Here is a 288,358-nt window from a genome sequence, read left to right as displayed (position 1 = left end):
TGTTCTCCCCGTGCCCGCGTGGGTCTTCTCCGGGTACTCCGGTCTCCTCCCACACTCCAAAGACATGCATGGCAGGTTAATTGGGAGCTCCGAATTGTCCCTAGGTTTGCTTGTGAGTGTGGATGGTTGTTCGTCTCTGTGTGCCCTGCGATTGGTTGGCAACCAGTCCAGGGTGTCCCCCGCCTACTGCCCAGAGCCAGCTGAGATAGGCGCCAGCAACCCCCGCGACCCTTGTGAGGAATAAGCGGTCAAGAAAATGGATGGATGGATGGATGGATGGATGGATGGATGGATGGATGGATGGATGGATGGATGGATGGATGGATAGTACTTTTGAGTGTTTCAGTACTTCTTGTCCAATTTGCTGTTGATCCAAGAATTGACCAATTCATTTCGTGGTTCAATTAGGAGGACTGGAGCAATCACAGAAAGGCATAGAAAGTGATTTTTCTTGAAAATTTGTCCAGATCAAACACCTGTTGTGAATTTTTGCCATTCAGCTCCTTTTACAAAAGTAAGTTGCACAAAAACTACTGAAATACTGCTCAGGTAGACGGTCAAATTAAGTTCACTTGTGGAGGTCCTATTAGTACATTTTAGGTTCATCCTAAAATTTGACACTCAAGCTGAACATTCTTAACTTTTTGCGAGTTAAAGTCCTGGATATAAAATCAGTAGAAATATAAGTATTTTGGTCACTGAACATACCTTGTGTGCATTTCTTTGTGTTTTGATTTCTCGCCCTGTCAGCCTGCAGTTGAACCCCCGCAGTTTGCTGGCGTGAAACTGATAGTGGAAGGAAACCACATCAAGAAACCGAAACCTACAAAGCGCAGACCAAGGGTTAGCTCTACTAGGCCTCGCTTGACCCAGTCCGCACGATTCCACGCTTCTTTCAAGGATAGTGAAACGATGGGTGAACGTCTAGTGAAGTCGTGCGAGAAGCCACAAGAGGAGCCGTCTTCGCAGCAGACACCTTCGAGGAACGGACAACAGGAAGGCGCAGTGGTTAACAATGCCGGTTTGGTGCCGGAGGAACAAGCGGTGGAGGACCACGCCGAAGCCAGGAGAAGACCCCAACGTTTAGGTGCGAGTTGTGGTGGCAGTGGTACTGCACTTACCCAACGAAGCGGCACCTTTCCTCGCACCACCCAGCCTTGCAATGTTTCAAATGTATGTAAATCTCCAATTAAACCAAGCCATGGAGCGCACCTGTGGAGGTCCTTCCTTCCCGGGAACTTTTCGGAGCCTCGTTACCGGCCCTCACTATGGGCCTCATCTTTCACTCGGGATCAGCTCCCCTTGCTGCGGCTCACAAGCAATATACTGATGGGCTATCCAAAACCTTCTATAGAGACCTTTCTTATTGAGTCGAGTTATAGACTCCACAAGCAGCGTTACATGCACAATATGTCCAGATATAAATGACAATGCGCTTGATTTTTCTCCCCTTCAAATTTGATAACAAAAATATATATTAAATACACAGGCCACTTGTGTATTTGGCATGCAATCACAACATAATAGTTTCCATTAAAAGACATGTGCCTTTACAAAAATAAGAATGCTCAGTTTTGATTGACAAGTGAATTTCATATATAAATGCACTACAGCTTAGAGTGAGGGGCAACATTTTTTTTTTTTTTAACTGCTCTTCCGTGTTCTATTTTGGGTCTTGAAAACATGGCTACAATTTATATAAAAGAAGCAACAAGATCTTCAAGCCAATTGTACTGTACTATTGGAGATTGGGAAACAAAGTGTCGGGGTTCTATTTCTCCACCAGGGAGCGCTACAGTCTCAGAAAAATGTTTTCAGCACAGGACATAAAGTTGTTCACTTCTTAACACAAGATGGCAGCGTAACCTTATCGAATAGTTACAAAATTGTTATGAACTGAACGCAACTAATAAACGTCTTAAATGTAAATAACTTGACGAGCATTTAAATATACAATCTAAAATTAAAATTAATACACCACGGGGCGTAAAGCCTCTCGTCATGGCAGCACATGTATCAAATATCAAATTAGACACAATTGAAATCAGCGTGAAAATGATGTCCCATGACAGGAGGAATGAAGGCGACTTCTGTTCTGAGAGGATGATGGGAAATCACCCTCACTTTGGAGAAAAGTGCTGACGTACGTTGCACTGTGTCAAAATGAATTCTTTCTCACTAGTTGAAATACAGTTTATACTTGTAGGCAAACTACCACTAGTTGACAAGTAGTAACCGTGCTCAGATTTGCCTCACTAGTAACGTACAGTACTGTAGTTGTCAGCATTCCCACATATGTTGTTTTTCTACAATAGGCCTACTTGTTATAAACCCTTTAAGCAATTTAAGCACTATGTGCTAACTTCTCTTTATTCTCACTAGTAAGACAATTCATTGCAGTAGTAAAATGACTTAGTAGTCTTACAAGTAATGTTTTATTGCCTTCCAGGAAAAACTGCACGAGATGACAACTGTGCAAGTGCCTCCTAGTAGCATGAACTGTATTTCTACTAGTGTGCCTGATAGTCATTCTACTAGTTTTCTGAAGTGTCCTCCAAGTGAGGTAAAAAAAAAAGCATAGTAGTTTATAGTCGACCTATTCAAGCTCAACACTGTTGGGGCATTGTGAATTTCTAGGAACGTTGCAAACAATGGAAGAGACAGAGTCCTCGCGTTAGGTAGGAGATCCGTTCCTACGCTAGCGATGTAACCCGAATTCCAACTTCAGTCGAATTTCCCCATTAAAGTCAATATTTACATCAAAATAATTTGCATTAAAAAAAATCTAATATACATTAATAATAATAATAATAATAATATGCTGTATGACTGTCTGACTGAAGCCTAAGTCTTTGCCGGTACCATCTTTTTATGATGTTTAGCTTCGTTTCCATGGTAATTGCTTTTCTTTTGGATGGACCAACATTGATAGAAGACGTAGCTTTCTTCTTCTTTGGTGACATGAGCTGCTTTTCCATCAACAAGCCCAGGAACTTTGAGTTCTGGGTAAAGGGAGTTCTTGGTTGTAAAAGTTCAGCAGGGAATTTAGAATTGTGTTTCCACAGAGTCTTCGAGTTCTCGGTAATTAATTCAAATGAGTTTGATTGAGTCCAGCCGATGTAAAAACACCCCCAAGTTTGACTCATCAGCCATGGTCATTGCAGCCCGCCCCCTCAAAGCTCCTGCCTGGCTCAACAAGACCCTGTTGCTGAGATAGTACTTGGATGCCTCCTGGGAATTTAATTACTCTGGAAATTGTTGTTGGTAGAAAAACGGCCAAACCAAATTTTACCAAGATAAACTGAAAAGTTCTCCAAAAGTTCCGGCCGTGGGAAAACCCCTATGATGTGGAAAAAAGGGGGCGTAAAAGCCAAGATATGCTGCATTCGAGGATGGTCGGAAGTCGGACATTTCCGAGTTCAAACCAGGAAGTGTGTACGCACTGTATGGGAACGCCCCCTTGAACTCAGAAATTCCGTTTATGAAGTCAAAAAAAAAAAAAAAAAGGCCCCGACTTCACCCATGGACTACAATGTGATGCCACTCTGAATTGCAAAACACAATTTATTCGAGTATAAAACTAGATAGCTTTCTTCATTCATAAATGTTCGACATAACTCCACATAAAATAACGTACATGACAGTATGCCGCTATCTCCCTGCATGAAATTATATGGTGAGCTACTGAACTGTATGAAATGGTTTTGAAAAAAAAATAAAATAAAAAATAATAATACATGAAGCAAAATTGCGAGCAGGTAAGTTTACTGGAGGTCAAAATGAATTTTGGTGGACCAAAACAAAAAACAATTTACCGCTATCCGCCATTTTGGTTGTTTAATTTCGCCTCAAACGCTTTCAGTTCAGAACTGAGGAAAACCATCTCATATATCCGACCATCCTCGAATGAACAATGCTCCCACACGTGACAAGCGCTAGCACTACCTATGGGCTAAGCAGCGGACGAGGGGAAAACACTGTGGGCTATATGGCGGATGAGGAACCAAAATGGCGGACGGGGCGGTAACTGTTGTAAAGTTGAAACCCCTTAGGTCGAGTGCGCCTTAACTCGAGGACTCCCTGTATAGAAAAATAGTGTTGGGAAAGAGCTGAAGATGTTATACTATCAAGTGGATTCTGTTAAAAAAATAAAATAAAATCTTATTTTGTCCCGCGTTTTGCCACTCGTGTAGACTATTACAGGGCACGCGTCCATCAAATGAAGACACGAGGCCTTTGCAGCAGTATCCAAGCATGTGTGTTCTCTTGCACTTCTATTAGTAGCCACAGACGGTTTATCAGAAGGAGATCCGGGCTGTGAACGCACGGTTACATAAGTGTGCCTCTGTAACATGAACGTGCTGGGCCTGCTGCACCAGCTACACCAGAATTGCGTCATGATGCCGCTCTTACAACATAGGAGTCCAATAAATTTTCCACAGGAAAAAAAATACTTTATTAATACACTTATATAATGTATATCAACATTTATAGACAAAATATGTACAAACAGCAATCATCTTTCACGTAGGTCCCAAAATATAAAATCTCAAGTACCTCTCTCTATTAGAAAACTAATCCTCTGGTAAAACGTTTACATTCACTTCTCTTCCCCCTCACTGCCACGTTCTGGGATTCATATGAGTTACAGAGCATAAAACATCTGAGAGTTCTCAGCTTTTCACAAGTAAAAAGGCAACAGCAAGAACAAACGCCAGGTTTGACTTGAGCAGAAACAGATGTTGAGTATGCAGACCAGGTCCAGCACTGTGCTACAGTATGTACACACTCTGAGTACGCGTCCTTCGTCCTAGCTCTGTGAACAGGTATCAAAAATAGAAATGTACAACAAGTCTATCCACAATAATTACATTAAAATCCATACCAGTGTGAACGAGTGACTTTGCATTCAGCACGGTCATCACGGTGTCGGGACTTTTTGAAGCGATAACGGTGGCGGTGGTGATGACGGACGGTAGGCAACAAACTTTGGGTGGATTCTTAACATTTGGTGTGACAGTTTTTTGTATATAAAAAAAATGTTTATCACAAAAGCTCCATGAAATGCGCCAGTGTTGTCAGCGTTTTTGACTCGAACAGCAGCATCTGAAACGTCTTTCTTTACATTCAACCAAGTGTGCGCGTGTTTTTGTGTCGGGCAGGTCCATTTGTATGGAAATGTGGAACCAATGTGGAGTAAATATTTTTTGACTGGCAAATACATTTAAACATAATTGTAAATACATTCGAACGTATATACATACAATTGAACTTATTTCCAAGTATGTCAGAACGTATCAACTTTTTAGCTACAACTACGTTCGAACGTGTTTACATTACTTACGACGTACTCCCCACAGTAATCACGCCATTTTAAAATTATTCAAAATTGTGTTGTTACCTCCAGCAACGGACGTGCGTTATGCAAGTCGGCTCGCCGTCATGTGCATCACATTTACGACAAGTTCCGCTTTGCCGTCCGTCAGGAATAAATGTCCGTGCGGAAACACGAAATATTAGTTCCGGCAACTTCCGGGTGTCGCAAATATGTTTTTAAAAATTACTGCACACGGTAGTTTGACGTAAATTTCGACTTTAGCGGTGAAATCCGACTTACGCGGGAATTCAGGCGTTGTTGCCACCGTAGGATGGAATTCGTTCGTAACGTGAGTACTTGTAAATACGTTACTGTAAATAAATTCAAACATATTTACCAGTCAAAAATCTTTACATTAGCAGTTCCACGCTTCCGTACATTTGAACTTAACATTCAACCATTTTCATCATCCACACATGGACCATTTCGCCACCCCTCTCTCATGAATTCCCCGATGAGAAGCAAAGTAGAGAAACGGCTTGATGGACTACAGGGCTCAGTCATTTTCCCTCTCCTAATGTATCAACTCAGCGGCCATGTTGTCTCAGTCATTGGTTTCCAGGTTGAGGGGAGGTACCTGCTTCAGTGCCTGTAGGAGAGCTGGGGAGTCCATGGGCGTCTGCGATATGGCCGGAGCTGGAGAGCCTCCCCTTGGAGACGTGACCATTTGCGGTGGTCTCTCGCTGGGAATGGCGGTGGCGGAGCCGCCCATGCCGGGGTACAGCATGGGCATGGCGCCCGGGTACCAGCATTTCTCCAGCAGAGGCAGGTAGGTGGCGGCAGAAGGGGGGATGAGGTAGAAGGGCATGCAGAGGGGATGTGGGGGCGGAGGCGGATGGTTGGGGGAGACGCTCATGTAGCTGCCGTAACCGCTGGAGGAGGACGAGGCCGACGATTCTCCACCCGAGAGCATCTCATCCTCGGACGACTCCGCCCGGGCACGTTTGTACCTGGGCTCGTCGTCTTCCCGCTTGACGTTGGAGCTCTGTCTCTCCGCCGCGCTCCGCTTCATCGGCCTGCCCTCCTGGCCGAAGTAATCAGGACGCCTCTGCGTGGCGCCGCACTCGGTCTTCTCCAACTCGCCTCCGTAGCCGCTGTCTGTATCAGTGTCGCTGCCGCTCTGCTCGCCGCTGGGCGGAGCGTGCGCCCGCTGGATGACCGGCACCCGCCCGTAGCCCTCGCTAGGTTTAGGGGGCAAGCTGGCAGGTGTCTCCTTGCGGGTTTGGTGCTGCTTGTATGCGGGGATTTCCTCAGGCGGAGGGCTGAGGGGGGAGCGGGGTCGCTTTGGACTTTGGAGCACGTCAGCAGCTAACTTGTGAAGGTGGTTGATGACGTGCGATGGTGCGAAGTCGCCGTCGCTTTCGCGGCTGGCCAGATACTGAAGAATCTCTTTGGCGCACATGTGGAAACCGGAGCGGAACATTTCCTCCGACTTCTCTTGGCTGACAATAGGTTGCTCTGTAAACACAGCAAGATGCCATTTTTAGACGTTCTCCAAAGTAACGTAACTGGTAAAGGGCTGAGCTGCTCAGTGTGACACCAAAATGAAAATGCATCATCATATTAAAATATATATATATATATATATATATATATATATATATATATATATATATATATATATATATATATATATATATATATATATATATATATTTGTGTTCTAACCCTTTAACAGACATTTGCTAAAAATAAATAAATTTAAAAAAATATTCATACACTAAATAAACTTTCATTATTACTACAAGTAGTAATAATATTTAATTTGTACAAATTAAAACAAGTATAATATTTGATTTTGCCAATTACCTTTCTGTATTGATTGATTGGTTGGGAGAAGTCACATGGTTCCACTACCTTGTAGTGAGGCGTGGATTTATATTTAAATTAGCAATATGGTTTTCCAAAAAAGTGTTATATGTGACTTTTGATGATTCCAACTTTTTCCTCGAGGGCCGCATACAGGAAAAAATAGGATGTATGGACACCTTTGGATTCATTCACCTTTTAATACAAAAAAATTATATTGTTTATAATTTGTAGCTATTTAAATAAAACTGCAACACAAGTGTTTTGTTACGAGGCGAGAACGCAAATTTTGGGGTGGTCTGCAGCCCTGTGACCCACTAGAAAATATTCGCCCCTGTTTTATGGTAATCTCCACAGTGAGGAGCAAAACAGGAGAGATCTGTCGAAATTGGACATTTTTTTTTTAGGATAATTAAGTGGGCCTTGACAAGGAGCAGAAAGTGGAGGAAACCATATTTGCTTATTAGCTTAACTCATTTGCTCCCAAAACGTATAAATATGTTCTATTTTAAATATTACCATGCTCCCAAAGACGTATAAATATGTTCTATTTTAAATATTACCATGCTCCCAAAGACGTATTTTTAATTTTTTGTTTTTTTTGTTTTGTTTTTTAGTAGTTGCAGTGCTTCAGGCTGTGTCAAATGTTATTTTGAGTTTATCCTGTGGGCCACTAATAAAATGGAAGGCAGACAGAAAATAGCCCCCAGGCCATAGTTTGGACCCCTGTATTGCTCTTTTTTTTTTTTTTTTTTTGTCGCCTATTTCTGCACATTCACTGGCTACTAAAAATCCATATGTCTAATTTCACATGCTGGCTATGCTCTATGCACATTTTGAACTTGTATTTTATTATTATTATTATTATTATTATTATTATTATTATCATTTAAAACCTTTAAAAAAATCATGTTGTCTTGGTAGCTCTCATTTGAGTGTCAGTTGAAATACTGTTTTGTCAACATTGCTGGCGATGAATGCGGTTTCCTTACCGATATGCATGCCGCCCTGCAGGGCGAGGATCTTCTGCTGCTGCTGCTCCAAAAGAGTGCTGAGCGTCTTCACATGTTTGAGTGTGAGCTCCAAAACCACAGCCTTCTCCAAATGGCCCAACGTCTGCCAGACAACACCACTATTATCAGCACATTCTTACAAAAGGTTTTCATATTAGATGACATGCTCCCATGATAAATCCACATGTAACCCTGTGGCGTTGAAAGAGAAGGCCCATTCTGATGGGCCAAATGAATGCAGGCGCAGCCAATGTAATGATAGTGGCGGCCCACTAGGTGGCGCGTTAACAGAATGAATCTCATTACTAACAAGCAGAGGCATTATATAGATTAGAGAGCGAGAAAAAAAAAAACTTACCGTAAGTTTGAGGTGCTCCGGCAACAAATCTTTCAACTGAGCGATGCATTCGTTTATCCGATCACGTCTCTTTTTCTCAATGAGTCTATGAGGCAGTTTGTAGGTCTCCTAGGAGAAAACGTCACAAAAGTTAGCGGCATGTTTCCCCCCCCCAACCCTGAAGATTCATGAGCAGTTATGTCACAGCAGGAATGAGGTCAAGCCTTTTTGCGCTACAGTACAAGACTGCTGCCAGACCCGTTTCTCTCACGCCCTTCACATTAACGCTACATTAATCTTATTGCACTATTGTTTTCCAATATAAAACATACCTTGCTTTCCTCTCCTCTTTTCATACCCCGCCTGGGTTTGTACGCGTACATAGGGAAATCCATGCTGCAAAAATAAATAAAATTAAATACACATTTATAGCTGTCGTATTCAAGTTACATGTTTGTTTGTTTTTTTCTTCTTTTTTCCCCAACTTACCCGTGCATGTCTGCTAGCTCAGCCTTGGAAAGAGGAGGAGGTTGCGCACTTGGGATTCGCTCCATGTTCTTATTTTTACTTAAATGCGATGCACCCGATTTGAAATAATTAAAAAAAAAAGTTACGCACCTAGCGTCTTAACCCCCCCGCCACAGTCAAATCTGTCATTTACAGCTGACGATGTTTGTCCCCTCCCAAGCGTTGAGAGGCGTCTCGGTGGGTCTTCCACGCCTTGCGGGTAAGCAAAGGGAGTTTGGGCTGAGGGTTCCACGAGAGAAATAAACTCTGTCCGCTTGTCCGCTCAGCCTGACCCAGCTCTGTCACATGAGGCTCACGTGTCAAGCGGCGCTGTCTTCCCGGCGTAAGCACCGCCCACTCGCTCCAGACAAGGCGCCTGAGTGGGCGGTAGGCGGTTGACGTCGGCGTATGGGCGGGGCGAAGCCGATCCCGTGTACCACCATGCTGAAGTGTATGGAAACAAGACAGGGAGAACCACGACGAACGAAACGTGCTGAAGGGCGGCAAATCCGCACGTCCATCTTTTGTGACGGATTTGGACAAGAGAGAAGCGTAAACATGGTAGCCACATATGAAAAAGTACTCAATTCACAGGAAAAACAAATCACCTTTTTGTAAAAAATAAAATAAAATAGATTTAGAAGAAACTGACAACTCCCACGTCTTCTTCCACCCCAAAACGCACCATCATCAGGTCATTTTTATCCTCATTATCAAATGGAAGCTACCACTGAGCTCCCGTGCAGACACGTGCACCCGTGCGTGGACGAGTGTTTGTGTGTTGTCATCATGAGGCTGTGCCTTGCCGCCTGTCACGTTGGTCTCCTCATGGCGCACACAGAGCCTGCTGAGCCGGCTGAGCACATTCAGCACACGGCGGCACCTGCATTCAGGCTCCAGGACATCACTTATCCACACCCTACCCCGTCAAAGAAACAAAACAAAAAACAAAACAGGTGGCCTTCGCGTTCATGCATGTGCACACACATGAAAAGTCATCATAGGTAAGGAATTATGCAACAGGTGCTAAATTGCTGTGACGTTTGAGCAACAATCGGCAGCCACTATGCACTATACAACGATAATAAAGCTTTGTTTTGAATGACATAATTGAGAGAGCGGTATTATTATACCTATATGCTATGGATTATTGTGTTGGGGTTTGCATTGCTGCCATTCTGAGAGTTGTTTTTGTTTACGTAACTTGCTACATAAAAGAAAAATAAATCTAAACAGATCGCAGTGTGGTGCTGTTCACTTTTGTGGATTAGATTATAAATCAGATGACTATAACCTGGCTCATTAAAATTCTTTTCTATATGGCAAACTACTACAAAATACTCCCAACATAATGTATGTCCATATGCATATATTATAAAAGCACATATACTGTATAATAAATGGGTAAATAAACAAGTATATGCACAAAAACATGTACACAATAAAAAAAAAAACATAAATACCCTTTGACCCTTTGGAATTACCCGCAAAGCTCCAAAAAAAAAAAAAGGGGGGGGGGGGGGCGTTTGCAAAGAACACACAAGACAGCACATAATCATATCATGGCTAGCAGACAGAAAAATGAATTTGCAAATGTATCAAGACATTTTGCAAGTAAACTGAAGGTCATCTGTCTGCTAATTGAAGCTTGACAGAAGATGAGTGATGGCAGAGGACAACGACCCAAAGGACGGAAATCAACAACTCCGAAAATGGCTAAACTTTGTACAGTAGACATGAAACGCCCAAAAATTCTTTCAGACTATTGCGCAAGATTTGATTTGTGGAAATGTTTGGTTGAGGTTATTGTGCAAGGAGCAAGTGGTTATCAAATTTTGATAACTGGTCGCCTTCTTTACAAACACAAAAGGTTCGCATACTTTTTCCACCCTGCACCGTAACCTGTATGTGAGCATGGTTACATAACTGTTGTGCGGTATTAATTATTAAAAAAAAAAAAAAAAATCTATTGTGACGTGGATGAAGATCAAATCAAATTTTACGCACACGCAAACAAATCTTCTTTTAATCTGTTCTATATTTAAAGTGGTTATACAATCTGCCCAAGAAGTCACCGCCGATGGCCTCTTTGGGGCTCAGAAATTCTCTATTATAAAAATTAGTTTAATATTAAGCCTTATGCAACAATTTCACATTTAACCAATTAAAAAAAAAAATACACATCAGTTTATCAGCACCTGAAATATCTTCACACATTATATTTCTGATTTTCCCCTGTCACTTTTCTTCACAATTCATTTCTACAATTCAGTTCAGAAGAATGTTTTATATGCTTTTTATTTAAATAAACGCACAAGAATGTACAATAGAAAAACAAACCACTTACTATAAAAGTTTTTGGTTAAGCAGCACTGCAAATTTTCTCTTTGTTTATTTCCCCCGCACCAGCCCGCGTCACATGCACTCGTTCATTCTTTTGTGGAGCTATCAAAAAGTTGCTAAACAAAAAAAAAAGTGACACAGATCAGTGTTCAGGGCTAAATTAATTAGATGGGGTTAAATAACTATATGCCGATGATAATACGTAATAGACCAAAACAAATATTTGGGTGGGGTGACTTGGTTCTTTCTCGTTTTACATACACAGTGCGGAAGTCACATGACTTACATGTTCTAAGAAATCTACACAGTCTCATTTAAGTGTCCTGGAGGAAGTTGTTTAACAAAAAAGAAAAAATAGAATTTATAATCATCACCCTTTGTAAAAATACAGTAAACTTCTCTTTTCTTTCTTTATTATTATTTTTTATATAAATAAATGATATTACAATGATAAATATAAAAGTAAATCACAAATCCCAAAATGGTTTTCCCTATACAGGCATTGCATATTGTGAAGTACTCTTATTGCTGTGCAACGTGTAAATTGAAGCAAACCTGCAACTCTCATGTGACCTGAGTTTGCTGCTGCAATATGGAGATTAAAACCCCAATGACAAGGCCACATGAAGGGAATTCTCCCCTAGCAACAATTGGCTGAACTTTGGCACGCTGTCAGAGTGGTCCGCTGCCAAAAGCGTTTAGGGTAGTGTTTTCATCTCCTAAACCGACATGGTCGGCTTCGCAGGCACTTGGTGGACACTACACACGCGTTACAGTACAAAAACTCAACAGACAATGAAGAACATACTTTGTATGTACTGAAGTTGTGCCTGGTGACATTATACAATCATTGTACCTCCTCAACCTAAATGCACACTGGTAATTGGCATGTCTATTGAACAAATGAACCTTAAGTACTGTGCAAAAGGACCTCAAGCAGGTTGCTGTGGGTTGATGTTCATGTGAGGAGGGTGACCAAGAAGACCGATCCTCTGCTTCTGCTTCCTTTGCTCTGTCATCTGCACAGGAAAATGAAAAGAACATTTTTAAATATGTGAATGGGAACATTGTGGCCAGACACTGAAGATGATCGTGCCGGCCTTTCTGAGCACAGTTAGCTGAGTGTCAGACGCTGTTTTAGCCTTTTATAACCTTTTGTGTGTTGTTATACTATCGGATGAAAGTTGAGTCAAAAAAATATATATACAACTCACCATAACACCAAAGGTAGTTGTATCTAATTACCTTCAATGAGCTGACCAGTCCCGTGCTCCCACTGGTATGAGTGTTCTAAGATTAGCAGTGATCAGAATAGCTCAAGCTAACAAAGCTAACTGCTATTCTCATCCATAACTAGCTTATTTTTGTACCCTCAGACCCGTGCAGATGTATTAAGACTGTCGCCATTTTGCTGCTCCACACAGCGTTATAATCTGGCGATGCTCGTCGGTTGAAAAGTTGGAAGTCTTCTGTGAATTGGCCAATTTAGAGATGTATTAGTAAAAACACGTGATTAGCGATTCGTTTAGCACATTTAATAAGTTACTGTTTGTTAGCCTTTTGGATTTTTGTTTAAGTTCCATAAGTGAGGTGATTTAACGTTCTCCATAATTCCCTCAGAGATCCCTTTTAACGACATTAAAAATAGGAAGAGATTTCATTTGTCATTCTTCCGTGAATTGCACTTCTCTTTCGATCTCACCTTCTGGTTCAGTCTCTAAATGTCAAAACTGTATACTGTACTGTCATTGGCTGGTCTGCATGTCAATCATTAGAGGTAGCTGAATAGCTGCTCCTGGAGGCACCAAAGTCCAAATGGAAGCTCAGAGGGGATTAGGCTTTTCCTGTCACTGTTCCCAATCTATGGGATGACGTCCTGGTGCACATTTGAAAAGCCCCTTCTATTGTGCATTTTTAAAAACTGCTTTATTCATTGGCGTTCACCACGGCACGAGACTCGAACCCTTATTATTATTATTTTTTGTCTTTTTAGATATTATTGCTTTTAACATGTTCGTTGTTTTCAAACTGTCCAATATTCATTCATACACTCTCTCACTCACAGCCCCTCTCCCTCTCACTCACAGCCTCTCTCACTCAGTCTCACAATCTCTCACTCACATTCTCTTTCTCTCTCTCTCTCTCTCAAAGTCTCACAATCTCTCACTCTCTCTTCTCTCTCAAAGTCTCACAATCTCTCTCTCTCTCTCTCTCTCTCTCTCTTCTCTCTCAAAGTCTCATAATCTCTCACTCTCTCTCTTCTCTCTCAAAGTCTCACAATCTCTCACTCACAGTCTCTCTCTCTTCTCTCTCAAAGTCTCACAATCTCTCACTCACAGTCTCTCTCTCTTCTCTCTCAAAGTCTCACAATCTCTCACTCACAGTCTCTCTCTCTCTCTCAAAGTCTCACAATCTCTCACTCACAGTCTCTCTCTCTCTCTCTCTCTCTCAAAGTCTCACAATCTCTCACTCACAGACTCTCTCTCTCTCTCTCAAAGTCTCACAATCTCTCACTCACAATCTCTCTCTCATAGTCTCTCTCTCTCTCTCACAATCTCTCACTCACAGTCTCTGTCTCTCACTCACAATCTCTCACTCACAGTCTCTGTCTCTCACTCACAATCTCTCACTCACAGTCTCTGTCTCTCACTCACAATCTCTCACTCACAGTCTCTGTCTCTCACTCACAATCTCTCACTCACAGTCTCTGTCTCTCACTCACAATCTCTCACTCACAGTCTCTGTCTCTCACAATCTCTCACTCACAGTCTCTGTATCTCTCTCACAATCTCTCACTCACAGTCTCTGTCTCTCTCTCACTCACTGTCTCTCTCTCTCTCTCTCTCTCTCTCTCTCTCTCTCTCTCTCTCTCTCTGTTTTTAATATGTAGCACTTTATTTCCAATGGAAAGTAGGCCCATATGAACACTATTTGTGATTTTGCCATTATTATTATTATAATCTAAAAGTGTACTGTCATGGAACGTAGAAACTAGAAATAACAAAACATACATGCACAGTAGACAGTCACATTATTTTCTACCTGCTCCTTGAGCTCAGTCAGTTGTCCGGACAGGTTGGCCACCAGCCTCATGGTGGACTCCAACTTCTCCTGTAGACTCCTGATTTCGTTTTGCTCGCCCTCTGCGTCACTGCTCACCAGTGACATGGCGCGCATCCTTGGAAACCAGTCAAGGTTGTGCTCCTGTATGGAATAAGTAGGATTTATGAGACTTAGTTTTAAGAAAAATGTGCCATAATGTCGCTTTGACAATCACTGGTCACTTCATTTGGTACACCTGCACAATAATGTGACAAAACTGTATAAATTTACAAAGAACACCACTCTGTCTAGGTTGTCAGAGAGGTCTTGATTACATCAGATTATTGAACAGTTGTGTTTGTAGATTGTAATAGTGCAGAGACTAGATGCATTCCATTACGCTGGCAGGTTGTTGTAAATCAAATTATGACTCAATGAAATTACAATTGCTCATGCTATTTTTGCCATCTTCCTGTTTGTGTCATTAAATACGATCATTGTTTTTATATGGTGAGATGAGAATTTTCTGCAGGTGTTGGGCATGTGCCTGATGACCAGTCTACCGCCCCATTGTTATTTAACTCACAATAGGAAACACCCAAGACGTCAAATTGTTATCGACACAAGCAGCTGTGACACACACATAAATACACACAGTGGGAATTTGTCCATATGAATTGACAGTGGAGTTGCATACAAAAATATCTTCATCATACATGTAGATTCTATTTATTCACACATGTCCTCTGCAGACATTTTGAGGAAGTTGAAGTGTGGTTTACGGGAGTGGCTGCGCTTTAAGTCGTTTACCTTGATCATCTCAGCCACGTAGCTCTCAGGGCCTGTGTACTCGGTCGAATCTTTGACTTTCACCAACACGATGAAGAAGAGGTAATGCCACATGTTGTGCTCCTCTTTAATGTGTTCCTCAAATGTCACCGTCTTGTTGTCAAATTTGTCCCTCTCCAGACCTGTCGAGAGAGAAAATAAGGTTCGCTAGCGTATGGGAACAGCCCATCTGAAAATGATCTCAGATCAGCTGCATTGAATCACGGATTGTTTATGTAAACAATAATTAGTACTGAAGTATTTTATTCATGGGAGTGTGTGAATCATTTTGTTATATTAAAGCTACTGGGCACAGAAAATTGAATTTTGAATTGCTACTGCCACCTGTGGCCGAAAAATGAAACTGCATTTTCCATTTATCACATCTACAACGCGCACGTTACATCCGCAGAGGGTTGGAAAGTCATACCCAAATTCTGTCTGAAAACTATTGGCCAGGGGATTGCAGCCAGGAGTACCCATTGTGAACAGCTATGGTGTTAATCAACTAATTAGAAGATGTTTAAGTCATAAATGGTCAAATAAAAAGGCTACTGTAAAGATATTTTTGGTCAAATTCTTACAGAGAGCAGCTTTAAATTATCTGCTGTGCTCTTCATCATTAATTTGGGGGGATGGGCGAGTACCAAATGATATCAGGCCTTATTTCAAGGTATCAGTACTTGGAAGTAGATATTAAAAAAAAATATACCACATTGCCATTATTTCATTCAATTTTAAGGAAAAATGCAGTAATGGGATATAATGTAATTGTCGGACTATAAGCCACGACTTTTTTCACACGCTTTCGCAACTTTTTTCACACGCTTTCAACCCTGCGGCTTATACAATGATGCAGCTAATATATGTATTTTTTCTGCTGGCCGCCAGGGGCGCTCGAGCAGAAAAGGTAAGACTGAGACAGGTGGAGCATATGTTTCGAGGCAGACGCAAGTTTAATGTAATTTCTCGCTTTGCGCATGAATAAAATTAGCATGGACATTAGCATGGTCTTTCTCTGTAAATATCTCATGTTTCAATGTGGACACATGCGGCTTATAGTCAGGTGCGGCTTATGTACAAAATGCCTTTTCCTTTAGAAATGTACTGAGTGTAGCTTATAATCAGGTGCGCATTATAATCCAGCAATTATGGGATATACCACTTGAAACAATTTCATTAAGTTGGTAAACAATTCTCTGTTTAATTCTTGAATTTGTTCAACAATTCTCTTTTTTAGAGTGTATCGGTAACTACTCAGGAGTTGAGTTCTTGGACTGGTATCAGTCTGGAAAAAAAAAGTGGCTTAGGTTATAACAACACACCATTTTTGTGAGAAACCCTGACTGTTGTCAATGTTTAAATAACAAAAACACAACTATGACTATGTGATAACATGAGCAACACATTAAAAGATAAAAAAAAAAAAAAAAAAAAAAAAGTCTAAAGGATAAGAATTAGGGTTGGCCATGACCCATTAAGATTAAGTCAACCTGAATTCAGCATGTCAGCAAAGCATTTTGGGCAATTCCATGTTTCCAAATTGGTGGCAACAGTCTGGCGAACGTCCCTTCTCTGTTCCAACATGACAGATTCATCATGCTTGGATGAGTTTGGCATGGGAGTCTTTTAGCTTTAATTCCATCAAATACAATTGCGGTGAACTAAAATGAAGACTTTACAATAATATGTTGTGTGCAGCCCCACTAGTATAAACATGACATTCTGATTAATATTGTTTGTGCAATATGAATGAAGCAGCAAAATCCACCCATTTTTATCCATAGCTGGGGGCGGCCATTTCACTACTTGCTGTTGACAAGTAATCACAACTCACCTCTCTGTAGCTGAACTGTGATTGGTTGTTAACTGAGCCCTGAGTAACTGTGATGTCATTTTAAGTCGACAACGAGTGACAAAATGGCCGCACTCTAAGATGGATGCCTCTAAGTGTAATGGCAAGGTGAAAACAAAAAACAACAACAACAAAACAGTACAAACAGAGAATATGATCTTAATGTGAGAGAAAGGTTTGAAGGAAACTTTTTACATAAAAGCATAAAAACATTTGAATGTGTAAAAGACTTCCCTTATTGGAATACTTAACAAGGATACTGGCACTTCAACCAAACTTGCTTGAGCAACATTTTGTTGGACCAGAACACCTCCACAATCCGAGTCATGTGGATTGGCGGACTCCCAAATGTCCCTCTTGGTATGTTTGCTTTCTTTTTGGGTTTGTGGTTTCTAAGTAAATATGTCTACAAAAATGCTGCTCCTTTCACTTTTCATCGGTTCTTGAGAACGCTGAGTCATGAAGGCTTCCTTCCAGCACCTTCATAATTCATATCAGCCTCACGCACACGTTCACACTCAATCGCTCGTTCACACTTGATTTTCATATCACATGTTTCAACAAAGCCCCTAATAACGCATGGTCATCTCTTTTTAACATCACTTGAATCTCATTTACAATATGGCTAAAAACTTTTTGTCGATTTGCGTACAGTATCGTTCCCAATAATGAGCGCTTGTGTGCATGTTGGGTCAGGCAGCCAGGGCGAATGGTAAACATATGGAATGAGAACAGTGTTATGTCACCAAGTCAGCCATCAGCTCTGACTCACTCATGTTAAATAAGGCCAGGCCACAGGGGCAGCTGCCGTCTCTATGGTTTCCAAGAGGAACCGCGCGGGAACAGGAGACGAAGGGAGCCCATCGCCGCACGCTCAAGTGCCTCTCAGTCATCCGGCTTGCTTTTGTAAGACATCGATCTCTCTCGCAGCCTCTCATTAGATATTTAGGTCTGCAACAACTGATTGATTGGTGTCAAGAAACTCCTTGAGTTGTTTATTTTGATACACAAATTCTATATTACTTGTGCAAAAACGAGAAAATGTTGTTGGTAACCTAATTTAGAATGAAGCCCTAGTCAGTTGGTTTCTGTTTTATAACAAATTTGAATGTTGTCAACCGTGCTTCCTGTCACAGTTCAGATGTCAACTTGAAGAATGATGGGTTACGTTTTCATTTCATTAAAGAGGCTTTATTTGTTTGCTGGTTGTCTTTGTAGATTCTGATCATCTGTAAAGTTATTTTAGGGCTTCTATTAAGGATGGGTCCTTTCAATTTTGGACTTCTTCACATTGGACTTCAACCAATAACTAATAAAGTGCAGTCTAAGAAGCCATACTGCCAAACTGAAATTATTGCTGATCTAATTCAGATTGGCTATTTGGCAACAGGTTAAGATGAACATTAAAAATGTCATTTTGTTACCTTAGATCTCGACAAAAATCTGTTTGTAATATTTTCTCTTGTACTCTAAAAACAGTTAGGTAAAAAAAATAATAATAATAAAAAATTGGGCCAAAAAGGGTCGAACCCAACTTTTTGGGTTATTCAATAAACCCAACTTTGGGTCAAATGAATAATCAACAACCCCCCCAATAAATACATAAATAAATACATAAATAAAATATCGTAAAATTAAAAAAAAATACAAATACATAAAAAATTATCAAATAAATAAATAAATAAATAAAAAGGGTTTCTTTGTGGGTTAGCAATTTAAGTTGATCCAACATTTTGGGTTAAATAACTAAAAAAATTTAATTTTAGACCCAATTCAATGGGTTATTCAATGAATCCACACAAAACCACCCAAGATATTGGGCTGCCGTGTTGGTCATTAATTTAATTTGTCCAAACTTTTTGGGTTAAATAGCTCAAAAAGTTGGGTCGGTTGATTTTTGACCCAATTCAATGGGTTATTCAATTAACCCAAAAAGTCGGACTAAATGAATAATCCACAAAACAACTCGAAATTGGGTTGCTTTGTGGGTTATTTAATTTGACCGAACTTTTTGGGTCGGTCCATTTTTTTGACCCAACTATTTTTCAAGTGTAGCATAAAACATAAACTCTGAATTTTATAGGAAAATACGGTTTACAAGTTGAACAATTTCCAAGATAGCAAAAATGGGTCAAGAAGGGCGAGACAGCTTATCGCCTGCCTTCAGCCTGTATTCCGATACAGTATTAAGTGTTAAAGATTACATTTTCTGTCTTTGTGTGCGTGTGTGCGTGTGTGGTCTTTCACAAGTTTATCAGTGATAAATGGCAAAAGAAGACTTTAGCTTATCACCAATTGCAACACTCACGAAATGTAAGATTTGCTATATACGTGATAATGTTTTCAAGAGAGCTTTAAAACTCCTTTCTGCACTTACAGAAGAATTAACTGTACTAAAGTATTACTTAAATGAACTGCACAGCACATCAGTTTGTATTGCAACATTCAACCACTAAGTTACTTGTGGACCTGCTGTCTCAGACGGCAGCCGTTCACTCATTGATTTTGCAGGTGACAAATGTTTAATCCCTGACTGAGGTCTACGCTCGTGACTGGTTTCTCTTTCAGTGTTTGAAGCACGTACAGCGCAGAGCTTGGTTTAAGTGGTCTCACCACAAATGAAGCAGGTGGTCTTCAAGACTTCTTCTTTCTTCTGTTTTTCACTCCTCAGGTCCGCAAAGGTGTCGATGATGACGCCAAAAATGAGGTTGAGGACGATGATGATGACCATGAAGAAGAACAACAGGTCGTATATCACTCGGGCTGCAAACAGTGGCTCCTATGAAAAGACAAAAACAGTTAAATGGAGCTGGGCTTTTTTTTTTGTTTGTTTGTTTCTTTTACGATTACGATCATGATACCGTGATACAAGGTCAAACCTTTATGCAAGCATACACAGCGAATGAGTTTAAAACCAGGTTGACCTTGGTTGTTATGGCCAGTGAAACATAAGAGCGAAGATGTAACCAGCCAGATGCTACAGATGGCAGAAAGCCAGGTAATCTCTTTAAGACACTCAATGTGAACATGTTATTAGCCAAATGGTTCGGAAATGTGTCCACTTGACAACCAGGCAAAAACACACTGACACGTCACAAATTCGGGACAAAAAATGGTTTACAATTGCCATCATAGACATACTCTTATTAACATGTATGTATACATACGAAGACTACGGAAGCGTAGAGCTGCCAATGTGGTGTAAACATTTTTGGCTGGCGAGTATGTTCGAACATATTCGCAAACACGTTCGAACATACTCGCAAACACGTTCGAACATACTCGTAAACACGTTCGAACATGCTCGCAAACACGTTCGAACATGCTCGCAAACACGTTCGAACATACTCGTAAATATGTTCGAACATACTCGATTGCTGTGGTACCCAAGCGCAAGCGTAATACCCCATTGCATTATGGGGCTGAAAAGTTAAAGTTAAGTTATAATACATAATAATCATTATGTATTGAGTGTTTTGCAAAGCAACTCTTGTATTGGATCTCATTAGATGTGCTGGTATGCCTAATGGTGTGGGCCAGTGAGTAAAGATTATGAGGGACAAGTTTGCCTTTTAGTTGCAACTTGTTAATGTCTTTGTGCACTTGACAGCCAAGTTTATATTTTATGCGTACATGAAGTAAGACTTTACATCCTCTTTTGAGTTTGAATTCAGAGGAAATGATGTGGTTATACATTAACAGCTGTAGGAAAATACGACAAAAACCCCAACACGTTTGAAGCGACAGCTATTTCAGAGCCTGGAGGTTGTTTTTTTTTTTTAAAAGCACCTCAACATGACACGCACACTTAAATGGTACGCACCTCTTTGGAAGGCTTGCGGAGAACATCGCCTACACCCCCTCCGCTCCTCAAGCCGTGACTCAGAACGGTCACAATGCACATCAGTAGAGAGTCACACGTCCGCTCCTTATCGCTATCTTGCGAGTCGTCGCTGTCCACATCTGAGGAAGCACAAAAGGTGTCACAGCACAAACCGAAATTGAATTCGACATAATAAAAATGATGTTTTGCTGTTCAGTATGTTAACAAAGAAATCAGCAAATGATGGTCACATGAAACAAGCTGTTAAGGTCAGCGGTTCTTAACCTTGTTGGAGGTAATGAACCTCACCAGATTTCTATACGCATTCACTGAAACCTTAAAATGTGATCTTTTTTTTTTTGGTCCAAATTCAAGACATAGGCATAGCAGATACAATGAAAACAGCAGGGGCCCCAGAATTGAACCCTGTGGAACACAATTACGTTCTGTTATACATGTGAATTTATATTGCAGATATTCGTCCAACCACTTTCGTTTTTTGCCTGACAGAGCTAGTATGAAAAGATAAGAAACAAATAATAATAAATAAGATAAAAAAAATTAAATAAAAATAATAAATGTAAATAAATTTTAAAAATATGATAAGAACTAACACTATGTACTACCACAACTGCCACAAGTCGACACAATTCAAACTGTACACATTTTTAATACAAACCTCTTGCTATATGGCTCATTATGCTGAAAAATGGCAAATGTCACATTATTAATAAACAAAGCAAGACTAAATTCTTGATCGTCTTAAACAGTTTTTCTCTGGGCTCTCTTGGATATTTGTTTTAGTTGAAAAATAAGTTTATGTACAGTATTTTGGTTCATGGTGGGGAGGAAGTCAAAACAAAAATGTTTTGTTGAGCCAGAATGTTCAAACAAATACATTTTTGAAGGCTTTATCTAAACTGATAGCATTGACAGGTCAGGAACACAACTTGAATTTTAGCACATGGTCAAATGGTGATAGCGCATGAACAATGGGTTTCTTTTTGGGCAACTAGTTTCATGCAGTTTTTTTTTTTTTTTTTTTGTTATTGATTTCTAACGTCCGTCATCTCACAATAGATTGATCATGTTATGTGACCAAACACAAGAGTGCTTCATGATCCCATTTTTCATTCAATTTTGTATCCACACCTCTCCTCATTGCTAAGTTTGTTTTTGTTCACAAGCAACCACGAATTCCCCTTCCACGTGCTGAAGCACAGACATGTCGATGTCACATGAGAGTCACAGAGGTCAAATGTTAATCGTTCAGGTCAAATAGCATGTGATGTGGATGTAGTCACGAGAAGGATCAATGACTGCGGTGCTACAAAACACACAAAACATGTCTGTTCTATTTTTACAACATCACATAGTTTTCTTTTTGCTTACTTGTGAGCATCCTTGTAAATAAAAGTATTCCCCACCGACAGCATTTCCCCAAATATTAACCAAATGGAGAGCAGATTCAACAAAAGCAAAATTCAACACGATAACCCACATTAATGGCCACAAAAAAAATGTAAATTTATATTTAGTATTTCTCATTTAATTGGATTTTACCATTTTATTAAATTATAATAATATATATTATAATTATATATATATATATTATGTATAATTTCCATTAACATATATAATATAATAATAATAATATTAAATTAACATGTATTACATTTTAAATTCATAATTAAATTTCTCAATAATAGAATACAATTTAATGAGATTTTATGATACCGTCAAAAGGATGTTTAAAAAGTAGGATAGTTCTCGCTTAACAAAGAACCTTGTGCATGCAGTATTACCTTCATGCATGCTCCCAGCAGTGCAGTTTTCATCAACTCCAGTTTGACATATTCTGGTCGATAGAAACTCACTGGCTATGCTGGCTCCATTTTCTGCACAGAAGGTGGCAACAAATTAGCAGGATTCTTTCAAACCAACCAACATCCATGGTGCTATTTCTGAGGAGAGCTTTAAGACAATCTTTACTAAGTGTTGTGTTGGGAATGTGATCCACTTCCAGGATGAAGTCATCTTTAAAGAAAATGTAGCCAACAATGGAGAACAAGTAGACCAGGATGAGCGCCAGGACAGCGGTCAACACGATGGAGCGTCCGTTGCGCGTAACGCTCTTGATGACGTTCAGTAACGTCTCTTCTCGGTACACCAGATCAAACAGCTACAAAGGCAAAACACATGAAATATAAGTGAAAGGGGGAAAAAAAAACTTGTGTTGTGTCTGACATGGATTTTTGGCAAGAATATTGAGTCAGATTTTGTAAACCACTGGCTCCGAAAAAATAAAGTCAGCATGACACCATGAAACCATCAAATATGGAAACATCTGGCCTGTCAGTGACGAACTGTCACGTCCTCAAATGATGGAAAGCCACAATTAAATTCTGCTGTTATGCACACGGTCCTACTCATTTTTGCTATGTCTTTATTTCTCCAAAAGTTATGTGTTAAAACCGTAAGTCTTCGATATGCATGGGTGTGTCTTTTCCTCACCAGCAGACTGTAGAAGAAGACATGAACAAACACCCCCAGACTGCAGATGAGCAGGTAGGTGAAGTGATAGAGGAACTCAAAGTCCATCACCATGGCTTTGTAGCCACGACTGAAGGTGCCACGGTTTCCCAAAAAACTCATCAGGAAGATTATTTTATTACACACCTGGAAGACAGACAACATATGTCTCTGACGGCTTCTCAAAGTGGGCATTTGTACATTGAGAAGAAAACACTGCGTGTATTTTTTTTTATTATTATTTCTTTCTTAGTGCAATAAATAGCACATGTACGTTTAACAGGTTGTTTTTCAGTAACTGTATGTGTTCACTGTGACAAGGTTACATCCACACTGCTTGCTTTCACTTGTAAGATATACTGTAGATATATTTTCGACTGGAGGGGAAAGCTGTAGTCACCAGAGAGACCACAAGTCAGGAACAGAAGTGGCAAATCCAGGTCCAGAAAGTAAAAACCCTGCCACAGTTTGGCTTTTAGCCCCTTGTGCTAGCTAGCTAGCTCCCTAGCAGGCAACCGAATACCCGGGAAGCTAGCTAGGGAGCTTGCTAGCTAGCACCTGGACTTGGATTTGCCACTTCTGCAATATGTTGTGTATTTAATGAATTTCTAGCATAATCCTTAAACTCTGTATTTTGTAGTCCTGTCACTCTGCTGCTAGCTAGCGAGCTCATTAGCTAGCTCAGACACCTGCTAGTGAGCTAGCTAGCTTTAGCCTCTTGTGCTAGCTTGCTAACGAGCTCCCTAGCTAGCTCCCCAGTGCTCAGGTACCGGCTAGTGAGCTAGCTAGCTAGCTAGCACAAGGTGCTAAAGCCAAACTCTGGCTGAGTTTTTACTTTCTGGATCTGGATTTGCCATCTCTGGTCAGGAAACCATGGACACTCCACACACAGAGGCCTAGAATCAAACATGTGCTTTTCATATCTAAATATTCTCAAAAATTGAATTTAACCATTTCACAAGGCAAATAAATCAACATCTATTTGCAAACACTGAAAAGAATTCGTAAAAGGTGGGCAAACGACTCACATTGAAGGCCCCAAGGAGGAAGAGAGTAGGCTCCAGGCCAACCGAGAAGATGAGACGGAGGATTGTGACGATGACAAGAGCTCGGATGCCCAGCGGTTGGGGCATGATGATCACGATAATGAGCGTTACCAACACTCCCATCCACAGTAAAGCAGACAGGTGTGTGTCCAGTGTACCTGCAAGGGATTCATGCATATTGACCACACAGAAACTGCTGACTTGCTTTCATAGCAAACCGCCTATATGGATTAAACGTGCTGAGTCATCACAACGAAAGGATGACAACGCAGTTTGCAGCTTGAAACGTGTTTAGCTGAACCGTTTAATACATTAAACTGGTTTCTACCTTGCGGGAAAACCCTGGGGCGTTCATTAGCGGGACTGAACCCAACCAGATTCACTTACATAACACCTAAAAGTAGTTGACGGTACAGTACGTACATTTTGTGTGAGCTTGAGCGTGTGGGCTGGCCTTTAGTGAGAGAAGGCCTGACACGTCGCCGCATGAAAACTCCTCAAGGGGTTTATGTGGCGACGTGTCACTAAGATAAAAAAATTCAATGCATAGAGGCCACACCCCACTTGATTCCTCCGTAAATGATCTTGCTATCTTGTTTGGAAAGATTGCATCAGATGCAAAGGAATGGGGGAAATCGGTCATGCCTGATTAAAATGAAAAATTTTAAAGCAGAGTGGTCAAAACTCTTTCCCTCTCGACTTCCTTTCCTCCCTCCTTGGCTCTCTCAGGCGCCTTTCCCCTCCCCTAGTTCTCTCTCTCCCTCCCAACCCATGTAGAGATCATATGACAGGTGCCACTTACATAACAGCCATCTCTAAAAATACTTTGGCTGAAAGATTCATCAGGAAATAACAGTAAGCAACACACAGCGGCAGAAATGTGACTGACAAAAAGAGGGACATTTACATGCGGTATCCGTAATTACAATTTGCCACCTTACGCCTTTCGTGAAGGTACAAGAGGTTGTTCAGGTTCACACTTTAGAAGCATCAATTAAATTGTCAGTGAAGAATGTGGCAAGCATGCAGTGCTTACACACGTGTTATGTTAACCCGAGCGCTAAGTCTAAAGCCAGTCAGGCATGCGTGTGCGTATGTACACTTTATGTATGGCAGCAGAACACACCAACTCGATTATGGAAAAAATTATTTTGGCAATAATTGAAATCACGATTATTCAAAAGATTATTTGGGACAAAGAAAGAAAATGTTTAAGCATGTAAAAATATTGAGACCAATTAAAAACAAAATAGAAAAACTATAATTGTGTAAGTTCCTTATCAAGTTTATAATATACATTTATTTATTTATTTATTTATTTATTTATTTGCCAAAAACTTGAAGTTAGAGTGAAGATTGTGCACTATGCAGAAGGATGATCATTGTTTTGTTTTTTGTTTTTTTGGTACAAAACAAGAAAATGTTTACGCATGTAAAAATATTAAGACCAATTAAAAAAAAAAGACAAAAAAATGGAAATACTATAATTACATAAGTTCCTTTTGGATCAAACAGAATTTATAATAATATACATTTACAGTATTTATTTATTTATTTATTTACGTTGGCAAAAACATGGACGATCATTTGTTTTTGGTACAAAACAAGAAAATGTTTAGACATTTAAAATTATTAAGACCAATTAAAAAAATAGAAATGCTATAATTATGTAAGTTCCTTTTGGACCACACAGAATTTATACTAATATATATTTATAATAATATACCGGCATATTTACTTACTTATTTATTTATGTTGGCAAAAACTTGAAGTTGGAGTGCAGATTGTGCACTGTGCAATAGGACGATCATTTGTTTTTTTGGTACAAAACAAGAAAATGTTTAGATATTAAAAAACATATTAAGACCAATTAAAAAAAAAAAATAGAAATATAATTATATATATTATAATATAATACTAATTATGTAAGTTCCTTCCAGACCAAACTCAATTTATTATATTTAGAATAATATATATTTATTTATTAATTATTAATTTATGTTGGCAAAAAGTTTAAGTTAGAGTGCAACATGTGCACTGTGCAGTAGGACAATCATTTATTTTTTGGTACAAAACCATAAAAGATAAAAAATAAAACTAATAAAAAATAAAATAAAACAAATAACATTTTTTGAAACACTATAATTTTGCAAGATCTTTTTGGATTAAACAAAATGTATTAAATTAGTTATTTTAAAATTTTAAAAAAGGTGCAAAGGTATAAATTGAAACAACTCAAAATTTAGTATTAATATATTATATAATATATATATAAAATATAAAATATATATATATATTTTTTTACGATTATTTTGTAATTGTGGAGTGTAATAATTGAAATTGTAATTGAATTTTGACTAACTGCACAGCCCTAACACTGACCTAGATTCCCTGCTCTTATAATTGAGCCCTGAGCAAAGGAGCGCAGTTTGTGTGTGCATTTGTAAGTGTGAGCAGGAGGACAAATGCCGTAGCACCATAAAAGTGCTCATTAAAGCCGACCAAAGGTATACTGCCAATTCACGTGATGCTTTGTGCGGAGGGTGGAAAACACAGTCAGACATTACTCATGCTTACTACTCACTTGAACGGAGATCAAAACAAGCAAAAATACTGAATCCAACATTCTCAGTTCCAAAAGACGACAACTCCTTTGTGACTCAAAGCAGTCTGGAAACTAATCTGAAAGGAACAAGTTTGTCTATGTGCAAAGGGTGTGTCTCAAACAAAGACAGGGTTATGCTCAGGTCATGCGCTTTTAATTCCTGGTCAGGTGATAAAAGTCAGCAGATCAGAACTTTAGGGGAAAAGCAGATCAGCGGGTCAAGCGCTCAAGGGAAGGATTCATCTCTTCAGTACTTCTCTATGGGCGGCTACACCATGTGATTTCAGAAGATGTTTTTGTTCAAAGAAAAACACATCACAGTAAGATAACGCGAGAATCTTCTGCATAGTTTGTCATTCAAAGACACTCCTCATAACGAGAGCAGGTTGTGGCAGAAAAAGCATGCCACCAAGCCGCTGTCCTTCCTGTTTTGCATTATTGAGCACACAGCCTCAATTTGACCCCGAGTTGTGGCCAAAAGTGAATATTAAAAGCTTCTCTAAACCTCCATTAGCACGCCAATCAAGCAGAAACTGGTCTACCTCACGTATTACAAGTGTCAAGGAATGCGAAATGACATCCTCGGTCACATTAGATGGGGTCAGCGGGTCATGACTGACCTCCGTGTATGCCCTCCAGCGGGTAGAAGAAGCAGACGAGCAGGTTCATGAGCACAGCCAGGTTGAAGGAAACGTTGCTCCAAACCGAAATGTTCCTGGAACACCAATACAACACCGGCTGGGCTGGGGAAGAGAGAAATAGTTAATTTTGTGAGTTGAAAATTCGACATGGACCCTCCTGTTATGTTGTTCAAGTTAAAGAACAAATGCTAGTTTGGCAACAACAGACAAACTTTTGAGATATATGCAAGGAACGTTGACCATATACCGGGTCAAACTGACCCAACATTAACATCAATAGACTGTAAGAAATGATTAATTTCGACGTGCAACAAAAATGGTTAATAATAAGCTATAACAATGGTTATTGTGTTGATTTCGGAATGTCAAATATTCTGGGTCAAATTGATCCAGAGTATAATAATTACTTTTTTTTGCTTTGAAACATCTCATCAACAGACAATTAAAATTGTTCACTTTGACATTTTCAAATTAATGTTACATGTTTATCGGAACATTTTTGGAACATTAAATATAACCCGGGTCAAATTGACCCCTTTTAAAATGTGTTGATAATGAAACGTCATCAACAGACAATTAAAAATGTTTAATTTTGACATATTTGCATTGAAAACTGTTCATTTTGAGCTATAATTCATTATCAGGGTGCTTTTGGAACATTAAACATAGCCCGGGTCAAACTGACCCACTTCAATGTTAAAGAACTACAAATAGTATTTCATGATGAAATATTTGCAATCAAAGTGGTTAATACTGTTTACCGAGATGCACTTTATATCATTTAATATAGCCTGGGTCAAATTGACCCGGGAACTTTATTGCTGTTCCTGAGAAACTAACCTAACAGGAGGGTTAAATGAAATCAACAGTGAATAAAAGTTATGTTATTGTCTGAGAACAGTCTGTTTCTTTATATTTATCTGAACTTTGCCTTTCACCGTCCACAGTAGTAAGAGTAAGCACACAGCAGTGGTGATACGCCGGTGCAAATGCTTACCTCAGACGCTACATTCTTACCAACTTGTTCACAACTGCCCCATAAAGTACATAAAGGAGCGGTTGTTGTTAATATAGCACAGAAAAGGTTAACTACGGTAAGAAATGGCTCTAAATCCTGCAGACAATTTTAACTGAGCTTCAGTGTCGGACGGAATGATAATGAGACGCAATTCATTTCATCCGTCGTTGGAGTGACAGACATAACACGTGGTATGCAGTCTTGAACGTGGATTACAAATGTGACTGCGTGGGTGCAGGCCTGTATTTTTATGTTTGTGTACATACGCAAGCAATATCTCAGTAGTGATTCATAAGGTTACCATACAACAGAATTCGGAAAGTCCCCGTTTTCATTTTAGAGAGTAGAAATACGCTTGTACATCGAGGAGCGATGGCGCGTTCAGACTTGAATGGAAAATAAATGATCGCGGACTCAATACACATCCATCCATCCATGTTCTAATAGAATAGGGGGGGGGGGGGGGGGGGATGTTACACAGCATTACAGATGTACTGGATGGAACTATTTTCCCAGAAACATGAGCAGCACGTCCAAAATCCTCCACAGTGACTCACTCATAAGCAATAGCAAATCCTAATATCCAAATATATATATATTTTTTAAATTACATTGGCTAAGGTATATTTTTGTCCTTTGAAAAACATAACATTTATGATAAAACACGTTTTCAATTAACAACAAAATACGAGTAGTATTTTGTGGTAGAGTTGAACCTATCAGACATAAGGTTGAACCCCCACCCAATCGATGAATAGTAGACTGCCGACACTCAGCGTGCGCATATGACAACCCCCACCCACCCACTAACTGATACGTGTTTGTTGTTTGTAACATTTAACCTACTTTATACCTCTGAGTTTTTTCTGCCAGTTCATCTCACTGAAGAGGTCCTCGGCTCGCAGGAAGAAGTCGTTGATCTTACTGCCCTGCTCGTCTCTCTCTGTGGTGTAGTAGACCCGAAGTTTGGACTCGGAGGTCAAGAATTCACAGATGTTGGGTACTGGGAACACAATCTCTTCCATGGTGCGGTCCTGGCGCACAATCTAGACACGAGTTGACAATCACCATCTGTGAGTCGATTCCCTGGTTCTTTTGTTTCCTTTATTACCTCTATCTGAGCAGTGTGGTTGGCATAAAACTCCAAGGCCTCGTCGCCATCTCCACTGGCTCCTCCAGGCTTCAACATTATGGACAGCTCCTTATTGTGTCGGGCCAACTGTATGACAAAAACACAAACAGGAAATTATTCACTGTGACGATTGTGGGGCCATCTGTTGTTAAATCAGACCTGGTGAGCTAAGATATAAATGTTGTGTCCAACGTTTCTGGGAGATGCTGCATCGTGTTCCTCATCATCCCCATTATCTTCCTCCTCCTTTGTGTCTTCAAACTCCACCTCTCCCTGCAGATAGGCTCTTTTGATCACCTCCACCTGGAAAGACACAAATCTCACTATTGCTACTGAGTTGGGAGCTGCTACATTTTAGATATGAGAAAAAAAAAAAAAAAAAAAGTCAAGTTCCTCACAAGCTCTTTAGGTCTCATGTTGTACAGGATCCTCTCAGCATTCTCGCTGTCATGACGGCTCTCCATAATGGCGAGCAATAATTTGGATGCATTGTTCTAAAAATAAGAAACAACTTTTAGGAAAAAAAATAATAATAAAGCTCTCCTCAACATTCACCTCACCTTGAGCTCCAGCACCAAATCCATCCGCTTCTTTCCAAGTGGGTTGATGTCATTAAGGATCAACGCAATGATGATGTCAATACCATTGGACTCGTGAGTGGCAATGCAATTCTGAGTGTGAAAAAAAATTGCATATTAATGTGTAACATATTTTGGAAGAGTTGTCATATCTGTCGTGTACCTGATTTTCATGACAGGGACCTTGGCAGTACTCTGTGAGGCTCTCTAGGGTTTGGTTGATGAGGGCGACGTTCTTTTCGTTGATATACAATCCTAACAAGCCCAGACCCCCTGTGGTGCTGCCACAGATGCAGTCCAGGAACTGAAGAGTCTCACAGACCAGGTTGTAGTTGTTCTTGTGGTTTTGACAGCGAAGAAAGTTCTGAAGAGATAAAAGTAGTTCAAGTTGGTTAGCTGGATACTTTAACATTAACTTTTTTACTCCCTGGAATTTTTGGATTTTGACTGATTTTGCAAGGCCCCCAGAATATTATGTTCTATTGTTATAAAATCATGGAACCTACCAAAAGAAAGATTAGAAAACGTATACATTATTTCTATCCGTTTCCATTTTGAAGCAATTAGCATTAGAACATATCTAAGTTTCATCATTATTCACAAATCTGTTTAAAACAGTGGGGAAACAGCTTCTTGCAACATGGCCCTGGTTGATCTCTTATACTCTGCAGACACCTGCTGGTCGCTTTTGTAATAACTACCATTGCTTCAAGCATTCACTTCAATTCAGAAGCTGCATCAAAGCCTTCTGTGTGCTCTAGCATAAAAAAACCAAAACAACGTCTTTGGGAGCATGGTAAAATTTAAACTAGAACGGATTTTTACGTTTTTGGGAGCAAATGCGTTCAGGGGATACAGTACGATATTAAAAAAAAAATCAGAGTAGTTAAATTAATTATTAATATGAAAACTATAAATTGCATTTGCATACATAGATAAAAATTAAATAAATATTTAAAAATGCCCTTTTAACACTCACAATTTTTAAAAACAAGATTCAGAGTTGTGTGCCAGGAAAGTCTTTTTTTTTTCTCTCCCAGTGATTGTGAGTAATAAAAAGCACTATAAACATCAATCACAAGAAAAGTCCAAGGAGGTTGAAATTATTACCATCATCATCATCATCATTATAATTAACTCATTACCATAATGTCAGGTGGAACAATTCCAGGCCGTTACTAAGAAATGTGTAGAGAGCCAGAGAGGAAGTATGTGAAATCAACAGCCGTTTAAAGGAGGAAGTGCAGTCAAGAATGGTCCAAACTGTGCAACGCATGGATTGTGTTGCTTGGACGGACCAACCTGCAGGTCACGGTTGTGATTCTCACAAAGTAGCTGCAAGAAACGAAGGATGGGCTGCATGATAATGATGACGTAGCTCATCTCCCCCTCGTCCTGATTCTTGTCACCGGCGCTCGCTTGGCCATCTGCTGTGGTGAAGTGGTCCTCCGGGTCAGCTTCCCGCCGATAAGAGTTAAAAGCTTTCTTGGTGGCAGACGAGGCCTCAAGTAGTTGCTCCCGGACTTCTTCGGTCATGACGACTGATGATTCTCTTGCTGAAATATTGTTTGTGTTAAGGTCACTCATGAAAGCCCCGATATACTGTAAAATGAAAATTTAAAAATGTTTTTTTTTGCTTAAATCGAAGTGGTAACCGCAAACCTTTTTTGCGGATTGGGGTGTCTTTGTCCTGGCTGTCGTAGTCTCTCTTGCGGTTTCCAAGGTCGCTGGTATTTACTGTCACTGTAGCTTTGATCTCCAGTTGCGCCAACTTCATGCGGTCGTAGAAAACGCGAAAGAACTTTTCTGACTTTTTGTCCTCTGTCAGTCGGCAGAAGAATGAACGCTGGACACACACAACACAGGGAAACAAATTGTCTTCAGCAGTGACAGTGAAATTTCCCAAAACAAATATTTTTGAATCATTTATTACATCAATTAGTTGAGTAATTGAACAAAAAAATGGTTTGCATTAAAGTTTGCTGCAAAATCATTTTTGTCTGAATACTGTGATTTTTGTTGTTTATTTGGCTTTTTTAATGATTAAACAATTACAAACTAACAATAAATATTATTTATTTCTGAGATTTATTTATGATATATTTAAGTAATATTTAGTTTATAATTGATAATGATTCAGTTACTGGTTTGGTCCATAATATTCACCAGAAAATATAAAAGCACATGTTTACAAATGTCATTAAATACAAAGATGGGCAATTTTATGTGGCGCTAAATCAGGGAGGTCCAAACTACGGCCTGGGGGCCAAATGTGGCCCACCATCCAGTTTTCAGTAGCCCACGATTAGACTAAAAATGGCATTTGACACAGTTAAAAAAAAAAAAAAAAGATTTGGAGATGGTCAAAGAAGGGATGCAAAAACACAAATACATTATTTGTACACCTTTTTTTTTTAAACAATTTCTCTTCATAACGTTATGTGGCCCTTGCATCCTTCTGATTTGCTGTATGTGTCCCTCAAACGAAAACACCTGCTCTAAACGATTAATTGATTATCAAAATAGATTGATTGGCTGTCCATTAATCAATTCATTAATGCACCACTAATTTCCAACCCTAATATAACAAACCAATTAGGTTTCATAAATCTCACTTCCACATCTTCAATGAACTCAAACATGATTTTTTTTTGTTTTTGACAGGTTTCATTCATGTAGCCATTTTTTTTTTTTTTAAGTTATGATTTGCGTTATGGTCTTGAACGGACAATCCCAAAGAAAGAATTGTTGTAATTTTAACAGCCCAAATCTGGAATTAGGGAGATGTGGGGGTTTAGTTCAATTATCGCTCAGGAATGAGGTCACGCAGAATTAGAGCACTTGTGCATCATGTACAGTGTGCGCTGGCCGGCTCACTGGACTGTTGTTTTGATTATGTAACAGTTCTTATCTATAGCACCCTTTTGCAAAGGCCTCACCCAGCAGAGGCCGACTCGCCACACAAACAGGGTGAAAAATGACACGAGAGGGAGACGCTTGGCCTACTTACACAGAAAAAAAAGAGACGGTGGGGTAAAAGAGTCCAGAGAAAAGCAAGACAGAAGGAATAGGAAAAAAAAAAAAAAGGGGCGTGGGGTTGGGAATTCAGATGACTAGAGAGGAAGAGACACAAAATACTCTGTTAGACCGTATGTGGGCCAGTGAGGGTTATGTAACCACCCGTCTTTCCAGGTTAATGCAAAACTGGGCTACTGGGGAATAAAAGTGGAAAAAATAAACAAAAACAAGCTTTAATGTCAAGCGCGTGATCATCAAATAACCTTGTGTGATGATTTTTAGTAAAAAAAAACTAAAAAAGCACAATTACGACCAATTTATTAAGATAAGGCAGCCCAACACCAAATTAACACAATTAAATTCAAATCTCTTTGAGAGAAAACTATGCGATTGTGCCCTGAAGCAGATTCCACAGGCCCATCCATGCCCCACCCCAGCGCAGGCCTCCACCACTAAGCAGGAGCTCTCCTGCACGTACGCACCGTCAACACTCAGGGACAAGCAGATAGCAGATCAAGGGGGGGGGCTGCTGAGTGAGGTAGTCATCCAATAAACAACCCCTGATGACGGAGGGTGCCTTCCCGCGCCTTAACACCCCGCTCACATCTTGCAGCATGTCTGCTGCCCTTGTCTTAAAATCAGCCAGCTGAAGAAGAGGGGGGGGGGGGGGATGTGCAGAGAAACAAGCGCTCACCATTATATTATCCCCACAAAAACACACCCATTACAATTACATAAGTCTCACACACATACTTTCCAGCGCAAGCGGCCGCACACTTCTTCCACACCCACTGACTTTCTACAGACACCCACAAAAGTAGGTCAGCTGTCTCCGGCAACAGGCACATGCCCATGTTTAAAACAAACACACCCACTTGTCACACAAGTGCTCAGAAAGACTGAAGTCCTGCCAAAGTTATGTAATCATATTTGCATCAGCGTGTTAATGTCGCCATAGTAATAAACTCTGTGTGCCGCCGGGTATGCGATGCGGTCCTGGGACTGGCACTTGAGACTTGGTAGTATCGTCGGATTTCGCAGTGCTGAAATACATTTTATTTGACTGATGTTGGCTGGAGACGCATACTGTACATATGTCATTTAAGAATTCTTTAACCTAACCTAACCTAACCGTCACCAGTTTTCATCTATAAAAGATTCAATAAGCATTTTTTGACAGTGTAAATGCTCCAACATTGAAGGCAAATATGGAAGCGCAGTAAAGAACCAGATATTATATTCCTTTCATGCTTTCTTCAGAAATTAATATAAACTACTGACACAATTTATTTATGGAAAGCCGTTTTGATATCCTTTATATCTGGCTTAAAGTCCATGTACTAGTATGTGTTCACTAGTAAGCCAAGTCTGAACACTAGTATTGGTAAACACTGTATTATTAGTTTTATTCAACTTTTGAGTAGTCACCGCTACGGTACAACTAAAACATATCAGAATAAAGCAATTTCCCTTGAACTTTTTGAAATTAATGTCAATTTTCTATTCCTTTAATTTAATTTAATTTCTTTAAGTTCCTGACCATAAAACAACCACAAGATTACCAATACAGTGGTCCCTCACTACTTTGCGGATTTACTCTATCGCAGATTTTTATTGGGGTCCATTTATGCTGCTATTTTTGTCCTTTTCTTGCAATATTTGAGTAAATAAAAACAGCTCTGTCTTCCATTCAACACAATTTGTTACATTTTTTAACTTAATGTAGAATATTTTATAAACATGTACCATGATAAGTTTACATTCTTTTGGGACATTTTTCTTCTTTTAATTCTTCTGAGCAAGTCAGTGTCCCACCACTAGTGAGCTATTTTTTAGAAAAGACCCCAGTTAGTAAGGCCAATGTGGGTGTCTCATTTCTCTGCCCCATGCACTGCAGGAGAACTAGACAAATAAGTTAATTGAAGGTTATTAACTTCAACAAGGCCGCTCATTTACGCAACTCCAAGAAGAGCTTATTAAAGTGACAGACAGTATTAGCGGTTTTCAAATGGGGGGGTGGGATGACGACAACTTGTTTACCTCTACTTCGCAGAAATTCATCTATCTCGGGTGGCCGTGGAACGTATCACCCGCCAAAAGTGAGGGAATGCTGTACCTTGAAATAAGGCCGGACCTCGACCAGATACCGGGACCAGGTATGACAATTAAATCAATATTAATATTCCTCAGGAATTGTGTGCTTTCAAAGTCGAAACATTAAATATTTTTTAAAACTTTAAATTGAAGATATAATACATATTTTTCAAAGAAACGTATGCAAAATTGAGTCACTTGCTAGCCGATAAATGTTTTACACAAGTCAAAGAAAGCTCATGAGTCTTCTTCGCCTGAAGACCTCCGTACATTTCCTTGCCACTCTTATGAGGTGCTCCCCCTAGCGGCCTGCCAAGTTATTGCTCAATAAGTAATGAGCAATGGAGCCGTTATAGTGGCTTTATATTAACTGCAAATATCGATACTTAGGCATATCGTAGGCATATCGATAATCTATCGGGAGACAAAGTATCAAGATATCAATATATAGTCACGCTCCTAGTAGTGAGGCAAACTGTGCACTAGTTGACTACATGCTACAAGTACTACTAGTGGCAATTCTACAGAAATGAATAAAATGTAGTTACTACTAGTACGTCAAAGTTTCCTACTCGTGTGCAAAAATGTCGCACAGTAGTGAAAGGCAGCAGTGGAAAAAACAAACAAACATTAGGAGAATAACTTGCATATCGACCTCAAGCTGAATATCAAGGATATTGAATAAATGCTTTCATACACAGCATGCGACTCTTGCGCAGCACCCCATCTGTGTTTGCATATCAATGACAAGGATACCCCGATGACGAGATGACGTAATGGATGTTGTAACATTGGTCAAGGAGAGGATGGAGGGAGGCTCATAGCAGAAAACGATGGTCGAAGAGAGAGAGAAGGAGAGGGACTAGCATCCCCCCACCCACCCCCGCCCTATGTGCTGTTGGGTAAACACAGCCTGTCTGTATCCATGGAGACAAACTCTGATTGGAATGAGACAGAGAGGAGAGGTGCGAGGTGGAGGCGGTCCGCTGAAAAACAAGGTCATAGCGCTTCCCTTTCTCTCCTTCCGCTCTGCGACTTGGCATCAACAAAGGGATGTTATGTAACAGCTATTTATACTTGCACTCCCTTCCCCTCACCCCCTCCCCTCATGTCACGCAGCGCCACATGCAAAGCAAAAGGAGCGGCTGCCTTCTCCTTGGGCTCCGTCACCCGTCTCATCACAATGTGGGCACAATTGAGACTTTTCGGGGACTTTTCACAACGCACACCTGCAGTGCGTGTTGTTGCCAGGTGGCCGGTTGGAGGGCAATTTGTCACAACACGGTTTACTGTAGATTCCAGGAAATTTAATTGGAGCTGGTATGCGTCAAAGCAAGTCTGAAAAGCTGTAAAGAGCGCCGGCATATCCCCGGCTTTGCATGAAAGCGTTTGCAGAAGCAGCGCGCAGGCCAGTGGTTTATTTCTGTGCACTCTGAAGGTCACGAGTAAATAGTTAACTGAGTTAAGAGAGAACAACATAAAGAATTACTAACAGGTGCGCAACACCACATGTCAAATGAAACCAAAGGTTTAACTTTGGTTAACAAAATTTGAAAAAATGTGACAACGGACACGGATTAGTTAAAAACTCAACTTATTGATTTGATTAAAGTGGAAGTCTACCCCCCCCCCCACACACACACACACACATTTACATTTACAACTATTTTTTTTTTTTTACCACTAGTCTAAATATGGTATTCAGGTTTTTATCCATCCCAAGGGGCGGCCATTTTGCCACTTGCTGTCGACTGAAGATGACATCACAGTTGCTCAGGCAATGCCCAATCACAGCGCAGCTTCAGAAAACAGGTGAGCTGTGATTGGTCATTGCCTGAGCCTTGAGTAACTTGTGATGTCATCTTTAGTCGACAGCAAGTGGCAAAATGGCCGCCCCTTGGGATGGATAAAAACACTTGGATTTTGTTTCATAACTCATGTCCCACAAATGTAATATTAATCAGAATGTCATCTTTAGACTAGTGAGGTCACATAACATATGGTCAATAAATGTTTAAAGTTGACTTCCACTTTACGTATTATGATGACACTTTTGCACTGTGTGGAAGTTTACTATTGAATAACCACTTCCTTACAACTGTGGACTGCCAGGAAAAAAATGAAGCTCCAGTCTCTCGTCAATCCCTCTTCTGTCCCCCCCCCCACCAAAGCCAGTCCCCCCAACCTCTTCTCCCCACTGCCCGACTTCCGGAGGCCCAGCATTACCCACTTTAAACCGACAAGAGAAGTCAAGGGAGCGGCAGAGTGAGCAGGAATGTTTTGAAGGCTGAGACATTCCTCATTGTTCATTCACACAGGCTTTATGTAACAACCCGATCACGTGATGCGGCTCTGCCGCAGCCGTGGGAAGCCAAAGCATTATCTCCGCCGCAGCGGCTTCCTTGCCGTAATCTGATTACGCGAGCCCCGTGATTGCACAACAAGCCATAGATGGGCAGACTGATCACAAGACACACATCAATGGACAAACAGATACATCAGTGGAAAAAAACAAACAAAATGAGATGATCAAAAACCCGAGGTATGAGTAGAAGCGCAACTACAATCCTGATTTGAAGTGAAATAAAACAAGGAAAGCAATTTTAAATGTTATATATAATAATACGTAATAAAGTGATGTTGTTGGCCTAGTGTAAGTTGCCTTATATAATAATGTGCAGCTATGGTGGCACACTTACTCCTATAACCGTGCATTATACTGCAGATCAACGAGCAGTGAAAATCTTGGCAAACTGTGTTCACTTGATTAGCAGATCATGTGCTGGTTCACTGAGTGGGATAAACTTGTGGGCTGGGGTCATACTGACCTGGATGGTGGTGTTTCCGCCCTCCAGCAAAGCAATAGCCAACAGAATGCTTTCCTGGAAAACTCTGTCACTGGTGGTGTTCATGATGAGGTCGATCACCAGATCGGAGGCTCCTTCTTTGTCCAGGTGGCACTGCACCTCCGCTAGGCTCATTTCCCCACGACTTAGGCCCCCAGGAGCCCCTAGCACTATAAAAGACATGGGAGAGGGGTGACCAAAGCAGGCAAGTGAATGCAGTTTCTGAGAGTATTTATGTACTATACTGTATCAGCCAGTCCTCTCTCCAGCGTGTCCAGTTTGTCCAAAATGCTGATGCCGGTCTCCTTACTGGTGCCCGGAACACATAAACCCTATTCTCTTCACTGGTTGCCCATGAAATTTAGAGTCCACTTTAAGATTCTTCTATTTGTTTTCAACTCTCTAAATGGTCTTGCCCCACCTTATCTCGCCGAGCTCTTGCACCCCTTCACACCTGCCCGGTGCCTCAGGTCAGCAGACCAGACTCAATTGGAGGTACCGAGGGCTAAGCGGAGGCTTCGAGGAGATCGAGCCTTTGCTGTTGCCGGTCCCTCCCTTTGGACCGACCTTCCACAAAATATTAGACAATCTCCCTTTATGCATTTATTTATTTCTTTTTTCACTCGCCTATTTCTTATTAATTTACTGTATTTACTTGAAAAAACAACAACTTGTATATGCACTTCAAAATGTTTGCTTTGTTCTTGTTACCTTATTCTTTACTGCACAACCGTTATTTATGTTTATGTACAGCACTTTGTATACAGCAAAGCCTGTTCTTAAAGCGCTTTATAAATAAAGTTGAGTTGAGTATGTGTATGAGTGGAATTTGACCACTTATCATTCGACTACCGACACTTCAAAAGGTAAACTCTGTAAAGGTTTCTAATTGTCCAAAACAAGACGCTGGCATCAATACATTCTTTGAAATGGTACACACACACACACACACACCCACACACACACACACACACAAAAAGGGTGCAGCAATGGGCACAGATGGCCTGCTTTGGTATTTTGACTGCATAACAATGACTCTGTTATCAAACAGCGATAAGCGTGCGGTGTTAGTCGTGCTCAAAGGGCAGGCCTGTGCACAACTTTGAACGTGATAAGAGCTCAGGGTCAGACTGATAGCGAGACCCCATCCTTGCATAACATGCCGACACACATTTGTTTTACTACATGAGGCATACATATTTTGGCTAAAGAAAACATTTTAGAACACTGAAATCAATATTTTCACGTGTCTGCGTGCATGTGCATTGAGCATCATCAGTGGTAACCACCTGACTGTTTTCTGCTGGGTCCTACAGGGCTGAGGGGGCCACTGCCGAATGACGTCAAGCTGTCCCTCCGCCCACCACTCCGATGGAAGTTGCCATAGTAACGGTTCACCAGAATCTGCCTCAGCGCCTCGCCCTATCGGAGGCAAAGAAAAGAAAAAAATGCAATGACATGATTGCAGCCATGTGTCAGGAGGGGTGGTTAGGTAACAGGGGAGAGTCATCGGCCATTTTGCGCGCTGGCTTTTCATCACAACAATATCACTGACATCACCATGCGCAGGGTTTTAAAACTAACTCTCAAACATTTAAACGAGCAGAACTCACATTTTACGTCATTGACCACCCACTGGGCCCAAAACTGTGATTCGTTATCATCAGTGGCCCAGTCTAATAACATTTAAGGATGCCGTCTTCAGGAAGACAGACCTGAGGCCGAGTCTTTCACATTGTGACTCATCAACTGTTGAGCAGTAAGCGGCACGACTTGGTCGTTGTTATAGCAACGGCAGCTCGTAGCTACCTGACGAGACCTCCCATAGGACGACGTGACGGAAATGAAATAGGACGTGTGAGCGAGTTTGTGTGCGATTACGTGACAAGTCTGTCAAACTGTGTGGTCCTCCATTATTATGCAAGACCTGATCCTGCGGTTGTGCTCTAAAAGGGCCCGAAAAGAGGAGCTAGTAAGTGTGATGAACATTAAATTATGCAGAACAAATGACTACCAGAGATACCATCTTGTGACTTTCTTTACAGATACTTTTCTCATTGATAATCATTTTACCGATTTAATTATATAAATCAAATATAACTCACTATTAATCACACATTTTATATTTGTTATAAATGTACAATAAAATGTACAATATTTTTTTCCTAAGTTTTCATACTTTTGTTAACATAAAAGTAGGAAAAAATGTTCAACAAATAGAGATATGGCTGCATCTTTTAGTCATTGATGCAGTAATTTCATAATTCATAAAATTGTGTTAAAATTAAAAAGATGTACTCTACTGTAAAAAAAAACAAGTGTGATATTGATTTGTGTTTAGGTCAATTTTCTGCCACTAGATGGCATAATTGCTTTTGTAAGATGGTGACAGCTCAGTGCATTTTTCTTTTCATAATGAGCTATCTAATCTTGTGAAATTCTGCACGTTTAAAATAGTAAAATACAACTTAACCCCAATCTCCACAAATATATGCATTATTATTAAAATTTGAGTGTGCTAAATTTTTACATGGCTTTGTCTTCTGTGTTGCAACTGGAATTGCCCCAGTACAAACTTTCGGGGGTGGTCATTAATTGGGCATATAAAAAACAAAAAATAAAAAAAAATAAAATAAAAAATAAATTAGTTTGATTAAAGGAACTTTAAATTCACTCAAAATTAACGCACTAATTGTGACACCCCTAATATATATATATATATATATATGCATAAAATTTTATTTTTCCCAGTTTTTTTTGTGTTTTTTTTAACCAGCATTTTGCTGCAAAATCACCATGCCGCAGTTGAAATTGATACTTGCTGACTTGACTCAAGCTGTGGTGCAGCTGCTGACTCTCACAAACTTGTCTCATGATTGTGTTTTGCTGTCGGGTCTGCCTGACCTCGTCCTCTCTCTGCGAAGTAATTGCTTATGGATGATAGCGCCTTCACAACAAGGCTTTATTTGAAGCTTATCTAAAAAAAGGAGCTGCCAATGCACAAAACGACCTTGCCTAAATTTCCGGATAATCAATATTATGCGGCGTTGTTGAGATAGATAGCCATACGGCTTCAAAGAGAGAATGACTTTCTACTCCACATTTTGCTCCAGCTAAATGCACATACCCTTTTCTGGTCCTCCAACAACTTCTCAGGCTGGTTCTGATCCAGCTGCTGGGTGCAGTGATGAATGTTAGGCCAAAACAGATTCAAGCACAGGGGGTTAATATTCATGCATCAAGTTAAAAGATACAGCACAACAACATCAAATCCATGCAAAAAGGCCATGCAAAGGTCTGCTGAGAGTGAGTTGTCATGCTTTTGGTACCAGAAGTTGACAGGAAGTTGTACGACTTTTAATCGAACTAAAAAAAAACTTCACATAAACTTCCAAAAATCAGTCATAACTTGACTTTTCCAGCTCACTGCCACTTAAAATGGGTGGTAATTCGGTCTTTTGTTCCAGTGGCCGTGGCAAATTAATAATCGAATCACAAATTGCAGACTCCGATCAAATCGTGTGATGCCACAGGAACCGGAGTTCTGTTTACATAACTGTTTAGTGCAAGTTAAAAACAGTTTACAGACTTAAAACGTGCAAATACCAGTTGACACATCTTAAAATAGAATGGATTTATGGAGTCCATACACATGAAATCATACCTGATGCTCTTTTAACAATACTCGATCTTTTCATGGCACCCCTAGCAAATCTTCTCTGATTGTTTGACGTTAGCAACAGCACAAAAAGTTGCCAAGCTGAGCAAGACATTTTGAAATTTTCAAACAAACGTCTGTGACCATCCACATAGATACCAATACATAGATCCTTCCCTCTGAGTGGCTGCCATGCTGAGAGAGTCCTGCAGTGGTTTCACAGCCCCAATTATAAAATGACACATGTGGCTTGTATCATAGCTGCTTGTCTGGTGTTTGTGGCAAATCAATCTGACTAATTGATAAAGAATTTAACGAGTTCTAAATAACTTATTGGAGCCAAACACACATGGCGGCTATATGTGTCATCAATAAGTTAAAGGTTGCTCTATTGCTAATGTATCTATGGTGGCTGTCTAGCTGGTGTATCAAGTAGCATGTAGGATAACCAATCCAGCATTTCAGGATGTTTGCTATGAGGACTATTTACTACAGTTTTACAATATAAAGTGGGCAATTGGCCACAATGCAACACAAGATGAAATTTAAGATAAGCCATTCGAAACTTAAAAGAACAACTTTTCTGTATTTAGACCAATGCTTCTGAATACATTTTCAAATAATTGAAAGTCAGGCTGTGTAAAATACTTTGGACACTGTATGGTGTAGATCATCGGTGTCAAACTGCAGTCCTCGAGGGTCGCAGTCCTGCAGGTTTTGGAGGTTTCCCACTTTCAGCACAGCTAATTCATACTTAAGCTCAGGTGCATTGGAGTAGAGAAGCCTCAAAAACATGCAGGATTCTGGCCCTCGAGGACCGGATCTTGACACATGTGGTGGTGATAAAGTGCATTATAAGTCTACATTTAGACCAAACTAGATTTATTTTTTGGGAAATACGTATAATATTTTCCTCGGAAATACGGCATTTTAATTTATAAATCCAACTGGAATGTATCCGCCGACAGGTACGATTAGTGAATTGCCATTTTAGGAGCGAGTCCAGGCCCTACTTTGCATGAGCTTCTGTATAAGTGGTAAAATCTGGTTTTATTATACAATTTAAACAAAAAAAGCACAGCACTTTAGAATCACGTTTAATGTCTGCATAGTCAACACTACAGGAATTATAAAAGAAAAACAAGCACTGACTCACATCACATTTAAAAGTCAAGGATGAGCAAATACAAGACTGATGACTCACAATATCAAATGATATGGTGTTTTCTGCATTGTGGATTGTGTTTGTTGTTTAATAGCGCGTTCAAGCACAAGGGGATTCAGGTTATATGGACCTTTTAAGTATGATTATTTACTGTACAGTATGCACAATAAGACGCCTCAAAGTGCAAAGAGGTATTACTCTACAGAAATAGTTATGTAAAAAGGCAGGGGGAAGGCAGGGGGATTGACTAGGCGGGGGGCAGAAGGGGTTAGAGTTACATAATCAATCCAAAAGGAACCAGGTCACTAAACCAGTGACACGAAAACATAGCGTAGAAGAAAAGACAACAAACACTGACACTTTCACAAGTCAAGTTGTCAGTCCAAGTCATCGGGAACTAATTATGACCATACAACGTCAGTATTGTTTTATTGAGCTGCAGCTTGTGGGAGATCATACAAAATTTGAATGTCTTAATTACATTCAAATTGATTTAGTGGGAACCATTTTTCAAGATTGTAAACTGCACCAATAATAATAATAATAATAATAATAATAATAGTCCAGGCTCCGCCCTTCCTGGGTGGAGTTTGCATGTTCTCCCCGTGCCCGCGTGGGTCTTCTCCGGGTACTCCGGTCTCCTCCCACATTCCAAAGACATGCATGGCAGGTTAATTGGCCGCTCCGAATTGTCCCTAGGTGTGCGTGTGAGTGTGGATGGTTGTTCGTCTCTGTGTGCCCTGCGATTGGTTGGCAACCAGTCCAGGGTGTCCCCCGCCTACTGCCCAGAGCCAGCTGAGATAGGCGCCAGCACCCCCCGCGACCCTTGTGAGGAATAAGCGGTCAAGAAAATGGATGGATAATAATAATAATAATAATAATAAATAAAAAACTATATATATATATATATATATATATATATATATATATATATATATATATATACATACATTCCTGGGAATATATCGTCTGATTCTACATTACTTACAGTTTTCACACAATTTAACGTTAAATATCAACTTTTCCCCGTCCATTTTCAATGGGACACTTTGAAATTGAAATCCTTCAACACCATTTCACAAGGCTTCAATGATGACAGCAAGTCTGCTGTGGATCAGTGGGTAGTGCGGCGGCGCATTGTCCAGTAACCAGGAGACGATGGTTTGAATCCCAGCTATTCTGATTGAAGTTTATCATTCGTCTACAATTAATAATAGTTTTTTTTTTTCCTTTCTTTTTTTTAAGCATTCAGCTTTCAGCATTCCCTCACAATTTCTGGAGAAATTGCACTTTGTCTAGTTACAACTACTATTTCTCATTTTTTTTTAAATGGTCAAAAACACACTAACAAGTAAAACTGTATTTCCATTTCTTATGCGAGGAAACAAAAAAAAAAAAATACTGGCTCCTTTTGCACGCAAAAACAACAAACAAAGTCTATGGATGCCACATGAAACCCAGAAGCAGAAAATGCAGCAAAGACGTATTCAGTTAATGGTCCCACTCTGACCACAGACACCACCGAGTAACCCCTCACAGCTGCCACATCCGCCCTGACTGCATCACATTCTACTCAACTGGAAATTCCCCGGGACAAACCCCCTTGGTTACAAATTACAATCACAACTTTTAGTTCAACAGAATGACGTATATGTGATAAGCAGGCGGCGGGCGTTGAATTTGACAAACTACGTCTCTGAAAGTATTACCGAAACAAATGTTGCTTTGTATGCTGGGTCTGAAACTGCGGTGGGACACAGAAGCGCTGGTGTTTAACACGAGCCTGCTTCTGACGGGCATTGCAGCTGACTGCCCTGCACTCCAAAAGCCAAAGTTGAATAAATCAAGTGAATCTTATAAAAACTGAAAAACAGATCCCGCGATATGTTTGGGAGGGAGAAGGGAGGTGAAAGGCATGACTTACTCTAAATGAGGGCTTACATAATAGGACCGTGACCACGCACGCACACGCCCGTGCACGCGCGCACACAGCGACTAGGTGAAGAGGCAAACTTGAGAGTAAAAAACACGCAACAGTCTGTATGCTCAAGTCCTTATGTAAGTCTGAGAGTCCATCCCCGAACATTTAGCAATGGCGTAGGTGCACGAGCATCGCTAATGTTGCTCTGCACGTGAAGTTAAATTAATATTTTTCCTTCACACACTTCTTCCAAATCTTTTGACTTTAGTGTCAGAAAAGTTCCAGGACTTGAGTTACAAAAGACATACTTCAAATCTAAAGTGGAAGTTTTCCTTTTTGGAAGTAATCCCCATTTGAGTCTACCAAACTTTCCCAGTTTTGTCTGCCACACCTTCATGCACTCCAGAAGGTTTTTTTTGGGTTTTTTTTTTCCAGGATCCTGTCATCATAAAAATGTTTGTACTTCTCGACCAGGAACTACAGACGAGTTGTCCTGCCACATATGTCGCCTCTTCCCCCACACTAAACAAAGAAGACTAGGGATAGAACAATTATCAGCTGGGCCGATTATTGACGCCAATATTCTGAGTTTCGACGAATATCTGCCTTAAAACAAAAACAAAAAAACAAGTGACGGCCCATAAGATTTCAATTTAAAAATGTTAAATTCGGGGAACTCTTTATTTAAATCTTAAGCTACCTTTATAAGAGATGTGGCTTACTTTTTCTTTGTTTGAAATAAAAACAAAGAAATGAAATTTTAACATTTAAGTTATTTTGAAATTTTGGAAAACTTATTTTACTGTAGAAAATTATAGCTAACTTATTTAAGTTTTCATTGAACTTTGTAAGAACATGCTGATGATCCAGAGTCTGAGTCTTGACAATAGTCAAAGTCTATTGTCTAAAAAGATATATATTTAAAAAAAACAAAAACATTTTGCAATTCTGAAAAGTTGTTCCATAAACATTATATTGAAAGACATTCCAGCAATGTAAAGAGTTTCTGTTTTTGTGAAATTTTGACACCAATATTTTCCTTTCAGTGACAGTTAAAACTCATTTGCTCCCGAAAACGTATAAATATGTTTTAAAAAATGTTTTAAGTGTCACAAAGACGTATTTATACGAATGAGTTAATATCAGCTCCAAATATCGTTTATTGCCTTTTTGCCTACTAATAATTGGTAAGTAAGTAAGTAAGCTTTATTTGTATGGCACTTTTCACAGACACAGGTCACAAAGTGCTTTACAGTGTTTAAAAACATGACATAACTTAACTTGTTTGGGTTTAAAATATCTTTTGTAAAACCAGTCCTGAATGCAATAACAATAATATGTAGATAGTATATTTCACAAGCAGTACGGCTATTATACAACTAAAATCTACACTCTGGCTTGAATCTGATTAGATTGTGTAGGGGTGCCTAAAGTTGTGACTGGTGAGTGCATACAAGAAATCAGCTTGTGTGCGGAAGCAGGAAGGATTTAGTAGCCGATACTGCAGTTAAATAAAGACTTGTGTTGCAGGTTAGTAGCATGCGCGGCTTCATGCGAAGGAAGAGACTCCAAATATGCAGACTGACACATGGCGGGGCAAATACATTTCGGCACCACTGCCATTTTTATGTCAGAGACAAGAGATACAGCACATGACAGGTGTGCGCGCGTTGTGCGTGTGTGTGTGTGTGTGTGTGGGGAGGGGGGGATCAACTCTCATGCCCCAATGAATACCCTCTCCACCCCTTGCATCCTCACAAACACATTTTTAAACACAGGTGCACGCACACGCACACATGCAGCATGGGTAAATGGCTCCTGCGCACTTTTATCCTCCACAATTACAGCTGAAGGTCACACAGCAGCGGAGGGGCTGAGTTCCAGGAAAGAGAGAGAGAGAGAGAGAGAGGGAGGGGGGAAAAAAATACCGGGTTCTTATGTAACCTCAGCCCAGAGTTGGAAGGGGCCCAGGAATCGTGCAGTTTGAAGCGCAGGGAAACTAGGACACAGCCTCAATGACTGCCACTGTCGTCACAGTTCCACACAACTCATTAATACGTGCATATGGCACGCACACGCGCACACTCACAGAGACGCACACACATGGTCACAGTGTCCCCTATCGGCACTGAGAGGACGTACAGGGGAAACACCATCAATCCGGTGTATAGAAGCAAAACATGGCAGCACTATGGATTATTTAGTTTGACCATTTGTCACAATCTTTTTAAAATAAGGTTTGAATGGGGCATGATTTACCAACTTATTTTAATCTACCTTTTTGTACCTATTTGATGACACATATTCATAATGCACTGACTTATGTGCCTGTTTACACTACAGTAAAATGATTTAATTAAAACCCATTGTATTAAACGAGTGTTTACAGTGAATACTAGGGATGTAACGATAAGGGCAAGATCGTGATTATCGTGATATTAAAACTGACACAATATCGTCGTCGTCATGTTCACAATATTTAAAGGGAACACATCTGTTTAAAAAGTCCGGTTGATTTCCATTTGTGCAGTTCTAGCACCCTCTTTTTTTATTTTTTGTTTATTTGTGCAATTTAATTTTCATTAGGCATGTTTTGGCCTTCTATGTTTTAAATCTGTGCTAATTGTCAGATGAAGGGGAACGTAATATGCTTGTGAAGCGTCAATATGTGGAGGAACTCAATGTGTGCGTGCATTAGCAAGTAAGCGCCTCGATATTGTTATTAGAAATTGTCGATGGTTTATATGCATTGCTATTATGTACAAAAGTACAATATTGTGCTTTTTTTGGTATGAGCTCTTTTTTTTTTTTTTTTTTTTTTTTACAATATTGTGACCTTTTTTAAATATCGCCAACCCCTTCCACAATATTGCGCTAATTATATATTAATGACCTTCATATCGTGATAATATCGTATCGTGATGTTTGGATATCGTTACATCCCTCGTGTATACATGCTTGCGTGATGGTAGTGGCCCTCAATAAGTAACTCACAAAACATCACTTGCCATCCACAACACGCAAACGTTCCATTCTCCCGTTGCTTCTCTGCTTCATTTCAGTTGACCGTTTTCCACTATTGCGACAATGGGACAATTTGTTGAACTCAGACTAACTACAGCACACAGCAGCAGCTAGAGTCACTACAAATATAACAGAAGCTACAAGACCCAAGGACACATATGGATAAGTAAAAAAGAAATAACCTTAGGCATATCCATCTCATCATCAAAGGCCCTGAGCTGAAAGAGAGCAGAAGGTTTGCGAGGTTAGATAACAGGCCAGGATGCTCAAGCTGAGGTCAACAACACAGCGTGACGTGTTAGTTAAGTGAGTAATGCGGACACTCCTTCAATTCAGTGGCCCATAAAAGAGTATTTGTGAATTCTGTTGCTGTTGACTGTTAGCCGCTGATTAAATTTGTCACATTTGACGGAGGGCTGCAAAGATATCTGAGAAAGTCCCGATATGTGGCAAAGATTGAAGGATAGAAAGCCCTTCAAAATAGAGAAAAAAAAATGATTGTAGCTCTAATAATACACATTAATTTGCAACATTGAAAACCAAAAATACATTCTTTATGGTAATTTTTTTCTTTGTTCACACTGAAGTAATCGAGTAACACCTGTGTTTCTGAGGAAGTTGGCAGTCGAGGCTGAAACTAGCAAAGATAAACAAATACCCTTTGTGTCTTAAAAAGAAGAGCAAAAACTGATAAACATAAGGTATAGCACTGTACAAAAGTTTTAGGTCACCTCTAGCTTTGCTGTTCTAATTACAATTTTCATAATAGTCATTTAGAAATACTTTTACTTTAATCCAGACCCAGGTGGGTCCATATGGCGGAATAAAAGAACAATAAATGAGAATAAGAGAAAAAGAAGACAAATAATAACAATGATAAAATAACAGCAACAATGTAACAAATATTTAAAAATCAAAACAGATTGTTATGAAAAAAAGGTACTATTTAATTTTGGTGAGGATCTGTATGACTGCAGATAAAGAAATTGATTTTTCAGTCAATATGACATACAGTAAATGGAATAGTCCAACCAGTAGAATTATAATAATACCACCCATATGTTCATCATTTTCTATAAACCATAAAGTATTTACTATACATTGAAAGTATGAACAAACAACAATGACAAACACGATGCGCTACAATTTTTCCACTAGTGACATATGGTCATATGGCATTGTTAAAACAGCAAATTCCTAAAGCAAAAATTCAAAAGGCTTTCAGGACAAGAGCACTACACAGCAAAAAAAAAAAAAAAACCCTCATAAAATAAAGGACATAATTATAATTCTTTATATGACTGCACAAGTGAGTGTGCCGTGTATCTCCTACCTTCTCTCCATAACCGCGGTCTTTCGTCATCATCTCTCGAAGTGTTTGTAAAACTTTGATGCATAGTCTCTCCTCATTTTCCTCCAGCAGCTGCTTGGTGTGTTTGATCAGCCTACACAAATGCATTCATGAATATCTTTTATTTCTACCCCAATCGAAAGCCATCGCTATTATTATCTTACTTGCAGATGAAACCTCCGCTTTCACACTTTTTGCGCGAGTCAGTGTTTTCTGGGAAAAGCAGCTCAGGCCGATGCAACACGTCCACAAGGACAGACAACTCGGCTTGGACCAACGGACGCAGGCGGTCCTCCAGTGCTGACACGATGTCCTACGTCGCACAAACAATGTTAGCACATCAGATGCTTGAATCTGTTTAAAAAATATGATACATTACACACACTGCACCTGCAGCCGTTCAATGATATTCCTGTAGTCACGTGACGCTGTCACCACGGAGTCTCTACGAGCGGCGTTACGAGCAGACAGTCTCCAGCTCATTGCCGTTTTCTGCACAATGTTGTTGGATTTCACAAACAAGTTGTTGACTTGGTTGTCAAGGTCTACAGGGATGGCGATGGCTCGACCTTTGGCTGACGGTGATGCACAAAAAAAAAAGAGAGAGCTCAGTGCCAAACATCACATTTTAGAAGTTAATACATTGAAATGTCCAGGTGAATGTGTACGAATTCATTTTTATGGAGTTTTAGGATGGACATTCAGCTTACCAACATCTGACAGGACTTTGATACAATTCTCCACAGAGCCTTTCTGGACAGGGAACAACCAGTTGCAGTGGTAGACCCTGAACACTGCCTGCAACAGCTGCACAAAGACTGGCTGTCTGGTCTGAGGAGAGAAACAACATCTTATTTAATTCCTATCAAGTCATTTCTTCACTCTGCAATGACGATGATTGTAATAACAATCAATCCATTCTTTTGCTAGAGCGCTTGTCCTCATTAGGGTTGAGCGCGAGCTCCAGCCATTCTCAGCTGATTTGGGGCAAAAGTACACCCTAGCTTAGTCGCGGATTGCAGGGCACATGTAAATAAACAACCATTCACACTCACATCTATGGCCAGTTTCAATTAGACAAGTTTACAGAATGTGGGAGGAGTCAGTGGTGCCTACAGGTGGTGGTGCTGAATAATAATAAATTAGTGTCTTAATTTTGAGTTCATTTAAAGTTCCTTTAACACCACATTTTTTTTTTTTTTTATTAATGACCGGCCATTACTTGGAAAGCCTGTATTGGGGGAATTCCAGTTGCAACACAGCAGACAGATAGCTCTTAATATTAAAAGAAAACTGCACTGAGCTGTCAACAACGTCTTACAAATGCAATTATGCCATCTAGCGGCAGAAAAATGAACAACACAAATCCAAATCACACTCGTTTTTTACAGTACAGTACATCTTTTCAATTTTAACTCAGTTTTATGAATTACAAAATTATTGTATCAATGACAGAAAGATGCAGCCATATTTCTATTAGTTTAACATTTTTTTCCACTTTTATGTTAACAAGAGTATGAAACGTAGAAAAAAAAATACATTTTATTGTACATTTAGAACCAATCTAAAATGTGTGATTCATCCTGAGTTAACTATTGAAGTCATGCGATTAATCACGATTAAAAGTTTAAATCACCTGACACCCTAACTATTATACATTAGACTTATATAGTGCCTTTCAATCAACCCAGGATGCTTAACAATATTCCATAATCCTTTGGAAAATCACTGCCTCTAAACCTGTAATCTTCAACACGTATGTGTGCACTCCACCTTAATTAAATCAAATAAATACCTGGAATATTTTCCCCAATAGAGATGCCTGTGGCAGAGAATACAAGCGGGAAAGAAATGAAACATGCACTGAAAGCAAAAATGTCATACAAATGTTATATGGCAGTTCCAAACATATTTATACATTATCAATTACCCAATGAGATCAGAAGGTGCTTATACGTGAATGTCGTCCATGTGACGTAATTATGTTTGTCATTCAAACTTGTCTTCTAAATCAAGTTTGCACTTGTTTGCATGTGCAAACCTTGAGTAAATCCGGCTTTAAATAGACCTAAGACCTAGGAATACTACAAAAGGATGCACAACAATGGATCAGACATTTGTAGTCATTGTTCACAAGCAGTATTTTCTGAAAATGTTGTCAAAATACTTGTCAGGCCGCATAAAATCAACAAAATGAAATCTTTTACATTTGACAATACCAGATTCACCCTGTACAGTGGTGCCTTGAGGATGAGTTATTTTCTTTTCATTAGTCAAAACATACAGTATGTGATATCATCTTTTCCCATTGAAATGAATGGAAATGGAATGAATCAGTTCCAGCCCCCCACCTTCCAAAAACAAACTAAATTGTTGAAATGTGCAATCCATTATATTGTTAAGTGGACTTACATATTTACAGATTTTTGTCAATATTTTTTATATATACTATTTTAATCTTGTTTTGGTTATGTTGGTTTGTTTATCAATGCAATTATAATGGAATGCTTCTGACCCCTATCAACAAAGTAATGACATAATTAAATAAAATGAAAGTTCTTGTCATAATACATTAATGGACTGCAGCTTCTCTTGCTGCACGCAGTCCTGCCAAGATGCAGTAATTTTATTGCAGCGGGGTGTGCCTTGCCTAGAACACCAGTGGTATTAATAACGCCTCGACTCTCTCTCAGCTCATCAGTAAAGCACTAATATTTGTCAATCTTCACAGAATAGAGGATATACGAATGTGACCACTGTTATATTGTCAGTGCATATTTTTGTTTGTGCTCAATCCAAAACTGCTGCTTAATTTAAAGAGTGTTGAGCTGAGTTCACTGCCATCATAAAGCACTCGTATCGCAAGTCTATGCTTGCAAATCAGAGCAAAGAAATTGGTCGGACGGCTTGAATCTTGATAACATCCTGTCAATTCGTGTCAATTATATCTCAAGGCACCATTTTATTTGCAAAATAGCCGAAAGACTCATATGCTATTACCTAAGGTCACTGCAGTGGACAGCACAGTTCTAATCTAAAGATCAATGTGGGGCTATTCAGTTCTAATTGCATGAGTTGAGCTAATGGGCATACTTACATTCTGCCTGATGGCCGCCTGAAGCGTGACATAGACATTAATAGAGTGAAGGTTATGTAACCGTTATTAAGCGAGAGAAACACATAAATCTAATCTAGCAGCTGGTCTCATGTTAGCCGTGCTTCTTGGAAAAGCCATTCACCCTTCTTAATGATAGACACCTGAGACTCAGTGGAATAGGAGAGCACTGGCGTGCTGGGCAGGATGATCCATGGACAGCAGGGACTTCACTATTCCGTTTTAGGATGTTTGACAACTACATTATTACATAAAGAGATCTAAATCAAAAGCTGTTTCAAAATTACGTACATATCCGCTTGCTGCATTTGTCTAAATTTGGCCATTCAAATTCTCACATTATTAATTTAAAAATAAAGGAAAATATTCTCAGACACTGTTATGTTGACTGTTAATGCTATATGTATTCATTTAATCTTGAACACACTTTTAAGTATGATGCAGTCATGTACACCAACACAAAATGCAGCTATAGAAAAAAATAAATAAGATAAAAACTGAGCACTACTACCTTTGTAAAGATTGATTTAAAAAAAAAAAATAATCTTTATATTGACTCATTAGATTGTGCCTAATCTTGCGAATTCATGTAAATGGAAATTGGACTGTAATTAACATTTACAGTTGTTTGCCTGGTATTGATTTCATACCTGCAAGGTAGTGCTCTGGTCAGAAAAAGGTGAGCTAAAAAAAGTGGTGACGATGCTCATGACAGTCTCAGTCACGTAGCGCTCCAGGATGGTGTCCGCGTGTTTTCGATCGCTCGTGTTGTTGCAAACCTGTAAACAACAACAAATCCTGCTCGGTTGGTGCGCATTTGATTTCCTGATCTATTGAATCACTGTAGACGTTACCTACTCTGCAAATGTCAACTAAGAAGTTCTCAAAGAGTTTCCACATGTGGTTGGAAGTGTAGATTTCCTTCATTTCGACCTCAGTGTCCACATAGCAGTGGTTTAGGAAGTTGATGTAAGCAATTTTCACCTAGAGGGGTATAATGTGCGTGAAACGAGACATTTTAGTGTAATAATATGTAAGCAATTTACTTATGTGGAACTCACCTCTGGGATGCAGTCCTCATTGGTCACCACTCGCACGATGTCATCCAGTGGTAACAGCGAGTTACATTTGATCTCAGTGTACACATTCTTGCCTTCCGTGCAGACGGCTAAAAGCTCCACCAGGTGAATGTGGTACATCAGCGGGCTGTTCTCATCCATGCGATCCCGCTCTGATCGCATCATCTGTACCAGTGTTTGAAAGGAGGCGCGGTCATTATAGAAGACCAAAACGTCTTCGCCCGCGTTCACCAGCTGTGCAATCACACAAAAAACAGAAGCTTGCATGAAGACATCAGCCAGGACACAGACGCAAACAGTGCATCACCTCGGCCATAACGATGTCCTGACACTTTTTGATGAATTTATTCTCTGCTTTGACGATAGTCTGCAGAAATTTGAGGTATTGGACGTTGCGGCCGTGCGTCTCAATGCAGTGGACAAAATGTTGAACCACACGCTCGTTGATTTCACTGCACAGCTGGAAGTTGTTCATGAAAATATGCTGCATGGTGATGGCTTCCAAAATCTGAAAAGCATAAGTTGTTGCACGCATGACTTTCAACGCTGGGACTTGCCATTGGTGTTTTGATCGCTCACCCCAGGGTTGAGGAACAGATTAATGTGCTTGTGAAGCAGAGCTTGATTCTGCTGGTTCCCAGCGCAGAAGTTTTGCAGGAACTGATGAGCTAACCTCATAATATCCTGCATGCGTAAATCTTCACCCTCGAGTGGGAAAAAACAAAGTTTGACTTATTCATTTACACTAGAAAACTTAATAGGTTATGTAGTAGTAGGTCACAGACACCTTCTCATAAGGGATCTGCAGTAGCTCAAGGACGACAGCATGAGCCCCCATATTCCGCAGTAACCTCTGTTGCTGCTTTTTGCTCTTCCGACCTGACTGGCCCTCCTGGACACAAAGCCTGCAGAGGCGAAGGAGGATCTAATGAAAGAGAGAGAAGTGATTAATGTTTAAAAATGGGGAATATAATTGAAAGCACCCTGCTGTCCGCACAAGTCTTAGAAGTATATATTTCAGTTTGTGGGGTAAAGCTCTGGAATGGTCTTGTTTCTGAACTGAAAAAGACTCCAAATGTTAAGAACTTAAGAACAGATAAAAATGGTCATTTACGTTCATGTATGCAGGGCTGGAAAGTTGACTGGTTTAGAGGTGATTCATTCTGTATGTGTATATGTATGCAATTTTATTTTATTTTGTTAATTTATCCATCTATCCATCCATTTTCTTAAACCTCTTGCTCCTCACCAGGGTCGCGGGGGTGCTGGAGTCTATCCCAGCTGGCTTCGGGCAGTAGGCGGGGTACACCCTGAATTGGTTGCCAGCCAATCGTAGTTTTTAATTTACTTTATTTGTATTTTATTTTATAAGTTGTTAGCGTTAATGATTTGGATTGTAAGGACGGGTAGGACTAAATAAGCTTTGGCTTTTTTCTGCCCCTTCTCGAACCGAACATTTTGTATGACCTTTTTTGTTTCAAATTTTTATTTTATTTTATTTTTTTAGTATTAGTTCGAGACAAATAAAGCTCAAATCAAATCAAATCTAATCTAATCATAATAATAATAATAATAATAAACACCAAACATTTTGTTTGATTGGTAACCACTTTTGATGGATGATGGTTACCTCTTTTACAACCCTGTAGTTGTAACTGCTGGTGCTCTCCGGTTTGTTGGGCTTTTCAGTTCCTCCAGATTCACCCTACAATTGATAATACACAAAAAAAAAAATACAAGGTCCAATATGGGTTATTTAAACCTGGTATCAGGATCACAAGTGATCTTATGACAAACCTATTGTTAGTATGCACACATGAAGAGCACATAAATTTGACTCAACTTGGGGTGGCACGGTTATAGTAAAAAAATAAAAATAAAAAAAATAAAAAATCTTCCATAGTAAATACTTTCACTTTTACAGTGTTGAATGCACATTTGTTGATACCTTTTTATGCTCAGACTCAGTGGACAGCCCCTCTCCTGTATCCAAGACCTCATCTGGGCCCTGCCTTTTGTATACCCAGAGTTCAGACTTCTCCACAATGGAGCGCAGTTGGTCCAGATCAAACTTAATTTGTTTGTAATTTTCCACGTCTTGGCTGGTGACTAGCAACTGGACCTGGTGAAATGTTCCAGGGAAGGATCAATAATGTAGGAAAGAGCAGACAAATCGATCTATACTGACAGCAGTTTTTTTTTTTTTTTTTTTGTGTAATGTCGAACGTTACCTGCTTAAATGCCTGAAGAACCTCCTGCCTTTGGCTGAAGTGTCGAAACAAAAGTTGGAGAGCCCGGGAAACCAGAGGGGGATAGTCGTGCATGGTCAAGTGGAGAAGGACTCTCAGGAAAGTCCGTCCGCCATGATCGTCCAGGTCCAAGGGGGTGTTCTCGTCACTGGTCGCACACACCAAAATCATTGAAATTACCCATACTGCTTTGATTTGCAACTGCTATATTCAAAGTGCGATTGATTACCTTCCGCCAAATATTCCTTCTGCCTGCTCTTCTATGTGCTCAAAATCCAACGCTCCTAAAATGGAACAACGAGTACATAACAACGCTGGCCATATCAATTTCTATGTGCAAAAGATGAATCTCACCTGGCATATTATTTGGACCTTCAATTGTTCCACTTATAGATAATTCATTTTGAGAGTTGCTCTCATCAAACTCCCTCTTAAAGATGGACAGCAGACAGGAGATTCTATAGTCCAGGCGGACATTTAAGATGAACTGTGTAGAAGAGCAAATAATGAATGTTTCATACAATTCCAATTTATTCATGGGTGTCATTGCCAGTGCTTGTCAAGTACCTGTAGGATCTCAATGATCTTCAGCTTGGTGTCCATGACCAAAATATCCTGTTTCTCTGGTTCAGTCTGAGTCTTGACAGTGTTTCCATCGGAGCTGCTATTTGAGGTTGTGGGGAGAAAGCCTCCACCTCGAAGGACCACCTGAGACATCAGCTCCCCAACGCCATGAATGGACCTTATCACATTACTACCTGGTATAACATACACATACAACCAACAGAAAAATAACAAAACAATTTTCTTTTGTTAGTTATTTCGCTGTCCTTCGGTACCTGCGCACTCTGGGTTTTCATACCTTTGTTCTCATCTCCCTTTTCCAGCTTGTTGAATGGGAAAATTGTGCTCACGTGGACACAGTCTAGAATAGCTAGCAGGATCTTGGTGAGTCTTAGTAAGTCACTGAAGTTGTAGAAGCCAAAATAAATCAGATTCCTAGACAAATTCACTACCTAAAAAAAAGAAACAGGAAGTGATCACTTTATTGCTTTTTTTTCCCTGAATGCGTGCCATGATAAACGTGTTTTAAATGTCAAATTAGTAAAACTCACCTCAAAAGTGAGCTTATTCTTTTCTTTATCCGCAAATGGAAAGCTCTGACAAACCACATCTCTGAGGTAGTTCTCAACAAACTCCATCGTCTGTGAGAATCGCTCCTTAATTTCATCTTTAGATGTTCCGTCGTTGTCATAACTACAAGGAGATAATAATAAAAGCATGAATAGAGACTAAAACATGACAATGTTAATTGTTGCCATAACCTGTCCATTAACTCACTCGTCGATGGCAATTTCAGATGGGATCTCCGACCATAGTCGCGCATATTTGACGGGCGTGACCTGTTCCTGGGGGTCACGGTCTACATGCATGTGCAACATCATGCGGCAAAACGAGGCTCGCAGATCATAAGGTAAGTCTTCATCTGACATACAACGCAAGATCAAGTCTACATCCAACTGGCCAGAGATCTTGTTAATGGCCAGGTACTGCCTGTCCAAACACATCCTGGCAAAGAGATTCAGCTGGTACCTACAAAAAGGGTAACCATTCAAAAAGAACGATTACCATGCAACAAACCTCAAAAGGATTTCCTTGAAAACAAAAGGCCAATAACTACCTATAGTAACTGATCACCTCCTGGTCCTCTTTTTGACCCTCCTTGGCATCCTGGGCCAACTCCCTGATGCTTTTGCTGCGGATCTCTTTGTTGCTGTCCTTCCAGAACAACCACACCTCCTCCTCATCTTCCTCCGACTCCTCAGAGTTGTCTCCAAGTACTTCCCCTTCAATCTCAAATCTTGACAGCACTAGTCTGCAGCCGGAAAGTGTGGAGAAGAAGAGAAACTTAGGGAAATGATAAAGATACACTTGCTGACAACTAGTGATTAAAATGTATGAATTTTTGTCATGTTTAGAGTGACAAAAATGATCCAATTATTAGTATCCTCACAGTATTTTTTTAAATACCTTTTTTAAACAAACATTTTATCAGTTTATTTGTAAACTGCGACTCATTTCGCCACTGCTGCTCACTTTTTAGTCACATTTTTCGGTGGTTATACAACACACCTCTCCTTCCTGGCATACAGGTTTGCACAATTATTTACACTCTTGATCTGAAATCAGCTCAATTGGGGTCCCTTTCAGAAGAGGGGGCTAGGGATGTAACAATAGTGATATCACGATATAAAAACTGCCACAATATTTTGTCGTCGTTATGTCACGATATTAAAAGCAGCACATCTGTTTCAAATAAAAGTCAGGTTAATTTCCATTTGTGCAGTTCTCGCACCCTCTGGTGGATAGTTGTTTTTTTTTAGTGCAGTTTAATTTTCATAGGGCATGTTTTGTCCCTTCTTATGTTTAAAAGCCACACTAATGGTCAGATGAATGGGAACATAACATGCTTGTTGAACAGTCAAAATTAGTACCTCATATATATTATATTTATATATAATGTTTATATTTTTATATTTTTCATTGCTCTAATGTGTGTGTGTTTTTTTTTAGTATGAGCTCTTTTATTTTATTTTTTTACAATATTGTGACCTTTTTTGTATCGCCAACCTCCCCACCATATCGTGATAATATCGTATCGTGATGTTTGGATATCGTTACATCCACTTACTTAGTTTCAATTAGTATGTCAGCGTTAGCTGGATCCAGCACAGCATTGCAAATCAGCTCCTGTGTCACAGGAATGGATTTATTCATGGACACACACAAGTCCGACAAGTAGTCCAAGAACCTAGACATACACAAATCATACTTCATAAACAAAATAAGTAAATTAATCAAAACAATTTCTGCAAACAAATATCTCCATAGAAATGCATTAGAATCAAATCAATGCTTTTCCGTTCTGGTTGGTTCATTACACATTACCAACCTGGGCTCACGGTTCTTGCGGACCAGGCTGACAAACGTGTCAATCTCTGCAGCAGTAATGTGTTTCTCCAGTAACTTGCGGTTGTTATGGAGGAGAGCTGTGATAGTGTCTTCTGCCAGAACATCATAGCCAATTTGTTTCTGCATGAAGCGAAATTGCTTGGCTATATACTCCTGTGGATGCAAGCCGGCAGACAATGAGTGCATGTCACCCCTTGATCTTGTCAAGTTCTATGCGGAGAAATTTGTGAAATAATGCCTTGACGGATCACTTGATTCGTCGAGTCAGCCATTTTGCAGAAAAATCAAGCCTTAAACAAGTTTTCCATTCTAGATTCCGCTTTGTTTCATTTTAATGAAAGGGTTTAAAAAAAAAAAAAATGTATGATTTTACTAGTTTTAGGATCTGCAGTTGACTATGTTTTGGGATATTTGTATTATAATATTAATTGCTAAACGGCCTTGGAAATAGAAAATAGCACTCTTATGATTCACTCAATTTCACGTCAAATATTCTCACTAATTTATTTTCCTCAACACATTAGTGCTGCTACAGAAAAAAGCCCAACGACTATTAAGTCACTGGAAGGCACATCAACACACACAGCAGCTGCAAGTAAAAGTTATGTCAGGTCACTCACAAATCAAGAACACAGAACCCCTAGACCAGAATCCCTGTACCTGGTTCTTGCGGTAGTCCTGTTGGGAGTGACGCAAAACCCGGTAACAAAGTCGGCAAATGTGTCTGAAGGGGGCATGACGCTGGTCAGCGAGCTCCTCCAATCGAAGCATTGGGCCATCACCGCTGTCAGTAAAGGGGGCCTGAAGCAGCTTGAAGATCTGAATCCAGGAAGAGAATTTGAACATGGCTATGAGATCTCATAAAAGGTGCTACCAGACACAAATTTCTTCGCCACAAAGTGCTGAACTACCTGTTTAAGAATATTCTGTTCTCTCATGAGTTTTTGCCTTTCTCTGTTTGGTTTGTTGACCGTAATCTCAAGAACATCCTGTCCATTGTTGGGAATGTCAACAACAAAGAACACCAGATCTTCTAGAAGTTTTGTAACTGCTCTGGTTGTCCATGCAAAGAGAAAAATCAGCAAATTTCAAATTGAAGATTTAATAATTACTAATCTCGGCTTTGTACCTTCTCTCATTCTGCGTGATGGTGCCTTTTTCAAGCTTCCCAGCAATAGAGGCCAGCACTTTGCTGGCATCGTTGGCAAAGTCAAGGTCTCGCACTTCAGCTGGGGAGACGGGCACAATTGCAAAGGCCTCTTTGTCCTCTTTCAGTGCAGACGTGCCAATCTGTCATGTGCAAAGGTATACGGAATGTCAGAGACGAATATCGACTCACATAGATGTGAGTCCGATAACAAGGGCCAATGGACATCAGACTCTGTGGATGAAGTATATATAGCTAATTGAACCTGGGAAATTCTACACTTCCAAATTTGTGGTAACAGTTTGGTGAAGGCGTGTTGGTAGTTTGTGATGAACTACAATACAGACTATGGCCCAGCATTAATGACTGTTGACTTTGAAATCATTTCCCTCCACACAGTGTAAGCTGAGGAAATAAATCATTTACATCATAACAGTGTGTTTCACATCATTTGATCACTAGCAATTTTTTTAAATCAAGATATAAAAAAACAACTTTACTTATACACTTACACGAAGCATAACAGGTTTTTCCTCCTCTTTGTCAATGGGTTGGTTGGTGCTGTGAACCCATGTGTTGGTGCACAGGTGTCTGAGGCGCACATATGAATTCCTGAAATCAGATTTTCATATTTTGAATGTATTAATGCTTAATTTTACTACTACTATATAACCAAAGATGCTGAGCCAGTTAAATCTGAAGGCAAGTGAAATATAAGCCAAATATAAACAAAGGCACCTATGAACATGTTGTGCAACATGATGGAGAAACAAGGTCAGGCCAATAGGTTACACATGAAGCATAACAGGAAGTAGTTAATGCTCGCCTGTTATGTGCTCCTATAAATCACATTATGTCAACTTAAGACACTAATTTACTAGAGTACCTGGGTACGAGTGAGTCCCCTCCTCTTAACGTGGTCGGGTCCAACTCAAATATCGAAGAAATGTCATTTCCATCAGGGACGGAGACAAGTGTGTACATCACTTTATCCGGTACATTTCTCAAACGGGCCCGCAAGGCCTCTTGCTCCGAATCCAGCTGGAAAACAAAGGTAAGCAGCTTTGTCAGCAAAAGGGATTCCTGCTGTAATACTGTGAGGGGATAAAAGCATTATTGTTCTGACAACAAAACAAAAACGCTTCACTAAACACAATGTAACTGTCTGAGGTAAAAGTCAAATGATTCCATTAATAAGCAGTGTTGTTTGCAAGAAAGTCTTTATGCGAAACAAACTACAAGTAAAAGTTTCATGGGGCTAATAACCTTAACTACAATAGATAGCCTGCATTAATAGGAACCTGCATAATCTGCTGAACTCAAGTAAACAGTTACATGACAGTCAAATGGCAGTTAAGAAATATTTCTCTCTACATATCTCAGTAGAATTTGATGGTGTGCCTTATGTTGTAGTTACTGAATATAGATTTTGTAGCTAACTACACACGCCATTCATCTTCTTCTCAAACAACAATAAATGCTATCATTTTTCTTGATTTATTTCCCCCCCCCCATTAATGGATGTAGAGTGCCAAATCAAGACCACTCAGCATCTTGAACAGTGAAAAAATATTATCAGTCGATCACTGCCATCTGCTGGTCATCAATACCCACAAATGAGAACACAGTACAGTACTGTAATAGCAAAAAAGTAAAACTGTTGTACTTAATTAAGACTCTTCACAAAAGCCTGCCTTGTTCAACTTTTGGTGTTTGTTTGAAGACACTTTTGCACACATTATTACATGTTCTGGGAGTGAAACTTAGTTAATGTAACTTAGTATGTCCAAGATGAGTGTGGCTCTTACTGACGCACGTGACTCTAGACCCTCGTCTTCATATTCCGGATTCACCTTTAAATACACAAAACACATTGGTAATGTATTTCACAATATCCATTCATTTAATATCCATCAATACACACTGCATATGAATACTTCACAATTTAATTGCCTTGGAATTCCTGTACTGACCTCTGCAGCAAGGTAATGTCCAGTGGCCAGGTGTTTAAACCTGAACAGACTGTTCCAGTAGCCTGCACCCCCTCGGCAGGGATCATGTTGTACAACCTGATGTATACACAAATAAACTGTTATAGGCGTATAATTTATTAAACAGTGACACAGCAAGGAAGTGTTCAACAACTGTCTGGACATCACTTTTACACCCTCACCTCTATTTCCCAAAGGGCTTTGCTGCTGGTTGCTGAGGTAGCTGACTGCCGTCCAGTGGTGCGAAGAAACACGTATTGTTTTTTCCTGTGATCATCACAAGTGAGGAATTTTTCCTGCTCTGCATGAAACAAGCGTACCACATCGCCCTGGACAGAAGGATAATATGTATATTTACTGCTTACAGTTGAACAGTAAAAGGTAATGACTCAGGGAAAAAAATAGACTGTTTTTGATTTACAAGCTTTAATGCTTTAATTAAATAAAAAAAAAAATACAGCTTACATTCAATCAATACTGACTGATACTAGTTTTGTTAAGTTATTCCCGATGATAAACATTGTACAAAGGCCATAACTATAAGATGCAACATACCAGAAACGATATCTGTATAGCCTGACAAGGAATATTATAAATCACATATAAGAATCACAAGTTAGAGTTTAAAAAATTAAATAAAAAAAAATAAAAAAAAAGGGGGATGGTGTAAAATTGTCTTACATAATGTACAATCTATTTTTTCATTATATGTGAGGGGAAAAAAAGTCACAATTTAATTAAAATTTAATAGATACATACTGTATGTTGGATCTTTGAATGTAATCCAACTGTGACTATGATAACATGATTTATCTTACAAAAAAAAAGGTATGGATAATGCTGCCATTCAACAAACCCCTTTTAGGATGATCTCTTGATTGTCACTCCATTTCATGAACAAGACGATCTTCCAGCTTGTGTTACAGTTGACTGAATTTACCTTAAAAGAAAACAAAAATGAGAGTATGAGGTCACTGAAGGCATCATCCAAAACGTATTTACGTGTGTAGTAGTATTCTAAATTGATTCGCAATTCCATGCAGTAAAGCGGAAACATGTTTTTATAGATCAACCGGGAACTGTTTTTCTGATGCCCAATCAATTAATTACTTTTGACGTATGTATTTTAGTAGCAAAGCACCAAAGAAAAAAACGAAGTGTCCCTGTGGGCAAGAAGTTACTAACAACTATAAATAACCATCTTAGTGTGAATAGATGCTTTTGGAGTTAAAAAGAAGCAGTGATGCAAGAGAAAAATCACAACATTGTGAGCACACAGCGAGAGGTGGTGGCTTTTCTATCAGCTGGCTGATAACCGAGCAGCAGTAATGTGTTAAAAATAGATTCTCCAAAGCCAAACACGCCCACAGAGAAATCAAAAGGCTTGAGATGAGATGCATCAGAACCACCAGACCTCGTTGCATCCTGGGTTATCTACAAGCTGGTGTGTGCTGGCGTGGAGTGGCTGGCCGGCGTTCACTGGGTTCAGCACCACTTTGTCACCAATCACCACCTGTCATCACACAAAACACCACCAACATTCAATACATTTAAAAAAAAGAAAGTCGTCCTTGTTGTTATGTGGATTTTATTAACCTTTTTACATAATTTGTCAAAAGCCATGAAGCATGAAGCAATGAGTATCTTGTCAGGTTGATAATCAGAGCTCCTGTAATAGCTAAAATGAGTGTGGGAGGAGCTTATGCGAGCTGCTTATTGCCTGGGTGCTGGCCTACAGCACCGTGCTAGGGCCAACAAGAGATTCGTGACCAGGTAAAATCCTACTGTGCACTGGCAAAGGGCCATGTAGGGATATAGTAGATCTATGCAATCTGATTGGTGACTCCTACGCTTGGGTCATGTATACACTGACAGAGGTTGTTTAAAAAAAAAAAAAAAAAGTTTCTGTGTATTTGTTGGGTTGTTTTTTTTACCACATGTAAATTGCATTTTTATCGAAATAAAATACCAAAAAATCTGTTTTTGAAAAACATTTCCCCCTCCCAACAAACTACCAGAATTTATTTTGGCTTGTCTCCGTTGTATGACGTCAGCAGGTCCTTCCATGATTTTTTTTTTTTTTTTTTAAGTTTACATGTCATACATTATTGTATTTAATTGATTAATATTCCGCATTAATGAGCTTCCCTATCATTTGGCAAATAAGACACATTATCCTCGACTGGCCATTTTCAATATCGCACTTTTTCCACAAACTACTTTCATCATGCTATTGCATAATCAAATCTTGTTGCTTTGACATGCACTTGGAAACCTGCAAATATCAGAGATTTGCTTAAAAATGTGTAGGCATTTTTTTTTTATTTTTTTTTTATTTATTTTTTTTTTTTTTAATACCCGCGTGCACATGTACTGTACATAGCGATGTTAAAGCGGAATGGTGGCCTGAGATACATTAGCAGAATGTACAAAATACAAATTAAATCAATGTCAGCGTCATAGTTTTAAAGTTGTCATCTGAATTGTAGAACCAGATATTTTCCTTATATATTTTTTTGCCAGTTACTCCTTATCTCACTGAGTAAAGGAGAGGAAAGAGGAAACATATTGTACTTTTTATGTGAGGGAAGCACCGATTTATGAGCCAAATGTATCATCAAAAGACTTCCATTGGAATTTCACAAAATAAGACACGGGGTTTGTTTTAGCTAAAGTTCACTTGCTTGCCACTATCTGTCATCTGACTCAACAGGTAGGCAGTTTTTATTGCAGACTGAAATGGCTTTTTGAAACATTTTATTATATTATGATGGAGACAGTTATCTCTACTACAAATACCACAAAATACGGCAATTCCCCCCATGTGTATGTTCTGACTCACACTGTCCCCGATGGAGCGCAGCTTGTAGAAGGGCTGGATGTAGAACCAGGAGCCTTCATTTCCTGCAGGGTCCAACATCACCCTCATGGCGTTCTTCTCCAAGAGTGCAGGCAAGCGCTTGTTCACTGTCAAGTATTTGTTGCTCTTTAGGTGGAGGAGCTAAGAGGGGAAGAAAAGAGGAAATATTTTTGCAGTTTTTTTTCTTTGTGGAGAACTTTCAACGGGGGGGGGGGGGGGGGGGGGTTGTTAGAATAACAAGATAAAAATATAACAGAGATGAGATAAAAAAAAAAACATAAAAAAAAAAAACAAAAGGATAATATTATTATTATTAATTGTAACAATAATAACAACAATAATAATAATAATAATAATAATATTAATAATAACGCTGGTGTCGAGCTGAAACCTTGTATCTTCAAAATAGTCACTTTTCAGGAGACCCCAATAATGGCATGTTTGTTCAACTATTAACATTGCATCCTCAAAGCAATTCTCAACATTTTAGAATGGTAAATAATTTGTAAAAACTATCACCCACACGTGTGGACTGACCAACAGTATAGATTTTTGGAAAAGTATGACATTGATCAAATTGTTACTTACACACGATCATTGTCATTAGGTACAACATTATTTGCACTGGCATTTGCATAAATTAATTCCAGAGCTTAATGGTTTTTGTAATCTTGGATAAGAAATAATAAATCATAGTCAAGAGTACAAAGACTGCGAAATGTATCGTAAGTGGGATTAATATTATGTTTCAGTGAAAGGCAAAAACACTTATGACAAACCTGAATAACATTCCCATACTGAATGACTGTTCCAAGTAGCTTTTTGTTTTCCGAGTCATTTTGTTTCTTCTCCAAGTCAGCTGCATGCTGTAAAGAAAAAGGCAGATCAGGAATGGGGCAGGCTGAAATCTCTATTTACCGCATTATTATTGTGCACCAACACAACACACAAGAATAATGTGAAACAGTTTGCCAATTTGAACACAGTGACAATTAAAACACTACATAAATGCAAACTTCAGACCAAAACTGGCTGTCCACATATGTATGTTAACAAAGGAGAGATTTCAATGTTCTTTTTTATGAGAATGTGGTCAGATAGCCAACTGCTTTAAAAGGTATTGTGTGATAGCTTGAAGGGTAAGGAGGAAAGTGAGGAAGGAAGAAAAGTTGGAGTAAAAGGCTTTATAATGGTCTATAAAAAAGATTTGTTTAAAATTCGACCTCAGCAAATGTACTTTCCTGAAAATATAAGAGTACAGAAAATGTACAATTCCATAAAACTTTCTACAATTTTATACATTACACTTGCTAAATCTAGCAGCAAAATAATCATGTGAAAACATTTCAAAATGTCACATCTTTGTGTTGAGTGTTTGAGCCGTGTGGACAGCTTGGTGTGCAGTGCCCTCGGCCCGAGTGATGACTGTGAGGCCAACGTGTTGTCACACTTACGTGGAGCTTGTTGAGGAGCACCGTGTCTGTGTTCCCTCCAGGCTTGGCCGCTTTCCAGAATTGCTTTTGGGCCGAGTAGCGGTTCATGGGACACAGTCTGAAGAGACAGTCTTCCAAAGGCAAAAGGTGTGAAGAAAGAGGGACAGAGTTAGTTTTTTATTTTATTTTATTTTTTTTTTAAATAAATGTACAATGAGAGAGGGACACAAACAGAGTCATTAAAATCAGAATACCATGTTTAGACTAGAGGAGAGGAATATAACATTCTGAATAAATTTTTTACCCTCACTGTAGGCAGACGGGGCCGGGCGAATTTGTCGGCTGCATGACATCACTCCCTCCACAACTTCACAGCACGCATGGATTTTTTTTTTTCACTCACTCACCACTTACAAATAGGTTAGGTGTTATAATTTTCCTTATAAAAGTTGAATTGTATGCTGAAGGAAAACATCGATTAAACTGTCAATTTAAAATCAGATGACTACAGTACATTATGACTAAAACTAAAACTAATTAATTTTAGTCAAAAGACTACAGCTAAAACTAAAAAAAAATCTTGTCAAAATGAACACTGATTCATGCACATTTAGGACTGGCGGATTTAACTTGCAGAATACCACAGCCCTTCATAAACATAGCGAGCCCAAGTTACACTACATATTATGCACGATAATTTGCAGTTTGCTGTTGTGTGCGTGAATGTGTGCATGAGCCGCACTTCAAACACACTCAGCACTCTCTTGAATGAAAATGGAAGCGCTTCAGCTAGTTTTGATGAAGAACAGGCAACTGTGTGCGTGCCAGTCTGTGTCTGCAGCCATTTTGTACAAGATAAGAAACATTTGGTGGTGATCTGCACAGGGCGTGCAAGCACGTATGACGACCCAAGGGAGTGCACGGCCGCAAAAGTGAGGTCAGTTCGAAAGAACAACAATAATGTGAGGCTCTTATCAGTGAATGTGTGACTCATTTTCATAGATAGAGTTGAAGCAGGAGGGAGAGCAGCAGTCTCATTTGCATGAGGACACAGTTGATGTTAACAGAGTTCCTCTTCTGGCCTTGAAAAGTTCCTCTTCAGCTGCACTACAATCGACTTCACCTCTTCTCAGACCCGTCTTCTATTTTGAGGGTGTAAGAAAGGGAAGGAACAAGAAAAGAAAAACTGGACGATCCTTCCCCTGTTCTCTCACTCTCTCTTCCAGCTTTGGTTGCAGCAACATGTCCAAATATGGCCAACCAAGAGGAGAGGAGTGGGATGAAAAAAAAAAAAGAGGGTGGGGATTCCCTATCGTTAACGTCCATATTCTTTCATCCATTCTTTGCCTTTATAAATTCCACAAATTTCACCACACTCGCTCCATCTCGGCAAAATGTTCTTCACCTTCAACCACATCAGATATGGTTTATTTTACTCTGAACCAGAAATCGGTTATAAAAAAAAATGCAGAAACGGAAGTGGCCCAAAAAATGAGGAAGACAGGAAGACGGTGAAAGAATGTTAAGCAGAGAGAGACAGGCTGCAGGAACAGTGGAGCTACACTTGCAATCTGCTTAATGTGCATTGCACATCTTTCCATGTTCTCTTTCAAACATGTTCTGTAAACTGTAAATATACCGCACTGCAGTTCAGCTGTGTTATAACACACAATCTTGAAAAATGCAGTATACTACATGTGTTGAAATGTATCATGTTTTTAATTAAAGTCAACTGTGAGAGCACATGTTGCTTGAGTTGTACTGAAACAGGGCTCAGAATTCCTTCTGGGGTCACTGGGCAGGAGAACTGCTGGGAGAAATCCAGAGCCATGTACTGTATCTCCAGGAATCATTAACATTCTTGTAATGTCAAGAAATCTTTTCCTAGCTGGGGGGAAAAAAAAACACACCCCATAATTTTAATACTATAGTTTGTTACAGTACATTACAATAACACATATTTTATCTCCTATACAGTATCTAATTAGGTAACAATACTAAATTTGGTCATACAAAGTAACCAGAATATCATATCTGACCCCATCAAAATGTTTTCTTTTGTTTGTTTTTCAGCCCATGATTGCCTCGCAATTCTGAGGTGTAACATTCTTGTGAAGCACGGTATTAAATACAAATTGAAAGTAGAACACATTCATATGTCAAAGATGAATTAAGTGTAATAGTGTTTTTGTTTTTTGTTTTTTTTAATGCAATAATCTGTATAATGGGCATCAATTATATATGGATTGTCCTACTCGCAGTTGGGCTCAGTTCCAATCCCTTGTGAATAGCGGGTGCCTGCTGTATTTGTTATCCATAATGCTTCACAAAAACAGCATTTTTCACCTTATGTCACTAGTACTTGTTGCTGCATGATGACGTCAGCTCAGAACTGTGTAGTCAAAGTGATTTTAAACAGTGCTGTCTTTTTCTATGCTTGAAATGGAAAGGCAGCATCCTTTCATCTTACCCTTGACCTGATAACATTTTCCACAAAGGTTAAGGAATGGTAGCTGTATAGATTAGATTTGACTTTCCGAAGAGGCTCTCTGTCCTCTGGTCCTACACTTGGAACCACCAAAGGCAGCACTTCACATTTGTGCAGATATTTATAATATAAATTGCATATTTTTTTGAAGATAGCCTCTCCTAAGTAAACATCCAAAAAAATGTCATGTGATAGAAAGACTTCCTAGTATCACTGTGAAGTGTGAGCAACTCTCCAACAACATCTGGCAGGGGACCTAAAGACACACATTGCATAAGACTTCTATTCTGTGTTAAGTCAACAACATCCTCACTGATCTGGGTTGTATAAACTGCTACTCGCTCCAACGTTCTTATCCTGTTAAGAGATAGAGGAAGCCTCTCATCATTTGCAGAGTATCTAAGACAACAAATATCCCACAATAGCAGCCTTGGCCATTTCCAGTAAGGTGTCTCCCTCTCGATGGCCAGTAAAACTATGCACTTATGTTGGACTTATTTGGAAAGGAATGCACTAGACAGGTCTATTTCTGGTAATTAACCAGCTGATTTGTGTGGAGAACAACTTAGGTCATTTTAAAGAACAGCCGGCTCTGCATTGCTCCAAGTGGATTGGTGTTCAGAGACATCCTAACAAGAAGACGCTGATGTTAAATGAACCGGGAAAAGTGGAAGATCTTGATCAACTCAACACAACTCAACTCAACTTGTTTACCGGAAACCAGTTACATATTTCTGGGTTTAGATGCTACAAATGAAATGATGATAAGATAAGCTTCTGTCTCGGGTTATTAATATATCCATGCTGAGGTTACGAGTATTGAAATGTAATTGTGGGTGAAGTCTATGATGAACTGAACTGTAATATACAAAAAAAAAAAAAAAAAAAAAGACATTGATTATTGGTACATTGTGCACAGTAGTAAATTGCTTTGCTTTGACTACCACTCAGTTCTTTTCTGTGTCAGTGTGAAATATAGCTCATGACCTGCATGAGTGCATTACATTCAGAGTGCTTCTGTTTACATTAGGGGGAAATGTTGAGCATACCTCAGCAGTGACAGTACTAGACACAGATGACACAGTTAACAAGACCTGTAGGCTATGCCTGAACAAACATGACAATGATCATAAAACACTGCTAATGGCGATGTTAATATTGGTGACATCATCAATCTGGTCGTTTCTGGATTTGGGAATCTGGATCCACAATTTATTTTCAGCAAATCATCTACACACCAGTGGCAGGCAGTAGCAGGCCAAATTGATGATTGAAGCCATTCGATCATTTATTAATAAAATGCAAGTCACTACAACTAGTTGAAAAAAAAACTATCAAAAGTGACTCATTTTTACAGGCATCTTTTTAAAAATATTTCCTGAAACAATTCTCAAAACTTTTCACTTACAGGTTTAATTCTGCTCATGAGTACCAAACTCGAGCAGCATTGATTTGCGAGGCCTCATGGAGGTAACTAGAATAGGGTACTTGTTCTCAGACGATATGCCAAAGACGTACAACTAATATGGTATTTGAATTCTAGTAAACTATCTATAGTCCATGGTTGTCAATCTCCAAAGTAAACAAGACAATTATATTGCATAATTTTTTAGTAATAATAAATGTAATTTTAACAAAATCATTCAAATCACCAACCCTTGCGAATGGGATACCAAATCCACTATAATAGGAACCTTTAAATCTGTTTGGACACGGGCATGCAATATCTTGACATGTTGCTTTCGTTGCTTGCTTTCATTCACACTAGCACTTCTTTTCACCTTCTGGTTGACGGCCAGAGTCACCTCACACTGACATAAAGGCCTCTTCTGATCAGGAGCAGCTGACAAGACAGTTACCAAAGGCTCTTTAATCTCGTTCACTCTGCTCAAGAGCACAAGCACACTTCAAATATACCAAATCTACGTCATTTAGTTCTGCAACTACAGGTTGTTCCTTGTGCATTAGTATGAACCATGTGGGTGGAAAATGTGAAAATCTAGCATATTGCTGCTGGTGGAAATGGAAAGACATTATAGGGTTAGAGCACAGTCTACCTTCTGACGAGTCAATAAGGTGACAGAGGAGGGAGCATGGAGGATTAAAGGACGAAAAGTGATTAGCGAAATCCTTCTTTACAAAATGAGGCATCATGATTGCTGCCAAAAAGTGCTCTTCAAATAGTTTGCACTTATAGTATGTTGCTGGTAATTTACAATCTAGACAGTCCATCTGAAACCAGATTAGCACAATGTGAATATAACACACTAACTAATAGTTTCTCTTTCCCTGTCATCTATGCATATAAACTGGGCAGTTGTTTGGGATATAAAAGTAGTGAGGGCTTGTAAGCGAGTGTAGACAAATGTCAGCCTCTAAACACAATTAAAATGTCTGTCCACCTTTGGGACTGTAAAATATCATCGTAAACATCAATGTTACATCATTAAGTCTTAAAATGATTTGTGCCTCTGTGACTGTGAAACATGTTCAACAATATGTGATAAGATTGAGCCTTAGTTCAGAATCTACATTTCCACAGCAACAAGGAGAATTCCATTTGTAGATCATTATCATGTGGGCTAATTTGGGAATGACTCTTCAAATTTAGCTTGGACTGTTTTCGCAAGTGCTCTAGCATAAACATATTTGTCTTCAAAATCTATCAAACATGATTTTCCTTAAGGGACACATTTTAATCAGCTGTTTTGCAAAGAGATGACTGACAGAGTGTCAAGATTATGCAAGAGACATTCTATGCAACGTAAGGCCAGCAGCCCCCAGAGATACAAGCCTCCAGCCTGAGAACCAAAGGTCACGAGTTCCACTTCCTGTATGAGGGTTATTTATACCAATTACATCCAAATAAGCATATCAATGCTTTTTTTTCCATATGAAAAGCTTTCCAATGGTGCTTGGTTTATTAACATCAATGCTGTTTTCTGACGTGAGGTGGATGCAGCTTGAGCATTGCCAATGGAATCTCTGTTTGAAGCCCGGTGGGCAGGGGTATTGTGGTCGTCACCAAAGAAACGCAGCACAACACATGGAGCGGTGTCTATCACAGAGCTCTTAGTATAAACACGCAGCAGTTTGTGGGGATGATGTCAGCCTCTGGGGGACAATCTCTGTGCCTCTTACCTCTGAACTTCTTTGGGGGGTTGTTGAGGTCCCCTGCATCAGGCTGGACCACACAGCGGTCATCCACCAAGCTGCAGATTGAAGCATATTGCAGCACTGTTAATGTAATGTGAGGCATTTTTCGAATCTATCACCAAATAAATATATCACTGTTAACAAACTAACCAGTAAACTGTTTTAGTGATACCGTTTACAATTAATTGACAATAATTTTGAATTGTGTTATGTTGGAAAATGGGCAAAGTAATCAGTGGCTGGATTGGTAGATTGTGTGAAATTGATTGATTAATCATGTGCTGAACCAATTACGGAAAACTAGATTGCAACCAGCAGAGGCGCTGTTGATTCACCGTCAACTAGCAGCTGGAAAGTCAAACTACATCCATGAAGACTTTTGCTATCGCTCATCTGGTTAATTCTACTGTTAACCACTAGATTGCAGCGCAATTAATTTGAGACTAAATTTGAAAGAAAGAACAAAACAATATTTCACCACAGCCTAGTTTTTGTTGAAAATTATTGCTGCGATCCTGTGATTCGTACGCCTACAGAAAGTGACAGCTGTATGGTTAATTTCATAATGTACATCTTTGGGCATGATTATTGATATTGTGAGATGATAAATTATTATTATTATTTTTTTATAAAATAGTATTTGTTACAAAAGGATCAGTACACCGTTAGACTGTTTGTACAATATTTTTGTTATCCATTGCTCGTGCTCTCTCTTTACGAGACCTTTAAAAAAAATGAAGTGCCGGAAATGTAAAACATGCCTAGAGATTACCCTGCGACCCTTGTGAGGAGTAAGCGGTTTAGTAAATGGATGGATGGATGTATGGATGTATGGATGAAGATTAAATACGGTATTTCTAGCTTGTTGCAGGGGACACAACCTCCGCCATGGAAGGGTCATTACTGCATTGAGGGAAATTTGAGCAAATATATTATTTCATAAATATGTATCGAACTGGCAGCCCTTCACATTAATCAGTAGCAAAGAAGTAGATCTTTAGATTAAAAAAAAACAAAAAAAAGTTGATATACAGTTTGTCCCATTCTCTCAAAAATAAATAAAATAAATAAAGATATTGATTGGTAATTTTCTCAGAGATATTCAATCACATATCCATCCCTAATGGGAAAAACACCCCAGACAAAAATCTACTATTTTACTTCAACCCTTTTCCTAACCGTCGCGCTTCATTGATTTTAAGCAATGTACACAATGGTTATTGTCCACATTGGTTAATGTTTCGTGCTGACAGTAAGAATGGCAGTTACAAAAAAAATAATACTATTAAATCATGTGTACAGTACTTACTTACAGTACTTAAGTATTTACAATAGTGACAGTTCGATGCTGGAACAAATAAATCCTAAATGCATTATTTCCGATAGTAACAACTGATTTGAAATTCAAACAAGTTTAAAAAAAAAAAGAAGAAAAAAAAAAAAGCTCTAAATGAGAGTATAAAGGGTTGCAACTTGCAACTCATTGTAAAGAATGTAGCTGATCATGTTAAGAATGTAGCTGAGTTGGTGTTTACGCGTGGAGAAAAAAAGCAGCAGGCCAAAACTGATATGACAATTTTGCAAATTTATGCAGTCCTATGTGCGTGGGATGTTGTGGAATGCAGCAAATGCCTCAAAGTCTCTATAAAGACTTGGACTTTACAAAGGAAGGCATTTCATTTTTTAATCGACTGCAACACCATGACTCATCGTCCTTACAGCTTTACTGAATCCGCAAAAGACAATATTGGCTTTTATAGTTTTCATCTGTTAACCACTTTTACTCTGGCTATATTCACAAATAACACCATTTATTATTTACATCTACCAACACTGTGCAGTGGACCCCCGTCAAATAGCAAATAGCAGAATTATAAAAGATGGCCATTAATGCGCTGGTCTTGATTCTCACACCTTTGTTTAATGTGATAAATTGCAAAATTACTTCTGTCATTGAGAGTGGGAATTGATGCCTCTTACATATGCAAATATTCGACCACCGACATCCACAACAGTGTTCCTGATGGAACCACAATATATGAATGAGAAAAATGCTTAGCCTGGACAGACACAGGCTGCAATGTTTTTCCCCAATTGTCCGTTAGCAGGATCATGCAAAAAAAAAGTACATTTCTAGCCATGATTCTTAATGAAGGAGTGTGGTAGTTGCCATCTGCCAAGGAAGAACCCATTAAATGGATCCATTCACAAATACAGTGGCAGCCAGTGCAGACCCACTGGCAGCACTAGGGGGGAGAATGCCCCTGTAACACTGTGGCCTGTGACCCCATCTCTGAACAAAGATCATACAGAACTGCATTCAGATAGAGAAGGACTGGGAACAAAAATCAGCCCGGGAATATATTCGTCAAGCGGAGTGGATGACGGACATGCGCCAAATTTTATTCGGTGACGGGCTGGGGTTGTAAAAAGAGTTTATAGGACAGCAAGGCGCATTTCACAACAAAGCACATTTTTATTAACAACTCATGGCAACGTCCCAGTCTCTTTGGTAACACTGGCAACATCCGCGTATCACATTCTGTATCCAGTAATGTCCAGTTTTCAAAATAAAAGCATGCCAGTAAAAAAAAATCACGGTTACACCAAAGGATCCATTAGCAGTGACGTTTGAATGACAACTGAAGCTACCATCATTCACCCAACAAGCGGCAGCCAGAGCTAACAAGAAGTTATTATCACAATCAATATTTTATTTTTACAAGGTGAGACTTCTGGTCCAGACATGCTGTGGGCTAACTTTATGAATTCTAATAGCAGCCTGCCAGACCAGACAGCTTGAGTTGATTGAATGCGTCAAGATGATGCTAGCTAAACTTCCAACACAAAACCAAGCTAGCCCACAACATAGCTTACACTTACTGGGTTTCTAAAATGTTGTTTATTCCTGGACCTTTGCTTTTTTGCAAAAATTAAAAATGAAAAGACACACATACATACACATTATTTTATAAATAATAAATTACATCACTATGCATCACATTTCCAAATTTTTAAAGCCGTTATTGGATTTATCTGCCGTTACCTATTAAATAAGCATTACTGTTAATCCGAATCTTATTCAAATTACATCTAACAGACACGCAGGCAAATGTTTGTTTTTTTTTCCAACATGCAAACCTGACGGTCCAGTGCTTGTGCATGCACATAAAGCACTTTGTCTAATATGTCTCACTCTCAACTTTCAGCCTCCCCATTTTCAGGGTCTTCAGCAGTCTCTCAGTCCTGCTCTGTGCCCTTTCTCTGAAAGCTGGTGTCTCACAATTCCCCTGGGGTGTCCTCAACTTGCTTCTCTTCACCTCTCTCAGCACGATCATCTGGCTGTGTCAATGTCTGTCTCATTATTTGTCTTTATGGTGTCATTTTTGTCTTCATTTTGAGCAGTAAACAACAAGCATGAGAGAGGCATACATAACATTTCAGCTACCCAAACCATATAAATGACATTTATTTTAACGGAATACTGTTGCAGGCTTACTTGAAGCCAAATTGTCCTAAACTATCACCACCAACTTGATTCACTTTGGAGAAAAACAACATGTTTACTTCTCTTCATCTAGTTTATTATCTTCCACATTCTGCAAGTGTCATGTGGACCAGTCAATGTGCTTACCCCAGAGTGCTGATGAATCCACTGGTGGACCCCTCTGCGTACAGGGAGCAGATATCCCCGATGTGCAGGAAGCTGGACATTTTATCTGACATGTTGGAAGCACACTAAGGAACACCTGCAGCAGAGGAAGTAAAAAAAAAATAAAGGATGCTATCCAGCATCTTGCCAATGCTAGTTTGTCTACTCTAATACATCAGTTAGGCTAATTTAGATGTGAGGCTGCTACAACTCTGTGCATTTACATGAGTTTGCAGGAAAATTCCGTTTCATGTTACAGCAATAGATTGCTGCTGTTTTTAGTCTGAATAGTTAATAATTAGGACTTCAAACAGGAAGCTGTGCACCTGCAACAGGTCCAAAACAGTGGTTGCACAGGAAACAAAACATATAAACTTGTGCAAACAGGCAATTCATCCTCCTAGCATTGGCATTATTTGTGCCTTAAAAAAACAACAACAAACCTGTCAGATATCAGAAAATCAAGAAACATGGCTTGTACGAACGATAAGAACGCTCAGCAGTGGGAAAACAGTGTTAGCCATTTATGGAGCGCTCTATCTTCTCTGCAGAGAAGAGGATGAAGATAAGGAAAAGAAGTTGAAGAGCTGCAACTTTACCTCGGCGGCGTTGAACGCTCGGATGTTCGGCTCTCCGAGGGCCAGCTACGACAACATGACGGCGGCACCACGCTCTCCTCGTTCGGCCGAGCGATAGTGATACAAGCCAGGGTTCGTGGCTGTTTGTGCCAGCAAGGAGAGGGACAGACGTGCTCTGCTGTGCGGTGCTGTCTGGTGCTCTGAGCTTGAGCTGCCCGCTGCTGCTTGAGCACTGCCGCTTCTTCCCGCGCGGCGGCACTGTTGATTTCTGGGAAATTATTTGGTTTTATTAATCAGTGGATGACCCTGACGTAATTAATTATTCATAGACTGCATTAAAAATAAATTATTATTATAGTATTCATTTTTTAAAATCCATTATTCAATATTTTAATTTATTTAAATTGGCAGTACCACTACCAGCCTCTGGAGGCGTAATTTAGAACGACAGTACCAGCTGACTGACCACGTGACTTTGCGGAAGTGTCAACAACATGAGCGACGTGTAAGCAAAAATGCTCCGCTTTTTAGCCTTATTAATTTTATATTTGGGCTGTCTGGACAAAACGCTTGTATGCAGGGCTCACTCCGAGCCCGTCACCTCGCCGGGTTCAGCCAGTTGCGGCTGTGAGAGTTTAAAGAGGGACGCTGGTGTTCGCGAAAGCACAACATCGGAGAAGCCAAGTGCAAAATATTCCAGAGATGCCAATGAGATGCAGTCTGACACACTTGGAGTCAAGAAGATGCTAAGTCAGGTAATCATCCACAATTTCTTTTAAGCAAATAGCTCTTTTTTTTCCCCGTATTTAGTGTCTCAAGTTGATCGAAACTATATTTATTTTAAATTCGATTACAAGTTGCCTGCTGAGTTGAGATGTCTACAAATTAATTGAGTGCTAGAACGTTAATAGTTTTTAAAAGTCTACTTGTTAAAATTATTTGAATCAACTACTTTCTGACAAAAAGCAGTTCGATAGACTAGTCATGGACATCTCTCTCTCTCTCTCTCTCTCTCTCTCTCTCTCTCTCTCTCTCTCTCTCTCTCTCACTCTCTCACTCAACATTAGTAACAAAGATGCAGGCTGGTTGGAAAGGACACTTATTAAACCTGAGCACAACGCAGATATAAGTTCGAAAATCGGATTAAAGGTTCCAGAGAACTTTAGCTTTCTGTGTGTGGAAATGACATGTCAATGACAATGTCATTTTTTGTAGAACGTTTTTGAGTTATTTTGCCAATTGAAAATCAGGTCCCAAAAGCAACATTAAATGAGAGTTACAAAGCTTAACTTAACTCTTTCTCAACATACCTTCACCAAAATTCATATGCACAATATTTCCACCAAAATTCAAACATTATGTACTTGGCAATGGTGAATTTGATTTTGTACTTATTTCAAAATCATAAATTAACATTAAAATGATGCTAAGCTAATCACATTTTGACTATGTGTAATTTCACTAGTACTGTAATGCTATTTCTCGGGATACTGGATAGATATGGGTGAAACGTGCTGTGCGTGTTTTTGAGGTGCAACTATGAAGAATAAGATTGGTGCTACAAAATGTTACTTGATGTTATATTATATTATATATATATTATGTTATATTATATATATTAGATGTCGTCTCAAAGATCATCTTTGGTAACCTTAACAAGTTCTAACAAAAAAAAAGTGATAAAAGGGGCCGGAAGTTCTTACCGTGTTTGCATTAAGAAAAGTATCATCAAAAGCTTAGAATATTCAAAGCCATAACATTATAACATCAATTGACACCAAGATTAACGAGTATTTATCCTTTATGCCGTATATAGATGGTGCTAATTCCTGGCGGAGAATTTCAAATGGGAACAGACAACCCGGGCATCCCTGCTGATGGTGAGGGTCCTCAGAGACAGGTCCACGTGGACTCCTTCTACATGGACATCCAGGAAGTCACCAACCGACAGTTCCAGAACTTCGCCAATACCACAGGCTATGTGACAGAGGTGCTAGTTGATCAGTACAGCTATGCATGTTGTTTACGTCCCTGTTTTTGTGATATGGTTCGCTCACTTTTTTTTTTTTTTAATTCTTTCAGGCAGAGAATTTTGGGGACTCATTTGTTTTTGAAGGAATTTTAAGTGAGACAGTCAAAAGCGAAATCACACAAGCGGTAAGTACTTCCTTATTGTCACTGTTGTTGTGGTGCACAAACATAAAAACAAACTCTGAATATTTTACACACACCACTCAAGTATATAATGGCCCACAGATGGGCACGCTCTCATTGTGGTCGTCATGGTAACCTGCAGCTGTCTGCGCCAAGGGGTGAAGTTCACAGGCTGTCCCCCCCCCACTGCTTCCTGTGGGCATGTTTGCTGCAATTTATTTATTTATTTATTTGCTAAGTGGCTGCTGGTGCACAGCCGCCACACATTTTAGCAGGAAGCGAACCACAGCATGACACAAGGCCAACATTGAAGAGAAACGTTCACTGTGTAATCAAGCTTGTAAAGCTCTTTTGTGATTATGTAACATAATTCTTTGTGACAGCTGCATGACACACCTTGCAATTATAAAACCCTTCTTGATAGCAGCCTGAACAGATTGAAAACGTGTTATTTTATGTATGCTGTCCTAGGCCACACACTGTATAGACTATGTATATGACTGTTGGTGTAAGAACCCTGACAGTGTTCTACAGTTGGCTGTTAAATGGCCTTCAAGTGACAAAAGCCAACCAGTAATAAATGTATGACTTTCTAAGCAATGCTCTCATATTTATCATACAATCCAACAATCCAGTTCATATATTGCTACTTTTCAAACGTTGATGCGAGTGACTTTTTAGTACTAATGTGTTCAATTTAATTAGCTCTGAACTCAGTGGACCATTAATTGTCTGTATACTTGAACTCCTTTGTTTTGACTAACATTTATGATTTATCAAGTCGTCATCTTGCTTTTTTTTTCCTTCTTTTTCTTTTAGGTGGCTGCTGCCCCCTGGTGGCTTCCAGTCAAAGGGGCAAACTGGAGACGACCTGAAGGCCCTGACTCCAATATCAAAAATAGGCAAGGAGACGCTCTTATCTATTTTTGTTTTTGTTTGACCATAGTGAGGCTAAACTAATTCAAGCGGATTGATCCATTTTAGGCTTGATCATCCTGTTCTCCATGTATCCTGGGCAGATGCTGTTGCTTACTGCGCCTGGGCCAACAAAAGGCTTCCGACGGAGGCAGAGTGGGAGTACGCCTGCAGAGGCCATTTAAAAAATAGGTAGGATGCTCACTTCGGCAGTTTGTATTGTTCTTGAAAATTTTAGACATGTTTTTTTTTTTTTTTTTTAATTGATTTCCAGTTTGCAATTTGCAGTGGGTGAAATGTTTTGATTATCAATCGTGTTAGCTTATGTAAAAAGGATTTGATTTAATCAGGCATAATTACCATGATGACAACAGTACTTTTTTCTAAAACTATTAAAAAATACAGTGTTCCAAATTTTTATAGTTAAACTGTGGTAAGCAACTTTAAAAAATGTCTGGGTGGTCAAAACACAGCTTTCGGCATTACCGCGAACCTTCGAAAGATCATACAATTACAGATTCTACGGACTCTTCACCATTATACATCAAAAGTTAATGTGTAACGATCCTCTTAAGTAATCTTCCTTCCTTTCCATCACACCTATCAGATTTACATCAGTGATCCAAATAGACATGATAAAAATGGAATCCTACATGCAAATTTATTATTATAAATGTTAAAATTATTTTTTAACAATAATGGCATATTAAATGAATAATTTTTTTTCAGACTTTACCCCTGGGGAAATCAATTGAACCCTAAAGGGCAACACTATGCTAACCTCTGGCAAGGCGAGTTCCCTCACCATAATTCTGCAGAAGACGGATACGTCAAAACCTCGCCGGTAAGTGAGAGTCAGGAAATTAAATGTTATTTTTGCTGTCAAGAGAGTTCATATTAGAGGTTTGGCTTCAGCAAAGATGAAACTTGATAACTTTAATTCTAGCTCGTCATCTATAGGGGGCGCTCTCAACCTGTGAATTCAATTGAATTTTTGTACATTTACACAATGTGAAAGTTCAGTAATACACTATAAGAAAGTTAATATGTAATTTTATAATGCAATATTTTAATCTTATCATTTATAATTGAAAAATATGTTTTATTAATTTATCTAATTAAAAATAGTAACTGTTTGTCTTTTTTTATTTTTAGAATCTTTTCTGGTTGTTAGATGTACATGTAATTTCTTGACAAACACCTTGCAGGTCATGTCTTTTCCCGCCAATGCTTTTGGTCTGTTCGACATGGTGGGCAACGCGTGGGAATGGACGTCAGACTGGTGGACTGTGCGTCATTCCGCCGAACGACAACACAATCCAGTAACTTCACAAAATAATGTCATCCCTCAGCAATTTGTGATCTCTTAACATATCACACTTGTCACTAACATTGTTATCTTTTTGTTTTAGGCAGGTCCTCCATCAGGCTCTGACAAAGTCAAGAAGGGAGGGTCATACATGTGTCACAAGGTAAAGTGATGACTTCTTCTATTATTTCATGTGCACTGCCATGTTTGTCATGTGTAGTCTCCTGTCCTGAGGTATATTTATGTACATTAGTGTCTTAAATTTCATATTTCTTCCTCCCTCAGTCATACTGTTACCGGTACCGCTGTGCTGCACGAAGCCAGAACACTCCGGACAGCTCTGCCTCCAATCTTGGTTTTCGCTGCGTCTCTTAAGAGCCACACTGACTTACATTTGAGCTCTGGTTCACATTAAACCAAATATTTTATCTTTTGAATTTTTTTTAGATTAAGGTACAAAATGTAAGTGGTGCATTACTACAGAAATTGAATGAACTGATTTTATTGAAGTTTTATTTACTCTTTTCATTTTATGAAAAATAAATAAATATAAAACTTTTTTTGCACAGTTGTCTGTATTCATAAAACAATATTTTTCTCATGTCAGTGACGGAGATGGGAAATATGTATTCATAGACTTAGTTTGAAGCAATAAATACTCAAAGAGCCAACATAAATGAGATTGGAACTATGAAGATGTTTTCATCTAATGAGTATCTGTGATGAATAATCACTATTAGTTCATATATGACATTTGTTTGATATTAAAATAATTAAAAAAAAAAAAAAACATGTTTATATGGGTAAAAAATGCATGCTGAAACTGAAATATGAGGGGAAACAAAGACCAAATATGCAACAACAAAAAAAGTCAGAAACGTATTTATTTTGGCAATGTCAATATAACATATTACATGTGGAAAATAAACTAACCAATCAGCAAAAATCCTAGCAAAATAAAGTACATTCCCATATTTTTTCTGAGAACGAAGGTAAAACCTTATATTGTTCAATGTTTGAAAAATACATTTAAAAAAGGAAAAGGTTCTAACAATTGTATTTCTAGCATTTAACATCACAACTACCTGCAAACTAAAATGCTATTTTTATTTAAATCAGAAAATTGAAAGGTATAGTTGATACAACATTACTGCACAGTCGCTAACATTCAGTAGACAATGTAACACGTCTAAAACCCGCTGTCAGCTTTTAGTTGTCGAAGTTTAAACAAACTCCAGTACCTATTGGTGCACAAAGTTTACCTGTTTTACAAAACAGAAAGGAAAAGACTCATCATTACTAATGCTGCCACAAGACCTCTGGCCATTGCTGCAGTATTATTAACCCAAGTAAATGTGAGTTAGAAATGCACCACAGATACAGCATAGCAACTAAAGTAACATTGAAGCTAAATACAGCTGCTTCCTTGAAAATAAACAAGAAATAGGAAGAATTAGCGCGATACGCTATACTACTAAAAATCTCCTTGTTCTCTCTGCCACGTTTCAGCAAAGCCCACAATACAACTTGGTGACTTTTGCACCAAAATGTCAGAAGTTCTTGTCTGTTTAAGTTGCCGAAGAGGCGACAGGGCCTCCTTGCTACATCTTCACCACATGTAGTAGCTACGTGTGGTATCAACAGGAGAGGGTTTCCCCTCTGAGCTGCCATCTTTGTCCTTCTCTCCGTCAGCCTCCCACAGGTTGATGAGCGGCGGGTAAAGCTCATTGAGAGGGATGGACGAAGTTTTAAGCATGTATTTCTTCAAGGAATGGTGGTAGTTCTTTCTCTTCCATCTGCGGGCCGTGTAGATGCCGACGGTAGCCAGGCTGAGGAAGGCTAACGCGGTAGCCATGACTGCTAGCACGGCAGCGCTCGGGTGCTGCTCTGACAGGTTCAGGGCATAGGTGGCGCTACGGGTTGTTACATTGACGCAAGACTTGTGCGTCTGCAGGTGGACGTTGGAGACTGTGAGGCATACCTCGTACTCTGTAGCAGGCTGAAGATGAGTGAGATTGTACTCGTGAACGTCCACGGGTACACGGGCCGTGTACGTGATGTGCGGGTTATCGATCTTCATGGTGGCCGAGGCCCATTTTATGTTAGAGGACATGACATTGGAGTCGACTTTCCAAGAGACAAGGATGGAGTGGGACTCTGTCTGTTTCACATAAATTCTCATCACCTGAGCACTGTCAAGCAGGGTTCCGTTCACTCGAATTGAGGCCACCCGTGTGTCAGCCCCTTCTATGTTCTGGGCCACACAGGTGTAATGCCCCGAGTCTTCCACCTGTACGTGAGATAGCCACAGAGTCCCCTCGCTGCTCAGGTGGTAGTGCTCCGACACAGTATCCATCGTGATTTTGCTTCCAAGAGGGGTCACCCAGTAGATCTCAGGCTCAGGTTCAGCCATGGCCCGACAGTCCAGACTGACGCTCATGCCAAGGTTGAGATTGAGGTGGCTGGGGAAGGTGTCGTGGCATATCAGTGGGATGCACTGCTCGGAGGACTCGAGCAATCTTAGTTCTCGAACACGCTGGCCCCTGAGTTCTGGCGGGGAGGTGCAAAGCATCGCCAAAGGTTCCATGAAACGTACCGAGGTCTTGTTGGAACTCATCCACTGGATGACGCAGTCACATCGCAAGGGATTGCTGTGCAGACTGATCTCCCGAAGGTTCGGCAAGGCCTCTACCGCATGCTGGTAAAGAGCGGTGAGGGCGTTGTTGTTGAGCATCAAGCTCTCCAGGGAAGGCATGTCCCTGAAGGCCAGGCGGTGGACGTAAGAAAGCTTGGGATTGTTTGTTGCCTCTAACTTGGTCAGTTCTGGTAGGTTGTCCAGAGCAAAACGATCAATGGACACTAACTCCATCATATTGTTGATTCCCAACTCTTTGAGATGAAGCATGTTTCTGAAGTCTCCTTCCTGGATTTTGTGAACTGGGTTTTTGTTTAAATCCAAGAATTTCAAATTGGGGACTTTCTCCAGTGCCAGTTGAGGAATTCTGACCAGTTTGTTGTCATAGAAAGATATGCTCTCCAGGTTGTCCAAGCCTACAAATGCATTTGGAGGAACATCAGTAAGATCCATGCCAGCCAGAACCAAACTCCTCAAACTTCCGAGTGGCTTGAAGTTCATGTCCAAAAGGCCAATGACTGGATTTTCCCCAATCATGAGGATCTCAAGGTTAGGCGTTTCTCCAAACCAGCGGCTGTCAATAACATGAAGCTTGTTGGAGTTTAGGTGAAGGCGCAACAGATTGTGCAGACCGGCAAATGCGCGAGAGGAGATGGAGTTAATCAGGTTATGGTTAATGTAGAGCTCCTGCAAGTTAGAGAGATTTCCCAGACAGTTGTCCTGGAGCTGGCTGATCTGGTTCTCCTCCAGATGCAGGGTGGTTAGATGGTTCATGCTTTTGAGGCCTACAGCTTCCACAGAGCTGAAGTTGTTCTGGGAAAGGTCCAACTCTGTCAGGTTTTGGAGGGCTTCCAGCTCGCCCCCAGTGTGAGCGATGGCATTACTTTGGAGCAGTAACACCTGGGTGTCTGTTGAAAGGTTGATCGGGATGCGTGTCAGCCTCAGGTCATTGCAATCCACAGTTGTCGCCTCCTTATAGGTCGACTGGGGGGTAAACCAAGGTCGGATCTCACATACGCACAAATGAGGACAGTCGGTGGCTTGTACAGGCAACTGAGAGGCTACAAGTAAGGCCATGCACAGCCAGAGTCGAGGTGGCCAAGGCAGGCAGCCAAGCGCCATGTTGTCTGCTCTCCTCTCAAACAATGCTTAAATGAGAGCCAGTCTCGGAAGTAAAGGCTTGGAGGGAATGTTCAGCATTAGTCTCCTCTGTGGCCAGCAATCCTCATGAATTTCTTCTTCTATTCCACAATAATATCTCTGCTTATAGAACCCTCAAGAACACGTGCTCTCAACCGCAGATGTTTTCCTTTTCTTTTCCCAAGATGGAAACCTACAGAAGACAAATATGGAAGAACAGTGAAAAACTGCAATAAATCTGAGATAATTTTTTTGTCATTTTAAACTATGACAGATAACAAGTTCTGATGAATTTAGTAATCAAGTGGATTGAAAATCAGTCTTCTTTCATGAAGGAAATCCAGAAATCAGTGAACAATTACTGTTGATATGATGAAACCAAAATATTTGGACAATTTTAAATAAAAAAAAAAAGACTCAATTATTAAAATATTTGTTGACTACTTTGATAATTGATTACTTGTCGATTAATTTTAATATTGGTAGCTTTTAACTGCAGTGAGTCCTCCCTTTAGATACAGACCATAGTTTTCGCCACTTGTCCATATCTGTCCTAATAAATGCACTGAGAGGCTAGAAGGCTACTACAGTTTGCTAAAAGAAATAATATAATTAATGAATATCATATAATTGGCAAAATGTAGTAGATTAGGTTTTCGGCAGTTATACTTACATTCCTTTTGTTTCTAAGCCCTATGCTAAAAAGGAATGAATCAACATATTCAGTCAGCCAAATATTAGCTGTTATAGTGCTAATAAATTAAATGTACATTTTGCTAAAACAAATAATATAATTAATTAATATAACATAATTAGAAAAATGTAGTAGATTAGGTAACTGTTTGGCAGTTATATTTACATTCCTTTTGTTTCTAAGCCCTATGCCTAAAAGGAATTCATCAACATATTCAGTCAGCCAAATATTAGCTGTTATAGTGCTAATAAATTAAATGTACATTTTGCTAAAACAAATAATATAATTAATTAATATAACATAATTAGAAAAATGTAGTAGATTAGGTAACTGTTTGGCAGTTATATTTACATTCCTTTTGTTTCTAAGCCCTATGCCTAAAAGGAATTCATCAACATATTCAGTCAGCCAAAATATTAGCTCTCTTATAGTGCCTCATTAATTAAGCACACTGTTATTTGACAGTACTCTGTGTCAGGTTTTCTGCTTCTTTTTTTTTCCCCCAGCCAACTCAACAGAGATAACCATGTTTTTTTTTTTTCCAGTGTGGTATAGATTATGCGCATACCAGCCCAGTGTCACTGCTCCACTTGAGCGTGCGTGTGCGCGCGCATGTGCGTGTGTGACAGGCCCAGTCAGCAGCTATGGCTGTGAGCCCATTACACAACAGGCTTAATAAACACAGAATGTGCGCTCTTCACTGCTAATCACTTTCCGCTCATGATGCAGGCTCATGACAGAAAGCCATAAAAATATGATGCGTAAGCATTTTTGAGATGTCGGTGCTGTGCTTTGGATAAAGATGACACATAATACAGTACACAGTAGTATCACATGAAATTAGTGACATGATATGTTTTTTTCTGTTTGTTTTCTGTATGAGAATTGAAGTGACATTACTAAAGCTAACGACTTTCACAACCCCCCGTATAAACATCCACATACAGCCTAACAAACTACTGTAAGTGCTACACTCAAAGTGATACTACTCTAAGTGCTACTCTCAAGGTGATACAAAAAAATTGATTAACCAACAGAAGCAGTAGAATTATTACTTTGGTGTGCCATTATGCCCACCTTGTGACTAAGCACCAATGTTGAAGATTTAGCCTCTCAACCCCTGAGGGAAATATCGGGCTCTTAAGCCATTAAAAGCTCCATTATGTCCACTGCTTATTGTTCGATGTGAAGGTGTACAGTAAGTCGTTGGAGGTATTTAACCAGTAAATATCTCTCACCGCCTACAGTGTGTATATGTTATACAAGTGTGTGTATACCGAGAGAGAGAGGGATGGAGAGAGAGAAAGAGAGATAACTTTGTGTTCAACTTGTCATGTTTCAGTTTTGTTTGGGTTGGGTTTTGTTTTATTTTCGTGAGTGTATTGTTTGTCCGGTGTTCTTGTATGTTTCCACTGTCTCGTTATGTCTGAGTAGGTCCACCTGTGTGTCATTCCCCTTGCCAGTATGTGTTGACCTAATTAGTGCCTTCTGCCTGCTGTGTTTCCCAGGTGTGTCTTGTTAGTGTCTCATTAGTGCTGTATTTAGTCAGTGGGGTTTCTTCACGCGTCGAGGGATCCTTGTCCTGTCCTGTCCTGTCCTGTCCTGTCCTGTCCTGTCCTGTCCTGTCCTGTCCTGTCCTGTCCTGTCCTGTCCTGTCCTGTCATGGTGCTTTGTTGCTGTTGAGTCAAGTTCCTCTACGTCCTGGTCAAATTTCTCTACGTTCTGGTCAAGTGTTCGCTCGTCCACGCCAAGTGTTCTCTCAAGTATTCTCTCGTCCACGTTTACTCAAGTCTCCCCGTCTACTCCTCTCACGTCATGCCAAGTCAAGTGTTCCTCTCTCACACCATGCCAAGTCAAGTGTTCCTCTCTCATGTCATGCCTAGTCTGTCCACGTCCCGTCCAGTCCTGTCACGTTCAGTCCAGTCATCTACTCGGTTCCCATCAATAAAATTATTCTCATTCCTGTCTTTCTCCCTGCCTGGTTTATCCGCCTTTGGGTCCATTCCCCACATCCACATCATGACACAAATAACTGAGACAAAATCGTTATTAGGTACTCAAAGCGTTTTAAGTTTCTGTTTTCTCATTTTACATCCTGATGACGCAGCATCAGGAGCAACAGGCGGTTCAGTATTTTGCTCAAGGACAACCACTGGGTTGGGAGACGACGGCTCTACCACTGAACCATGCCGCCTCACTATTATATTATGAACACCTGCTGTGCATCAACTGGTCTGTCTCTACAAATGATTCACTCTCAGATGTATTTAACTTCTTAGATGATGACTGAGGAGGTTGCCAAGTGAATCAACCTCAGCTTCAATTTAATTAGCCAGGATGTTCCTTAGTTAATTAGTCTGATTGTCTGTTGTTATGATCTTGTTTAGTGTAAACTGCAATCATATCACCCTTGCTGCTCAGGTATGAAATTCAACGAGATAGCCAGAATAATTGTTGTCGTGCTGAGGCCATGAATCTCTGACACCTGGAGTCAGGTTTCTGGCAGCGCTGCGGGTGTCTGCGTCCATCCCTACCTGCTCTTCCTTTCTCTCGCTCTCTTTCTCCCTCTCTGCTGCGTTGACCTTGTTGATCCAAGGAAGCACTGCTGGGCACATTTGGCCCATTTCACTGATGGCCTGCTTCATAATCACTGCAGCACATTCATAGCTAATGGGACTCTTGGCCATTACACCACAGGAAGTGAAAATAGATGAAATTATAGAGTTGGTTCACACTTTGCTGTTATAGCAGCTTCCACTCTTCTGTGATGACTTTACATTGAGGAATGTAACGATATCCAAACATCACGTTATGATATTATCACGTTATGAATGATCACAATATTGTGGAGAGGTTGGCGATACAAAAAAGGTCACAATATTGTGTAAAAAAAAAAAAAAAAAAAAAAAAAAAGCTCATACTAAAAAAACACAATATTGTGCTTTTGTACATTACAGCAATGAAAAATATAAACATATTATATATAATATATATAAAAATATAGAGGCATTGAGTTCCTACACGTATTGACTCATTCACAAGCACATTACAGTGTTCCCTCGTTTTCCGCTGGGGTTAGGTTCCAAAAAATACCCGCAATAAATGAAATCGGCGAAGTAGTTAGCTTTATGTTTTACAACTCTTATAAATGTTTTAAGGCTCTAAAATCCCCGACCGCACAATTTATACACTTTTCTCATTGAGGCATTTACATATTCTCACATTTCTCTCTTGTTCAAACATTGACAATGTTCAAACCTTCATAAATTTTATAAAATGGGTATATTACTGTAAAAAAATATGCAAAACTGCACTTAAAAAAATATCTGCGATACAGCGAGAGCGCGAAAAGTGAACCGCGTTATAGTGAGGGAAGACTGTACATGCTCCTTCATCTGACCATTAGCGTGGATTTTAAACATAGAAGGGCCAAAACATGTCTTGTGAAAATTAACTTGCACTAAAAAAAACTAGCCAACAGAGGGTGCTAGAACTGCACAAATGGAAATCAACCTGACTTTTATTTCCATGACGTGCTGCTTTTAACATCGTGACGCGACGACGACGATATATGTGGCAGTTTTAATAATATCACGATATTGCCGTTCTCGTTACATCCCTATTTACATGACATTGCAGTGTTACTTTGGAAATGTGTTTCTGCTCTCTGAAGTTATATGACAACAGCGTCATTACTGTTAGTGAATGGCAATAAAACTTAGTTTCTTTGATGAAACAAACTTTAAGAGCAAATATCCACGCTTGTCTCGTGACCTGACAAGAATATCAATGGGGGAGATGTGGGAACCCGGAGGATGATTTCTCCTAGAGTGAAGCCTGATATAGCAAAAGGCTGTAAGAATGGCTTTGGTGGAATAACACCTTTGTGAACTCTTGTTCTGAGGGAAGAGAGAGAGATTAGGTTTGAGATTAATTCCCTCACTGCCTACACAGCAGCATCTGTATCCTGAGAAGCCATTATTAAATCTGCAGGCTGAAGCAGTGGAATGATGTGGCATTGTGAAACCAATACTGCCTATTTCGTCGCTAGCTTTTTTTTTATTTATTTTTTTATTTTTTTAAGTATAGCTATACTTTGACAGAATAATTTTTGCCTCACACATCGGGACAAGCGAACAGCCACAACCCAAAAGGAATAGGCAGCAAAATCCCTCAACAGCTTGACATTATCCAACTGACTGTTTGAATTGAAGGCTCCAGCAGGAGGGATTTATTCTCTTTGCTTAGCCAATCCTTATGAGGTTTTAATCCAAGTACCCATTCACATATATAACACGCACAAATCTAACTACAACATGCCTCTTCGGTCACTGATATTAACCATGTCACAAGACAGCCTAATGTAATTGTGACGACGTAATGAGGTTGCTCTGATTTATGCCGCATATGTGTAAATACAATATTTTTCAACACATGTTTAACAGACTACAAAACAGCTTGTTGTGATGTCCATTTAGTCATTTATTGGTATTTTGAGAACCACATTCCCCCCCTCCCCTGATTCTGAGCTGCCTTTTCACTGGGCACCAAATATAAACAGCCTTTTCTGGCTCAGCAGCCGCACACAGGCGCACTAGCATGCCGTCACCATGGTGACGCCTATGCCACCATCGTGTGCGTTTCATAACCAAATGAGAATACTGGCATTAATGCTCAAAAGTGGGCCAAATGGATTTGCCAAAGACTACATTCATGAGAATGTTAACGCAAACACGACTGACAATCAAGACAGACAGCAATTAATTCTTTTGCGCTCCAGAATCATGGATAAACTGAGCCTCGCCGCCTGATGTTTTCACTATGAGGTCTCCGCTCTAGCCACCCTGAGAGACATCCTATTGGTGCTCTATTAGTATGCAAGAGTTTCACTTCACATCACACAAGGCTTTGGTGCAGCTGCTGATGGCAGAGCCGCAGAGCCGAGCAGGAGATATAGATGCGTGTCCGAAAGGAGGGAGCGGATGCGCGGCTCTGCTGAAGCGGGAAGGTCATAGGGGAGGACAGATGGGCCAATATGAAAAGACCATGACATGAAATTAAAGGGGAGAACTCTGCAACTACTGTGTGTGATTCAGAGACCTTTAAAATTAAGATGCAGCCTGTTTAGTTGCCTATATCTTTGCTTCATTTTTCACATCTTCCGCTCTCTCTCTCTCTTTTTTTTTTTTTGCAGATTAGGGGGCAAAACTTAATGCATAACCATATAGAAGACAATTTTACACTCATGTGGTCAGCATGATTTCTTCTTTGCGCAGTTAAAGCACAATGGTCCAATACACACCAACACAAAAACTGAAATGTTCCTTTGTTTCTCCACGTTACTAACTGAGCGCATGTTGGACATTGCATAAAGCCCTCCTATCATTGGCCCATGGGCGTCACCTGACATGTGGGTATCCTTTTGTTGCCGAGACAAAGTAAACACCACAAACTTGTAGGGTTGTAGTCGAAAAATAATCCAAATCAAAAACATTACGTTTGACTTGTTTCACTCCAAAATTAACCACTGAGTTTTCCATCCACTTTGTTGTTGTTTGGTTTTAATAGCAGGTGTAGCGCAGCTAATGAAACAATGGCCCACTTGACAAAGGTGATCCCCTAACAATGCTCACCCCAAGTGTCTGCACTCTCTCTTCAGTATTCACGGCTGACATCTGCCCAAATCTGGAGATCAGCCAGTCTGTTCTCATGGGCATGCAAATGGTTCTGATGGTCACCACAGCTGTACTCTGACACTGCAGTTTGTGCATTGTTGGTGTAATCACAGAGTCAAGTGCACTTAAAATGTCAAAAAAAGTAGACAACAAGAATGAAGCACAATGGATTAACTTCATTCATGCATATGGCCCAATTAGTCTAAACATTGAAATAACACTGCAGTTGCACGTGCTTTGTTTTGCTCGCTGTAGACACAAAGCTTCAAAACAATCATCTGTCACGCATACTGTAATGTCCTTGAACATGTTTTTTGGAGTTTTCCCTCAGTGCACATAGTGTAGCTGCTGATGACCGCATACAATCATAATAAATGAATTTATCCTTCACGTAATTTTATGATTTGCTTTTGCCAAATAGCCTATATCTTTGTGTTGACGCCAATACGAAATTATTTATTTTTATGTGCAGCTTGCGCTGCACGAGGACCACGTAAAGAACGCCTTGTAAAAAAAAATAAAATAAATAATTTTTCCCCTTTTATTAACAAAATACAGTAATAAAAATGACTAACTTTGTCTAAGCTTTACTCATCGCTCTGCAGAGCGTCATAAACGACCATTTCTGAGCATATACGCACATTTGTTCTCACTTACGAAGCGCTGAGCGGAACGTGTGACCCATACAGCAACCGCAGCTCCTCCACACTGATGATGACGATGGTGCGCGATTCGATGCTCAAATTTCAGCAAGTTTTTAAAAAACAGCAATCAGCGCAATAGATCCTTCGTAAGGCGAGACTGCAGCGACGAGCATCTGCTTGCTGCAGGTCAGCGTCTGACACCGACACCGGTACCAGTGCAGCCTCACCATCTGCTCGCTTACCGACACCATGGGAACAAAAAGTCCCTCCCTATACTCGTCCGAGCATGCGAATTTATTTAGAGAGGGTACGCGGAGCCACGGGCATGCGGAACCAATAGAGTAGCAGCTACATGGAGTAAATGTCCTTGTTTGAATGTTCATCTTATTGATCTGTTTACGTCTCAAGGTTCTTTGCTCAAGGCTCTTTGCGGTGAAGAGTAACACAGATTTCATTACATTATTTTCAATGCAACTTATTATTTTCGAGTTTGAAAATAGATTTAACTTTGATTTAAAGCTCATAGAAGTACTTGCACTTTGGTTGAAAACCAATTCAGATACAAGTGCAACTTTGTTGCATATTAAGTCTTGTGAATAATCAAGTTCACACATTGGATAGTTTGCCAATCCAGTGCAGAATCAGAAGTGTTATTATATAGGCTGCAAAATCTATTTACTAAACTGCAGAGAGTACCAGGCATCAAGGCTCAATGACTTTATCGATACATTTCTGTACTAAAATTATTATTATTATTATTATTATTATTATTATTATCATCATCACCATCATCATCATCATCATCATCATCATCATCATCATCATCATCCTATTTGCTAGCAAGCCTGCCTCACGGGTATGAGGTTTTGAGGTACCAATATCCGATGTGGTCTTTACCATAATGTCCATCAGAGCAGAGGCCACAAAATAAATTCGTTATTTTTTATGTGGCTGGAAGATCGAGTACACAGCTGTGGAGCCTTTTCTGCTGGATGCGGAAGAAGGTCTAATCTAGCCAAAAAGGCTTCTACTCTTGCACGAGTGACGTCTCAGCCTAGCCCATGTGACACACAGGTTTCAACTCGATATATGTGCCAGAATGCCACCTTCTTGAAAAATATACTTGACAAATGTATTTGTTGGTGGCAATAAACGGTCAGATGAACATAATCACACACGACAGAGAATATGTTAATAACTGGCTGTTTAGCTTTTTGCAACGTGTCCCTCCAAGATTATTTAAGTCTACATAGTAGACTCTACTTATCGGCAATATTTCTTGCATTAAGGCGACAGTTACCAATTGTAAAGTGTTGTGGGCAGTGTAGTTTTGTGGTGTTCAGTGTCAATGGATAAATAAACAGACAGGCCTACATAATGTGACAGCGAACCGATTTTTGGCCAGATAAGGACTGAAATCTCAACCACCCTCAAACAGAAAGGCACAAGAGAGAAATGTCTTTTTCTCTCTGAGCTGTCACTTGTTTGGCTTCTTCCTCCTCTGCTTCCTCGTCTCTGAGGGGAGCAGCGAAATGACAGCGTTTTATCATTTACTGTCTGAGCTGCAGCTTTGGGAGCAACCCGGCTGCTTTTTTTCATCCACAGTGTAGCCAGAGAAGAAAGACAACGAGTTGAGACGGAACCGAAATAAGCCGCTGTGCAAATTTCTTAGACTTGTTTTCTAAAATGACATAAAGGCGCGTTGTTGTTTGCATTTGTTTTCAACTGCCATGACATCCCATGCAGACGGGGTGAACTTAAAGACACAGCCTGAATAAATGAGTGTTTAAGCACAAAGATGCGGATGCAGCGATAAAGTTGAGACGCTGACCTTTAAAGTACTGCTGTCATCAAAATTGAGGAAATATCTTTACTGAACTGCAATGCTTCTTATCAGTCGTGATTAGATTAAAAACATCAATCCGCATCTTTTCCCTTGTCATTGAAATTTTTTTAATCACTGTTTTATATTGTAAGAGGAACTGCTCACATGCAAGCTCCAAAGCCCCACTTATATCCGGATTTAATGCTGTACCATATATTTGATTTAGCTGTTAAATGGGAGATGTACAGTGATTTTTAATTCGCAGCCTGCCCCGAGACAGGCGGTCGGGTTTTGAATGAGTGTAGGAATAATTGTAAATAATAAGTTAGCATACATTTGCTGCAACTGCTTCTGCTTGCAATGAAGAATGTTTGCGTTGCACTCACATTCACATAGCCTAGCCATATATGTTATCTTGTCATATATTTGCTGCAATGAAGAACTGCTTCTGTTTGCAATAAAGACTGCTTTGCCTGCAAACAAGAATTGCTTCTGCTTGCAATGAAGAATGCTTTGCTCTGTTCCCACTCACATTCACATAGCGTGGCTATTTGAAGATGACTTAAACGCTGAAGAACCACAACATCTAACGCAGCAGAATGGTTCGAGCCAGTCTGCTGAGGTCGCCTGTTTTCTGTTAAGAAATGATTGCAAACTTGACCACACATGTACTCAGCAATCTTCCACTCACATGCACAAAACATAGACAAACAAGTACACTGTGTTCCAACTATAACTTGCCATTTTTAGGGTTGGAACACCCATGTAACTAGGGGCGTGGAAAGGACATGGAAAACCAAATAAATAGAGAGGGTGCGGAAAGGAATCTTCAGAGAGTGCAGGAGTGAATTGTATCAATCAGTTCCTCTCCTCTCTCCTCGCAAGCCCTGAACTGATTGTCTTCTCTCCTTTTTGTGTCATGTTTAATAGATGTCAAACAGGTAACCCTGACAATGAGTGAAAGAATGGTTGTTTATATGTCTCATGCGATTGACTGGCAACTAGTCCAAGCCTTAATGGAACTTTGTTGAAGACCATCCAACAAGTTGAAAACGCTTGTTTTGATGAGAGCATGTTAAGCAAAGTCTTTTCTGTGGGTGAAAATGACATCATGGATCCAAACTCCTTTTGTTTGAATAGCAGGAAAGGTTGAGAAGTGGAACCGCCACTTGCCTTCGGTGCTGGTTGGCGTGGGTTTGCTTCCACGCCTGGGAGACCATGTAAGTTTGTGTGCGTGTTTATGTGAGTGAGTGAAAAAAATAGCAGGAAAGGAGGAGGAGTTAAATGGCGGTAAGACTGGAAAAGTGCAGGTGAGGGAGGAGTTCATCTAACACTGTAACTCTAGGTGATCACCTCTGTGAAATAACCCTTACACTTAATGCCCAAAATGTTAAAATGACACTTTGGGAGCTAAAATTAACTCCCACATATTTAACTCTGTAATTCTAGCAGTCCAAGTTTTGCTTACTGTTCTTCTGCTGTGTAATGGAGGCCCAGTAGGCGCAGCTCACATCTTTCTGCAACAGGAGTGCAGCTCAAAGTTGGTGTGCGAGTCACAGTCGGGCAAATCCTAATTTCCCACTATTAACCTGCGATGCAAGGGGTGCGGTTGCCACGGCAACGATTCCCTTCCAGGAAAAGGAGCTGCAGCATATCTGCCGCTTTATTAGATCTCTGATCACACAGCTCCTGCCACATGGCCATCTGGGGAAAGGAGTTAGATAGAAATGCGTGTCCCCTGCTTTACCTCTCACAAGGCCTCTCATCATTTTGCAGCTTCGCGCTCGTCTGAGGCAAAGACAAGGTGTCGTTTTCCTTGTCAGGCCTCATGAGCTACGTCGGGAGGGGATGAATGTTGCCAGAACGTGAATTACAAACACTCCTTTCATATAATTGCAAAGAACATACTGTTCCCCTTGTGTAAAAACACTTTTTACTTATAAGACAAACAAGCTCTCTTTCTTTGGCGATCTGATTAAGCTCCATCTTAATAGGTGTAGATCAAAACAGCTTGAGGCTGTTCTGGGATGTGACTACAGCAAACGCTTGCCCCTGGAAATGGAACAGCTTTTGCAGCATGTTGATAAAGTCGCCGGTATACGGTGCCTCTTAACTTCTGTACCCTTTGGCAGGCATTAAGCCTCGCATTTGACAAATGTTGCAGATGCGGACGGTGGAACAGTCTCACCTTACCATCTAATGAAATCCAACAAAACAACACAACAGCTGCAACACAACCCCCCAGTTGAGTTGAATCAGCAGCTCTCGGCACAAATTGAAGCTTATAAGCTTTGCGGGGGTTGAATTTATTGCATCGGGTTGCAACACCGTTGGGAGCTCGGGTCTTTATTGTTCTCCCGCTAGCTTTTATCAGTCTTTATGGGATTGATTGATATCATTCATGTACTTGATGTGTTGTTTTTAGAAAAGGGCAAAGCAGTCATACTACATGTTGCAACTTATATTTAAATTGTGCCTCAACTTGATCAAATAATCACCTATTTTTATTGATAATATTTCTGTAAGTCCTCAGCTGTGTGTAAACTATTAGTCATTTAAATGCCTACATCCATTTTGTTGGGCCTGAAGATGAGTTGGAGTGTTGACCACCTCATGGGAGTTTGTCCTAATAGCCACAGAGGTGATGAGGTCCTGACTCCAGCTACTCATGTCACTTTATATTAGTCTACAGTAAACGTTGGCGTGCTATCCCACAACCAATCAGAGCCACTTAACAACATCACTAAATCCCTTTTTAATTGCTTAAAGTAATTAAGTTGACGTCCATTTTTACTTGTCACATGCTGAGTACGTATATTGTAGTCGAGTTGAATGCTGTATATCTCGAAATAATAGCTCTTGCCTCAATTAGTTACCTGGTGCATCATCCACTTGAGCAAATAGAAGCCTCTTTTTCCCCTCAGGAAAAATACAGTAGGTGATGTCTTTACTTTTGCTATAGCCATATCAGAGTTCAGTTTGGTTGCATGTTTGATATCTATCTCAGCAGCACTTAGAAATGGTAATCCATGCCTTTGTTACATCTCGGCTGGATTACTCTAATGCACTTTATTTTGGGATCAGACAGTCCTCCCTGCAGCGTCTCTAGCTTGTCCAAAATGGTGCTGCTCGTCTCCTTACTGGTGCCCGGAAGAGGGTGGGAACACATAACCTCTATCCTGGCCTCTCTTCACTGGCTGCCCGTGAAATTTAGAATCCATTTTAAGATTCTTCTATCTGTTTTCAACTCTCTAAATGGTCTTGCCCCACCTTATCTCGCCGAGCTCTTGCTCCCCTTCACACCTGCCCGGTGCCTCAGGTCAGCAGACGAGACTCAATTGGAGGTACCGAGGGCTAAGCGGAGGCTTAGAGGAGATCGAGCCTTTGCTATTGATGACCTTCCACTAAATATTAGGCAGTCCCCCTCGTTATCCTCTTTTAAAACACGTCTTAAAACACATCTGTATTCTTTGGCTTTTGGCGCACCATGAGACATGTTCTTGGTTTTTTGTGGTGTGTATGAGTTTGATGTTTAGTCTACTTATTTATGTATTTATTTATCTCTTTATTCACTATTTCTTATTTATTTACTGATGTAAAATGTATTTATTTGTAAAAAAAACAAAAAAACAAAAACCTGTATTCGCACTTCACAATGTTTGCTTTGTTCTTGTTTAGCGCAAAACTGATGTTTGTTTATGTACAGCACTTTGTATACAGCAACGCCTGTTCTTAAAGCGCTTTATAAATAAAGTTGAGTTGAGCTGAGTTGAGTTAATGCCCTAGATTTTGTTTTCACTGTAGCTCAAACTCAATTTCTTCACCCAGGCTGTTTGTGCATATTGCGCTCTGGAGTTGGATCCCAAAAATGCAGACACAAATAAGATTTTAACTCTTTATTCGCATAACATCTAGATGCTAAGCTAACTTGGGCTGTGGAGGCGCACGGGGAAATAGAGGAATAATCTAATAATAATAATAATAATAATAATAATAATTTTACTATAAAAACTAATCAAAACTTAATTGAATTAAAAAAAAAACAGCAACACTCAAAATGGAATAAAAACTAACTGCAGTGAAAAATCCAAAACAATTCCCTGCAGCGGATATAAGAATTCTACACACTCCAGCTTGAACACCAGGAAAAGACTCCTTTTGCAACTATGGACAAAGACAAACATGGTTTCATTTGAACAAAATGTCCCAAGCATGTTGGAAAATGTTTTATCGTCAGTTGTTCCTTTTTAAATTCCCTATCAAAAAAAGATTTGACAGGTCATAGTAATTAGTGGGAAAAGTTTTGAAATTATTTATCTTAATTTCATGTTTTAACATCACAAAAACCTGCCATTTGAACAGGGATGTGCAGGCTTTATCCACTGTATTTGACAGTGTGGAAAACAGATAATTGGAATTTTGATTATTTATAGGAATCATAAATAAAGAACGTGCAATTAGAAACTGCCAGTGTGAACCAGCCAAAAATAAAATTCTCACTGCAACATGGAAATATAGACCAATATATCTCTGTCTATGAAATAAAGACGTCCTTCAAATAAAAGGCAGATATAAACCTCCCTTCTAAGTCCCTTCTCAGGCTCTCGGTCCCTCCACATTAAAGTGTGCATTAATATTTAATTGACAGGTAAAGTCAGGACTCAGCATCTTCGGACATCTCTGATGTTTTGCGTGGAACAAGATGAGACATTTTATAAACAGTGGATGACCCATAAGTAGAGATTTGCTAACAAAAAATGCACTGATAAGATTTCACACTTCTGTGAGTTGCATTAATTTGCAGGTGCATATACAATATATGAAATAGCCATTCGACCCACCTGAGCTGGACGAGAGGAGTTTAAGAACATGCAGTTTGGGACTCGGGCCTGAACAGACATGAAATATGTGGATGATTAGTGGGGGAAATTTTGCTTCTCAGCTCTTTTTGTGCTAAAAAGTGCAAAGTCTCACCCATCCTCCATCCTTGTTCACCCCTCCCTCCCTCATCCACTGCCATGAACAAAGACAACTACTCTTTGTTGGCTCTGACTGAGAATCACACTATATCTTGCTTCTGTGGTGCTTTTAGCACAGAATCGCTTGCCTATGTATGTGTATGGGCAGTCAAGGGGGGGAATATAATCTGAAAGATCATGTTAGGCCCTGCGCACACTCTGTTTGGAGCATCAGCACCTTTTTCAGACGTTTTCAATGGTGACTGAGTGTGTGGAGAGCTGGAGAGGCAGCTGAATCCATAAAGGCTCTTGTTAAGACCACTTCTTTGTCCTTGACAGTATTTCCAAAAAAGCGCTGCTCTTTTCCTGCTGGATGAGATGTCATTGTGAAAGTATCTACTCGGTTTCTTTTCCGTCAATACTCAAAGCATGCCAGGGTAATAAAACACTCCAAACTTGGGCGGGAAGGACGTTTTGTATTGTCCCATTTGGGAAGCAGGTAAATAAAGACATGCTAGAGAGTTCGGAACATGTAGGGAGGATGATTTGCATAAGGGGAAAGACAGTGATGGAATTTTCCTAGCCCACCCAGTTTTGTCCTTATACGGCATGATGTGCTGGAGGCTGAGGGAGTGTTTAGTAGTCGTCTCTCTGAGGGGTATTATTTGGGCGAGAGGGGGAGAAGTGGGCTGGGTAACCTCCTTTAGTCTGCCTCTTGTATTAAATATTTCTCAGACTGTCTCAAAACACTGTACGTCTTTGTGTTCTTCTGTCATAGAATGTGCCTTTCAAATAAAATGGTATTGCACATAGTGTAACAATGTATACCTACAACTATATATATATAAATATATATGGGAAAGCTAAATATATTTAATAAAAATAGTTTGGTACAAACAAATTATCATTGAATTTAGATAAGACAAAGTTCCTAATCTTTGGGAATAGTTTTAAGTACACAATTCAGATGCCTACATACCTTAACCTGTCTATGCATATTTCAAGTGACACATTACCCATATAGCTGACGGAACACCACCCACATGGGAAAATGTCCAAATAGCACATAAATAACTCCACAAGTGTCAACTTCATGGAGGTAAACATAACACAAAACAAATAATTAGACATCCAGTCAAAATCATTGTTGACTCAATTGAAATTGAAAGAATAAATGAAATCAAATGTATTAGTGTGTTCTAATTGATGCAAAATTGTGCTGGAAATCACACGTAGAAAACATTAAAAGAAAAATATCTAAAACTCTAGGTATCTTGTATAAAACCAAAGATATTCTGAATAATAAATCATTGTATACATTATATTGTACATTATTACTGCCATACCTGATTTATTCTGTCAAAATATGTGGAAATACATAACAAAACCAATACACAATCTGTCTTTAAATTACAAAAAAAAGAGCCATACGAGTAAGTAATCACTCACATTATATAGAACCAGCAAATCTGTTATTCATTCGGTTAAATACTTTCAAATTCTATGACCTTGTCGAATTTACAACAGCTCAAATAATGTACAAAGTATACAATAACCAACTTTGCCACAGGATTCGGAAGTTATTCAAAATCAAAGAGGGCTGTTGCTATGGGTTACAGGGCACAGGTGACTTAAAAAAAAAAACAGTGATAAGAAAAAATATAAAGCAAATGTATGTTTCTTTTAAAGGGGTTAATTTAACTCATACCAATATATCTGTGCACTTGAGATAAACATGTTTTGTTTATTTACTATTATTTAATTTTTATGTTACTAAGAACAACTTTAGTATATTATTATGATAGAAGCATTAGGGAGTAGGACTAGATACATTTTAGTACTTCTTCCTACTCCTTTTGTTCATGTAAATTTTATTTTACTATCTTGGTAGTTGTTAAATCGTATATCGTTATATGTATTAACGGTACTGCATATTTTAAATAGTTTATTTTCAGAAAAAAAAAATGTTTAGCAGGGTTTATAAGCGTGAATTAAAGTTTCAATACTTGGTAATGAGTCATTTTTGTAATTAATAATCAACTCGCATGTATTGTTTATCAGTCATTAGTAGTGTAGTGGTTCACATGCTACGTTGTATACTGTACATTTCTACTCAATGTCTCATCCAGACTCTCATTTTATGATTAAGTGATGATCACTGCAGGGTTTGTGTGCATTTAAAGCCTGTCTGCTGGGAAAGAAAGAAAATTGATGTATAGATGGATGGTTAAATAAATAAATTAATAAAGAAAGAAAGAAAATTCAAACGTCTCGCCTGGCTTTGCTCGTGTTCATGCTGCTTCAGGAGTATTTGCAGCTGCAAGACAAATTTTATTTTTAGGGCGCTTCACTTCGTTAAGCCAATAAAACTGTTCTTCAAAGTGACCCTGTGAGGCTGTGTTATAGCTCTTATGAGCCTAATTAGTAAAACTCCTTTCAAGGAAATAAACAACACAAGAGCCAGTTTTGGGTGAACGCACAAAGCACAAACATTCACCATTGCACAAGGACAAAAATGGTCTCCAAAATGCTTTCAATCAAATTCTTAAGACTCAGATTTAGACTTAGACTTGACTTTATTGATCCCTTTGGATCAATAAAGGATACATTTCCAGCAGCAATAAGAACAGATAATAAAATAAAACATGATTCAATCATTATTACACCAGAGATTGAAGTAATAATAATAATAATAATAATAATAATAATAATAATAATAATAATAATAATAATAATAATAATAATGAAATTAAAAAGTAATATTTCCACATACCTTATGTACTTATTGCAAATTTTATTTATCCTTTATCCATCCATTGATTCTCTGCAAATTTTATTTATCCTTTATCCATCCATTGATTCTCTATGCATGAGCAGTTCAGGGTAGGAAAGGACAAGACACAATTTTCTGTGGATTTATGATTAAAAACTACATCTTGATTTGTGGAGCACAACACCTTTAGCATTGAACCAAATATTTTGAACTACTTACAGTAACCTCCGTAGTTTTATTTGCGAGACACAGGTAATTAAATTGATCGTTTTTAACCACCGGGACAATTATTGCCTGCCATAAAATACGGTTCTTGCTTCCTCAGTTATTGTTAAATACCTATTTTCTGTCTGAAACCTATTAATCCTTGCAGCAATTACAGAATGCTTACATTAATTAAAGATGTGCTATCATCATCAGTCCTCTGCTGTCTCCTTCTAGTATCACAGTTAACAAAACTGCCTCTTTTTAAGACTGATACTGCAATATATCTGTATCAGATTCATAAAATATAACCTGACATTTATCTGCATTTTATTATAAATCACCGTTACGGCCGCGATACCTCTTCAGAACACAAAATATTCAATTCTGTGTCACAGAACAGTGACTCGTGAGAACAGAAAGGCTGAAAATGCCGTTTTGTTTTGTTTTTTTAACATAAAGTGCAAAAGGGAGCTAATGAGTCGGGTATCGGTGACCAACCTCTGACTCTGACAGCCACATTTCTCTCCTGTCCTCCCAGTGCTGTGGTTCTTGTCAGTCCTCACATCCTGACAAACATGGAGTTTAAAAATTAATCAGCTCCTCAGACAAGAGGGGACATCCTCTCAGGGACAGGCTTACAGATGCTGACGGCAGGTGGAAACCAGCTGTCTGACACATCCTGAGCGTGCGCTTTTGTGATCAAACAGCATTGTACATTACCGGTGGATCCCGATTTTCATCGGAAGCGCAAGGCTCGCTGTGCATGTTTGTCAATTTGGCAGACTGGCGTTCACCAAGTTGGCCGGTTCGTCACAGCAGCGTGAATATTCTTGGAGATGCGCCTAGTGGAGTGAGAATTTGGTGGCAGCAGTGTTATTATAGTTTTGGAATTTTTCGTTTTAATTAGGTTTTATTTTGTTTTGAGTTTTGTTTTATAAATTTAGTTTGTTTTAATTAGTTTTCAGGGTGGTTCTGCTAATTTTTTATTAGTTTTAGTTATTTAATAAATGCTTATTTTTAGTTAGTTTCAGTATTAGTTTTAGTTTAGTTTTTTTATGTGTGTTACTTGTGCGCCGTATTTAAAAAACACCAAGGGAGCGACGTCATGTGAAGGTGCTTTTCTATTGGCTGCTGCTAGATGATGTCACTTCTGTGTGACACACTTACAAACGTCTTTATTCCGGTTAATATCAAAATAAATACTTAAAATCACATTTAAAATCATCCCCAAAGGCTCATGCATTACATTTATTACCAAAGATTAAAATGAAGGACATCTTTACAATAATTATAGTTTTTATTTCATTTCGTTAACAAAATAGTTTTGTGAATTTTAGTTTTTTTGTTAGTTTTAGTTAACTAAAATAACCTTGGGTGTCAGAAAGTTGATCTAAACCTTTTCCTGCTCAGACCATGTCTAAACGTTGGCGCAGGGTGGACAATTGGTCCAATTGGTCCAACAATTGGTTTTGGTGAATTTGTTTGGACTGTGAGTGTGCTACATTCAAAGAGATACTTGACTCATTGAGCCATTTTCAACAGTAAAATGATATTATTTTGTGTATAATTAATGTGATAATGTTATTATTTTTCATGAACATTTAAAAAAAAAAAAAAAAAAAAAAAAGTAATTTTGATTTGTTTCAATATTAATAATACTATTGTCAACAAAAAGGCGGCACGGTGAATGACTGGTTAGCACATCGCCTCCCAGTTCTGAGGACTCCGGTTCGAGTCCAGGCTTCGGCCATTCCTGGGTGGAGTTTGCATGTTTTTCCCCGTCAACAAAAAATGAAGCAAGATCAAATAAGCAATGCAAAAAAACACTATGTGTAATTTTTTGCTTGAGTCCACATGGGAGATTCAAGAGTGAATGTATCTTTAACGAGCCCAAACTCTAACCCTCACAAAGTTTCTGTCTTTTTGTTTATGATAGATTATCATCCCAATACAACCCTCCCATTTATCAAGGATTAGGCCTATAACATTGAAGATTTTCCAGTTTCTGACAAGAACTTGTTTGTATGTGTACCACTATACCAACATCCCAAACTGCATGAGTGGAAAAATATGTCAGTGTAGAAAGCCAGTGTATGTATACTAAAAAATTAATGTATTCTTTTTTTTTACTAATTGAAAGTACTTCAGTTGACAGTATGTGAAAGAATTGTTTCAGCATGGTTGAGTAAGTGAGTGGAGGTTCCCATCATCCTGCTAGCCCAATTAAGGATGAGTTCTTGAGGTGACGCCGGGTCACTGAAAGGGTAAATGAAAATCATAGCACTGTGTCTGAGAAATGCTGAGTTCACACCACGGTCTCATTAGTTCTTGATTGGACACCTTGAGCCACGGTCTGGAATGTCTCTGGGTAGGGCCAAAGAAAAGGCGGTCATGCCTGTGGTGTTTTAACATCTTTCTGTATGATAATGATAGTATACCCGGGATGGTCCGACTGTCTGCATGTGGCAATTCGACTACATCATGGAAATGAGCCTGTGAGTTCAAGCATGCCTGTTGTTACCCAGTGGGTATGGCTCCATTTGGTATTCAAATGGGTCAAACTGTAGTGATTTATTCATGCTCTGAGTCTTAAGTGCCACTCAGCCTGACAGGCAAGCTCCAAGCTTAGCCACTACTGAACATAAATGTGATTTACTTTAAATATAATCCGCCCGCACCATCATATAGCAAATACGTTTCTCCCAAATACTTGAGGTGGCGTGCAGTCACGTTTTACTTCCTTTCAGATTAAAACTTTAAAACAGAAACTAACAAAAAAGATCAGTTGAAGCTCATCAAGTTTACTTTCATTGTAAAGGTTACTACTTTCTTTAAAGTGGAAGTCAACCTTAAACATTTCTTGACAACAGTATGTTATATGTGACCTCACTAGTGTAAACATGACATTCTGATTAATATTACATTTGTGAAATATAAGTTATGGAGCAAAAGCCAGCTGTTTTTAATCCATCTCAGGGGGCAGCCATTTTGCCACTTGCTGTCGACTGAAGATGACATCACAGTTGCTCATGGCTCAGGTAACAGCCAATCACAGCTCACCTATTTTCTGAAGCTGAGCTGTGATTGGTTGTTATCTAAGACCTGAGCAACATTGATGTCATCTTCAGTCGACAACAAGTGGCAAAATGGCCGCCCCCTGAGATAGATAAAAATGGCTGGATTTTGCTGCTTAACTCATATTCCACAAATGTAATATTAATCCAAATGTGATGTTTAGACTAGTGAGGTCACATATAACATATTGTCAAATATTGGGGGGGGGGTTGACTTCCTCTTTAAAAAGTCAAAAGTGCTGAGATACTCACCGAAACTGTCTTATTGTGGCACAGCCAAACCAACCCAGATGACAAATTAATTGAAAGCATTGTAATTGTGACTTTTGATAGTTTGTATTAGAGTACAGTATTTATTTCAGGCAAAATCTATTTAGCATAGTGATTCAGGGGCAGCAGATACAATGAAAACGGCAGAGGCCCCGGAATTGAACCCTGTGGAATACCATATGGTTTTGTTTTTATTTTGCTCGACAGAAGTATGAAGGGATTAAAATAATAAATAAATCGCATTACATACCATCACAACAGTAACTAGTCAACTACTGAGCACACTAAATTCCCTGCAGCACAGATACGTTGTTTGGTGTATACTGCCTCTTGTCCTCTATTGAGGATAAGCAATATAGAAAATGGATTACTTGTCTGCTCGTTAGCTAGCTAACGTTTTGTGTGTCTGATTCTTAACAGAAACACGCTGAAAGATTCTCAATTGTGAAGCAAAAGGGTGAGCTTTTTAAGTCCTCTTTTGTATTTCCAACATCAAAATGCTTCGAGAAAAAGATGCCGGTTGACAAAAACTCTCTCATCTGCCAGCCGCTCTTTTTGCTTCCATCTGCTCCAACGCAGCCACATCAGTGCGTAAAGAATAGGTGTATTGTTCGCTGAATTCAAACATGAGATGAAATGCGCTCGATCAAAACAAGTACACATAGCATCGCTTTGAGGCGGGCTCCCTTGTGGGAGTTGAATATGACGGGAGAGGAGACCGCTGAATGTCAGTGAGAGGTCGACATTGCATTGATTTGTAGTGAAAGTCTTTGCAAAAAAAAGGTAACTTTTTGTGGTAAGTGATTGAAAAGTATTTGTATCGCCTCCATTTTCCTTGTATAATCTTAATAGAAATAGATATCCTTTTATACAAATGATCTCTAATTTGGCATTTTTTGAAATGGAAAAAAATACTCCTCACAAAGCAGTGTTCCAGAATTATTTTGTTGACAATGCGACTAAATAAATAACGACGGCAGCTTGGCTCTGTGTTGGCAGTGGAGGCGCATTGCCAAGTTATGTAATCTCTGCAATTACGATGCAAAACCTCAATACTGTACTGTAACCACAGTCATTACAGTCACATGGTGATTGGCTTCTAACAACCCGGACAGTCTGTGAAAACCACCCACCCAAGCAAATAACAAATGAGCTCTTTATTCACTAGAGAACATACAGTTCATTAAGATTTGCAAAATCTATTTAGAAGACAGTAGATGAGGTGAGCTAAGAATAAAAAGGACAACACTCCACAGTGCTATAAAAAAAAGACTTATTTATTATATTCTATAACTTCTTATGAACTGAGTCAATTTTAAAGGTTATGTCAACCTTAATGACAATAATATGTTATATGTGACCTCACTAGTCTAAATATGACATTCGGATTAATATTACATTTGTGGAATATAAATTATGGAGCAAAATTCAGCCATTTATATCTATCTCAGGTAGTGGCCATTTTGCTACTTGCTATTGACTGAAGATGACATCACAGTTGCTCAGGGCTCAGGTAACAGCCAATCACAGCTCACCTGTTTTCTGAAGCTGAGCTGTGATTGGTTGCTACCTGAGAACTGAACAACTGTGATGTCATTTTCACTCGACAGAAAGTGGCAAAATGGCTGCCCTCTCACATGTAAAAAAAAAAAAAAAGGGAGGATCTGGCTTGATTAATTCATTTTTCACAAACGGTATTAACCAGAATACCGTATTTAGAGTTGTGGGGCTGCATAGACAATATTATTGTCAATAATTTAATTTTATTTTTCTTGGTTGACTTCCCCTTTTAAAAATGAAACATGCCCCTTGAGCACATAAATTACAAAGTGCACCCTTATTATAAAGTGATACAGAATTTTGGTTATAAATAAAATCACGTTCAATTCACCAAGTGCCATTATTTGACTCATATATTAAATGTGCCATATCTGTTACAAACCCACCTGTCAATGGTGGCTGAAAATGGGGGTTGGCACTACAAGTCAGGCCTGGGAAATCCACACTAATTACACTTAATACGGCACCCTCTCAGCAGGCTCATTTGTTTGGGGTCCAAAAGAGTGGAGCAGATGGTCCCCCGGGCCCGGCCGTCCTCCATATTCATGAGATGAGGTTTGACCCCGTCAGCGCTAAAGCGCTGACCTCTAACCTGGACTCTTAAGGACATCAATAGAGTATGAAGGCGTGCAGCGGGAGAAGCATCCCAGCCAGCAACCCAACCCCCGCCTGCATTGCGCAGCTGAGCCGACGCCCCCTCCGACTGAAGGCATTTGGATACGTGTGAACGCCACAGCGAGCCTTCGCACAAGTTCCCAGGCTCTGGTGGGGCGTTGTCTCTGGATACGAACATCTGTCCCTATCAACGCCAAGCGTAATGTGCTGAGACGAGAAGCATGGAATCAGCCGAATGATGTCGCAACATGTCAACAGCGTTCCAGTGCTTGGCAGTGAACTTTGACCTCTGAGCAGGACGCTCGCGACAGATTGGAGGAGGTATGTCCATGTAGAACTGCCAACCAGAGCAACAAAACAGTCCTAAGATATTAGCTTGATTAGCTTACAAGGTGGCTTCATTTTAAAGCCGGAGGCCTTTTCTGCTGGCCTAAACACAAGCAGAAGCACTGACCTACATTTACAACCTAAATATTTGTGCCATGAAATTGCATTCATTTTTTCCCCAACAGTCTATTCACTTCATTTCATAGTGTCCCCCTGTTGTTGCACTGCTTCCAGTACAACATAGAGTAAATTTTACTCTAAAAAAAAGACTAAATTTGGTCCCAGTCTAAACAAAGTAAACTTGGAAGAGAGCAAAAAAAAAAAAAAATCAAAATCACTCAAGGGCTGAGGAACAATTCCACAACCTTCAGCATGGGAGGCAACCCCTCTACCACTTGAGCCATGTCTCGTTTACTGTTCGTTAAAGTCACAGTGTGTAATCTTTATCGCCATCTAGTGGTGAACTAAATTTAAAAACCCACTATTGATGTCAATTATATGCAAAAAAATATGTTCTATCACATTAACATACTTTTTTTTTGTTTTTGGTTTTTTTTGTATGCCTAGTAATCACTAATTATATTACATGGGTGGAGTCTCACCACTTTACAAGAGGCTAACATGTTTTACTAACATTTTCCTGATACGGATTCCCAATGGACAAAAAGCTGAGTCCTGTGGTTCGTCACCTTCTGCTTTGGTCTCGTAAGCTTTTACTAGCTTTTGTTTTCATGTATTTATTTATTTTTATTACTAGCTTCACCAGCAATATACAGAAAGGCAGAGTGGTATGGTTCAGTTGGTAGATAGGCTGTCTCCCAACCTTTAGACATGGTCTGTGCATGCGTAACTTTAGACCAGGGGTCAGCAATCTTTACTGACAAAAAAGCAATTTTAAGACAAATAAATAACAAAAAAAAAAATGTCTGGAGCCACAAAACATTTGAAAATTGTGATGAATGAAACAATGTGTTAGTGTTCGCTTCTTGGGCTGAGGGCCCAACAGTTCATTAGTGCTGCACTATAACAGAGAAATGTACAGCATCCATTACTTTGAGATTCATTTTCATCTTACTTTCAGCTTTCTTTACTTTTGTATTTATTTTTTTGTAATTTCTCAGAATTCATTTTTTATTTGTTTTTTCCCCTTGCCTTTCTGGCAAATTTCTTACATTTTTGGCAATTTAATGGACATATGGTAATTGCCTACCTCTGCATTTTTTGCTGTCAATTTTCTGACATTTTTGGCAATTTTGTGAACATTTTATGGTAATTTTCAGAATTCCTTCTTGTTTTTTAACATTTTATGGCTAGTTGTGAGCATTTTTTTCCTACGTACTCTTAAATCAATTTTCTGACTTTTTCGCAATTTTGTGAACATTTTAAGGTAATTTTCAGGATTTTTTATTTTGTTTTTGGACATTTTATAGTTACTTTTTAAATCTTTGATTTTCTGCCTTTTTTAAAAAAAATTCCATTCCAGGGCATTTTTGTCATTTTCATGGACATTTCATGGTAATTTTTTGCTTTTCCGCTTCCTTTTTGGACATTTTTAGGTAATTTTAAAAACATTTTCATCAGTCTCTGTTTTTTTCTTTTTTTTGTCTTAAAAATTGGACTGTTGACATTTAAAAAAAAAATATTTTTTTTTTTTTCAAAATCAGCAATTCATTTAAACAATAGTTTATCTAAAAATAAAGATAAATGTATAAAAGAAAATATTAAGAGAAAGAAAAGTGCTGCCCTAGAAAGTGGAAATTAGCTCTTAACCATGAAAAACTGAACCCAGCACTTAATGGTCAGCCACGATATTAATGCAGTAATGGACTTTGGACTCCTGCCACCTCATGGGCTTACATTATACGCATTCGACTGTGCCAGTTCTGCTTGAACTTGCAACCTGTTCGGTCCAGTGGTCTGCATTTCAAATTTTTCCTCCGCCTCACAGACACGATGTGCGATGGACCAAGGCTGCTGAGTCAATATCCCATTGATGTTGTTCGGAGGGGGTGCAGCAGTGTGATCAATGCAGCCATTACACGGAATGGGAGGCCTAGGGTACATGGTGGGGAACACGAGGTAAATAGGTGGTAAACGATCCCACAGGTGTTGGAACAGGAAACGCTGCATTAGGCCCGTAATGAAGCGTTGAGAGATGGCAGCTTTTTGCTATTAGATTGCCGCGCTGGAAATATCATGACCGTATACAGCATCAATACAACTGTTGCCTCAAGCTGTTCCAATTATCAAAGGTGTGCTAGAATAGTTGACCCTTGACCTCGCACAATAACTTCTATCAGTTCATCAGCCATTTAACTGCCGTGCCTCACTGGACTCGACTTTAATGAGCTTAATGTCATTGAAGCCATTAGTGGAAATTCATGTGCTTGTTTTGCATGTCATTTATTACCTTCTGTAATGCTGATGCATTTATTGGATTCATTTGCAATGTGCCACTACAAGTCATCATTAAACACCGAGGCAGCAGACACATCGTGCAGGTTAGTTTACAGATGAAGAGCACCCAAACAACTTAGCTGTTATTATTGAAAAATATCATATTCCGCAAGGTCGCACTACCTGTCAATCAAGGGACTTCTTGGTGATGATTGATTGGTTATGCTCGGTGCCCCAACACCCATCGATAAGAGGGAGGGGAAAGCGCACCCATCATTATTCATTCCTCTCATCTATATTCATAGAGTCATTCATATTCATCAGCGGTTACGCAGCACAGATTAGGGAGCTCGTACATTTCTGCGCATCATCTGAGATGGTGAAGAGTGGAGAGCTGACAGCCTCCACTTTGCAGTGAACTTTCAGAGTTTTGATCGTGACAATGATTTTTTTTTCTTTCCCCAACCACAGTAATATATTTGTACTTTTTACGGGACTAGATAAAAGAAGAAAAAATTATTAAAGTAGTATTGTACTGCATCACATTTTAGTGTGGTGTGACACAAAGCAAATTACTTCAATATCATCATAAATTCTAATAGACAACGTACTACAATTATCATCTTACTCCTCATTTCTTTTTTAAATTGTTTACCTTGCAATTTGAGAGACTAAATACTGTATCATCCATGCATGAGATGGGTGAAAGGAGAGCACCATTGCTGCTGGTGTACAATGTAAGGCAAATACCCTCCTTGCTGTAATTTACTCAGTTCCCTCATTCCCAACACAAATATAAAGGTGTCAGAGTTTTATTTTCCAGCACATTTGGGCAAACGAGATTACGCTAACCACATCACTTGTTTTGTCTTGTCACATCAGGTTTCTTAGAACAGCTATAATGACGATCCGATTATTTTGGGTCACATACTGCAAATCACCCAGCATTTTATTTCTTCTCACACAATTGCTCTTGAAAGATCGGAATACTGTCATTAGTTGTTATTAGTTTGTCCACTTAAAAGGTATAAAACGGTTTCAGGATTTTTGCAGTATATCTGTGTGAACATGAATTCTATTTTGCAGGCTAAATAAAATTCAGCAGCCGCTTCATCTGCTCATATAATGAGACCCAATACAAGAGCTGTATCATAAACTCTGCCTTTATAAAAATAATAATGCTCAGTGTTTATTGGCATTTGGACAATTAGTTTATTATTGTGATAGTAATTTTCAGTGAAAAGAGGTGGAATATTTTAGAAAACTTCAACCAAAATAATAAAGGCATCGTTGAAAGATTGTCAATCAAACAGGACCATTATCATCACTGAATATGAATATTGTTGAATGGTACATTCATTATGGCCAGAACAATAAACAACAATTTCTTGTTGTCTGGGAAGATTGTTAGAGGCAAAGAAAAATGTTACTGCTTGTTCAGCTTGTTTTGTATTATTGCATCATTACATTTTTTTTTCCTGCAGCAGCTGATAAACAACACAATCAGTATGATTGCAGCTCTTGCGCCTTATCATCAAACCTTAATGGGGGTTTACCATATGTTATAGCTGACTGGGATTAATGAGACTTTCATTATCTCAAAGTGAATTGTATTAGCGTATAACCAGGAGGCATTTACAAAACCATGCATAACTATCTACTTGCTAAATCATTGCCTAGTGCACAGCAGCGTGAAGGTAGAGGTGACATTTGTCTTGAGAACCAGAGGTGGGCTTGGCCACGTTTTTCTGCAGCAGATGTTCAACCTCTGTTTGTTCATCTATTTGGGATGACATTCAATCTGGTTGCTCTGACCTTATCTGCTGAAAATATTGTGGTGGAGATGCAAGCAGAGAGTCAAGTAGGAGGGCACAATGAGGTGACCTTGAACAAAAAGGGAAAGTTTCGACATGAATTGATTCAACTTTGAAAATAATTCCTTCCTTTCCTTTCCTTTTCCTTTTATTATTTTTTGAACATATAAACAGATGAACAGCAGAGATAAAACAAAAAACAACAACAATCAAAATAGAAGAAAACCCCAATAACATAATAACAATTCCCCTATTTATCGCACCTAAAATGTCTATAATTACAAGATATGTATTGAATGAGAGTTGATTTTCATAGCCAGCATATCATGCCCCGTGGTGCAAATTACTGTTAATTTTGTCTACCATTTTAAAATTTAGTCTCAGTTTTAGTCCAATTTCAGTCACGCTTGTTAGTTTTTATTACAGTTAGTCAACCTCATCCCATTTTTATTTAGTCCATTATTAGTTGACTATAAATTTAGCATTTTTGTCTATTTTAGGCCAAGAACACGTAATTTTTATTCATGTAGTTTTAGTCAACAGCTGTCAACATTTTAGTCTAGTTTTAGTCAGGACAACCATTTTACCCCTCTATATTTTTTGTCAGCAGATTATATTGAACCTTTTCGGATCTAAAACTATTTCACATCAAATTTTCTCATCTTTTTGATGAAAAACAACTTCACACACACAATTATAGTGGCTACTATGGCTCCATGCTATGAGCTAGTCAGTTAGCTAGCAGTCCCATTGACATTATTGTTGGAACGTTATAGCCATTAGATTAATGTTAAGTTATAACTATAGTTTACTTTTTTTAACCTTTCACCTTGAATCCACCTCCTGTCTGTCCCATGTTTGTGCTGTGTGTCACATGACAGTATCACAGACGTGAGAGATTAGCAGAGACAAGATTTTACAAAATCATAGAATTTTTGTTTATGAACTAAAATGTCTATAGCTTTGTCTTCATCAAAACTGAAACATGACACTTAGTCCCAGTTATTGTTTATTAATGAGGGTTTTAGTCGAGTCTGGTCTAGTTTTAGTCTGGTGAAAAATTTGTGTTGACGAAATTATTTTTGTTTAGTTTTTGTTGACGAAATTAACACTGGTGCAAATGCAGGCATATCCTGATTTGCGTATCAGTGTGAGGCTTGCTGCCCATGTTTGGCAGTTTGGTGAACCAAATCAGTCAAGCAAGTCCTGGAGGTGTGTCTACACTAGGGGTGTTAAAAAAAAAAAAAAAAATCGATTCGGCGATATATCGCGATACTACATCGCGCGATTCTCGAATCGATTCAATAATCGGCAGAATCGATTTTTTTTTTTTTTTTTTTTTTTTTTTTTTTTTTTTTAGGATTCACACCTTGAGCATGGAAGAATGTTATATGAACGGCACATTAAGCCTTAATATTTTTATTTTAATGCTGTTCAAACATGAAACAGATTACAACCTCTATAAGACTGAAATTTCAGATAAATAAATAATACATTTTCATATAAATCTTACACTCTACAAGCTTACTGATTAGTATTTTCTAAATATGAATGAAAAAAAATCGCAACAATCGACTTATAAATTCGTATCAGGATTAATCGGTATCGAATCGTGACCATTCGTATCGGGATTAATCGGTATCGAATCGAATCGTGACCTGTGAATCGTGATACGAATCGAATCGTCAGGTACTAGGCAATTCACACCCCTAGTCTACACTCTAAAAAGAGAATTTTTGAACCAATGGGGTATATGCCACGGAAGAGGCGGGACGTGATTTTGCACATCAGTTTGTTTCCGGTCCGGGTTGCGAATGCGTAACCGAGGGGCACAAAGGCGTAAGCACAACTATTTTTGACGCAGCCCACACGTCGGAAACCGAACCGGAAGCAAACTGATGTGCAAAAAACAGTCCCGCCTCTTCCGTGGCATATACCCCATAAGATTAAAAATTGAATTGTTGACCAACTTAAAAAAAAAAAAAAAAAAAAAAAAAAATCACTTCAGTTGATAGCACATGATTGAATTAAGTTAGTCCAAAGTGAATATATTAATTTTAACTAATTATGTTATGTACTGCCAGTCGACGTCCAAAAAAAAAAAAAAAGGTAATGTCACTACTTGCAAACAGAAACTGTGATGCATGTGCATGTGATCCAGCATGGGACAGGGTGTACTGTATGACATGTAGAAGACAAGTGACCACTTGCCCTCTGGGCGGATCCATTGCATCATAATATGTCCTGCTACTCTGGTCAAAGCTGTGATGGAAAAATTGATGAATAATTGATTTAGCTTTTAATGGCTGCATTTGTATTTGGGTGTGAAAACATGCTGTAGCAAGAAAATACAATTGCTGTACTGCACTGCTTGACCAACAATTATTTCAAAAGTGGTTCCTTTGATATTCAAATGTTTTTTTTTGTCTGAGTTGTCGCTACACGGCCAGCTTTTGTGTTCATATTCACTCAACGCGTTGACAATGGCAGGGAAGTCATCAGCTCAGCATGTCAACCTGCTGCTGACATTATTCCTGCAAACCTAATTAACTGTATCATAGCATCATCTGCAATCCTTTCAACGTATAAGGTAGTGGCAGAGTGTGAAAGTATAAATATTTATGGCCTCCATTCACTCGTGAAGTGACAAATAGAGAGAATTAGCAAGTCTAATGCTTTGCAATGCTGCAGAAAAACTGAAAAGCGTCTTGGAAAATACTGGCGGGGTGTTGCTAGCAGGTTTTGCAGAGATCTGTTTGGGATGTGCCTTATGAAAGTGTAATAGCCGCAGGTGGTAGCAAATCTGCATTACATTATGTTCTTCTCCTCCTCTCTCTCGCGCTCATCATATCTCGCTCCCCAAAACTTTTAATGAGTCATAATCTGCGCACGGCAGTGATTAGATTTAATGAGGTGCCAACAACCTTGGGTTGACACAAGTCAGCTGCCACGCACACACTCGTCAGTGACGGAGCCGTGGACTTCAATTCAGATGCAAGTGAATATAAGATTAAAGCGCTCGCGGTTTATTTTCCCCTTTTATTTCGTTTCAAACTCGGCTGTTCGGCAGGGACGGCAAGACTCGATTGGGAAGATGCAAAAAGTGTGTGTGGGGGGGGGGGGGAGGCTTTCATATTGCAAAATTTGTTCTCTCACCTCCCAGGAGCCCGAGCTCCTCCAGGATATCAAAGCTGCTTGTGAAGACAGAACAGGAAGGGTGAATCCAGGTAGCAGGGACACAAAGACAAAGCAACTTTCACGTAAGGTAGTTATCTAGAGCAAATGAGCTGTCTTATAGGCAAAATAGATTGGCCTGCTCGCATTATAAATTCATGAAAGTGCAGTTAGACAAGCGGATTAATTATCCAGAGTTGCTTTTACAACCCGACAAGCTATTGCATATTCATGATAAATACTGTTTATAAATCTCCCATTGTGCATTAACAGACTGACATCAATGAAATAGCAACTTATATGTCTCGTCTCCTTATTTGTTCTTGTCTAGCCGTCAGTCTGCGCGCTAGCACGGGCCTGTAAGGGGAGGAGGGGGTTGTGGGTGCGATGGGGTTGAGTGAGTGCTGCCTCTTTGTCCGTAATGAGCTCTTCCTTCCAGCATATCGGCGATAAGTGAATGTTTTCGCAAACTCCCAACGCATGCAGCATTGCCATGATCTCTCGTCGTCCTTGATCAGGGTCACAGCTGAGACTGAGTGGCGCTCTCATTAGTGTGACTGCCCTCAACTGGTTTAAATCAGCCTCACGGGACAAAATGATTACCTTGTCTTGGGAATTACATGATTCCAGACACGCAGAGATCAGTCCCCTTCACTTGTATAACGAGCATCACCTTTCACTTTGAGGAATACAACAAAATCCATCCATTCATTCATTTTTTACTTAAAAAAATTGATAAGCTTGTTTCATTTACTTAAATCGAACAAGTAATTGGTAATCGGTAACTTATTGTGTGTAAAATAAATGATTAATTCATATTCATTCACGTTGAATGAGGCAGCCACATTTCTAATGTCATTATTGTTCAGGTAACGGTGATGGAAGTTACCAGTTATGCCGTTTGCGGCGCCGGTGACTGACTGGTTAGCACATCCACCTGCAGTTCAGAGGTCATAGGTTTCAAAGCATGAGAGGCGTTTGTGCTCTTGCCTGTGCCTGTGTGAGTTACCCCCCCCACCCCACACACACACACACACACACATTCATGGTTGGTTTGAAAACATTAAGTTGTCGATATATAAAATATAGTTTTAAAAGACCAAACCTATAGAAATAAACTACTACCCTGAATAAAATAAGCTTATTAACCCAAGTAAATTAAGTTGGTCCCAATCCTAGCAATTTTGTTAAATTAACTGATTTGCTCCCAATGACGTATAAATACGTTATAGTTTAAATATCACCAGTGTCCCAAATATGTATTTATACGTTTTGTTTTTTGTTTTGTTTATTTATGCTAGAGCATAAGAAGGCTTTGATGCAGCCTCTGAACTGAAGTGAACGGTTGAAGCAATGGTAGTTATTACAAAAACGGCCAGCAGGTGGCATCAAAGTATAAGAGATCAACCAGGGCCATGTTGCAACAAGCTGTTTTTCCCACAGTTTTAAAACGATTTGTGAATAATGATGAAACTGAGGTATATTCTAATGCTAATTGCTGCCAAATGGAAACAGATAGAAATATACTTTTTTTTTTTTTTTTTTTTTTTCACCTGATGAATCAAATCAAAATCAGTCCAAATCCAGCAAAAGAGCAGGAAGCGAAGGGTGTTTTCTTCAGTGAAAATGGTTTGGAGTGAATGAGTTAACTATAATAAATTACTTTTACTCAACTCAAGTATATTACGATAACATAAACGAATTGCTTAATACTTAAAAAAACAACTATATTTAATTATGTGGATATTTTTTTAATTAGTTTTTTTTTTTTTTTTTTTTATCAAAAGAGCTTTCATCAACATATCTTAATCGGGTCACCTTTCAGTTGCAGAATGTTTGCGAGTCTGCCATGAGTGGGAAATGACCTCACAGAACCTGCACAAAAGCGATGTTGACCACAACACTGCTACTACAGCTAAGTGAAATACAAAGAAACGTGTCTTTGCGACAAATGAAGCACCTTTCCGTTCACCACTACATCTCCCAGATAAAGCCCACTACCAAGGGCAATTTGTCCTGCACTGCCATCCCTAGGCTGTGAAACAGACTTTTTAAAAGGGTCTGAAGCAGGGATGGGCAAATGCGCTCGAGGGCTACATTTGATTTTTAAAATGGGTAGATGAGCTGGGTCATTTAGAGATGTCTTATTTAATAGAGATAAAACATTATTTTAACAATAATATATTTTTGTTATTATTCTCAATTAATTTATTAATAATTTATTTCAAAATAGCTACATTTAAAATTGTTTCATTTTTTATTTGTTTTATTTAGACTAATTATCTAATTAATTTTAAAAACAAAAAAGTTTTAATCTGAATGAATACAATTTTCATAATCATCGGTTTCATAATAATGTTGGCCATACCTTTGACTACTTCTGTTCTAAAAATATAGAGACAGAGCTTTTCTGCACCTTACACAATATGGACCACCACAGGCCTAATTACTGGACTCCAGGGTAGCCGTTGGAACTTTTATTAGGTCCAAAAAAATTTTCTCAAGTCACAAAAGTAGTGACTCCGGGTATCACCTTGATTGACAAATATTTCACCACATCCAACTTACCTGACATTTTACCAATTCTTTAAAAGTTGTCCTATAAAAATTCAGAAATTATGAAAACTCTGCAGCTTTAACATAACCACAGCTTAATCAAAAATGTACAAACCTTCAAGGGGAATTTGTTGTTTAGTGACCAATAAATTAAAGGGAGACTTGAGTCGGGTTGTTGCTCCTTCCACATGAAACTAAGCAATAAAGGAATGATAGCTTGCTGAGTCAAGGGGATGTGTCGTTTAATGTGTCGTTGCCCACAGGGCGGACATGCTAGAATACGCAATGCAGAAGTTCCCCTAAAGATACAAGTAGTTAAATACCAAATGGTAGTGGGCATTTGACTGTCAGTGAAAATCGATCATCACTTTTTGTTTTAAATCTCAATTTAAAAAAAAAACAAAAAAAAAAAAAACCTTCCTATTTCAATGTCAGACTTGTGACTTTTATCTTATTCTGTCATTGATCGCCACTGCAAGTCACTAGATGTTTTATTTTTTTAGGGAGGGGGAGAGGCAGGGAAGTTTTAGAAACCGGATGCCCTTCCTAACCGAAAGCCTATTTTCCCACTTCCTCAGACTGCCAACTTAAATCAACAGCGCCTCTGCTGTTTGCAGCCAAGTAGTGCATGCCATTTTGCCTAAACTCAACTCACAATTTATCAGCAATCTATTCTGTATTCCTGCAATGTTAACAATACATTTGATTACTGTGCCCATCCCTCATCAGAACCACTCTGATTCATTCTGTCATCATTGCAAACATGTATAAATTTGTTAGGTGTGCTGAAAAAAGCACTCTGGACACCACATGAGATGATACTTTATCTCCAGCTTCACTGTCAAACGAGCACAGTTTCCTCTCTGTCCTCTCGTCTCATGAGAGGAGCCATCTATCTCCCCCTCATTCGCCTCCACAATTGGACCACCACTCCACCTAATTCGCCCAACGGAGAGATTACAGACCCAGAACAGATTAGATGGAGCAGGCAGCGGTTCTGACACACAGACCTGCTGTCCTCCGCAGACTTGAGCGTGGAGCTTATGAGCCGAGGTGTGTCTTACGTTTAAGCTTCCAGGGGGAAATGATGGATTTAAAACAAATTTAAGGTACCGTATTTTCCGCACTATAAGGCGCACCTAAAAGCCTTCAATTTTTTCAAAAGCTGACCATGCGCCTCATAATCCAGTGCGCCTTATATATGGATCAATATTGAGCCGCAACAGGTCATTGAGCCGCCATCTTGGATCGCTAGCTAATACTAATACTTTACCTCAGAGAAAATAATAAAACAGCTGTTTATTCATTTTGGGAGTGAATTGAGTTGTCAGAAAGCTGGTTTGTAATCTATTAAAAAAGTTTGACTGACTTATCTGACTGTTTTGTTGACATTCCCTTTAGCGCAGCACCATCTAATGGATGCATAACGTAACCCCAGCCTCAAATGTAGCGCCTTATATATCGAAAAAGTTTTAAAACATGTCATTCATTGAAGGTGCGCCTTATAATGCGGTGCGTCTTATAATTCGGTGCGCCTTATATGAGGAGAAAGTTTTAAAATATGTCATTCGTTGTAGGTGTGCCTTATAGTGCGGAAAATATGGTATATCATACTTCGCACAAAGCAGGATTGAAAAGATAGAGGCAATCAGATGTCGTATAAATGTACAACTCAGACATACCAATGCTAAATCTATCACTTTATTTGGTGGCATCATAACATCAAACAAAGTAGTGTAGAAAGTTGGCAACTAATCATCATATTGCTTTGAATTGTTCTCATTAGCTTGTATTTGTCTGTTTTCACTGAGTGTCATTTATACTTTAATGCAAATAAGTGACATGCTATGTTCAACCATACTGAACGTGCACGTGGAAGGCGAGAGTGTCACATCCGTCTGAAGGCCTGGAGGTGCTGGTCGTACTGGTCGGCGATTTCCCGGGCTGTGTTGAGCTGCTTTTCACACCACTTCACCAGAGCCTTCTGTAACATCTGCACGCGGGCACTCTCAAAGTGCTCAATCTTCAACATAAACAAACCACTCTGACTCACAATAAAATTCCTATGTGTTCTAATTAGGGGTGTCGGCGATTAAATTTTTTTAATGGCAATTTATCACGACTTCAATAGTTAACTCACAATTAATCACAAATTTTATTTCTGTTCTAAATGTAAAAAAATAATAATAATAATGTAAAATAACAATAAAATAAAATAAAATAAAATAATAAAATGTATTTTTCTAAGCTTTTTTGTTAATATAAAAGTGGGAAAAATGTTAAGTGGAAATATGGCTGGATCTTTTAGTCATTGATACAGTAATTAATCAAATTTAGTTCAAATTACTGCGATTGGCTGGCAACCAGTCCAGGGTGTACCCCGCCTACTGCCCAGAGCCAGCTGAGATAGGCTCCAGCACCCCCTGTGACCCTTGTGAGGAATAAGCGGTCAAGAAAATGGCTGGATGGATGGAGGTCAAATGAAAAAGATGTGGTGTACTGTAAAAAACAAGTGTGATATTGATTTGTGTTGATGTCATTCTTCTGCCACTAGATGGCATAATTGCATTTGTAAGACATTGGTGACAGCTCAGTGCTTTTTTTTTCCTAAGAGCTGTCTATTCTTAACATGAAGTAACTTGTGAAATTCTGCACATTTTTACAATTGTAAACTACAACTGGGACCCCAGTCTCCACAAATATATGCATTATTATGACATTACTGCTGAATTTTGATGTGGATGTGTCAGCTACGCTGAGTTTGGAATTCCCCCGGGGTGGCCATTAATCGCACATTAAACAAATTGTGGCGTTAAAGAAACTTTAAATTAAGACACCAATTTTGACACCCTTTGTTGTAATATATAACAGGTCAAATTTAGGTAATTTACCTCATCTTTTGCCACTTCAGAGACACTATTAAACTCTGTCTCTGCTGCTTTCTTCACCTCCTCCAACTGTTGAACATAAAGAGTGAGTCATAATTAAGCAACAACACCTTCAACATAAACAGCACATATGTCCATAAAAATAAAGAAGCCCTTTTTCGCCATTTTGCCACGTTTGTACAAGCACTATTCTACTGACACCTGCTGGTCAAACGTTGCCATTGTCCTACATGGATGCAGATACTCACAAAAGCCTTCTTGACTGGTTTGGCCTTCTCTGCATTCTTTATGGCAGTTTCCAGCTCCACTAGTTTACAGGTCCTCCTGAAAAGCATCTCCTGAAACCGACACATCAGTGTGACTTCTTAAAACCAAAGAGAAGTTTAGAATTTAAAGATCGAACGTGACATACTTTTTCTGCTTCCTGACAGCGTGACTCCAGATCTAGGCCAAGTCCGAGAGTGCTCACATCATTCTCGGCAATATTTGTCATACTTTTCTGCATGCCAAAAACATTTAATCAAAAAATAAAAAAAATACATATCATTGCTTCATTATGATCATATGTTGTGCTTTTCTGTCTAAAATGATACAAATTACCTTCATTGTCTCAAAGATGTCTGATAATTTTACACAAATCCTGTATGAATAAAGAGTGCAGAATTAGTCCATCTTATTTTTGAACCAAACTTTTCAATGCAAAGTTTCACTTTACATCCATATGACAATCTTGAGACCAGTGGAGTCTTACTTCGAAAAAGCCGCTTTGTCAGGATCATCACCTGATTCCACACACAGATGAAGGGCAGCTGCAAAGTGCCCACAGGCCACTGCTATTTCTGAACAAACACGAGGGCATCAAGCATGAAAACTAGTGTCAGGGTGGATTACTAATGAATGACTTAAAAAAAAAAAAAAAAAAAAAGGAAAAAAAAAATCAAGCACTAAATTTTGTTCCACCACATTTTTTTTAAAATTCACTTAAAATACATCAATTGAAATAAATGACAGCTGTCTTTATTTATCCCCACTTTACGTAGATGTGTGGCATGATCTTACTTTGCTCAGTTAGCACCACATCCAGGAATTTCTGCAGGAAAAAAAAAAAAAAACATTAACAAATCAAAAAGCATAGTGTATCTAGATGTAACTTACATCCACTGTGGTTTTGGTGCTGCTGGTTAAAGAGAGATTGAGATCCCGTTTGGTTTGAAAGAACTCATCAACATCCTGCAAAGGCAATCAAGGACACAGTTCGAAAAACACAGTATGGCGGCTGAGATGCTATCAATGCCGTAAGAGTCCTAGTTGACAACCTTGTGGCCTTCTTTTCTCATCTCTTCCACAGCTTGACTCAAACGATTGAAAATGTTTTTTCTGGCTCTCTGTCGACCTGGCGGCTGCACACAAACAGAATTAGTGCAATTTTCCTTGGAAAACATTTGAGAACAAAACACACTGCTAGTAGTAATTCACATTAAAAAATAAATAGTTTGAATTAAAGGCTGAGAATTTTCCAAACGTGAATGTTATTGATTCCTTTCTCTTTCACCAGGGGTGTCCTATTTTTTTGTTTACATTCATATCATGAAAATGGGTCAATTTGAAAGATTGTAGCCTACTGTATTTTATGGAAAATCTTGGAAACCCAACAATGCTCCGTTTGTCCCAAAAAGTCTTGGTAAAACAGAATCTCTTTTTCCGACGCAACCCTTTTTAACAAAAGTGATACTGTTTACAACAATGTTTGTCAATTAGGTTACCATATTTAGCTCCATATAAACAAAATACTAGAAACTGCTCGTAGAATGACAAAGAGCAGTTCAACAATTAACAGTAAGACAAACAATTTTATAACAGTGAATAGTTTATAAATCCACATTTATTCTTGTACTTGTGCAAGTCTAGTACTCACTTCAGCACTGGTGAGAAAGATCTCCAAAGCTTTGTTTTTTCGGAGTAGTTTGTGTGCTGCCACCTGGTGGAGGAAGGTCTCCAGTGCTGTACAGTATGGCCGCAACTCGCCCAAACCAAGGAAACCTGCAGAAAAGCCCTTTGCATCAAAGTACTGGACTCAAAACCCCACTCAAGAGAACCAGCTAGCATGCTAGGATGCGTTGAGTTTTGTTTTTGTTTTTTGTTTTTGTTTTTTTAGTATTATGTGCGCATTGTCCAGATTTACTCACCAAGCTGTCTGATGGCTTTTGCCGCTGCGTTCATCTGCGCCTTTGCAGGAAGAGGAGGAAACTTGGTGGGGAAAATAGGAAAATGATTTTACAATGACTCATTGTTTTTAAAGACAATGTTGAATGTTCTCTATTGGTTTAAATATTTTGTACCTTTCTGGAAATGTCATATGATATGACAAATGTACATTGTGACATGTACACGTCACAATACTCAAACAGGTGTGAGTTTCCAAAAGTGTTGCACAATAAACACGTGTTATGATTCTGCTGCATTAACTTAGGAAAACACAAACGTACTTGCTGTAATCACTGAAATCACCATAATCTTGATTGCATTTATAGCTATGATACTCTGAATGCAAAAAAAAAGCGATTTGAAGTACTGTACTGACTATAACTCCTTGTATCCCTGGCACGTCCTCCTGAGTGAACAAGTTCTGCTGTAGCCATTCAAAGTCCTCATAGGTCCGGTCCACGTGGTATTCCCCGGTACCAGACAGCTAACGCCAACAAGAGAGACAAGATTACGAAACCAATAATATGATTTGGTCAACTCTTTGACCACAACATTAACTACACATGCAGTCCAAGACGTATTGCTAAGTTTCACTGTAAAGGTTTTGGCTGACGCTGTCAGAGCTGTATATACCGTCAATACGGTATTGATTAAAAAATGTTTATTATTATTGTACTTGCAGTCTGCAAAGATCCAAAGAAAACAAAGTCTATCTCTAGATGTTTGTTGTTCAACAGATATGTCCAGGACAGCGTCACCAGATCGAAATGTGCCGAGCCAGCACAATTTGATTTGGTTATTGGTGTTAACGTATTGATTTTATTGGCCTTGTAGCAAAAATGTGATCATTTCTGGTGCAGTTTTGTAATTGTTCTTACTTTTTGAGACACAATTAGAAAGGTATATCCATCCCCATCTTGCAGCACCTCAGTGACCTTAATGCTATGCCCATGGACACTCAGAGAAGGCGCCTGCTCTTTCACCTCTTCCTGTAAAATAAAATTTAAGTTAAGATGTGGGTAAAGAACTCCTGAGTGAATCAATTAGAATTCTGTTTAACAGTAACTTCAAGTCCACATGAACTCCCTGGACACATTAACTGGCTGTCACATGACTCTCAATGTTGTCATAAAGACCATTTTGAGGAACTTACCATCATCGTCAATCTTTTGAGCCAACGTGTTCAGTCTCCTTCGTTTTCTGCTTCAAAGAATGCCAATAAGTCCTTATTTGCTCAAGGGAAAATGTGCATTAAAGTGCTGAAGATCTTCTGTCAGCTGGTTGCAAATCCTGCAATGCGCTCTGAGCTGCAACTGCTGAGAAGGCACAGGATATCCTTTTGGGTCAAAGTGCACGCTGCCTTGATGCGAAATAGAGTACAACTGTGCCAAATCTAAAGTGCTGGCCATGGGGGGAAAGGAGTAAATGGTGTGTTAGTCAGTAACTCGGACTTTTGACACACCCACATGGCAGAAGGGGGCATGACAGCCCAATCAGTGACCTGGAAAAGAAGGGTTGAATTTACAAGAGATCCAATAAAAGAGGCAGTGCAGCTGCTGATGACAAAACAACATCTTAAGAGTTCAATATGACTTTAATATTACAGAAAATGCAGTAGAGGATATTAAAAGACACACACACACACACACACACACACTTACATACACTGAAATAAAGTTTATAACTCATCTAGAAGTTGTCTTTTCCATTCCAAACGGGTCTATCAAAACTCAACAGGTGGAGTGTGGACTGTCATCCTCCAAGCTCCAATGGAAGACCGTCTCACAAAAAAAAAAAAAGTCTTGGACGTCCCAAAAAAAAAACACGAAGAAGAAGCGCTCCTCGTTTTGTGTTGAGTCCACATTGTTTTTCAGGAAACTACAATAGAAAAGTAGTAATTTGTGTCACAGGTGTTCTTTAAGGTGATTAATCTCAATCTTTGTATGTTGGGGAGGAGATAAATTTAGCCTTGGGTGAGTGAACGTTACAGTCTAAATTATTTCATAATCAAATCTACAAACCATTCCTCTTTAAGGGTAATATTTTTAGATGAGTATGAATTGAATTTTATGAGTTTTGAGAGTGTAATTTGTGGTGTGCTAATTAATATACAGTATAGGAAATTGTCCAAATTTTTGTGTGTCAAAATTACCTTGTGATTTTTTATTTTTTTTTTTATTTTTGCCAGGTCTCGGTATTTTGGTACAAACTAAAATGGATGTACGGATTGCAGAAACTATCTGTGTGTAAATTGTTTTGTGTTGTGCGCTAGTGTTTTTATCAGGGTGGTGCATAAATGCATAACGGCCAATTTTTTTATTTTTTTTTTATTTTTTTATTTTTTTATCTAATCTGGCCCCCACTTGCTGTTGGCTCCACGACCAGTATTTCGTAATATTTTTTTCTGGTCAATGCTGTGGCTGCAGACAGTACTTGTGCTACCATGTTTGGACGCAAACGTTTTCTTATTCTTTTGATTTACAAACGAACAGCTGCGTGACTTCTATTGTGCACTGTACTAAAGCTGCCCATCGAAACTGTGTGTCTCAGTATGTTGTCGTTTGACAGCTCAGTGGGTTTTTTCGTACAAGCGTACGCCACATACGAAAACTTATTTCGGAGCAGTTCGTCATTCGTGCCACTGGGGGCAGAAATGTACACCCGCGCTTTGGAGGAAGGGCAGAAGAAGAGGTGTCTTCTTGGTAGTAAAGGAAAACAGAACAGCACGTAGGCCTCAAATGACTTAGAAGTCCGACCTGGTCATTAAAACGTAAAAACAGCATTTTGAGTTGGCGTATACCACAGTTAACCTGTTTCAGTGTGGCGGAGCCCTTGCTTGGAATTTCTGCCGGCATCTATTTGATTTGGTAAGATACTTGGCAAGCTAGCAACTAGCTAAGGTTAGCAAAAACGAGCTAACGAGAGCCAACGTTGATCGTACAGGAATGGCACGAGAACGAGACGAATGGCAATGGCGAACAATTGTACATGCTTCCTGAGTTATGTCACTAATGATCTGAACTTGTTCATATGTTTGATAGCACTTCCCGATGTCAAAGTAAATGACATTATTGTAGACTTTGTTTTTTTTGTTTTTTGTTTTTTTTTGGTAAACAAAGGTGCCAAACTTGTGTTCATCACGGGCCGCATCGTAATATTTGCCCTGACGGCGGTTGGTTATGACAGTAAACCACATAAATGTATAACTATTAATACGTTGAAAGTCACGGTTCGATTCACCTTAGATAAAGCGAGGGAATCTTTTTTTTGGGGGGGGGGAGTTTTGTAGGCCGTGACAAGACGCCCATAAGTAGCAACATTGCAGTTAAAGTAGGAGGTGTGTAGTGCAAATACGGCATAAGTAGCAATATAATTAGTTAATAAGTAGCCTACAATGTTATGGGTATAAATAATGAGTTTAAAACTGTAAAAATCTATTACAGGGATTGAACCAAGGACACCGAATAAAAGAGCAGTGTTTTATCAACTCCCCCAGCTGAATTATCTTCCCTTCAGTGTGGCCCCAGTGTTTGCTTGTTTAGAGTTGTGACAGGATCTGATCTACTCTCCATGAAACAACCCTTTGTGTCCTTTTACTTAACAAATAAAAAGGTCTGAATTCCATAATGTTTGTTTTGCAGGTCTTAACAGGAGAAGGCTGGAGGCAAGGGGAAAAAAATCAATCCATAACTTCTTCTCTACGCTTGTAAAAGGTCACCAGGGTATTGCAGACTTCACACACACACATGAGTGCTGTATTCTCCTCGAGCTGGGCCCAGCGCCATGCCTGATCGGGACGGCTCCTACCTATCAGCTGGTGGTGGGACTGGTGGCAATCTGAGTGAGGAGGGAGGACCGGGATCTGCTTGCGCTGCAGAGGGCAGAGGAGGGTCAGGAGGGATTGTTGCTGGCATGGGAGGAGGAGGGGCACTAGGCAATGGCAGTGGTTGTGGGAATGGGGGAGGTGCGATGCAAGGCGCTGGACTGACAGCGGACGGGGTGTGCAGGGATTTTATTCGCAATGTTTGCAAGAGAGGGAAGCGTTGTCGCTTCAAGCATCCCGACTTTAATGAGGTACCAAACTTAGGGGTGCAAAAGAACGAATTCATCTTCTGCCATGATTACCAAAATAAGGAGTGTCTGCGCGCCACCTGTCGCTTTGTTCATGGATCGAAAGAGGATGAGGACTATTATAAGAAAAATGGAGAGCTGCCACTTGCACTGAGAGGGAAAGTCGCAGCACGACTTGGCCTCTCCCCCACGGATCTGCCGAATAGCAGAGGGGAGGTCCCGATCTGCAGAGACTTCCTGAAAGGGGAGTGCCAGAGAGGCAATAAGTGTAAATTTCGCCACGTCCAAAAAGACTATGAATCTGAACCGGCCAGGGTCGGAGCGGGTGGCGTTATCGGACCTGGTGCAAGTGGAATGGTGAATGCAGGAAGTAGCGTAGGTGCTGGAGGGAGCGCAGGAGGAAGCTGTGGGGGTATTCCAGGACTTGTGGGAAGTGTGGGTAATAATATGATGGCGGTGGGCTGCCCAAGCTTGGGCGGTTGCAGAGATGCGAGTCTCGCAGGAGTGGGGGGCGTTGGTGCGGCGGGAATGAGCGGCTGTCTGGCAGTAGGCACCTCAGGACCGAGGCGCTTGCTGTCGGTGTACGACCCCTTACTTGAGAGTGGGCTCTTTGACTCGGCGACCCTGGACAGCTCACTGGAGCAGACGGCCCTCCAGATCAAGAGGCGGCGCTTGGAAGGCCTGCGACTGACGGACGGCAGTGTGGGCGGCCAGTATGAGCTCGGAGTCCAGGCGGCGTTGCCCACACGTCCTGTGGAGTACAGGCTATTGGAGGAGGAAAACACCTTGCTAAGGAAGAGAGTGGAAGAGTTGAAGAAACAGGTTAGAACGAGTGCACTTGGAGAAAACTGTTGAGAAATAGAGATTCAAAACAGGGCGGGGGGGTTAATTTTTTTTGGGCATTTGGACCCAGCTCAGTCATAAATACTTTGACTAATTCATGCCCCCTCCTCCCCAAAAGGTTTGTAATAGCCTGAAGATACCACAGGATTTTGCCAATGCTACTTTTCTTTTAGACAGGTCTTTAGCACACAGACAGTAACCCGCAAATAGGCGATGACTGATTAGAGCAAATAGGTCAGAGATTTTTATTTTTTTAGTTCAAAATATATATAGTGGCATATGAAAAGTCGACACACCCCATCACAGATGGTCACTGCCGTCTCTGTCGTTGATGGATGCTCACATTTTTGGTGTGTGATATATAGGAGTGTGAATATCGCGATAAATCGTGATACTTTGTCTCCCGATTCATTTTTGATATGCCTTGTATCGCGTATCGTGAGGTACCCTCCCCGAGTGATGTATGATACGAAACCTCGAATAATACATGGACTCGTAAGCATCGACTGAAGCAGATTTTCACCCCTAGATTTTATCATTTATAAAAAAAATTCCCTAGGTCCTATTTCCATGTACAGTATTTATGCGCAAACAAGCAACAATAACAATAATCACTTTTATTAGACATAAATGTTTTTGTCTCATAAGAAAGGCTTGTGCTAAAATAATGGCAAATGAACCTTGAATTATTATGAAAGAGTTCATGTTTCTTAATTGTGGCGAAAACATGAGCCATAAATTGGATTACAACAATAATGCAAACAAATCTGTGGCTTTATCACTTCATCTTTACATGGAACAATATTTAAATGTGGATTGTACTTAAGCACTGAACTTGTAGCCACTATATAAATAAATATATAAAATATACACATGAATAATAACACCTATTAACCGACGGAAATTGCAGCATTTGCACTTTGAACAAGAACTATCTCTGCTTCGAATCTGTGTCCCCTCTTCTCAGGTGGCCAACCTGATCGCCACAAATGAAGTTCTCCTGGAGCAGAACGCCCAATTCCGAAGTCAGACTAAAGTGATGACGCTGTCCTCCACGCCTGCCCCCGCCGAGCAGACCCTGGCAGCCCCCGTGGGCCCGGTCAGCTCATACAATCACAGCATCGCCCAGACCCACACCACGCTGAGCAGCACCGGGCTGCAGCCTCGACCTGTCACCCAGCAGGACCTGGTGGCGCCCACCGGCGCTCCCGCGGCACCCCCCACCAACGCCGCACCCCCGACGGCGCCACCCCCTCACCTCAACCCCGAAATCACACCGCTGTCGGCCGCTCTGGCGCAGACCATCGCCCAGGGGATGGCGCCGCCCGTTTCGATGGCGCCGGTGGCCGTGTCCGTGGCTCCGGTGGCCGTGTCCATGTCCATGACGCAGCCTCTGCCGTGCATCACCATGAGCCACGCCACTACGCCCATGGTGTCATACCCCATCGCCAGTCAGAGCATGAGGATCACCACTCTGCCTCATATTACCTGATAAATGGCAATAGCACGGCCGGACTGAAAACAAATGATGTAACGATTACAAGATTTAAAATCGTTTAATTACAAGAATAAAGTTAAAATAATACGAGAATAAGTAATTTGGCTCATTTCCCTTTTTGATCATTTGACAAAAACTGAAATATTTAAAGATATTTGATTATAGGATGATGAATATTCTCCAGTAGTTACCTACACTGTCTTTGTTTTCATGGGAATTTTGACAGGTGCCTGTTCAAATTACAGTTGTGTACAGTTGTTTATTTTTGGGTGTTAAAAAAATAAAAATAAAACCTCGTTGAATACATTATAACATTGTTTCAAAGTCAGCTGGAATAAGCTCCAGCACACCTGTGACCCTGAGCATAAGTAGTACACAAAATGGAGTTTTGTTATAAGTAAAACGATACGTTTATTCTTTTTTTGGTATTATGAATTTCTATAATTCTACTTTTTATATCTCTCTTCTTTCATTTTGTCTTTACTGATTGGATTTATCAGATTGCGGGTCAGTTAAGCATGTGCCGCCCAGTCTTGACTTATGGCCATTTACATTAGTTTTTGCTAATGATGCAATGGACTTGATTTTTTTTTTTTTCGTTCCTCATAATTTTTTCTTCTCTGCACCAAAAACCTAAAAAAAACCGTTTGTAGTTTCACTAGGCTTGTTGTGAATAAAGTTACAAATCGCACACTATATCTGAACAAGAGCAAATAAGTGGTCATGCACACACACGCACACTAAATAGTGTGCTTACCGGGTGCAAAGCATACCTCAACATCTTTTTGCCTTTGAGTTTAAAGGGTGGAGTCGTATTGTATAAACTTGGTATAATACGCTCTACTTCACTTCCACCGTAACACGACATCCGTGTATCTCAGCAAACAGGAATTAATGCTGTTAATAAATTGGGTTACGTTTAAATAAACGTGCTTAGTTTTTTTTTTTTTTTTTTTTTAACACGTTTATTGTGGTTTGACATGCAAAATATTGAGTGCAATTCTACACGGTTGCAACGGGGGAGAAAAAAAAACTACGCATTAACAATCGACAAAACTTGAGTGATTCTACTACTTAGACTGCAATATGCATAATTAAAAGTCTTCTCCAAACTGCAGCATACAGTTCGGTCAAATGGATTTATCGTGGTTGGTCCACTCGCAGTCAAGGATGCATATTTTGTTCCAGAGGGCGTGTTTTCATTGCGATAACGGGACTGGGGAAGGAAGAAGCAGAACTCGGGTCCGCGTCGACTTGTGCAAATCCAACCGCAAAACCACCTCAACTAGGCGGATTTAGCAATCGCAATAAATATGCGGTAAACTAATTACAGCGAGGAATCGCGTTTCGGTACTTGATTACTTTTACTTGAAGGGGTGCCTGACGCATTGGGATGTCGGCGTATTAAGTAAGTCATTATAAAGAAGCTCTTTAACTGGTATTTTTTTATTCCAGACGTTGTTTAGTAAAGCATTCATCTGGGACGTCAAAGATTTAAGGAACAATGCAGGGCGACAAATCGGAGCTGAAAAACACCGAAGGTTCGGGCCCAGACAAGCCCGAGATGAGTGCGTCGACTTACGGCGGCGAAGTGCAGCCTCTTCCCCGGGCCAAGGGGATTAACGCCGTGGCGGTGCTGTGGACTTTTGGGAAGTGCTTGGGCGCTTTGCTTCCCGTCTACCTGGCCGGCTACTACCGAGTCAGTACCAGTCTGCTTGTGTGCGGTATGATGGTGTACACGGGATGGAAGCACGCTCGGGAGGCCAAAGAAGAGAGGCTCAGGTCGGCCATGCAGCTGCTCGGCGACGAGCAGGAGCTCGGCAGCTTGAAAATGTCCAAAATAAAGCGAGACCTGCCTGCGTGGGTAAGACGTGTTCCTCGCACATGTATAAACACTCATGGCATCCCAAAAAAAATTGACATTTTGTATAAAATACTTGTCAGCATCACTCTAAATAAGTGAACATTTACATTATCTTAAATGGAAGATGAGCTGAATTAAAAAACATCAGTTTAAGTTAATCCTTCTCTCAAAGTGGAATCAATGTAGGCCTATCTGTCAGCAGTCAGCATGAGCCTAAAATGGACATGCAGATTGCCACAAGTTCTTCTGAGGCCACACCCAGCTGAGTGAGGTCCTTGTGGATACTTGCTGTCTGAGTGGTTTTCCAAGATGCAGTTGGCAAACAGACAGAATGCATCAAGCATAGTGAAGAAAATGGAAATGTGCACACTGAGGCTTCTCCTTAGCGTTCATGAAATGCATGGAGAGAAAGCTGTTAACCAATCAATCCTTTAAGTTACGTAAAATTAAGTTACCATGTGATATAAAGCATTCACTTCTATTCAGTTATGTTTTTGTTTAAATACATTTTAACTACAGTATGTCATTTTTTTTCTTCACTACAGGTCAACTTTCCGGACGTTGAGAAAGTTGAATGGCTGAATAAGGTAAAAAAAATAAAAAAATAAAAATCAGTTTGACCTTTTTATTAAAGCGCACATGGGATCAAACACAGCTGCTGTGCTGACTGATGCTTCTGCATTGACATGTGATGCTTGCTTGGCTGCGGCCATATTACGGGCAGGAAGGGAAACACCCCCTTCGTTGTTGCTGCTGCCACACAGTCTTGTACTGCAAATGCAGCAGCAGTACAGTATTTGTGCCAGTCAGTCAAGCCAACCCACTCAACGTTTCCATTTTACTGCGGCCTTGCTCACAGGAAGGGGGAGGAGCTGCCCCCCACATGAAGAAACAGAAACAGCTGGCTTTGTCCAGACGTTCTCCTTCCCCTCATTCCGTTGATTATAAAGTCATAGAAAAATAACTAATATGATCACAAGATATTAGCGGCAGACAATGTGGAGTTTTGAGTCTGCTACTAGGACACTGAGTCCTCCACGTGAGCGGGCATCTGATGACTCATTCTCCATTTATGCCATTTGTTGCCAACCTTTTATAAAGTCACACAGACCAACACACAACGCAAACTCTGTGCCTGCTTATCATTCTTTCCCCCGTGGGACTAGAATGTGTTTTCATGGCAACAGTAATTGTCTATGGAAAAAACACACACCATTGAGCTGAGCAGTTATGTTGTTCATAAGGTGTCAGCTGCTCATTTAACACAATTTGCAGATTTAAAACTTACATAATAAACCTGTAGTTTTGTACTTTACTGTTTTAATACATACACTGACTTAACTTTATTAATCTCGTGTGTATATTATTTTGTAGAACTGCACTACATTTCGAAGATGGTTGACTCGTGAGCTGAAAATATTTGAAAAAGTTGTGAGAACTGTGTCACTGGTGATCTTGCCCTGTGGCTCAGAAAACAGGACAAACTATACAGCTTATAGCTAATTCCATATGCTATGTGTTGTTGTAGGTGCTGCAGCAGGTGTGGCCCTTTGTGGGCCAGTACCTGGAGAAGCTCCTGGTGGAGACCATCGCTCCGTCTATCCGAGCCTCAAGCAGCCACCTCCAGACGCTCAGCTTCACTAAAGTGGACATGGGCGACAAGGTGACATCATTTTTGCTTTGATGCTACGAGTTAGCCGTGTTGAACTTGAGCTTTTGTTTTGCTGCAGGCCATGAAGGTGGTAGGGATCAAGGCGCACACAGAGAATGACAAAGGACAGGTCCTACTTGATCTTTATATCAGGTAAAATGTTACCTCACGCTCGGGACAATTTTGCATCACATATTTTAAAATGCTAAACAAAAAAAAATGTGGGTGACCTGTTCCTCTTAGCTTTGTTGGCAACGTAGAGATCAACGTGGAAGTCAAGAGATACTTCTGCAAAGCTGGAGTCAAGGGAATACAAGTGAGTCATCATCGTCACGCGAAATATTGTATAAATCTCCCTGCAGATGTCACATTTATTTCCTCTCTGTGTTGACATAGTTGAATGGGATGATGCGAGTCATTTTGGAACCTCTGATTGGAGATGTGCCCATTGTGGGCGCAGTCACTATGTTCTTCATCCGCAGACCCGTAGGTCGATCTGTCTACATTCACCTTTATTTGTCCTTTCCTTGTTGCACACTCCTCCCCCAACCCTCTCTTATGAGTATTGTGTGTCTGGTATTGTTCGAATATCGACTCCCATCTTGATTGATTTGCAGTGTTTGTTTACATCTCTTACATTTATGTCATCCCAGAACCTAGATATCAACTGGACTGGATTGACTAATATGTTGGATATTCCTGGACTGAAGTGAGTTGTGATCAGATAACCTCGCATTGTTCACATAAAGTAGAAAATGAAACATATGAAATGCAAATATGTGCTGGTTTTTAGAAGGTAATACTGGCAGCATTGTTAGCTAGTGCTAATTTAAGATAACACCGTAGGCTAGTTTAAAAAAAAAAAAAAAAAAAAAAGGGAGAATCTTAAGGTAGCCCACATCAGCAGGCTAAAACAAACAAACAAACAAACAAACAAACAAACAAAAACTAGAGCACATTGGGGTTGAAACTTCTAAAATATCAATGTTTTGGCCAGGTCTTAGGTGTGTGCAAAGTTTCATGAGTATCTGCCTAGGTTAGACCCTGAAAAATAGCTTCATTTTTCTTTGAACTATGTCAACATGATAACATGTCGCCACGGCAACAGTGTGCGACGAAATAAAAAGTTTTCAGTAACTTTTCTTAAACATCTTTAGATGAAACACGAAGTTTAAAGATGATCATCTACATTTTCTAGGAGAAGTTCTTTAAAATATGACCGCCATAGAAGGGCAACAATGATGCCATATTCCAAAATAAAATCAAAATGACGGACTTCCTGTTAGGTTGGGCCTATGAATAGTATTTTTTATTTTTTATTTTTTTTATTTTTTGTAGGTCTTGGGCTGTCACATCTGCCTTAAAATTTTCACAGATTTAAGTGACACAACTGGGAATGCTAATAATAATAATCCCTATTGTGGTTGCTGCTTGGGCCCTACAAAGACACATTTATTTTTTTTATTACTGGCAGGAATGGGCTACTATTATTGGAAAATAGAAAATAACTTTTTTGAAAGGTAACTTACAACCACGCAATCTTTAAATCTAGTATTGTGACATCTTTGTAATGCTAGTGGTTTGTTTTCAGCGTCATGTCTGACAGCATGATCATGGATGCCATCGCCTCCTTCTTGGTGTTGCCCAACCGTCTTGTCGTCCCGCTGGTTCCAAACCTGCATGTGGCGCATCTTCGCTCGCCTTTACCCAGGGTAACAACTCAATACTCATGACGATACATTCCATGTCTATCCTATCCAACGCTGTCGTTATTATCCGTAAAGGGTGTGGTGCGCATCCACCTGGTGGAGGCCCAGAATCTAGCCGCAAAGGACAGCTACGTGAAAGGGGTTATGGCGGGCTTGTCAGACCCCTACGCCATATTGCGGGTGGGTCCTCAGATGTTCACTTCCCACCACTTTGACAACACGGACTCGCCCAAGTGGGGAGAGATGTATGAGGTAAGGAAGATGGAGGGCTCATTATGGGACTGGCGTTCAGTGTTGCGGGTTCCTTCATTCAGTGTGACTCCACAGCCATTTTCCCAACCATTCTGTCTGTATACATTTCTTGGTACGTGTGTCTGGTGCACCAGGTGATAGTCCATGAAGTGCCTGGTCAGGAACTGGAGGTGGAGGTTTATGATAAAGATCCAGACCAGGATGATTTCCTGGGCAGGTAGATGTACATCATTCATGTTGTTGTGTTGTAATTTGTGTTTGTGTGTTTAATGCCATTTCAATCACTCAATGATGAAAGAATCACATTTGTTTGTTTTTCCTAGAGTTGTAGGTATTTAAAAAAAAAAAATAATGTTTTGTTTTTCTTCTACTTAGGACCAAATTGGATTTGGGCATTGTGAAGAAGTCCATTGCCGTGGATAATGTAATGTGGTTTTAAATTTCTCATCATTATTTGCACAGTAGAAACGCTGGAAAGTTGAGCTTAGAACATTTGGCAATATTTAGTTGGACTTTTTTGACACGTTCACGAAAATTTATGGAAAATAGCTGGCAATTTGTGGCAAAAGTTTTTTTTTCCCCCAAACTGTATAAGGCATACACATAATGTTTATGTTTTAAAGGGTAAATCAACCTTAAATATTTATTGAAAATATGTTATATACTAATCACTAATCTAAACATGAAATACTGATTAATATTATTACATTTGTGGAATATGAATTATGAAGCAAAATCCAGTCATTTTTATCCATCTCAGGGGCGGCCATTTTGCCACTTGCTGTCGACTGAAGATGACATCACAGTTTCTCAGGGCTCAGGCAACAACCAATCACAGCTCACTTGTTTTCTGATGCTGAGCTGTGATTGGTAGTCAACTGCGACATGATCATCTGTGTCATTTTCACTCAACAGCAAAATGGCCGCCTTCTGATATTGATAAAAACAGCTCGATTTTGCTTCTTAACTCATATTACACTACCTTAATTTTTTATTTTTTTTGGGGGGGGGGGGGGGGTGACTTCCCCTTTAAGAAACGATGCAGACAAACTACATATAAACTATATATTATTTTTCTTTACTCATTTTTCGTTGATAGATTAGCTGTAAAAAACTTAACATGTTTATTATTATTTTTATCAATGTACTTGTAGTTATGGTTACATTATTGAGCAAACTCTCAGTATGATGTTGAAAAAAAAATCCACTATTTCAATACTTTATATACTCCTGTTACATTTATAGATCTGCAATAGTTTGCTCAATGAACATCTTTATCTTTATAAGGCAGATTTTACTTTGCAATTGCTGCTTTTTTTTCTTTTTTTTTAAATCTCTGTAGGTTTTGTGAAGTAGTCTCATGATGTTCTTGTGTCCTCAGTGGTTCCCTTTGAAAGATACTCCTTCAGGTCGGGTCCATCTCAGATTGGAGTGGTTGGCCTTGATGCCGACCACTGATCGACTTGAACAGGTGTCTTATTTTCCACCTTAATGTCAATTTAGGTTAGAAACATTCACCGGAACTTTTCCCATTCCAGATCCTGAAGCGGAACGAGAGTGTGACCAGCAAGACTGCGGACCCGCCCTCCTCGGCCATTTTGGTGGTCTATCTTGACAAAGCTGAAGCGCTTCCAGTGAGTCAACTTGATCACGGTTGCTTCCTGTGTGGTTACAATGATGCCGCTCTTTGCCATCTGTCTTGCATTCTACACAGTTGTTCTTGCGGCTTCTAACCCTGCTCCCAATCACAGGCTCGAGTGTGGCTATTTTTAGCCCCTCCCCCCGTGACAAATGTGTGGAACTCATTGTGGTCTTACTGTAGAACTTTGCCTCCTTAAATGTGACTCATAGATTGCTTGCTGCCTTTATACTAGTTGCTGGTGAATTTCCACACTTTTTTTTTCAACTATTTCACTGCTTCAGTTCATATGCGCTATTGTTTATTCATAAAAAACAAATCTTCTTGCATTTTTCTAGATGAAAAGGGGGAATAAAGAGCCTAACCCTATGGTGCAGTTATCTGTGCAGGACATCACAAGGGAGAGCAAGGTTGATTAAATTATAGTGTCACATATGATGTTGCATTTATTAGTCCTATGACTGTAACTGCTTCTTCTGTTTATTATCCGTTGAAGACATGTTACACAACCATCAATCCAGAGTGGGAAGAAGCGTTTACCTTTTTTATCCAGGATCCACGCAAACAGGATATTGACATTCAGGTAACAATTTTCACAATATGAGGTACGTCTGCACAATGTAATGAGATCCATACAAAATTGTTGAACATTGTCTTCGAACTGTGTGAACCAGGTGAAGGATGTTGACCGCGTGCAGTCATTGGGCAGTCTGACCCTCCCTCTGTCTCGCATCCTGTCCACTTCTGGCCTCTCTCTGGACCAGTGGTTCCAGTTGGACAACTCTGGATCAGCCAGTCGTATTTATATCAACGCTGTTCTCAGGGTAAATTGCAGTCACTCGTGGAATTACACACATTTACGACTTGGGTATCAGAAATGTTCGATTTCTCTTCCAAACATTGCAGATGCTGTGGTTAGATGAGGAACGCATCACAGCGGAAGTGTCATCTCACCTGGAATCTGGAGGCAAACAGTTGCCCCAGGAGACTTCTCCACACTCCAGCTTTGCCACAGAGGTAACGATGCATCCACCAGCTGGTCATACACCTCGATTTCTCGCCCTCGTCGGACTCATTTCGAATCACTTGTGTTTCCAGGGGCTGCTTAGAATCCACCTGCTGGCTGGGCAGAATCTTGTTCCTAAAGACAACATGATGGGCGGCATGGTGAAAGGCAAGAGTGACCCCTATGTCAAGATCAATATAGGCGGGGAAACATTCACAAGTGAAGTCATCAAGGCCAAACTGAACCCCACCTGGAATGAGATGTATGAGGTAAACAAATGGACGCAATCAGTTGAAGGAACTCTCGATGATTATAGCTTTTGAAATAATAACTTTATTCCCCTCAGGTGATTTTAACACAGTTGCCTGGTCAGGAGCTACATCTGGAAGTGTTTGATAAAGACATGGACATGAAGGATGATTTCATGGGCAGGTAGCGCCATATTATATGTATTGATGCACATTTTATTACACTCTAAAAACAGCCGTGTCAAATGTAGCCCAATTATGGATTTAAAAAATAAAATAAAAAATGGACCAATCTACTTCATGGGTCAATTTGACAATTTTTTGGGGGTTGTTTTATACAAAATGGCCCAATTGGGTCAAATTAGACGATCTGATTCAACTTTCTGGGCCGTTTTATACAAAATTATTATTATTATTATTGCAAAACGACACAGAAAGTTTGGCCAAATTAACAAGGCAATTAATCAAGTAGAGATCAGACTCAACTTTCTGGGTTGTTTTACACAAGTGACTTTTTTTTTTTTTTTTTTTTTTTTTTTTTTTTTTTTTTTTTTTTTTTTTTTTTTTTTTTTTTTAAACCAAAAGGTGGGTCAAATTGACCCAAGTAGATGATCTGACCCAACTTTCTGGGTTGATTTATTTATTTATTTATTTATTTATTATTATTATTATTATTATTATGTTTATTATTATGTTTATTTATATTTTATTACAAAACAACTCAGAAAGTTGGGTCAAATTGACCCTAGTAGATGATTAGGCTTCTGCGTTGTTGTATAATTTTTTTATTTATTTTTTTCCCCACAACAACCCAGCAAGTTGGGTCAAGTTAATGCAAGAAGATGATCTACTAACCCATAATTAGGTTATTTTTGACCCAATTGTTTTTAGAGCGTACTAATTTGGAATGTAAACTAATCTCACTTTGCCCCAAAATACAGACTGAAGATCAATCTAAAGGACATCATTGATTCTCAGTACACTGATCAGGTACAAGCACGCACATATTTTATTTTGCTTGGAAATCAGGAGAGAATACGCTATCTCGTTTGTATTATTAAAATAACTGCGGTTGTGTGTGTTCATTTATCAGTGGTACACTCTCAATGATGTCAAGTCCGGTCGGGTTCACCTGGTACTGGAATGGGTTCCAACAGTCTCAGAAGCAGACCAAGTGGATCAGGTTGGTACTTCGGCAGAAACGATGTCATCATGAAAACAATAATGCTGAATTATGATTCACTTGCTCTTTTGTGTCTCTTAAAGGTTCTTCAGTTCTATTCCAAGCAGTCCTACAAAAACAAGGCCGTCCCATCTGCAAGTCTTCTGTTTGTCTTCATCGAACAGGCAGATGGTTTACCAGTAAGTTTGTTGAAGGATGTAACACACTAGACACATGCTCTGTGTTTATTATTACCCGTAATTTACATATGAACAGGTGAAGAAGAGTGGAAAAGAGCCAAAAGTGGGAGCAGAGATCGTTCTTGGAGAAATGTCCCGCAAAACGACCGTGAGGCTCCTCCTTGTCTTTTCACTGACAATAATGTAGAAATCACAATAATGGGACTCTCATCTCTGCTGCAGGTGTGTGATCGCTCTATATCACCCGAGTGGTATGAAGCCTTCTGCTTCTTGGTCCGTGATCCCAGAGAGGATATTCTTCTTGTCAAGGTAGTCAAACAGTAAATCTTTTCAAGTGCAATTCATGTCATGTTTTTGCGAGTATAGTTAGTTAAATTCCATCTGACTGTGACCAGTCCTAGATGTAGTAGTTGTGGTCTGATGAGTCAAAAAATAAAATAATTTAACTTTTTGTTCATGTGACTCTAATCAGCTCTTCTGTCTATACGTTCACCAAATTAAAATTGATAATGTATTTTATGGCTTTAGATTTTGTTCAAAGAGAGCGCTAGTGTTGTGCTAACACTTGTTTTTCTCCAGCTCTCCCACAGCTGGACATTGCCCATGGGTTCCTTAGTGGTTCCCATTAAAGAGCTGCTCGCTGAGCCAGAGCTAGTCCTGGATCAGTGGTTCCATCTGGACGGGGCCTCCCCTGAGAGTCAGATTCTCCTCCGGGCTGAACTCAAGGTAGGAAAGCTTTCATTTGGATATATCCTTCAAATTTGAAGTCCTTTCAAATGTTCATATTGTTTTGTCTGACGCAGATGCTGATTCCAAGCAAGTGTCCGCGTGCCAGTGGTCAAGCACAGGTGAAAGAATCAAACCGCTTTCCTGATCAGCAGAAGCGTGAGGGTGACGTGATCCAAAAGTGAGCGTATACCCCGAAAGTCTAGTCTCACTTCTTACTTTTTATTCTTAGCCTCTGATGCTAAGTGTGTGTTTTTAGGTCAAGTTCAGTGGTTGCACCAGTAGAGACTCTTGTCCCGCAAGTGATGATGCATGAAGAGGATGATGTAAAGACGCCTGCAGCTGATTTGACACAAGATACAAAAGAAGAAGAATCGTGTCCTGCTGTGGTGAAACCTGCTCATACTTCAACAGACCTTAGCTTTGCCAGTGAGGTAATATAGACGGAGGCATGTCTTAATACTTTTGTCTATTTTTGTTGTATTATAGCAGCAAAACATTAAATAACTACAGAAATGAGTGATCTTGAGATAATCTTCAGCATTTGTGAAATCACTCTTCTCCTCCTTGTAGGGGCTAATGAGAATCATCCTTATGGAGGCTCAGGATCTGGTTGCCAAGGACAACCTGATGGGGGGTATGAAGAAGGGCAAAAGTGACCCCTATGCAAAGATCACCGTTGGCGAGGCCGCTTTTAAAAGCAACGTTGTCAAGGAGAATCTCAGCCCCGTCTGGAATGAGATGTATCAGGTGCTTAGCATGATTCAGATAAAATTTGGTGGCGTTATCTCAGTGAAGTGATCTTGAATTACCGTAGCAGTTGCTCATTTAACTCTGTAGAGTACTGTTGCATTGATTCTCGAGTATTAATCCCAAAAGGTTTGGTTGAAATGTATTTTATAGGTAATGTAAACAGTAATCTACTATCTTCTTCTCTGGGTTCCAAAAGGTGGTGATGAGGCCTCAGTCTGGACAGGATGTCCACGTGGAGCTATATGACAAAGACATGGACAAAGATGACTTCTTAGGAAGGTGAGGATGTGATGACGGTTGTCCAGCAAAGGCCTGAGAGACCCCTCAGCACATTTGACAGACACACCATCAACCACTAAATAATCGAAGCGCTATTGTCAACAGGGTCAACATCAGTATGGCGGACATCATTAGTTCCCAGTACACAGACCAGGTGAGTCGACACCCAGCCTGCGTCTTTAATATCTATCATTTTATTTTTGCTCAGTACATGCTGGCATTTCTATTTATTTTTTATTTTTTTGCAGTGGTACACTCTGAATGATGTTAAGTCTGGCCGTGTCCGTCTCATACTGGAATGGGTCCAAACAGTGTCCCATAATGGAACCCTTGACAAAGTAAGAACCTGCATTGCCCATATTGCACATGAATATAACATACTTTATTTCCAAATAATGCATTGTTAGACAATTGTTTATATTTGCCATGTGTTTATTAATGTTCTGTGTATTTTCCAGGTGATGCAGCTGCAGTCTTTGCAGTCGTTCAAGAACAAGACAGTTCCGTCTGCAGCTCTGCTCTTCGTTTATGTGGACAGAGCACACTCATTGCCTGTGAGTCACTTCTTTGCACTATTACTAGATGTGTGTTAATTGACAAAGAGCTCCTCTAAAATCAAATATCTTTAACAATCCCCAAAGGAGGAAAAATTCATGTTAAAACAATTTAAGGTAAAATCACTTATTATTATTATTATTATTATAAATTTTGTTAAATTGTATTTATAAAAAAAAACAATTTGTGAAATTTAACACGACTGCAGTGTTACAAACTGTTACAGTTCTTATGTTGGCGGCCTGTTGTTGATCACAAAGTGGATGAAGTTGTGTGGTCTGATTCAAGATCAGGAACGTGACTGAATTCTCTGCTGATCGGCATGAAATTGTTAAATTTCTAATCTGATCACACAGTACCACAAATACAGGGGACCGAGCCTCTCCATATATATTTGACACCCATTGGAATGCATTGTTGGAAAAATGTAATAAATTAATCCCCCAAATCTTCAAATAATGCAGATAAACTCAATTTGAATAAAAATCCAATCCGATGTATTTTCCACACAAAAAAAACGTGAGGGTAAACAACAACATAAAAAAATATCCCTTGAATAATGAGAATGTTTGTGTGACAAACTGCAAGTTTTACACATAATGGCACAAGTGTGAAAAAACATGTTAAAATTTTTTTTGCAATTCCAAAATGAAATCAGCCTTAAAAGCATTTGATGAATACATTACGATGTGTAACATAATGTGTCTTTCTGTGTCCAGTTTAAGAAAAGTGGAAAGGAGCCAAAGGCTGGGGCGGAGCTTGTTTTTGGAAACACAACCTACAAAACTAAGGTACGGCAAATCAGGCAGTACCTGCATATTTTGCCCACAAGGATGTTTATTTATGACTTTACAGTGAACATGCTACCACAAGCAAGCTAATTATAGGGATTTAATCTTGTTCCCTCCTGCTCATGTGCGAAGGTTTGTGATCGCACGCGGTCACCCGAGTGGAACGAGGCCTTCTATTTTTTGGTCCACGACCCTGCTGAGGAAATGCTTGTCGTCAAGGTACAGTAAATATTCGTCGTATCAAAAGCATATCTCTTATCAGAGTGTAATGTTGTGATTGTATTTTGTCTGTAGTTATCTAGTGCTTGGGACCAGCCAATGGGCTCACTGGTGCTTCCTGTAAAAGAGCTGCTGTCAGAACCCCAGCTGGTCCTGGATCAGTGGATGCCTCTGGATGGTGCATTGCCTGAGAGTGAGCTCCTACTCAGGGCTGAACTCAAGGTGGGAGAATATCATCATCATCATCATCATCATCATCATCACTCTTGCAGTGTCAATCATAACTGAGGTTTTGTGTTCATCGAATGTTTTGATAAGTTAGTAAATACAAAATAAGTTTGAGGCAAATCCAGGTATGTTTTTTTTTTTTGGTACTAGTTTTTATCCCCCAAAATGACATTTTCACTCTTCTGCATATTTTGATTGTACACCACACAGATAAGCAGAGCACTCACATTCAGGCATTCAATAAGCGATACAAGGACGCATTCTGGAATTTAATATCACTATCAGGGCCAAGTGAAGCAGCAAATTCTGAAGATAAAGTTGCGCTAAAATTTACTTGCAGTGTATTCACGTTGTAGTGCCTACCACTGCCCCCTACAGGGTGGAATGTTATCGCCTATCACATACTGTTATCAATTAATTTAATCCGATATATTCAAGATAGTTTAGCCCCTGGCGGAGATCTTCAGTGTATTGAGTAAAAAAAAAATCATGCATATTGAAATTGTAGACCTAATGTTGTGACTGTTTGTATTTTTTTTATTTTATTTTTTTTTGAAACCAGATATTGAACTCGAGGATGACTGAAGCCCCACAGCCTTGTGGTCTCGCTTCAAAGCAGACGGTCGAGGTCGCCACTGAGAAGGATGAAGATGGATCAAGGCTGCCATTAGAGGAGTGAGTGTTTTATTTAGCATTTCACTGGCTTAAAAACAAAACAAAACAATGTTTGCTTACCACAGCGTGTTTTGTTAGCCCTGCTATAGTAACAAGCCAGATGAAATACCCAGAAGATGATGCAAAGTTCTTTACACGTCAGTCTCCAGAAGTTTCGATGAGTCAGAGCACTTTAATGTTAAGATGTGTCTAGTTTCACCTTCATTTGATGCATTAAATGTGCCTCAGTTGGTGGACGATCAAGCAGATGCAGAAGAGCACCAAATGCCGTTAGATCATCAACGTCATGCAGATGACGAGGAAATACAGGATGTGATGACAAAAGAGTAAGCGTGTAAAATTCAGTGTTTGATTCATTGCCACATTTGAACACAAACATTTATAAATTTGTGTATGTGTTTTAGTGCTGGTCAGGATGAGCAGGCCCACGTCACAGTGCCTTGTCCTCCTGCTGAGCCCTTGAAGCCCAAAGAAGATGTTTCTCCACAGCACACAACCCCCGGCCGGGACTTTGGCTCTGAGGTCGGTCTGATGTTTATAATAATTAGCCAGTCAAATACAATAGTTATTTTTTTAAATAGTTGCTAAGTTACTGCCTGAATAAGTCAGTACAGTGTTGAAACTTAAAGCAGAATGTCAAATATTCGATTCCAGCAAAGGTTAATTCAAATAAATCAATATTTTAGTGAGTGGCCTTCCTCATTCTGACGAATCAACGTCATGTGGGTTTGGTGCTTTTTTTCAATAGCAGTGAATCAGTGGGCCACTTCCAGGTTTGTTTGTTTTTTTGTTGTTGTTTTTTTGTAACTGTTATTGTGAAACTGTTCTTGGTGCTTTGTGTCGATCTGATCTGGCAAGACAAAAGATTTATGCTTAGAGAAATTTGCTTAGAAAAAAAAGGAGCCAAAAAATAGAAATTATGGAGTCCAGATTCTAGTTTTATTTTTGTTTAATGCTTTTAAGATTTTTATGACAAGTATTTTGTTTATATTTTATATTATTTTGTACATTTACACTACTGTGAAAAAGTCTAGCTTTGTTTTTTTTAATGCACAGCAGGCATTTTGACCGTAAGTCAGCAAAAAAAAAAAAAAAAAGCACGTTGTAAAAAATCTGCAAAACAGCGAGGCCGCAAAAGATGAGCCCGAGATAAACGAGGTAACACTATACAGTATAATAATTGCTGTGTGTTGATCTCACACGCTGCAGGCGTTGCTGAGGATTCACCTACTGGAAGCCCAGAGTCTGGTTGCCAAGGACAACCTGATGGGGGGCATGGTGAAGGGCAAGAGCGACCCCTACGTCAAGATGAGCGTTGGACAGGTTACATTCAAGAGCCATGTCGTCAAGGAGAATCTCAACCCCACGTGGAATGAGATGTATGAGGTAAACGTGGTGAAGCCTCTTTTACACTCAATATTGTTGCTAGGTCACGTTGACCTACAAAGTCCTTCAATGTGACCTGCAACATAATGTTTGTGCTAATTTCAACTCATATTTTGGTTCATGTTTCAATTGTCCAAGAAACATAAACAAGACTCATCTTCTGCTCCTTTAAAAAGGGGAGCACAGCGTGAACCTGGAAAAAAAAAAAGCACATATAGCCACATCATGAAAGACATTACAACAGAACTTGATGACTTTGATTTACATATGTATTCTGTTTTCCTTCTACAGGTAATTTTAAGCATTCGCAGTGTTCAGGAAATTCAAATTGAAGTGTTCGATAAAGATTTAGATTCGGACGACTTCCTGGGCAGGTTCGTGTCGTAGTACGAGTCTTGAAAGTATACTATAGAAGATAATTGATTATTTGTGTGTTGTCATGTCTCTTAGGTTCAGTATTAAACTCAGTGAGGTCATCAGATCACAATACATAGATCAGGTTGGTCCACTTTTTGCAGTTTATATTTTTCTCTAATTTTTCTTGCATTAGTAGCTAACCTAACTTGTGTTGCAGTGGTACACTTTGAATGACGTGAAGTCCGGGCGGCTTCACTTGATCCTGGAGTGGGTTCCTACAGTGTCGCGTTCGGAACAACTTGACCAGGTTTGGATTTTTATTTGCAACAACAATGCTAATTTACTGTAATGATGTTAATGTCTTAAAGATAATGCTTAGGGGACTCGTGCTCAAATATAGACCGTGACTCAATTCATTGACCTGTTTGAAAAAGGAACGCCTCATCTCAAACAAATGCTGCATTGTATTGCATGACAACTGTTTTTACAATTTAAGACTTTATTTGGGTCCATGAGAGGGGAAATATATTGATGAAGCTATTTTAATGCCTCGCTTTATATGCGTAAGTACCAAATGAATAAATAAATCATTGTGCAGGTTGTGCAGCTTCAGTCTCTCCAGTCGTTTAAGAACAAAGCCGTCCCCTCTGCTGCTTTGCTTTTTGTCCATTTGGAGCGAGCGCACTCATTACCCGTAAGTCACCGGCGGCCTCTCATGCTATTTGAATGACTCAAGGAAGTATTGTCGTAAATAAAACGTGTACCGGTCCATTTTTCCAGCTGAAGAAGAGTGGAAAGGAGCCCAAAGCGGGAGCGGAGCTTATTCTTGGCGGCACAAGCTACAAAACGCAGGTGAGACTCGTAAAGTGTGATGGAATGTATTCTGAAATTATGACATAATATGTTCGCTGTCTTTTGTTACTGCATATTTTTCAAGCTATGCGACCGCAGCACTAATCCTCAATGGGGGGAGTCTTTCTACTTCCTTGTGCGCGACCCTCAACACCAGATGCTTGTACTCAAGGTAAGGCCAGTATCATCACTGAGCTTTATTATGAAAACATTTCCAATATTAATTCATTCATTTGCTTATCTATGGAGGACCAAAAATGCCAAAATAAAAAAATAAAAACAAACAAAAGTGAAAATGTAATTCAAAAATTAACTCATTTGCTCCCAAAAACGCAGAAATACATATTTTTTTAAATGTTTTAAGTGTCCCAAAGACGTGTATACGTTGTTTATTTTTTTTTATGACAGAAGGCTTTGATGCAGCCTTTCAACTGCAAAGAACGGTTGCAGAAATGGAAGTTATTACACAAACGGCCACCAGGTGGTAGCAGAGCAAAGGAGATCAACCAGGGCCATGTTGGGGAAAAAAAATTCAATTACAATTCTAACTAGATTTGTGAAAATTGATTAAACTTAGCTATATTCTAATGCTAATTGCTGCAAAACGGAAACGGGTAGAAACATGCTTTTTCTTCCTGATAAAAGAAGAGACTTTAATCTTTCTTTTGATAGGTTCCATGTTTTTATAGCATTAGAACACAATACGTATTCTGTGGGCCTTGCAAAATCAGTCAAAATCCAGTAAAACAGCCGGGAGCGAACGGGATTGCTTCTGTGAAAACGGCTGGGAGCAAATGAGTTAAATATGGAAAATAAATATAAATGGAAATAAAAACAACACAATTATACAAATCTAAGTAAATAATAAATGAAAAAAGGAAAAATAAATAGAAAAATAAATGTCGAAATAAATATATAAATATATTTCAATATTAACAAATTAAAAACATTGCTCATCTTTATTTATTTTTTATTTTTTTATGCTGCAGACGCTGCCAGCATGAAATGCTTCATAAAATTTTATTCAAATGAGGGCGCGGTCCTACGGGTCCTATTTAATTCTATTTATGTATTTATTTCCACATTTTTTATAATAATTTTTTTTAATCTTGTTTTTTTTTGTATTTATTTTTAATTTTATTTATTTGTATATTTTTGTTGTTTTTATTTCCATTTATATTTATTTTTCATACCTAATTTTTGAATTATGTTTTTTTATATCTGTTTGTATTTTCACTTTATTTATTTTTGGGCATTTTTGGTCCTCCATAATATGTACTATATACAGTAAGTTGTAATTCCTTTGTTTGCACTGCAGTTGTCCAGCGGTTGGGACCAGCCGATGGGTTCTCTGGTGGTTGGTGTGAAGGAACTGCTGGCACAGCCACAGCTGGTCCTGGATCAGTGGTTCCATCTGGACGGAGCGGCGCCTGACAGCAAAGTCCTGCTAAGGCTTGAACTCAAGGTGGGAATGAAAACACTTCAAAGTGCGCACGTCACATTCACTAGGAGACAACTCGTGTTGCTTGTTTTGTTTTTTGCCCTTGAATAGGTTCTGGAGAGCAAAATGGTGGAGATGATCCATGGCGGGAATCTGCCTTGCGCTGATGTCAGGGGTGGATCTGGGAACGGGCAGGTCAAGTTATCACTTTCGTATGATTCAAGAGAGGGAAAGATGGTCGTCATCGTGCACGCCTGCAGGTAACAACGCACGATATACACAACAAAATGGATGCTGTTGTAGTAGCGTACCCTGCTAAAAATGCTTTTGTTGTCTGTGCACAGAGGTCTGTTGTGCCCCAGTAAGGATGCCGTCGACGGCTACGTCTCCGTCATGCTGCTGCCAGACAAAAGCAAAGCTACCAAGAAGAAGACGGCTGTGAAGAAACGAGATCTCAACCCGGAATTTAATGAAAGGTACGTGACCTTTTCTTTCTTCGTTTTGTGTTGCTAGCTGCCTCATATCGTCTTTGGCGACTTCCCTTACAGGTTTGAATACAACCTGCCTGTGGAGGAACTGAAGTTGAGGCACCTCAGCGTGTCTGTGAAGAATAACGCGGCCTCATTCAGAAGTCGTGACGTCATTGGACAGGTGATTTCAATGGACTGGACTTGTTTGACTAAAGTAAATGTGCTTAAGCAAATACGTTCATCTTGTTGTGTAGGTGCAAATAGAGTTGGCGGAGGTGGATCTGGTTCCTGGTGTCACTGAGTGGTAAGCACGCAAAAACGACAGTAAAAGCATGTTAAAACAATGAACCAATCAACGATTTTCTGCTGATTCCAGGTTCATTCTGAGGGACGAAGCAGAGTAACTAACCCGCTGATGATGTCATGGCGCAAACGTGGCACTGCTGCAGCTTTCACTTGATGCCTTCCCCTTTTTTCACTTTGCGTATAACGGAAGCACTCAAAACGCTCATATAACACCAACCATCATATGCACGAGGTACGGACTAGAGGAGAGCTTGACAAAAATAAAATAATAATAGAAAAACGGGAGATTGAAGGAAAAGAATGAAAAGGCTTGAAAACATGTTACATGCAAAGAGCAGATCTATTTTTAGACCTTTGTTGTATCGCTTCAAAATGCCATTTCAGTGTTACTGCTGATTTACAGCACCTTGCTCGCTTGTGTTTGACGTTTCCTTTTGAAAAATATATTTTTTCTAAGATTGCATTTTTTTTTTGCATCTGTTAAAATGCTGTTTGAGTTGTGTATATTTGCAATGACTACACAAGTGTTTTGTTTGTGTTGGAAGATGGACATTAAAATATATATTGTGCATCTCATTTGTTGTGTGGAGTAATTTTTGATGTTCGAACACATTCACTGGATACATACACATTAGGTATACCAGACAAGGAACTATTACAAACAGACCAAAGAAAACATTCTGTGACTCACTGTTTGACAATGTCAAGGAATTAATCATTTTCACTTTGTCTTTAAAAAAAAAAAAAAAAAAAAAAAGACCATGTAGAGTCAGGCGTTTGTTTTGTTTTTTTATCATGTAGGCATTTTATTTATTTATTTTTAAAAGATAATGTTATGGTAAGGCGTCTTTTCTTTAAATTACCATGTATAGTATAGCGTTTTTTTTCCTCCCAACAATGTATAGTAAAGCATTTAAAAAAAGAGAATTATGTATCATAAGGCAGCTTTTTTTTTTTTTGTAATTCTATTTTTATTTTTATGTATAGTCAGGCAATTTTTTTAAACAACCATGTATAGTAAGTTTGTTTTTTTAAGGTGTTTTTGTTTTTTTTTGTTTTTAAACGACTATGCACAGTAAAGCATTAAAAGAAAAGAAAAAAGATAACCATGTATAGTAAGGCTGGCTTTTTAAAACGATAATGCAGGTGTTTGTTTTTCTTTGGGGTTTTTTAACAAGGTATAGTAAGACGGGGCTTTTTTTTTTCTTTTTTTTTTTCTTTTTTTTTTTTAAAGAACCATGTTTTTTTTTCTTTTAAACAGCCATGTGTAGTAAGGTGTTTTTATTTTTGTTTTTTTGTTTTTTTAAACGACCAGGTATAGTAAGGCTGGCTCGGGCATCTGGTTCGGATGCCTCCTGGACGCCTCCCTGGGGAGGTGTTCCGGGCATGTCCCACCGGCGGGAGGGCCCCGGGGACGACCCAGGACACGCTGGAGAGACTATGTCTCTCGGCTGGCCTGGGAACGCCTTGGGATCCCACCGGAGGAGCTGGTTGAAGTGGCTGTGGAGAGGGAAGTCTGGGTTTCCCTCCTGAAGCTGCTGCCCCCGCGACCCGACCCCGGATAAGCGGAAGAAGATGGATGGATGGATGGATGGGTATAGTAAGGTGTTCTTTTAAAACGACCATAAGGCTTTTTGAAAAGTCCATGTAAGGTGGTTTTTTTTTTTTTTTTAAACAACCATGTATAGTCAGGCATTTTTTTTAAACAACCAAGGCGTTCTTTTAAAACCACCATCTATACTAAGGCCTTTTTTTTTTTTTAAGTCCATGTATAGTAAGGCGTTTTTTTTTTGTTTTTTTTTGTTTTTGTTTTTTAAAAACGACCAGGTATAGTAAGGCGTTCTTTTAAAACGACCATAAGGCTTTTTTTAAAAGTCCATGTATAGTCAAGCATTTTTTTAAAACAACCAAGGCTTCTTTTAAAACGACCATCTATACTAAGGCCTTTTTTTTTTTTTTTTTTTTTTTTTTTTAAGTCCATGTATAGTAAGGCGTTTTTTTTTTTTCTTCTTCTTTTTTTTTATTTTAAGTCCATGTATAGTAAGGCGTTTTTTTTGTTTTTTTTTTGTTTTTTTTAAACGACCAGGTATAGTAAGGCGTTCTTTTAAAATGACCATAATGCTTTTTTTAAAAGTCCATGTATAGTAAGGTGTGTTTTGTTTTGTTTTTTTTGTTTTTTTTAAACGACCATGTGTAGTCAGGCATTTTTTTAAACAACCATCTATACTAAGGCCTTTTTTAAACAAGGTTTTTTTGTTTTTTTTTTAATGACCATGTATAGTAAGGCTTTTTTTGTTTGTTTTTTTAAACAACTATATATAGTCAGGCATTTTTTTTTTAAACAACCAAGGCGTTCTTTTAAAACGACCATCTATACTAAGGCCTTTTCTTTTCTTTTTTTTTTAAGTCCATGTATAGTAAGGCGTTTTTTTTGTTTTATTTATTTATTTTATTTTATTTTTTATTTTTTTAAACGACCTGGTATAGTAAGGCGTTCTTTTAAAACGACCATAAGGCTTTTTTTTAAAAGTCCATGTATAGTCAAGCATTTTTTTAAAACAACCAAGGCTTCTTTTAAAACGACCATCTATACTAAGGCCTTTTTTTTTTTAAGTCCATGTATAGTAAGGCGGTTTTTTTTCTTTTCTTTTTTTTTGTTTTTTTTTTAAACGACCAGGTATAGTAAGGCGGGTTTTTTTTTCTTTTTTTTTTTTAAACGACCAGGTATAGTAAGGCGTTCTTTTAAAACGACCATCTATACTAAGGCCTTTTTTTTTTTTTTTTTTTTTTTTTTTTAAGTCCATGTATAGTAAGGCGTTTTTTTTTTTTCTTCTTCTTTTTTTTTATTTTAAGTCCATGTATAGTAAGGCGTTTTTTTTGTTTTTTTTTTGTTTTTTTTAAACGACCAGGTATAGTAAGGCGTTCTTTTAAAATGACCATAATGCTTTTTTTAAAAGTCCATGTATAGTAAGGTGTGTTTTGTTTTGTTTTTTTTGTTTTTTTTAAACGACCATGTGTAGTCAGGCATTTTTTTAAACAACCATCTATACTAAGGCCTTTTTTAAACAAGGTTTTTTTGTTTTTTTTTAATGACCATGTATAGTAAGGCTTTTTTTGTTTGTTTTTTTAAACAACTATATATAGTCAGGCATTTTTTTTTTAAACAACCAAGGCGTTCTTTTAAAACGACCATCTATACTAAGGCCTTTTCTTTTCTTTTTTTTTTAAGTCCATGTATAGTAAGGCGTTTTTTTTTTCTTCTTTTTTTTTGTTTTAAGTCCATGTATAGTAAGGCGTTTTTTTTTTTTTTTTTTTTTTTTTTTTTTAAATGACTAGGTATAGTAAGGCGTTCTTTGAAAACGACCATAATGCTTTTTTTAAAAGTCCATGTATAGTAAGGTGTGTGTTTTTTTTTAATGACCATGTATAGTAAGGCTTTTTTTTGTTTGTTTGTTTTTTTAAACAACTATATATAGTCAGGCATTTTTTTTTAAACAACCAAGGCGTTCTTTTAAAACGACCATCTATACTAAGGCCTTTTTTTTTCTTTTTTTTTTAAGTCCATGTATAGTAAGGCGTTTTTTTTTTTTTTTTTTTTTTTTTTTTTAAACGACCAGGTATAGTAAGGCGTTTTTTTTTTCTTTTTTTTTTTTTAAACGACCAGGTATAGTAAGGCGTTCTTTTAAAACGACCATCTATACTAAGGCCTTTTTTTTTTTTTTTTTTTTTTTTTTTAAGTCCATGTATAGTAAGGCGTTTTTTTTTTTTCTTCTTCTTTTTTTTTATTTTAAGTCCATGTATAGTAAGGCGTTTTTTTTGTTTTTTTTTTGTTTTTTTTAAACGACCAGGTATAGTAAGGCGTTCTTTTAAAATGACCATAATGCTTTTTTTAAAAGTCCATGTATAGTAAGGTGTGTTTTGTTTTGTTTTTTTTGTTTTTTTTAAACGACCATGTGTAGTCAGGCATTTTTTTAAACAACCATCTATACTAAGGCCTTTTTTAAACAAGGTTTTTTTGTTTTTTTTTAATGACCATGTATAGTAAGGCTTTTTTTGTTTGTTTTTTTAAACAACTATATATAGTCAGGCATTTTTTTTTTAAACAACCAAGGCGTTCTTTTAAAACGACCATCTATACTAAGGCCTTTTCTTTTCTTTTTTTTTTAAGTCCATGTATAGTAAGGCGTTTTTTTTTGTTTTATTTATTTATTTTATTTTATTTTTTATTTTTTTAAACGACCTGGTATAGTAAGGCGTTCTTTTAAAACGACCATAAGGCTTTTTTTAAAAGTCCATGTATAGTCAGGCATTTTTTTTAAACAACCAAGGCGTTTTTTAAAACGACCATCTATACTAAGGCCTTTTTTTTTTTTTTTTTTTTTAAGTCCATGTATAGTAAGGCGTTTTTTTTTTCTTTTTTTTTTGTTTTTTGTTTTTAAACGACCAGGTATAGTAAGCCGTTTTTTTTTTCTTTTTTTTTTCTTTTTTTTTAAACGACCAGGTATAGTAAGGCGTTCTTTTAAAACGACCATCTATACTAAGGCCTTTTTTTTTTTTTTTTTTTTAAGTCCATGTATAATAAGGCGTTTTTTTTTTCTTCTTTTTTTTTGTTTTAAGTCCATGTATAGTAAGGCGTTTTTTTTTTGTTTTGTTTTTTTTTTTTTTAAATGACTAGGTATAGTAAGGCGTTCTTTGAAAACGACCATAATGCTTTTTTTAAAAGTCCATGTATAGTAAGGTGTGTGTTTTTTTTTAATGACCATGTATAGTAAGGCTTTTTTTTGTTTGTTTGTTTTTTTAAACAACTATATATAGTCAGGCATTTTTTTTTAAACAACCAAGGCGTTCTTTTAAAACGACCATCTATACTAAGGCCTTTTTTTTTCTTTTTTTTTTAAGTCCATGTATAGTAAGGCGTTTTTTTTTTTTTTTTTTTTTTTTTTTTTAAACGACCAGGTATAGTAAGGCGTTTTTTTTTTCGTTTTTTTTTTTTAAACGACCAGGTATAGTAAGGCGTTCTTTTAAAACGACCATCTATACTAAGGCCTTTTTTTTTATTATTATTTTTTTTATTTATTTATTTTTTTTTTAAAGTCCATGTATAGTAAGGCTTTTTTTTAAGTCCATGTATAGTAAGGTGTGTTTTGTTTTGTTTTGTTTTTTTTAAACGACCATGTGTAGTCAGGCATTTTTTTAAACAACCATCTATACTAAGGCCTTTTTTAAACAAGGTTGTTTTTTATTTTTTTTTTTAATGACCATGTATAGTAAGGCTTTTTTTGTTAGTTTTTTTAAACAACTATATATAGTCAGGCATTTTTTTTTTTAAACAACCAAGGCGTTCTTTTAAAACGACCATCTATACTAAGGCCTTTTCTTTTCTTTTTTTTAAAAGTCCATGTATAGTCAAGCATTTTTTTAAAACAACCAAGGCTTCTTTTAAAACGACCATCTATACTAAGGCCTTTTTTTTTTAAGTCCATGTATAGTAAGGCGTTTTTTTTTCTTTTCTTTTTTTTTTTTTTTTTTTTAAACGACCAGGTATAGTAAGGCGGGTTTTTTTTCTTTTTTTTTTTTAAACGACCAGGTATAGTAAGGCGTTCTTTTAAAACGACCATCTATACTAAGGCCTTTTTTTTTTAAGTCCATGTATAGTAAGGCGTTTTTTTTTTTTTTTTGTTTTTTTTTTTTTAAACGACCAGGTATAGTAAGGCGTTTTTTTTTTTGTTTTTTTTTTGTTTTTTTTTTAAACGACCAGGTATAGTAAGGCGGGTTTTTTTTCTTTTTTTTTTTTAAACGACCAGGTATAGTAAGGCGTTCTTTTAAAACGACCATCTATACTAAGGCCTTTTTTTTTTTAAGTCCATGTATAGTAAGGCGTTTTTTTTTTTGGTTTTTTTTTTTAAACGACCAGGTATAGTAAGGCGTTTTTTTTTTTCTTTTTTTTTTTTAAACGACCAGGTATAGTAAGGCGTTCTTTTAAAACGACCATCTATACTAAGGCCTTTTTTTTTATTTTTATTTTTTTTATTTATTTTATTTTTTTTTAAAGTCCATGTATAGTAAGGCTTTTTTTTAAGTCCATGTATAGTAAGGTGTGTTTTGTTTTGTTTTGTTTTTTTAAACGACCATGTGTAGTCAGGCATTTTTTTAAACAACCATCTATACTAAGGCCTTTTTTAAACAAGGTTGTTTTTTGTTTAATGACCATGTATAGTAAGGCTTTTTTTGTTTGTTTTTTTAAACAACTATATATAGTCAGGCATTTTTTTTTTAAACAACCAAGGCGTTCTTTTAAAACGACCATCTATACTAAGGCCTTTTCTTTTCTTTTTTTTTAAGTCCATGTATAGTAAGGCGTTTTTTTTTTGTTTTATTTATTTATTTATTTTTATTTTTTTTTTAAACGACCTGGTATAGTAAGGCGCTCTTTTAAAACGACCGTAAGGCTTTTTTTTTAAAAGTCCATGTATAGTCAGGCATTTTTTTAAAACAACCAAGGCGTTCTTTTAAAACCACCATCTATACTAAGGCTTTTTTTTTTTTTTTTTTTTTTAAGTCCATGTATGGTAAGGCGTTTTTTTTTTTTTTTTTTTTTTTTTTTTTTTTTAAACGACCAGGTATAGTAAGGCGTTCTTTTAAAACGACCATAAGGCTTTTTTTAAAAGTCCATGTATAGTAAGGTGTGTGTTTTTTTTTTAATGACCATGTATAGTAAGGCTTTTTTTGTTTGTTTTTTTAAACAACTATATATAGTCAGGCATTTTTTTTTAAACAACCAAGGCGTTCTTTTAAAACCACCATCTATATTAAGGCCTTTTTTTTCCTTTTTTTTTTATAAGTCCATGTATAGTAAGGCGTTTTTTTTTTTTTTTTTTTTTTTTTTTTTTTTTTTTTTTTTTTTTTTTTTTTTAAACGACCAGGTATAATAAGGCGTTCTTTTAAAATGACCATAAGGCTTTTTTTTAAAAGTCCATGTATAGTCAAGCATTTTTTTAAAACAACCAAGGCTTCTTTTAAAACGACCATCTATACTAAGGCCTTTTTTTTTTTAAGTCCATGTATAGTAAGGCGGTTTTTTTTCTTTTCTTTTTTTTTGTTTTTTTTTTAAACGACCAGGTATAGTAAGGCGGGTTTTTTTTTCTTTTTTTTTTTTAAACGACCAGGTATAGTAAGGCGTTCTTTTAAAACGACCATCTATACTAAGGCCTTTTTTTTTTTTTTTTTTTTTTTTTAAGTCCATGTATAGTAAGGCGTTTTTTTTTTTTCTTCTTCTTTTTTTTTATTTTAAGTCCATGTATAGTAAGGCGTTTTTTTTGTTTTTTTTTTGTTTTTTTTAAACGACCAGGTATAGTAAGGCGTTCTTTTAAAATGACCATAATGCTTTTTTTAAAAGTCCATGTATAGTAAGGTGTGTTTTGTTTTTTGTTTTTTTGTTTTTTTAAACGACCATGTGTAGTCAGGCATTTTTTTAAACAACCATCTATACTAAGGCCTTTTTTAAACAAGGTTTTTTTGTTTTTTTTTAATGACCATGTATAGTAAGGCTTTTTTTGTTTGTTTTTTTAAACAACTATATATAGTCAGGCATTTTTTTTTAAACAACCAAGGCGTTCTTTTAAAACGACCATCTATACTAAGGCCTTTTCTTTTCTTTTTTTTTTAAGTCCATGTATAGTAAGGCGTTTTTTTTTGTTTTATTTATTTATTTTATTTTATTTTTTATTTTTTTAAACGACCTGGTATAGTAAGGCGTTCTTTTAAAACGACCATAAGGCTTTTTTTAAAAGTCCATGTATAGTCAGGCATTTTTTTTAAACAACCAAGGCGTTTTTTAAAACGACCATCTATACTAAGGCCTTTTTTTTTTTTTTTTTTTTTAAGTCCATGTATAGTAAGGCGTTTTTTTTTTCTTTTTTTTTTCTTTTTTGTTTTTAAACGACCAGGTATAGTAAGCCGTTTTTTTTTTCTTTTTTTTTTCTTTTTTTTTAAACGACCAGGTATAGTAAGGCGTTCTTTTAAAACGACCATCTATACTAAGGCCTTTTTTTTTTTTTTTTTTTTTTAAGTCCATGTATAATAAGGCGTTTTTTTTTTTCTTCTTTTTTTTTGTTTTAAGTCCATGTATAGTAAGGCGTTTTTTTTTGTTTTTTTTTTTGTTTTTTTTTTAAACGACCAGGTATAGTAAGGCGTTCTTTTAAAACGACCATCTATACTAAGGCGTTTTTTTTTTGTTTTTTTTTAAGTCCATGTATACTAAGGCGTTTTTTTTTTTCTTCTTTTTTTTTGTTTTAAGTCCATGTATAGTAAGGCTTTTTTTAAAGTCCATGTATAGTAAGGCGTTTTTTTTTTCCGTTTTGTTTTTAAACGACCAGGTATAGTAAGGCATCCTTTTAAACGACTATAAGGCTTTTTTTTTAAAAGTCCATGTATAGTAAGGTGTTTTTTTTTCTTCTTTTTTTTTTTTTAAACAACTATATATAGTCAGGCATTTTTTTTAAACAACCAAGGCCTTCTTTTAAAACAACCATCTATACTAAGGCCATTTTATTTTTATTTTTTTAAGTCCATGTATAGTAAGGCGTTTTTGTTTTGTTTTAAGTCCATGTATAGTAAGGTGTTTTTTTTTTTTTTTTTTTTTTTTTAAACAACTACTGTATATATAGTCAGGCATTTTTTTTTAAACAACCTAGGCGTTCTTTTAAAACAACCATCTATACTAAGGCCTTTTTTTTTTTTTTAAGTCCATGTATAGTAAGGCGTTTTTTTTTTTCTTCTTTTTTTTTTTTTAAGTCCATGTATAGTAAGGCTTTTTTTAAAGTCCATGTATAGTAAGGCGTTTTTTTTTTCGGTTTTTTTTTAAACGACCAGGTATAGTAAGGCATTCTTTTAAAACGACTATAAGGCTTTTTTTTAAAAGTCCATGTATAGTAAGGCGTTTTTTTTTCTTCTTTTTTTTTTTTTTAAACAACTATATATAGTCAGGCATTTTTTTTAAACAACCAAGGCCTTCTTTTAAAACAACCATCTCTACTAAGGCCATTTTTTTTTTTTTTAAGTCCATGTATAGTAAGGCGTTTTTTTTTTTCTTCTTTTTTTTTAGTTTTAAGTCCATGTATAGTAAGGTGTTTTTTTTTGTTTTTGTTTTTTTAAACAACTATATATAGTCAGGCATTTTTTTTTAAACAACCAAGGCCTTCTTTTAAAACAACCATCTATACTAAGGCCTTTTTTTTTTTTTTTTTTAAGTCCATGTATAGTAAGGCGTTTTTTTTTTTCTTCTTTTTTTTTTTTTTAAGTCCATGTATAGTAAGGCTTTTTTTAAAGTCCATGTATAGTAAGGCGTTTTTTTTTTCGTTTTTTTTTTAAACGACCAGGTATAGTAAGGCATTCTTTTAAAACGACTATAAGGCTTTTTTTTAAAAGTCCATGTATAGTAAGGCGTTTTTTTTTCTTCTTTTTTTTTTTTTTAAACAACTATATATAGTCAGGCATTTTTTTTAAACAACCAAGGCCTTCTTTTAAAACAACCATCTATACTAAGGCCATTTTTTTTTTTTTTAAGTCCATGTATAGTAAGGCGTTTTTTTTTTTCTTCTTTTTTTTTAGTTTTAAGTCCATGTATAGTAAGGTGTTTTTTTTTGTTTGTTTGTTTTTTTAAACAACTATATATAGTCAGGCATTTTTTTTTTAAACAACCAAGGCCTTCTTTTAAAACAACCATCTATACTAAGGCCTTTTTTTTTTTTTTTTTTAAGTCCATGTATAGTAAGGCGTTGTTTTTTTTTTTGTTTTTTTTTTTAAACCACCATGTTTAGTCAGGCATTTTTTAAACAACCATCTATACTAAGGCCTTTTTTTTAAACAAGGTTTTTTCTTAATGACCATGTATCGTCAGGCTTTTTTTGTTTGTTTGTTTTTTTAAACAACTATATATAGTCAGGCATTTTTTTTTAAACAACCAAGGCCTTCTTTTAAAACAACCATCTATACTAAGGCCATTTTTTTTTTAAGTCCATGTATAGTAAGGTGTTTTTTTTTTTTTTTTTTTTTTAAACAACTATATATAGTCAGGCATTTTTTTTAAACAACCAAGGCCTTCTTTTAAAACAACCATCTATACTAAGGCCTTTTTTTTTTTTAAGTTCATGTATAGTAAGGCTTTTTTTTAAGTCCATGTAGGGTAAGGCGTTTTTTTTTTTTTTTTTTTTTTTTTTTTTTTTTAAACGACCAGGTATAGTAAGGCGTTCTTTTAAAACGACCATAAGGCTTTTTTTAAAAGTCCATGTATAGTAAGGTGTGTGTTTTTTTTTTAATGACCATGTATAGTAAGGCTTTTTTTGTTTGTTTTTTTAAACAACTATATATAGTCAGGCATTTTTTTTTAAACAACCAAGGCGTTCTTTTAAAACCACCATCTATATTAAGGCCTTTTTTTTCCTTTTTTTTTTATAAGTCCATGTATAGTAAGGCGTTTTTGTTTTTTTTTGTTTTTGTTTTGTTTTTTTTGTTTTTTGTTTTTTTTTAAACGACCAGGTATAATAAGGCGTTCTTTTAAAATGACCATAAGGCTTTTTTTTAAAAGTCCATGTATAGTCAAGCATTTTTTTAAAACAACCAAGGCTTCTTTTAAAACGACCATCTATACTAAGGCCTTTTTTTTTTTAAGTCCATGTATAGTAAGGCGGTTTTTTTTCTTTTCTTTTTTTTTGTTTTTTTTTTAAACGACCAGGTATAGTAAGGCGGGTTTTTTTTTCTTTTTTTTTTTTAAACGACCAGGTATAGTAAGGCGTTCTTTTAAAACGACCATCTATACTAAGGCCTTTTTTTTTTTTTTTTTTTTTTTTTTTTAAGTCCATGTATAGTAAGGCGTTTTTTTTTTTTCTTCTTCTTTTTTTTTATTTTAAGTCCATGTATAGTAAGGCGTTTTTTTTGGTTTTTTTTTGTTTTTTTTAAACGACCAGGTATAGTAAGGCGTTCTTTTAAAATGACCATAATGCTTTTTTTAAAAGTCCATGTATAGTAAGGTGTGTTTTGTTTTGTTTTTTTTGTTTTTTTTAAACGACCATGTGTAGTCAGGCATTTTTTTAAACAACCATCTATACTAAGGCCTTTTTTAAACAAGGTTTTTTTGTTTTTTTTTAATGACCATGTATAGTAAGGCTTTTTTTGTTTGTTTTTTTAAACAACTATATATAGTCAGGCATTTTTTTTTTAAACAACCAAGGCGTTCTTTTAAAACGACCATCTATACTAAGGCCTTTTCTTTTCTTTTTTTTTTAAGTCCATGTATAGTAAGGCGTTTTTTTTTGTTTTATTTATTTATTTTATTTTATTTTTTATTTTTTTAAACGACCTGGTATAGTAAGGCGTTCTTTTAAAACGACCATAAGGCTTTTTTTAAAAGTCCATGTATAGTCAGGCATTTTTTTTAAACAACCAAGGCGTTTTTTAAAACGACCATCTATACTAAGGCCTTTTTTTTTTTTTTTTTTTTTAAGTCCATGTATAGTAAGGCGTTTTTTTTTTCTTTTTTTTTTCTTTTTTGTTTTTAAACGACCAGGTATAGTAAGCCGTTTTTTTTTTCTTTTTTTTTTCTTTTTTTTTAAACGACCAGGTATAGTAAGGCGTTCTTTTAAAACGACCATCTATACTAAGGCCTTTTTTTTTTTTTTTTTTTTAAGTCCATGTATAATAAGGCGTTTTTTTTTTCTTCTTTTTTTTTGTTTTAAGTCCATGTATAGTAAGGCGTTTTTTTTTGTTTTTTTTTTAACGACCAGGTATAGTAAGGCGTTCTTTTAAAACGACCATCTATACTAAGGCGTTTTTTTTTTGTTTTTTTTTAAGTCCATGTATACTAAGGCGTTTTTTTTTTTCTTCTTTTTTTTTGTTTTAAGTCCATGTATAGTAAGGCTTTTTTTAAAGTCCATGTATAGTAAGGCGTTTTTTTTTTCCGTTTTTTTTTTAAACGACCAGGTATAGTAAGGCATCCTTTTAAACGACTATAAGGCTTTTTTTTTAAAAGTCCATGTATAGTAAGGTGTTTTTTTTTCTTCTTTTTTTTTTTTTAAACAACTATATATAGTCAGGCATTTTTTTTAAACAACCAAGGCCTTCTTTTAAAACAACCATCTATACTAAGGCCATTTTATTTTTATTTTTTTAAGTCCATGTATAGTAAGGCGTTTTTGTTTTGTTTTAAGTCCATGTATAGTAAGGTGTTTTTTTTTTTTTTTTTTTTTTTTTAAACAACTACTGTATATATAGTCAGGCATTTTTTTTTAAACAACCTAGGCGTTCTTTTAAAACAACCATCTATACTAAGGCCTTTTTTTTTTTTTTAAGTCCATGTATAGTAAGGCGTTTTTTTTTTTCTTCTTTTTTTTTTTTTAAGTCCATGTATAGTAAGGCTTTTTTTAAAGTCCATGTATAGTAAGGCGTTTTTTTTTTCGGTTTTTTTTTAAACGACCAGGTATAGTAAGGCATTCTTTTAAAACGACTATAAGGCTTTTTTTTAAAAGTCCATGTATAGTAAGGCGTTTTTTTTTCTTCTTTTTTTTTTTTTTAAACAACTATATATAGTCAGGCATTTTTTTTAAACAACCAAGGCCTTCTTTTAAAACAACCATCTATACTAAGGCCATTTTTTTTTTTTTTAAGTCCATGTATAGTAAGGCGTTTTTTTTTTTCTTCTTTTTTTTTAGTTTTAAGTCCATGTATAGTAAGGTGTTTTTTTTTTGTTTGTTTGTTTTTTTAAACAACTATATATAGTCAGGCATTTTTTTTTAAACAACCAAGGCCTTCTTTTAAAACAACCATCTATACTAAGGCCTTTTTTTTTTTTTTTTTAAGTCCATGTATAGTAAGGCGTTGTTTTTTTTTTTGTTTTTTTTTTAAACCACCATGTTTAGTCAGGCATTTTTTAAACAACCATCTATACTAAGGCCTTTTTTTTAAACAAGGTTTTTTCTTAATGACCATGTATCGTCAGGCTTTTTTTGTTTGTTTGTTTTTTTAAACAACTATATATAGTCAGGCATTTTTTTTTAAACAACCAAGGCCTTCTTTTAAAACAACCATCTATACTAAGGCCATTTTTTTTTTAAGTCCATGTATAGTAAGGTGTTTTTTTTTTTTTTTTTTTTTTTTTAAACAACTATATATAGTCAGGCATTTTTTTTAAACAACCAAGGCCTTCTTTTAAAACAACCATCTATACTAAGGCCTTTTTTTTTTTTAAGTTCATGTATAGTAAGGCTTTTTTTTAAGTCCATGTAGGGTAAGGTGTTTTTTTTTTTTTTTTTTTTTTTTTTTTAAGTCCATGTATAGTAAGGAGTTTTTTTTTTTTCTTTTTTTTTAAACGACCAGGTATCGTAAGGCGTTCTTTTAAAACGACCATAAGGCTTTTTTTTTTAAAAGTCCATGTATAGTAAGGGCCCTGCGATTGGTTGGCAACCAGTCCAGGGTGTCCCCCGCCTACTGCCCAGTGCCAGCTGAGATAGGCGCCAGCAGCCCCCGCGACCCTTGTGAGGAATAAGCGGTCAAGAAAATGGATGGATGGATGTATAGTAAGGTGTGTGTTTTTTTTTTTTTTTTTTTTTTAAACAACCATCTATACTAAGGCCTTTTTTTTTTTTTTAAATAACCATGTATAGTAAGCCGTAGAGGCACAAAATGTGAAAACGCCGCAGAGAAATCAATGTATTTAAGTTTGGCCGGCTGAGTGAAAGGCAACATAAGATGGCCGCGAGTGGCTCCACTTCTCCCAACGTTAAGCCATTGTTAATTAGGCCATTCTGTGACATAACACACACACAAAAAACAACCACCTTGTTGTCTGTACAATTTTCCATTTATTTATAACAATATCTGTTATTTAGTTTGTAAAGTACTCCAGCAAAAATTTAACATTAGTCTCTTTCCAGAAGAAAGTCTGAGCCTCCATGCATTGTGTACTATAAAAGCTATGTGTCATTCATTAAGAAAAAAAAAAAAAAGATGGATGAATTTGAGCAAAACTGCTGCTTGGGGGTAAAATGATTGTACTTATCTCACAAATCAAATACAAAACATATACAATTGAGTAAAATAACACTTACTGACAGGTATGCCAAAAACAATAACATTGTCGCTGTTTGAAGAATGATTTCCGATATTGACGATTGGTGTTACATGCACTAAGATATGGCTGACATTTCTGACAGAAGCAGCATTTTGAGCGTAAGGACAAGAGTGGTAGCATTAGCAGCAGCAGGGCACGCCAGTTACACACGGGAGGTTAGACACAGCTCGACGACAACACAAATGACCTTAATGCACTTAAAGACAGTCGTTACAAAACGGGCCACTCAAGGTCAAAAGCTACGTACTCATGACTGACATTTTAGAAAAGGTCCATTAGGATGTCCAAACTCTCACCTTCAACTCAAGGAAGACCCTGTAAGTTACGGGATACCACCTCGCTAATGCGGACTGGCCGTGCTTTGGTCCTTATCGACCAGCTGACCATGTTTGCTTCGACACATTCGCCAAGTGGCAAATCCAGGTCCAGAAAGTAAAAACCCTGCCACAGTTTGGCTTTAAAGCCAGGTGCTAGCTAGCGAGCTAGCACCTAGCATCTGTTTCCCCAGATTTCCACACAGTAGGTCAGATATGGTAATAATAGTGAACAGTAGCTATAATGTGGACAATGACTTCTTATTCAGGATGTCTGTAGTTTTAGAGAGTATCTCTATGATTTTTGACATTTTTCTTTTTGAACTTAACTACTCCAAGAAATGTATTTTCACACACACTATTTCAATTGAAATGGGCGCTAGTTAGCGAGCTAACTAGCACAAGAGGCTAAAGTCAAACGGTGGCAGGGTTTTTACTTTCTGGAGCTAGCTAGCTTGCACATGAGGCTAAAGCCAAACAGTGGCAGGATTTTTACTTTCTGGAGCTAGCTAGCTTGCACAAGAGGCTAAAGCCAAACAGTGGCAGGGTTTTTACTTTCTGGAGCTAGCTCGTTTACCTGGTCGGCAGCTAATTAGCTAGCACAAGAGGCTAAAGCCAAACAGTGGCAGGGTTTTTACTTTCTGTAGTTAGCTCGTTTACCTGCTCGGGAGCTAATTAGCTAGCACAAGAGGCTAAAGCCAAAAGGTGGCATGGTTTTTACTTTCTGGAGCTAGCTCGTTTGCCTGCTCGGGAGCTAGCTAGTGCAAGAGGCTAAAGCCAAACAGTGGCAGGGTTTTTACTTTCGTTTACCTGCTCGGGAGCTAATTAGCTAGCACAAGAAGCTAAAGCCAAACGGTGGCAGCGCTTTTACTTTCTGGACCCGGATTTGCCACCTCTGTTCGCAACATCTGCTTGGAATGTTTCACATGGGAGCAAATTGTCCAACGTACACAACACACTTCAAAACAGCCCAGGAGCCATGTCATAAAAACCCACCTTGGCTTCACATGGGACTATATAAAGCCTAAAAAAATACCATCAGATTGGATTTCTGTGCAAGGAAGACGACAATCATTTCAAGAGCATCCGCTGCTGTACACAAACATACGCGGACGCGTCTCACACAATCCTGCGAGGATCCTCAGCGAGACCACGGCCGCACAAATTTGGACAACTTTGAGTTTGGCCTTTCCCTCTCAAAGTCCACACAAACAACAAACAATTGGCACTGGTGAAATGGAACAATTTTTTTTTTTTCTCGCTTGCTCTCTATACAATTCATAAAAAAATAATGACCAAAATTAAAACTGCTCCAATGATGACGTCTAATTTTCCATTTCATTTTGCACAGAGGTAGTGGCTATTTAGGTAAAGGGGTAAGGGACACGTGTAAATTAAAAATCTCTCATAGAAAATGTTATTTATTTCTTGACCAGAGGAATCTCAAAAGAACAAAATATAATACTGCAATCACATACAAAAGTAGTCCTTCATTTTTGTACATTTTATACAGTGTTCACACTTTTTTTTGTCATTTTCTCTTCCACTTTTGTATTTTTTTTTTTTCTCCGCGTGTTTTGTCGTTTTATTTTTTTCTTCACTAAAAGGCAAGAAGATGGGGTGTGTTTGGAATATCGTGACGGGCGGCCTACGCCAGCGGGTCCACAAGAGGCTCCTCCTCCCCGCGACACAGCAACTCCTTCTTCTCGTCCGTGCTGGCCAGCGAGTTGCGACTGTTTTGGGCGCCCATGTACAGCGTGGCGTACACTGGGTTGGTGAAGTTCGTCGGCTGGGGAGAGTCAAGCAACAGCAAAAATCACAATGAGAAAATAAATGAATTCCTGCTGTACATGTGTTGGCCTCTTAGGGGCAGCGTGGTGCAATGAGTACACATTTATTTTGCCAAGGCAGGGAGGGTTCGATCTCAATTCTCTAACATTGTGTACCTTGTCTGGATCTAGGGTAAAATCTGCGTCTAGCAGCTCCCCTGCGTCGTCATCGGGCTCGCCCTCGTAGATCTTGTAGGCGGGGTTTCCGATCTCAACATTCATGGCCCCGTTGGTCATCCGTTGGTGCTGGAAGCCCTTCGCTCTGCACGACACAATAAAGTCCAGATATAAGACCCGGACACGGTTAACTGCGCCCGCACACATCCATACGATGAATAGAGGCGGATCACGGCGTCACGTCCAACCAGACTGAGGAAAAGCAAAAGCCACGGCACACAGCACAGACACAAACTCAGCATTCGATTAAAACCAGAACGGATCCAGATCTCATCGCACAAAATGAAAGCACCATAAATCCTATCACATTGCTACCAATTGAATCACCACTGAAATGAGGTAGGGATGAGCATCTTCAATCTTCTCCTTGCTAACGTTTCTTAAAAATGAGATTAATTGAGGCCCAACTAATTTGCTGCCTTAATGGGCTGCTGCAAAACACTGATAGGAAGAAACAATATGAAATACTGTTAGGTCCAGAGGTATCTGCAGTTTTAATTTTTTGTTCATATACCTCCACAATAGGTTTGAATTAATACAACAAACATGCAAAGCCATTAAAGTGTAGATTTTCAGTTTAAGAAGTTTCATAAAAAGAAGGCAATTACCAGTTTGGAATTTCTATTAAGCGTACTTCCATTCTCAGAGTTGAAAAGGTATTTGGACAAAGAAAGCAACCTTTTTAATATTGTGATGACTGCCTGAAAGCATCTCCAGGGAGGAAACTCAGAATTGGATCATTAAATGAGCTGCAGACTTGAGGCAGCCGTGCAATGAAAATGATTTTCATCCACGTAATGAAAATTCTCTTCCTAATGTTGTCACTTTGTCCAAGTACTTTTGGGCCCATAAAAATGGATGTCATTTTCAAATGGTAAATGTCTTCTTATATTTGTGAAATCTATATAAAAGCTACGTTATGGCTATTTTTCAAATGCTCATCCCTACTGTGCAATACCATATGACAGCATGAAAGACAATTACGGGAATACACAAACAGATCTGTTTGTCGCAGATCTGTCCTACAGCTCCTGAAGAAGCCGATTTGAAACGGGAGAGACACTGAAGGGCTAGAATGACACGACACTCATCACAGGATCAAACACTGCATAGCAACTAAGACTTAAGGGGAAGGGGTTATGGTGGACCAAAAATGACAAAATAAAAAAATAAAAATAAAAAAAAACCCAAAGTGAAAATAAAAATGGATATAAAAAATATGATTAAAAAATGTAATAAAAATATAACTGGAAATAAAACCAACATATCTATATATAAATAATGTATAAAGTGAAAATAAAAATGAATATAAAAATAATCTAAATTAAATATAAGAAATAAATATAAATAGAAATAAAACCAACATCTCCATCCATATCAAGTAAAAATAAATAAAAAAGGACATTCAAAAAACTAAAAATAAATATAAAAAATGTGGAAATAAATACAATAATAATAATATATAAATATATAAATAATTTATAAAGTGAAAATAAAAATTAAATAAAAGAAATAAATATAAGAAATACATATAAATGGAAATAAAACCAACACATCTATCCATCTATCTTTTTTTTTTTAAATCTATCTATCCATTTATCTATAGAAAGTAAACACAAATAAACGAGATAAAAAAAATACATCTAAAAGAAATGTGGAAATAAATGCAAATATATATATAAGTCTATATTTATTTCCATATTTGTTTTTACATTTTTTATTTTGTGAATCTTGTTTTTAAAATGTATTTGTACTTTTATTGATTCGTGTATTGATTTATTTATTAATGTATATTCTTTTGTCATTTTTTGTATTTAATTATTGAATTATATTTTTACACTTTATTTATTCATTTATTATTTATTTATTTTGGCATTTTTGGTCCTCCATAAGGGGCAAGGTAGAAAGGGTTGGATGGGGTAATGGAGGCAAAAGCGTTAGCGCCCCCCGCAACTGTTACCGCAAGCGTTTGGAGCCGGTTTTGCTGGGCCTGCTAGACCTGAGGAGCAGAGCAGATGCCATTACAGTGTAGGAGAGAGGGAAGAAACTGGAAAAGGAATGCAGGAGAAGAGAAAAGACCACTCTCAAATGGAAGGCGATTAACTTGGACTCACCCTCTCATCCTTCTCCTGTACCAGAACAACGCGCCCAAGGCCAGCAGAACCAGCAGGAGCAGGATCAGCACAGGGACCACGATGGAGGCTGTGCCTGCACACAAACACACACAAAATACACTTAGTGATGCACGGCAACTGTCGGAGCAGGTTCAAGTTAGTCATGTTTTCAAGTGTCCACTTACGCCCTCCTGAACTGCTGGAACCTTCGCTACTGGTGACTGACTCACAGCGATGCCCCGCCCATCCAGGAGAACATCTACACGCCCACACAAACACAGGAGATATGCACTTTACAGAACATGCGTGTATGGGGGCGAGCATCCGGACTCGATGGTGACAATTTTGATGCAAAGTTTGTTCACCTGCACTCTGGAAGGTGGGTGAGAGGATTGATGGAGCACTGGCCGTTTGCGCAGTATTCGTTTGTGTCACATGTGTAGCAGCTGGGCTGGATTCTTCCATTTGCACATCTATCGAGGACAGAAAGATGTTAGCGTTGAAATACTTTGCTAGTACACTTGTTCTCGTGCTTCTAAATGCAAATACGTTTATACATACAAAACAAATACAGTGGAACCTCCGGATATGTATACCACTTTTTATGTACAATTCGAGTTATGCACTACATTTTTGTCAAAAAAAAAGGATCTCTATTTAAACACTAATTTTGATATATGAATGAAAATAATTTATGCAAATTTTGCAATGTTATTCATAATTAAACTGTGATGAATTAAACAATTACCTCACATCCTTAAGTACGGTGACTATAAAATTATTTATTTACAATATTTGACATTATTTATAACTCCATTAACATTATTTGTTAAAGTATTATAAATAATATTTATTATTAATTATTAATGAATATTTATACACACTTATTTAATTAATTGAAAAATAAATTTTAACAAATATAAGAACAAAGAATATTCTGTAAAATAATTCATCCAGAAATTTAATACTTATTATTTTCAACAATAATTTTAAACATAATTTTTTAACCAATTATTTAATTAAATAAAATAATGTATGATGTAAAATTCTTCAAAAATAAATTATTGAATAAGACAAATTAAAAAAAAAAAAGATACATTTTAACATACCGATTTTAAGAAATAAAAAACATCTGAATTATGCAAAAGATTTTGCAGGACTCTTGATCATATACTATATACTTTATTTGGTGGGCCGGATTCAATACGGAGCGGGCCACATGTGGTCCGCGGGCCATTGTTTGCCCACCCCAACCTTCACCAACAGAATTATGGTACATGATTTCTTATTTTAGTCTTACTCACAAACAGAATTTTTGAGGATAAAATGTTGCAAGTGAAACACTTACACAAAAATGACCATTTAAGAAGAAGAAATATTTTTTTGCCTTTGAGCTATTTCATCTTTAGTTAGATTAAAGATTTCACAGTGCCAAACGTGAATGTGCCAGACTATTGTTTATTACCGGCATGTGAATTCCCCCGTGGACGTAAACCTGTCCTTGGGGATGCACTCCCCGTTGCGACAATAGTGACACTTGTCGATCTCACATGTGCTGCCGGTGTACTGAGGCAGACAGCGGCACAGTTTGGAGCCGCTCGCCGTCTGCAGACACGTGCCTCTGTTCAGACAGTGGCCCTCGCAGCTTCCTACACGTACACAAACACACACGCAGGTTATGCAAGTTTCCAAAACAAAACGTGCGTGTCGAAGCGTTTAGATGGCAACACTCACGATACTGGCACTGGTCACCCAGGAAGTCATGAGGGCAGCTGCAAGACGGTTGGTTCCCAGCACTGACGCTGCAGTTGCCTCCATTCATGCAGTAATTCCTGCACGTGCGCACGTTGCAGTTCGGCCCCGTAAATCCTGGCAGGCATCGGCAGGTCGGAGAGCCTGTTGACATTTGGAAAAATTGGTGTGTGAATGAATGCTATTGGGAGTCATCACGATTGGAAACTTGAAGGGGATTAGAGCTGACATATTTGGCAATTTCATGAACATTTTATTGTAATTTTCTGCTTTTCTTCTTCCCTTTTGGACAATTTATGGTCACTTTTTGGACATTTTTAGGTAATTAAAAAAACAAAAAACAAACAAAACTTTTCATTTACCTTTCGTCTCCATTTTTCCGACAACCTAAAATTTTGGACTCTGACATTTTTTGTTGAATATTTAATTATAATTTTTTTCAAAGTTCATCATGAATTCATTAAAAAAATATTTTACGTAAAATATAAAAATAAATATGTAAACAAATATTAATTTGTACTATTATTTTTGGGGGAAATTCACAGGTAGCCACAGGAGAGGGACAAAAGAGAAGGTGGCTCCAGAGCCATAGGTTGCAGACCCCTGCTCTAATTATTATTATTTTTTATTTCAATCATTTATTTAAAAAAAAGAAAGAAGACAGTATAAAACAATATTCTTCATCATTTATTGAAAAGAAGCAGAAAGAAGTCTTGTAGTCTCTGCCCCGTTGGATCAAGGGTGTCCAAACCTTTCCGCCACATAGTATATAGAAGAAATTTATTAGTAGAAAATATTATTTTTTAGTATATCGGGTGCTTAAAAATGGATGGCGGGCCACAAATGACCACCGGGCCATAATTTGGACACCAATATGGATGCTCTAGGTCATATAGACACAATGTAGCTCATTTGGCCTTTCTGTACTTTTAGGTTAGAATTGTTAGTTGCATCACTGACCAGGTTCTGCTTCCTACCTGTTGGAGAAGGCGCGCACGTTCCTCCATTCTTGCAGTAGTCTCTGCACTGGTCAATCTCACAGCGATCTCCTCCATAGTTGGGCTGGCAGCGACATTTGGGTTGCTTGTGGGCGTTCAGGAAACAACTGCCGCCGTTCTGACACTGGACCAGGCAGGGGCCGCTCGGAGGCACTGCGGGCAATGATCGGCACAATGTGTTCACTGATGGCAATTTTGCATTTTGGTTGCTAGATTAAGCGACTTTTCAGCCTGCCCTAGCAAAGCTACCAGCAACAATTTTTGCTACTTTTCAAACTGTCTGTCGCGATGCTCACTCACAGTTAGGAGACAGCGTGGGAGTGGGCTGCTTCACACACGTGCCGTTGTCCAACGTGTGTCCGTTGGGACAGGTACAGACCGGCCCACTGGGACTCAGAAGGCACAGCCATTCACATTTCTTCCGGTCGCAGGGATTATTCACTGGAAAATAAAGACAGCTTACAATAGCACCACACTTTCTTCTTCTCTTCTTACTTGCTGTTGCCAAACTCACCCTCTGGCTGTTTGTTGCGGTGGTACAAAACCAAATCTGTGGCGTGGTTCATTCTCGTTGTCAGGTTCTCCACGTCGCCCTTGCCGAATTTATTGACTCGGAAGACGTGGTTGTGGATGTAGGTGATGCCGTAGATGTAGTCTTCAAAGATATCAATACTGAAGGGTTGATGGAGTTCTGTGGAAACAAGTACAGAGTGATGAAAGCCTTATAGATGGAAAATAAACTCAAATTTAGGATTGAGTAATACATAAAGGAGTATTGGGGCCACAATGAGGAGAAAAAAATGAGAACAAGAAAAAAAAAAAAGTGTAATTATGGAAAAATATACCGGTACATATATTTCAGATGTGAATGTAATATTAAGTCAATTTTCCAAACCAACATAAAAGCCGCTAATTCCCTATAGAGACTTGCTTTATATATTCTTTAGGATTTAATATTACTGTTAATATTTGTTTGATAATGTATTGATAATTGGATTTTTTTCCCCTTCAGATTTCAATTTGTATAGTTCCTAATCAGCAAAATCAACATATTTTTACATATTTTTTTTATTTTTTATATTTTGACTGTAATTATGGTTACCCTCAGAGGACTATTCTGACTGTGACCATCAATGTATAATCACCTCATCTTATTATTGCATATATACAATTAATTGCCTCTGCAATCATCAAATGGAAGTCATGTAAAATACGGACAAAAATGGTGAAATAAATGCTTCTTTTATGTAAAAAAAATATATAATAAATAACAAATAGATAAATAAAAAATTTTAATAAATAAATAAATAAATAATAATAATAATAATAATAATAATGAAAATTTGCAATTTTGGCTCAGATTTTTGAAATAACTAGAGCTGCAACAAATAATTATTGTTAATAATATATTAATCTGTCAATTATTTTATCGCTTAATCGAAGAGTCAAATAAAATAAAATAGTTTGCATCCCTTTCTTTAAAAAAAAAAAAAAAGGAAATTAATAAAAATTGACAATACAGAAAATTAAAATTTCCAAAGTAAATGCAAATGTTTCATTTTGATTCAACACAATGATAATCAGCCTGGGTAACTAAAAAATGTATCTAAATAATTAATCGGTTATGAAAAATCATTATTGATTAATTTGATAACCAATTAGTTGTTGATTAATCAATTAAATGTTGCACCTCTAAAAATAATACATCAATTTAGCAAGAAACCTGAAGTAGACGCAATTCGTTTGATTTAGTGGGCAACTACAAAAATTAAGTGGCAATATCGATGTTGCAACCTGGCCTTGACTTTCACATATTGGACACATACAGTACTGTATGGAAATACAAGTAAAAAGCGCCACTCAACTATTCTTGATGCTGTTGACAGCCACAACTGCATCACTGCCATTCAGCCTGACGCTGCCGATCAACGATAGTTTAGCATCGGCCCAATACAGGCGCTGGTTGAAGTAGTCCACTGCAAGGCCTGAGCAAAAAAAAACAAAAACAGTGCAAAGTTACAAAAGATGCATTTCATTGGTGGATGTGGTTTATTTATATTCTACCGGTTGGCCACTGAATGTTTTCTTCCACCAGCGTCTCTCTCATGGTTCCATCCATGGCAGCCGTCTCAATCTTGGGGTGGTTCCCCCAGTCTGCCCAGTACATTTTCCTAGAGAATGACATGGAAGTGAATTGGACACATTTCCAATACAAGCAAGCTTTTTCCCTTCCCTGCTTACCCTCTGGGAGGGTCGACCACGATGGCATACGGCTCGTCAATCATGCCCGAGATGAGTGTTTTGCGGTGGTGCCCTCCGCTAAGCTGAGCCACCTCGATCACGTCTCGACCAGAGTCGGTCCAATACAGGTTCCCTGCCACCCAGTCCACAGCAATGCCTCGGGGCATCTTCAGATCAGGGATCTAAACGCAGAGCGCCAAAGTCCAATTACAACAACAACAAAGCGAGCGTTAGCGTTCACGTCTTTACCTCCACATTGGTGACCCGCGATTCCGTCTGCCGTCGGTTACGGTTGTTGTTGGGTGACGGGGAGGAGGAAGAAGGCAGTTCGTACGAAGATATGCGCCCCGTGTGCCAGTTGGTCCAGTAAATGCGGTTTGTCTTGATGTGCACATCCATGGCGTCAATGCGCACGTTGGCGTCGCCCTGGAAGATTTGCTCGTAGCGCCAGTTTGGCATGGACGGGTCCAGGCCGCGGATTTCGTTGTCATCCGCGATGTAGAGAACCTGTCTCTGAGCTGGGGAGGGTGAGGTTCACCAATATTTTTTTTTCCATAAAATGTTCGAATAGAATGCTAAAAATGTCATCAACCCCACAAAAATTCTTGACAATAATACAGTGTTCCCTTGTTCCAAAAACCGTGATAATGAAAATCCGCATGAATTAAAAACATAAAGAAATAAAACATCCCCTTAATTATATTTATTTTTTCATTTATTTTATTATTATTATTATTATTATTGTTTTGGTATGATTTTTACTTTAGAAAAAAAAAATAATTCATCATATCTGTTCTTTTTTCATTGACATTAATTTTTTCCCCATTAAAAGTATGATTTGTTAAATTTGCTTATTATACAGCACAGTATTTTTTTTTCATTTATTATATGGTTTTTCATTTTGGTAAGATTTTTAAGTTTATTATGAATGCTTTTTCCTTCATCATTTATGTTTTTTTTTTCATTTATTTTTCCATTAAAAGTATGCTTTTTTTAATTTACTTATTATACAGCACAGTATATTATTTTCTATCTTTGGAATGCGGACAGACACCGTTGGCAAGGTCTCGTTGAGATGAATTTGCGGATGCCTGTATGTCCCTGGTCGGACGTAGGGTTCGAGAGATATGGCCGTGCAAAGACCAAAAACAATAAACAAATCAAAAAGCGTGTAAAAAAAAACAAAAAAAAAACAAACAAACTGCAAAACAGCGAAGCCGCGCAAGATAAACCCGAGATAAACGAGAGAACACTGTATCTCAATATCAGAAGGCGGCCATTTTTCCACTTGCTGTGGGGTGAAAATGACATCACAGTTGCTCAGGCCTCACGTAACAACCAATCACAGCTTAGCTTCAGAAAACAGGTGAACTGTTATTGGTCGTCGCCTGAGCAACTGTGATGTCGTCTTCCGTCGACAGCAAGTGGCAAAAGTGCCGCCCCCTGAGATGGATAAAAACGGCTGGATTTTGCTGCACAACTCATATTCCACAAATGTAATATCAATCAGAATGTCATGTTTAGACTAGTGAGGTCACATATAACATATTATTGTCAAGAAATGTTTAAGGTTGACTCCCACATTCAGTAGTCATTGTACTCACTATCAGCTTTGCAAGTGTCATTGATCCTGGTGAAGTACTTGTGGCAGCTGCACTTGTATGATCCCTTTGTGTTGTTGCAGATGTGAGAACACACTCCAAACTCCCTGCACTCGTTCTTATCTGTCAACACAGACGGTTGGCAAACTGTTCATGTAACATCACACGGGAGCAAGTGCTGCCAAAGAACACACCTTCACATCTGTTATGCCCGTAGGACTGGAAGCCCGGTTTGCAGGAGCAAAACGAGCTGGTCCCGTTGACCACACAGTGCGCTTCGTCGCCGTCGCCGCACACGGTCCTGTTGTTGCGGCAGTCGTTCAACACGGTGTCTGCGAGGCAACGGCGTCACGGTTAGAACAGAGCGGAGCGGGCCACGCCGTCACGGCATCGCCTACCTTTCTTATTGCAGTTGATTTCATCAGATCCGTAATCCTCGCAGTCGTTGAAGAAGTTACAGCGCAGGACTGAGCTGATGCAGCGGCCACTGGAGCACTGGAATTCATCTTTTTGGCAGATTGGTGTGGATGGGGTGCGCTCTGAAGGGAATCCAGAGTCATTGTTGACTTTTTTGAGAAGATGCCCGCACCACGGTTTAAACATGTACAAACTAGCATGTCAACAGCTTTACTTGGTCAAGTCTTTTTCAGAATTCCTACTAAATACAATGGGGTAAAATTTATGCATGTGCTAAGCTGAGGAGATAATAGCTAAACGACATGACTGTATGCAGTAATAAGCTGGCATATGGCAAATTTTAAAGCAATAAAATAAAATAAAAAGTTTTTCTTCCTCCCATTCCTTTTCAGGCTCGATTTAGTTGACTATTGTTTGGAAAAATTGCTATTTTGTTGATGTTGATTGCTGCCTGAAATAAATTAACAAATGAAATGAAAAATCGGATTAGGCAGAGAAGGTCCCCAACTTAATCTTACTGACTCCAATATTAGCCGTTGTTCCCACAGAGCAGAGAGAAAATATACCTGTGAGTATTGTGAATTCTCTGTATGTGTTTTTAATTAGTGTCAACATTATGTTATTTCTTTAAGTTGGTTAATGACTTTTCACATTATATTTTATATCAGCAGTAAGCTAGCAGACTTTAGACACAATTACATGGTGTAATTGAACATTTTGCTATTTAAAAATACCATGTTTAATTTTCATTTTTTAAATAATATATACATTTTACAGTAAACTTCACTGTGAGTGCTAAATAAACAAATCTTATTTGGAGAACTATGAGTGAGACAGTAATATCTGGCGCCATTGAATAATTTCAAAAGTTTGTTTTAACAAGTTTAAATGTGTTTAATAGAGAAAGATGGAACTGCCAATGCGGAGTAAAGAGTGAATGGGCAATATCGTTCAAATGTTTTGGTGAAATGTAGGTCAAATGCATTTTTTTCTATAATGCAGCTGCTCTTAGAACACATCGCCTGCAATAAACGAGGGTTTATTGTACTGTAGAAGGGATTCTTCATTGTAAATGTACAATTGCTATAATTTATATAATATCCATCTGAAACAAAGTTCAGATTATAATATTCGGTGTGTTCCAAATGAAGAAAACATCAATCCAACTCACGACAGTTGACTTCATCGCTGTTGTCCCCGCAGTTGTTGATCCCGTCGCAGCGTTTCGATATTGGCAGGCACACGCGGTCGTTATGACAGCGGAACTGCCTTGTGGGCGGACACTGGAATTTAACTTGGAGAGGAGAAGAAGAGAGTGGCTCGGAGGGTGAGTGAAACGTCCGTTTGCGAGCAATGCGCAGGGAAGCTGTCAAAGTGTTTTTCTTACCACATTCCTCTGGCTTCTCGTCAGAATTGTCTCCGCAGTCATCCTCGCCGTCACATTTCCAGCCCAGCGGTTTGCACAGAGTGTTGTTGCACTGGAACTCATCCAGGGGGCAGTGTCTTCCCACTGAAATAGGAAGGGGATGACATGCAGTTCAATGATCTTCCACTAGATGGCAGAAGGTGAACAATTAACCTTTGAATTCATGTTTGTTTCTTCATATTGTTTTAGATTTAGAATCACATTGAGAAGGTATAAAGTGTTTCTCACCACCAGTGTCACATTTTTCCTCATCGCTGCCATCCATACAGTCGGGGTCGGCATCGCAGCGCCAGCGGATGGGGATGCAGTGGCCGTTTTTGCACTGAAACTGATCACTGTCACACTTGACGTCACAGCCATTCTGGATCGAAACAAACAACAATCCTTCCTGTTAGCGTTGCCAGTTTTCAAGTGTTAAACGGCAGGAATTGAGCAAATACCTCATCGGAGCCATCGGCACAGTCGTGGTCGCCGTCACATTTCCAGCGCCCGGCGATGCAGCGGCCATTTGTGCAGGCAAATTCGCTCTCTGAACACTGCCGAGGAACTGGGGGAAAAGAGTTTTATAGTTTAGGAGGATAAGAGATGCTTGTCAGTTTGGAAGAAAAGGGAGGAGGAGCAGAAAAAAAAGAGGAAACACTGCAACAGATAATAAAGGTTGCCGTCTGTTGAGCATCAAGCAGATAGATAAAAAAAAAAAGCTGTTTCTTTCAGGAATGACTCATGGGGAGCAGAGGTGGGGATAGGACAGCATACTGTATACTATGGTGGAAGATTTAGGGGGATGGGGGGGGGGGGGGGGGGGGTCTGAAAGGGGCAGAAAGGACAAAGACCAAGTAGCTGAGGTTGTTTAGTTGAAACTATGAAAACACCTACCTCTGGCTCACAGCAACAGGCCAGTGTGAAATACAAAATAGATATGAGATGATATGAGATGTGAAAATGACCAAATGACCGATTCAAAGGGAATCTCGTCGTCGAGTGAATCAAACAGCAAAACAGTGAAATGTGACACATTGCTAACCACTCACACAGTTACAAACACTCACTGGACACCTGCACAATTGAGTCCAAATGACGGGCTGGGGGTCATTTGCGGCACAAGATCCGTTTTTCAGTGGCCCGCGGCATATTACAAATACATATTTGGGCATGGCCCACAGTTTTTTTTATTTTTTATTTTTATTTATTTTATTTTTATTTTTTTTAAAGGAGAGAGGTAGGCAGAGTTGTTAAATTATGCTCTTTTGTTATATTGACATTTTAAATGTTTGAAATAAAAGTTGAAAGAGTTATTTTACTCTCTTCCAAGTATAAAGGTTTACTCTGTTTAGAGTGGGACCAAATACAGTCTTCTTAGAGTAAAATTTACTCTATGAAAAAAATAAAAATAAAAAGAGTGAGGGTGTGGGAAAAATAGGTGCCACTAAAGATACAGATAAACTATTTTTGACTAAAATAACATAATTTCGCCTCAAAACACCGGGGAATAAAGATAAAGTAAAATAATATAAGTAAAGTAAAGTAAAATAAAGTTCAATTTTTGAAGGAAATTGTTTCTCCCACTTTTTATTGTGTGACGGGTCCAATTTATAAACATATCACGTGAATGATTCTTAAGTAACACTTTTAAAAATTGATCATAAATTATTCAAAAATAACTAGAAAAATATAAACAATATATAACTAGTTGCTTGACTGATTTTAGCACGTGGCATAAATTATAATTGAATAATTTTAAAGAAGCCTGTGCATTCTTCCATTTTTTTTCATGTATGCAAACAAAAAAGTACATATTAAAAGTAAAAAAAAAAAAGTATACGTGCATTGTGCAGGTCTTTATTGCATGAAAGCAATCAAACTAATGTTATTTTGTTTGTTAAAAAAAAGTATCTGACTGTTACAGTTTTTAATCACACTCAAGAGCAGAATAATCTTACAATGGATTCATAACACAAACAAAACTGAGTTTTTAAGGCACTATAAAACATAATAATGGTGCATTCCAGAGCGCCAGGGAGGCTGGGAATTTTTAAACCAAGACTAGAAAATGTATATTGAAACACCATTTACATTTGGGGCTTCTACCCATGAAAACTAAGTTTTTATAAAATATATTTGTAAGCATGCAGAGTGTACTTGTTCCATGGCTATCTAACACTACCAGTTCAGCATGGAATAAGGTATGAAGATCTATCAAGAAGTATCTCGCAAGAGAGATTTCAAAACCTTAATGTTGTATTCAATGAGTAACATAGTGAGTGTGAACCTACCACACTTGTCTTCATCAGAGTTGTCCCCGCAGTCATTGTCGTAGTCGCATTGCCAGCGTCCGGGCACGCAGCGGTTGTTCTTACAGCGGAACTGATATGGCTCGCACGTCCGCTCATCTGACCATCAAAGCAACACAAAGAGCACACAATTTTCAGAATTTTCAATAGTATAGCAATAAACATTTTGTCTACTCACCACACTCCTCTTTGGGTTCATCTGAAGCATCGCCGCAGTCATCCTCGCCGTCGCACTTCCAGCGTGCTGGGATGCAGCGGCCCGAGTCCTTGCAGCGGAACTCGTCCACGCCGCATGTCATTTGAGCTGCAGCGGTGATGAGATTTAATAAAAGGAAATGCAAGTTCACATTAGAGGAAAGTGGACAGTTTTTCTTTGGAAATTTAGTTCATCGAGCTGGTCATTTTAAATCGAGGTTCCTCTATATATACACACACAGTATATTCAAAGCCGTAGCAGTGGAATTGAGATATATTAGTTTCATAATATCTAATTAAATGCATAAATATTTCCAGACAAGAATGTTATATGTGACCTCACTAGTCTAAACACGACATTCTGATTAATATTACATTTGTGGAATATGAGTTATACAGGAAAATACAGCCCTTTCTATCCATCTCAGGGGGTGATCAGTTTGCCACTTGCTGTCGACTGAAGATCACAGTTGCCTGAGCCATGAGCAACTGTGATGTCATTTTCATGCGAAGCAAGTGGCAAAATGGCCGCCTTCTGATACTGATAAAAACTGCTAGATTTTGCTGCTTAACTCATATTCAACTAACACAATATTAAGCAAAATGCTGTATTTAGACGAGGGGGGCTGCACAGTCGTGCTAGTTTCATAAAAAAAAAAAAAAAAAATCATTTTGTCAATGCATATTTATCACCAGACTAAAACCCTCCATGATAAACAATACCAGGGACTAAATCAGTATGCAGTTTCGTCAACTAATAAAGACGAGAAAAAAAATGTCCTTCACTTAATAAAAACAGGACTAAAATCTATGGACATTTTAGTTCATAAACAAAAAAGGAGCAAAAATTAATATGATTTTGTAAAATCGTGTCTCTGCTAATCGGACACTGTCATGTGACACAGAGACCCCCCCCCTTTCAAATCTGTATTTAACGAGTACAAAACACACAAACACATGGGACAGACAGGAGGTGAATTCAAAGTAAAGGGTTAAAAAAAATAAAATAAATTATAGTTATATTATAACATTAATCCAATGGCTATAATATTCCAACAATAATGTTAATCCGACCGCAAAATAATGCTGGCTAACATACTAGCATGGAGCCATAGTAGCCACTTGTTAATAGACTGTAATTGTGTGTCAAATTGTTTTTCATCAAAAAGATCATAGAAAATTTTATGTGAAATAGTTTTAGATCCGAAAAGGTTCAATATAATCTGTTGACAAAAAAAATACATACAGGGGTAAAAGTATTGTCCTGACTAAAACTAGACTAAAATGTTGACAGTTTTGGTGACTAAAACTAGACAAATGAAATTATTTTTTTCTTGGACTAAATTAAAGACTAAAATGCTTGATTTATAGTCGACTAAAAATACACCAAATAAAAACGGGATGAGGTTGACTATGATAAAAACTAACAAGTGTGATTGAAACAGGACGAAAACAGACAAAATTAAAAAATGACAGATAAAATTAACACTACAGAACAGAACATATTGCGAACAATTTGTTTTTGGTTTGACTTCCCCTTTAAGAAAAATAAAATATCAAGTTTCCTACGGATGAATACTAGTGCTTTTTGCAAAGAAATACAGCTTTGATAATGGTCCGATGCGTCTTACTGCAGTTGGCAGGCTCATCAGATCCATCCACGCAGTCATTGTCCCGGTCACACACCCACACCCGCGGAATACAGCGCTTGGTGACGGCACACTGGAACTGGTTGGGGGCGCATGTCACCTCCGCTATACAGACGACAGAGGGAGCATTAGTCTATCTTCCATGCAGGAAGCAAACACAATCTGACAATATTTTACTGGTAAAACTCACGACAATCTTTCTCATCCTCTCCCTCTCCGCAGTTGTCCTGACCGTTGCAACGGAAGATGCCAGGGATGCAGCGACTGGGGTGGGTGCATTTAAACTGACTGGGCAGGCACACATGGATATCTGGAGGGTGGGTGCAAAAAAGATTAATGGTAGAAATTTGGGAAAAGAAGATTAAACTTCTCAACTTAATAAACATACCACAATTGGCTTCGTCCGAATTATCTTGGCAGTCATTATCTCCGTCACAGATGTAGGCGGGATTTGTGCAAATTCCTGTGCCGCACTGGAACTGACCCGGTCTGCACTTAAACTCGGCTAGAGTGACAAGATGGATGGATATTACGAGACACGACAGTAAAGTACGAGGGCGATCACGACGAGGTAGCGTTCGTCACTTACGGCAATCGGCGGGCTCATCTGAACGGTCCCCACAGTCATCTTCAGTGTCACATTTCCACCAAAATGGAATACACTTGTCGTTTTTGCAAACAAACTGAAGAATCAGAGAAGGGAATCCCTTATTTATACACATAAGGCCAAAAAAGGCACAGAATAATTTCTAGAAACTTTCCATGGGAAGGCTAGTAGGGAAATTTAAATTGGACAGAAGCTTATGATGACATTGAATTTAATATGACATCTTTAATTTACCCATTTAAATAATTTTCTCCCAATGACGTATAAATACGTTCTATTTTCTATAAATGTTTTAAATGTCCCAAAGACGTAGTTCTACATTTTTCTGTTTTTTTTTTTATGCTAAAGCATACAGAAAGCTTCGATGCAGCCTCTGAACTGAAGACAACAGGTGAAGCAATGGTAGTTATTCCAAAAACGGCCAGCAGGTGGCAGCAGAGTATAAAAGATCAACCAGGGAACCATGTTGGAAAAAAACTTTTAGTCACATTTCTAAATAGATTTGTGAAAAAGGACAAAATTTAGCTATATTCTAACGCTAATTGCTGAAAAACGGAAACAGATAGAAAAATATACTTTTTTTTTCCTGACAAAAGAAGAGACTCCAATCTTTCTTTTGGGCACAGCAAAAGAACACAATATTTTATGAGCCTTGCAAAATCAGTAAAACAACCGGGAGTGAAGGGGACGAAAATAGCTGGGAGTAAATGAGATAATTCCCATAGAAAGTTTCAAAATCCTCCGGCGACGTCATCATTTTAAATGAGCGCACCTGACTGGCAGTGCAGTTCGACAAGCACTGTTTGCCATCTGCTGCCAGATAAAAGTTAGTGGGGCAGGCACATTTGTAGCCGCCTCCTGGTGAGAGTAGACACAGGTTACTGCAGCCGCCATTGTCCGTCTGGCACGGGTGATCCGCAACTGCAGAGCAAAGCGAAAGGAAATTAGACGTTCCATCAGTGACGGCAACTGCAAGATGATTCGGTCGTACCCTCCGGCTGGCGGTATGGGTGGTAAATATGGACGTCCATTGGTCTGTGTAGGGTGCTAATCAGCAAGGTTTTGTTGGTTCCTAGAGTCTTATGAGCTCTGTTGATGGATTTGGTCTCCCAGTCTGTCCAGTAGATGTACTCCTCAAACAGAGTCATCGCAAAAATGTGGGGGATATCCTGGGTCAGAACTGCACATGGAAGGAGATACACACATTGGTAGCAAAATACACAACTCCACTCCCACCTGGCTGTGTGTGTTTTACCGGTGTGTCTGTTGGTTCCGTCCAAGCTGGCGAAGGCGATGTAGTCCTCACGTGCGTCGGCCCAGTAGATGCGGTCATTCACAAAGTCCAGAGTCAGACCATTGGGCCAGGTGATCTTGTCCTCCACAATGACGGTCCTGTTTGTGCCATCCATTCCAATCCTCCCAATATGAGGGGTGTCACCCCAGTCTGACCAGTACAAGTACCTGTCAAAAAACATACAAACATTAGAATTACTGCATCAAAATAGAGACAAACCCAAATGTAAACAGGAGCAGCTGGCCTGAACCCACGTTGCCTTGCATGCGGCAACATTTTTTTTGTCTTTTTATATAAATTGTCATACCCATAGCGTACATCCACAGCCACAGCCCTTGGTTCCCTCAAGCCATTGTTGACAAGAACTGTCCGGTATGCCCCATTCAGCTTTGACACTTCAATAGTGTCTCGCCCTTTATCGCACCAGTACAGGTTTCCTCCTACCCAGTCCACTGCAAGCCCATCTGGGTTGCTAAGTGATGTGCGATGGAGGACCTGCCCAAAAACAAAAACAAAAAAACTACTTTAATTAATTGTAATTAATAAAATAATGTAATTAATCGCATGACTTCAATAGTTAACTCACAATTAATTGCAAATGTTATATCTTTTCTAAAGGGTACAATAAAATGTACAATAAAACATTTTCATTTAATTTTCATACTCTTGTTAACATAAAAGTGGAAAAAAATGTTGAAACTAATAGAAATATGGCTGCATCTTTTTAGTCATTGATATAGTAGTTTCATATTAATTCATAAAATTGAGTTGAAATTATAAAGATGTATTAGACTGTAAAAACCCCCCCGAGTGATATTGATTTGTGTTGGTCGTTTTTCTGCCACTAGATGGCATAATTGCATTTGTAAGGTAATTAATTGCATTAAAAAAAATAGTGGCATTAAAGGATAGTGATGTAACAATGTCCAAACATCACGATACGAAAAAAAAGAGCCCATACAAAAAAAAAAAAAAAAAAAAAAAAAAAAAAAAAAAAAAAGAATATTGTGCATATAATTTACCTACAATCTCTAATAACACTTAATATTGAGGCACATACACATTGAGTTCCTCCACATATTGACTCTGTTCATAAGCACAACACGTGCCCCTTCATCTGACCATTAGCGTGGATATTAAACAAGAAGGGCTAAAACATGCCTTGTGAAAATTAAACTGTACAAAAAAACTAGCCACCAGAGGGTGTTGGAATTTCACAAATGGAAATCAAAAATTTTTTTTAACAGATGTGCTGCTTTTATTATCGTGGCATGACGATATTGTGGCAATTTTAATATCGAGATATCACAATATTGTCATTATTGTTACATCCCTATTATAGGAGGAACTTTTAACTCAAAATTAACGCACTAATTTTGACACCCATACATACACATTTTTTTGTTTTTTCTGCTGTACAACTTGACACAAAAAAAAAATGTCACAATATAAGTCACACTGACCTGAACATCACTGCCATTGATGTGCATTCGTCGGATCATGCTGCCCTGCGTGGTCACATCGGTCCAATAAATCATCTGCTGGCGATAGTCAAAGTCCAAAGCCACAGCATTGTTCAATCCCTGCCAACGCACAGATATTAGTTAGAACCCCAGCAGAAGCGCATAGAAACTGACACTGTCATGGAAGCAGCAGAGCTCACCTGTTTGAGGAGAGTGTAGTTGGAGCCATCCAAGTTGAGTTTGCGTAGGTAGTAGCGATTGGCAAAGATTAGGAAGGGTTCCTCATCTGTATAAAGCAGAGGAATTATTCAAGAACACTGAATGATTTTCAAGACTATTATGCGTAGCTTGCTCTTCTTTTCATGATTTTCGTCTTGCAGGGCTCCAGATTAACATTTTTATTATTGTTATCATTATATATATATTTTTTTTTTTACTAGGAGCCCCTAACATGCATTTTTAGGTAAAAAATTGGAACATTTAGGGGTGCTCACTGTAAATGAACTTTTGTAAATGTTCACATTTTTATTGCATTACTGATAAATGGGTTGAAGTGTGGAGCATGAGTTTGTTAGCAACAAAAAATATTGAATAATAATAAAAATCAAACTAAAATAAAGAAATAAATCAGCAAACTTTAGTGGCAAAATTCCACCGTTTAGGAGCAGTCTGGTGCTTTGTCTTTCATTAAGGAAATGCTATTTGAATATACTGTAAGCCCAGTTGGGCTCTGAGGTCTGCAGACTCAAAGCAAACATGGTGAAGCGGCTTTTAGCTGTTATGCTAGCTGTTATGCTACATATAAATAGAATAAGTTGCCAATAGAAATGAAGTCAGCTCCACTTTTAAGGTCTTTTAAGCATTTTTATTTTTGGATTTAAATGCTTCTATGTAATCTAGTAATTTTAATCATCTTTTTTTTGTAGTTTTTTTTGTTTTTGCTTTATTTTGAATGCCTTCAGCTGTTCTGTTTGTAATTGCTTTTAAGTTTTGTGCTTTGGTAAAGTTATGTATTGCAAATAATGTATTTATCTATTCTAACCACCTATGACAGGCGTTTTTGTGACACTATTGTTGTGTGCCTTAAGATTTTTCTAATGTAAATATGTGCCTAGTACATTATAAATCGCCATGGTTGTGTATGTGAGTCAGTCTATATGTTTTAGTCCTGAGACTGATTGATGATCTGTCTACCCTAAATGAGCACAGATGGGCTTTTTGAAAAAGAAATTCTGGTCTGTCTCTTACCAGATGTCGATTTGCATATGGTGGGGTTTTCTGGGCTAAGCTGGAACCCCTCAACACACAGGCAGTGGAAGCTTCCATGTGTGTTAATGCAACGCTGCGTGCAGGGGTAGGTGCTTGTACACTCGTCCACGTCAACGCACGTCTTGCCGTCATCTTTCAGCCGGAATCCAGGGTGGCATCTGCACTGTGAGGTGACCGAGCAAACAGCAGGTAAAGCCGCAGTACACAATCATAAAGCTGTACATACATACACGTTTAAATCACTTCTGAGATTCACTTACCTTGAAGCCTATCTTCAGGTCCTCACAAAGCTGAGAGCAGCCACTCAATTTGGTGTTCAGGCACTCGTTAATAAAGCAGTTGAGCTCATCTGAGCCATCGCCGCAGTCGTCCTTATGATCGCATAGTAATGTGTCGTTGATGCATTTCCCGTTGTTGCAGGCGTATGCTGTGTCATTGCATTTTTTCTCTGTTGCATACACACACACACACACACACAAAATAAAAATAAAACAATTGCTACACCTTACCCTCATAAACAGTCAATATATAACCTGGGCCGAGGCAGCGTAGATTTTTAGGCGCTTCGTCTGAGTGGTCATGGCAGTCAAAGTCCCCGTCGCACTCCCATGAGCTCTGAATGAGGCAGCGTCCATTGGCACAGCGGAATTCATTGGGTCGGCAGGTCGGGTATTCTGTCGCATGCGATGACAGGAGAATTGAGCCGCGAGAATCGCCCGCTCGCTTTTGTAAAAACAAGTCCACTTACCGCACTCCTGCGACTCATCCGAGCCGTCACTGCAGTCGTTGTCGTGGTCGCACACAAAGTGCTTGGGAATACACTGCCGGTTTTGGCACATGAACTCATTGTTGCTGCATGTGTTGTTAAAGACTGGGACACAAACAAACATACTGGGTCAGTGACAGAAATACTTTTTTTTTCTTGTCAATTTGATTGCATCCAAGCTCCTCTGTAACTCACCACAACCAGCTTTGACGCTCTCGTCCGCCCCGTCGGGACAGTCTTTGTCTCCGTCGCACTTCCAGCGCTGAGGGATACACATGTGGGAGCCGGGACACTGGAAGGCTTCGGGACTGCATGTTTTGGTCTCTATCAATGTTAAAGGAAACAATCGGGAGTCACTTCTTTTCATCAGCTACTCAATGAACTACTAAAGATATGTAGATTAATACGTACTTCAGGTTTCTACCAACAAATCAGCGATGTCGTGTTTCACTGGAGTAGTTTAATGTTTCGTTTAAGATGTTCAATACAACTTTTTGTCAGACCTTTATGAAATTAATAGCATTTCTTTATTCTTCAAATGTCTAATTTCTAGTTCCTGGTTGCAAAACAACCACAAGAGGCAGTTTAAAAAAACTACAGGTATTTGTTTACATCAGCTGCAGCTAATTCTCCTCTGGGGAATCTGACCTTGACTTCATACATTGTAGAGTAAGACCACCAATAGGTCACTTGTAGAACAGAAGGCGGGCAACATAAGCACTGTGACCATTTGGTGAAGGGTTGTGCACAAATCAGTTAAGTAATGGATTGGCCGTCGTAAATAAACCATGCGTGGAAGCGACATATTCTGCTATCACCAGGAAGTAGTTTAGCTTTGCGTGTTTCTGTCTTTGTGTGCCAGACCCTGTCCTAGCAACAGAATAATTGCCTGCTTTAACGTCTAATTGTGGGCTTCTCACACAGCAAACAAAAGGGACTTCGCAAACTTGGACAGTGGAACTGTCTCTCACTCCTTAGGTTAGACAAACGAGTTTAGCATTAGTATGCCTACTAGCCCATTATTAGCGAGCATAGCATTAGCGAAGACGAAGCTACTAGCGTAGCATTAGCGAGCTTGTCATTAGCGAAGGCGAAGTTACAAGAGTAGCATTAGAGAGCTTAGTATTAGAGAGGACAAATCTACTAGTTAGCATGATTGAGCTTGTCATTAGCGAGAAGGAAGCGACAAGCACAGCATTAGTGAGTATAGCATTAGCAAAAACAAAGCTACAAAAAGCTAATACACACAACGCAGATGGATTTAAAAAAAGGACAAAACAACAACTCCTGTTGACCAGGGTACATGGTACGGAATTCTGGTACTTAAAGTAAATTAATGAAGTTATTTCTTTAAGTTAATAAGTTATTATTTTAAGTGTAGGTTTTGATAACTCAACATGTTTGAATGACATAAGTGAATATGGTTTAGTAAACATGAATGAATATAAAGCACTTATTAAAGTGCACTCCATTTTCTATTTTGATCAAATATGATTTTTCATATGTTGGACTGTTAAGCGTTTTCGGGAAAAGTACAATAAGTAAGCGATTGTATCGGGATTCGGTCGTTGACATGAATGAAAATCTTGAGTGCTGATGATGGCCCCCGAGTCCAGACACAGAGGACGCACTGCAGCAGTGACTCAGTAACTTAATTTCTGTTGAGAATTGAATTTTTACTCACTGCATTTACTGTCCTCATCGCTGCCGTCGCCACAGTCGTCCGCTCCGTCACACACCCACGAGTTGGGAATGCAGCGGTGGTTCCCGCACTCAAACTGGGAGGCTGAGCAGACTTTATCTGGAAGATTCCGAAGCAGCGTATGAAGCACGTGCGTGCCCGGCTTCGATTGTGCCGACTTACCACAGTGAGCCTCGTCTGCACCGTTCTCGCAGTCGTTCTCTTTGTCGCAGGTCCAGCTCATCGGGATGCACCTTCCACTGGGACAGGCAAAGAAAGGCGTCGGGCACTTGGTTTTCCCACTCCCTAGGGCAGCACAGACATGGTCAATGTGATTAGAAGCTTTTATCATAAGACAGGAGAAATGTAATTTACATTGTTGGGTTATTCAAGAACAATCTGTCTCATTTCCCATTTGAAACGATTTGACATTGGACATTATGCTCTGATTCCCAAGTGAAAAACGACCTTTCCGAGATCACTGCCTTTCCATTTTGTGAAAATCAATGTGTACTGCAGGACCTGGGCAATTTCTCTCATCGGAGAGGTCTCCGCAGTCGTTAGCCCCGTCACATTGCCACGCGGGGTCATAGCAGAGGGTGGTGAACTCGCACTTCTGAAATGCCACTCCCTTCACTCCCAGGCGGAAATAACTGGAACAGTCTGTTGCAGCTTAAAACAAGAGAGAGAGAGACACATAAACTACTTTACAGATTTATGTATTCATATTTTGAAGCCTCTGGCTTTTTATTTTGAACGTACTGCAGTTCATCTCATCACTGGCATCCTCGCAGTCCACTTTTTGGTCACACTTGCTGGAGTTTGTGATGCAACTTCCATCTCTGCACTGGAACTGCTCAGCTGAGCACAGTGTGGCTGATAAGCACAAAACATCTAAGATCAGCTTGCGCTCATCAATAACGTCTTTTCATTTTAAAACAAGACATGAGTGACTTTGTGTTGTGAATTGATATGCTATTGACTTACCGTTGCAGAAAAGCTCATCGGAATTGTCCCCACAGTCGTCTTGACCATTACACCAGGAGTGATGCCCAATGCAGCGGCCGTTCACGCAGCGCCTGAAGCCCTTTTTGCACGCGCGGTTGGCTGGAACACAATTTGGCATGATATAGCATGCAAAATAAAAACAAATATATTGGGCCTGGCGCCTCATTACAACAGAGTGCGAGTCCCTTCTCACCACAGTAAGACTGCTTCTCATCAGATTTGTCCTTGCAGTGGGCCATGCCGTCGCAAGTCAGCGTGTAGTTGACGCAATCGCCGTTTCCGCACTCAAACTCATCAATGGGATTGCATGTGGCGTTCACAGCTACAGTAGGATGGAAATGGTAATTGGTTTTCACTGTTCAATGACGTTTAAAGCAGGTGATATTATGTAAAATTTACTTTTTAATTTTATATAAATATATACAGTAACCAAGTAAATATTTTATGAGCTGCCTTTTTTCAAAAAAGTGCTGCCTCCAGGAGTGAAACACTGAATAGTCCAGGCTCCATCCCTATTCGTCATGGTAACGAAAGACAAAGCCAGTCAGTTGCATAAGACAGAATATGAAAAGTGGATGTTAAGTGTGCTTTGAGGGAAAAAGGTCAGACACTTTTTATTGCGACGCCCGTGAACTCTCTTGAAAAAAAAAAATGGCATAATTTGACTCCACTTATTCTATTATCAGACTTAGTGGCTTTACTTCTAGAAATTACATTCAGGGTGGTTTCAAAATTAAATCAAAGTCTTACACATACTTTTTGAAAAAGAAGTGAATTAATCAGGCTAAAGGGAATTGAGACCTTTCAAGGTTTCCACGAGTCTGAATCAGGTATGCCAATTCCCTTAGTCCAAAATGTATCTATCTTATAGATGCGTTCAATAAAGCTCTTTACTATAGTGCATTACCTATGCAAGTGTTGTCCTCCAAAAGCTTCCTGTCACCACGACAACTGCAGTTGACCCTCCCTTCCGAAGTCAGCAGACACAGGTCCTGACATCCTCCATTGTTAAAGCGGCACAGAGAGAATTCACCTGTCCAGAGATCAGTAGGAGGGTTACTTATCACAAATTTCATGCTAACTATGCTAACATGCATCCATCAGAATAGTGTATGCTCACTGTTTACACTAAGTTATTTTCGTAATTGTGTAATCCCGTCCTCAAATTGCGGGGGTTGGGGTTTGGCACATTGTGACCCCAAGAAACATGCTTTTTTTTTTTTTGTGGCCATACTAAAATAAAAATGTAATGTAATTGCACATTCACTACAGTAGGTGGCAGTGGAGCTCTCACTGTCGGTGATTGGTGTATTAGACAAAGGCCTTTTTTTAGACAAATTGTACTATTCATATTCTTGGTGGAGAGTTGGGGGAAGGGTTGCTAAATATTTTCACTGGGGGAGTGGGGAGGAGGCTTACAAAAAATTATTGAGAAGCACTGGTTTGATCATTTCATCAACCTAGAAAGTGGCAAATATGGTGCTGTATGCTGCATTATGGATACACTCAGTACAAGCCAGTGTAAATGTGTTATGGGCCAACCCCAGAAGATTTTGGGAGAAAGCTACATCTTGGCCTGACGGACAGTGTAAAGTGTAAATGGGGACTGGGAACTGAGCCAATGCCTGCAGCGTAAAAGTCAGGTATGTAAACCACTACACGAGGGGCTTAACGTTTGCAACCTTCAGTATCTTTGGCTGCTTTCCGCTTCAGGGAGAATGGATTCAGATCAGTGAAACAGACTGACAGCCTTTGAAAAAACAAATCTTTGCACTGCCACAAACACAGCGGAAAATACTCACAGCTGTTAGTGTCGTTGGCCACGGCGGTGATTCCCATTGGCTGCTGGGGTATGTCGGCACGCAGAACCTTCATCTCGCCTCCAGTATATTTGTCAGCCCGAAGCACAGCCCTCCTCACCCAGTCTGTCCAGAAGATGTAGTCTCCATATACTGCCAGGCCAAACGGGTGCACTGGTTCATTCTTCAGTACCACCTACAGGGGGAAGCACAACCATACTTATGGATTGCCGCATTCAGGAAATTCCAATCTTGGAGAGGACAAACAAAACCCACAGATCATAATATGCAATCACACCGCAGTATAAATATTGCCATTGCAATGTGTGCGTGTCTCTCACGTAACGCCTGCTGCCGTCGTACTCGCAGCGCTCAATCTTGTCCAAGGTGGCGTCAGAGAAATAAAGCTTTTCGGCGCGGTGGTCGATGGCCAGGCCGTTGGGGGTTCGGATGTCAGTGCCAATGATCACGATCACGTTGGACCCCGTGAGGGTGGCGCGCATGATACTGGGGGACTGCTCATTCCAGTTGGTCCAGAACATCAGGCTGGGTGGGGGGGGTATAAAATGGAAAATGAACACCGAGCAAAGGTGGCAAGGTATGACATGAAGACCGACCTCTGGCACTCGTCAAGGACGAAGGCTCTGGGGTGGTCGTCTCCTGACATGGTGACCACCGTGTGCCGGTCAACGGCGCCCCAGCGGCTCTGATCCACAGTGTGACGGGTGATGGTTGAGGTGGTGTAGCTGGTCCAGTACAGAATATCCCAGCCTCTGTGGTATGCCAGACCCTCTACTGAGCCCACATCTACAAAAACACACATAACATTGAGTGAGTCAGTTGAGGAAAAGGGCAAATAATCACAGGGGGTGTTGCATTACAACGAGCAGCCCCACCTGATGAAGCAGATGGCACTGCGGTGAAAAAAATATGACAAGATATGTATCTTATATTTTGGTGTAATTCATTTACAAAATATAAACTTACCAATTTACGATCGACAATTCATAAAGTCAAGGTTTTAACACCACAAATAACAGCTGTCACCAGTAATGAGCTATTATCTTTTTAAGGGGAGTTCTAAGCAGGGCTCAAAGGGCTCCAATTGTTTTTTTTGTTTTTTGTTTTTTTCCTCCTTCGCTGTGCTTAATGAAGGACTTAGCAAGGCGAAACAGACACGGCAAACGGACGCCTTTTTGCTCCGATTAAAACAACAAAAATGGTGCCAGTGGGTACTAGTTAGCCCCGAGGACATGAGTAGCCCAAAGGTCTGTTCTAAAAAGTAATTCACAAGTGATGGGACACCGTGACTTACAAAGAAGAATGTCAACATTTATTTACTTATTCATTTAAACTTTGCATGTTACATGTTTAATCTGTACCAAATATATTTTAGTATTATATATTCTTATAATAAATTTATGTATGAATAAAACTGTGTAAAAATGGTGAAAAATGCTGTTTTTATTGACCCCATATATTTTTTTAAAGGTCATTTTAGAACTGCAATTTTAATACTGCAATATTTTGCTCACGGATATTGTCAAAATTTAATATCGGCCCATGTTTAATGATGTTTAAGGTATATTATTGCGTATAGATCCCACAAGATGGCGTCCAAAGCACTATTTTGTCAGCTGAAGCTCTTCAACTCACATCAACATACACTATGGCTAAAGTATATAAATCTGAGGCTTCCCTACAGTTACATTGCTAATATGCAGATGCATGCTGCCAACTCTACTTGTCCAAAAACTGATGTTTTGCCAAAACCTGTTTGTTGTATGCCGGATTCTCTACTGGGAAAACAGGTAGTAAAGTAGATCCTCACAAATCTGCCTCCCAACAATTCGACAAGCTGTAGTAAATTCTGTCTACTTGTTTGACAATACAGTATAGTGACTATTAATTGTCTGTCAGAATTGATTACATTGCTTATTAGAAAAAAAATGCATCAGAGAGCATTGCACGGTTGTTGTCCCGCCTTTTCTTCTTTCTTTTTTTTTGTTTTTTTATTTATTTCTAAACATAACTGCAAATGAGAGATAGATGGGTAGATAGGATGAGGGAAAGGAAGCATGTCAAATCCAGTGGAGGTAAAAGGCAACAGCGTGGAAGAGTCAGAGGCAGCTTTTCACACCGTGTGACTTGATGCTTTTTGCAATTGCCTCACTAAAAAGGTCACAACAAATGTTACAGAGTGTCATATTATTTTTCTTTGCGATACCTCATCAAGCGAGGAGGAGAAGCAAAATTCTACCCGGCAGTCTTGAAGTGTCTTTAAAAATAGTGCGCTTCGTGCCTGAACAGAATCCAGAGACGAGTCAAGAACTGGCCAAAATGGAGGAACACAACGTCCTCATTTGCAGTGTTTTTAACCACAACAGCTAATAGACATCATGTTGCTAATTAACCCAAACAGTGAAGGTGCATTGATCAAAGCAGGCTTTCCTGGGTCGAAGTTTGACTGCTATGTTTTAACAGCTGTGGCCAGACTGCGAGGTTCACCGCTAGGTGAGACACTTAACACCAAAACTCAATATCTGCGGTGCAATGCCATGGGCATGAGTCAACATTTGTCTCAGTACAAAACACTAGCGAGCCAAGTGAAGGCTTTTCCACTTTAGAGCAGATCGACTGGCCTGCTGTTTCCTCTCTTAAATTATTGCTCTCCACTTAAGTTTATCTCCACATTGACCCATACATATTGCATTTTTAGCTCATGTTCAGTTATGATTATGAGCCATTTCATCGACACATGCTATTTGAACATGATTGCAGGTCAGTGTTTGTTATCAGCAGTCAATTATTAGCCAGGTTTCTGATAGCAAACAATATTTCACATTGTTTCTCTATATATTTGACATATGGGTGAATGACGGATAAGTTTGTCCGATGAAACCCATTTTATGAATTACCATGTGGTGCGACCAAAAAGAAATAATGGGACTTTTATTTTGAAATACATTTAAAGACAGGATTTTGTATCAACCACAAGACAGTAAAGAACTCATGGGAGCAGCTATCAGGTTTGTACTATCTCACAAATGTGTAAAAAAAGTTAGCCTTTTAGCAATTGGTATGTAGTGGTCATATTTAGCCATAATGCAGTATGACTTAAAACCAATAATATTACTTTTTTTTCCATCAAATATATATTTTCACAATAATTTTACTTGTGTGGCTAGCTAGGTTGTTTTGTTTAAATAGATAATTGTTAGTTATAAGTTTGATTTCCATGATAGATTTATGTCGTAAATTACACATATCCCATATTGTAGATAATAGTAAACGTCTAGATAATTGCAAATAATAATAAAGAATATATTTTATATGTTTTTATAATAAGTTAACTGTGCCGGGTCTGGTGATTTATGCATCAATGAATTTGCTCACTTCATATAATCTCTTGTTTAATTTTCATTGATACGTGTGCAACAAACCCAAAACAATTCTACCCTTTTAGAAAGACCCTGGGGGAAAAAAATGGCCTGAGAGGGACCACCCACAGCGAGCAGGCCAGCCAATCGTCATCCTGCTCCGTGATAATCAGTCCAGAGTTCACCTGCCAATGACTCGCCTTCATCCTGCCTTGCTGTAAAGCTATTCAGCATTTCTTTTCCTCCTCCGCCACCAGCCAATTCCTCAAGAGGAGGAACAATTACGGACGGCTTGCTGAGGACCAGCCTGGCTAAGATGTCATGTGGAGCGACTGTGAGGTGATGAGAAACAAAACTGCCACATTGAGAAACGTGGATGACTTTACAGGGATTTCTGAAGGATTGATTGAGCATGAACTGACTTCTCTCGATGTGTGTATTTTTTTAAACAACAACAAAAGGCTCCCTGTGGAGTGTTTCTTCAATGACGGTTGAAGAAATGGCTGGAAATTGTTATTCTTTGTCTGCTTAAACTGTCATTCAATCCACAATGTGAGCAATCATTTCCACTCGTCTTATCTGCGCTTTTATGAGCCCGACTGCAGTGACAGCACGACTCGAGTGAAGATATAAAAATGCTGCTGTGGAATCTGCTCAGGAACAGCAGTGACAATGGGGCCGGCAATGTGGAACAGGTCCTGGTCCCTATATTTGATGTTCTGATCCTGGTTCTGGGTGTTGGGGGGCACAGCACGGTGATGGTGATCCTATGTCGGAGGAGCAGGCGGCGGATGGCCCAGTCAGGAACAGGTACGGACATCCTCCTGCTGGCCCTGAGCTTTGCGGACCTTCTTCTACTCGCCACGCTTCCCTTCCACACCGCCGCCATCGCCATGCAGCAGTGGCCTTTCGGGGACTTCCTGTGTCGCCTGACGGGATTTTTGGGATCGGCCTGCACTTCCGCCAGCGCTTTCACGCTGTCTGCCCTGGCGGTGTCGCGCTACATGACGGTGGTGCACCCCGCCAGGACGTACCGCTTCCTCTCTCCGCGCCACGCCGCCGTCACGGCCGCGCTCCTTTGGGTCCCGGCGTGCTGCCTGGCGGCGCCCCAGCTGGCGTTTCGTTTTGTGGCAAGCCCTCCCAATAATCCCGACGCACTTGCTTGCTTCGCTTTCCTGCTCCACCGAGATCAGCTCATTTATGGATTGGTCCACTTCTTGCTGGCGTTCTTGCTCCCACTCGTCACCATCGCCATCGCGTATGGGAACATCTACGTGTTCCTGTGGAGGACTCGGAACACCGTTCAGGCTCCACAAGTCGAACGTTACCAGAGCAAGGTAACCCAGACGTCAGCGATACTGGTGCTGGCGTTTACTCTGTGCTGGCTGCCTTCCTACGGCCTGACACTTGCCTTGCTATCGGACAAAAGGTCAGGGGCCACCGGCACCTCGCCGCGTTACGGCCCCTTCAGCGTGTTTGCACGACTCATGGCCATCGCGTCGACGGTGTTGAACCCCATCCTATATGTGCTCATCTCCCAAAGGTTCAGACAGGATCTGCTCAGGCTGTTTAAGAGGGAAGGGCAGCGAGCCAGCGGGGGCGGGCCTGCCTGATTGACAGTAATTACTCAGCGGCTGCACAAACACAGGGCTCATCCACGGCTACTGGGAATTACGATTAATCATTTTAAAGACGACTTGCAAGGAATGGGCACTCCACAGTAGTTCATAAGTTGTAAGAATCTTGGGGGGAGTGATTTTAATCTGTAAAGCACTTTGAATTACAACCTCTGTATGAAAAGTATAAGTAAATAAATAAATAAACATTTTTCTTTTTTAAGAATATACGTTTAAATAAATAAGAAATAAATGCTAACATTCTTCTTCTGTTTTAAATTTTCTTAGCAAGTCAGTGCCCCATCATGTGTGAGATATTTTTCGAACAGACCCACGTGCTACTCATGTTGTCCTTGGGCTAACTAGTACAAATTAGGACCATGCTTTCTTTTTTTTTTTTTTAAGGAAAGAAGGCATCAGAAGGCATCCATGTAACTTTGTCTCTTTCGTCTAACCTCCCTCGGCACCGACCCCCCCCCGCACCAAGATGGAGGGCGAAAAGTTAATTGGAGGCAATTAACTACAAAAAGACGGCCTGTTTACTTTCCACCATACATATAACTTATTAAGACACCACAAAAAATGTTGAGATTATGTAAGAGGCTCTTAAAAGTGTCATTTTCTAAAACATACACTTGTTCCAGCATTCCAAGTATTACCAAATTAATTGTGGTTAGTTTTAATTTACTCTGTCAGTTATGCGTACTGTATTCAAGTTCAATTAATCTCAGAGGAGGTCATACAACTTGCTGTCAACTAAAGATGACATCACAGTTGCAGAGGGGTCAGACAAGGACCAATCACAGTTCACGTGTTTTCTGAAGCTGAGCTGTTATTGGTAATTACCTGAGACCTGAGCAACTGTGATGTCATTTTCAGTCGACAGCAAGTTGCAAAATGGCCGCCTTCTGATATTAATAAAAACTGCTGGATTTTGCTGCTTAACTTGTATTCCACTAATGCAATATTAACTAGAATACCGTGGTTAGACGAGCGGGGCTGCATAGAACATATTTTTGTCATAAATTATTTTTTTGGGGGGGTTGATTTCCCCTTTAAAGCTAAGAACTAATTTTTAACAGATCTTGTAATTGAAATGTGCAAAAATTGCAGCTTTAAGTGCAGATACAAAGTGGGAGCAAATTCTAATGGAAAGATGCTAAAAATAAAAAAATAAATACAATTGAGGAAATGACGTACATCAATTGTGAAACTGAAATAAGATTTAGATATGTCAGTAAACAAAATATGATGCAAACCGATTGTTTACCAACACAGACAGGGAGCCGAAATACTCACTTTCGACTACAGTCTTGCGATCAGATCCGTCATCGCTGATCTGCTGGATGTTACCAAAGTGGATGTCGCTGAAGAACACCCGGTTGGCTCCCTTCCCTCCCCCTCCTCGGTAATCAAACGTCAGCGCTATGACGTTCTTCATGTGCTCGGGGTCCTCGAACGGTTTTATGGGCGCGTTCAGGTTGTTTTCATCCGACAGGTGAACGCTCTTTAGTATGGTGCGTTCCGAGTAGAGCAGGTAGCCGTCGTAGTCACGGCAGCTGCGACCGTCTTCGGCCAGCATGCCGTGCGCGCAGGCGCACGTGCGCTTTCCATCGCCGCTGTACAAACAAAGCTGCTGGCACCCTCCGTTCTTTACTTTGCACACGTTTGTTCCTGCAGACATAAAGGTCATAAATATTCTTTTAGAATTACTGTCTTTTTAACGCTTTCACTGCCAAACCTTTTCTAAAAAAACAACCCCGACAGTGCCAGTCGATTTCGAGCATTTTCACTCATCTTTCAAGGCAAAGAGAATATTGTGCACTATGACTACATAAACATGGTGGATAGATACCATATGGAAGATCACATTCCATTCTTTCATTAGAAAAAAAAAAAAAAAAAAAAGAGTACATTTCTACCTTATTCTGCTCTTTAGTAATCACCATTTGAAAATAGGTCATTTGAGTGACAAGCGAAAATATAAAAATAAGGAAAAAACAAGCTTTTGGTGAAAAGATACATTTTCTGCACAACAGTTACCTTGACATTATTTTTTGTTTAGTGACACTCTGTGAATTAGATTTAATGTGACAAAGGCTTTGATCATTCACGTCATACTTGAAAACGTTCTATTTCATCAGGTTTGTCATGTTTCATTGTAATTTCATACACCTTGAACTCATTGAAAAGAGATACAATTCTGCCATCTGCTGGCCTCTGTTAATGGGTGTTTTTGGTTTCACAACCCATTGATTAGGCAGCGCTGCAATTAGACATTGCACTGCCCATTGATGAAGAAAAAAAACAAAAAACAAAACATAGTTGACGTAAATTAATGTTTATGGCGCCATTCATTAGGATTTTAGCATACGTCATTAAAGTTTTTGGCGGTAAAACAGTTAATAGATAAACAAAATTATGCATTTAACGACCTTCATCACCTATACAGTCGAATGAGTGTCATATGTTTATCACAAATTCAGTCTACATAAAGATAATGCTTAGTTTTCATTAACTCTGTCAAAGTGGTCATAATTTGACTTCCTTGACAATTTAACTACTGCATGTAAGTAGAAGAATGACATGTACCAGTGCACCTGAAGTTGTGGCACAGTTTATAATAATAAATTAGAATACACCAGAAAGGTTTGTTTAACTCCTCTCAATTAAAAATGTGAACTATATATTATACAGCGTGATTGAACACGGAAAAAGTGATTCACCTTGCTGCCTGGCCCTGTTGAAGACCTTAATATCTTTGAGCTGCACACCAATCCCGGTCCTCAGAGACACAGAGTCTGTGGCGTTGTCTTTACTGCCTCTCTTTATGGAGCCGTTGGCGTGAGTTCTGCTCGACAACAGGCAAAGGGCATAAAGAAAATGGACTGTGACTATTAATCATCTCAAGCAGGGGTGTCAAACACAAATTTGATTAAAAGTGGGACGGACCATTATGTCCGTGATCTAATAATTGTAAAAATAATGCTAATTTCCGTTTTTTTTTTTTTTTTTTTTTTTTTTTTTTTTTGGTACAAATAATTACCATCTTATTGCAACATGAGTCCAAATTTTTTGCATCAGATTCTGAATAACTGCCAAATTTCAGAATAAGATTTAAGATCTCGTCAGTGTCCCCTGCAGTGGACAAAATTAGCAACAAGTGTTAATTTTAGTGAAAAACTGCAGTTTGTGTTTTGTCCTCATGAGCCAAATTCCCGCGGGCCATATGTTTGACACCACTGCATTTTCCCCTTTAAAGAAGGACTGTGTCTAACCGGTCACTCCAGTAGATGTAGCTCTCAAACACGGACACAGAGAACATGTCCATGTTGTTGTTGGCCAGCACCACTTCCCTGTTCTCTCCAGTCTCCAGATTGATGCGCTCAATTTTGTCTGTCCTGGCGTCACACCAGTATAGCATACTCTCCTGTCGTGAAAAAAAAGTGATGTTTTTCAAACAAAAGAAGAACACTAGAAAAAAAAGAGTGGTTTGTTACCGTACCTCATAGTCAATGGAGATACCATTGGGCCAGCTAATACTGACGTTTACCAGAACAGCTCTTTGCGTGCCGTCCAGTCGGGAGCGCTCGATACGAGGGTACTGGCCCCACTCTGTCCAGAACAAGTAGCTGCGCGCACACACCCACCCACACAGATGACTTGTCTTGTAATCAATCATGAGAGAAATAACAACGGAGACTGAAGGTAGCTGGCTTCTCACCCTTTCTCGGGGTGAACAGTGATGGCGCGGGGCTTGTCCAAGCCCTGGGAGATAACGACATAGCGGAAGGAGCCATTCAGCCGGGCCACCTCAATCACGTCGAAGCCTTGATCTGTCCAGTAGATGTTTCCTGTAAGAGATTAAGAGAATAAATAATTATTTTCTACAAATTCCTGGGCGTGGGGATGGATGCATTGCATGAATTTGCTCAATCACGTCAGCAACACTGGCCCAATGAACCTCTTCAAATACTTTTAAGGTCCTGAGAATTTAGGTAGTCTACTCTCCATAAAACATCTGTTTAAATCTACACTTCAATCATACCTTAACTGTTAAAGCCACCTCTTAGGAAAAATCTAGAATTTGTATTTGGTAAACTATCATATCTTTAGGCCAAGGGTCAGCAAACTTTCCTGTTAAAAGAGCCAATTAGGCCAAATAAATAAGCAAAAATTTATCTGGAGCCGCAAAACATTTGAAGATGGTGACGAAGGTAACTGTGTGTTGGTGTTGAATGTACTGAAGGCCGATGAGGGCTAATTAGAGCTGCACCTTGCACAACACAAAAATATGACAGCAGCATCCAATATGTACACTTTAATTTATCGTCAACCTTTCGTCTTCCGATTTCAGATTTTTTTTCTTCTCTTTTTTTTTTCCCTTTGGTAAGTTTTTCAGACTTCATTTGTCATACATATTTTTTTAGACTTTTCTGCCTTCAAATTTCTGACATCTTTTAAAATTTTATGGACATATGGCATTTTCTGCCTATCTTCTTCCTTTTTTTCAACATTTTATGGCTATTTTTGACATTTTTCTCTGTCTTTTTTTGCTACAAATTTTCTGACATTTTTGCCAATTTTGTGGACATTTTATGGTAATTTTCAGGATTTCTTCTTTTGTTTTTGGACGTTTTATAGCTACTTTTTAAAATGTTTTCTTTCCTACCTTTTTCTTATTTTTATTTTTTTTAAATAAAATTTCTGACTTTTATGGCAATTCCAAAGATATTTTATGGTAATTTTCTGACTTTCTTTTGTTTTTGGACATTTTATGGCTACTTTTTGAACATTTTCTTTTCTGCCTTTTATTTTCATTTCTCATTTTTGGCAATGACATTTTATGGTCATTTTTAAAACATTTTTTTCAATTCTACCTTCTGTCCGACTCTCTCTCAAATTTGGACTCTAACATTTTTTTTAATATTTAATTGTTCATTTTTAAAATCTAAATAATGAATTCAATTAAAGAATACTATATCTAAAAAAAATAAATAAAATCAAAATAAAAGTGTAAAAAACATCCACAGGGAGAGGGAACAAAAACCCCGGGTTTTCACTGGATGCGGTTGCGGTGCGGTTGCGGTGCGGTGCGTCTTGACTGCGTGCTCCGGACGGGTCAATTTTTTTGTCAATCCACACCGGCTCCGCACAGCTGCGGTCCGGCAGCTCCGTCGCCGCCCACTTCCCAACGTGTCTCGCGGGACCGCGCGCGCGCGATCATGTGGCATTTCACAACGACAAACATACAGAATGTTTGTGCTCTTCTGCTATGAGATTCCATGCAGCATCCTTTTTTTGGTTGTCCTTGTAAAGTATATTAATAACGAGAGTCGGGTCAGTGCGGGTCCACTCTTTATTTCTGTCTTCCCCGTCCGGCTGCCGCTCAGTACGGCAAGCGAGACGGGCACAACAAGCAATCGCGAACATCAAACTCACAATACATTACAGTCCTTATAAAAAGGATGTGCCGTGTCATATATTATTTTGTGGTTTTCCACCTCCAATATAAACCTCTCCTCGTCCATGTTCACTGGTGTCTAAACCGTGAATGAGCACATGGCCCGGCGACGCCCACGTCACGTTTTGCTGAAAGCTTGCGAAATAGGAGCTGGCGAGTGTTTTATTCTGAAAGGTAACCGGAAATTTATTTTGAAACTGCCTCGGTCTTCCTGTCCCGCTCGATGTGTTTTGTGCTAGCTTGCCATTTGCCGGAGGCCTACCGCTGCGGCGTCCGGCCACAATAGAAAATAGGTCTATCCTTGCGGAAGGCTTGCGGCACGCCGCAGGCCTTCCGCAGTCGACACGCAACGCACCCGCAAGCGGTGTAAACTGCACCATTCGAATGAATGGAATCTAATTGCTTGCGTCGCCGGACCGCACCGCAACCGCACCGCAACCGCACCGCAACCGCAACCGGTGAAAACCCGGGGAAAGACCCCTGCTTTAGATGAATAAAAAAAAAAAAAAAAAAAAAAGTCATGTATACGTTTTCCAACAGTAAAAAACCCTCAGAAGAGAACTTTTAGTGTGCGCTTATGGCCATTTTACAATCAGGAATTACAAATTAGAAGAATAGAAAATTGCTATAACTTCCATGTCATTTTAAGGAAACATGCCCAATTGGGATTTAAAGGTCTTTCTTTAATATTGTCTGCCATTTTTTTTTATTGGGGAAATTATTGTACGTCAAATATTTCCATTTTGGACTTTGTGGTTTGTGTAGGCCACCAGAAAATCTAAAAGAAAAAGTGAAAATGTTTTTTTTTTTTTTTTTCCTAAAATCCAACGTATCATGAGCCTAAATTGTAACTACTCGCTTACACATTCCCTAAGGCTGGGCTGTCTTCTCTCTCAGAGCTTTTAAGAGTGTAGTTTTTGCAGGACTGTCGTTTGTCTCACCTGCTATCCAGTCAACAGCTATCCCCTCCACCCTGCCAATGCCGTTCGTGACTACATCCTCTCTCCATGTTTGGTCTCGTTTGGCCCTGCTAATTGTGCTGAGGCCCATGTCCACCCAGTAGATCGTGTCATTGTCTGAAGACGAAAAGGACATGGATCAATACAAACTATACAAGACTTCTGTCCATATGCGTTTTAATGAGAGTGTATATATTCTTCGTTATAAAATTACCAGCATGGAAATCAATGCCCACAGCCAGCGAAGTGCCTGACACCGGCACCAGGGCATCAGACTTGTCCGAAGGGTCCAAAGGAATACCACGGATACCCTCGTGCACAGAGTATAGCAAGAAAGAGCCAACACCTACAGCAAATACACACTCTTTAACAACTGCTTGATGCAATTAACACGCACTTTAAAAGTGCATAATAGAGCGTAATGTGTCGCACCCTCGCAGGACTGCTGGCCTCTGCGCAGGCTGTATCCTGCAGTGCACATGCAGGCTCTGGTGGTCGGGGAGGTGGGGAGACACAGCTGGGAGCAGTCACCATTGTTATTGCTACAAAGATTGGTGCCTAGAAACAAAGAAGCAGGAGTACAAACACATAAAAACATAGAAAAGTCAAAATCTAAACAGATGTGCATTTGCTGAGATAAATAAGCGTGACGCTGGCGAGAGAAACAGACCAAAAATGGGTATTTGCTATAATAGTTGTCTCTTTTTGACAACTATTTCCATCAAAGCACCTGGCTTGGAATTGTGAAAAAAAACAAAAAAACAATTCTTGACACTTCATTAGGCATAAGTGCATCTAATAAGATTCAACACAATGAATCTTAATGATAAAAATAAGTGAAAGGGAAATTTATTTAACACTGTTCATTATTGTGATTATGTGTACTGACGAGTACAGAGCTCTAAATCAAACATTTATTTATTTATTTATTTATTTTACATTTTTATACACTATTGGACCTCACCAGATCATGCATTTCATTAATTGTGTTGCTAATGTTTTCATAATTACAGGTGATGCAAAGGCTACTTTGACATCCTCCAACTCACACCAATCAATCAATCAATCAATCAATCAATCAATCAATCAATCAATCAATCAATCAATCAATCAATCAATCAATTATAGTTATTTTAATGTTTTTTGTTTTTATCAGTTTTAACTCTGTTGAAGGTGACAAGAAAAACAGATTTTCATGAGCTCCTCATTCGGTACCAAAACAAAAGTAATCTGTAATAAGATGACAATTTTTTAAAGAAGCGTTTACTTGAGGATCTTAATTAATCATTAATGTGATATAGTCACAAATCAGACCTTGACACAGACAGCAGAAAGTGGAGGAAAGTACTGAGTTATCTTTATTATCTTAACTGAATTATTTGTACTCATGTGGCATTATAAAGAGAAATGTTATTATTCTAGTTGTAAACAGTTTCTCTGCATTTCTAGAAAAGCTCTATCAAGCTTTTTTTTTAATAATTACATTAATAATTATGAATAAATAACACACTTTTTCAACACCCAAGTAGGGTTGTAGGCCATGTCAAAAGTTATATTGTAATATATTCTGAGGGTCACTAGAGAATGGCTAGCTGGCCATAAATGGTCCCCGAACCATAGTTTGAACACCACCCGTGCATGTTTAAGAATAACAATACGCACCTTTCTGTACAGTTTCGTTATATATTTTCATGTGCATCATCGGGGAGGTGCTGTTCCTCAAGATTTTCCAGTTGCCGCCGTCCTTCTTGTCACATGTTCCTATCTGGTCAGTTCCTTGGTCGGCCCACCATAATTTATCACCTGCAGGATGAAGCACAGAATGACGACCGAGTTGAACCGCACTTGATATTTTCAAATGATACCGGAATGAATGTTTTTGCAAAGGCAAGAGAAACTTTACCCATGATGGCCAGAGCGGTAGCCTTGGTAAGCTTGCCCTTGACTCCTTCAAGTATTTCAAGCCCGGAGCCATCCAGCTGGCAGCGGTTGATGGTGCTGTTTCCTGAGCTGATCCAGTAAAGCTGCTCGGTGTCAAAGTCAATAGAGAGCCCTGAAAAACGAAAAAGATCCTTGGTGTTTAGTTCAAACTTAATTTAACCTGTGTTTCACAAGGAACGCTTTAAGATCCTAAATAGCAGGTGTTAAATTTCATGTTCATGGTGGCGGTGTTGCATATGATCTACTTAGACTGTGATCTTTTGCTAAGATCACAAATAACTGATGCTAAATTGTGGTGTTTAAAACTTGAAACTTAAGCATGTCAGTCATAAGTCTCAATGGTGTGATGTGAGCTGGGAAAAAAAGGTGGACAGATAGTGGATGTGCCTTCGTCATCGTCATGGTGTGCAAAAAAAAAAAAAGTGGCGCCCAAAAAAGGAAAGACAAAAAAAAAAAAAACCATGATGAAGTTAAAGGTGCGCTCCGACATTTTCCCGTGCTGTTTGTAAACGCAACATTCAAAACTGCTCAAGGAAGCCGAGGAGAGCAGCCATCCAGGAACGGGCGTGAAACCAGCCCACCAATCAGAAGCGGGAGTTCGCACAGCCAAATTTGCATATCGGGGCTGTCCTGTGAAAACCAATTATGTCCATTTTTTTTTCTTTACATTTTTGGGATGTCTGCGTTCAGTTTCATCCAAAAAACGTAAAAATATATTTTTTTTAAAAATGGACATACACTGTAAGTGTTTTTCACAGGATAGTGACAAGATGCAGACAAGACACAGGAATCAAACTCCTCCAATATGTCTGCAGAAACAGTCCACCAATCAGGAGCGGGCATACGCACAGCGAAATTTGCATATGCCACTGATAGTAGCTTGTCTCCACGGCTTGGCTGGGAAAATAAAAAAATGGGTGTAGGGGGCCAAAAATGCTTTTGCACCTAGGCCTCTCCGCTACTGGGCATGACTCTTTTTTGTGATTGGCTTCAAGTTAGCCCTGAAATCAGTCAGAAGTTTAGAAACCCGTTTTTTCCTTTTCTTCATTCAAACCTCAAGTGCTAGAAATCTGTAACAATAGCGCTCAAAATCAATCTTTGAAACTGACCACATAATTTAAACAGCCAAAATGAAAAACCCAACTAAAACACAAGTAATAAGGAGTTAATCTGTCATTTGGAGTTTTATCAAAATAAAATGAGCCAGTTGGAAACAAAAATGCAGAAAATGGATGAAGGCCCATTTAGTTCGTGAGCCTTTTGCAATTTATTCCACAAAAAAAGGACAGCATCTTTAAGTGCTCTTTTACACAAACACAATATAAATCAAAAAATCAATACATCTGATTATAACTGGCTGGATGTTTGCCACAAATAATCTCCGACAGCCGTGTGCATCGGGTCTGCAAGCGGTCAAAGCAGACCTTCGAACTGGAGTGCACACAATGCAATGATAAACTGAACCTTTAAAATGGGCAATAAAGCTCAAGTTAGCAGTTAAAAAAAACAAACTTGTAAATAAATGAGAGAGCGTGGTGGCTATAAGAACGATATGCTACTGTGTTATCTCTATAAAAATGTAATTTTACATTATTTGCAACTGCAAGTGGTTCAATCTTCAGCCCATAACCCTGGTCCCATGGCAACACAAGCCCAAGGATCATCCGAATAAATACAAAACAGCTCACTCACCAACGGGGCCTTTCTGGTCGGTGAATAGGACACTTTGGTTGCTGCCATCTGTGTTGGCAATGCTGATGTTATCCCCATCTGTCCAGTAGAGCTTCCTGGGGAAGGCAAGCGGAGAGAATCAGTCAAGCTACAGCAGCTCAAATGTTCCTTTATCCAAATTGGCATCAAAATCAATGGGTTCTTCCTTTTGGTGGAAACCTGTGACGACTGAATAACGCGGCTATGAAAGCGTGCTGGATTTGACAAAAACGCATAGCAACAAGAACGCAGCGCTTTAAATTTGGCTCCAAAACACATCGAGTGTCTGTGTTGCTGCCTGTGTATAATGTTTAAAGAGGAAGTCAACCCCCCAAAAAAGAAATTTGACGAAAATATGCTCTATGCACTCCGGTTCGAGTCCAGGCTCGGACCTTCCTGGGTGGAGTTTGCATGTTCTCCCCGTGCCCGCGTGGGTCTTCTCCGGGTACTCCGGTCTCCTCCCACATTCCAAAGACATGCATGGCAGGTTAATTGGCCGCTCCGAATTGTCCCTAGGTGTGCGTGTGAGTGTGGATGGTTGTTCGTCTCTGTGTGCCCTGCGATTGGTTGGCAACCAGTCCAGGGTGTCCCCCGCCTACTGCCCAGAGCTAGCTGAGATAGGCGCCAGCAGCCCCCGCGACCCTTGTGAGGAATAAGCGGTCAAGAAAATGGATGGATGGATGGATGGATGCTCTATGCAGCTGCACTGGTCGAAATATGGTTATGGCATGAGTTAAGCAGCAAAATCCAGCCGTTTTTATCTATCTCAGGAGGCGGCCATTTTGCCACCTACTATCGTCTGAAGATGACATCACAGTTGCTCAGGTCTCAGGTAACAACCAATCACAGCTCAGCTTCAGAAAACAGGTGACCTGTGATTGGTTGTTGCCTGAGCCCATCTTCAGTTGACAGCAAGAGGCAAAATGGCCACCCCCTGAGATGGATAAAAATGGCTGGATTTTTGAAGAGTGTCATGTTTAGACTAGTGAGGTGAGATATAATAGATAGATAGTGAGATATAATATATATATATATTATTGTCAAGAAATGTTTAAGGTTAAGTTTCCACCACGCCATTAATTTAATTGCTAAAATGCCTTCAATTCAAGTAACAACAGGATGTAGTAGACTTTTGTCCCGCCCCCTGACACTCCCCGCCTCTAAACACCCCCTTTCAGTGTGTTAGTGTCAGAAAGAGGACAAATGCATCGAGCAGCATATGGTCTTCATTTTCCCCCCACGCCAACAATGCTCACGTCGGAAACATTCCTCCATTCAAGTATGCTTTTAAACACAGGAAGGAGAAGATAAAAGACAGAAAACCACAACGTTTGCTACACAATCTCGACTTTGTAATCCACCTCAGAAATAGAAAAAAACCCTCTAGATTGGGTATAAATACAGATGGTCCGTCTCTACTGTGCTGGTTAGAAGGGAGGCCAGGCAGGTTTGGTTTGGGGAACTCAGCAGGGGATTAGGTTTCAAGACACTAAGGAAAACAGACATTTGCTAAACACGACAGGAGACGAAGGATGGAGGACAAACAAGAAAACAGGAATAGGGACAGACAGACTGTAAATAATTCAGAGACCAGTGGAGTGTAAACTCCTTCAAGAATGGAGCAAGATTTTGCAGGTTAAAGGTGATATCTGTGAAGTTTCAAAGAGACATTTCAATAAGCTCTACTTTGACAAAGTGTGACAGCTTCTATGTGTGACTAACCCCAAAATGGGATGCAGCACCAGGCAGTGAGGTTTGTCCAGACCCTGGATCACAGCGTTTTTGAATGAGCCGTCCAGCCTGGCAACATTAATCTGTTTCTTATTGGCGTCATAACTGGTCCAGAACAGATTCCTGGACACCCAGTCGACCGCAAGGCCATGAGCATTGGGCAGATCTAAAGATGGATAAACACACAGTAGACACAATATGATAAACTACGCAATTATTTTCGCTGTATACAATATGCAGCCGTACCTTGTCTTACAAATTTAATTTAAATTACGACTAATCCAGAAGAACTATTGTAATCCATAAGAGGTGCTTTAGATTGTGGGATGATGCAAACAAACACTAACAAAGTACAATAAACAGAAACACATTCTTAGCTCTCCAAAGCAGATAAAAATAATACCTACACTTTTGTTAGTAATTTAATACGGTGATATGGACTCCTGAAATAAACGAGGGATTACTGTATCAAGTAAATGTTCCCGATTGAATGAAAACAAACAAAAAATGTTCTTTACAATAATATATTCTGCGCAGTTCCACTAGTCTAAACACATTTAGTATTTTTGCTTCATAATGCATCTGTGAAATATGAATTTGGCCGCAAAATCTACTTGTTATTATCCATCTCCTGGGGCGGCCATTTTGCCATTTTGTGTTGACCTGAGAATGACGTCACAGTTGCTCAGGGCTCAGGCAACGACCAATCATGGCTTACCTGTTTTCTGAGTGTAGACATAAGACATTAGCAAGCTGAGCCGTGATTGCTCATTCCTTGAGCAACCGTGATTTCATTTCGCAAAATGGCCGAACTTGAGATGGATATGAACAGGTGGATTTCGCTGCTTAATTCATATTACATAAACGCAATATTAATCAGAATGCCATGTTTAGACTAGTGGGTGTGTATACAACATATCGTTTTAAAAAAAAAATGTTTTTTTTTTTGGTTGGTTTGCTCATTAAAAAAATGACAGTATTTTATGGAAACCTATTAAATAATAAAAAATGAACTGGTTTTAAAAAGCGTTTTTTTTTTTAATTTTATTTTTTTTTATTTGCTGAGTGACATCAAGAGCGTCTGAGCATGAGATACGGCTTCAAGCTGCTCTTTGTAATTGTTCTCAATTTGTAGTTGTGCGTTTGGCTGTTTGTCCTGCTCAATAAATGGTGTCGAGTATATCGCGATATACACATGCGAAGGCATTAAATCACTTTAATCGCTCAAATTGTTTTTCACTTCATTTGAGTGGCAACAACTTGAACTTTGGCTTGTAATACATAACGAAATATATATACATTTTAGCATGACATGAAATCAGTCCTCTGTAGTTTTAAAGGGACATTAATTAATGCAATATTTCTGAGTCATACCAGCGGAGATGACAGTTTCAACTCCGGTGCCGTTAATGAAAGCTCTCTTGATGGTCTGGGTGCGGACGTCTGACCAGTAGATGCGATGCTCTAGAGCGTCGTAGTCCACCACAGTCACATTGTCGATGTCGGGCACGGTGAAGGAGATGATGTAGTTGTAGTACGGGTTGTCTATGTCCACTCCTCGGATCTCAATTTGCCGGGCGTACAGCAGGAACTGACGATACTCTGAGGGAGGCGGAGGAGATGAGATGTTTTTTTTTTTTCTTTGCATTTCCAGAGGCTTACGTAAACAATGACTTTGTCATTACAGCTGCTTGAATAAACAGTTCATGTTCCTGCAGCTTTTGCATCAATTACGTCTGGCTGGCTAACTGGATTGCACAGCGAGGAGCTATCCATTACGATTGCAACGGTCTCGCCAGTCCTATTATCACTTAACTGGCGCGGTAGCCAACAAATGATAGACAGGAAGAGAAGAAGTGCGAAAGAGAGAAGGAAGGGAATAATAACAGTGTCAAGCTGGATCAGCCCAGCCAGGCGAGGTGCGGGGGGTTGCGGTGGATGCCTGCATCAGACAAGAACGGGCCTCTCCATTCCATTACCCCCGAAGAGAATAGCAAACCCTGCCCTGAATACTAATCTGAAACGCCGACTACACACACAGTCACTTCAATGGACACCAAAGCCGTCATCATAATGGCACCTCAAAGTGGAGAAAGAAAAAAAAAAAAAAAAAAAAGTCTTGCTTAATGCCAGACTCCCTCTCTCCCTCCCTCACACTCATATACAGTATACATAAACAAAAATAAACTATCCAGAAAGGACAAGGATTACATTCTGCTTTCAACAAGCAAGCGAGGAGGAATTACGAGAGTGAGTTGAGAATTTGTCTTCTGCTACAGTGTGTGTAAATGTGTTCACGCTTACCATAACAAGTACGCTTGTCAGGCCTGAGTTTCATGAGGTGGGGGCAGCCACATGAGAACGTCTGATTGTAGTTGATGAGGCATAGATGAGTGCAGGGCTTCTTGCCATTTTTAGCTGCGCATGGGTTAGGCGCTGCAGAGAAAAAAATATTTTATATGGAAACACAAGATTCATCATTTGTGGATCTAAGACTACAGTACGAGGGATATATAAGCGACTAATTTTGAATTAGTGCTTCCTAGGGCACCTGAAGCTTCACCAGGATATAATAGATGTCTGATTTCTGGGATACTGAAATTGCGATCACATCATGCATGACATCATTCACGTTTGCTACAAGATTGAATGTTAATGTTGAGGTTGAATGTTTCGTAAGCATAGAGCTGCCAATCTGGAGAAAACATTTTTGGCTGGCGAGTATGTTCGAACATACTCACAAATACGTTCGAATATACCCGCAAATATGTTTGAAGATACTCGCAAATACGTTCAAACATACTCGCAAATATGTTTGAACATACTCGCAAATGTGTACAAACGTAGTAGGCTACATGCTACAAAGTTAGCATACCTTCCCATAATGACACGGGGTATTATTTGCACATGCGAGAGTGAAAACAAAACCCCCTTTTTTTTTTTTTTTTTATTTAGGTTCCTCATTTTTCGCCCCATAATGCAATGGGGTATTACGCTTGTGCACTTGAGTACCTCAGCAAGTATATTCGAACGTATTTGCGAGTATGTTCGAACATATTTGCGAATATGTTCGAACATATTTGCGAGTATTTTCGAACATATTTGGGAGTATGTTCGAACATTTTTGCGAGTATGTTCAAACATATTTCAATACGTTCGAACATACTTGCAAGTATGTTCGAACATATTTGCGAGTATTTTCGAACATATTTGCGAGTATGTTCGAACATACTCGCCGGACAAAAATGTTTACTCCACATTGGCAGCTCTACGCTTCCGTAGAATGTAAACAAACAACTACAGTCTTCCAATAGACATTCCTTCATTGGCGAGTTAATGCACATACAGAAGGAATGGATAAATTTCTCCTGTCCCATTTAGTCTTCTCTATTGCCTCACTTTATTTCATTTCAACATCAGCTTTTCTCCCCCTCCATGTGTCCTGTGGGATGCAGTCTTCATCGAATGGATGTCAGATGGCTATATATCCAATAGTGCTGGCATTCTGTGCTCAATTAAATAACACAGCTAAAAGGCTGAAAATGGCCCAACACACCAAAGGGAATGGTAACAGAGCTGTTCTAAAAGGAAGCTGGTCAAAGTGATATGTCATGACCAAAAACATTGAAAACAATTCATAACGGGTTACGACGATACACAATGAACACTAAACAACAACAACAAAAAAGGATGTAAAATTACAACTAAAAAGAAAATGACCACAAATTCTTTTGTAACAGTCTGCCAACTCACAGGCGCCTCTTTTATCACCCACACACGCTCATTTTGGAGCAAATGGGTAAATATTGCCAAGTCAAGATTTGCCATGTTGATAAACAAAAAACTGTGGGTCACGGATGGGGTTGTGGTAGTCTAGTGGATGACTTCCAGCATTTTTTGGGGGGGTCTTGATATGTGCGCTGTGATTGTTTGGCAACCAATTTCGTCCAAAGTCACTTGCTCATTTTTTGGTTGAATTGTGGAATGTGAAAGATCTGTTCATTGTAAGTCCTTAGTTTTCATATATGAAATGGACAAAATCATACAGGAATAGAACTAAAATGAATCCTTACCACGGTGAACTAAATTCAACTAGTTAAAAAACAAACGAACAAAAAAACACGTGTATACTGCAAGTAAGTGTTCGTTTTTTTTTTCTCACCCTCAGGCTGTCTGGACGGATGGTAGACCTGGAGGTCAAAAGGTTGCGTGTTGGTCCTCTGGACGACAGTGACGTTGCTTCCAGTCCACTTGTTGGCCTTGGCCAGCGTGTTCGTCCTCCAGTCGGTCCAGTAAACTTCACCGCCGTACATGGTGACGGCGAAGGGGTGGGACAGATACTCGTGGCCCCTCAGGACTTCAATCAGCCCCGAGCCGTCGTATTTGGCAGAATAAATGGCGTCGGACCTACAATGAACAAAACCCGTTTAATTGGATTTCCGACTTAATCCAAGGAATACGAAATAGCCTGTTGTGTTTTGACCTGGCGTCAATCCAGAGGATGCGGCGCTCCAGATAATCAACAGTGAGTCCATTTGGCCAGCCTCCATTGCCCGTTTCCTTGTGGATCGTCTTTCTGCCTTCGCCGCTCATGGATGCGGCTTCGATCCTCGGTAAGCTGGCATCCCAGTCAGTCCAGAAGAGGATCCTGAGAAGAGTTTACGTTGAAGGAAAATTGCTGCTTATAATGAGTGCTTTGCAGTGCAGGTTGTTACCCATCACGGGGATCCAGCGCGATGGCTCGAGGATGCTCCACATCTCCAGCCAAGAGTGTCGTCCTCATGGTGCCATCCAGTTTGGCCACTTCGATTTGGTCCAGGTTGCTTTCCACCCAGTAAATGTTTCCTGCTATCCAGTCCACCGCCAGGCCCTCGGGGGTCGCCAGCCCGTATTGGATGACCACGTCGAAGCTGGTTAGAGCTTCACAAGCGCACAACAAAAACACATTATGTGAATGTGAATCCATTTGTGGCATTGAATGGCCATTTTACAATAATACAAGAAAATCTAACATAATATCACTTAACGTTCCAATTGGGAGCTTCTTTTCTTAAGCCGTTTGAAAAATATTTTAACATTTATGGATCATGGCATTCCAATTCCACTGTGCCCCAAAGGAGAAATTGACTTTGCTTCAGGCTTTCCAAATTATGTAAATATAATGTAATCCAGCAAATTTTATTCAGAGCTAACATTGCATTGCATTAATTCAAATACTACTTTTTTAATGTTTGGGAGGAAGCACAATCAGTTATTTGATTGTACTTGAAGTGAATTGCAGTGACTGGCGGGCAATAATACTTAAAAAGAAAGATGTACAATGGGGTGTATCAGCATCTTGGTCATAATTGACAAGCTAAGAATTTTTAAAATGCAATTTCTGGTCACAGAAGCCACCAGGAAGCCAAATCACACTACACAGACTGAATCGTTTTTTAATGAGTATGGTGCTGCCTTCTCTGCAGCAAAATTTAGAAACATTTGTGAAAATTTACAACTCATGATAATTTACATAAAAAAATAACTTCCAGCAAAACAAAGACCCATTATGAACCAGAATTTTTTTTAAAAAACAACCATTTTGTAATATATCAACACACAATAACTGCCAAACTAATTTTGCAAGTAAGTTGATGGGACAAGTTAAAAGTTGCAACGTCAACTCTGGTCTACTGCTTTTAGTGGTTTTTTTGCCATACAATATAGTGTCAAGATATTTAATACACATCATCCTATCAAAGTCATCATTTTGGTCTCGGAAAACACAAATCTCACCTCCGTTCTCTGAAAGCTTCCCACGATAGATCTTATCCTCCACAACGTCAGTCCAATAGAGGGCACTCTGGCTGAGATGGAAATCCAGGGCGATGGTGTTTCTCAGGCCAGGCACCAGCACGCTGAACTCTCCCTTATTGAGATCAATGCGGCGTATCTCGTGGCGATTTGAGAAAATGATAAAGGGTTTAAAAGGATCTGTGGGAAATGGAGGATAAAAGTCACAGGGCACATTTTTAAAGGACACAGTCACCCAGATGGCAAATGGTTTAAGCCTCAGCGTGGCCGCTTCTCAATGTGACTTATTAAAAAGCAGCTGCACACCTCCATGCGACTTGACTGCTGACGGAAAAGTGCTCAAATCCTGGCCGGTTGCAACATAGCATAAATAAAACAGGGTATTTGTGTCTAGCGGGCAACAGGATGAATGAAAGGTCTGGCAGTAAAGCGCAAGATCATTCATCACGGGAACTGTGTTGGAAGAGGACTACAAACTCTGTAACTGGATAATGGCATTTAAAGCTGATTCAAAGTGACTGGAAATAAAAGCATCTTTACTCATCTTCCGTACTTAATAGCACTTGAGATTCTTTGTATTTTACCCTCGTCTCAGGTATGCTTGTGTAACTCAGTATTCAGTTTTAGCATTTTTAGCTAGCACTTTTTGGACACCTTGCCGGGACCTCCGTATATATTAGGGGTGGGACAAAAAACCGATTCGACCAAACCAACGGTCGTCAAGGGGAGCTCAACGGCCGTATCGGTAGCAAACTCGTCAACCGATACAAAATCCGCCGCGAATCCTTAGATACATTGCTTGTAAAGCTGTGGACCGGATATCGCGTTGCTGTGAATCGGTTGCGAGTGAGGCTTTATGGTTTTCATAACAATAGCAAGAGTTCTGCACCGTGCTCTACTTGTTTTGTTTACATTTCAGTAGCAGCACTATTCAAGCTACTTCCGTGTTTACAGAGAGCTAGCAAAGTTGCGCTCAGAGACGCTTCATTCCCCGGATGTTGTAAACATAATGCAAAGACGTTACGCACCTTTTTTTTTGGGGGGGGGGGGACGCCTACCGTCAACGCCGTGCTCGCGACACGGCACGCGCGCTCACGCGCAGTCGCGCACAACAAGTGACAACATGCAAATGGAGACAGTTAGCAGAAGCCGGTGCCGTACATCTCGGTATTTCCCATTGCTATCGAGTCCTCTCGGTGCACTTGTATGTCCCGGGCCGGCGTTGGTACTGCGCGCGAGCCAAAAAGAATAACTCCCGTGACGATCCAATGCATGGATTCAAACGACACAGGTATGTCCCACAGCCAACACACCAGCTAAGCTAAAAGCACACTGCAAGTATCTCATTTCTCAGTTTGTGGCTCCCTGTCAATGTACACAACTAGCATGAGCAGCAGGGAACTGAGACGTGCCCGCAATTACGTCATCAAACTCAAAATGAACGACAGCCCAAAAAACAAAACAAACAGTAGTGGTTCCGTGGTCATCGTGTCTCAGATTAAAAAAACAAAAAAGATGTCATACATTAACCAAAAATGAATGTGATGGCAAAGATAAACAAAAATTGTTAACAACAAAAATTGTTAATAAAAAGGGAAATGCACTTTTGGAAATATTTTTGGATATATTAAGTTGTTAAAATGTGTTTGATAGATTTATTGTTCCATAAGGTGGCTTCATATTTCTTTTGGCTGGACGGTAGGTTTATTTCATGTCTTAAATTTATGTTTCTGAAATACTTCACAATGTGCACATATTCTGTTTAATTGTGTTGGTGTCTGTCTAAAGGTTAAATATTTATATTTAACATTAAATTATCAACCTTTTGTTTTCCTGATCCTTATTTTGAAGAGAAAAAAACAAACGAAAAAAAAACCAATTATAACTGTCAATAACTAATAATAAATATTTAAACTGATACATTTTTAAGTCATATCGCCCAGCCCTTTGTTGCGGTATATTTAAATAATTGATTCAAAATATAAAAATATAGAAGACATATTTGTTGTTGTTCTTTTTTAACACATTTGTAGATACTGTAAAAATTTGTGGTGTTTTAAGATTGTTTACAAGCAACAAATGTCACTATAAGTTTTGAATATTGAAATTAATCGTATCGAATCGAAAATTGTATCGTTCCCAAACTTAATCGAACCGTATCGAACCGTTCCGTTCTGAAAGATAATCGTTTTTCAATCGAATCGCAACTTGTGTATCGAGATACATATCGAATCGGCCTCATGTCAGAGATTCCCACCCCTAGTATATATGCAGTATTCATCAATCAAATGGTTCACGGATGTCTTTAAACATTACACAAACATTTCAAGCAACATTTTTTTTTCCCTACCGGTGCTCTTGCAGTTCTCCATATCGGGCTCCAGTTCCCATCCCTCATAGCAAGAACACTTCACACTGAATTTGTCTTGTTCGCAGCGCTGACTGCACTTGAGGTGTTTGGCACAGAAGCTCTGGATTTGACAGGTCTTGTTGTCTGAACGCAACTCCATGCCTAGCGGGCAGGAACAAATCACACCCTCGCCAGGGGCCACGGTGCAATTATGGCTGCAGTGGCCATTGTCCAGTGAACACAAGTCTGAAAAGAAAGAAAAAAAAGGAAATTCAGACATTTTGGAGCTGCCTATGTGAATATACATGCATAAATATATGGTTGTATATAATATATAATGTGTATACTTTCATATATACATATTCTGCTACTAGGTGGCATCAGTGTTTCATGTTGGACGTTGGTGATAGGAACAGAGCAATTGGTATTTGGAACCAACTTGTGAACTCCAGGCCACTTTGTTCATTGTAAATTACATTATTTAGTCACCATTCCCCAAAAATAAATATATTTTTGTTTTCACATCAACATCAATTGTATTTCAATTTTGAATGCTTCTGGACATTGTAATGAATGTTTTTTAATGTAATTTCAGGCCTTAATTTGAGCAAAATCAATTTAACGACTTTTAATGCTTTTAAATGGCCCGCAGAAACACTGTAACGTGTTTGTGGAATATGAATTAAGCAGCAAAATCCACCCACTTTTTTTTTTTTTTTTTTCCCCCCCATCTCATTTTGCCACATGTTGTCAGGGCTCAGGTAATTAATGCCCAATCACGGCTCATCTGGTTTAAGAAGCTGCGCTGTTATTGGTCGCGACCTGAGCCCTGAGCAATTGTGATGACATTTTCAGTCGACAGCCGTGAGATGGAGAAACAGGTGGATTTTGCTGCTGCCCATTCCTGTTCTATTATTGTTCTTATCGATGAATTTTTGGGAACTGTACAGAAGTTAATAAAATAAAAATCACTGTATTTAAAATTCACTTTAAAAAACGTTGAGTGTTCAAGTACTGTTGCTAACATGCAAAATATGAATGTGACCCTAATAAAACAGTGACCATGTTCTGCAATGGCAATGAGCTATAAATCCAGTTCCACCAGTGTGATACAATTACTTGAGAGTAACAGGTGGAATCAAACTGTACTTCTTGGGGGTACAAAGATTTTCGTTTCACTTATTTTCATGTTTCCGGCACCAAAAACAAATTCTTCGTTATGCTGGTGCTTACCACAGAGCTTCTCATCGGAGCCATCTGGGCAGTGTTCCGTGCCATCACAAAGTTTCTCCGCAGGCAGGCAGATGGTGGAGTCATTGGCGCACACGTGGTGAGACAGTTTACACACAAGCGCCTCGCAGTTTTCTTCGTCCGAATTGTCCTCGCAGTCGCTGTCTCCGTCGCACATCCAGGCTTTGCTGATGCACCGGGCTACAAAGACACGACTGCGTCACTTCAAAACATCCCCAAATCAATTCACCGGCGGCAACGGCAGACTCCTCACCGGAGTCCCTGCAGCCGAATTTGACTGCCGGGTCACACATATGCGTGACGCCCTCGCAGTTCTTCTCGTCACTCAGGTCCATGCAGTCGGTATCCCCGTCACAGCGCCAGCGCAGGGGAATGCACAGGCCGTCCATGCGACATTGGAACTCGTCCGTGTGGCAGCCTCCAGGTGGACGAGTGGCTGCAGGGAAGGACGGCGTCACTCATCTCACATGTTCATCTAATTCACACCAACAGCCGGCAGCTCAGACAAGCTGTTTATCCGACACCAGACGGTCCTTGTTTAATCATTAAATGGCTTATTTTGTTTACGTCTCGGCATAATAAAAGTGATAAGTCGGAATGTTTATGTAACAGTGATTTTATTAAAAAGCCAATTAGTTGTCAGTAGTCGTATGTATTTTCTGTCTGGGACCGATCCAAGAATCTGTTAAATCTCCTGCCTAACATGTAAATATAAACTCTGGCTAGTACCAAACAGACTTAGCCAAGAGTCAGAGAAAAAAAACGAAGCAGCCGCCCCCTCACAACGACACATTCATTCCAAACAAGCATTTGTGTTCAATAAATAAATAGCAATTTGGTTCGCCAGTATTTTAACGCCAATTCCATGCGCAGCATATGATGCGCACCTGAGGCATGCGTGAAAATGGCAGCGCTTATCAGGATGAGTCCGATGGCATTCACGGCTGGTTGCCGTGATGAATGTTGCTATGAAGTGCAGTCATCACCCAAGGCTACAGCTTTTACTGTTATACATTAAAAAAAAAAAAAAAACTCAGGCAGCAAAGACTTAATTTAGACATCCCTCGAAGCATCTACTTTGTTCAGGGTCAGACTCTAATTTAGCTAACAGTAATTTAGATGAGCTTGTTTTCTTGGTTTAATGAAACAAAACTAATTTGAACTAAACAAGAAGCAGGACATAAAAAATGTTAAGGATTTACTAAACTAATTTTCAGAGCACTTCTGTTAATCGTCAATTCCCGTTGACGACGATGCCTATTTTTCGCCGAGTGCATCCACATATTCGCCGAACGCAAAAATAGTCTGAATGAGAGGCACTCATCCTGACCAACGTAAACCTGCTTCAGTCGGTAGTAGGGGTGTTAAAAAAAAATCGATTCGGCGATATATCGCGATACTACATCGCGCGATTCTCGAATCGATTCAATAATCGGCAGAATCGATTTTTTTTTTTTTTTTTTTTAGGATTCACACCTTGGGCATGGAAGAATGTTATATGAACGGAACATTAAGCCTTAATATTTTATTTTAATGCTGTTTAAACATGAAACAGATTACAACCTCTATAAGACTGAAATTTCAGATAAATAAATAATACATTTTCATATAAATCTTACACTCTACAAGCTTACTGATTAGTATTTTCTAAATTTGAATGAAAAAAATCGCAAGAATCGACTTATAAATTCGTATCGGGATTAATCGGTATCGAATCGAATCGTGACCTGTGAATCGTGATACGAATCGAATCGTCAGGTACTAGGCAATTCACACCCCTAGTCGGTACTCAGTGTATTTTTTCGAGGTTTCTCGTCATTGTGCACTCGTCTAAAAGTGGGCCTCGTCATCATCGATGTGAAGTGGCGATTAATGGAAATGCCCAGCTCTGTTCATGTTAAAAATATCTTATTACAAAAAAGTAAAAGATGAAACAGTCTAACTAGACCTTGTGAAATTGTGATGGAATGATGTGAGAGAGAGAGAACAATTGAATTGAGGGGCTGTAATGTTGGTGAATATTGTAGAGTAAATAGGGATGGGCGAGTATCGATATCTGATATCGGCCTGATACCCGGCCTTAATTCAAGGTGTTGGTACTCGCAATGGTGGCTGATACTCTTGTGGTCATTTTATGATCAATAACTAGAAATGAGAAATTAGAAGAAAAGAAAATAGCTAGTATTTTTATGTGATTTTAAGAAAAAAATATTGGGATATGTATATCTTTCTTTAAAATTATCTGTATTTTTGTTGTGGGTAAATTTTATCTATCAAAATTGCTAGTGGTATCAGTACTTGGTATCGGTATCAGTGACTACTCAAGAATTGAGTACTCCCACTAGTACTAGAAAAAAGTGGTATCGAACATCCCTAATTCTAAATATTCTTCTTAGTGCCAGGATCTAGGTGACATATAAGCAATCTGATTGGATGAGATTTTACATTTGAGAAACCAATAGGCAGGCTGATAAATAATAATAGCTTATCCATCTAGATCCACTTGTTGTTTTGATTGGTAATTAATCTGGAGCCTATAAGCCTTCACAAGAAGAAATGATAATGCCAACCAGCCTTGGTAAATCAGACAGCAACTTGCGGTAATTTCATTGCATAATTCTTCATCCCATTATCCTAATTTGCAGCCATCAATAGTCAACACCCTCAAGGGTCTTGTGTCTAAACAGTCGGAAATACTGACCCTGATTTGTGCAGTTTGCGTGGGTTTCGTCGCTGTAGTCCCCGCAGTCATTATCCCCGTCACAAGTCCAATAATCCGGGATGCATCGGCCACTGTTGCACTTGAACTGAGCGCTGGAACACGAGTGACTGCAGCCCGCCTCGTCACTGTTGTCCCCGCAGTCATTATCTGAAAGGAAAATTCACTGTCACAACGCTTGTTACAAATGTAGGAGGCGTCCACTGCCCGATAGGAAACCCTTTGTAGGAGAGGGGTTTGAATATTTCAATTGACGAAGTGCTTTTTGTTCACACACAGTGAACAGATTGCGTCTAACAAAACATGAATGATGAGAGTTTTAATAATGAGAGAAACTGCATAGATCAGAACATGCACCATGAGGGAATGTACCCAAGTTGATACATTGAGCTTGGCAGCAGAGCACGATAAGCAGTTTCTGCACCATTCAAACCTGTCCTTTAGCACATTTATCGCGACAGAATCTAACTTGATAGGCAGTGAAAATTAATTCTGCCGAGACGCTTCTTTTGATCATTTGACCTGTCATTCCAAAATATACAATTAGATTTTCCCTATCTTTGCTCGACTCGATAATGCAGTTGCAATTTGCTCAATCTAATTTATCCCTGAACCTTCACGCAGCAGCGATATTGGCATCAGCGTGCGGTCGTGTTTAAAGCCAAGCAGCTTTTAATGGTTTGCTAGCCTGCCGGGCTAATCTACGAGCTGGGCAAGCGCGTTGGCTGCTGCGGTGCATGTTGATCTACGCACTAACCGGCCAGGTTTGGACAATGCAATTCATCAGAGCCGTCAGCACAATCCTTTTCTGAAAGACAGAAGCAACGGAAGACACCGGAATTGGCGAATAGCACGGGACTAGATAGGGAAGAAAACACACACACAAATCTGCATGGGGACACAAAGGAGGACACATGCCAGAAGGAGGCTGGTGCTCAAACATGGAAATGGCACACACACACACACACACACACACCCACACACACACACACACACCCACACCCCCACACACACAGAGAGAGAGAGAGAGAGAGAGAGAGAGAGAGAGAGAGAATTTAAAATCCAGGAGTGATACTCACCATTATCACAGCGCCAATTAATGTTGATGCAGCGTCCGTTGTTGCAGGTAAATTGGGTGAGGGGGAAACACGTGGGGTAGGCTGTGTACACCAAAAGAGATACAATCATTTTAAATACTGGTGATGAATTTTTAAAAAGTACAAATATCAAACTGTGAGCCAAGATGGATTGATGCCATGTAAATACGTGTGTGCGTGTTTTTGGAGCGCTCAAAACCCAAGTCCAAATCTATTGAATATTTATGTTTTTTAATCAACGTACATTTAAATAAAAGTTTTTTAAGCCCTTTCCAGTACCCTCTGGCATCATGTAGTGGGATGTAAGTTTTCAGTCTGTGCTGTAATATGGCCTTGACTGCGATACAGCCACAAAATTCCTAATAAATTGACCACCCACTCAGTAACTAGTATTTTCATTTGACCATTTATTACTTTATAATATTTATAATACTCCTGCAAGCCACTGGTCAATAGTTTTCAGAATAAAGTTGGGTTCAAATTTTTATTTTATTTTAATTCACTCACTCACTCACTCACTCACTCACTCACTCACTCACTCACTCACTCACTCACTCACTCACTCACTCACTCACTCCATGTAAGCCACACACATGGTCTCCCAGGCGGAGAGGGGAACCCACGCCAACCAGCACCGAAGGCAAGTGACGGTTCCACTCCTCCACTTGGAGCCCAAGTTGGGTTCAAATTTCCCACCCTCTGTCTGCGGAAGTGATGCATTGTGTTTGTGAAAAAAATGTTTGCAGTTTCAGTTTTCGGCCACATGTGGCAGTAGCAATTTGAAATTCAATTTCCTGCATTGAGCGGCTTTAACTCACGGTGTCGCAACTTTCTGTACCGTAATCAGAAGATTGCGTCGGCTTTTGATGGCAGAATAGTCAGATATTTTATGATTTGAGTCACTGTCTTGTTGGAGGATGTAAAACCTGTGCGTGAGATCAAGCTTTCTGACAATGGGCAGAGCACATTTCGCTTCAGAATGCATTAATACAAGATACTCTGTGCCGGATGCAACAAAGAACATCAGCTAGTTCCCTCCATGTGTCACAAAAGTGTTCCTTTGCCAAAAAGCTCCAATTTAGTCTTATCTATCCAGCGGAGATTTTCTCAGAGTCTTTGTCGTTTGTCAATACTAGAACATCCGAGTCTCATTTCAAGTTATTTCAGTGACCATTGTGTTTATTTTTTATTTTTCAAAAAAAGTGTGTATTCCTTCCATGCTGCCAGCGTTCCGCCCGTGTAATGTCTTTCATACTACCTCTGAAGCCATCAGATTTCTGCGTCACCTTTATCCCCCATCCCACCTTAAACCCGGTGCAGTGACCTGTTAACAGATTGACCCACCGCAAGAGGCGGGCTCATCGGACCGATCGCCGCAATCGTCATCCAGGTCACACGTCCAGGAGATGGGGATGCAGCGCCCGCTGGCACACGAGTACTGATTGGGCGGGCACGTGCGAGCTGAAAGGCGACACAACGAGAACTGAGCAAAAAAAAAAAGGTGAGCGCGAATCTGCCGGATTCGCATTTGTCCGACTACCTGAACAGGTGGTGTTGGATTCGTCCTCATCGTTGCCACAGTCATTGTCGCCATCACACAACCAGCGCAAGGGAATGCAGCGGTTGTTCTGGCACTTGAACCTGTCGGTGGGGCAAGTGTGCTGGTCTGGATAAGAGAAAAGAAACAAGTCAGAGGTGGGCTGGAGAGATATGCAAATGAGTTTGAAGGGGGGAAGCAGACAGGAAGTTTCACACTAACTTGGATCAGTGTCATAAATTGGAAGCAATGACCCTCTGAGGTGTACAGTATATGACTGTGTGTGCGTGCATGCCAACTCACGGCACAGCTCGGGAGCCTCATCGCTGTTGTCCAGACAGTCGTTGTCGCCATCGCACTTCCAGCGCTCCTGGATGCAGCGATTATTCTTACAAGCAAACTCTCCGGGCTGACACTGAGGTGGCGGCACGTAAGATGGGTTGGCTGTGGATGGCCAGAAGAAGCAAAATATTAAAGGGATACTTTACTTATTTAGCCATTTTTGGCAGTCAAACATTTAATATTTTGCCTATAATTAATTTGATACTTTCATTATTTTTTCCGTACTATTAGTACCTTTAAAAACACTTGCTGTCGACTGAAAAAGACATCACTAGGGCTCAACCAATCACAGCTCACCTGTTTTCTAGGTTTGGTCATGTGACATTCACAAGCTGAGCTGTGATTGGTTACCTGAGCCCTTGTGATGTCATTTTCAGTCGACAGCAAGTTGCAAAATGTGTTTTTAAAGGTGCTAATTGTACATAAAAAATAATGAAAATATCAAATTTATTATAGGCAAAATATTAATGTTTGACTGCCAAAAATGGCTAAATAACATTAACATGGAGGGGGGAAAAAAACAAAGAAAATTTATTTATTATTTATTTATATTTATTTATTTATTTATTTATTATTAGGCCTACTGACATTATGATACTGGGCAGTATAAGACTAGACTAGTGGTGATTGGTTGGTAAAGCTACAGTCGACCCCCAGTTTCGCATATTTGTGGATATTTTTAAATGAATTTATTTACTTCATATTTTGGAATTTTCTCATTTTTTTCCGAGAATAATTTCCCCAATGTCTACCCATTCCTCATGGGAAAGTAAATATTGAATGTTTATTAGTGTTTTTTTAAGATTTTTTTTCTACTCGGAGTGGCCCTTGATTAATAAAAAATATATATATATGAAAATAATCTTTATTTTTTTTATCAAAACTGAAAAAAAAACCTTATTATTATTATTATTATTATTATTATTTATTATTCAAGGCCACTCAAAGTGTGGTTGCGGGCCGCATCCCCATTTCAGGCATAAAGTAATTGCAAAGAGTTGATACTTGCCTTTGCAGCTGGTGTTGTCAGTTGGGTCAAGTATTTGGTCTTCTGCACAGGCGCACTGCCTGCCCCCTGGTATGGCCAAACAAAGGCTGGTGCAACCTCCATTGTGCACACGGCAAGCATTAGAACCTGGAGATGAAGAACGTGAATCGGTGCTTATTATGACTCGTCGCAACAGACACTAGAACCGGCTTGTACGGTCTACCTTGCTGCTGCTGAGCGTCATACATGCGTATTTCAAAAATAGGCGGCCTTTCATTGCGCAGCAGGGTGGCAGTGCTCGTGGTGGTGTCCAACTTGTAAATACTGCCACTCCGATACTCGTTCCAGAACAAAAAGTGCTTATAGTGGCAGAGACCAAAAGCGTGGTTCAGCTCCTGACCCTCGTACACCGTCTACCCATGTGAGAAAAAAGGGGGGAGAGGATAAAATGTGACAGTAATGACCTTTCCTCTAATGTCTGCCTGTTTCCAGCTAATGATGCTAGAAATCGAGGCTGTTAACATTTTGGGGCCTAATACCAAACAACCATTAAAACACCTGAGAACAAAAGTCTGTTTGATTTGTAGCCACTTCATAAAAACAAAGACATTTGGGTACAGTTCACATTTTAAAATATTTTAAAGTATGTGCAAGTACCACAATAAACCAAGCAGTTTGTACTTAATGTGGCTAAAAACAAACACCAAAATGAATGATAAACTAAACATGTCATTAAAATGTGCCACTTCTTTAAAGGGTAGTCAAACCCCGAAAAATAAAAAATAAAAATAAAAATCTTGACAAAAATATGTTCTATCGCCCCACTAGTCTAAATACAGTATTCTGGTCAGAAGGCGGCCATTTTGTCACTTGCTGTGGAATGAAAATGACATTGCAGTTGCTCAGGTGTCAGGTGGTATCCAATCACAGCTCAGCTTCAGTAAACAGGTGATTTGTAATTGGTCATTGCCTGAGCCCTGAGCAACTGTGATGTCATCTTCAGTCGACAGCAAGTAGCAAAATGGCCGCCCCCTGAGATTGAAAAAAATGGCTTAATTATGCTGAATATTCTACAAATGTAATATTAATCAGAATGTCATGTTTAGACTAGTGAGGTCACATATAACATATTATTTGTCAAGAAATGTTTAAGGTTGACTTCCGCTTTAAGGTTATTTCCTTATAAGGTCACTAACAGAGAAAACACTGTCACTACTGAAGCTAAGCTAGGCTAAAGCACTTCAATAACAGTGATAGCATCCAGTTGTGACCTTGCGTTCTGAGGTGTTGAGGTAAACCATCTCGATGCGGTCATAGTAGGCGTCGACCCAGTACAGGATTCCCTGTGGGATGTCCAGGCTCAGGCCGTTAGGCCACAGCACCGTTTTGCTGGTGAGGAAGACGTTCCTGTTGGAGCCGTCCATCCAAGCGCGTTCAATTTTTCCACGTTTGCTCTCCTTGGGATCCTCCTCCCAGTCTGTCCAGTACATCCACCTGTAGACAGAGGAGGGAGGATAGGCACCATTTTTTTTGTGTTTTAATGGAAAGTATAACATGTTAGAAAGATACATTTAGAGTACAATACAGAAAGAACAATATTTCTGTCTAGTTGACATGTAGTTTCAAAAAAGTTAGTTGACCCCTTATGTAGATAGTTGAAAAAAACAGTCCTTACGTAGCAGCTTCTGCGAAGACATTCTACCAGATTTTGCATTGTATCTGTGGGATTTTTCATCCCAAGTATTTTATTTTTGTATAGAAAACACAGCCAAAGAATGACCTTGTATTATACACAAGGACAAATTCATGCTGTAACAAAACATTTCCTTCCCCAACCTGTTCCCATAATATGCTGAAGAATCAAAATTTAAAGCGAAGATAAAGCTTTCGTCGAGCGATTAATTGATCAAAAGTTCTGTCTCGATACTTTTGCTCATACAATGTATTTCCTTCCCCCCATCTGTCTTAATTTCCCTTCCTCCTGCAAATGTCTCTTCTTCCTGCCTTTTCTCCTGGAGCCTGATGGATTTCAGGCATTAGTGCGGGCTAGTGCCTTTCCCATGGGTAGCGCCGTCAACGCACATCGCGGCAGCAAACCAGCGAGCGTGTGCGCGCGTGCGTGAATGTGTGTCTGTCTGCGTGTGAATTTTCAAGCGCATATTTCTCAAGAGCGAGCCCGGGAGGTCAAGATAATAAGACTCATCCATACACAGGCAGATTATGCTCGGTATGACAGCGTGAAAGGCAGATCCGTGTGTTACTGAGCCATTGGAAAGAGATACAATAGAAAAATAAAAAGTCTAAACACCCCTATCCAAAATAATATGTTTGACGAAGATCAATCATTTCAAAACTTTTTTTCCAGCATTTATATACCCTGTAACTTCCATCCATCCATCCATCCATTTTCTTGACCGCTTATTCCTCACAAGGGTCGCAGGGGGTGCTGGAGCCTATCTCAGCTGGCTTTGGGCAGTAGGCGGGGTACACCCTGAACTGGTTGCCAGCCAATCGCAGGGCACACAGAGACGAACAACCACCCACACTACCCTGTAACTTGTACAACTCAATTTGGGGAGGGTCATATTTTATAGAGGGTACTGAGATAATGTGGCTGCATAAGTGTGCACACCCTTATAACTGGGAATGTAATGCTTTTCCAAATGAAACAATCACATGTTAATTGGGAGTTGGCACACACTTGTCAACATTTAAAACACTTTTAGATTCACCCCAATTTAACAAAATTTGTATGTTGTTCCAGTAGGTATTTCCAAGGCATTTAATATAGCATGGAACATCAAGTAGAGAAAATATGGCAAAACAGAGACATTACCAAGAACTCAACATATAGGGCTGCTTGATTAATAAGAACATATAAATCACGATTATAATGGCAATATTGAAATCAAGATTAGGACGATCATTTATTTATTTGGTACAAAACAAGCAAATATTTAAATGTAAAAAATCTTAAGACAAATACAATTTTTTGAAACACTATATGTAAATATAAGTTCCTTTTGGATTAAATACATTTTATTAAATTTGTTATTTTAAAATAAAATAAAAAGGTGCAAATGTATAAATTTATACAACTTAAACAACTAAAAATTAGTATTAATAATCTTTTTTTTCTTATTATGCTGATTTTGTAGTTGTGGAGTATAATAATTGAACTTGTAATTAAATTTTGATTAATCGCATCGTCCTCGAAAACTGACAAAAAGATGAAAAGAAAACTGATAAAAGATGTGGAAACCATTTTCCATAATTACTAATATTGAGAGCACGTTTTTTTTTTATCATTATATGTACAATTTCTCAATGAGTAGGGCGGAAAACTTAGTGACAAAAGCCAGGAGTGAGTGTCTATGAAGCTGTACACTTGTACAGAGCTGATTCAAATTATCATCAACCTTGGTGGAGGTCTGTGAACGGCCTTGTAGTAATTATTAGAGATAACAAGAGATAATGGAAGATGATTGGTAGCGAGCAGACTAAATGAGATAATGGCCCATTATTATCACTCGAAGTGCTTCCCAAGCACGCACAAAAATCAGCATTGATGGTGGAGCTATACCTCTAGTTCTACCTTATATCTTTATCTTCGAGACCTGTCATTATCAAACTTTGTGGCAGAGCCTTTTGCTAATTCCGCAAAGGTTTGGGATTCAACATACACTTTTTCTGAAAAAAGAAAGTGCAGCTATATTAAGTTACTTTCTCTGTTTCAACTGCTCCCATCTCACTTACCCATTGAGAGGGTCCACCACGATTGCGCGAGGGTGAGTCATTTTATCTTCAATGAGAGTCTTTCGAGTTTGGGAGGCTTTCTCCAGCCGAGCCACGCTGATGGTTTTCTTGGGCCCGTCATCTGTCCAGTACAAGTTGTCCGCCATCCAGTCCACTGCAATGCCCTCCACTGTGTGGATCCCTGGTGGGCGGGGGGGTGGTATCATAATTATGTTTCCTGTGCTGCATTTTTTTTCCTTGTGGTGTCGTAACCCACCTTCTTTCAGAATGGTGTCCCTCTCAGTCCCGTCGATCTTCTGCCGCCCGATGATATAACTGGTGGCGTCGGCGAAGTAAATGAACTCGGTCTCAGCGTGAAAATCCAGAGCTCTGGGCTTCATCAGATTCTCGATCGGGATCATGTACTCATCAGGCACCCTAGCATTCATGTCCATGCCCCTGATGACACCCGGTCGACCTTTACCATAGACTAGGAAGAGTTCATGCTCAGGCTCTGAAGCAAAAAAAGAGGAATGAACAGCAGCACTTAGATGGAAATTATTTGCACACATCTCCTTGTTAGAACAAATGAGCATTGCATTTTTATTTTTATTTTTTTAATAAGAAACGAATAACAAATGGCCTTCAATTGTGTCTTTTGAGTCGCGGTAAACTTTATGTAGCGTTTGAGAGGCTCTTTCAGTAAGATCATTTGGAACATATTCACAATCTCTCTGACACCAGGAAATAAATAAATAGGGATATACATTTAACACACTCACAGACTCCATCAGTTCTTTCTTTCAAAGCTTCTTATCAGAGACTTTTGTTCAGTGAGGACAATTTAACAAAAAGCAGCTACCACAAACATTTTGAATTGAATAACCTTCCAAATCCATCAGGTTGTTTGCTCTGTGTTGGTCAATAATCCCTGAAAGTGTGAAGGATTTGTTAAAAATGTACCTGTTACTTGACCTATGCTTCCTCATACACAACCTTATAAATGCTGTAATGTTTTATTTGATCGCTATAAAGCGTAAACTCAACTCAGACTCTGCTGTATATTTTTGTTACAAATAAATCTTACACAAGAGATGTCTGAGTGAAAAGGGGTGCACAAATACTGCTTAACCCCTTAAGCAGACTAGCGTCTCTTAGTTGTCATTTTATTTATTTTTTTGTCCACAGCAGGACTCAAACCATTGCACTTTTTCAGTTTCAATTTTCAACACCTTACAGATCAGAGCTAATGTCACACTCAATATCTCAGAAACTTGAAATTAGGTTCTGTGCATCATCAACAATAACATTCTCTTCTTTCACACACCATTTAATGGGGGAGTTTATGCGAAATATTTCTTTACAATATGTTCTATGCAGCCCCTTTAGTCTAAACATTTCATTTCGTCACTTGTTGTCGACTTAAAATGACATCACAGTTGCTCAGGGATGAGCTAACTACCAACCACGGCTTAGCTTGTGAATGTCACATGACCATACGCAGAATACAGGTGAGCTGTGATTGGCGTAATGAGCAGCTGTGATGTCATTTTAATTAAGTCGACAGCAAGTGACAAAATGGCCGCCGCGAGGACCCCTGAAATGGATAAAAACAGGTTGAATTTTGCGGCTTCACATTTCACAAGAGCAATATTAACTCATTTGCTCCCAAAAACGTATAAACACGTTCTATTTTAAATATTGCCATCCTCCCAAAGACGTATTTATACTTTTTTTTTTTTTTATGTTTTTTATGCTACAGCATACAGAAGGCTTTGATGCAGCCCCTGAACTGAAAAGAATGCTTGAAGTAATGGTAGCTAAAAACGGCCAGAAGAACGCAGCAGAGTATAAGAGATCAACCAGTGCTATGTTGCAAAAAGCTGCTTCCCCCACTGTTTTAAACAGATTTGTGAATAATGATGAACCTTAACTATATTCTAATGCTAATTGCTACAAAATGGAAACAGATAGAAATACACTTTTTTTTTTCCCTGATGAAATAAGATACTCTAATCTTTGGTAGTTTCCATGTTTTGATAGCAATAGAACAGAATATTCTGTGGGTCTGGCAAAATTAGCCAAAATCCAGTAAACCAGCCGGAAGCGAAGGGGGTTGCTTCAGTGAAAATGAGTTAATTAGAATGTCATGCTTAGAACAGCAGGGGCGCATAATATATATTATTATAAATGGTTGACCTCTACTTTAATACATTCTACTTCTCGTTTCATAACACCACTTACTTTTGCAAGACTTGCCATCACTTCCCAGGCTGAATCCAGATCGACACCGGCACGTGCGGGTCTTGTGTCCGTTCCCCAGCAGGCAGATGTCCGAGCATCCTCCTGCTTTTCCGAACTGGTCCACCTCACAAGCGTGGCTTCGAACTGCACAGGGGTGAAAACATAAAAAGTCGCCGTTTCCACACACATGAAGTTGTATGTGACAAAAAGGTGGTGCGTACCAGGCGGTTGGCGTCTCTGATGATAAACATGCAGCGCGCCTCCCTTGTCCACGCGTGTCACCACTTGGTAGTCTGGGCTGTTGAATCGATTGATCCGTATCACGCTGGTCTTGGGTTGCATGTTGGCGTTGTCCGAGTTGGTGGCATAGAGGTAGTTTTCAAAAACGGTCAGCCCATACAGATGCTCGATCTTGGACAAGAAATAAAGACAGACACCACATGAAAAATTGCTTCATCATCTCTCACCAGATGGAAACTCAAAGCTATTTTTATGCTAAAATGTTCTCTGTTTGAACAGACTTGTGTCATGATTACACCAGTCGTTGAGTGAACAAATCTTCAAAAAAGATGCTTCAAGCTAATGCCATCCTCATTTGAAATTTGTCAAACTAAACATAAAACAAATAGAATTACACTTGTGTACGTGAGACTTCTTACATAATTTTGCTGCTAGCTTAATGCTAACACAACAACACAATGCCAAGAAGATGAATACGTCAGATGCTCACAGTAAGTTAGCGTGCAACAAAACGAAAGACAGCCCAGATGTTTTTTTTTTCTAGATTTCTGAGGCCTCTGCAAATGTTTCTCCTTGTGAGATTTGTTCAGGGTGGCCGACATACAGCTTTATGCATCAATGCGAGCATTTGGAGGATCCTGCTTCAAGAGGTTCTTTGGACTCCAGGGACAGCAGAAGCTGCTCATCAGTGGCTTTTTCACGGCTGCTCTCTTGCATAATACATTTGCCTGTCAGAATCTTTCCTTAATACGCCTTTATCAGATAGAACCCATTTGCTTTCTGAGTCATACACAAATTATTTAACATGATATATCTCTTGAAATGTCCAGTGTTTTGCTTTCGTAAGGCATTAAACTATTTGTCACTTTTCATCAGCGGAAAGATCCGTCCATCCAATTATGCATCCAAACGGCGACTTGTTTAATGTTTGAACAACTTCCTTTAGTAATTTTCCTTCATTTAGGCTAATCTGACAAACTAATTATCAAACCTGTCTGAGATTGATATGAGTGATCGAAACAAGCAGCAGACAACATCCAGTGTTGAAATACTTCCTAAGACAAATCCATCCATTCATTTTGTATACCGCTTTTCCTTATTAGGATCGAGGATGTTCTAAAGTTTATGCCAGCTGATGGTACACATTTTTTAACGTGCCAATATAGCTCCATTCATGGACAATTGTAATCGACCAGAAATCAATAAATCCACTTAAAAGTAAGTACAACTCTTCAAATTAGTCAGATATTGTCTTTTTTTTTGCCTCACATGAAGTCCTCATCATGAAAATGTTTCATAGTTAAATTCCACAACCAATTGAGCGGCATTATCAGAGACAAGAATTTGAATACTATTGTTTTATAATGTGCAGTGGTATACAGTACATCTGCACTGGCTTATACGAGAGCACATTTGAATAATTTGGAGACCTTATTTAGCTGACTGAGTGGGACAAAATAATACAAACATCTTTCACTTCTCTTACATATGAAGTTCTCACATGCTGTTCGGTGTGCTGCACGGTTGCATCTAATAGAAAACAGTAGATGCGATTTAACAATCTGACAGAAACTTACTGTAAGTGGGTCTACTTTTTAAAAAAAGCACTTTACAGAGAAAAGTACACAAAAACATCACAAAACTACTGTGCGTCCTTCATACACACATTTATAGTCTCCTTAAATAGGATAATTTGCTGGTAAAGTAGCATGTGGCAGAGGTACTGTTGCTATAGTAACCCGCTGAACTCAACCATGTGATGCAGGAACTCAAACTGTCTAAGTTGGGAGCCACAAATGAAAGCGTTTTGCTGCTCTTCCAGGACAGAAATGATGGACAATTCGCCTTCCAAGGCAGAAATGTAACAATAGGAGAAGGACTTTCAGATCTTAAATGGTTAATCAATGATGCGGCCAAATACACAGAGACAGAGACTTATTATGGTTTTCGACAGACTGAAAGACATGGCGCTGCTATGGTGACACAGGAACTGCAGCTCCATTATTTTAAGGACACCACTTTTTCTACCTCTATTCATCCCAAATTACCCTCTGTGGAGCAGACTTAGAGAGCTAGACTTGCTTTGAAATACACAGGCTGGACACATAAACTGTTCTTGCTTTTATCACACTATAAACATAGTATTACTTCAACTTAATGTTAATATGCTAATATTTTCTGCCCTTATTTTGCAGTTAAAATTTATCAACCAGTTATTTAATCATTGTGCTTGATTTTGGGGAACTGGATGACGATTGACCGTGTCTTAAAATCAATAGCGCATGAGCTGAAGTACCCGGAAAAAACTCCCACACAGAGAGAACATGCAAAGTCATCGCAGGAAGGGCAGAGCCAAGATCGGAAACAGCAACCACATAACTGTAAGGCAGATGAGCTAACCACTAGGTCACCGTGCTGCCAAGTTCTGACACAATTGAGGGAAAATTGAGTGCACTGTTATCATATTTTTTTCTATGTATGATATGTAACATGATAATAATGGACAATGATGATGTATTAGCCATTCTTAGTTTGTCTAGTCTCATGCAGTTACTATGTCCCTTATGTTGATAATATAATCTTGTCAGTTACTTATGTAGTTACTACAAAGTATGTCCCTTGATGCTAATGGATGATGATAATGCATTAGCCACTCTTAATTTGTCGACTTATGTATGTATGTATGCACTTATGATGACAATGAGATCATGTTGTCAGTTGCGTATGCAGTTACTATGTCTCTTATGATAAAGGATTATGATGCTGATGCATTAATATTTCTTCGTTTGTCTAGACCTGTAGTGTTACTGTCACTTATGATGATGATGATGATGAAGAATGATGACGATGATGTATTAGCCATTCTTAGTTTGTATAGTCTTATACCGTTACTATGTAGTTTATAATGATAATCTGATAATGTTGTCAGCTGCTTATGCAGTTACCACAAAGTGCGTCTCAGGATGATATTGGATGATGATACATTAGCCTTAGCTTGTCTATTCATGCTGTTACTATTTCCCTTATGATGATAATGTGATATTGTTGTCAGTTGCTTATGCAGTTGCTATGGTCCTATATTAGTATTAGTTTGTTTAGTCACTCTTATTTGATCATATAGGCCTTTATTCTGTCTTTTCGAAATGTGCATTGTTCTAGCAAGAGTAACTAAATGACACGTTTGTCAGTACGTCGAGGTTCTTGAGCCAAGGTTTCTCTCAGCGCGTTGGGGATGGCTTAATCCAACTCTTCCATGCGAGCCACCTTCCATGTGTTCTGAATTCAGCCCTGGTTTTTGTTGTTACTTTGTATTTTTTTATATTAAGACACTCTATTTCCCATCTCCTGTGACAACTGCTCTAAAACAAATTGTTTTAATGGTTGGTTTATTTGCCTTTATCTACTTCATTTAGAACTTACTAAACACTACGCCAATTCAGAAAATGCCAACAACAAAGTGTGGCATAAACATAAGTTAATTAGTCAGTCCAGATACTGGTATTGAATTTCTTTAGATTGTTGTGGTAAGCCTAATAAATTGTCCAGTAGGAATATTTTGATTTCCTCCTATCACTATCCTACACTCCATATTTTAGTTGAGTTTAATTTTAAGATAATCATTCACTCTGATCTTATCATGCTTCTAACATTACGTGGCTCAAGGACACTGCCAAGAAAGGGTGCTCACACACATGCCACAACACACGCACACACACACACACACACACACACACACACAGCATGGTGCTTCTGTTTGCGTGTGCATGTCTGTGCCCTGAGGCTTACTGACTATAAATGAAAGCCATTACTTCCCGCAGATCACAGTAAACGTCATGGTAACGGCTTTCAGAGGCAACCCGCACGGAACATTAACCACCTTGATATTAGACGCGATTAATCAGCCGCTCCAATGAAAAAGCGAATGCCCTCCATCTTTTCTGCGCCCATTCCTCACCGCAGGCAGACGGCAGACATGTCGAGGGTGATCGCTGTGTTGGATGTTCTTACCAGCAGTCCTTGAATGATGGTGTGCCGGTTCTTCCCTTCATAGTCCACCACCTCGATGTAGTCCAGATAGGCATCGGCCCAGTACACCAGCCTGCTGACCAGATCCAGCGTGATGCCATGGGGGAAGACAATTTTGCTGTCCACAAGCTTGGTCCGGTTCTGGCCGTCCATGTCGCATCGCTCCACCTTGGGGATCTGACCGTAGTCGGTGAAAAACACCTTTCTGAGGAGAGAAATGGGCAAACCTCATTGAGGGTGGCTCGACAGACTTGGTAACATTACTAGACGTTTGCAATTTCTGGAGAAATTGTGTGTGAAGACTTAAATAAAAAACATTGCAGCAGGTGGAATAATTTGGAATAATATGCAATGACGTGGAAAGATAATCAGCGTCAATTCTGTAGTGAGGTGGCAGTTTATGCCCAATGAAATCTCACTAGCAAAGCCAAGTTTCCTACATTGCATATTGCATGTTTTTAAAATGTATTAGACAGCGCAGAAGAAATTGGAAGTTAAAAAAAAAAATCAGTCAGTCAGAATGCATCTAGCAGTTTTCCTGGTGAAAAGGCCACTAAATACAAGACTGGTCTGCTTTCATTTCCATCACAATGGACTTAATGTTCTCTCAAGGCACAAATAAAATCAATACAGCTGAAGTAATTTTTCAAGAAAAAATTCAACATTTTTCTGTTGGTTCAATCACATTCACTAGTGATGGAATTGTATTGTCATTGATTGTATTCTTCCAAAGTGAGCCTTGAGCTGGCTGAGATTTAGATTAGCATTAGCCTGAGAAAAAAGTTTAGAATGTTTTCATTCTTAGAGTAGTGATTTTATTGCTTGCCGCATTTAACTGAGGGAATCTTATTTTAGTCTAGAGCAAAACATATTCTCTGATAGTTTAGCTAATTTTCGCATTAGCATTAGATAATTGGATTATTTTATTTTTATTGATTTTTTTTTTAAATGTATTTATATTTTTTATTTTTCTTATTATGTCTTAGTATTATTGTATTTATTAATTATTTATTTATTTATTTATTTTATTCACTGTTCTCCATTTTAGTAGTTGGTTTTACTAGATTTTATATGTATGATAGTGTGATACTTTGAAAACGCTTGTTTATAAAATATGCTATAGAATTACAGAGGATTGGATTGGATAAGAAATCAGTCATATACAGTCCTCTGTTTACTTTTCTATGGTGCCAAATTTGTATGTCTATCATTGTCAAGTCATAATTACAGTAAATATGAAAAACGAATCTAGGCCATGAATGTAAAACAATAAAATGCAGAAAGTACGCTATTAACTGAGCATATAATTTTTTTTGTGTTACATGACGAGGACCTTTCCTATTTAAAAGCTTAAACTTGAAATGCATTGTCATAAAATAATTTAGAAAACCTCCTAATTGTGTCTCACAATGTCTGTGCTCAATTTAACTATCTAACCCTCCAAGTGTCCTTGCACAGTTTTAACACAGATGTGTGACATTTAGTGTGTATCATGAGAATGTTCCATTTGTGTACACAGGGGAAAAGCCATCACACTGACCCCATGGTGGGGTCCAGGGCGATCCCTTTGGGGTTATAGAGCTCCTGGTCCAATAGGGTGACACATGTCTGTCCATCTTTGTCGCACACGAAGATCCGGTCGTCCACGTCATCCACAAAGTAGAAGTTTCCGGTGAGCCAGTCGATGGCCATCTGCTCAACATCTGCACGGAGGGAAAAAAAATAAAAAAAATGTGGATTAGGGGAGGTGGTAGGGAGGAGGTGCAAGGAAAAGTCAAACTTATTTTTAGTCCTTAAATTCCTGTGGGCTTGTAAAGAAGTTGAACATGTGATGTTGTTGTAAATACTTGTAGCAAGTAAGAGGTCGTGATCATAGGTTGAAGTCAACTAAATTGCTGAGCAGTTATGTACTAAACACAAGTGGTCCATGTTTTCAGCTTTGGACAGAGGGGAAGTTTGCACGACTGACAAATGAGTCGAGAAGCGAACAGCATCAAGCCGGTAAATGTCAGTTCGAGGCCAATCAGGCAGGATGTGTCGCTTACTATGAATTAAACGCCACATCCGGATTTTATTGAGACATTAAGGGCAAGTTAGAGAGTGTCAAGGAAAACAAGTAAGACTTCACCTCCATGCACACTGCTGAGAATGTGGTGCAGGTCGGCCACATAGGGAGGGTGGGGGTGAAGAGAAAAACAGTGGACGAAAACGATGACTACATAAAACCATCCTTGATTACTTCCTTCTTCCTTCCCTCCCCCAAACAGCCAAATACTTCCCAGGATGATGTCGTTTGTTTACTCTATCCTGTTTGCAATATACTGTATTTGTGCTGGTTTAACGTGATCATTTACAAGCTTTGTGTATGTTAATTCTAAAGTTTAGAACAACTTTGCCAAGCTTGAACTATAAACAAAAACTGGAGGGAAAAAAAAAAAAAAGACAGCCTCAAAAAAGTTTTTGTGTGTTGTAATAGTTAAATTCGTTTTTAGAGCAAATTTGATAGATTTTTTTGGAAACTGTTTTATTGAGTTTAATTTGTATTGCCGTTAATTTTAGTATTACTTTTAGTTTAGTTTTGTTTTTCTTTTTTGTTTTTTAATATATGGAGTATTTGTCGAGTGCAAGATAAAAAAAAAAAAAAGTCACTAAGTATAATGTAAACTACAATTCTCAAATAACTGACCTTCATTCAAATATCAAAATAAATATATTAAAAATTAACCCTGAAAGTTCATGCACGTTATTGACAAAGACATAAAAAAAGGACATGTTCACTATAAATAGAGTTGGTTTAATAAACATACAATGTACTTTCAGTTAATTTTAGGGGAGGGGTCGGGGTCGGAGTGTTTAAAGCATTTTCGTTTTATTTTGTGAACAAAAATGTTTCAATTTTAGTTATTTAGTTAGTTTTCGTTCTGATGAAAACAAAGCAACCAATGTCAGTGAATTGTTTAATAACCAACTTTGCCACATAATTCAGAAGCTGTTTGAAATCAGAGGGGGCTGCTTTTATTGGTTACAGCGCCAAAGTGAATAAAACATAAAAAATCAATGATAAGAACAAACATAAAGCAAATGTGTGTATCTGTTAAAGAGGTTAATTTGTGGAACAATTATGATAGTGAATTGAAAAAGTGTGAATCACTTACTGTGTACAAAAAGAGGTTCAAAAATATAGTGTGACAACAATATATAAATCAGGTATAAAATGTAGAGCTTTATTTTTTTTATGTGTATGCATACACAATGGATAAGGGTTTAGAACTCTCACTACTATTACCTGTGCATTTAATAAATTTGTATTCCACAAACGCAATATTATTTAGATTACAATGTTTATGTTTAGACGAGAGGGGGGAGGTACAACCTGCTTCTCAAACCAAGTTTTCGGTTGACTTCCCCTTTAAACTGAACAGACCGAAGAAACCATTTGTATTCTATTTTTTTTTTTAAACAGCTAAAAGAGAAAAATTCCCCATCCACACAAAAATTTAATGGATTCCCGCCCTCCAGAAAGTATCACGGAAATTGATGGTGTGTACTTTTTGCATCATGCTTAAAACCAACAAACATTCATCAGCAATTCTTGTTGCTTTTGGCAAAGGTGAAAATGATCCAAGTGTGCAAGGGAAGCGGATCGGCACAAAAATACATTTGTTTTTCGTTATTAAATAAATAAATAAATAAATAAATAAATAAATAAATAAGAGTAAGGGGTAATCATCAAATAAATCATTGTTATCATGGCACAATTACTTATACTGTGCACGTCAGCCCTTGAGCCCTCTCATAATGAATACTATTAAAGCTAAATCAGCTAGCGGGGAATATGAGCTTTTGGATAACTTGTCATTGAAGGTGAAATCTAATGTTTGGGATAAGTTTAGTGTGATAAGAGCCAGGCATAATAACCTTGTGAATGGCTTTGCTGCATTCAAAAGCGCCAAAGGGATTTTTCTTTTGACAGCTTCAAGATACACATAATTGATGACTGCAGAGGAAACATGATGACACTTGCGGGAGCACGGATTGAGAAAAACAATGGACAAGTTTAATGTTTCTGATTCATTCTAATGCAAAACCTTTGGCTTGAGATGGTTTATCATAAGAAAGTGTTTTGGGGTTTTTTTTCAGTTTGTGGTTTTTATTAATTGCTATTTACCTGAATGAGGGTTGATAGGTCAGTTTTGTTTGGGAGCTTGATGTGCACGGGCAGACGCGGTTTTGAAAAAAAAAATGGACCCGTGCAGGGCTCATTTCTCCACATTGTCAATAGTCCCTGTTTTGCATGTGGCTGATGCAACATGATGGCTTAACAATGGAGCCATGCTATCGCAACGGCTTTAATGTGCCAGCACTACCAACATGACAAAGCATTAGCATAAATGCAAAATAGGGCTGAACGATTTTGAAAATTAATCTATAGCAATTGTGATTGAATATGCGATTAAGGTCCTCTCTCCATGTATTTTTTTAACAAACATAAGCAATAAATTAATCTGTATAACAGTAGATCTCATAATGTGCAGAAATTTTGGTTTTATAGGTTAGACTTACACTATAATAAATGCAATGGGGGGGTTGGGGGGGTCACATAAGACCACACACTTCTTAACCAAATGTATGAAATAATGCCACTTTAAATCTGGACAAATATGTGCATGCATGCAAAATATGATGTGCCCTTAATATGTCATTTTTCTAATCATCGTTTTTATATATTTCATTTTTCATACAGCCATTCAAGGATAGCACATAACTGGTGAACAGCAAACAAATATTAAGTGCAACAACTCATTTTGTGCATTTTCCCCACAAAAAATCAACTAACTTTTTTTTCTTGTTTTTTTTTTTTTTGTTTTTTTTTTTTTTTTTTATTACTGAGGTTGGTGCAATGTTTCTCCTGCACATCCTTTCCAATCTGAAAAAAGGCCTATTCATGTTCTACTAGTATAAGGCCATATAGCCTAAGCCACATCTGCCATCTACTGGTGAATGGTAATATTGCAACTTAAAACTACAGTCTACCCATTTGTATTTCGGCAATCACAGACTCGTACATTCTCATATTTATTTTATTTTAATTTCTGTTTTAATTTTTTAGTTATTTGGGGGTTTTCCCTGTATTTATTACCCCCAAACCACACCTGATTTTTCATAGAAAACTGAATTTACTATTTATTCATCAAGAATTAAAACAAATAATCATTCAAATTCAATAATTCAAAAACATTACAATTCAAAAAGTTCTTTTTTTTGCAAAATATTTTTTATTTTTTGAATGGTAAATGGTAGACGACGTGCACTTATATAGCTCTTTTATCTACATCATGTGGTGCACAAAGCACTTTACTAAGACTTCACAAAATTCTACCAAACAATTGTGTCGTAAACATATATGAACCCTAATGCAAACCACAAGGAATCAACATAAATAATGAAAAATCTGCTCTAAAAGGAGCATCAAATGTAAGCAAAGCATTTGATAAACCCCAAGAGGAGAAGCAAAACATTTCATCAAAAAGCCCATCGGGAAGCTTTAAGTTAAACATCTAAATGTTGTTTCACATCTGCCAGCTCTCATTTGAACAGCGCGGTAGACGAGCAACAGATAGAAAGTGGAACGGAGAGGAGGGCATTGCAAACCGCAAGACGTCTATTTTTACAGCTGCCATGAGCCCTGCTCGCCCCAGAACTGTCCTCACACAAACACAAACAGCCCAGATATGGGGCTGCAGTCGTGCAGCAGGGGTCCCAGGTCATGAAGTACTGGCTTGTTTTCCAGGGTGAGCTGGGTCACTGTGATGATGAAGGCAGACCAAAGTCTCCATTCCTCCAACCAAGAACCAAAATGTTCGATAAGGAGGAAATGACTGAGCAGATTCTTAGGATAAAAAAACTACTTTGACCAACAACCGACCAATAAATCTGTCTCCCGTTGCGGAATAGTTGCCAGTGTTGCAAATGTTTTGGTGTGAGCAAAAGCTGTTGAAAAGGTATAAGTGAAAACGACAGAGGAATGAAGCAGAAAGGAACAAAATGTGAGGGAAAAAATAGAGAAGCTGGGAGGGAAGGGAGATCTGATTTCCACCAGGGAAACTTGGCCATTGTGCCACATTTCTGAGGTTTATGGGAGTCAGCGGCCATAATCCCAGAGGTGCTCTTAATTTTTAACACACACTGCTCTGTTTAAACACTTCCAGCTGCCGCGCGACACACTGATTCACTGATTAAGCCATGTATAAACATAGGTATGAGAGTAGGAGATGTGCAATATTCTTCTCTCCTCCTGCATGCATCGTGTTTCCCCTTCCTGGTCTGGATTCGTTAGGTGCACTTCATTATGAGTTCTGTCCATCTCACATAATAAGACACAGCAACTTCAAGAATACAATCAAATGCCTCTTTGTCTTTTCGCCAGTATCTGGGAGTACATCTACAGTATTTCTGTAGGTAGGAAGTCAGATTTAAAGGGATAGCAACATGGAGCTTTTAGCCGTGTTAAAATGCTAATTCCTCACCAAAAACATGACGGAAGTGGTGTTTTCCATTCTGCTTTCAAAGCACCAGCCCCTCCCAAACTGAGAAAACGAGCTGTTGGCACTTTATGACATCATAAGGTGTGGACCCACCCCCGCACCGTCTCTGCGGACACCCACTTTCTCTGAGACCTCCATGGGATAGTGACAAAAGTAGCCTTTATCAATAAACATTCTGTCCAAATGAATTCAAAGCAATCAATTATCCATCACATTTGCAATGCCAAAGTGCAATGACAACTGGCTGTCTTAAAATCCCAGAAAGGTTCTGACTGACACTTGTGTAAGCTACAAGTAAAGCTTTTGCACTGTTGAACCAAACTAAACGAATAGTCTAGTGATTATTGGTTAGTGTGCTCGCTCTGTAAGCAGCATGTCCCTGGTTCGAAACCAGCCCATGTTTATTTTTATTTTTTCCCTCCTTCTTTCCTTTCGCTTCTTCTCTCTCCTCCCCTCCTCCTCCACGATTTCCTGCGGCGAGGCCCCATTTTGTTTCAAATGTTTATTCAAGAATTGGCTTACTCAGAGGAGCGCTCAAACGCATAGCTACAACAGCAGACTGCAGTCGGCTCGCCAGGGGCGCGGCAATCACACAAGGAGAGGCGGGGTTTTACTTTCGCGTTACAAAAATAACCAACAAAATACCTAATATTTCATTAAAAAAATACATTGTCATGGTGTCAAAGGTAAGATTGATGCCTATAGTTAACTTTTAGAAGGGCTTCAAATACTGTGGTGTAATCCCTTTAAAATGTATGTAGAGTATTTCATTGACAATGAAGGTTAAGGTTAGCGTGTGTGTGAATGGGAAACTATTTGAAATGTGCTGGCTGGCTTGACTTTTTGCAGCACATGACCCCCGTAAGGAGATTTCAAGGCACTGTGTGTGTGCTGATCGGAACATGGTGCAGGCTGTGCAGGGAGGGGAGCAGGTCTATCCTGGAGGCTAAGCGACAGCTCTTGGATCAGCCCTCTTGTGCACAGTGTGTCGGCTGAAAACATATTGGTTCCGTTTGAAGGAGTCACAGCAGGGGAGCTCTTGGGTCAAATTGCGGTTCGGCCATTATTTACTTGTAAACACTATTTTGACATTTTTGGGCTTTTGGACTTAACCTAAAATTAAACCTATGAGCAGTATTGCAGCTAACAGTAGAACTCCATTATAAACAAATTAATCGACTATTGTTACAGATACAACTGTTGAGTAGAGACCTAGAAAACAAGAATTTGTTTTAATGGGATGTCCCATCTCCCTACTAATTGGGCGGAGGTGGGTAGTAATGAGTATTTACTCCATTACTTTTACTTGAGTAACTTTTTGATAAGAGTAGTTTTACCACACAATACTTTTTACTTTTACCTGAGTCGATGTGTGAAGAAGAAACGCAACTCTTACTATGCTATATTGGGCTACATTAGTGTTGTTACCCGCTGTCCCATTCATGCGGCCCTGGTTGAAGACTGGCATGATGAGAACCCGAAAGAGTCAACTGAAAGATGACGTCTTGGTGCTTTAGCTTTAAGAAAATGCCACCTATAGACTGGGTGGCAGCGCCGAGCGAGTTACACCACAATTTGTGAATGGATTGTTGTGCATGCTTGGGCTAATGTGTCTGCTTGCACGTTTGTTTGAGCTCAAAAAGTTATTTCTTTTTATACATTTTATGATTAAGAAAATGGATGGATGGATGGATGGATGGATGGATGGATGGATGGATGGATGGATGGATTTAATGATGCCAGCATTTGCTCATAATTTTATGTTTTGTCTGTCTGATGACATTGTTTTTAGAAATAAATCAGACTTCAGTTACTCTTTTCAGGGAATACTTTTTACTTGTACTTGAGTGATTTTTTTTATCACTACTTTTTACTTTTACTTGAGTAATATTTTGAACTAACGCTATTCGAGTACATTTTTGACTACTCTACCGACCTCTGTACGTGGGGAGTGCGCATTTGCGGAAGCTACATTCACGTTATGCTAGTTGTGTGTGTTTGGGAACATTTTGAGACACCCCAGACAGTAAGATGTATATTTGGCGGGTTAACACCTCGCTGTAGGCCGGCCAATGCTAACGCGTCGTTATTGGCCTCTCACGCTGTCCTAGCAATACCAAAGGGAGCTTGCAAACTTTGATGCTAGCCGGAGCTGAGTAATCAACTAGCTTAGCGCTAGCAAAGACGAGACTAGTGTAGCACAACGAAATGGGATGTAAGGAGTAAAACATCCTATGTTCTGCTATGTTATACGTACATACATGAAAAATAAAACCCAGTGTGTAGGCTACAAGAGACGGATATGTTTGAATGAGGTGAGTGAATATGTCTTTGTAAATTTAAGCTGAAGATAAAGCACTATAAAAGTGCACTTCATTTAGCATTCTTGATCAAATTTTATTTGTCATTTGTTGGACTATGAAGTCTTTTTTTTTTGTTTTTTTTTTTTTTGTTTTTGTTTTTCAATAACCTAAACCAATACGAGTTGTCAGACTCGCTTATTATAAAAGGAATCTTCCTTCTATTTCAACGTGTTTTCGTGGTACACAACAACGTGATTACAAACTGCAGGTTTCATAACACAGAAGGACAAACTGAAACGTTCATGCAGAAAGAGAGGAGAGAGAAAGAGTGGTGAAGTCACATCTGGACAAGCCATCTGTAGCGTACCGAGGTCATGAGTCACTCCAACCAAACGTGCATCATTTCCTGTATGTTCCCGCCTGCCTTTGGTTTCTGCTGCCGCCTTCACACGACGACCGTCAACATAAACCTCCCACTCTGCCGCCCGTTCAGAAGGTCGAGTGGCACTGACACTAAATGTGCTGTCTGGTTCATGACCCTCAGATGCTAGCAGACATGACATCGCTGAATCTTATTCAACAACTTCTGTTTCTTTCTCCTTGTGTTGGGTATCAAATGAACATTGGAGAGGCTGAAAGGAAGCAGATGCCTTTTGCGTGCTCTTGGGCTAATGGTTTATTTGGTCTAATCTATTCACAAATACGGCTTTAATTATAAACACATTCAAGCTGAATCTCCGACGCTATACGACTATCGTGAACCTAGGCATACTAGTAATATTTTAGCTTGCTTTGCAGGATGTAAAATATCCTTTATTGTTATTTGAGCAACACAAGGAAGTAGCTGGTATTTCTTCATGCTTCTCATCCTTAAATGTGACTTTTAGCTGAGAATTTGCCAAGTGACAGCGATAATCATCAATAGTGTACACTTATCGTTCTTATAATGTAAAAATGTGTTTCACTACCCCAAGCAGTGTATTATTTAATCACACTGTGCCAAATAGACTGATAACAGATTTTCTATTTCCTGATCGTAAGACGGCCATAAGATACTGGTATCGGGCACTGTCGCGAGTACTGATACCTTATAATAGGGCCGGGTATCAGCCCGATACAGATACATGGTGGTGGTACTTGCACATCGGTACCAAAAAAAGAATTTTTTGTAACATTATTTTAAAAACGTTTTTCTGCTTAACTAAGAATTGTGTTGAACTGATTGAACTGATTTTTTTTATTTTGTATTTTTTTTTTTTATTTACATTTAAGCATGCACACGAATAAAGTTTTATCTGTAAAAAATGCTCAGTGCAGTAAGCTTGTTTACATCTGTTATGAAAATCCAGCAGTAGCAGCAGTGGCACATGGCGGAGAGACTAAGAACAATTAAATCTGACTTAAACTTCTGATCTAATTAATCACACAGGCCGATTTCCTATTCCTGTTGGGTTGGTTCCAGATATGAATGTGGCCGAAAACAAATCTTGTCGAAGTGGCACAACAGCTTTATTTGAAAATCTTGTGCTGGATGTATTATTCATGCCCAAGCATCCTTTATGCCTGACCTGCATTAATAATCATATCATAGAATTACACAGTACTTTCCAATTTTTTTTTTGAAGAATTATAGATTTCAAGCTGTTTCTTTGTATGCAGTACAAAAGAAATAGTGTGACTGTTTTTCACATGGGATATGATTATCTAAATCTTTTATAATAATGAAAGATATGTGAAATATGACATTACACCAGTGTTAACTACTGCATGTGACGTTCACAACAAGTGTAAAAAAAACAACAGAAAGTTCACGTTGTCTTGTTGTATATGTGATACAGCAACCTTTTCCGTAATACCTTGAGATACATGCGACCTGATTTACAAGGTTTTTTAGTTATAGTCCGACAGTTGTTTACTTTGAATTGAGATATGAGCGCCTTAAAGCTAACATAGAGCTAGTACACAATGCAAAATGCCATCGATGGGCTAATGAACAGCTATGTGGTGGCATTATAACACTTTAAGGCATGGATATCTAAATATAATCAGCATATATTCTTTATCCTCCACAGAAAATGACTAATATTATTGAAAATCTTATTTGTTTTCTCCATGCAATGATTAAATTGTTACTACCAGGGATGGGCGAGTACCAGATATCGGTATTAGGCAGATAACAGCCTAATTTTAAAGTATTGAGTGCTCGAGCACACTGCCGATACCAGCCACTTATTTACAATTTGTTGTCATTGTGTTGAATTAAATTTTATATATAAAAATGATGAATATCAGTACTCGGTACGGGTAAGTACTTAAAGAGTGAATGCTTGTATTGACATTAGTCTGATAAAAAAATGAATAAATAAATGAATAAAATAAAAAAAAATAAAAAAAAGTGGTATCGAACATCCCTACTTAACACACACACAAAAAAAATACTATATTTTTTGTTGTTTTTCGATGTGAGGTTGCAATGGACTGATTGCATTCCATTAATTTCAATATCGAGAGATGATTTGAGATGCACACTGCACTTTGAAAGCTCCAAGCTACTATTGTTTACTCAGATCTCCCTAATTTGAATAAAATAGCCATTCTCCTGTCAAAGCAAGTTAATTGGGATTTAAGAGTGAATTTGCACACTGATGGGGCGTACTCACGATGCAAGCTGAGAGAGATGTTGATGACTCTCTCCTCAGTGAAGCCCTTAAGATTGGGAATCTTGGCACATTTGAGATGCGTGGATGAGGGAGATTCTCCCACGTGGATCCAGCAGACCGTTTCCTGAGCGTACAGGAAATCCATGGCGGTGGTTTGCTTGGTGCTGGTGGACAGCAGGCTGTGGACTGTGGTGCCGCTCAGAGAGGTGGCCTGGATGTTCTGGGAGTTGGCGATCAACAGTACGGGCAGACGGTCCACTGGGACTGGGCAGAACAAACATCAACATGAAAAGAATATTCATCGTGTCTGGGCCAAAGTGCTGCTGTCAGCGACTTTTTTACCATTCTTGGCCTTGCAAGAGCGGTTGTCTGGCTGTGGCAAGTAGCCCTCCACACAGGAGCAAGAATAAGAGCCTTCAGTGTTGGTGCACGTCTGACTGCACGTCCCATACATGGTGCACTCATCGAAATCTGCATACATTTGAATCCACCAATGAACATTTCATGCATTTTATACAGCACATAAACACGCTTATTCATTGGATTCAAAAACTTCATCTGATGAGCTGTCCTGCGAGTGGATACTGTGTTCCAAATTGTTAGCCTAATAGCATAATTGCCTCAGTTATGTTTCATCATTTTTGAAAAACAAAAAGAAACTTCTTTTAGCAAGCAGATTTTGTATTTATTGATATCAAGTAAGTTAAAAATGACATCAGCAATCATGCTATGGGGCAAATAAAATTATATGGCATAGGCTGGTTTTGTTCTTTTTATTTTGCCCATTATTATTATTATTATTATTATTATTATTATTATTATTAAAACCCCAGGCACCCTATAGTGGCCTACCATCTCCCTCACCATTATTCCGGCACAAAATCTTACTGTGGACATGGTAGCCACCCAGAATTAGCTATTTGGGCCACTAAAAGTCGCATGGCATTTGTTGGTAAATAAAACTGGATGGAATTCTTCTTATGATCATTGGTAAGGGGTGGTTGAAATGCGCCTTAACGTTTTGCGCCCTTGGAGGGTCTTTTACCAGCAGCAGACACTCATAATATGATTTTGCCTGACATCAATTGTCCTTACAACGATCATTCAGAGGAATACGTAAGTCAAAGCAACAATTCCATGTTCAAAGCAAACACGGTGAAGCAGCATTTCACTGTTATGCTGCATGGAAATGCAAGTGAAGTCAGCCGCGGGTATAAAAGCTTTTAAATACAGGTTAAAAATAAATTTTTGAATCAGTTTCACAGTACGATCTTTTAGTAATTTCAGAAACCTACTTTGATTTATTTAGGTTTGAATCTTTTAAATGCTTTTAAACTCTTCTGCTGTTTTTAAATGTTGTCAATGTACGTTCTAGTAATGTTGGCAAGCTTCTTCATTTTATCCGTTTTGCTTCCGACTGTTGTTAGCTGTTGTGTTGCGAATGATTTTAGGTGTTGTATTTTGTGAAGCACATTGAGTTGCCTTGTGTATGAAATGTGCCGTATAAATAAAGCTGCCTTGCATTGCCCTTCATCTGAATGAAACCATTTGCTAAGGACTGCTTGAAATGATTTCCTTGAAAATTGCAATATTTCCGTTCCTTCCGCAAGACTATTTCACACTTTTTATCAACTGGATGATTCCCCCCCCAACCCAGCATGACTGCTGAAATCTGTGACTTGTTTAATAATTTGAAAAAGCAGCCTGAAGCAAATTTTCTTTAATTGGGCTTAGCTGGGGAATTAATGAGCATACCTGTCTGAGAAATGTGTGACCTAAACAGTAACATTGCCAGAAAAACAATTCAATTCAAATTTTCATTTAACGTAACTCCTATAGTTATATATATATATATATATATATATATATATATATATATATATATATATATATATATATATATATATATACATAATTTGGAACAAAGTGTACAGTATAGAGCACATATACTCCACGTTTTCAAAAAATGTGCATAAACCTGTACATACAACTCACCTTTGCACGCTTTCTTATCTAAGCTGATCTCAAAACCACTTTTACAGTAACAGGCGGGTCCTGCTGGAGTCACCGCACAATTATCCTGACAGCCCATGAGTGAGCAGTTGGATATAAACTCTGTGGAGGCAGAAAAAGAGGCAGGGGAGACATTATTTGACAAAGCATCAATTGTGGAACAAGTGCAAAGACATACTGTCCGTAACATAGCAGGACATATACTGTATTTTGTGGTAAGATGAAAGTAATTAGTGCATTTGTGGTGGTGATAGAGAGAGGATTGGGGCGTCCATTAGTGCAAGAATCCATTCAACGTACTGCAAAACTCAGGTTTAATTCATTCTGCTGGGAACTGGAACACTTAAAGCTGCCAGGATACACATTCTGGGGAATATTTACAAGTCAGCATGTGAGCTGAAGTACATAGTGTGTGCGTGTGTGCGTATTATTGGATGTAACTACAGCGTGTGGCCAGAGTTGTTCTAGTGACAGTGCAAATAATAGGTTTAAGAATAAAAGATCCAGAGTCAGCTCAGTAACTCACTACCACTTGAAATGTTATCCTTGAATAAATTGTATTCAAGCAGATTGAATTGTCCCAACAAGTTGCGCTTTTCCAATTGGTCTTCAGTTAAACGGCTCATTATTTGACTAAGAAGCACAGGAATAAAAAAGAAAAAAAAAAAGAAAAACACTAAAAGAGCACAAGGCAGTGAAGGGAGAAATCAGACGGTATTTTTTATTTTTTTGCTCTTTTCAGCACTGAAATGTTTGCTATCATACTTAGATTCCTCTTTTTGTCCCGTTTAAATGTTGTTTTTGGTCACAGTAGCACATTTGCTATTATGTCAGACAGCCTCAGTCGCACTGAACTGGTCTTCACTGCTACTGCAGGACATTGGAATCTGCCTTAAAAAACAGAATTTGAACTCCCACTTACAGTTTGAGGAAAGGTCATTAAAGTGGAAGTCAACCATACCAACCAGTTAATGACGTTAAAAGACGCTAATCCTTACTAGTAATTGATTTTTCTTTTCTTATTTAACACGTTTGTCCGTCTATAAGTAAAAATAAATAAATAAATAAATAAATACATAATAATAATAATAATAAAAAAAAATAAAAAAAACTTAACTTTGTGTGTGTACAATGACATCCAAGACGATTCCCCGTACAAGTCGCATTGCTCACCTGCTTATGAAATTACAAATTTATATGTTTTGATTGTGGCCGGCTGATTAATTAGTCCGACATTACAATTCTTTTATTTATTTTACAAAATCATCTCGCGGGCCGGATTAAACGCTTTTGCGGGCCCGATCCGGCCCACGGGCCGTATGTTTGACACCCCTGGTCTAGAAGGACTGCACAGCACATATTATTGTCAAAAAAAATAATTGAGGACTTTTTTTTAAACTTATTTCTAACTTTTAACACCTGAATTTCCCCTCTGTAAATCATTAAAGCATAATCTTACCTTATTGCCTTAAAATTGTGATTTTAGTTTTATGTTATTGTTTGTTTGTTTTTTCCTTGTGTTTTTTTTCTGCTTTTTTTTTTTTTTTGCTTGTTTGTTATTTTTTTTAACCCACATTTTTTTGTTTTTATATTTTTTTTTGGTGGTGGGGGGGGGACCAGACAGTTCCACAATCAACCACTTCTGGTCCAAACTAAACAGTAGTAATAAGAAAGACAACTACACACAAACAAGAACAGTTTAACGAGGAAGCCATGCACAAATTCAAATGCAGAAGAACAAAAACACTAACACGCAACAATCACACCTTCCTGTCAGTTGACCATCTCAAGATAGACTATAAATCCCAGTGACTCATCTCTCTTCTTTCACACACAGACTGACATACACACAAATACATAAACACAAACTCACACACACCTCAGTCTAATCTACCAGTCACAAGTGAATCACTTTACCCAGAAAGACAAAAATCACATCAACATGCAAACTGTTGCAGCAATAGAGCCTGGAAAAGAATTGCTTCTTCAAGAAACTATTTTACAAAAACAACTGTGTTCCCACATAATTACATAATAGCATAACTCATTTGTTTGTCTTCTTTCAACAGTCTCTGTTGAAATGAAGCTGATGTGGTTTCAGTGGAAAAAAAAAAAAAGTGTCTGATGAGTAACTTGACTAAAATGTGCTGCGGCTGATTTTGACGCAACGCGGCAAATCCGAAAAACGGACGACAGCACGCCGTATGCAAACCTTTGCGCAAGCTTCACAGGCTCGCAGGCACACACCGCAGTTAAAATTACAGGCATGGCCGGAATTTTCCAAAACAAGCCTGAGCACTCGACAACTCAGACGTGTTTGGTAAAGCTACACAGGCAGCAATGTAAACAACCTCATGTGATGAATACCCCGGTAAAATAGTGGCTTTGAACTCAGGATCATAACAGCTGACATTCATCTGATGATTAGGCTCTACTTTTGTATTAAATGTCCATCTTAATATTTGCTCCAAAAACTGAAGAGCACATTCAAAATCCTTTAATTCACCTTATCACTAATTGCTTTATTCAAAACTGATCAACATGCCAGTCACGTTCTCTTTTTGTCAACACATACAAATGTTGAAATCGTTCTCTATTTACACTTGTTTTCCCAAGACATCTTCATGAATAAAAGCTTTGTTCTCAATTGTTTTGTTTTGTTTTTTCTTTGTGGGCCATGTACCAATCTTAATAATTTAAATCTGGTCATTATTCGTGGTGCTGTGCATTTTTATAAAGAGTAAAAGGTTTCAAGGAGGCTAGCAGTCTACGCAGTCATTATTTATTTAATTTTGTTTTTGCGCTTAGCTTTGCAAAAAGACTCTCTGGTTTAAAGCTGTCCATGACCACCTTATTTTTCCAAATCGGGTTCGATTTTCCCCTCCCCTCAAATCAACAGGCAAATAGAGGCATTATTATGCTGTCACATTAAAAAACTGTGGCAGTACAAGTTGGAGGGCAAACTAGCTGAAATGATGATGGACGTGCTGTATCTTGCTTCATAAGCTGTCCTACAGGTGGCCGGGGTGGGCTTATTATTTATTAAATAAGGAGGTCTGTTGGTTGTTTTCATTCTGACCTAAATTGTGCACAAATCTGTGGAAAAATATTTGTACAAAGATGGCGAAATAAGATTAGACGGCTGCTTGCTATTATGCTTCTGTTTCGGTTTATTCATCGAAACAAAAATGGATCGCTAACATATCTTGTGCCCTTTATTTATGTTTTCTTCTGTTAATATTTTTTTCCAAAATACAAGAGGAACATTGTCAAATCCAGTGAATAACATGCACCCGTGAGTTACTGTATATGGCGATCCAAAATCATCCTTAAAAAGCAGTTTTTCCTCTGCACTTGTGTATAACACGGTCCCCGATTTTCTGGTATACTTAAAGATATACTTCACTTATTTAGCCTATTATAGCAATAAAAAGTTAATATTTTGTCTAGAATTAATTTGATATTTTCATTATTTTTCACGTACAATTAGTACCTTTAAAAACACATTTTGCAACTTGCTGTTAACTAAAAATGACATCACAAGGGCTCAGGTAACCAATCACAGCTCACCTGTTTTCTAGGTTTGGTCAAAAATGTGTTTTTATAAGTACTAATTGCACATGAAAAATAATGAAAATATCACATTTATTATAGGCAAAATATTCATGTTTGACTTCCAAAAATGGCTAAATAAATAAAGTATCCCTTTAAGTATCAGAGTGAATAATAAAGGTTCAAAACATACCAATGTAAACCTTTTCCAATTCTCATTAATTCATTCACAGCAACCCCCTTTTTGCTCCCTGGTGTTATAGAATATTGTGTTCTATTGCCATAAAAACATGGAACCTACCAAAAGAAAGATTAGTCTCATCTTTCATCAGGAGAAAAAGCATATCTCTATCTGTTTCCATTTTGCAGCAATTAGTATTAGAATATAGCTAAGTTTTATCATTATTCATAAATCTATTTAGAACTGTGGGGAAATCAGCTTGTTTGCAGCATGGCCCTGGTTGATCTCTTATATTCTACTGCCACCTGCTGGCTTTTCTTTGTAATAGCCACCATTGCTTCAACCGTTCTCTGCAGTTCAGAGGCTGCATCAAAACCTTCTGTATGTTCTAACATAAAAAACAAACAAACGTGTAAATCCGTCTTGGGGAAACTTAAATTTTTTTAAATAGAACGTATTAATATGTTTTTGGGAGCAAATGAGTTAAGCCCCCAACCACCCATCCAACCCGCCATTGATTTGCGATATTTTTTTCCCAACAAATAATTTGAATTATTCACAGAATTTTACAATAGTTCATTCAAATTTGGCACATGCATATCTGTCACCTTGCATCTCTGCCTCGTTTACGTATCAACTACTTTCTCCGAAGCATTCGCTATAATTACGACAAATTTGCAGCATCTGGCGACACTAAATAGTTGCTTGTCTCAGATAATGTCAGATTAACAAGAGGAGAATCCCCGTCCTAGCTGCCGCTTTGACTGACAGTCGCTCAATTGTCCACCCATTAGGGCCAAGTCGGGGATGAAGACAGCATCGCACACGCATGGAGACAATATCAGTTTGTCAGTAGATGTTGACAAGGTCGATATTTTATAAGCACAAACATAGCACATTGATTGATTTGGGCCTTGTGCGTCCTGCTGTTGCCGTCTTGATAAAAACTCGCCGTCTCTATCGGGGGTGTGCAGCACCGTTTTGATTGTGAGTCATAGTGGAATAAGCCCCCGGCTTCATGTAGTAATCAAAGCCTTCAGTTTTCACATAAATATATACACAGAACATCTGAACCCAGTGCACTCTGATAATATCGCCCTGATGCAGGGAATACATTTGCTACCACTACTTGACTGCTTTGGCACAGCAGGGAGATATCAGTATTGGGAATTTGAAGATATGCAAACAGTCGGTATTGCTAGTATTAATAACGCTGCTACGATGAAAGATGAAGTGTCAGCATACCTCTGCAATGAGGTCCTTCGTCCCAGCCGTCGGTGCAATCTGGAGCCCCGTTGCACAGCTTGCTCATGTGGATGCACAGCTCTGTCCCCCCACACTGGTACTCATTAGGTGGGCACTTTAACACGGCGCTGTGCGGGCCTTTGGGAGACACAAACACAAATATGGTCAACACAAAAGATTATCAGCATCCAGTTATAAGGAATAAATATTAGATATATCCTGATCAAGACTTTTCAGCTTCCAAACCAATTCGATTTTTTAAAATGTGCACTTCTGATATCGATCCGATACCTTTGCATACTTAGATACTTAGATGCTTAACTCATATTTCACAAATGCAATATTAATCAGAATGTTGTGTTTAGACTAAGGGGGGCACATAAAGTACAGCATATTATTGTAAAAAAACATTCCTAGGTTAAATATATTTGCCAATGCGATGCCATCCAAAACAAGAAAGAAACGGGGGGAAAAAAAAAAACTGGTTTTAATCATCCATCCATTATCTGAACGGCTTTGAGTTAAAAATGCTAAATTTATATGTATTTAATGCTTTTTGGAATATTTGCATTGAACATATGAGTCTAAATACATATTGGTATTGAATAATGTAAATAAATACACATTCAGATTATTGAAACAATTTGTGAATAGGTTTCAAATGGATTTTACACGATCAGGATTTTTTTGGCTGATCACCGATCACCGAGTTTGAAAAAAAAGAATGATAACCGATCACCGATTCAATCAGAAAGTGGAACCATTTGCGAGGCATAGGGACTGGCCCAGCCCACAAATAGCGAAAACACACAGCTAAATGACACCAATTGAAATGCATGGGAAAAAAAATGCAAAAAAATAAAATACTTAAAAAAAAAATTCTTCAACAAACACTGATGAATATAACGTGTTACAAAAATGAATGACTTCATTGAACGTTCGGACACATTAAGACATTACAGCCGATCGCCGATTTTGCAGAAAATACAAAGATATCGGTCAATCCCGATCCAGCCAATCAGATCGGTGTAAAGTCTAGTTTCAAATGACAGTGTTGCCTAAAATCCAAAAACCTCTTTGAGAGTGTCAATAAAAAAACACAAACAAACTGTATTGTTCTCACACTGTGTTGCTTTACCTCCATTACGTTTGCAAATAACGATAAACATAATCTTAGTTAAACCTCCCAAACTATAAATGTAATTTGTTGTACATTCAAATACAATCATTCAAGTCACTCTGTTTGGGTTTGCTCAAGAGGTCAATTACATTTGGTAGAAACACTGCATTTTCCAAAACTCCAGCAAACCTCATGCAGTATACAATAAAAACATGCAAGGAGATTTTTAAGCATCCATACAGACATCGCTTGTGGACCTCAAACAACCTCCCTGTAGATGTGCTACTTTGATTTGTCTCGCCTTCCACCAAAACAAACACGCTGGCAACGATTAAGCATTTCACATCGGGCCGGAAGGCTCCTGTCACTCCACAACATTTAACTTCATTTTATAGTGTGTGGAGTTGTCTGGATTTTACCATGCAACCTTCAAAGGCTGTGCTCAGGTCACAATCTGCTCAATGGTCGACCGCCAATTTGTTTGGATTTTAAAATCATGTATACTGGCAAGTCTGAATTTCGATTTGAGTGCCTTCAGCTTGGTCAATTGCGGACAGACAGAACTAGAAAAGATGCGACAATGGACCATCCCGCAACTCCCCCTGGACCCACGGCTGTGGTGTCCTTGAGCAAAACACACTACCCTGAATTGTTTATTCTTTCAATGAGTGCTACTAAATGTGCGTGTTTGCTGCATTCACTGCTACGATGGCTAAAATGCAGAAGACAAATTTTGGGAACAGGAATTCATATTTGTTTGGCCATAAATATGATTTTGTTTCTCCATCATGAATGTCAATCTGTCTACATCTGTCAACATCCTGTTTATGTATATTTCTAAATATTCTTGTGTAATGCCTGCGTGACAGAGATGTGTACTCTGATGTTTTGTGTGACCCCAGAAGAGGCATTTTCCCCAAAATGGCCGACCTCAGCACAGCAGCACTCCATTAGAAGAGGTTCCACTGAGACTCTAATTCTGTCCTGGGTGTAACGAGTTTCCCACAGCCTTCATGAAAAAGTGATGATCCTCAACAACGTTCAAGGCGGTCAGGCTTGATTCATATTTTATGAGACAATAAAGTACCTTAAATAATAATGAAATACATGTTTGTGGACAAAAAATGCTTTGTAATGTTTGTGAAAATGGATTAAGATGTGTTGTATGACCATTACTCTGTTATCAACCAGTAATTTTTTTTTTTGTCTGAAACAATTGTTGATTGACAAATCCATAGCCTCTATTCCTCTTTTTTTTCAAGTTCTTTCACTTTGTTCACTCTTAAAACTGCTTGGTGAAAAGTAAATTGGGTGAAAAAGCTAACCCAGCATATACTCAGCAGATTGTGTTGAGGGATTTGACCCCTGACGTTGGGTCAAGGTTTCGATCGAACAAGGGGTAAAAACTACCCACGCGTTCTATCCTTGAGGCATCCGTATGGCCGCCGTACGGAAAACGCACCGCGTACGTTCCGCAGCCAGTGTGAATTGGGCTTTAGCCTCTTGTAAGGTGAGGCCACAGCCATGTAATATAATTAGTGATTACTAGACCTACAACTATATTAAAAAAAATGTACGTTGCTGTGATAGAACTTTTTTTTTTGCATATTATTGAACTCAATAGTGGGTTTTTAAATTCAATGAATTACTAGTTCACCACTAGAATGCACTAAAGATTACATAGCGTCACTTTAAAGCGACCAAGAAATTGGTTACCAGACTATCATTAAAGCTGATATTTTTATATTAATTTTATAACCAACATGTTCTACGAAGAAGAAGCAACTTTCCTCTGTCGCGGGTGATCACATTAAGTCATTAATTGCATGCTATGTTTTGCAGACTTTTTACACCTGACAAAACCCAAACAATTTCCATGGGCAGGCTATCTATCCTGATCAGGATTTGAACCGCAATCCTTGCGTCCATCCACAAAACTGTCCAAAACTGCCTCAGCTCTTCAGCCCACCTAAATCCAGTCTTCAACCCAATCTGCTGGGTCAAAAAAATTATCCAACCTTGAGTAAGAGTAACTCAATCTGCTCAAAATCCACAGCTATCCAGTGAGTCAAAACAAACCAGGATTTTTTAAAAATGTTCTCTCCCTTTAAGGATCGACTGTACAGCAGCTTTACAGGGCAACCACAAGGCTGACATACTGTGGCCATGGAGGAAAAGTAGCAGAACTACAAATACACTATTATCCGTCCCAAACGAGCCCCTTCAATGCATCGACAGCATGCGCACATCCACACAGAGACTAAACACCCACAATAAGCATGCCAAGGCAGTGGCATGCAGGCTTGCACGCTGGTGTTTGCTGAGAGATATCTTTGGGATCACCAAGAGAGAAAATATATCTCGAGTAAACACCAGTCTGGGCAGACTTTCTCAAATTCCTCAAAGATCTTTGCAGCCTGAATTTAAGAAACAAGTGAATAGACGGCCACAATCAAAGCACAGACGCTTTTTTGACTTAGCGATCCTCGACTGAACTTTTTTTTTTCCTGGATGAGGTTTTGCTGCCTTGTGACTCTGACCAGTATTTCATCCACAAAAGGACAAATGACTCAGCAATAAGTTTGTCCTGTTGCCCACCATTTTGTGTAACCTCTCCCAACGGCTGTCACATACTTTCCAAGTCGAAGGGCTGTGGGACATGATTAATGGACAAAACAAAGGCACAAATTGTTTTGTTTTTTTCCTTTTGAAGTGGGATTCATCATAGCAACTAATTAATGTTCACTAAAATCATTGCTTTCTAATATTGAGGAAACCCCCTTTTAAAAAAAATATATATATATATATTTTAATTGTAATCATACGTTATTAGTGAAACAATCTTCCATGAAGAAATGCAATCAAAAGCAACTAAGGATATCCAAACGTTGCAATACATTATAACGATATGAACCTCACGACACAATAGTTATCATGATATTGTATGGAGGAAGGCGATATTAAAAAAGGTCACAATACTGTAAAAAAATGCTCACACTATAAAAAAAGGCACAATATTGTGCTTTTTTTTTTTTTACAGAATAGCAATGCATATAACATATAATCTATAATAACACTTAACATTGAGGCACTTACTTGCTCTTGCACGCACACATTGAGTTACTCCACATATTGACTCAATTCATAAGCAAATTACATTCCCCGTCATCTGATGATTACCATGGATTTTAAACATAGAAGGGCCAAAACATGCCGTATAAAAATTAAACTGCACTTAAAAACTAACCACCAGAGGGTGCTAGAACTGCACAAATGGAAATCAACTTGACATTATTAACAGATGCGCTGCTTTACATATCGTGACATGACGACAAGGATATTGTGGCAGTTTTAGTATCGCAATATCACGATATTGCCGTTCTTGTTACATCCATAGGAGCAAGATATATTTTTTTACGTTTTTAAATGATTACATTTGTTTGCAATGGCAGCAAGCTAAGAAGAAAAAACAAGTTTGAAAGTAACTTCATAATGAGCTACTGTGCACGCTATGAGTAAACAAACGGTAAAACAGCAGAAGACGACAGTGGAGGCATGTTAGCACAATAGCATCAGGGTGACGTGTTACGTTCTCCCCCGTGCTGGTTCTCCTATCGCTAAGCTGCCGACTTAACACGGGACAACAAAGCCCCCCATTTTGGATTAATACATTTGATAAAGAACAGGGAGCCATAATAACAGCAGGCGGGGGCCTTGCCATCAAACAGCTGACCCAAGCCTACTCATGTTTGGCCAAGGGATTAAATATGAGAAAAAAATCAAATACAAGGTGTTAGCTAGTACGCTTTAGACGTCGAGAAACCAAACGGCCGGATGCTTTGTTTGGCGCACGTTTCTGCGTCATATCGGACTGATGGGCTGTATTATCAACCAGTCTGCAAAGCAGAAGCGACATATAAACCAAACCTGTGCTCGCTTGATAAGAAGAAGCTGTGAAGTGCCACAAGTAAGGAAGAAATAACCACAACGAAATGAAGTGTAAAACAGACCGTTGCATCAGACATTCTAACAACGTCTGAAGTAAACCTCAACAAGACTCATCCTTCAGAGGTCACATGGAATAAATTTTTCCTGCCACATGTGTTACGTTGAATAAATGTGCGGTCAATTACCAGAGTAAGAAAACAATTGAAGTGATGGAAAAGAAAAGAGAAAGAATAGGCGAGCCTCGCAGGAGCTAATTGAACACCTCATTCATAGGAAGTGGTCCAAAGTCCCACAAGGCCTCATTCTTCTGTGAGCTGGCAGCAGATAGAAGGCCTGCAATGGAAATGGCTGCTAATTTAAAGCAAACGCGGCCTTTCATTCAATATTCCTCTGTGGTGGTGAAGCGCGGTTATCTGGCAGAAACGCTGTTGTCTTGAATTGACTAATATTTTCCATATCCGTGATGTCGGACGGCATCCAAGCTGTTCAAATTTCTAAACGTTCCGTTCCATTTAGATAAATAATTCCTTCTGAACTAAAACCAAAGTGATTATATAATCTTTAGTAACTGCACTAGTGATTTTTAAAGTAACTATCAACATTCTTACCTATGTACAAGCATAAAAAGAAGCCAAACACCACCAATGAAACAACCAATCATGGCTCAGACTCAGAAAACAGGTGAGCCGTGATGGTCGTTACCTGCGCCCAGAGCAACTGTGATGTCATCTTTAGTCGACAGCAAGTGATAAGATGGCCACTCCCCTGAGATGGATAAAAACAGTTGGATTCATATTCACTCATATTCCACAAATGCAGTGTTAATCGGAATACAGTACTGTGTTTAGACTAGTGGTGTTGAATAGAACATAATGAAAATTTTTGGGTTGACTTCCCCTTGAAATGTTGTATCTTGCAAAAAAAAAAAAAAAAAAAGATAAAGCAGGTTCTCAGTCTACTATTCCAGCCAAACATTTTTTTTCTATCAAAGCGAGACGTGCAGGATTGCAAACACTTTGCACGCGTAGAGTCATTAAGTCGCTGCACACAGATGGATCACATGCTGCATCGGGCAGTGATGGAGTCAGGCCACGCGAAATAAAGCCATTGTTTGATCACATAAGTCGGCTGCGGCCCCATACAAAGCACACTGAGCTGCCGTGTTGTAAGCGGTGTCATGTGCACACCTTGAAGTGTGGCACGGCCGGGGACTGGTAGAGCCATGAGACACGCAAGGGATTGATTGATTACTATTGGTACAAATATATATTTATTAGTCCTTCAAGTCGAGAATCTCATTTTACTCGTGTCATTTGTGAGGGGTGTTTTTGCAAAATTTTAATTCCCATTTATTTTAGAAGCACTTTGTTCTTTTCAGTCATTCACTTTTCTACAGTTTACCAAGATTTAATTTAACATTTAATGGAAAAGCAGTTCTTATCCTGAGACATTCCACATTTTTATCCATATGAGAAGGCGGCCATTTTTCTACTTGCTGTCGAGTAAAAATAAAGTCTCAGGTAACAACCAATCACAGCTCAGTTTCACAAAACAGGTGAGCTGTGATGGGTCGTTACCTGAGCCCTGAGCAAATGTGATGTCATCTTCAGTCCACAGCAAGTGGCAAAATGGCCGCACCCTGAGATGGATAAAAAAGGCTTGATTTTGCCGCATAACTCATATTCCACAAATGTAATATGAATCACAATGTCATGTTTAGATTAGTGAGGTCACACATAAAATATTATTAATAAGAAATGTTTAACGTTGACATCTCCTTTAACTCTAAAGATATACATTACAATTGAATGCAAATTTCCAGAAGGGAAGTAACTGACTAGTCATTTTAATTATAAGGATTAAAAGCAGATTTCAACTTCATTTGTCAAAATATTACCACGTAAATTGAAAATGAGATGACTTCTTCTCACTACAAGAGCAGTTTATTAGTCAGATTATATTATTCAGATGCCACTCTTCCAACACAACCCACACATTATGCCTGACAGTGATGTAACCACACTTGCCATGGCAACAAGTGTCACTGGGTTCTCTTACAAGAATCTATATAAAAGGATCATTCCCCAATATATGCTCGAAAAACACTTTCTACTAGGTTTTGGTCATGCAATATAATCCTTCGACTGTTCACAGATGTCTGCCAACCAGATGAATAATTGAGTACAGTGATCCATAAATATACCTCATAAATAAATAGTATTGCACCAGTTTAACACCATCAGCCGTTAATGTCACTAAAAGATTTTTTTTCTGACCACTGAAGATGAGGCCACCGCTGACCAGCTGGCCCTGTCTGTGACGCCCATGGCCTGAATGACGCACTCTTGGATGAAGAAACTAAATGTTGACCTGGCGCCCTAAGGGAACTGTTTGACCCGCCTCCACCGTCTGCCTTGCCAATAAAAAAAAGAAGAAGAAAAAAAACTCCCATACAAATTGGACAAAGTAACCGCAACACTCCAAAGTTTCAAAAGGACTGTGAAAGGACGCAGGATAGTCTTGAATAACATTTTCACATATTGTGATGGGAAAACTGTTTGATTCTAATCTGACTGAAGCTTTCCTTTTTTCACAATTTACTGTCGGTTAACACCTGTGCTACACCCTTTTTCACACTGCACTTGATAGTTGGATCCCTGCTCGCACCCAGCTCTTCAAAAAAATCAACACCGCATTTGTATCCTTCATTGGGGGGGCTCCAGGGAGAGCTGGCAAGGTGACAAGCTTTGCAGGAGGCCCAAATCCAGCTCTCCATAGCACAACAAACTTCTCTAAATACAGCAGTTTGACTTCTCCTTGGGAGAGGGGATAAACCACTGAGCAAACACTTCTATCATGCAAAGGTAAACAAGATTTATTCAAGACAAATCGCCAGCTATCCCAAGCAAATAAACATACTGTACAATATTTATGTAGGTGAAGGAAGAGAGAAAGCAAACAACTAGACATTGGAATTCAGCTGTGATGTTTGAAGCATAACCAATTTTTTCACAGCAAATATACACTAGTATATTTTAATTGCAAACAATTTGCTTCAAGTGAGTAGCAAATTAATTTCAGAATTTTTTTTACTCATTATTCGATTTACAATATCCTTTTTTAATGACGGGATTATCGGCTGGGCTGATTATCAGCATCTGCCTTTTTATGAATCTAATGGCTGATAGAGCTGGTAGCTCAATCAGTGGTGAATGCTTGCAAACTTAGCGAATTTATGGTTTTCAACAAGAATATGTAAGATGCTCACAGACAGTTTTTACTTTTTGCAAAGACATTTCGAACATATTCAGACAATTCTTCACTGTGTGCGCAAATCTTTTGAAACCTTTTTATAAACCCTGACAAAAACCCCAAATTAGCTACATTCGCATGCATCTGAGACACAGGGAACTTTTCATTTATGACTTTATTTAAAATTTGCACACAAAAAAAAAAATGCAGCTGACACTGGGAACTCCCTACCCTTTTTATTTATTTATTTTTAAATAAAATAAAAATACAATTAAGAAATTATGTTGAAATTTTGGAAAACTTTACTTCCAGTTGAAAACTTTTGGGAACTATTTACTTATTTTTAAATTTAGCTTAAGCTTTAGCTTTAGCGTCCTTCAATTTTTGCTATATTTTTTAAACAAAGTTGTTAATTTCATGTTTGCAATTGTTTTGTTTTGTTTTTTACGCGAATAGTTTTCTCTTTTACTGCAAATGAATATCGGCATGAAATCGAGAGCAGGTCTGGATGCATGGAAGAATACTCGAAAACTTGGAAGAACAGCTTGCATGGAGGAGTAGCGATAAGATACCTCGACGCTCTGAGAAAAAAAAAACTCGACTTACTGACAAAAATGTCATTCTGTAACTCCCGCAACAGCAATGCACATTTTGTATGATAGAATAGCCGATTATCGGCGCCGATATTTGGCATTTTGACAAATATCGGCATCGGCCATGTTTTGAATCTGAAGGCCGATAAAGCTCACTGAGCAGGGGATACTTGCGAACGTAGCGAATTTGGGGTTTTCATCAGGATTTGTAAGATGTTCGCAGTCAGTTTTTATTTGTCGTAAACACATTTGGAACATATTCACACAATTTTTCACCGCAAAAATCTTTTTGAAACGTTTTTACGAACCCTAACAAAAACCCCAAATGAGCTACATTCACATGAATTTGTTACTCAGTGAGAAATTATATATAGTTTGAAAGAATTCCCCCCCCTCCCCATTTTACTGCAAATGAATATCGGCTTGAAATATCGGTTATCGGCCAACTTGACTACAAATAATCTGTATCGGTATCGGCCTTGAAAAAACCATATCGGTCTATCACTAAATATGACAAAATAGCACTCACAAATACAAAATCTAAATACATGGCTAAGACTAAGACTCACACTTACAGGACCTCACCATAGCAGCTGACATCATCATCGTCACAAGAAGAGACAAAGCAACTGCATAGCAACTGACAGCATCATCATCACATGGGACAAATACAGGACCATAACAACACGATGACACCATGAACCAACCAAAACCGTCATAATACCTCTCTCGTTCACTGGGATAAGTTCCAGCATGACTCTGAACAGGATGGGTGGATGGATGGATGGATGGATGGATGGATGGATGGATGGAAAAGTACATGATTTTCACAAAGAAAATGGAAAGATCTGTTACTAATCTGGCACCAATGTACCATTTAATTGCTTACATGTATGGTTGTCATATTGGGATAAACAGTTTTAATATGTGTTAAGCACAAACCCCATTGCCAGCCATATAAAAACACTTGGCGTCTGAGCTTTGCTACCCTGATGTACTGCTCTAACTCAGCATAACAAAACTTTCTTTACGAGGACACATTTATTTGCCTCATGAATAATTGGTAAGATTTACTTCTATTGTGTAAATTGAGTGCCAAACGATTATGTATAACACAAATAGAAAGCAAAAGGGGGACAAACCAATGCAATATTAATTTGTGTTTATTTCAGAAATGTAATTAAAGGTAGTATTATCATGGTGGTGGACTTTTTAGCTCGCATGGCAAGGAAATGGTGGCCACTAGAGGTGATGTGCTACTATAACATTTGGGCCCTCCATGCCGAATTATTTAGAACAGATGTGGAATGATAATGCCTTTTTCAACAGTGTGATCTTCAAGTGAACCAGGTGGCTAACATCCCATTAGAGAGCCATGCTCATGACAGGTGTTGGTCACAAAAACGACATCGTCATCCTCAAAGATCGTGCCACCAGCTCAAACCAGATGTTCAGCATCTAAGTTAATGCCTTCACTTAGTCCAAATGTATTATTTCAGCTCATCTTGCACACACGGCTGTATCCTAATCTCTCCCGTTGTCCCAGTCTGTCTCGTGTGTCCCCTTAGAGTGCCTCTGGCCTTCCCAGCACTGTCTGTGGGGAGCCCTGCTGGGATTACATAATGATCTTTTTTTTTCTCTCTCTCTTCAATTTAAACCCCTGACACGCTTTTCTTGGCTGAACACAGTCTGGGCCCTCTTGTCCTTCTTCATGGGGGCAGCTTTGGCCAGACTTGTCTAAAAATGGCCTAGACTGGTGGCTGGCAGACCAGCACACCCTTAAATATAGTGGGTTGTATATGCTGACATTTAGCTGTTGCTGCTGTTTGCCTAAGCATCAATAAAAGGGATAAAATATCCTGACCTGAACTTTAGAAAGATGATTTTGACTGCTGAATTTCTCAAACTGGAGCATTGGAACCGCCTTCATGGGTCAACTGTCGGATATGTTACCGCAAAAAAAAAAAAAAAAAAAAAAAAAAAAAAAAAAATAAACGGCTAATTGCTGCTTAGGTAGTAAACAGGCTGTAAAAGAGTCCTTATTACAGGTAGCGGATGTCAGCATTATACTTGTTATGTTTCAAAGGCCACCTTACTTTTGATGCGGGAACCCCGTAGGACCTATAAAAATTCTATAGTCTAGGAGCTCAAAGAGGTCCTACACCATGTTGTAGCTCGGCTTATTGTTGATCAGTACTGTAGATCTGTATAACGGGGCATATGCCCAAACAACCATTCAGTTTTTGTTGTCCTCTGTCAGTATCCCTCTATCCCAGTCTGGCCCAGCACCCCAGGGTACAAAGAACAGCATTGTGGGAGAAACACAGCAGCTGCAGTGGACAGTGGCTGACTTCACTGGCAATAGCCACACCACCGACAAGGGCCACTGTGAAACTGCATCCACGTAAAGAATCAATAAACCTTCCTTATGCATCCTTGAACCAAAAGCTTCCTCAAAAAGTGCACCATCACAATAAACAGGCTGAAGGACACTGGGGGTAGTGGAAAAGCTTGTGAGTCAGAGGCCGGCCTTACATCATAAGGACAAAAGTATGACGGCGGGAAGAAGACGATGGTAGTCTGCAGTTCCAAAGATAACCACAATTATAGTCCATTTTAACTCATGTAACCTTAACTGGCCACTGTATTTAAAAAAACTATCATATAATGTGAAACTTAACGCCCTTTCGCCTTTGCCAGGTACCACTAGTCTCCGCATGGCTCTGTTAACGTTGTATGCTTTTCTATTGGTAAAACTAGCCGTGAAACGAAACACCTGGTTGCTTTTTAGTCAAGCAGATTCATCATCACTTAATGCTAGCGTTAGCTTGCATTGTTTTTATACCTTTGCTGTGGACACTGCAGCTTCACAATTTCCACTTTATTGCAGCGGTCTATATCCTCTTCCCTCAGTGTCCTCTTGAATAAACTTACAATAAAATGTCAATTGGAAAATAAGTATATTAGCCGCTAAAAAATCTGAACACCTAAACCACACAAATTACACTGACTAACTGTAACACCCCTTCTTGTTGTGTACGCCTTAGCAAAAGCTAAAGCTAACCGCCAGCGGTTCTTATTATTACCACAAAGCTTAGAGAATATATGCCTGGGAGTACTGTTAAATGTTCTATTTGTATGTGCTAATGCTGTTTTTATGTTAAAGCAAGTTGTTTGATGACTTAAAATGACCGCAAAAAGAGATGTTAATTTCCATTAGCTTCTTTAATTATGGCGTTTGGCGGCAGACTTGTTAGGCTAATTATAATGCTGTGTTGAAAGAACTACTTTGCATGAACATTTATGACAAATGGCTTGAAGTAAGAACACTCTGCCTCTCATTTCAACAACTGGTAAGCTATCTGCCAAACTAAACACTGCATGCTGAGAGAGGGCAAGACATGTAAAAGTACAAAAGAAGTAAAAAACTGTCAACCTTACAGTGGAAATAATTGAGTGAAAACAACACTAATTAACGTGTAAAATAACATTGAACAAGTGAAATTACAATAGAAACATCCATCAATCTTCTTAATTTACTACTCACAAGGGTCACGGGGGTGCTGGAGCCTATCCCAGCTGGCTTCGGGCTGTAGGCGGGGTACACCCTGAACTGGTTGCCAGCCAATTGCAGACAATAAAAACATGCACAAGAAAACTAATATGTCTCGGTTATTGATATGTTGAAGGGGAAGGGGGGGGGGGGGGGGGTACTTGAAATTTATCAACAGTAAACATGATTTTGGTGAGTTAAAGAGTTTTAGCTGCATGGGTTAAAACTGGGGAAAAGTTGTGGTTTCTAGTCTGAATTCTATGGTAGTCGACTTAGTACTGACAGTGTCTAAAGTGGATCAAATAAAGGACAAGTTGGTTCTCCACCCTTGTTGTGGTTTGATAGTGTGTCTCTTTCTGATGCGTTTAATGTGACAACATGCTTTTCGCAGTTTCTCTATTTTCAAGTGAAAATCCAAACATCATGTACGGTATAACCGTTTTCTCACATTTGAAAGTGTGTCTGGGGGGATTTTTGTACATTCATCCACTGTTATTGACTTGCAATCTCTGATGTAGTTTATGGCCAAATGTGTTTAATGTGGTTGATGGAGATGTGCAATTGTGCTGCACCAGAAAAGGTTCTTCCCTCAGCTGTCGCCATGATTGTCCAAAATGTCTTTGCAAAAAGAATTAGGACTCAGAGGTACAAAGCAACCTCTGATTGATTAAAAGGTATTTCTCAATCCTTTTGCCCGCACACTTTTGCCCGTAGCTTGAAAGGCCTGTCTCTGACTCACAACCTTTTCCACTACCGCAGTGTGAAGTCAAGTTCCTTCAGTGCGCTATTCCCGTAAGTGTTGTTTTTCAGAAGTTCTGGAAGAAGCGAGCCGTAGAATGAGACAAGGGATGCAGTCACTGTTGTCTCTGTCCCAGATAAAGACATGGAAGCATGCTCGCCCGCAAATCAGAAGGAGGAAAGAGCAGGTTGTGCAAAACAGCAGGTTTCTCTATTGCTGTGGGCGCGTCTTTAATGACTTCCAGACCGACTCTCTTACAGTCTTTGCGTCTAGACTTTAACTTGAGGCTTCACCCCGGCCTCTCAGTCTCTAACTCTATGCCAACCCTCCAAAAACATGTCAGACGTACACACACGCGCACACACACTTTTTCCCCTACGTCCAAACGTTGGATCCTCTTGGAAAACTACCTCTGAAAAGCTGACCGGGGAGACACTGCACCTCTCATTCCCTTGCCAGGGATCCAGCCTGAGAACATTTCATCTCTAATGCAGACTTTGAAACTGTGGTTGTATTTTTTTTTTTTAGTTCATTCAGCTTGCATTTGTCTCATTAACTGCATCTTTGGGGCGTTGGGAGAAAAAAGGAAATCCCATCCAGATAAAAAAACAAACAAACAAACAAACATTGCAAATCTCCATGACGGGACAGCTTTAAGGCAAAATGACCTCCACGGATAGCAAACAAAATATCCCATTGTTTTCACCCGTCACACCAAATAAATTGAATAGACTATCAATCTAAGTCAGTCAGAGTGTGTTAAGGGGATCAAACACTGAAGTAGCCTGAAAACCATGTCTGCGGAACATAATTTACGTAAAATGTTCCTTTTCAAACTGCATTACATTCATTTGTAATTCAATGCGCTGCAAATAAATGAAGGTAAGTAGGTGTTATCAATGCATATCACACACTGCGCAGCATGAATTTACAAAAGAAAAACATCCTAAACCATCATGATGTCCATAAATTACATGATGCACATTTTTAGAGCTGGAGAAACATTCAGTTCCAGCTCCAATTATGTACTCTGAATGCTTAAATATCAGCCATGGATGACTATAGCTGTAAATTCAGCCAGGTCCACACATCTCAGAGTAAACAAAAATAAATGTATGACTTAAATGCAGACTTGTTTTTTCTTTGGAAACACTTACAAACATCCGGCTCCTCGTCTGAGCCGTCTGGACAGTCTTTCTCGCGGTCGCAGCGCCATCCCTTTGAGATACACGTCACGCCATCTTTACACACAAACTGCTTCGGGCTGCAGGTCTTTGGAGCTGAAAAGGAACAAATCAAAATATGTTAAACCACAAGAGTACAATAATCCTTTGGTGTCAATGATATTTATTCCTAAGGTCTCATTAGCCAGAGGCGTCTGTTTCGTTCTTTGCCAGTGGCTCTAATTAAACTGTGGACAGTTGCTGGCTGACTGAAAAGAAAAGTGGTTACACAAAAAATGTCTTGGAAAAGCTTTGCATGAACTTGATGTTGAGTTCCCAATGGTGCAACGCAATGATAAGAACAGATAACATCCCCTTTAGTTACAATCAAACATAATGTAGCCAAATTCTCATTGACCAGCAGACAGACAAGATCCGAGGTCACCAGAAGCAGAAGAAGTGATGTGGACTTTATGGAGGCCAGTTCGATTGAAATAAGCTTCCTAAATAAACATTTGTGTAATTTTATGTAAAAATCAATCAAGTCAAATATGGCTGTTTGAGATTTTGGGAACACAACATTGAGAGCATTATAAGGCAGGATAGCTTATTTTATACAAGGACTATGAATGTAAAAGACCTCAAAATGCAATTTAAGACACATTCTCTCCATCAAACATTTAGAGTGAATTACCAACTAGCCTATGTTCGCATCATTAAAAAAGAAGAACAGAAAGAAAGCAAAGCAACAGTCACTGGACTACTTGCTGTTGCCAGCCAGGCGCATGTTGCTAGCAGCTAGCAATGACATACAATGACGGTATAATTTACAAGCAGTTCCTTAGCATCCAGAATTAGCGATTGAATATGATTTCAGGAGGGTGTTGTGTTGATGTTGGAAGCTATATAATGGTAATAAAAGCTGATAACGCAAGTCAAAGGATACACCCTGAAGTTCCTGGACCGGTTGCCATTCAAGCACACAGCATACACAAACCTTTCACACTCACTAGCATGTTTTGGAACGTAACGTGACAAAGCCAGAGGAGAACATTCAAACTCCACACAAGAAAGGACTGTGAAGCAGACAAGCTTTCCGCTAACATGTTTAGAGTTAAATGTTAGCCTTTGCAAACACTTACAAACACTTGTAATCTCCTCAATGGTCAGCTGATGGTTAGCTTGGGTAAAGGTTAGCTTGGCATTGCATGTAGCTCTCGAGTGATTTGTAATGTTGTATGGGTGACACTGATCGAGTCCAATAAAACACAGGTATTATTGTTCCAATCTAAACACTTAAAGACATTTCTTGGACTCAAAAGTACATCACATCCATTCATGAATGGCACAGCACAGTGTTGTAACTGCATGTGAAAGGGGGGCGGTATGCAAATGAGTATCTTCAGGCATTTTTGCAGCTCGGTGTGAATAGGGATAGTTTTAATAATGTCATCTGTATGCAGAACCTTTCGAAACACAAAGAAATAAAAGTTGCTGGTTTTACTGCAGCATTTTCATTTAAATGTGCTATAACACAGAACCCATTATACACACACATACATCGTCCTATTCTCGCTTTAACTTCAATTTACGTCTGCTATCGCTCTGTAATACAAAACTGTACTACTACAGTGATTCCTAACCACTGTGCCACAGCATATTAGTGTGTCGTGCGATATGTAACCCAATTCTTGATTGATTAATAATGAATTAATCAATAGGCACGCACTGGCAAAAGTGAGTCCATTTTGGCTTTAGTGACTTTCCTTTAATAACACGTTGTCATTGATTAATGAAGGCCCTTGCGACATTGAAAAAGCGTCTCATGAAAGTTTCACGTTTTCCCTCGTCACTGCCATCTTTATAGCCATTATAGTGAAGTATATAGTACTTATTAATACAAATTGCTCAAGGGGAAGTTGAACTGTCTGCTATGTACGGTGAAGCCCCCATTACAGAAAATTTGCAATATAGAGAAACCGTTATAAAGAACTTTAAAAACAAAATTAAGCTCCTGCACGCTTTAAACACAGTAAAACGTTTTATATATTCATTTGAAGTATTCCTTAGGCTTCTTCTCTCACTGTCAAGAAACAGAACTCTAAATTTGGATTGGCGTGTACACCGTAATTTAGTAAAAAAAAAAAAATAATAAAAAAAAATAAATCTATATATATATCAATTAAAAATTTTCAATATAGACGGTGCTGAACATCTTGCGAAAGAGGAGGTGAGTTAGCGAAATCCTCAAAGGTGCTTTAGCAGTCATCAGGAAACAAACTAGCATTTATTTACATTGACTTGTCAGTTTTTTGTCCACAAGCAAAAATGAAACCATGACCTGGTTTCAACAGCCCAAGTCTTTACTTCTGCTCCTGATTGTGGTCCTAAAGTGAACAGCAATCATTCTGGGACGCTGGCCGATCTCTGTGGGTAATGACCATGTCAGCAGGCCCTTGATAAGAGCCTTTACGTCTCAATGTGTTTCACACAGCATGGTCAGAATAAAAAAATTTAAAAAAAGACGAAAATAAATTTTGCTGTAACCTCAGGATTGTTTGGGCCCATGATGGTAAAGAGCACTATCATCGTCCACGGATGACGGGATGAAGGCAGCTAAGCAGTATGACAGCATTTACATTTAAACCTAGCCTCCACAGAGCTCAACCTAAATACGAAGAATTCAATCTGACATATTGCTGCACTCCACTTAACGTGTGTGTACGTGTGTGCACATGGAGTGGTGTAATTTCTCTCTGAGAAGTCACAAGGTTTTGATTTATTCATGAACGGCAGCCAGGATTACACTCAAAAGCCTTCACTATTTTCCTCATCCTTCTTTCTCAAAGGTCTTTGTTTGTTTGCATGTTTGGAGGTATCAACAACAGCCGTAGCAGGCAGATACTCGCACCGCGCCTGTCTGCTGTCCACGGTTTATTTAGATGCTGACATGTTGGAGCCTGGCAGGATGCTCTGTTTCCAATAAAAGCTGTGGGAGGAGCGCTAGATGCTGGTGGCAGAAACATATCGCAGAGCTTAGGAAGTAGGTCAAGAGGTTAGAGAGGTGGAGGTAAGGGTTACTGTTCGTGGAGAAGTTGTCTTAGAGGTTACAACCAAACATACATGGCATCACTTTTTGGGTATTGTTTATTACAACATAAGGCGATAACAGTCTGGAACTTGGGTAAAACATTAACTGTTTGCCATTAGGTTTTATATTTCATATGTATGTTTACATAATCATGAAATGAAAATGAAATGTATACTGTGTACACATATATCTCGTTTTTATTTAGTGGTTTTTGGTTGATTTAATCCGGAACACGGAGGAATCGTGAAAGCTTTCTCGGGGGTGGCAGGGGAAATGCCTCTAACCCGGGGGCAATTTGGGCCCCTAAGTAAAATATTTTGCACCCCGTGGCATATAATAAACCCCATCTCCATTGAGGATTCCAAGTTCAAAGTCCAGTGGTTTTTGTTGTTTGTTTTGTTTTTATAACTATTTTGTTCGGCCTCTATTTTGGGTGTACTGTTATGCCATTGCTGACCACTAGATGGCAGCCCACAATTTAGTTTGACAGTGTAATTTTGGAAGAATGAAAACAGGAAGTGCTTTAAACTCAGCTAAGTTTTACTCAACTCAACTCAACTCAACTTTATTTATAAAGCGCTTTAAAAACAGGCATTGCTGTATACAAAGTGCTGTACATACAACGCACATCTTTACACATGATCATTGATTTAAATTGCAAGATGATAAATAAAATTTGTTAAATCAGGGGGAAAAAATGGTATTTGTTAACTGTAAACACATACACTCTTACACTATTAGTACAATATTTTTCGTGTTATCCATTGCTCTTGCCCTCTCTCAATGTGCTTGTATTGTGTTTTTATTACTTTAAAAGTGATTTAAAGACTGCTGTAAATGGTATTAAAACATGCTGAGGGAGTACATAAATAGTGTATTTCTATATTGCAGATGTCACATATTGTGGCGGTGGGGGAGTAGTGCATGCTAAAAAGAACAAATGACATGCTCCATGTTATTAGCCTTCTTACCTATTACAATGGGCGGCAAGGCAGGAGAAGAGAAAAAGAATAGGAAATTGCGTGAATCATAATTGTTAGTGCCACATTCTGCTCCATAAGTTGAGCTCAGTAGTATACATTGTACTTGTTTTGGTTCAGAATGTGGAGATTGCTATTCTGATCCTGCTCAGTACAGAAAAAAAAGAATCCTGTACTTCATCACAATTGTACTTAGTAACTCTTACTTAAGTGCTTAACATATCTTTCATTGCGCTGTTAAATTGATATCAGCAAGTAAATTGAATGTGAAGATGTTCAGTGGCTCTTGCTTTTCTATGTGGCCCTTGGAACAAAAAAGTTTGGACAACCCTGCTTTAAAACAACACTTGGAGGGCAAATCATTCAATATCCAGTGTTTTTTCAAGATACTCACCATTGAATGGCTGAATTTTTGCCTCGACTTGTGAGCACTGTCTTGCGTTATGAGCGTGCTTCAGACTTGAAAAAAATGGAGCAATGAGGAGGAACTTCTTAGTGGAACATGGGTCTACTAACAAATTCTTAGTCGTACTCACTTGTGCTTTCTTTCACAGTGTCATTTGCATTCACATCATGTATTTCAGGTATATTTATAATATAAATTAGCCATCAATATGGCTCCCAAGAAAGTGAAAATTGCAATTGATTGTGCTATTAAGAAGCTCTGCAAAGTGAGCGTGGTGTCAGCGAGACTCTCGTTGGTCAGCTAAGCCCTCAGCTTCCCGTACAGCACATTTACACTTACAAATGGTTTATTTAGACGTTATCTGTCATGTTTTTCTTTTTGTACATTACAAAATGAAATGTTATTTTATTAACATAAAACAAAAATGTGTTTTTGTGAGAAGTTATATTGACATTTGCGTTATTTCAGTGATTGGACTTACAGGCGTCACATGCGTACGAATCTAAACCAACGGATCATCTTCTTGATTGCAAACTACTCAAAGCCACTAGAGGACAGAATTGCATATTATCGAGACTAGAATTTTTATTTTGTAATATATGAGCCTAAATTTGTCATCATTTTTTGCTTAGGCATATAAGCTTTGTGAATTCATTTCATCTTTCCCACGCAGTTTCGCAGTGAATTCCAATTTAGAGCTATAACATTAATCTACTTAAGTGACTTCCTGTTTACATCTGAGATTTGGTTTAATCAAAAACACTGCTGTTTCACAACAAGCTCATTCAACTCAGTAAATAGGTTTATCTATTTTGGGTTGTTTTTGCAGATTTATCTGTTTTTGAAAAAAAAATTATTTTAATGCATTGTTCATCATTGTTCAGGTGTCTTGTTATTATAACAAGTGAAAACAGGAAGAATAGTCAGTGCAGAGGAGGTTAAACAGAAACATGTGACATAGGATGACATAAGAGAACAAACTGTATGAAGTGAGAGCAAATGAAGAAGATGGCGAGGGGGAGGGGGTGTCATAAAAGAGCCCAAGTGAGATACTGAGATGGGAGGGAGGAATGTCACACATGCTACCAATGAGCAGCCTGTGTGTTTACCAAGGTACAGGCTACTTTTGGGTCATCTCCATTCGGGCCACATAGCCAAGGCGCCCCCCACTCGCCCCCATCCCTGGAGCCTTCAAGATGAGTTCAGTCTAGCGGTGAGGAAGCGTCTTCTCCTAAGACAAACACCACCCTCTTTTCCAGCCACAGCCCCATTTCCTCACACCCACAACACAGCTATAAATAAGTCGCACGTACATTTGCCTTTGGAGATCAGCGGGGGCACTCTGAAGTTCCAGCAGACATTGAGAGTACGCACTGTCAACAGGGATGCGCGTCCACTGTTCAAAGTCAACTTCGGACATTGTATTATACAAAGAAACCTGCCTTCAACCTAGACGGTCCCCATTCAAACATACGGCCTTGAGAAGGACGATGCGCTAGCTCCAGGGGGCCGGATTTGTGCCTGACCCTTTTTCTTGACCTCCATATTAAAGCAAAGAGGAAACATAAATTCCCTGCAGGGATAAGTTAACAGCCAAACTTGCTCTGATCTGTCAGTCTAATGAATATGAAAGCTAATAGAGTTCTGTATTGAGTTGCATCTTTTAGTAACCTGACCTTTTGACCTATAATTTGACCTTGAATTTGACCTTGTGGATCACGTGACCATTACATGAAATCCAATCTCTTACATGTTCCCTAAACATCTAAAAGTTTCAGAGATGTATATTTTTTGTTGAGCAGTAAAAGTATGCATTTGGACTCCTCAATTGAATTCCCTTTCCAACAATGCCTGTTAAGTGAAGAATGACCCAGTAGTTCCCGAGATAAGGGATCAAAGGCCACATCCCTTTTTGATAAAAAAGAAAAATATCAAAATTTGAGAAGCCGTAGCCAAGATTATTTTAGTTATTGAAAGCTAACGAAATAACCCAAACTAAAATTCATTAACGAAATAAAATAAAAATGAAAGCACTTTTTTTTTTAAAACAAAAACTGACTGAAACTACATTTTACGTTTACAAAACTAAAAGTTTATGAAGACAGTAATAATCACGATTATTTTAGTAATAATTGAAATCTATTTTTTGGTACAAAACAAGAAAAATATTTAAACGTAAAAATTATTAAGACAAATAAAATTCTTTGAAACACTAATTATGCAAGTGCTTTTTGGATGAGGTAAAAATAGGTAAAAATAGTTATTCTAAAATTTTAAAAAGGTGCCAATGTATACAATCAACTCAAAATTAGTATTAATAATCTTTTTTTCTTTTTTTTTTTTTTTTTTACGATTATGCTGATGTTGTAATTGTGGAGTGTAATAACTGAAATTGTAATCGAATTTTGATTAATTGCACAGCCCTAACTATAATTATGGCGAAAATGTCCTTCAATTTAGTCTTTTGGCAGCAGCCAATAGAAAAGCCCCTTCAGATAACGTAATATATAAAACGAAAAATAATATTGAAACTACGGTAAATAAAACTAGAATTTTTTCAATAACTTAAAAAAAAACAAAAAAAAAAACTAAAAGACCTGCCCATAAAACTAATTAAAACTAACAAATTTTAAAAAACAAAACTCAAAACGAAATAAAAATTACCGAAAATGAAAATTCCTAAACTATAATAACCCCTGCTCCAAATGGCCTAAAATTTCAGGTTTAGTGTTACGTATTTCTATCAACAAGTGCACCGAGATTCATTAAAATCACACTCTGCAGTCTGCATGACTGAACCCACTAAAATTCAGCATGGAACGACCCAGTGTTCAGTTAGTCAACTAATTGACATCCAATGTCATCCTAAGTTATAACTTCTGTTGATATAAATATACTGTAATAAGTCCGTTGCGACCTTCTTGACTCCATGGAGACACCATAAACGATCCGGGGCAACAACCACTGTGTTCTTAGTACATGATCCTTTCTTGACTCAGGATTTAATGATTCAGCCTCAAGTATTGAGAATAATAAAAATGTCAGGGCACACAAAAGCACCAGGTGGGCGTGTTGGCTGAGGTAATTGCATAGCGTGGTTATTCAAAACATTTACAGACTCTTGCAATGTCTACTGGGGTTAAAAAGTCACCGAGTTTAGTCTACTACAGATAGGACGTACTTTCACCAGCAAAACAACGAGTTTCTCAAGGAGAGACGATAATCCTGCCATCCTAAATTTACTGTTCATTACGATTTCACAAGTATTTGAGGGGAAGGAGATAAACAACACAACTTGCCTCTGATACGACTTGTCTCCTTTCTGAGAGGCACCAATGATACCACAACACAGCTGCTCATAAACATCCTGACAGGCTTTATGAGGAACGGTAATAAGTCTCCCCTTTTTTTTGTGTGGGTAAAATTAGGAAAACACATATTCTGGCCTGTGTGGCCACCTCTTGATCTGCCAGCACAACAAAGACATGAACACATCCAATGTTTTGCAACAGAAGAGAGCAGAAGAGTGAGGGGGAGAAAAAAAGTTTTCCAATTTGCCATGTTACAAAACAGAGAAGAAGGGGCCCCAGCTGTGCCTGTTAAATAAACCATTTCAACAGAGTTTGGAGGAACTGCACAAGCTGTAAAAAATGATAGAAGAAAGAGCTCATGGATCGCAAATGAGGATTTATATAGAACACACAATGGATGACAAAGTTTACTGGTTTAAGATATATCACCAGTCACCAGTAATATTTGCTCAGTGTCATGAGATCAAATACAACAGCTGTGTCATATCAGAGGAGGTGTTAATATTTAGTTTTTACTGACACTGAAATATTAATTTAACTGCGTTTAAAAAGAGAAAATTATTGGATGCCATTAAATTGTACAAATGTACGTAATGGCGTGGCTTAATTCAATTCAATTCAAATTTTTTACATTATTCTTTTAAAAGAAGAAATGAAAGCAGACAGAAAGAAGTGTGATCAACACACAAAAAGATCAACACAAGAATAAATGACAGCAAGCAGTCAAGATGCTTTCAAGGTAACAATTAAACAAAATGATCCAACAGCATGACCTTGTGCTATATATATTTTTCCAGTAATTGTGCTTTTGTACCTTTTTTAAAAATACAAATGAACTGAGATTTGTTAATGGATTTAAAAAGACCCGTTTCAAAAGTAGTGATGGACCAATATGTTTTTCTAGGCTGATACCGATTATTAGGAGTAAAAGAGACTGATAACCGATATTTCAAGCAGATATTCATTTGCAGCAAAAGAGAAAATATGAGCGTCAAAATTAAGAAAAAAAAAATCTTTTAATTTTTAACCTATAAAGAATTCACGGCATTGTTTAAAAATTATAACAAAAATTGTAGGGAGTTTCCAGGGTCATCAGCATGTGTTAAGTTAAATTAAAAACTAAGCAAGTTGTTACGTTCTGAGGTTGTATCCCAAAAGCACAGACACAAATAAGATTTTAACTCTATTCGCATAATATCGAGAGGCGTAGAACAAACTTGACTAGACGAGAAACAATGAGAATGCACCGAGGATCACGAGACGCCAAGCCCCCTTGGGCTGTGGAGATGCACCGAGGAACAGAGGTAATAATCCGACAAACACACTTCTCGGTTTGGCTTAAATAGACAGTGAATTGTTTGGATTGGTTGTGGCGAGAGATGTGGGTAACAGGACTGACGTAGCCTGATTGGCTGTTGACCCAATAAAGAGATTAAAGATTCTTTACATCACATAGCTCCTGACATCACCTAGCGTTTTTCCAGTTGAAACCAGATGATGGTTACATCAGTTCAAAACAGACACTTGACCTCACGGTCATGACCCAAACATAACCGTTGCATGACCCAAACTTAACCCTGGCATAACCCAGTCATGACACAAGTAAATAAAAAAAAAAGAGGTTTTCCAAAATGTCAACTTTTTTTTTTTTTTTTTTATAGAAAGTGTAGTGAGTACCCAGTGTCAGCATCATCTTTTATAAAGTGGAAATTTAAATAAATCCATAAATGGAAAGTTCCCCATATGTCACTGAGCGACAAATGCATGCGAATGTTGCTAATTTGAGGTTTTCATCAGGTTCATAAAAAGTTTCAAAAGAGCTTCGCAGACAGTGAAAAATAGTCAGAATATGTTCGAAATGTCTTTGCGACAAGTAAAAACTCTCTGTGAACATCTTACAAATCCTGATGAGAACCCTAAATTTGCTACGCTCGCAAACATTTCACCACTCAGTAAGATACATACCAGCTTCATCGGCCGTCAGATTCATAAAAAGGCAGATGCATGCCCAGCCAAAAATCAGTCTATCCCCAGTCAAAAGTCAGTCTTAAGAAGTTGATGCAATGTTCTTCTACTTTGGATGAGTTAAGCCTGAATCAACAGCGCCTCTGGTGGTTGCAGCCACATAATGCTTATACTTCCTGACGCAAGTAAACAACAATCGATTCCACACAATTGACCAATTTCTTAACGATTAATTAAGCGATTACAACACGTGCAAGGGGAGGTCTAAATGAGCATATGTGACAAAAACACAGAACATCAAGAATGTCATTGTGTGTGACGTTAGTTGCCAAGGGAATTAGGATTTTTTACAGGTCAGCTCTGAGTACAAAGTAGATCTAAACAAGCCTTGGTGGTACCGAAAGGCCCGACCTCTTAACAAAGCGGAGTAATCACAAGTGAACGTAATTAATAACAACTCGGATGTCTGTCTGAGATTTCACTCCGTCTGAACGCCAAAGCTGTAATCAACCAAGACAGATATTTGTGTTATGCTCATATTGGAACTCCGAGGAAGAAGGCTTTGGCCTCCTTAACATCCATATGAGGATTACACCAAATTCAGTGGGGGGGGAGTAAGGATGGAAAATTGAAGAGAACCCCAAGGTGTGATCCTCAATTATCAACAGAGCCAGTTTAGACAAATCCCGCTGCCATGCTCCCGCCAAGAGCGCACGCTGTACATAGCCGCAGAGGGAGAAGAATGACAATTAAGCCTGCTTAGTATGATGCTAAAGGGAAACATTAAAGAAGATTATATAAAATTCTTCGGTGCCTTTTTGAAAAATCAAGTTTCATCTTTGCGTAAGATGCAGGCCTAGATTCACGAGAATGTTATTTTTGCTCAATATGCACGTGCTGAGGCAGCCGTAGCAACTCTATGCTCACCTGATGAAGAGAGCAGGTGAGTATCAATATGTAACTCTTCATATCTATAAATCTATGCCAGTGTTCATTTTCAAATGGTGAATTCTACAACATTTGAGGATAATGTAGTGGTTCTAAAACTTTTTCTATTAAGAAACTCATTTTAAGTTCACCCTGAACCAGGGTTATTATAATTTGGGAATTTTTCATTTTAGTTAGTTTTTATTTTATTTTGAGTTTTGTTTTTGTTTTGTTTTTAGTTTTAATTAGTTTTCAGGGTGGTTTTGTTAGTTTTTATTCATTTTAGTTATGTAATAAATGCTTAGTTTTAGTTTAGTTTTAGTTTCGGTATTAGTTTTAGTTTAAAAACAAAATGTATTACTTGTGCGCAGTATTCAAAAACCACCAGACGAGCGACGTCATCTGAAGGTGCTTTTCTATTGGCTGCTGCTAGATGACGTCACTTCTGTGTGACACATTTTCAATAGTCCTTATTCCGGTTAATATCAAACTAAATCTACTTAAAATCACATTTAAAATCATCCCCAAAGACTCATGCATTAAATTACCAAAGACGAAAACGAAGGACATTTTTGCTATAATTATAATTTTAGTTAGTTTTCGTTTTTTAAAAGCATTTTCGTTTTTATTTTATTTTGTTAATGAAATAGTTTTTTAAATTTTAGTTTTAGTTTTTTCGTTAGTTTTAGTTAACTAAAATAACCATGCCCTGAACCCATTAAAAAAACTTTTAATTATTAAAAAAAAATGCCTTGTGGTATTATAGGTATCTATCCTCACATTTTGAAACAACAAAGCCACATTTTACTAAATTCCTGTTGCAGCTCGTCAAACTAAACTAAAAGATAATGTTACTTATTTAAAAACAAAAAAAAGAGGGGGTGGGAGAGCAATGAGCAACAAATCTAGCTACTTTTTGTGTGTTAATTAGAGACTTCTGGAGACTCAGACAACCTTCAGAGCAGGATTACTTTAATTTAGCCGTATACGCTCCCCATTGTCTCCTATTTGTAAACAAGCAAGCAATTAAAAGTAGATTTTCCATATGTCTTCTCGAAGATTAAAAACTAGTTGGAAGGAGCCAAGTAGTGGACTTCATTTTGTCTCACTTGTTTCAAGACACAATTAGTCAACAATCAATACCACACAGTCACAACCAACAATTAATTATACAATTCTTTTAACTATTCCCTAATTCGCAGTATATTGAAAGTTTGTCCTGATATTTCAATTAAATTACAAAGCTACACAGGCAACATAATAACATCCCGCTGTGGTGCCACTAAATAATATGTTATGACCCCCATTTTCATTATTACATTCAGACATATACTATAATAATAATGAATTGAAATGAATAATAATGAATTGTTGCAACCTGTCAGGTGTGTCTACTTCAATTTTCCTCACAAAGACGGAATGCTCATCTGTAAAGGGCACCGCTTTGCTCACGCACGTGATTGCCACTGAAAACATGGACATCGGCCGAGAGAAAATCCCAGTGAAGAGTAAAATGGATGACAATGAATGTATGAGATGTGTGGGCCGAAGCTTAAAACAGAACGTACTTTATCTACTGGTGAAACCATTTAAATTCTCTATAGGGGGAAGGAATCATCTCTTAACAATGAGGCAACAGGCGAGATCACTGCCTGGAGATCGTTTTGTACATTAATGGGCAGAGGAAATGAATGCAATTAGTGGCTGAAGTGGACTAAGGAGCAACATTACGACACGGTTCTGTACAGCGGGATATGTACTATTGTATGTCTGTTCTTAAATTCCTCGCTGCCTGACTGCATTTGCAATAAATATCACAATATAAACACTCACAGAGGGAGGATTTCACAGTTTCATGGTTTGTGTGCAAGGACGAATTTTTGCCAGCATTTTGAAATTGTGGCTGGCAACAAACTACTGTCAGAGTTGTGTATAATTTGTACAGCGTTTACCAAATAACAAAAAGTTTAATTAGATATATAAATATACTGTATATGGCACAATGTCAGCATTCTGTCTGGTTCTCCGGAGAACAGACATCTAAGCAGTGAAAGATGGCAAAAACAAGAGGCGAGTACACTACAAGACTTGTAAAGAAGAAAAAAAATGCCTCTGCCGCCATTTGGGCGTATTTGGGTCCAGATGATAAAACAAAGCCTGACAACAAAGCAGAGGCCATTCGTCTCGCAAAGCTGCCACCGACAAAGCCAACACATTACACTGCTCCTGTGCTCCAATTCAAGAGCTGCATCAAAAGAAAATAGAGCTGAAATATATTACACAGCACTGAAGTGTTTTCTGATATTTTATCTTATTCAGATACATGAAATGGGTGAAATATCATAAACAGCTCTGTGTGATGCAGTGCAATTCTGCACCATTTATATAACCACATTGTTAAATTAATATTTGCCTGATAATGTCAATCCAAAGCGAGCCTTTTTATCACTGTAAAAGCATAATATTCCACTCTGAAATTGAATTTTACTGATATGTAATGAAGTTGCCATTCGTCAGTCCTTTTTCGAAACCACAAATCCTCATTAGTTTTGCAGGTGAGCTGGAGCGCGTCTCAGCTGATTTTGAAAAGGAGGTGGTAGGCTACACCCTGGACTGCTAGCGAGCCAATCACAAGGCACATACAGACAGACAACCTCTCACAATTACATTTACACCTCTGGAGAATTTCCTCTTCAATGAACCCTAACATTGTTGTCTTTTGGAATGGGGGATAAGTGAAGAAAACCTACCCAAACATGGAAGACAACATACTACCGCCACATACGAACCGAAACGTGAAACCCCAACCTCAAAACTGTGAGGCTGCGAACCACTCAGGCATCATGCTGACACTCAAGAGACATTTCAATTGGTATTTGTTTTCGTTCAGACTACCATAAAGAGAAGACTTTATACATCAATACTTCATAGGTCAAAACTGAATTAGCTCTAACTTTTTAAGTGTGTTCTTTTCAAAAATACTAATGATTTTATTGTTCATTTTAGATGACACCGCACCTGTAAGTATCCCACTGAAGGATGAAAGTTTGCGACGCTAGCAAATGTTGATTTCACGTCGGGGTTTGTTCAAGTTAGCAAACGTTTGCCAGACATTCACCTAGCCTAGCGTCTTATCCGTTTTTCTTGTCGCAAGGAAATTCTGTACATGTTCAAATTTTCCTTGTGACAAGAAGAACAAAGGCAAATGTCTGGCAAACGTTAAACGAATCCTAACTTCACCAACACTCGCAAATGTTTGCCCCTCAGTGGGATACGGACCTAAGATAAAAGATAAATACTAGCATTACTCACCAAAATCAGAACCGCCAAATGAGAACCAACAAAAGTAATAGCAATAAGTAACGGGTGTTACATTATTGCTCAGCTAAGTCCATTAGATTCCTTTAATGTGTTTCCCCACATGAAAACAGCCATGTTAGCCGTTTGCAGTACGTCCACAAAGCTAACAAATGGCTTGTGGAGGCACACACTTGTTAAGAAATCGATTTACAACACTTTCCATTAAATACAACTGCGCTGAAATGCTTTAATGAAGTCTGAATAAAATATGTATGCGTGCAAGTATGATTTATGGTTGTGTAATGTGTTTTACAGAGATACAAATATTACATCCATGGCTCGCAAGAGACATATGAAGAAACTCTGCAGACATCTTTAATCTACAGCTTAAACTGTGAAGAATTTGATGATACTCCTCAGCCTCAAAGTATCAACGTAATAATGTGGCTGGATTTCAATGAGCCTCGCTTGTTATTTTTCCTCAGAAAATCCACTGACCAAAGTACTGGATTATATACCGCCAGGCAATGCAAAGTAGCTACTTTACAGTGTCGCATTAGATATTTAACCGCAGAACAAGCTGAGATATGCACAGTTAAAAACGTATTTTCCACATACACTTTCAATTTAAGTGAGCAAGACTAAGCTGCCAAATGCACTCCATTTGCTTAAGAGTTGTCAGCAAACAGTCAAATGTGAACATTTTGGCCATGTGGTGCCATCGTGATGTTGGCCTCACCACACCGCTGATGCTCCAACCAAATGTTACAACTGAGGCCACATGGGGATAAGGAACATTAAGTTTTTATCAAGGATAAAATCCATTGAATTGAATTGACTTACTACTTTTGCTGTGTAAAATAACATAAGCAAGTAGACAAAACACGGGAGGTGTTTTTGCAATGACATTGTGTTGTACAGTGAAGCAATGTGAATTCCTTCATTAGGGCCTTTTCCACTAAGCCCCCAATTAGTAGAGTTTTCTGAACAATCTGAGACTGTTCGCCGAGGTCTCCTCTGAGAAAAAAAGAGCAGTTTAGACCCAATTAAACCAAAGGCTTGCTGGTGACCTGGGGCCTGGCTACAGTACTAAGAATCTTTGGCGCTCCGGCCGGCACATGGCAAAACAACTCAGGTCAGGGAAAAAAAAAAAAAAAGAATAAATCCTCTGAATCAGATTTGTCACGTTTGAAAAAGAGTTAACGTGACAGTGCTTGGAAGGGGCTGATATTACGTTGATGCAAAATAATGACTGAAACCATAATGGAACTATTCAGGAGAAAAACACATTTCACAATGTTGTGTTAAAAAAGAAAAAGAAAAACTCTCAGCATTTTAGTCACGGTGACCTTAAACAAACCACAATGATTATTCATGCTGACAACCAACCACACAATGATGACTCATCAAATAAGAGCGACGACACATCAAAAATAGGAATCCATTGTAAATAGTCTGTTTTTCCTTTTAAAGACAAAAAGGCGTGTTTACCTTCACTAGTTTTGGCGTCCACTCAAGGCGGCAGTGTTCATAAGAATTGCTATGGTGTCATAGGGAAGATGTTATCATTTATATGCCTATAGTTAATGGTGGAAGGGTTTAATACCGTGATACAGACCCTATAAGTCTGTTTCTTACGCACCATCATGGAATGTATTAGTGGACACCAAAACTAGTAAACAAACCCTTTATTGTCTTAAAAAAAAACAACAACAACAACAACAACAACATGAATTAGAACAGTGGTTCTCAACCTTTTTTCAAGGATGTACCCCCTGTAAAACGTTTTTTTTTTTTCAGCTAAGTACCACCATTTTTCTGAAATATTTAAGTAATTTTGGCATGGATGCTACTTTTTAAATTTATTTTTAAATTTCGCATACCCCCTGAAGTGCCTTCACGTACCCCCATTTTAGAACCACTGAATTAGAAGACAACATGAACTTTTTTTAACCATTGTAAATAAGCACGTGATAATAAGTTAGCGAACTCATCATTGAAAATTCTAATTGTTATGTGGAATGATTGGTGATTAACTGTTAAAGATGGAGTACAATATTTGATACAACCAACAGAGGCGCAGTTGAGTCAGTCGCAACGCACGCAGAACTCCAGATTATTCTTAACAAAAAATATAATTTCCTTGGGATTTTTCGCCATCAAAATGAATATTAAGACGGTATTCAGGGCATGTTGACATGAGGCAATTTGTACTGGAACACTACTGTTTAAAAGACAAAACAGGTTTACATATTGTTAATTTTCCCAATTGACAATTCCGAGGTTGCCATAAGTCAAAATGGCGGTCAACTCGGTGGACTTTGGATCGTTGTAATTTGATTTGTGAGGATTACTTTAATGTGATGACATGCCGTCTACTATAACAATCTGCCTGGTTTGTATGCTTGTCACAGGCAAAAGCAATACAATACGCCATTTGTTTTCAGCGAGTAGCAAGAAAGCATTTGCATTGTGGAAATAGAAAATGCCCGGATGTTCTGAATTGTCAATTGTTAGTTTATAGTCAAAGAAGTATTGTGGGATTTGTCAGCTTGTTGCAAACTAACTTTTTAAGGGTTGCAGGCTACATTCAAGATGGTAATTGAGCTCGGTTTCACCGGGTGCAACAACATGACTTCAAAGGTTTTTGGCTGGATGATGAATCTCATAAAATCCAGCTTCTGATTTAAAACAGACTAGCCTTCAAAGACCTCTAGAATTTAATGATATATCACGCGCAAATGCTAATTTGTTTTAGAAGAGCTTTGTATTCAAGAAAAGGTTGAATGACGAGGTAGCTGCGCATTACCGTTAGAAACAACAAATTCCCTTTTTCAACTGAATAGAATCAAACCAATCAGCCTTTTCTTCTGTCACCACACCGTGAGGTGTGCGTGAGTAGGACTGGGAGATTTTAATGGTTTCCAGAAGTTGTTCCAGACTGTGAAGGTGTGCAAGGTCAGTTGTGGGAAGAAGGGAGGGGGCTGTTTTAGTCTGTAGATGACAACACAAGTCATACCATCCAATGGAAAGTATTTTTTGACCTATCAAAATTCTCAGTGGACAAGATATTTTCGACCAGCATATGTGACTGGAGTGAAGACAAGATGGCATTCCATAAATACACCATATGAAAAAACTAATCCAAAGCCCAAAATCATTCTCATTTAAAGTAGTGATTCTTGAGGTTTTTGGTGGCCAGGATAGTGGAATATGTTGCCTATTTTTGAGAACTTTGTTGTAATGTTACATAAACAAATTCATATATTTTTTTAGGGGAAAAAAAACTTTGTGATGTTATGAGAGTTGATTGGATTTTTCCAGTATAAAGTCATAATATTGTGATAAAGTCCAAGCTTAACGAAAGTATTCAGTTATATGTGCAAGATATAGAAATAGAAAGGATTAATGAAATAAAGTTTATAGCTATTATTATTGATGAACATTAAAAATGTAAAGCGCAATCTAAGATATCCCAAGCCGTAGCTGTTTTACACAAGGTTAAAGAATCATTGAACAAGAATGCTGCTATTTTTATGTAAGTCATTGATTGTTCATACCTGACCTATTGAATTGAAGTGTGGGCGTGCGCCTGCAAAACCTACACCGAACCCATTTTTCTCTTACAGAAACGTGCTATTCGTGTCATGTTTGGATGTGGATACAGAGACCACACTAATCCAATATTTATAAATTTTAAAAGTTAATGAATTGATGGACTTTAACCGCCTTAAAATCATGTATAAAGCCCATCATGAAATTTTACCAATTAACATGCAAATCAAATAAAAAAATAAATAAATAAATAAATTTAAAAAAATAAAATAAAAAAGAGGAATGCGAGTACAAATTAACTGGAACATTTTTTTTTTCCCAACCTAAATACAGAACAAAAGAAAAAGAATGATGTATTTCAACTCAAGGTGTCAGTTTGTGGAACAATCTGGATTCTAAACCTAAACCATCTCAGTTCATTTGTATTTTTTAAAAATGTATAAAAGCTCAATTACTGGAAAATATATATATATATATATATATATATATATAGCACAAGGTCATGCTCTTGAATAATTGTATTTAATTGTTGACTGTTCACTGTAATTCACTATTATTGTTGTTATTATTATTATTATTATTAATACTTAATTGTATTTATTTTTCTTTTTTGATCAGGGGCAGATATCACAAGATTCACTTATTTCTGTCCCCTTTTATTTATTTTTTAAAGTAAAACAAATGAAATATATAATTTATATATATATATATATATATATATATATATATATATATATATATATATATATATATATATATATATATAGTCCTAAATATTTGTGCAGGCATGTCAGATATTTATGAGATGAGACACCACAATTACGACTTTTAATTAGTTCAAAACTAAGGTAGGAATGAGTCATTGTTTTATTAAGTTTGTTTGTTTTTTAAGCTATAGTCAATGCCCATATGTCCATGTGCATTTTTTTTTTTTTTTTTTTTTTTAATAAGTCCACTTTGTGGACCCCCAAGTTTTGACTCACAGATCCAAAAGGGATCCGCGGACCCCAGTTTGAGAACCCTGGCATCTGTCCATAAAAAGCTATAAAATGGAGGTAGAAAGAAGTAGTCGAAAGAAACGCCTTTATCACCATCATTTCAAGAAGGTTCAAACAAACAAAGACCTCAAACTGAGAACAATTGGTCGAAAAACAATCTTTTTGCCAAATATTTTTTGCAGACCCCCAAGCTAGGACTTGCAGTCTTCCCAAGGTCTGGGGTCCTCAGTTTGAGACCACTGATTTAAAGACACGCCACCACTCACCGGCATTAAAAATGTATACACATCTGTGATGCATTAAGTGCTACTTTAAAAAGCAAGCGCTCCTGGGGCCTGTGCCATCATTTTCTCAATGAATGTCAGCGTGAATGTGTCTCCTCTCACAGAGGAAAGCTGACTGTGACACTGCAATATTCACATGTGGCCCAAACAAAAGACCCATTTTTAATTGTTGCTTCAACCTGGGGCAAGCAGTGGAGCACACCGAGTTAAGAACAAACAAAACAAAGCAGCAGGTGATAAGAGAATGCATTTCAAGACCGCTTACCATCAACAGCCCTGGATGGTGAGACGACTTCGGAGCTGTGCAACATTCCCAAGACGAGCAATCCTGCTGCCAGCACGTTGGCCGCGGTGCGCAACATTGTTGTGGTCTATCCGGAGGGAATATTAGTCATCAATCGCCTCTTGGAGCTGTCACGCTGGTTGCTTGCAGTGGGGCGAGAAGATGCTCCTCGCCGGGCATCCGCCGCCGCTGCGTGCCAAACAGCGCGGTGAGTGTCAAGGCTCAAGGCTTCCGGCTCGGTCTTCTCCCAGCCAGCCCGGGGCTGCCTCGGGGCTCCCCGGATGCATGGACAGCCCGGCCACCCTCACGAAGGCTAGCGGTCTCGGCTAGCCTGGCTTTTGCGCTCGAGCTGGAAGCCGCTGGGTCGTGCAACTCGTCCAGGGGGGTCTCGGGTGTGCTCTACGGAGGCGAGTGGAGTGCGTCAGGAAGCTGGTGGAAGGTAGCGCTCACTTCGCCCGGTCGCCTCTGCCGCCGCTGGCCAAAGATTGACGAGCTGGAGGCTCCAAGCGATGATGAGTGACGTCGGCTGGCCCTCCTCCTCTTCCTCCTCCTCCCCCTCTTCATCCTCCTCCTCTTCCCCAAGCACTCGACACCTCCATCGTGTTCAATGAGGCTCTTCTCCATGCATTGTTCTAATTTTATATCTCATATCGTAGGGGAGGAACATTTACGATAATTTTCTGGAAAGTTTCCGGGCTGAAGCATAAATATGAACAAAAACGCATGACAAAGAAAACAGGCTCCATGTAATTTCCACGCATGTGCTCAGAACTTTGTCAACTTTAAAATATTTTAATGAACAATCAACTCCTTCATTGAATAACAAAAATATTGAGTTAAATATTCATCCCCCACCCAACCCAATCAGAAATCGGATTTCCTCAAGCAGCAAATTAGTAGATCAGTTCATCCATATGATCAGAAAATCTGTTTTGCTAAAATATAATTTACTTCCCACAAGTTTCTTAAGTGCCTAAATTGAATGGGGCAAATAATTTACATTATTTCCAATAAATTCACCGAATTTTGCAACCTGTGCACTAAAATTCTTTGAATTTATTATTATTATTATTATTATTATTATTATTATTATTATTATTATTATTATTATTATTATTATTTTCTCTTTCCCTGTTCTCAACCAATTTCTACAAAATATTCAGCTCATTCCAAATCAGGCCACATTAGGAACTATTTTACCCGTAGTTCTAAAAAAGTTTCCCATTGAAATGAATGCAGACATTATCCAAATTTAGCTCACTCTTCCATATTTCTCTACTTATTCAAATGATTCAAACCATGACAACATCAAACTGTTCAGCACATTTGTAACATATTGGAAAGTATTTGTACGTTGCCAGTGTAATACATATTTTCCATGACAAAAATCCCCAAATCAATGCCAATGTTTTGTTTTGGACTCCTTGCCTCCTTGCACATTTCCCAACCAGTCCAAAACCAATCAAATTATTTTCATTATATTAGACTTCATCATCATTTTTTCCCCTCAAATTATTTCAAAATTTCAATTAATCCCGTGGCAACTGAGATGAGCATCAGTTTTTCACCATTTGCACGCATCATAAAGTGTATTCTCAAGTTATGTAAAGTACAGGCTTCAAATAAGTACAATTAAAGATTCAAGACAATTATTGTGCTATTTAATTGTATTTTTTCCTCCATTTTACCCCAAATGACCGGCCCACAATTTAAAGGGAGCAGCCCATTGATATAATCCATTTGCACAATAGACAACAAACTGAACCGATCAACATCAGGGGCAGAGGGGTGGCCAGGAATCGGGTCGGTGGGTCGGTCGGTGGGTCGGTCGGTGGGTCGGTCGGTGGGTCGGTCGGTCGGTCGGTCGGTGGGTCGGTCGGTGGGTCGGTCGGTCGGTCGGTCGGTGGGTCGGTCGGTGGGTCGGTCGGTCGGTCGGTCGGTCTGTCTGTCTGTCTGTCTGTCTGTCTGTCTGTCTGTCTGTCTGTCTGTCTGTCTGTCTGTCTGTCTGTCTGTCTGTCTGTCTGTCTGTCTGTCTGTCCGTCCGTCCGTCCGTCCGTCCGTCCGTCCGTCCGTCCGTCCGTCCGTCCGTCCGTCCATCTATCTATCTATCTATCTATCTATCTATCTATCTATCTATCTATCTATCTGAACTTGTTTTATTCATGTACGGTAACACACGCACATAAGCGCAAGAGCTGTGAAAAGCTGCCCAACAGTGACATCTACAGGTTTTACAATGTCAATGTTGAGAGGAACAAAGAGTTCTTTGTGTGAGGGGGAAAGGAAAGAGAGAGCGGGGAAAATACTGTAACTCACCACCAAAATGAGTGTTTGGTCTCCAGCCCACCACTTTACCGTGGCCAGCTATTCTTTCACATAAAGAGAAATGACTAGCTTATGCAGACATTTGCACTTTCTCGTCACATTCTTGGCTTTTTTTTTTTTAAGCACTGGCTTATTTTAGCACTTTCATTGGTGCTTGCAAATGTGGTCATGCCAGATGTTTTTGCCCAATCCGACCATACTCAAACAGAAATGCAGTGGAAGAGACAGGAAAGCTACATTTACACATTATGTAAAGGGAACATACTGATGAAATAAAACATATCTTAAGCTATACTTTTGGTTCTATCTCGACTGCCACCATTTTACTTATCCATAGTTCCATTGTATTGAGTGCACCGCATCATATTTTACCAAAGGCCAACTTCAAGTTCAATTAAATAACAAAATTACGCTATTTAGTTTACAGTAGGCTATCTACTCCTGTCACAATCACAGTGCTGTACTCAGTTAAACTCTCTTCTGTCTTTTAACGACAGTCAATATTTTTAAGGCTTTATTACAATTCACCAGCAGATGGAAGCAAACCTCAAGCCATGGAACTGGGAAGTCAACAGAATACTTATGAGTATTCAATCAGTCTTTGTTACTGAAACTGGAAAACCAGTTGTATGCCCACCTATTCAAAAAGTGGTCCAAAAAAAAAAAAAAAAAAAAAAAACAGAAGCAGAACAACTAAGTCGGTGAAGGCAAAAGAAAAAAAGCCCAATAAATGCCAGAGTAGACAAAGAATTTAACAACTGCAAAACCTTTAAAGAAGTGATGTCTTTGTGAATGTAAATATTATAGAGGATTTACAACAGCGAACAAAATACTGGCGATATTTAAGAACAGCCAAGACACATAATAGACATCTAAAATACCTCCAATGTTATGGAAACACAAAAAAAACAAAAACCTCCCATGTTCTGGGCAGATGAAACCATTCAAATGATGATAATAATAATAATAATAATAATAATAATAATAATAATAATAATAATAATAATAAACTTTACCTTTCATCATAACATTCTACTCAGAAAAGACAAGCACAGTGTTGTGCGCTTACTCATGTGTTCCATTTGGGTCTGTCAAGGATGAAGTACATGCAAAATGGAGGGCGAGACCAGCGTACCGTCATGTTTGGCCCAGTCACTACCTTTAAATGGTAGGATTGGACAAGATAAAGTGCATTGTTAAGAATTCTATCGAGCGTGTGGATTTAATTGTTGATTAATCGTGTATTGAAGCCATTGAGGATTAATGAAGTGACTGCCTAGCTGAGACTACACTTGCAGCACTTTTCTGTTGAAAGAAGCAGAACGTAGTGTTATGTGAAGTTCAGTAACTAAATGACACTTGCATATACAGAATTTCACAACAATAAGTATTTTTCTTTTTAGCAATCGACGTAAAATACTTCATCAAAGAAAGCTTCAAATTCCTCCCCCTACTTCAACATACCATTAAACGCCTCTTCTTATTCATCTGCGAGCTAATTTATCTTTCATGAGAAGCTGCAGCGTATTGATTTGTAGCTCTGCAGCATCATGTTGTAACATGATACTTTTATCTGAGGGGAATCGCTCAGTGCCCTTTTCCGCATCCCATACAAATACTGCAGTCTGCACATGATGCAGTTCTCCTCTTCGCTAAAATGAAAAAAAAATAAAATTATGTACACTAACATTTATGCCATATAGAATGACAAAACACTGTTACTATTCACTTAGCAAAGTTGTATATTGTTAGAAATTAGCTTCAGGGCCTGCTCTACTAGGCCACTTGTCCAGGATAAGAAAGTGAGGGGAAAAAACATTTGTCTGGCTTATGTCATGACTGGAGCAAGTATTTCATCTGTCACTCTCTCATCCATGATGCACCTCCACCCACTTTACTGCAGCTGTGATACAAGCCAGCAACATGCAGAGGATGGAGAAACGCGTTTTCTCCCCCCGCAGCTTCATCGTCAACATATACGGTGTCGACGAAAAGCGTATTCACAGGAAAATATCGATCCTGACATTCACTTTGTTTCCCCCACCCCGTACTAAGTGGAGCCAGAATATCCACAAGTGCGCCTGCTGTAAGCAAGCACATGCATAAATCTCAAAACGGCATCATGATTTGGAGCAACACCATCGCTCATGTTCTACACTCTCTCTTTCTCCCGCCCTTCCCTGCTCCTCCCCTCCTTTGCCTGCGAGCCAGATGGATTATCTCATCAATCAAAGTTCCTGGAATCACATCCTGTGTGTGCGCGCGCGTCCCACCGACGCAGCTACTCTCTCATGCACCGCAGCCATTTTGTAAGGAATGCAAACTTAATGCTGGAAAAAGGACTTTTTACTATTCATACCTATCCATCTGCTCATTGTGAAAGGGGTGGTGGTGGTGGGTTGGGGGGTGGCGGGGTCACACAGGAAACCGCTAATCTTACACCAGCACGAAAGTCTGCGCTTTGAGTAGACTGTAATTTGAATGTTTCTGGATAACAGCAGGAATGACTCAGATTGAAAAATAATCAGGAAAAAAAAGGAATCAAGGTAGTTTGGAAAGGAGGTGGAGCAAATATAGTAAAACCTCAAATGGCCCGAATGTAACTCCAAACATTTTTTTTCCTTCATCTTTTTGCCAATACTTATTACAAATAGAG

General features: G+C 38.9%; 10 protein-coding genes and 1 long non-coding RNA gene across 28 annotated transcripts in view; 6 read left to right on the top strand and 5 right to left on the bottom strand.

The window, feature by feature from the left end:
* LOC144023264 (tubulin monoglycylase TTLL3-like) overlaps positions 1 to 1,873 on the top strand; it is a 10,222-nt gene extending 8,349 nt beyond the window's left edge. Inside the window, exon 13 of the mRNA XM_077528497.1 lies at positions 751 to 1,873. Within this exon, the coding sequence (XP_077384623.1) occupies positions 751 to 1,428 (678 nt within the window). The 3' untranslated portion in view covers positions 1,429 to 1,873. The remainder of the gene's footprint in view (positions 1 to 750) is intronic.
* A 2,559-nt stretch (positions 1,874 to 4,432) lies between these two features.
* Positions 4,433 to 9,960, bottom strand: LOC144024052 (class E basic helix-loop-helix protein 40-like). Its single transcript, XM_077530093.1, has 5 exons — positions 9,026 to 9,960; positions 8,869 to 8,932; positions 8,558 to 8,665; positions 8,179 to 8,302; positions 4,433 to 6,835 (listed from the first exon to the last, which is right to left on the bottom strand). The coding sequence occupies exons 1-5, from the start codon at positions 9,088 to 9,090 to the stop codon at positions 5,922 to 5,924; spliced, it is 1,275 nt and encodes a 424-aa protein (XP_077386219.1). The 5' UTR covers positions 9,091 to 9,960; the 3' UTR covers positions 4,433 to 5,921.
* Positions 9,961 to 11,323: 1,363 nt separating this feature from the next.
* LOC144024216 (inositol 1,4,5-trisphosphate-gated calcium channel ITPR1) lies at positions 11,324 to 76,515 on the bottom strand. Of its 10 annotated transcripts, none has more exons than XM_077530361.1 (62): positions 76,306 to 76,515; positions 75,689 to 75,803; positions 72,040 to 72,110; positions 66,432 to 66,541; positions 65,757 to 65,843; positions 64,960 to 65,118; positions 63,532 to 63,630; positions 62,974 to 63,057; positions 62,300 to 62,446; positions 62,100 to 62,195; positions 61,935 to 61,979; positions 61,013 to 61,167; positions 60,639 to 60,738; positions 60,109 to 60,269; positions 59,891 to 60,032; positions 59,640 to 59,798; positions 58,960 to 59,132; positions 58,699 to 58,818; positions 57,688 to 57,882; positions 57,348 to 57,599; positions 57,122 to 57,263; positions 56,869 to 57,022; positions 56,574 to 56,764; positions 56,361 to 56,493; positions 56,236 to 56,290; positions 55,989 to 56,154; positions 55,706 to 55,879; positions 55,388 to 55,462; positions 54,545 to 54,682; positions 54,337 to 54,462; positions 54,065 to 54,265; positions 53,740 to 53,991; positions 53,537 to 53,662; positions 53,329 to 53,457; positions 52,661 to 52,678; positions 51,359 to 51,385; positions 50,274 to 50,394; positions 49,954 to 50,138; positions 49,728 to 49,876; positions 49,546 to 49,657; positions 48,395 to 48,430; positions 41,572 to 41,619; positions 39,734 to 39,866; positions 38,427 to 38,614; positions 32,149 to 32,332; positions 31,789 to 32,042; positions 30,650 to 30,850; positions 30,469 to 30,579; positions 30,307 to 30,402; positions 30,068 to 30,211; positions 29,888 to 29,995; positions 29,630 to 29,822; positions 27,738 to 27,860; positions 24,495 to 24,670; positions 23,449 to 23,613; positions 22,927 to 23,116; positions 22,740 to 22,832; positions 20,935 to 21,074; positions 19,725 to 19,890; positions 15,239 to 15,399; positions 14,429 to 14,590; positions 11,324 to 12,405 (listed from the first exon to the last, which is right to left on the bottom strand). In XM_077530361.1, the coding sequence occupies exons 2-62, from the start codon at positions 75,778 to 75,780 to the stop codon at positions 12,319 to 12,321; spliced, it is 8,280 nt and encodes a 2,759-aa protein (XP_077386487.1). In that variant the 5' UTR covers positions 75,781 to 75,803; positions 76,306 to 76,515; the 3' UTR covers positions 11,324 to 12,318. The 10 variants fall into 10 exon arrangements, with proteins under 10 accessions (XP_077386487.1, XP_077386488.1, XP_077386490.1 ...); XM_077530362.1 differs by having other exon boundaries at positions 41,572 to 41,616; XM_077530364.1 differs by lacking the exon at positions 48,395 to 48,430.
* Positions 76,516 to 76,747: 232 nt separating this feature from the next.
* Positions 76,748 to 81,228, top strand: sumf1 (sulfatase modifying factor 1). The gene is made up of 9 exons (XM_077530375.1): positions 76,748 to 77,039; positions 78,101 to 78,274; positions 78,367 to 78,441; positions 79,258 to 79,340; positions 79,423 to 79,545; positions 80,083 to 80,197; positions 80,562 to 80,675; positions 80,766 to 80,825; positions 80,948 to 81,228. The coding sequence occupies exons 1-9, from the start codon at positions 76,800 to 76,802 to the stop codon at positions 81,035 to 81,037; spliced, it is 1,074 nt and encodes a 357-aa protein (XP_077386501.1). The 5' UTR covers positions 76,748 to 76,799; the 3' UTR covers positions 81,038 to 81,228.
* A 300-nt stretch (positions 81,229 to 81,528) lies between these two features.
* Positions 81,529 to 91,736, bottom strand: LOC144024218 (leucine-rich repeat neuronal protein 1-like). Of its 2 annotated transcripts, none has more exons than XM_077530374.1 (2): positions 91,448 to 91,736; positions 81,529 to 84,630 (listed from the first exon to the last, which is right to left on the bottom strand). In XM_077530374.1, the coding sequence occupies exon 2, from the start codon at positions 84,417 to 84,419 to the stop codon at positions 82,272 to 82,274; it is 2,148 nt and encodes a 715-aa protein (XP_077386500.1). In that variant the 5' UTR covers positions 84,420 to 84,630; positions 91,448 to 91,736; the 3' UTR covers positions 81,529 to 82,271. The 2 variants fall into 2 exon arrangements, with proteins under 2 accessions (XP_077386500.1, XP_077386498.1); XM_077530372.1 differs by having other exon boundaries at positions 91,464 to 91,736.
* A 26,945-nt stretch (positions 91,737 to 118,681) lies between these two features.
* LOC144023922 (sorting nexin-5) lies at positions 118,682 to 123,899 on the bottom strand. Of its 2 annotated transcripts, XM_077529873.1 has the most exons (15): positions 123,759 to 123,899; positions 123,247 to 123,409; positions 122,972 to 123,082; positions 122,470 to 122,577; positions 122,075 to 122,135; positions 121,804 to 121,928; positions 121,205 to 121,288; positions 121,044 to 121,118; positions 120,948 to 120,978; positions 120,640 to 120,727; positions 120,489 to 120,528; positions 120,301 to 120,387; positions 120,137 to 120,226; positions 119,892 to 119,957; positions 118,682 to 119,023 (listed from the first exon to the last, which is right to left on the bottom strand). In XM_077529873.1, the coding sequence occupies exons 2-15, from the start codon at positions 123,250 to 123,252 to the stop codon at positions 118,889 to 118,891; spliced, it is 1,107 nt and encodes a 368-aa protein (XP_077385999.1). In that variant the 5' UTR covers positions 123,253 to 123,409; positions 123,759 to 123,899; the 3' UTR covers positions 118,682 to 118,888. The 2 variants fall into 2 exon arrangements, with proteins under 2 accessions (XP_077385999.1, XP_077385998.1); XM_077529872.1 differs by lacking the exon at positions 123,759 to 123,899 and having other exon boundaries at positions 123,247 to 123,538.
* A 36-nt stretch (positions 123,900 to 123,935) lies between these two features.
* On the top strand, positions 123,936 to 129,196 carry zc3h10 (zinc finger CCCH-type containing 10). 2 transcript variants are annotated; one of them, XM_077529871.1, is made up of 3 exons: positions 123,936 to 124,066; positions 125,735 to 126,986; positions 127,975 to 129,196. In XM_077529871.1, the coding sequence occupies exons 2-3, from the start codon at positions 125,877 to 125,879 to the stop codon at positions 128,497 to 128,499; spliced, it is 1,635 nt and encodes a 544-aa protein (XP_077385997.1). In that variant the 5' UTR covers positions 123,936 to 124,066; positions 125,735 to 125,876; the 3' UTR covers positions 128,500 to 129,196. The 2 variants fall into 2 exon arrangements, with proteins under 2 accessions (XP_077385997.1, XP_077385996.1); XM_077529870.1 differs by lacking the exon at positions 123,936 to 124,066 and adding an exon at positions 124,713 to 124,960.
* Positions 129,197 to 129,693: 497 nt separating this feature from the next.
* Positions 129,694 to 147,850, top strand: LOC144023977 (extended synaptotagmin-1-like). 2 transcript variants are annotated; one of them, XM_077529976.1, is made up of 53 exons: positions 129,695 to 129,855; positions 129,961 to 130,369; positions 130,915 to 130,956; positions 131,898 to 132,032; positions 132,100 to 132,173; positions 132,264 to 132,336; positions 132,417 to 132,506; positions 132,674 to 132,729; positions 133,612 to 133,732; positions 133,805 to 133,981; positions 134,116 to 134,198; positions 134,357 to 134,405; positions 135,363 to 135,452; positions 135,520 to 135,615; positions 135,959 to 136,030; positions 136,117 to 136,203; positions 136,295 to 136,444; positions 136,527 to 136,637; positions 136,719 to 136,895; positions 136,973 to 137,058; positions 137,816 to 137,864; positions 137,968 to 138,057; positions 138,141 to 138,236; positions 138,313 to 138,384; positions 138,459 to 138,545; positions 138,816 to 138,962; positions 139,040 to 139,143; positions 139,222 to 139,396; positions 139,536 to 139,712; positions 139,912 to 139,994; positions 140,100 to 140,148; positions 140,243 to 140,332; positions 140,453 to 140,548; positions 141,269 to 141,340; positions 141,473 to 141,559; positions 141,635 to 141,781; positions 142,350 to 142,462; positions 142,541 to 142,619; positions 142,691 to 142,788; positions 142,867 to 142,984; positions 143,672 to 143,848; positions 144,140 to 144,222; positions 144,299 to 144,347; positions 144,423 to 144,512; positions 144,804 to 144,899; positions 144,986 to 145,057; positions 145,143 to 145,229; positions 146,376 to 146,522; positions 146,610 to 146,758; positions 146,843 to 146,974; positions 147,047 to 147,149; positions 147,223 to 147,272; positions 147,345 to 147,850. In XM_077529976.1, exons 2-53 carry the CDS (start codon positions 130,010 to 130,012, stop codon positions 147,370 to 147,372), a joined length of 5,421 nt encoding a protein of 1,806 aa, XP_077386102.1. In that variant the 5' UTR covers positions 129,695 to 129,855; positions 129,961 to 130,009; the 3' UTR covers positions 147,373 to 147,850. The 2 variants fall into 2 exon arrangements, with proteins under 2 accessions (XP_077386101.1, XP_077386102.1); XM_077529975.1 differs by having other exon boundaries at positions 129,694 to 130,369.
* Positions 147,851 to 163,115: 15,265 nt separating this feature from the next.
* Positions 163,116 to 283,898, bottom strand: LOC144023246 (low-density lipoprotein receptor-related protein 1-like). Of its 5 annotated transcripts, XM_077528456.1 has the most exons (90): positions 283,360 to 283,898; positions 264,272 to 264,394; positions 249,910 to 250,047; positions 244,914 to 245,033; positions 243,261 to 243,389; positions 242,919 to 243,182; positions 232,951 to 233,113; positions 231,393 to 231,615; positions 227,366 to 227,555; positions 227,145 to 227,288; positions 225,178 to 225,414; positions 224,922 to 225,102; positions 222,437 to 222,659; positions 221,389 to 221,578; positions 221,187 to 221,312; positions 220,139 to 220,279; positions 219,839 to 219,964; positions 219,643 to 219,759; positions 218,281 to 218,361; positions 217,184 to 217,351; positions 214,736 to 214,918; positions 214,465 to 214,662; positions 213,232 to 213,477; positions 210,864 to 211,061; positions 209,804 to 210,008; positions 209,572 to 209,736; positions 209,251 to 209,495; positions 207,393 to 207,524; positions 206,463 to 206,690; positions 205,080 to 205,254; positions 203,340 to 203,434; positions 201,610 to 201,759; positions 201,369 to 201,509; positions 200,139 to 200,264; positions 199,921 to 200,052; positions 199,689 to 199,823; positions 197,008 to 197,137; positions 196,789 to 196,915; positions 196,562 to 196,713; positions 196,010 to 196,134; positions 194,583 to 194,957; positions 188,905 to 189,094; positions 188,629 to 188,833; positions 188,291 to 188,483; positions 187,396 to 187,521; positions 186,682 to 186,810; positions 186,468 to 186,587; positions 186,243 to 186,356; positions 186,003 to 186,152; positions 185,664 to 185,786; positions 185,484 to 185,600; positions 183,995 to 184,123; positions 183,782 to 183,904; positions 183,567 to 183,707; positions 183,294 to 183,481; positions 183,013 to 183,196; positions 181,965 to 182,050; positions 181,765 to 181,884; positions 180,609 to 180,796; positions 180,263 to 180,468; positions 179,999 to 180,187; positions 179,780 to 179,928; positions 178,990 to 179,083; positions 178,789 to 178,905; positions 178,591 to 178,710; positions 178,383 to 178,505; positions 176,735 to 176,860; positions 176,539 to 176,655; positions 174,706 to 174,812; positions 174,494 to 174,626; positions 174,227 to 174,349; positions 174,011 to 174,133; positions 172,821 to 172,961; positions 172,617 to 172,754; positions 172,426 to 172,545; positions 171,071 to 171,339; positions 170,822 to 171,003; positions 170,645 to 170,751; positions 170,446 to 170,565; positions 169,095 to 169,271; positions 168,881 to 169,021; positions 168,560 to 168,733; positions 167,565 to 167,726; positions 167,296 to 167,479; positions 166,196 to 166,303; positions 166,016 to 166,089; positions 165,831 to 165,924; positions 165,677 to 165,715; positions 163,657 to 163,801; positions 163,116 to 163,499 (listed from the first exon to the last, which is right to left on the bottom strand). In XM_077528456.1, exons 1-90 carry the CDS (start codon positions 283,454 to 283,456, stop codon positions 163,359 to 163,361), a joined length of 13,713 nt encoding a protein of 4,570 aa, XP_077384582.1. In that variant the 5' UTR covers positions 283,457 to 283,898; the 3' UTR covers positions 163,116 to 163,358. The 5 variants fall into 5 exon arrangements, 4 of the variants coding, with proteins under 4 accessions (XP_077384582.1, XP_077384579.1, XP_077384583.1 ...); XM_077528453.1 differs by having other exon boundaries at positions 185,484 to 185,786; XM_077528457.1 differs by lacking the exon at positions 165,677 to 165,715.
* Positions 191,930 to 193,280, top strand: LOC144023247 (galanin receptor type 2-like). Its single transcript, XM_077528458.1, has one exon. The coding sequence runs from the start codon at positions 192,303 to 192,305 to the stop codon at positions 193,278 to 193,280; it is 978 nt and encodes a 325-aa protein (XP_077384584.1). The 5' UTR covers positions 191,930 to 192,302.
* On the top strand, positions 212,019 to 214,874 carry LOC144023249 (uncharacterized). Its single transcript, XR_013284510.1, has 3 exons — positions 212,019 to 212,172; positions 214,470 to 214,561; positions 214,644 to 214,874. It is a non-coding gene; the product is annotated as an uncharacterized LOC144023249 (long non-coding RNA).
* Positions 283,899 to 288,358: the final 4,460 nt, after the last annotated feature.

This window comes from Festucalex cinctus, chromosome 8, assembly GCF_051991245.1.
Source record: "Festucalex cinctus isolate MCC-2025b chromosome 8, RoL_Fcin_1.0, whole genome shotgun sequence".
Taxonomy (NCBI): domain Eukaryota; kingdom Metazoa; phylum Chordata; class Actinopteri; order Syngnathiformes; family Syngnathidae; genus Festucalex; species Festucalex cinctus.
The sequence above is the reverse complement of the archived record's forward strand: the minus strand, read 5'-3'. Positions and strand labels throughout refer to the sequence as shown.

Bases quoted from the DNA above. Each gene is read 5' to 3' on its own strand.
- LOC144024052 (XM_077530093.1), bottom strand. From the start codon at position 9,090: ATGGAGCGAATCCCAAGTGCGCAACCTCCTCCTCTTTCCAAGGCTGAG. The intron at 8,666-8,868 runs GTATGTTTTATA...GTTTTCTCCTAG, and splicing joins AAAGAGGAGAGGAAAGCAAG to GAGACCTACAAACTGCCTCA. The intron at 6,836-8,178 runs GTAAGGAAACCG...CTGTGTTTACAG, and splicing joins GCAGGGCGGCATGCATATCG to AGCAACCTATTGTCAGCCAA.
- LOC144024216 (XM_077530361.1), bottom strand. From the start codon at position 75,780: ATGTCAGATAAAATGTCCAGCTTCCTGCACATCGGGGATATCTGCTCC. The intron at 72,111-75,688 runs GTAAGCACATTG...TTCAATCTGCAG, and splicing joins GGATTCATCAGCACTCTGGG to CTTGGTGGATGACCGCTGTG. The intron at 14,591-15,238 runs GTAAACGACTTA...TATTCCATACAG, and splicing joins ACGTGGCTGAGATGATCAAG to GAGCACAACCTTGACTGGTT.
- sumf1 (XM_077530375.1), top strand. From the start codon at position 76,800: ATGCTCCGCTTTTTAGCCTTATTAATTTTATATTTGGGCTGTCTGGAC. The intron at 79,341-79,422 runs GCAAGGAGACGC...GATCCATTTTAG, and splicing joins GACTCCAATATCAAAAATAG to GCTTGATCATCCTGTTCTCC. The intron at 80,198-80,561 runs GTAAGTGAGAGT...AACACCTTGCAG, and splicing joins GATACGTCAAAACCTCGCCG to GTCATGTCTTTTCCCGCCAA.
- LOC144024218 (XM_077530374.1), bottom strand. From the start codon at position 84,419: ATGGCGCTTGGCTGCCTGCCTTGGCCACCTCGACTCTGGCTGTGCATG.
- LOC144023922 (XM_077529873.1), bottom strand. The intron at 122,136-122,469 runs GTCAGTACAGTA...TTCCCCACCAAG, and splicing joins CAGGGATACAAGGAGTTATA to TTTCCTCCTCTTCCTGCAAA. The intron at 120,728-120,947 runs GTAAGATCATGC...GTGTTTGTTCAG, and splicing joins TGTGGTGCTAACTGAGCAAA to AAATAGCAGTGGCCTGTGGG.
- zc3h10 (XM_077529871.1), top strand. From the start codon at position 125,877: ATGCCTGATCGGGACGGCTCCTACCTATCAGCTGGTGGTGGGACTGGT. The intron at 126,987-127,974 runs GTTAGAACGAGT...CCCTCTTCTCAG, and splicing joins TGGAAGAGTTGAAGAAACAG to GTGGCCAACCTGATCGCCAC.
- LOC144023977 (XM_077529975.1), top strand. From the start codon at position 130,010: ATGCAGGGCGACAAATCGGAGCTGAAAAACACCGAAGGTTCGGGCCCA. The intron at 140,549-141,268 runs GTGAGTCACTTC...TTCTGTGTCCAG, and splicing joins ACAGAGCACACTCATTGCCT to TTTAAGAAAAGTGGAAAGGA. The intron at 141,782-142,349 runs GTGGGAGAATAT...TTTTGAAACCAG, and splicing joins TACTCAGGGCTGAACTCAAG to ATATTGAACTCGAGGATGAC.
- LOC144023247 (XM_077528458.1), top strand. From the start codon at position 192,303: ATGCTGCTGTGGAATCTGCTCAGGAACAGCAGTGACAATGGGGCCGGC.
- LOC144023246 (XM_077528453.1), bottom strand. From the start codon at position 283,456: ATGTTGCGCACCGCGGCCAACGTGCTGGCAGCAGGATTGCTCGTCTTG. The intron at 211,062-213,231 runs GTAGGGAAAAAA...CATTTCCCACAG, and splicing joins GGAGAACTGCAAGAGCACCG to ATCCTTTTAAACCCTTTATC. The intron at 201,510-201,609 runs GTAAAGTTTCTC...TTCATCCTGCAG, and splicing joins TACCGCTCTGGCCATCATGG to GTGATAAATTATGGTGGGCC.